The 288,358-nt window shown below is 38.3% G+C and overlaps 4 protein-coding genes across 4 annotated transcripts; 2 read left to right on the top strand and 2 right to left on the bottom strand.

The window, feature by feature from the left end:
* Nucleotides 1-1,788: 1,788 nt before the first annotated feature.
* On the bottom strand, nucleotides 1,789-35,517 carry QPCT (glutaminyl-peptide cyclotransferase). Its single transcript, XM_036751405.1, has 7 exons — nucleotides 35,316-35,517; nucleotides 21,018-21,164; nucleotides 16,100-16,378; nucleotides 8,934-9,110; nucleotides 8,351-8,450; nucleotides 6,806-6,922; nucleotides 1,789-2,928 (listed from the first exon to the last, which is right to left on the bottom strand). The coding sequence occupies exons 1-7, from the start codon at nucleotides 35,454-35,456 to the stop codon at nucleotides 2,783-2,785; spliced, it is 1,107 nt and encodes a 368-aa protein (XP_036607300.1). The 5' UTR covers nucleotides 35,457-35,517; the 3' UTR covers nucleotides 1,789-2,782.
* A 21,366-nt stretch (nucleotides 35,518-56,883) lies between these two features.
* On the top strand, nucleotides 56,884-159,024 carry PRKD3 (protein kinase D3). Its single transcript, XM_036750722.1, has 19 exons — nucleotides 56,884-57,099; nucleotides 65,704-66,687; nucleotides 95,418-95,556; nucleotides 96,180-96,311; nucleotides 107,810-107,967; nucleotides 114,357-114,549; nucleotides 116,794-116,871; nucleotides 119,881-120,064; nucleotides 121,590-121,713; nucleotides 122,721-122,798; nucleotides 127,379-127,655; nucleotides 129,577-129,629; nucleotides 131,091-131,163; nucleotides 133,743-133,849; nucleotides 146,975-147,136; nucleotides 147,978-148,076; nucleotides 148,899-149,166; nucleotides 154,829-154,914; nucleotides 155,901-159,024. The coding sequence occupies exons 2-19, from the start codon at nucleotides 66,400-66,402 to the stop codon at nucleotides 156,072-156,074; spliced, it is 2,673 nt and encodes an 890-aa protein (XP_036606617.1). The 5' UTR covers nucleotides 56,884-57,099; nucleotides 65,704-66,399; the 3' UTR covers nucleotides 156,075-159,024.
* Nucleotides 159,025-160,428: 1,404 nt separating this feature from the next.
* NDUFAF7 (NADH:ubiquinone oxidoreductase complex assembly factor 7) lies at nucleotides 160,429-182,692 on the bottom strand. The gene is made up of 10 exons (XM_036748141.1): nucleotides 182,544-182,692; nucleotides 179,313-179,476; nucleotides 176,656-176,736; nucleotides 175,502-175,612; nucleotides 172,982-173,195; nucleotides 171,985-172,043; nucleotides 171,226-171,336; nucleotides 164,348-164,491; nucleotides 161,746-161,919; nucleotides 160,429-160,986 (listed from the first exon to the last, which is right to left on the bottom strand). Exons 1-10 carry the CDS (start codon nucleotides 182,596-182,598, stop codon nucleotides 160,783-160,785), a joined length of 1,317 nt encoding a protein of 438 aa, XP_036604036.1. The 5' UTR covers nucleotides 182,599-182,692; the 3' UTR covers nucleotides 160,429-160,782.
* A 54-nt stretch (nucleotides 182,693-182,746) lies between these two features.
* On the top strand, nucleotides 182,747-205,979 carry CEBPZ (CCAAT enhancer binding protein zeta). Its single transcript, XM_036751115.1, has 16 exons — nucleotides 182,747-182,957; nucleotides 186,372-187,879; nucleotides 189,719-189,950; nucleotides 190,617-190,806; nucleotides 193,197-193,285; nucleotides 194,677-194,730; nucleotides 196,080-196,182; nucleotides 196,281-196,349; nucleotides 197,527-197,593; nucleotides 198,862-198,962; nucleotides 201,465-201,525; nucleotides 201,631-201,833; nucleotides 203,205-203,294; nucleotides 204,602-204,663; nucleotides 204,753-204,834; nucleotides 205,730-205,979. The coding sequence occupies exons 1-16, from the start codon at nucleotides 182,790-182,792 to the stop codon at nucleotides 205,867-205,869; spliced, it is 3,219 nt and encodes a 1,072-aa protein (XP_036607010.1). The 5' UTR covers nucleotides 182,747-182,789; the 3' UTR covers nucleotides 205,870-205,979.
* Nucleotides 205,980-288,358: the final 82,379 nt, after the last annotated feature.

A 288,358-nucleotide genomic window follows, 5' to 3' on the forward strand; every position in this document is an offset into this window, starting at 1 on the left:
AGAATGTAGAATTCCACGGAAGAAGGGAATTGCCTGTACAGTTCCAGCATCAGAGCTTGCCTTTCTAAGCAATCTCAAGTTGGAGAGCTCTAGAATACACCCTTCTACCAGACAAATATTGGCCCTGAGAAATGCCAGTCTCTTGCAAGGAGCGAAAAGTATGTACACACAACCCCTGAAGATGGAATGGCAAAAGACTGGATGAGAGAGCAAAAACCATGGATTTTCCTTCTGACATTACTATGAGTTATTCAAATGGCTTTGGTCTTATGGAAAAGGGATCACCTTTCTAGAATCTCCAAGTATGTTACCTCATGGTAATACCATAAGGCTGAATGTCTTATATCTGTGTCTTCTGTGAAAGGCGACTCACTGAATGTTGGGGTTTTACCTCTCAAGCAGCCCATCTTTTGTTTCCCATCCAAGGGGAGTCTACTACAACACAGGGTGATGCTGAGTCTGGGGGACTGCATGGATTCCTGTGACTTACTAGCATATTGTAAGGCTATCCCATTAGCAACCCCAAATTTGTTTCCCTAAGCTACAAAGTGATAATATAAATATGGAGAGTTTTAGAACTCAGGAAAGGTAAGACTCATCAGAGAAGAAGGATAATTATATTGACTGTGGTGAGGCAATAGGGATATAACTTATAACTTATGTGTTTGTGTGATAACATATATAATATGTGATAATTTGTGTTTTATGCATTTTATGTGGTTTGGAAAAAAAAAGTCAATCCTACAACCAATGTATGTGTTATTATACCTTCAGAGCTTATAATGACCTGGGAACCCTTTTACTCACATCTGTGGAGATTTACACATAAGTTATATTTTAATTATATTCATAGATTTCCTGGAGGGAACTCTGAGTAGGGGCATAAAAAGCTAAAATGATATGTTGACAGCACCGCCCCCCCCCCCATTAAATGTGGTCCATGTAAATACAAGGTTTGGAGGATATTGGGTCACCGCATTACATGAGCAAATTAAGTTTTATAATTTTTCGCTGAATCAGTTCCATGACGGTTTCAGAGGTGTATTCCTGAAAGTCCTACCTTTCACTGAAAACAGCACCTGCAAGCCAAAAAGCTCTTCAGGGCATGGGCTGTCTGTTCAATGACCTTTCACTTTCCTGATCTGATGTCTATTGACCACATAGGGACAAAGGAAATTCAGTGTAAGGAGTGTGAGAAAAAAGAGACATCAAAAGAGAAACCTATGGCTGTATGCAGCTATGATTATTTCTGGACTCAGGATCTCTGTCTCTCTTTCAATTGAGAGGCATCTTGGTTCAGAAGAAAATCAACTGAATTGGGAACCAAAACACCTTAGTTCAAATCTTCTCTCTGCCACTTATAACCTGGGTAGCCTGGCATGTCATCACCTCTCTCTCAGTTTTTTCATATGATCCAGTGATGTTCTAGAAGCATCAATGAAATTAACATTTATTAGGAGACCATTCTAAATGGCAAGAACATAGCTCAAAGTAATCTTGGGGCTCCAGGATTCTCTGACAGCCGTCCCAGTGGCCTCAAAGCTGCCTACATGGCAAGATTTCAGAGACTACAAAATGAATCAATTCCATAATTTAAAAAATTTAATCAATTTGTATTTCTAAGTAAGTTTCCAGTAGATAGATATATATAAATGTCTATATGTGCTATAGCTGAGCACAGGAAGTTTGTGCTTCTATAAATTCCCTTCTAAAAAAATTTGTTTTTATATGTTCCAGTTTGAATACATTTTTTTTTTGCCTTTTCTTTTTTTTATTTTTCATTTTTTTAGCATTTTTAAAAATTTATTTAACATATTTAGTTTTCAGCATTGATTTTCACAATAGTTTGAATTACAAATTTTCTCCCCATTTCTACCCTCCCACCCCCTCCAAGATGGCGTATATTCTGGTTGCCCTGTTCCCCAGTCAGCGCTCTCCTCTGTCACCCCACACCCCTGTAGAAATTTATCTTGCCCTACAAGAAAGGAAGGAAAAAGTTTGAATACATTTTAAAGTAACTATAAAAACTTTACTTGAGAGGCAGCATGCAATAGGGGAAAGAGTTTGGGTTTGGACTGGCTAGACTTGTGTGACCTTGGGCATGTCACTTCCCTTCTTAGGGCTCCAGTTTTCTTATCTGTAAAGTAACAGGTTAGATGATCTTTCCCAACTAAATCAAAAGAAAAAAAATCAAAACTGCCTAAAATTGCACAATATAATTCCTTGGTTTTTTAAAAAAAAATCACAACACGAGATTAAATTCTGATTTTAATTTTCACACACGCACACACACACACACACACACACACACACACACACACACATACTAAAAACAAAACCCCACAATGATTTCTCAAAGAGAATTAGAGTTCTTTCAACTATATCTCTACCTTGTCTTAAATGAAATGAATTTCACTGTGTTGAAAAATCACAAAACTAACTCTACAAATTGCACACAACATCATCATTAAGTATTATTTTGGAGACCTTGGAACTGAATATGTGCACCTAATTTATTCCAGTTGTTGGGCATGTGGGAAGGTTTAAGGCTATTCCCTTGAATGCTTTATGCCTTTGCCTCTAGGAGGAAATTAAAGAATAAGGCTCTTTTAGGACCCAGAAAGAGTGTAGATTTTAGGAACTACACATTCAAGACCATCTATAAAATAAGTCTCTATCAGAATCGCCCATATAGAACTTTCTTGGGGTAAGGATTTAAAACTGGACATAAATGTCTGACACCATGTTCAAAGTAGTAAATCCTCCTTCCCTAATGCGCGTATTACAAATGAAGATATTCAGACACGAAGACTTGTAAGATTTTGTTGAGATTGTTGATACTTGGCTTATCCAAATTTTCTTCATTGTCATCCATTGTGTGCCAGACATCAGGGAAAGGGAACGGTATCAGATGCAGAATTGGAACACCTGAAAAGAGAGGATTGGTTTGTAAACAAGTGAGCATTTCATGCAACGAGAAAACTAAAGATATTTAGTTTTATTTAGTTTTTATTTAGTTATATATTTAGGAATATATAAATAAATAAAAAATAAACTGTCACACTTAAAATAGAATTTTAAATGGGGTTACCAAAGTACATGAAGGCAGCAATTAACCTAGCTTGTGCCCCCTTGTTCCTTCTTCTTGTACTCCATATTCATTCACTCACTCATTTACTTACTCACGTACTCAAGACTATATCTTATTCATTCTTGTGCCCCTTGTGACATCTAACATGATGCCAGGCACATGAGAGTTACTCATTCTATTTTTGTAGAATTGACTGAAAATTTTGGTAGAGTACCTACTATGTGCAAGGAAGGCACCCTGCTCTGCTCTGAAATACTCAGATTAACAAGATACTCCCTGACTTCAGAGAGTTTAGTACCTAGTAATAAGAATAGTTATCAAGCATTTTTACAGCACTTCAAGGTTTGCAAAACACTTTACAAAGACTATTTCATTTTATCCTCAAAGCAGCCCTAGGAGGTAGGTGCTATTATTAACCCCATTTTACAAATGAGAAAACTGAGGCAGACAGACGTTAAGTGACTTACTTCAGGGTCACAGAGTTAGCAAGTGTCTAAGGCTGAATTGGAACTTAGAGGTTTCCTGATTTCACGTCCAGTGCTCTAACCTCTGTGCCACCTAGCTGTCTCAGTAGATAAGTCATGCACATAAATGACTATAGTAAAATATAGAATGTGATATGTGGGGAGAGATAGCAAGAGATAGAGTGAGAGAGAGGGAGGGAGAGGGAGGGAGAGAGAGAGAGAGAGAGAGAGAGGCAGGGAGAGAGAGATGTTCATGGGACCTCATTTATGGCTAGGAACACTAATTCTCTAATTTCATTTAATCATTGAGGAAAGTAAAGCTTAGATGTTGCTGACTGCAAAGTCTAGTAGCAGAAATAGCTCCTATTTCTAGAGCAGGTTAAGAGCTACAAAGCCTTTCCTTCATAACACTCCTCTGAGGCAGGAATTATTATTATCATTCCCTTTTATGGATAAAGAAACTGAGGTTTAGCGAGACTCAGTGATTTGTTCATACTAACCAGATATTAAGTATTAGAGCCAGGTCTCCTGTCTCCAGTGCCGTCTCCACGACAGCAGGAAAAACAAACAAACAAACAAACAAACAAAAAACAGAGAAGAGCAGCGGTCCTCCTTACTTGAAATCTTTTTTGTGCTAAGAACCAAATGTTGAGATCTGCTTCCTTTTCACCCTCAAGTGCTCCCATTTACCTGCCCTCAACTAAGAGGTCTGAGCTATCTCTTCCCTGGTGATCGTTCTTATTCTAGGAGGAATCTTTTTCAATTGAATACAAATGTATTGGGTGCCTACTTTGTCCAAGGCATTTTGCTTATAAGAAGCTTCCAGCCAGAGAGAGAACTTGGCCTTGGTTGGTGAGATCTTGGTGCTGATACCTCAGGTGTGTTCTATATTTTTTTTCTTGCTTCTTCAGTTCCTTTGGATTTCCCAATTCCTGACTTTCTGAGACTTGTCTTTTGGTATTTGTGTCCCACTGGCTCCTCACCTGGTTGTGTGTACACTGACCTCTAGTAGGAATATTTGCCTTCACTTACGCTTATCTGTCTTATTACCGCCCTATAACTTGCTCTAACCAAAGAAACAGAGACCATCAAAGCTGAAAAGGACCTTAAAGATTAACTAGTTCACACTCCTAACTTCCCTATTCCTGTTGAGGTTAACACTATCATGCCAGTCACTCAGCTTGAAACCTAGGTGTTATCCTCACCTTCTTACCCTTTCTCAGTCTTCCCCCACCCCATCTCCAATAAGTTACCAAGTCCTATCATTTCTACATTTCAAACCTCTCTTACAAATGCAACTTTCTCTCTTCTGACACTGCCACCATCCAGGTGCATGCCCTAATCACCTCACGCATAGACTACGAAATAGCTGCTGGTGGGTCTCCCTGCCTCAAATCTCTTCACACTCTAGTCCAGAGGTGGGGAACCTGCCACTTCAAGACCACGTGTGGCTTTCTAGGTCCTCAGGCATGGCCTTTTGACTGAGTCCAAGTTTTATAGAACAAATCCTTTTATTAAGGGGATTTGTTCTGTGAAGTTTGTATTCAATCAAAGGGCCACACTTGAGGACCTAGGGGACCACTTGTGGTTCGAGGCTCCAGATTCCCCACCCTGCTCTAGTCCATCCACCCCTGAGCTGTCAAACTGCTCTACCTAAAGCACATGTCTAACCATAACACTGCTCTAGGCAATCAATTCCAGTGGTTCCCTACCACCTACAGTAGACACAGGGCCAGACTACACGCAGCCCACAATACTCTGGAACCAGATTAAAATGTAGTTGAAAAATATTTAACCAAATAAATAAAAATACAAAAAAGCATAGATAATTATCATATTTTAAAACTAAGTCAGTATGTGCTCCACAGGGATCTTTATGTATGTATTATTATTGTCAATTGTTCTTCAGTTGTTTTTCAGTCTAACTCTTGACCCTATTTGGGATTTTCTTGGCATAGATACTAGAGTGGTTTGCCATTTCCTTCTCCAGCTCATTTTACAGATGAGGAAACTGAGGCAAAAAGGGTTAAGTGACTTGTCCAGAGTTACACACTTAGTGTCTGAGACCAGATTTGAACTCAGGAAGATGAGTCTTCCTGACTCTAGGCCCAGTGCTCTATTTGTTGGTAGAGTCAGGTCTCCTATCTCCAGTGCCCTCTCCACTACAGCCCCAATCCAGAACTTAGTTGCCCCAATCCAGAACCATCCCTGATGCTTTAAAAAGTCCCTAGTGATAGCCCCATAATACACTTACTGACCAAGGAGGTCATGAGAAGGACCAAGAAACTTCAGTTCCTTCCTTTTAAGACTGGATCCCTAGCATCCTCTCCCTGTAGAAAGGGTTCCTATATCTTGCCTTCACTAACAGAGATATATGCTGACTTTCATCATTCTCAACATGCTCCAGAAGCTTTCCATTAACTCATAAGTTTTATTGGAAAATGACACACTGTAAATTCCCTCTTCGTAGACACTGCGTATGTGCAGAAATTGTGGTATTTGAAAGTTATTGCTGGGATAGCTGGAATTCTTCATGAGAATCCTAGGCCGCTGAGAGGCTTCTGAGAAGTCTGTGTGAATTGAAGGGGAAAATAATTGTCCACCTTCTAGGGAAGTTTCCATTGACTACAGCTGGGCAAGTTCCGGAATAATCATGGACTTGTATTTATATGTTGGCCCCTCTTTCCACTCACTCTCCTGGAGCTGGTAAGGACTGGGCTGAGGTGGAGCCCTCATTATTTAGATGGAGCCCTCATTCAGAGCACATTTTCTCTTGCCTGACCCCAGCTGTGCCTTTTCAGCAGCTAACCTCCTAGTACATAGACAAATCATCAACCACCATGTGGCAACTGAAGAAGAGTCAAAAACATTTAATTCCAATAGATCCTTATTAAAATTTGCATTCTCTGCTGTTGTTTAACTGTGTTGTCATTCAAATCCTGTTAGCTTGCTTTATACAGTTAAAATGCTTACATATTTTTTATTCATCAACTTCTGATATTGATTTGAATTTTGAATACATTATAATCAGTAAGAAATATTCATTTGGTTAGTCCAGAGTAGACCATGTTCTTTTCTTTAAACTTAATGTACTTTCTAATACCATCTAAAAACCATTGCATCTGGTTGCACCAACTTCATTTTGGTTGTATTTGATATGGAAAGCTTATGTGCAAATCACAAATCATAATTCCTCATGCTGAATTCTAGAATAAAATGAAAATTTGTAATGTTATAAAAAAAATCTTACCTCTTCTTAAAAATGGAATATGGTCATCCTGGATTTGTTCTCGGTACATATGACCCTGGAAATACTGTGTCTCCAAATAATGATCCTGAAGTAAACCCAATTCATGTAGCTTTTTTTCTGCAAATCACAAATGAAACACCAGGTAAGCAGCTGTAGGAATATCTATTCAGAGCTTAAAGTGAGTTTACAAGCAACAATTCTGGCATCATTTTGAAAGCCAAATAGATAGCATGACCAGACTCACCACAATAGCCACATTGAGGGCCAGAAATTCTTAACATTTTTTATGTCGTGAACCTCCTTTGGAAGTCTAGTGAAGTCTATGGGCCCCTTCTTAGAATGATGCTTTCAAACGCATAAAATAAATACATAGAATTACAAAGAAACCCAATTACATTGAAAAAAAGATGTAATGTTTTCTACTCATGTTCATGGACTTCCTTAAATCTTTCCACAGACTCCTCATGGATCTCAGGTTAAGAACCCCTGAGTTAGAATGATGACAGTGGGAACAGAGAGAACTCAAAAGATATTGGATTAATAAAATACATGGGAAAAACCAAATGGATGAAAAATACTATGTATAGTATGACTATAACTAATATATAGTACTATATATAGTATAATCATATATATAACAATATGTAAAACTGTAACTATATATACATATATATGCATAAAACATATAGCTATAACAGGTTGTTTGATGGCCAGTCCATTGAGTTATCAGAGGCACTAGCAGCTATATCAAGCACAACAGAAAGACAGTCAGTTCAGTAGAGAAAGCAATGAGAAGAATGACTGGTTTGCATTTGGGGGATTCCATAGTGGTCTTGACCATTTTACTCTTTCTTAGGCAGTCTAACATCTACCTATCAGAATTGTGCTCTCTGCAGTCAAGTTTGGGTGCTTGGCAGTTCAGCTTAAGAGAGGACCTCAGTGTCTGATACCTTGTCTTGCCAGGTGATCTTCCTAAAACAATGGAGGCAGTTCCATTTTCTGGCATGGTACTGGTAGACTGTCCAAGGTTCACAGGTGTACAATGATGAAGATGGTTTTTAGATGGGAATTAAAGGAAGCTAGTAGGTGAAGATAAGGAGGGAGATCATTCCAGCCATGCGGGACAGCCAGAGAAAATGCCCAGAGCCAAGAAATGGAGTGTTTTGGTTGTGGAACAGCCAGGAGGCTAGTATCATTAGATTATGAAGAATATAGCAGGGAGTAAGGTGTAAATAGATGGCCCAAAAAAGGAAAGAAAAGTCAAAAAAGTCACAAAAGAAGAATGGATATCCTATGTGCTCAATTGATATCCTCTGGATGTCAGGAAAACTCTAGGAAGGTCCTTCTCACATTGGGGAGGACTCCCATGGCAAACTTAAGGGAGCATATGGGCAAATGTACCACAAAAAGGACACACATGGATACTTTGTGATCTGTATCATTGAAAAGAATACCATCAATAATAAAATCACATACTCATTTGAGTAGCAATTTGTTTAGTGGGAATCTGTCCCAGTTTAATATATAATACTAATAGTATCTTACCAATCGCTTGAAGTCTTCCAAACCACCGAAGAGAATTTTGAAGATAACTAGGAAAGGTTGGGTTTGGAGCACCTATTAAATCCAGTAATACAAGCAAATCCTACAAGATAAAAAAATGTACCATTGTTTTATCATTGCTGTAGACTGTTCTCACATACGAATACAATATTTTAATCATTGGTAATCATGTGGGAGGAGGTGTAAGTGAACAAATGTATTATACATATGTTATCAACAGCTTGCATAAGTGATATGTCTTACTTCAACAGTTGAAGGATTAGGATTGCATCAATCCCCACATAAATGCAAACTGCAACCTATCTATACTTTAACAGGGCATCTTCATGAGTATTGGTGGCCTTGAGAATTGATCGATTAGTGGCCAATCTTGTGGTGACAAGCATTTACATGCTCAGGCCCTCAGATGACTCACCCCATGCTCTAGGCTATTCCAGGAGCAAAAGCTATTAGAGTTTGTGTAGGTATATGTGTATGCATATGCATATATACATACATGTATTTGTGTACATGTATTATATTGCATATGCATGCATGTATGTATGTATTTATCTCCCCCACTCACAATGCCATGCAGTTGGTTTGTATTTGTTGCTCCAGGAGGGTGTGAAGTATGTTCCATTTTCGCTGCTAAGTGCCGAGAGCCATAGAGGGAATCCTGAGGAGACCAGTGAAGAAAAGCCTCTTCACCATCAAAGAAGATAAGCTGGAGAGATAGATCTGGCCTGGAGGCTGAAGAGTTCTGATTAAAAATAAGTAAATAAATAAAATGAAGATGATTTACAAAAATAACTTTACTACCTAAGACTTTTTTTAATTTGAAAATAAAAGCTACCAAGAAAAAGGAAAATATAATCTTTTACACACACACACACACACACACACACATATTTATACTTTATGGTCCAGCAAGTATAGATCCTTCCTCCACCAATCCAGATCCTAACTTCTCTTCACTCTCTCATCCTATGCAATTATTGTCCTTGTTTTGCCACAAATTCTCCATACAGGATCTGTCCAACATGCTAGAGGTATTCTTCTGGTTCCTCAGAGTAGCACTAGTGTGCTTGGGCTCCGCCTCTGTTAGCTCTCATTCTAATTATGTATGCAGCTGACCTCCTTTCCCAGGCACATGTATTCGACATTGTTATATACACAGATTCTTGCAGATGTCACCAGTGCTGCAACTCATCGGCAGGTATCTTTCCTTTGTCTTTTGGTTAATTTGTAATTTTGATTCCTCTGGGAACCTAATCTTTCATGATTTTCAGCCATATAACATCATTGGAACAATAGTAGTGCTAAAATGATGGGCTTTTGCAGCTGTAACTAGTTTGAAGATTATTGTACTTTAGAATATTTTTCCTTAGATTACTGCCTCTTAGGAACTTGGGATCTTTTCATTCTAGAAGTTTCTGTCTGTTATTCCTTTTGTCCTATAGCTAACAAATCCCATCCTGTAAACCAGGAGTTTTTATCTTTTTTATATCATAGACACATTGGGCAATCTGGTAAAGACTATAGACACTTTCTCAGAATATTTTTTTAAATTTATATTTGGAAATGCTAAATTTTAATTAGAGTTTAGTGAAAGTAAAGATGTATTTCCTCCCCTTCTGAGTTCACAGCTCAAACCTGGGGATTCTAGGTTTAGAACCCCCATTCTAAAATTGAATCAGGACCAATTCCTGCCTAGGTAAAAATCCCTCTCCCCTACAACACATTTCTCAGTGACTTCAGTACCTGGATGAGTTGTCCTATACAACTCAACCCTTGCCATCAGCTTTGGTGACATTAGTATTAATATTGATGATGATTCAAACACCTCAGCCTTTCAGTTCACCAACTCCCGTGAGTTCCATCTCCACCCATAAAGATAGACAAACTTCCTTAAACTATCACTTGAAACTGCTCTACCTCCAAGATGCAGAACTCTGAAATTTCTCTCTTTTATCACTAACTTGTGTCTCACTACTTCATTCATTCTTCACCCTCAATGTTCTGTCCAGTCTTTTAATCACTCCCTCTTTTCCATGTCCATTACTCCTATACCAGCTTCATTTCTCTGCCTTCATAGTCTTGATGTTATAATAAATCATTTAGAAAAGGCACTGTCTTCTCTTACTTTTATTTTTATTAAGTTTTTATTGGTGTCTTAAATTAGAATACATTAGTATTATATTTAGGGAGGCAGCAAGGTGCACTGGAAAGTCTTGGGTCTAGAATCAGAGAACCTAAATTAGAATTTCAGCTCTGCTACCTACTGTCTGACCTTTGGCAAGTCACCTAGTTTCATAGGCAATTAAAATTGGATTAGATGGCCTCTTCTGAAGCTTGATATAGTCAGCACACTATCCTGTATTAGCAAGGGCATTTGGAAGACTTCACCATCTATAGGGAATCTCTCATTTGGACTCTCAACAAGACTTCCTACATGACAACAAATACATTTGGCAAGCATATGCCTCCCTCTTTCATGCCTCTCTTGATGTTATTAATAAGAGAGTCATCAAACCAGGGTATCTCCTGTTGTATTTACAAAGAGGCCTTAGACGATCCCAATACATCCATGAAAGACCTTTCATTGGAAGAGAACCTTTAGGACTATATTTGGTTTATTTTTTTTAAATTAACAAACAATAATCACAGAGGGATTTTATATTTCCTGTACCTTTTAGTCAATTTTGTGACCATAAATATGTGGTCTGTTGTAGAAAATCATTCAAGAAAGACCGATGCTTCACTTTCATGATTTCATAAAAAGATTCCTATAAAGATTATATAAAGTCAGGTAATCAACCAATCATTAAGTGTCTAGTATATGTGTCAGGAATGGTGCTGCATCATGTAATGATAAGAAAGGAGGCATGTAGTTCAGTAATTACTGACATCCTCTCTATCACCTTTTTAAAAATAAGAATATAGGCTGTGATCCTTTTCTTCATTCCTTTGGTATCTATCCTTCCCTAAACTATTTTGTAAAAAAAAAAAAAAAACAATCCCTTAACAACTTCAAAATTATGTTGCCTGCAGCACATATTCTTTAGTGTGTTCTTGGTCTGGTCCAGCAAGTCTTACCAACTTCTCACATGCTATCTCCATTTCTTCATACAGCACATCAAGGATATAGATATTTGAGTCCAAATTGATTATGAAAATTGGTTGTTATAGAAATGCTGGCAAACTAGCTTCATTTTATATTCATGTTCTGTTCCCATTTCTATGAATGTCCTTGGGATAATGTGGCTTAATTGGGTTTCACACCAATTTTGCCATAAGGCTGCTTGTGGTTCCACTGCTTTTTGATGTTTTATGAGGCAAATTACTACTTGAAATCTTCATTTATCTTCTTGCACAGTGTTTTACACCTGAATTTGTATTCTACATTGGTGTTCCTCATGGCTGTTTCTTCCCTTCTCTTCTCCCTCTCCTCTTGACAAGGACATCAATTATTGGATAGGCAGAGTGGTTTCTATTATGCTCTTTTGGCCTCCCCATTATTACAATTTCTTTATGTGATTTAAATTTTCATAGGAAATCTTGATAATCTGGATCAATATTTTTTTTTCATTTCCCTTCTTTTGTCAGTGATGGCTTGTTTGACTGTATCTGGTTGAAATTACTGCAACTGCACATCATGTCTTCTTATCATTAACCTTTCTTTTAATTTGGTGTTCTTTTGACCTTTATCTAACTAGTCAATGATTTGACTGTCTGCCAACATCTAATTCTAACATGACTCCCGCATTAGTAACTACTCATTTCCTTTCTGTTGAGGCATAGCCAATTCATTACTTTATGATGTTGCTTAGTGCTCATCATGTCCAGGACCTTCTATTCTTCTTTTTGAGTGTAGTATCCCAGACACAGAGGCATGAGTCTTCTGAAGCTTTTAGTCTACTATCTTTCCTAATCTTGAGTCATATCTTCCAACATGATTTCATCATCTTCCCCTGTACCCACCTCCACAATAAAATCACTGGTAAAAGCATATATTGATTTGGTTTGCAGAATCTTGCCAAGTTCTTCAAAGAATTTCTCTATATCTTCATCTTCTATAGCAAAAGTTGACATAAACACTGTAAATATCTTCATGGTGGTCTTTTTGCTTAGGCTTATCATGAGTACCACAAGATAAGAGGATTTATTGTCCCAACTACCTTTGGCATACAATGAAATCAAATCCACCAACATCCTGGAATGCTTCCCCAAGAAGAACCACTGCCTTTTTTTTTCATTTAACAACTTTTTGTTGTCTGATTTCCATTATTATTACAACGTCAGTGTTAATGCAGTTCAATTATTCTAATATCAAATAACAAAACAATGAGCATTTATTAATCACTTACTATGTGTAAGGCACTAAGACAGAAGTAAAAACAATCCTAGCCCTCATGGAATATATAATCTAGCCAGGAGAGACATGTAGATCTATAGGTGTACACATAATTGATTCCAAAAAATAGGTAAAATGGGATGGGAAGGGGAACTAGCAAGCAGCAGGAGGTAAGGAGAGGAAGAATCAAGAGAAGTCTCATATAGAAGGTAGCACTTGAGTTGACCCTAGAAGGAAACTAGGTAATCTGAGAAGGGGAAGTGATCGTGCAGGGCATCACAGGTATCATGAATATCCAATGCAAAGGCATGGAAATAGGAGGGAGAACTGCATTATAAGGGGCTGCAAGAAGGACAGTTTATCTGAATCACAGTGTACATGGAGGGAAGCAATGTATAATATCTATAAAGGCTAGATGGGGTCAAATGGTGAAAGTCTTTTCATAGACTCTTTACCATGTAAAAAATAGCTTATATTGACCCTAGCGGTAATAGGAATAATTGGTTTTTATTAAGTAAGACAGTGACATGATCAATTTTGCATTTTTTATAAAATCAATTTGGCACCTGCGTGAAGGATGAATTAGAAAGGGGAGAGATTTGAGGGAGGGAGACAAATGAGAAGACTATTACAATTGTCTAAGCAAGAAACACGGATCTGATCTAGGGTAGTGGCTCTGTGAGTGGAGAAAGAGGAAGGAAATGAGAGATTTGTGGTGGTAGCAACAAGACACGGCCACTGATTTTCTGGGGTTTTGTGGAGTGAGTCAAATAAAGAAGCATATATTAAGCCCTCATGTGCCAGGTACTTTGCTAAGCCTATGAAAGTAAGGAGTTGATGATGACCCCAGATAAATCTCATACCCAGAAACTCATCATTCCACAAGAGGAAAGCAACTCAGAAACTCATACCTCCTCAGTACTCCCTGACGCTGAGGTTCCTCCATTCCTCTGATTGGAGTGAGGTAGACATCTGGGAGCTTTTCCCTGCTTCTCCTCTATTTAAGGATGACACCCAGGGAATTCTCCTCATCATTTCCTATCCAGCTACTTTCATGGACTTCATAACTCCAGAACTCATTATTCTGCAAGCCAAAAACCACTGGGAAATTCATGCCTCCTTAGATCATTTCCCACTCCAACTTCGTGACTTCTTTATGTCCCCTAGAGGGTAACCTCTCCCACCCCTTGCTTTTCTGCTTTTTTATGTTGTCTCCCTGATTAGATTGTGAATTCCTTGATGCCAGAGGCTGTATTAAGCTATATATATATATATATATATATATATATATATATATATATATATATATCCTTAGTAATTAGCACGATGCCTGACAGATAGTAAGAGCTTAATAAATGTTCACTGACTCTAAATCTGACAGAGAGAATTATGGTGCCTTTGATAGAAACAGAGAAGTTCAAAAGATGGGTAGGTTTTGGGGAAAAGATACCAAGTTCAATTTTGGACTTGTTGAGTTTGAGGTGTCCTTGAGATATTAAACAGTATACTGATTGGACAAAGATCATTGGATTGATCTTTGGACAAAGACCTCAGATTTGGTGTATCTTTAAGAGTTAAGTTAGTGGTAATAGTCTAAATGCTGGATGACTCTCAACATTCACTATTACTCTGTTTTCCATCATCTCTGCAAAAACAGAATGGGGCTACAACAGACTGACCATTTAAATTTTTTTACTTAGTTTCATATATTGCCATGGCCAAAGAATCTATCACCTAGTAGCCACCCTTCTAGGAAAGAGCTGCTCCATACCCAATTCATTTGTTCCTCAGAAAGAAGATTCAGTCTGTTTCTTGGACTATATCCAGAGTCTTTCTAGTAGGGTCAAAGGTGCCATAGTTCACACTCTGGCTTGCATAGCTTTCAATAATCCTGCCACATGAGGATGGGTAACAGCATAATTAATAGATCTAGAACCAGAAGGCACTTCAGGAGATATCTAGTCCAAACCTCTCATCTTACAGATGAGGAACTGAAGCCCCAAGACATTAAATGACTTGTTCAAAGTTTCACACTTAAGAAATAGCATAGACAGAATTGAAACCTAGGTTTTCTGACTCAGTAGCTAGCATTCTTTCCATTGGCTCATACAGGCTTTACCTTGGTGATATTATGACTCTGTGGATGAGATTTGAAGTGTTTTTGAAGCCTCTCCCATGTTTGGTCATCAGAAAACAGGTTTGTACCAAATCTAAAGTATGATGAATCAGATCTAAGTAAGTACCAGGCAAAGCCCTGCCCCATTTAAAATATATGCCTAACCCAATGTGGACCCAAGTTCCTCTTTCAGATCCCTATTGGTCAAAATGTTTTGATAATAGTGAAAATACACTACACAGACCCAAAGCTGCTCACTTAGGTCTTATTAAAGTGAAAAAATAAAACATGCTATTAATTTGGGCAAACAAGAGAATGAGACTACAACTAGACTAAAGAAAAAGCCAAAAACGACTCAAAAAGAAATGGAAAAAAGTATACAATCTACAAACGTTTTGTGTTTTCTTCAAGTGTAGTATATCCAATAAAAGAGAACTAAATGTCTTTATTACTTCTATTACATGATAAGTTTTTAACCTTTCTCCATTAAGCTAAGAGCAGTATTCTCCCTCAAGTTTCAAGAAAACAGGCCATTTATTACCTGTGAACAAAGTTGGGCTTTTTACTTTGTTTTGTTTACTTTGGTTATAAGTGATATTGGAACAAAATACCTTCATTCACTCTAGCACATTTTATTTTTTTCAATATGCTCTTAAGAACACAGAGGCAGAAATCACATCTGAGAGTCCCCTGGGTTCTTTGAGCTGAGAGCATAACAAAAGCTCTGCTATACTACCCATAACTGAGCTGAGATTTCACAGATAATAACAATGCAATACTTTTGCTTCATGCTTTCCATCTAGATTAAGTCTGAAAGTGTTTTCCCAATGATATAACTTAGGAGCTGCACTCAAAAGCTTCCACCTCTCAGATCAAAAGTTTATGATAAATAAAATAGCTATGTAAACAACATGAAATGAACATATTTTTCTGAGTTATACCCATTTCAACCCACCTGATTTATTGTGTTCCCTTCAAAAAAATTTGTATTTATATTCATCTAGCAAATAAAACTGAACAATGTAAAAGTGATTAACACCCACTACTTCTGAAAATTAGGTGAATCTATTCGCAGTGGAAAGTGCCTCAAAGTACATGATCTTCAAATTAATATTTTTTCAATAGTACTTCATGTTATAGAGTCATTTTTAAAAAGCACAAAATGTACCTGAAGACTAAGTTTCTGAATGCCCTTTTTAGTCTCCCAGGACTCTAGAATTCACTCTGAGCAGCTGGTAAGATAGCTGTTCACTTAAACCAACAAGAGGAAAATAGATACCTTCAGGGAAAGGAGTTGATTATCTAAGGCCCGGGCTACCTCCAGCAACATTGCACAGGGTACTGCTGAATCGGTGGCTCCCACAAATATTCCGCTGTCCCACTGTGGAAAGTACTTAGAGTCATAGTGGCAAGCAAGAACCAAGTGGCGTTTGGCAGTGGGGTCAAGGGTGCAGATGATATTTGAAAAAGTCCGGTATCCATAGGGTGTGTAACTCAAGAATGTATCCACTTCTAAGTTCCAGTTGGCTTGGAGTCTGTGAATTCTCTGCATGATGTGCTAGAAAAAAAAAAAGAAAAGAAATTAATGCCTCTGGTCTAGATAGACATAGTTTTCAGCTGCTAAGTGTTTTAATGTTCACATTTAACATCTTAGGAAGCCAAGAAGAAACATTTGAGAAGTTATGATACTCTGACTTTCTAATGCCTTTCTGTAATATGTGTGCTCTCTGTCTGGAGACAAATTAAATTTTGACAGCAGGGACTCTCTCTAATACTTCTTGTATCTCCAGTACTTAACACAGTGACCGGCCTATAGCAATTATTAAATAAATGTTTGTTGACAATGACTTCCATTAATGTGGTAGACAACTGATCTTCTTACTTTAGAGCAAAGGAGAGAGAATGGGAAATTTTTCAGGGAAGAAAAAATGGCAGGGGTTGGGAGAGAAGGGAAGGCAAGGAACTATGTGATTTAATGAAGTGAGGACTGGACCAAGAGTCAAGGGTCTGTGGTCTGGTGTTAGTCCAGCCAGTAACTTGCAGTATGACCTGAGGCAAATCACTGAATTTCTTTGGGCTTTGGTTTCCTCATCTGTAAATGAAGCGGTTGATTTAATTATTAAATAAATAATCAAATTAGATACTTTTCTAAGGCTCTTCACATGTTAACACTCTACGGGTCTGTGTTTCCAGGTCCATGGCTTATATATTTGAGATCTGTGTAGCTCACTAATACTTTAGGTCATGTGAGAGGTGTGGCCCATCTAGACACGTGTACACAGGAATCAGATCCAAGATTATGGGAAGGGCAAAGTCAGTTGCCATCTAAGGCAAAACATGCAGAGGGGCACAATCAAAAAGAAATCCTTTATAAAACTACTTCTTGAAAAGAATAGTAGATAGGGATAGGGAATGGAACTGTGATTTCCTTGTACAAGGAACTCAAGAGCTAAAGAAACAACTCCCTCTACCAATTCAGGGCAGCACCTACTCTGCATTTTAGAATCTGAGAGAGTTGCCTTGAGTTCTGAGAGGTTTTGATGCATAGACAGTCATCCAAGAAGCATTTATTAAGCACCTACTCTGTACCAGGACGATGCTGAGCCTTAGGCATATAAAGAAAGGCAAAAACACAGTCCTCAAGAAGCTCATATTCAAAGGGGGAGACAATATGCAAACAAGTATGTACATAACAGAAGTAGCCACTATGTGTGCGGGCAGAACTTGAACCCAGATCTTCCTGACTTTGAGGGTAGCTGTCCATAGGACACAAATGCCTTGACCCAGCTCAGGTTCTAGCCTAACCCCTATAAGCCTTTGCATAGTCCCATATTTTAAAAATGTTACAAAGTCCCTGAAAGCAATGATCATGACTTTGTATCCCCCTCAGTGCTCCATGTAAATGGTTATCTTTATTTTCAAAAAACGTACATCATGAAGAACATCTGGTAGACAGATGGTGTATTACTCTAGAAATTATCTTCATTAACAATGGCAGCTTGAAAGTCTTTCACAAAACACACTAGGATAGAAAACAAGGTTTGTGACAGCCTGGCTCAACTGTAGTTCTAATGTTGCAAATTCGCTCCTTAGCTGGGAAATAGGTTTTCAGTGAAGACTTTTAAAAGCTACAGAGATACTAAAATCTATAAGAACAGTAGCAAAAGTCTTAAGGCTAATCAGGATTCACTGGATTGATCCTATTTAGTCACTTTTTAAAGCTATCTAAATATTTAGTCTCTATAGAAAGAATCAAATTGTCCACCTAATCTATTAGCTGAAGGATCTGTTTGTGGTTTGTTGTTTTTTTTTTTACCCTGATCTGGTGTTTTTCTCATAACAACTCACCTGGTGAGTTTCAGGTGCTGTTCTCTGAAGTAGGATAGAGAAGCTGATCACCTGTCACTAGAAGCCCTTAAATAGGGAAAGAGTTGCCACTATACCCTTACCATATAGATAGATAAGGTAAAGTCCAAAGCATCCATACTGTTCTAGACTCCTAGCAGTAAAAAGGAGTACTCTTTGGGCAGTAGGAACTACAGACTTTATTTTAGAATCATTCTAAATCTATAGAAAAGAAAACAATGAACAGTTTCTTTACAGTGTTATACTGTATCAGGGTTATACTACACAATGCTACAGCTTGAAAGTAACTTTTCAAAGTTTGGACTTAGATATTTAAGTTTATTAATAAGATTCTCTATCTTATACATCAACGAGGCTGTATTTGTTAAGTGCCAATGATGTGCCAGGCACTGTGTTAAGCACTGAGGATACAAAGTATACATATACATAGTATATAATAGGGGAGGAAACATGCAAACAATTATGTACATTCACATACATGGAGGGTAAGTCAGAAATAATCTCAGAGGGAAGATATTAGCGTTAAGAGGACTTGAGAAAATCATCCTGTCAAAGGTGGTACTTTAGCTGAGATTTGAAGAAGGTTAAGGTAGCCGAGGGGCAGCAAGGAGACACAGGTAGATCCAACACTAAGCCTGGAGTCAGAGAGATTCATCTTCCTGAGTACAAATTCAGCCTCAGGTACTTACTAGCTGTGGGACCCTGCACAAGTCACTTAACCCTGGTTGCCTCAGTTTTCTAACCTGCAAAATGAGCTGGAGAAGAAAATGGCAAACCAGTCCAGCATCTCTGCCAAGAGAATTCCAAATGGGGTCACAAAGAGTTGAAAACAACTGAAACAATTGAACAATAACAAAAAGGGAGCCAAGAGGGAGAGAAGAGGAGGAATAGGATTCTAAGAACGGAGGGCAAGCCAGTGAAAATGAATGGAGTAAGGAGATGGAGTGTCTTCTGTAAGGAATAGCAAGGAGGTGTAACAACAATGTTACTTACAGCTTACTGCGGCTGTGTAAGGCGATCAACAGCACAACATCTGGGTTTTCAAAGCCAGGGGAGGTGGGGCTTGCTTCAATGGCTACCCAGAGTCTCATCACCAACATTCTTTCAATGAGTGTGCCCCCAAAGGCAAAATGCTAACTTCTGAATTTATATACACTTTTCAAGGTCAAAGGACATCACAACCATGCGACTCAAACCCATGTGAACTAGGCCTCCCCTTGATGTAAGCAGGTCATTAAAGACTCCCGATTCAATCAAAGATTCCTCAGTGCTGAGAAGCACTCCAAAACAAAGACAGCAAAAGTCTCCTTTCCTTGCCATTACATTTGAAAAGCAAAACTCATCAAAGATATTTGATTACCTCAGCATTCCAAAAGAGAAAACAGTGGAAAAAAAAAAAAGTCCCCCCCTCATTACCATAACAGGAGGTGAGTGTCACTGGATCAAAAACTATGTGGAAGGCCTTAAGGTATAAGAAAACTGGAAAGGTAGGAAGAGGCCATCCAAGTTGATATGTCTGCAGGCAACTAAATATGAGAAATAAGGGGTTAAGGATGGATAAAGAGATCTGAAAATCACCTGCTTAGAAATTACCATTTAATCCATGGGAGCTTATGAGATCATGAAGTGAGATAGTATAGGGAAGGAAAGAGAAGAGGAATGTGGCCAGAACCTTAGGGGACACCCATGGTCTGTGGGCATGACATACCAGAGATCAGCAGAATATGGTAAAGTACAGCCATTGGACCAATCTAGCCCATTACCTATTTTTTTGTATGGCCTATGAACTAAAAATGTTTTTTACATTTTTAAATAAAGTTTTTTTGGGGGGAGGGAGGGTATTTTAAAACATAAAGATCATCCTAAGCTTGCAGGCCATACAAAAATAGGCATCAGGAGTTGGTCCTTGGCTCATAGTTCGTCTACCCCTGACCTAGATGAAAATCCTTCTGAGAAGCTGAGGAATGATCAGATAGGTAGAAGGAGAACCAGGAATGAGAAATGTCACACAAAGCTATAAGAGAAGAGAGCATTATGCAGAAGAAGGTGATTGACAATGTCAAAGTTTACAAAGTGGTAAAGAAGGAAGAGTACCGAGAAAAGACCATTCAATTTAGCAATGAAAAAAAAACACTGGTAACTTTATATAAAGAGAACAAATTTAGTTAAGTGATTTCCATATTTTAAAAATCACTGAAATTTAAGTCAAGTATAAGAAAAGTCTAGAAAAGCAATTGAATTTCAAAAACATTACTATTTTAGTATTTAATCTTTTATATATATATATGCTATAATATATTAATATGTTTGTGATACCATCAGTGTGAGAACTCTGTCCAGCAGTACAGATTACATACAATCCACAAGGAGAGTTCTTTGTGATCCTATATGATTCTTAATTAAGTCCTCTTATAAGTCTTCTACGGGAAATTCAACTAAAATGCGCCTTCCCATAGCACTCTAGGCACTTTTGCTAATGTAAACGAATAGTCTATGTATCAGACAAAGGCTAAAATTAAGATTAGCTGGCTAATTCAGTTGCTGATGTTGAACATGATTTCACTAATTTAGCAATTCCAAATTTATCACTATGGCTTTTGTTGACAAATAAAGCTGTAGTGCTAAATGATCTCCTTTCACAAAACAAATTTTCAGAATAGATCATTGCATGTTTTGGCTGAACTGAATCATTTTGGTGATTGTTGAGAAAATCTAGATAATATGAACATTAGACAATTTGGACATTATTCCTTACTATCAGAACAAGATCCCAAATTGACGTTAAAAATCTATATCACTTATCAGCATGAAATATTCCCAGAAATTCTTACCCGACGAGCAGCATAACTTCCTGGTGATCCTGGATATCTCTCTATAAGTAGTGGTTTTAAGTCATTCTGCCACATTTGAGAAATATTTGTGCCTTCTGCAATTTTCTGGATATCACTTGTATTCAAAATAGCTGGTTGGTGTTGGTTCTGAATATTAAGAAAAAATAAAAAATAGGTAACTGTCATACCTAAATGTACTTAAGAATTTCACTTAAACATAGAATTGCAAAATTATTCCCTTCTACATTAAAAATAGAAAGGTCATTTACAAGTAAATTTTACCACTAAGCAATGACATCTAAAAATTCTAAAACCAGAACCTGGAACTGATTATTTTAGCAATTTGTTTGAATTACAAAATATATGATCTCATAAATGATTATTAGTGATAAATAAATCACGATTATTAGTTAACATTTATAAGAAGCAGTTATCTTCAGTGAGTATACTAAGCATTCTACTCCTTTATAGGAATAAGATTAATAATAAAATAAATAAATACATTGATATATCCTTTGGAGGAAACTATGTATATGTATGAACTTAAATATCTCCAAAAGCATGATTTTTTTTAATTAAAGGATGATTAATCACATAATGGGAAGCTAGGTGGCATAATGGATAGTGCCATCTTCCTGAGTTCAAATCTGGCCTTAGACACTAGCTGTGTGAGTCTGGGCAAGTCACTTAACCCTGTTTGCCTCAGTTCCGCATCTGTAAAACGATCTGGAGAAGGAAATGCAAACCACTTCAGTACATCTGCCAAGAAAACTCCAAATGGTGTCACGAAGAATCAGACACAACTGAAAAAGTGACTGAATAACAACATAATCACATAAGAGAAATGATTCTTCACTTTACAAACATTTATAATAGCATCCCTTTGATTGGTGACCTATCCAGTTGTATATAAAATATGATTCAATTATAAAAATTCAATTAACACTCAGTCTTCTGGGGGACACATAAACTGAGGCACACTTTTTTTTAAAATACTAGACATACCCAACATTCAAAGATGTGATTTTCAACATTATGTTGCATCCATGTATCACATTTTGTGATACTAGAGATAATGATGAAATAATTGTCAATACCTTTTAATGACACTTATAAATTGCCTGTTTGTGTATACATATCATATGAAGAGCTGGAAACTGCATAAAGAAATATAGGAAAAATACAGATCCCTTCTTTCTAAATGTTTACTAGAGAACATACTTTCTTTCCAGAATATTTTTGGGGCTTTATGTCAACATTTAACTCTAGCATATAATTCTAGCATATAAAATAATTTCTCCATTTAAATCCTACTCAATGCAAAGTGAAGGTCACATTAGCTTCTCAAAGGCTGTGTCCAAAGAAACAAACTCTAGAAAACAGCTCCTATGGAGTCATAAAGGATTTGAGTATGAGTCCCCCAGAGAAGCTCGCCACCAGAACTTTGGCCACTGGTAATGGATGTGTTTGGGCATAGTCGGTTCATGATGATTGTCCACTAAGGAGTTATGATTTGCACTGGAGAAAGGAATAGCTCTACCAGTGGTATCACAGATCTTTTGTAACTGAAATCACTCAACTTTCTAGTTTTTCTTTTTTCTCTGCATATGTCAATTTAGCCTTTCTTGAAAACTTTACCTATTCATTTTAAGCAGTGTCCATGTCACTGCTTCCTATTTTAGATTATGAGCTGAATTCTCCTGTTTGCATGTGGGAGGATGTAATGAGAAGACTTTCTCATCACTCAGGTTTATCCCTGACTAGTGTAAAGAATACCCTAGAGATGAATGATAATCAGTCACAGACTAATCAAGAAGCATTCCCCCTTGAAACAGTGTTGTTATAAATGGTGATTAGGTTCTCAGGCCAATCCACAAAAGCCACAAAACTGCACTATTAATAATACTTCACTCTGGTTACTGGAACAAAAAGTCATGGGGATCAAAGCGAAAGAGTAGCAAGATTGCAAAGAAAAAGATAAAATGGAAGAAAATGTCTTCTCTCTTTCTCAGGAACAAATGCCAGAGCGGGTGCGCCATTCTTCAACCACCCACTTCAAAGAGACATAAAAGAAGTAGAAATCGTGAGGATACTTCTAAAAATTAATCATCAGGAGATAAAAGAAATATGAAATTAACCTAAGAGGAATGGGAGGCATTCACATTTTAATCTTGAAAGTGGCAAAAGAAAAAAAAAATTCCAATCAATAAAAAAGGGATGCTTATCTAAAGAAACCAATGTGAATATACGGGGGACTATTTGATGAACTTAATTTTTTTTAAAGATATGTATCTTTAGACAGTGGCAGCAAGGGCTGATAACATAGGTTGAATATCCAAGCGTGGCTGGGTCCAATAAGAAAAGTGTATGGAGTGTTAAAAGCTCAAAATGAGCTAAGGCTGAATGAATGATGAAGACCAGAAAAGAGGCGTTGTTGTTTTTCAAAGCTATATTGTGGAAAAGAGTTCTCAGTAAGACTGCATTCTGAGTTCCCAGGATGGTGACAACAGATAGCAAAGGGAGAGGATCAAGCTATTTTACTGATTTTCTCTGCCAAAGAGAAAAATTTCTGCACTGGCAAGGGCAAAACTAACATAGATGAAAGGGAGTATTTTACTTATCCCAAGAGAAATTGTTGGTTCTTGTCCTTCATTCTCAAAGAGGACAGTGACATCAGGGAGGTGATGCCACAACATGCAGATGAATTGGATTTAAGTGAGAAGGGTTGTGCAAAGTCACCAGCCTCACTTTCTCCCATGGAGCCATCTGAGCCCAGTGGCAAGATACAGATCAGAATGACTGGAGATGGCCCTGGATGCAGTGGGAGACCTTAGCCTTTTTAAGCTAAGGTCTTTAACAGGTCTTGATTAATGCTGGGTAAGAAATGAGGCAGAGAATGGGCTCTTTTACCTAGTCAAAAAAAAAATCTCTCTGAAAGAGGAAGACCCTCAGTTTTCTGGCCAAAACAGAAACAATTGCTGTTTACATTCACTCTGAGCTAGTTAGGGCCCAAACAATAACCAAGTGGGGCTTGGCCTGGGACCTGCTGTTGGTTCAATCAATGAGAGCCAGAGTGATTTGGAAAAGGAAGGAAGGAAGGAAGGAAGGAAGCAAAGAAGGAAGCAAAGAAGGAAGGAAGGAAGGAAGGAAGGAAGGAAGGAAGGAAGGAAGGAAGGAAGGAAGGAAGGAAGGGAGGAAGGAAGGAAGGGAGGGAGGGAAAGAGGGAGGAAGGAAGAGAAAGAGAGAGAAAATGATGATGTAATTGTCAATACCTTTTAATGACATTTCTGCCCATTTATATATACATGTGAATATGAAGAGCTGGAAACTGTATAAAGAAATACAGAAAAGATATAGATCACTTCTTTCTAAATGCTTAGTGGAGAACCTACTTTCTTCCTAGAACATTTTTGGTGCTACATTTCAACACACTAGATTTAATTCTAGTATATACAATAATTTCTCCATTTAAATCCTACTCAATGCAGTGTGAAGGTGACATTAGTTTCTCAAAGTCTGTCCCCACAGAAACAAGCTCTAAAAAACAGCTCCTGTGGAGTTGTAAAGGATTTGAGTGAGACCCCCAGAGAGGCTCATTGCTAGAACTTTGGCCACTGGTATTATTTGTGTAAGGGTCTTATCTCCCCTACCAGATTTAAATTCCTTAAGGTCAGGAACTATCTTTTCTTTTTTAATCTTTTTATCATCAAGCACTTTACAAATAAAAAAAATTAATAAATGTTAACAGAATGGAAGAAATTTATTTAAATGGAATCAAGGTGAATGGACACTAGGCCAAATTTCAAAATTAGTGAGGTGTATTTTTGACCCAAGAGTTCCCAGTGTTACTATACCACAGTACCTTGCTGCTAGTCTAAGCCCCCTGACATGCTTCATGTCTCAAAATTAGTTACCCAGATACCCCCTTCCCTCCAAATCCATATTCCCTGACTTTCAGTGCATCTCAACAAGATGGCAGAAAAACCATGATTAACTTACTGTGTGTTTAGGTGTGAATGGGTAAAAACTGTAGATCAGCTAGGGCAGGGGTGGGGAACCTGCTGCCTCCAGGCCTGGAGGCAGCAGGTTCCCCACCCCTAAGCTAGAGGCATCTACCTTTAAAAATACAGATGTTTATTAAGAGAAATAAAGCTCTCCTTAATGAAATTTCATGCAAATCAAGGGAAGTGAAACATTTCATGCAATATGAAGAAATAAATTGGATGTGACGTGGCTGATTTTTAGAATGAAATTATGTGGATGCTACTTAAGTATGGCTGAAGAGGTATCCTTAGGTATATAGCTTTCCTAAGTTCTTTTCAAAGTCATTTCTCAGGCTTCAGTTCCAAGTATAAACAACTATGGCAACACTGCCTCATATCCCAGTATCCATGTGAGAAAGTACACATTCAAAGTTTTCTCCACCTTCCTATTATTCATCAAGTCTTATCCACATATTGCAGTAAAAAGAGCACTGAATTTGGAGTCAGAAGACTTCAATTTAACTCTTGGCTATGCTTCCTCCTATTTGTGATGGATGTTGGGCAAGCTACTACCTATTTCTGTCCTTTTCCTCATCTTTTAATTCCCAGCTAAAATCCGACAATCCCTCTGCTCTGGCATTTTCACTGAATGTCTGACACTCCTTCCCCCACTCCCTCCATACCTGGAATGCTCTTCATCTCCACCTCCCGGCTTCCCTGACTTGGAGTCTCAGCTAAAATCCCACCTCCACAAGAAGCCTTTCCCAGTCCCTCTTAATGCTAGTTCCTTCCCTCTGTTAATTATTTCCAATGTATCCTGTATATAGATAGCTTTGTATATACAAGTTTGTTTCCCCATTCCCAGGGCTTAGCATAATGCCTGGCACATGATCGCATGGCACACATTGACAAAGGTTTATTGATCGCTTTATTTATTTTTAGAATGAGGAAATAGGATGAGTATTTTGAAAGTTGAGTTAAAGATAAAAAAATTTTAAAGATAGATGTAAGAAGAAAAAGGAGCATAATCTTGGGGATTGTTGGGGTATTCAAATATTACTATCCCCTCAAAATCATTCCTGTGAAGATATTTTTACATAACTAACTAAATCAAAGGACACTATTGTGTTTAATGTTTAACTCCTTGGCCATCATAATACTCAAATTGAATAGCTTCACAGTTGATATATGCACACTCAGTCATGAAGACAAACAGAAAATAAAATTAATCAATCTTCTGTCTGTTTAATAGCTATGGGTAGAGTCAGCCCTAATCTATTCAGAGCAATTTACTTCAGAGTTCTCTCTATCACTAACTAGCTTTGTGTGGCTATAGACAACTTATAGGATCATTTATTTAAAGCTGAAAGGGACCCTTGGCTGGTCATCTAGTTCAATGCCCAGATTTTATGTATGATGAAACATTTTCAGTACTAGAGTAACAAACTTGCATTCCAAGATGGTGACAAAACCTTTCTGAGATTAGGATGAGGATAAACTAAAGACAGAGCTACAAGGGCCAAAATGTCTAGAGTGCTGAGGATGAGGAGACAGTCAGTCATTATCAAGCTTAGCAGGCAAGTCCAAGTGGGTAAATTTCGCTGATTCATTGTATTGTTAAACGCTTTGTTCATCCCTGGGACGCAGCTGGTGGTAGGGCTGGAGATTCACTAATCCTAGTAATTGTTGACTGTTTTCATAAACCCTTCTAAAGTCACTAGCACTAAAACACGGAGGCAGAGGCTAACTCATTTCAATTAAATTCAATTCCACAAGCATTTATTAATTGCCTGCTATACACTAGTGCTAAGGATAGAAAGACAAAAAGAAAAATTGGCCCTGCCCTCAAGAAGCTTACATTCTTGAAAGGAAATAGCGTGCAAATACAAAATGTACATGTAAAGTCTGTTGGGTGTCACTGTGGAGGGTATGGTTGGCTGGTCAGTACTCAGTCTTTTCTGTTCCCTCTTCCATTCTAGAAAGGGACAAAGCTGAATTCCTCCCAGATGTCCTGTGTTGGGGGAGGTGGGACAGCGTTTAGGGATTTTTCCTCCAATTCTTCTTTCTCTCTAACAGTTTTATCAAGCATACCCTATTAACAACAATTATATCAGTTTTAGCCTAGGGCCAACATTAATGGCCCTGAGTTTCATGTGATTTCTTTTTCAATCATTTCATAGAGCTTATCTCAAATGAAAATTGTAGTGTAATCACAACAGCTAAAAGCCCCCAAATGAGAATATTCTAGCTATTTTTGAGGCAAAATCAAGATACAGAAAACATTTAGATAAAGGGGAAGGGAACAAGGAAAGAAGATAAGCATTTATATGGTTCCTACTGTGTGCCAGGCATTGTAAAGCACTTCTTACAATTATTATCTCATTTGATCCTTACTACCTGGGAGGGAACTGAGGCAAAAAGAGATTAAGTGTCTTGCCCAGGATGACACAGCTAGTTAAGTGTCAGGTCTTTCTGACTCTAGGCCAGGGTCTCTATCAACCATCCTAGTAGACAGAGTATACTATAATATCTGTAGCTGGACAGGTCCAGGGAGGGGAAGCTGGGGAAAGAGCAGCCTTTCTCTAGACCTTCCATTAGTCCTTAAAGAGGCAGGTACAACCAGTAGCTTCAAATCCCACTGTCTACTTTGAGATGCCTATAGGGGCCAAATGACTTTCCTCAATCTCTCTTCTTCCCCCCAAAGCTCAGCCCTCATTTCATTTTCTTCTTTCATTTCTCCTTTCAGTTTCTCCTTTAGATTTCTCATTTCAATTTCTTGTTTCTCCTATGTTTTCAGTTCTCTCCCAGTTTGGTTTCTTTAGTTCTGGGCTGGGCTGGGGATACCATCTCCCTGCTTCTTCCTCTCAGTCCATCTTTGGCAGACTATGTGTGTCTCTTTAAGAACTCTCAGGCATGACTCAAGCCGGCCCTCTGACTCAAAAGATGAAAATAGTCCTCAGCCAGATCTCAGGGCTTAGACAGAATCATTGTCCCTCTGAGCTACAAAATTACAGGCTGCCAGTCAGTTTTCCAACCCCTATTACATTCATAAAATACACACACACACACACACACACACACACACACATATATGTATGTATATATATATATATAGAGAGAGAGAGAGAGAGAGACACATACATAGGAGTTTCTCAGCTAGGGGTGGGGCTATGGGTATTAGCAACTTGGGGGAATTAGGAAAAGAGTCTTGTATAAGAGACAGCACTTTTGCTTAGCCTCAAATGGAGATAAGATTTCCTAGAGGAAAGGGGAGATAAGGAGGAAGGGCAACACCAGAAGAGATGGAATGTTGTATATACCACTCAAGTAAGCCTGGCTGGATCATACAAGATATGAGAAGGAGTCATGTCTAATCCAGCTAGAAAGAGAGCTTGAGGCCTGTTTAAATGCCACATGGAGGGGTTTGTATCTTTATCCTAGAAGCTTTAGGGAACCACTAAAGATTCATGAGCAAAGAAGCAATATGATCAGACCTGTGCTTTGGTAGCTGTAAGTAGATTTAATAGCTTTGAGTGGAATGAATTGGTAGCTGTGAGTAGATTTGATAGCTGTGAGTAGAATGAATTGGAGAAGGGAGAAGTCAATTAGGAAATTACTGCAACCTCCTGGGAGTTCAGTTAGGAGGTCACTGCAATTGTCCAGATGAGAAATGAAAAGGATATAAACTATGATAGAAGTTATGTAAATGAAGAGATGGTGACAGATGCAAGAAGTACTGCTGACATCGAATAAGAAAGATCTGGGATCTGCCTGGAGTGACGGGTGGGGTAGAAGATGAGGGAGAGTGACTAGTAGAAGATGGACCCTCATTTCTAAACCTGGGTGACAGGAAGAATAGTGGTGCCCTTGACAACAGAGTAGAATTTCATGGAAAGTAACCCAGAGCCTTGAGGGCAGGGATTGTTTCATGTTTGTCACTGTTCCCAGCACGTAGCATAGTCACCTACACATCGTGGATGCTTAAAAGGTGGCTCAGGAAGATTTGAGCTCAAATGCTTGTGTGACCCTGAGCAAGTGACTTAACCTGGATCTGCCTCAGTTTTCTCATTCGTAAAGTGGGGATAATAATAGCACCTACCTTCTAAGGTTGTTATAAGGATCAATGAGATAACATTTGTAAAGTACTTTGCATTACAAAGCACCACAAAAATGCTAGCTATTAATAAGTATCTGCCAGATTGAATTGAGAAGAGAATAAATACATTCATTTAGTTACTTAAAATGCATTCTAACACACTATAAATAAAGAGTATTTTGACTTGTCTAATTTTTGAATTTTTAAATTTGCCTTTTCCCAGAGAAATTCAAAAAATAAGAAAATTTCAAATCATCACTATTCTTTATAAGAAAAAAAGTCTTCTTGGAAGGAAGGGGAGTAGGCAGGAATAAGCGTAAAAGGAAGGAGTAAGAAGAGAAAACCAAAAAGGAGGATCTGATATGTAAGGGAAGTTAGTGAGAGAACTAAAGAATTGTAGTAGACGGCAACAGAAAACTGAAAGTAATCTTTGCTCCTTCCCAGCCAGGAGGCACATTTTTCAGACAGTCTTGTGTCAAGGTCCAAGTAATCAATCAAGCAACAAATAAACATTGTATTAAACACCTACTGTGTGTCAGGCACTATGTTAAGAGCTGGAATAAAGCTTTGCTACAGGGTCTCTCCCGAAGAGGAGAAAGTATGTTAAGTCTGACTGGGGCAAAAACTAATTTTGTAGTACAAAACAGGGAAAGCCCATCTTCTCTGGGTCAAACACGCAGTACCAGTCCCAAGATCATTTTAATTACATAATTTGTGGCATCAGCCCAGTTTGTGAAAGGATCTGTGGTTCCAGATCATGAACTCATAGGGAAATTATTACAGAAATGCAGCCAATTCGGTCTCAGCTATCCTCCAGTCTGAGAAGCTCACACATTGATCTTGTCTATTTACCCCCAGACTGGAGTCACTGCAACAGGCTGTGCCTGAAGTCAAACAAGAAACGTTGTTGCAGAAGAGCAAGGAATGAAGAAATTAAAATCCTTCCCTGTTCCTGTCTCTTGATGTACAAACAGACCACACTTACCAACAGCCCACCCTGCTCTTTCTCACCAATGCTGTTGTCATAAGCACCATTGGGGGGAGGGGTGGGGGACAACTTTAAGCTTTTAAAAACAATCTGAAGGATCAGAAATGGAGATGGGAATGAAGCTGTGGAAAGCAAGAAAGCTGAGGTTCTGACTCTGGGGAACTTGCTCATAGAATTGTAGAATCCCTGAGTTGAATGGTACCTTAGGAGTTAAATAGTTTAACCCCTATCCCCAACCCTGCTACTTGAAGAATGAATCTCCTTAACAACTTCCACCATAAGGGGTTACCTAGCCTTTGCTTGGACATGCCCAATGTTGAGGGAGTCCATTTCATTTTCAGACAGCAATATTGCTAAACAGTTCTTTTTATTGCTAGCTTCCTTTGAAGTTCAGATCAGCATCTATCTCCTACATGAGGTCTTTCCTGATCCATATTTATGTAATGTGTGTGTGCATATGTATATGTGTGCATGCGTATACACACACATACCATATATACTCTCTATACTAATCAAACAACATTTAAAGCACCTACTATGTGCCATGGACTGTGCTAAGCATCCCTAGCTAGGCACTCAAAATAGAAGGCCCCATCCCCAAGGTAGGAGTTGACTACTACTCTTCTCAGAGTTCTAGGGGAAATCATAAGGGGCTGCATTTTCTGGTATTATATTGCTCCATAAACCCCAACCAATGACCTCCCAAGCAATTATCAAACAGAATTTATTTGCGTGTAAATACATATGGTAATATATAAAGGGTAAACAGATATAGCAAACCCAGGCTTTCCAAAAATAATCCCCTTCAATGAGAATATACTCTTCCCTTGTACACAAGGGTCCTTGAAGAGAATGAGCTTAAAATTAAAAGTAGGTTTCTAGAGCTCCAAGCCCCTAGTTACTGGGAGTCCTTTTCTCCCTTTGTGGAGTCCTCATGAAGTTCTCCTTAGGCGTAGCTTTCTGCTGGACTTCAAAGGCTACTTTTTTAGAGTCCCGAGGTAGAGAGTGCTTTCCCTCAGTGCATCTGGGTTGTCCTCAGGATACTTCTCAATGGAGACCCTGCCATGACCCCACCAATGCTCCAGGGACCCTGCTACAGGCTCTGATGGAACTCTAGGTCTTTCAACCTTTCAGTTCGGAAAGATTGTTATCCAATCAGTGGTTGGGGGAGGACAAGTTTGTTCTCAGGATTCCTTCACCAGTGGATTTAACTACTACCTGACTGAACTACTGCTGGCATGTCCCTCTTTGAATTGGCTTTGAATTGAATTGCTACATATAGACCCAGAGGTGTGTTTCAGCCAATACACAATACACCTCTTGTTTGGAATTTATCTGTCATCACCCAATGATCAGAGCGCTTCGCTCCTCCCAAGTTGAGTTATAGATATTCACATCTAATTTACACCTTTGGTTGATTGATTCAATTGAGAATTCTAAGCAAATTAGTTCAATCAAGTTGTTTTTCCTCAATAATATGTAGGGGACAGCTAGGTGGCAAGGTAGATAGAGCTCCAGGTCTGGGGTCAGGAAGACCCATCTCTCTGAGTTCACTCAGACACTTACTAGCTGTGTGACCTCTGCTAAGTTGCTTAACCCTGTTTACCTCAGTTTCCTCATCTGTAAAATGAGCTGGAGAAGGAAATAGCGACCCATCCCAGTAACTCTGCCAAGAAAACCCCAAATGGGGTCACAAAGAGTTGGACATGACTGAAATGACTCCACCAAAAACACTAATGGAATGAGAGTTTTGATTGAGTGGTAAATATGTTTGGAATTTGGATCTCCTCAAAGTAGAAATGCCACAGGAGGTGGCTTAAAACACCATGAGATCATTGGGGAGAGGGACAATGGGATGTGTGAGAGAAGTCCAGAAAGGAACAGTATGCGGAAGATAAACTTCACCTGTTTCAAAGTATGACCCTTGAACCCAGGATGAAGGAGAAAATTATGTTGTTCCTCTTCCCTCCTGTATCACATGATCACTATTTACAGGATTCAGAATTATTCTACTAGTACCCTAGTTCAGCTATAGAGACTTTTAAAGGCTTCTATGGTTGACTTTGAACTTATTCATCATCTATAATGTCCTATCTATGGAGAAATGCCTTTTCTGTTATTATTATTTAATAGTTTTCTGTCATGTCCTACTCTTCATGACCCCATTTGGGGTTTTCTTGGCAGAGACATCGGGATGGTTTGCCATTTCCTTCTCCAGCTTATTTTACAGATGAGGAAATTGAGGCAAAGGGGTCAAGTGACTTGCTCAGGGTCACACAACTAGTGATCATCTGAGGCCAGATTGGAACTCACCAAGATGAATCTCCCTGACTCTAAGGCTGGTGCTCTATCTACTACACCACCTAGTTGCCCCTACCAGGCTCCAAATAACTAAATCATCAGCAAACTTTTGAAACAAAATTTCTATCATAAGGAGGGGACTTCCAATATTTTCATATTAGGTGCCATCATAAATAAGACACATCCTAATTTCAGAGACAGAAGCAAATTTCAAAATCTGCTTTCTTTACCATACCTTACAAGAAAATGGGCACACCAATGTACCTAGACATTCCATATGTTATTAAAATGGTATGCTTGGAATGCTTCATTTGACCACTCATCAGATAATCAGGAGACTTTTTAAAAGTCAACAAGGGAAAATGAAGTAGAATGGAAATTTTAAAAGGTTTCTTTGGCCTTTTGGTTATACCATTTAAAAATAATTTTCAGCTTACATTGATTTGAAGAAAATACCTAGTTGCTCACATTTATCTACAATTTAAAGGTTTTAAAATTCTCTACATGTATTAATCTCATTTAATCTTTAGGAAACTGAGGTTCACTTAAGTAACTTGCAGTTCAGGTAAGTAACTTGTCTGTGGTCACACAACTAACAAAAGTTAGTGCTGGGATTAGAACTCAGTCCTCTGGGGATTTGAAGCCAGCACACTGTGCACAGTATTTTTAAAAGTTATTTCAACTTTAATTATTAGTAATAATATTTTGAATTTTGATTGTGCTTTAATACTTAGCATTTCCCTTATAATACCACTAGGTAGTAGATTATACAAGTAGTATTATTTCTATTTGGTAGATAAGGGATCTAAGGAAGTATGGCATAGTAGAAAGGGTCAGAATTGGAATCAGGAGACCTGCCTTGGAATCTTGACCCTTAGAATGTATGTATCCATTAATAATTAACTTCTCTGTCACTCACTTTCTTTATCTGAAAAGGGGGAATAATAGTACTCCTTATTTTATACTCCTTATACTCCTTAATTTGCAGGGCTCTTTTAGGGAAATTGATTTGCAAACCTTAAAACAGTATGGGTATGTGAGTTATTAGAGAGGGTAATGGTGATAGTAAGTCACAGCTTGGACTTGAATGCAAATCATAGTTTAGTTAATATTTTACAAAATCACAGCACCTTTTTTCAGTACACAAGGTTGTTCCGTGTGCACACACCTGCGAATGACTCATAGGGAAAAAAAAATACTCGGAGAAAATGATTTATAAGTACTCTTTACTAGCCAACATTAAAGACACTCTGTGTATTGCAAAGAGTAGTTGGTGTGTCTTTCTGGTTTTCATAATTCCCCTTTGCCAATTTTTCCCAGGAGGGTAAAGATGATAGTAAGCATGGTGAAGAGAGTTTGGCAGGTATCTTAGAGATGTGTTCATGCATTTATAAGCTAAGATGGAAATATATAAGGATACTACTGAAACATTGGTAATGGCTTTTGACTGTTTGTACCCACACTCTTGCCAGAGTGCCTTTTGGTCAATAAGGTAAAACTGCAATGAGGTAAAATTGCCAATAATGTATATTTGCAGTAAGGTAAGGTTGCAGACTGTGACTACTGAGCAAAGCAAAATTAAATTCAAACTCAAGAACTAGATGTCCTTAACGATTTTCAAAGAGCACATGTGAATCACAGTGTTAGAGTTCCAGGGTTCACTAGTGGGGGTGAACACAAGTCTCTGTGTGTCCCAGTAAATTTATCCCTGCACCTTGTACTTTTAAAAAGTTCAAAAACACATTGAGTTTAATGTATAGGTTTTTTTTTAGTGGCTTGATTTGCATTCAAAGAACTTAAAAAATTTTCCCACAAATATAAAGGTCTCTCAAAGAGAACTTTTACCTTCAATTTACCTTAGTATCTTTGGATGTCTTGCCACAGCAGTGGGATGTTTACCACAATGAAATAACACCTCAAGTTTCACAAGCCTTTATAAACGTAATGCAATTTCAAAATCCAATTACATAAATAATGAAATGAGCATGGAACAGCTTGCTTCACAAGCAAGGCCTTTTAATGGCTTTCTTCTGAGCTTTCTTAAGTTTTCCATCTTCCAGTAGTACAGAACTCTCTGAAATCTGTACTTTTTAGCCTACTTCTATCAAAAAAAATAGTATTTCTCTCCACCCCCCAAATGCTTGTAAGCACCATAAATTACTTTTAAAATAATATTTCTGTAGTTGATATATTTGGTCTTTCCCCAACAAAAAAGAAAAGAAAAGAAAGAAGACAGGGAGGGAGGGAGGGAGGGAGGAAGGAAGGAAGGAAGGAAGGAAGGAAGGAAGGAAGGAAGGAAGGAAGGAAGGAAGGAAGGAAGGAAAGAAGGAATCCCACTACCTGAGGACTAACCTAATGGAAAGTTCAGCAATCAAAGGGCTGGTTTTTGCTCATCAATGAAAGGGCACAAGAGAGTGCTTCCAGGAGTACCTAGCTTTCGCTTAGGGCTGTGTGCTTAATGAACCTTGCCATCCATCATCCAGAGTGGGTGGCAGAGCCCAAAGACGAGCTCTCATCTCCTTATCTTTCACTGCCCGTCAAGGCAGACTTCCTGTGCTTGCCTTCAACACCCCTAATCGAACCACAATAAGGGACAGACTCATGACATCATCTAACCACTCTTTCTGGGTCGGAGACAGCCACATCACCCGCCTGAGACATCGGGCCCAGTACCCACCCCCCCAGCTGCTGATAGAGTGAATGGTGTGGGGGCGTCTTTCCCATGACTGGGAGCGGGGTGGGGGGCGGGGGGACTCATGAAAGCCTAATACTGCTTAGGCTTCCATCCCTACCTATCGACTCGCACAGACAGAGCCTATCAACCTTCTCACCATTTCCCGGACCCCCTGCCCCTACATCTGCATACAGCTGTGCCCGCGGGCATGCCCTGTGCGCGCACACACTCATTCTCACTCACTAAGCCCCCTCACCTTCTCCTGCGTCCAGGTGGTGGAACCCCTTTTGTACCCACACACATCGGGGAGAAGACAGGCTGTCGCCACTAGCAGGTAGACGATCCTTGTTGGACGCCAAGGCTTTGCTGCCCCATTCCTGCGCTCACAGCCTAGCATCTCTGATGCTGCCTGCCCAAGGCTGGGCTCTTACTCTCGCAGCTGCTGACGGTCACGAGCCAGAAAACCCAGAGAACGCGCCTCCTTCCCCTCCCCTCGGCCCTCTTCTCACTACCCCGCCCTTAGGTCCGCGCTCCCGCCTCTCCATCTCTTCCTTCCCACTCCGCCTTTGACTCCCGCCCCACACGAATGCTTTCTGTGGGCAGCCCTAGTCGCTGACTTGCCCTGTCTTCTCCCGATTTTAGGAATCCCAGGGGGACCAGGCTGTTGGAGGAGGCGGAAGCTTCAAAGGAAACAAAAGCGACCCCTTTCCACGTTGAGAAGATTGGAGAAAAGCTAGGGTGGGGGTAGATGTGGAAGAGAGTACTTAGATGCCACGTCTCCTTAGCCGATCCCAGAGGGGTTGTTCAGAAAGAACTCGCCCAGGCTGCAGGGGTCATGCAGTGTTCTCCTGACAACTCCTGCTAAAAGCTGTCTAAGGGAGCACAATTCACCCATTCTTCTTCACATGTTTTTCATCAAGACTTTTAAATCCCTTTAATCAATGCTAATTTACACGCAATAAACCCAACTCACAACTCGAGAATTGGTATAGACATCTTGAGGCCATCTAGTCCAACCTAGGCTAAGCAGGAATCCTGACAGGCAACAAGTGCTTATCAGGACTTTTAGACCTCTAGCAAGTCAAGTCAACAAGTATTTATTGAGTCCTGACTCTTTCCCAGGAGCTGTGCTAAGTGCTGGAGGTGCAAATAAAAACAGAAAACACCCCCTACTCTCCATAAGCTCACAGTTGAATAGAAGGAAAAAAAAAAACCAAACAGCCTCCCCCTCCCCTCGCTCTTCCCCCCCCCCACCCGCAAAAAAAAATTCAAAAAAGATATAGGCAGGATAAATTGGAGATAATCCCAGAGGGGAGAGACTAGTATTAGGAGACTAATCCCTCTTCCTTCCAAGATACACCATTCTACTTTTGGATGGTTCCAAAAGTTAAGTAGTTTTTACTCATATGCATCCTAAATCTGCTCCTTTTGCTCTTAGCTCTACCCCCTTGGACCAAACAAAAAATATAGCCCTTCTGTTATGTGGCAGCCCTTCAAATGCTTGAAGAGGGCAGTCAGGTGGTTCCTTAATCTCTTCTACAGGCTAAATAACCCTATGTCTTTCAACTAGGCTGGTCCCCCTACCCTAAAACTGCAGCTTGTCAATGTCTTTCCTAAAGATGATGCCCAGGAAAGAACACAATATTCCAAATATTGTCTGACTACAGGGGCTATCACTGCCTGTGTGACAGAGACTTATACTTCAATATAGCTTTATGAGAATCACTGAAGGGAAGGAGTCTCTGGCTTTTCCTGCCATCCCCTCCACCACCCAAACTGACCACTGACCAATTGCCACCAGCAGGCCAAGGGAGCCATCCTGGCTGGATTAGGAAGGCATGCTCTGATAATGACACTGGGTGGCATATGTTGGGTAGGTTAACCCACTGCTGCCACCTGACAGTGGATAACCAATCAATTTTATCTGCCAGTTCTTTCAGTACAGCAGGGCATTGTTCATCTGGGTTTAGTCACTTGCAGTTAGATTCTCTTATTATCTCCTTACTTATCTTGGGAAACAACTCTTTATTAGCCATTTAGACTCTGTCCTCTTCAGTCCAAATATTTTTCTCCTTGGAAGAAAAGAAAGAGAAGCAAAATTAAAATTAAGCAACTTTGCCTTTTCTCTGTTGTCTGGTATTGCCATGTCCATGATGAGAAATCCTATCAATCAACTAAATAATCCAGCATTTATTAAGCACCTACTATCTGTCCTATATACAGCTCATTTGTATTATATTTGTTTGCATGCTGTCACCTCCATTAGATTGTAAGCTCCTTGAGGGCAGGAACTATCTTTTGCCTCTTTTTGTATCCCCAACACTTAGCATGGTATCTGGTGCATAGTAGGTGCTTAATAAATGTTTATTAACTGATTGACCTACTATGTGCCAAACATTGTGATTGGCACTATGGATATAAACACAAAAAACAAGCAGTTCCTGTTCTCAAGAAGGTTACATTCTATCTGGGGAGACAACATAAACATATGTAGGCATATTCAAAATAGAGAATAGGTAAAAGGTGACTTGAGTAGGGAGGAAAATAGCAGCTGCAAAAATCTGGAAAGGCTTTATGTCATTTGAGCTGAGACTTGAAATGAATCAGGGCTTCTAAGACATAGAGGAGGAGGAGCTGCATTTCAGATGTAGGGGATGGCTGGTATAAAGACATGGAGACAAAAAATAGAATCTCATATATAAGGAGGAGCAAAGCCATATTGACTAAACTGTGGAAACCATGAGGGGAGTAATATGTAATTAGACTGGAAAGGTAGGTTGGAGCCTTTTTGTGAAAAGCTTCAAAAGTCCAAAAGAAGAGAATTTATTTGTTCCTGGAGATAATAAGGAACTTTTGGAGTTTATTATGTAGGGGAGTGACATTTGGTGTTACATTTGGTGGCTGTGTGGAGAAGGATATACAGGATTGGGGTCAGACTTGAAGCAGGGAGATCAATTAGAAGACCATGGAAATAGTGCATGAGAGAAGTAGTGAGGCCATTAACTAGAGTGGTAGTTGTATGAGTAGAGAAAAAAGGATGGATGGGAGAAATGTTGTAGAAATAACAAAATTTGGCACCTGACTGGAAATTCAGAATGAGGAAGAGTGAGGAGTGAGTGATGACACTGCGATTGCGAACTTAGATGATTACAAGGATTGTTATGCCTTCAACACTAGTAGGGAAGTCAGAAGAAGGGGGAGTTTAGGGGAAATATTCTGAGCTTGGGGTACCTACAAGACATCCAGTTGAAAACGTCTAGTAGGCAGTTGGTGATGTGGAGGAAGAGACAAGGGAGAGAGAGAATAGAACTAGATATGTAGATAAGGGAATTGACTGCACAGAGACAATAATTAAGCCCAAGAAAACTGATGAGATCATTAAGTGAAAAAGGTTTAGAGATAAGAGAAGAAGGTTTAGGTGGGCATGATATGGATGAGGATGCAGAAATGGAGACTAAGAAGGATTAGTCAAACAGGTGAGAGGAGAGCCAAGGGACTGCAGAGTCATCAAAACCCAGAAAGAAGATAGTACCCAGGAGGAAAAGGTGGCCAACAGTGTCAAATACTGTAGAGAGGACAAGAAGAATGAAGATATAGAAAAAGTCATTAGAAAACAAGCTGAGAGTAAGGATTGTTTCTTTTTTTTTTGTATTTGTACCCCCAGGGCCTAGAAAGTGTTTGGTATATAGTTGTTGCTGCTGCTGTTTATCCTTCGTTCCTGAAGAAGACCATGGCATCAGGGAGGTGATACCATGACATATAAGTGAATTGGATTTAAGTGAGGCAGTACTGTGCAAAGTCACCAGCCTCACTTTCTCCTCCAGAGCCATCTGGGTCCAGTGGCCTGATATTGATCAGGACAACCGGAGATGGCCGAGGATTCGGTACATAGTAGGTGCTGAATAGATGCTTGATTGATCTCTTTAGGATCAATCTCTCAAAATACTCAAATTCATGCTCCCTCCAGCATCAATTTCCTCTGTAATTACTCAGTTTGATCCCAGTGTTCATCCCATTTGGTCTTCTTTAGTGCCATTTCTTCTTATTCCTATAGAACATTGAAAACTGAGATTTTAAGGTCTATGATGTTAATGTCAAAGACATGATGTCTCTCTTAATGCCTCCCTTAATTCCTCCCTTAATGAAGTCTAAGTCACGTTAGGTCTCATTTGGCTACCATGTTGTACTATTGACACCTGTTGAATTTGCAGTCCATCAAAACCCCCAGATTTCCCTCCCATATACATTTAGCAATGTCTGTTTTCTTCAAAATGTATTGAGGATTGAGTAAAGAAACAATTTCAGAAAAGATTAAGAATCACTTTCCAATATATTGATTGTACAGTTTTCCAGCATAATCCCTGCCAACTCCAAGACTTTAATATATTTCAAAAGATCGATAATTTCATGTGTATCAGTATTCCATCAATGCAGATCGTAGCCCCTTCTCATCTTGCTAAAACAGTCTTCATGAGTTGCTATGGTCTCCTATCAAATTCGTTACTTAGTGGCCAACTTCCTGATAATGACCCTCTCCAAACATTGTCCCATCCTGGGAGATCAGACACATAATCCATCTCTGGGTCTGCCTTCTAAAGTTTTCTAGGTTGGTATGCTCTACTGGCATAGGCTTTGAGAACTGAGGGGTCACTTTCGCGACAAGATAAAGCATCAGAGGGAACTTTAGTGGAGGAATCTTTAAAAAAAACCCAACAACAAACAAAAAAATCAATCTTCCTTTGCTCTGAAATGTTGGGGCAATTGTCTCTGTTCCTTGCCTTTTTGGTCAACCTTTTGTTAAGTACACAGAGAACTAAAATATGGTTGTGTCAGCAGGTTTATTTCCCAGATTCACACTTGAAGTGTGCAGTCAGTAGAGTCACTCCTGCCCTAGCTTACCCTTATCTCTGCCTTTCTCTGCTCCTCTCAATCAATCAATAAATATTTGCTACATACTAACTATGTACCAAGCAATGTGCAGGATCTGGAAATACAAAGATAAAAATGAAACAGTCCCTGTCTTCAAGGAGTTGCTATTCTACCTGGGGAGGCAACCCAAACACACACACACACACACACACACACACACACACACACACACACACAGAGGGGGGGGGGAGAGAGAGAGAGAGAGAGAGAGAGAGAGAGAGAGAGACAGAGAGAGAGAGAGAGAGAGAGAGAGAACTTAAACTTTTGGAGGCTGGAACTAGCAGCTTGGAGTTGTAGGAAAGGTCTTATGTAGAAGGTGGCAATTGGCCAGAGCTTTGAAGGAAAAATAAGGGATTCTATTATAAGAGGCAAAGATAAGGAAAGAACATACCCCCACAAAACTAGGTCTGGTTATTGGTGGGAGTCAGAAATGGGAAGTAGTGGATAGATTGTAGGAACATAGAGTTAGGAGGGGCCTCAAAGTTTAATTTCTTTATTTTACAAATGAGGAAATGAAGCTCTAGGATGAACATCGGAGGCAGAATTAAAACCCACCTCCTCTAACTCCAGACTCCAGAACCAGGGTTTATACCATTCTACTACATGTTGACCAGTTTCCTACTACAGTTAAATGGGAAGATATGTTCTTGCTAAGAAACTGATAATCCTGGTGCTGTGTGTTTCTGAAAACCCTGAGATGCAGTTTAACATGATTGTGAGTTCTTTGCAATGGTGAGTAAGATTAACTAGTTTCTTTACATTGCTCATGGGCAGCTCCTCAAAATCTGTTGTTTACTAGCAGTTTGCTTACATTTTAAATCTTAAAACACTCTTCTGTTGGAACAACATATAGTACAAAGCCAGTATCTCAAGCCCTGTCCTATTTCCTCCCTGGCTGCTCACTGCCAGCTGTGAAGGAGCGGATTTCCTGAGTGGCTGAGTAATAGACTATTTATGCTCCTTACTCTCTTGCTACCTTTGTATCTTTCCACAGACAGGCGCTTGTTTGGAGGGTGGTGGTGGGTGGGTGGGTGGCAGAGGAGATGGCGAATCTCTATAAAATTAAACATCAGAAGTCATTCTAATTCCACACTAAGTATAAACAGTTGAGAACCAAAAAGTCAGGAAATGCTTGAGTAAAAGTTTTAACACATAAATTCCTTCACATTTTTAATCTCATTCAGGTTCCTTTGTTTTCTGCTTATCATATTCAAGTGAATCATATATACACTTATGAAGAGATTACATTTAATAAAATAATTCAAATTCATTTCCAATTTCAACTAACATTTATTAAGGACCTATTATGTGCAAGGCACTGTGCCAAGAATTAAGGATACAACAAAGACCAACCAGAAATAAGCTCTGAGAAGACTTGTATGAGCTGATGCAGAGTGAAATGAGCAGAACCCAGAAAACCATTTATACCAAGAGGATAATTTGCGCAATAACAACAACTTTGCTAAGAAAAATGACTTTGAAAGACTTTGGAATTCTTAGCAAAGTGATGGTAAACTACTATGCCAGAGGGCCTATTGATGAAGCAGTCTGCTCATCTCTTGATTGAGATTTGGACTTAAGACATAAAATAATATTTAATTTTGGACATGGCCAATGCTATTCATATTGCATATGAGACTTTGTTTTCTTTTTTTCAAGATAGGAAGTGGGAGGGAGAAGTAGGGTGAGGTATAAGGCAGACAAAAAAGAAAGAAAAGAGGTCCATTGATGAGTTTTTCAGGGCACAGAAAAAAACCAAAACAAAGAAAGAACCACAAACAAGTAGGATGGTGTTGACTGTTGTACATTGAGTATGTTATATATTTCAAAAGAAAAACAAGTTCTACATAATAAAGATGCACACTTCTATGTACAATCCTCTTTGTTCTAGTAAGCGCATGAAAATATTCATCTGATTTGGTGTTTAACTTCAGAATAAAAAAGTTTTTTAAGTGGTAAAAATTGCCTCTCTAGTTGAATTCTGAGACCAAATGCCCCTCAGGCCCCTTGCTTATTATTATTATTAGCTCTCCTTCCACCCACTCTCAATCAAAAGTCTCATAAAGCATTTATTTGTCTTTTATACCTTTGTGTGAATAAAGTATGTTTTCTTTCCTGGGAGTATTTGTCTTTTAAAGCTCACCTCTAATTGTGGAAAATAAAGGTTCTATTCCCTATTAAAGGGCTTTTAAGGTTCAACCAAAGAAGTAGGATAGCTAATAGGGGAAAAGAGATATCAGTGTCACTGATTACACCACACTGGTGTTACTCCACATGTAAAGCTGGTACTGCTAATAATTTCCATGAAGAAAGGTCCTGGGCAAAAATCTGCTTTAGGTGAAATTTTCCTTGGCACCTTACCCTCCCTCCTCACCTTTTTAAGCACTTTCTTTCCCCTTAACAACTCATAAGCATCTACCCCGAGTACCATTTCTTCAAGACTTAATAGATCAATGTTAGTAAAACTTTTCATTAAAAGCTAATAAGATTTGAAGTGTCTCAGAGCAGTTATTTGCATTTTCATAGAATCATGGAATCAGTCGGACACTCTTAAGGTTAAAATAAACTTTAGAGACAAGACTCTCTAATTCAACTCCTCCATCCTGCAGATGAGGAAGTAAAGGAGAGGGGTACAGGGACTTTCTAAGGTTATACAATTAATTAGTGACTAGACCCCAGGTCTGGATTTCTAGTGTGGTGCTCTTTCCAATACTCCTGGATTATCTCAGACTTGGAAAGGAACCTCAAAAGATCATGTGGCAACACATTATCATGTTCATCTTAGTTTTATTTTGAAACAATATTCTTCTACTAAAAGTCCTGTTCCAAGGCCTCATCATGTTGTGAATAGTCCTTTGGGCATTTCAACTGAAAACCCAGAAAAGAAAGTATCTTACCACTGAAGTCCTTGTCACTGTCAAATGGTTCAATTGATATAGTTTTATCACCCAGTCAATGTCAATAAACATTAAGTGCCTACTATATACCAGGCACTGAAGGAATAAAAAGAGGTGAAAGGCATTCCTTGTTCTCAAGGAGCTCACAATCTAATGGGGAAAGATAACAATAAAAAGAAGCAGGAAAAGGGGTGGTAGCTGGAGTGCAGGGGGTTAGGTGGGGATAAGAAAGTCCTGAAGCTGGCTAGAAAATGATGACATGGCTGCCCTGGGCCCCCTCCTTAAATGGTAGGAACTCTCCATGTTCATCCTACACCAGGGGTAGGGAACTTTCTGCCTCAAGGCCACATGTGACCCTCTAGGTCCTTGAGTGTGGCCCTTTGACTGAATCCAAACTTCATGAGTTCCCCACCCCTATCCTGTACCATCCCCAATCAGAGGGAGGGAGGGGCCTCAGGGGCAAGGAGTACTGAGGAGGTGTGAGTTTCCGAGCTGAGGTCCTCTTTCAGGGTGATGTATAGTAGAGTGTATAGTACAGAGCATGGTGGAGAGAAATGGAAATGACATTAAAGAAAATTCATTAAATCAGTGCTGTACATATCAAACTAGCAAAGACTTATTTTACAGAGTTAGAGAAGATGCTAACAAAATTCATCTGGAAGAAGAAAAAAGTCAGGAAATATCAAAGAACTCAAGGGAAAAAAAAAACATGAAGGAAAGAGGCCTAGCAGTAGTGGATTCGAATTATATTACAAAGTTCTAATCATCAAAAAAAATCTCCACTGGCTAAGAAATAGAGTAGTGGATCAGTGGAATAGATTGGGTACATGGTACAATGAAGTCAATGACCACAGTAATCTCATGTTTGATGAACCCAAAGATCCAAGCTGCTAGGGCAAGAACTCATTATTCAACAAAAACTGCTGGGAAAACTAGAAAGCAGTCTGGCAGATTCTAGACATAGGTCAACATCTCATATCATATACCAAAATAAGGTCAAAATAAGTACACAAAGGGTAATATCATGAGCAAATTAGGGGAGCACAGAATAGTTTGCCTGTCAGATCTTTGGGTAAGGGAAGACTTTATGACCAAACAAAAGATAGAGAGGATCATGGGAGGTAAAATGGATAATTTTGATGATATTAAATTAAAAAGCTTTAGCACAAACAAAACCAATGCAGCCAAAATTAGAAGTAAAGCAGGAAACTGGGAAGGAAATTTTATAAGTTTCTCTGATAGAAGCCTCATTTTTCAAATACATAGGAAACTGAAATAAGTTTATAAAAATAAGAGTCATTCCCCAATTGATAAATGGTCAAAAGATACGACTAGGCAGTTTTCAGAAGAAAAAATCAAAGTTACCTATAGTAATAGGAAAAAGTGCTCTAAATCACTAATAGAGAAATGAAATTTAAAACAACTCTGAGGTACTACCGTACATATATCAGATTGACTAATATGACAGAAAAGGAAAATCAGAAATGCTGGAGGAGATATGGAAAAATAAGTAATATACTGTTGGTAGAATTGTGGACTGGTTCATTCTGAAGAACAATTTGGAATTATGTTCAAAAGATATATCCCAGCAATACCATTACTAGGTCTGTATCCCAAAGAGATTAAGAAAAAAGGACCCACATGTACTAAAATATTTATAGCCAACATTTTTGTGGTGGCAAAGAATTGGAAACTGAGGGGATGTCCATAAACTGGGGAATGACCAACAAGTTGTGGTACATCAGGGCTGTCCAACCTTAGGTTTTTATTGAAACAATAGACAATATATTTTGATTTGCCATGTTAGTAAGAGCTCTGTGGTAGCTCAGCTTCATTTACTAAAGCATTTATGTAAATTTCTATGCCTCTAGGCCAGCTGCATAAATCACACTGTGGGCCACATGTGGCCTGCAGGCCACATTTTGGACAGCCCTGTGGTACATAATTGTGATGGAATACTAATGTGCTATAAGAAATGACGAAGGGGATGGTTTCAGAAAAAAAAAAAAACCTGGGAAAACCTATATGAACTAATGCAAAGTGAATTGAGCAGAACCAGGAGAACATTGAACACAGTATCAGCAATATGGTAATGATAATCAAATACCACTATACTAAACAACAGCAACTCTAATAAATACAACGATCCATGATAATCCCAAAGGATTTATGATGGAAAATGCTACCCACCTCCAGAGAGAAAACTGATGAACTTTGAGTGCAAATTGAAGCATATTTGTTTTCACTTCCTTTATTTTTCTTGCTTTTCTTTTTGCAACACAGTTAATATAGAAATATGTTTTGCATGACTTTACATGTATAATGGGTATTATAATGTCTGCCTTCTCCCTCCCTTCTCAGTGTGGGGGAGGGGCTGGAGGAATGAAGAGAACTTGAAACTCAAAATTTAAAAAATGAATGTTAATAAAAAGAGGGGAGAAAGAAAATTCAATAGTATCTATTTTTGGCACTTTACCCTAATGACCATGGAACCTTTCCATTTGACTTGCTGCTGAAACTTCCTATGTGTGAGTTATTAGAATGTGAGTTCCTTAAGAGCAGAGACAGTCTTAGTTTTCAGTGTGTGTCTCCAGGGCTTTCCTCGTAGTAAGTGCTTAATAAATGCTAGTTCATTAATTTGTTCATTCACTCATTCATTTATTCTTTCATTCATTCATTTATTCTTTCATTCTCTGAAGCTACTCCAGGAGAGAACCAGTTCTGCCAAGTCCTATAAAGATTTTAAGTATAGGCCCAATGATGGCTTGTCTGACTTTCATCCAAGGGCCACCTTTGCAATGTTTAAAGACACACATTCTCAGAGACCTGGCCACTAAATGACTCTTGGCCAGCTCTTAGTTTCTCTGGGTTACCAAATTGGAAGAAGAGGCAGATGAGAAATGTGAAAGGCAGATTTTGCTATTTAAATGTTTTGCATAAACATGAGCTATATAATGCCAAGTGATTGGTTATGAGGTGAAAACTTGGATAAGTGAACTTAAATGTTTATTCTCCATCATACAAAAACACTAGGCCGAGAATTGAACAACAGACAGTCTCAAGAGCAGTATTGCCTTTGGAAAAGTTAGTACTGCTTTTAGTAATCTGTGATGAATGAAAAACCCAAGAGACAGAGCTTCTGGGTAATTAATAATCAATTTATTAAAAACGCTAGTTAAAAATCTATAAATTGATGGTCAGTGAGCTCTCTTGGTAACCAAAGACCCCTAATGAAGTCATTGAAGGCCTTAAATATTTTTTCAAAGGGAAATGCCCCTGACAGGAGAAATAAACCCTGATTGGTGGACATTTAAATGAGGAAGAGGGCTAAAAGTCTTTAGCTCCTCTAGCTGAGAACCATGGCTAGACCATGAGACTCAGCAGCCTCCAGCAATCTGGACAGAGGGATCCATCTCTATCCAGAACACCCTAGCTGGTTTTCTTCTTCATGAGTTTTTTTGCCCTAAACTCCAATGGAGGGGTGCAAGGACGAGGGCTTATTCCCTAAGGGTAAGAATTCACCTAGATTAGATTCTGTTGACATTCACTAACAGAAGTAAGGTTTCCTAGATGGGTGGGGTCCTGCCCAAGATCAGAGGATTAGGACAATCTCATCTATCAGTCACGTCCTTCAGAGTCTGACTTTCTACAGGGGCTAGGCCCTTAATGATGAAATAAAAGCCTGGATCCTAATTAATAATTAGTTATTAATAAAATAGAAAATAATAATTTCTCTCAGATCCCAGGCTTCTCTCTGCAACAAAATTCCATTTTTTTGGCACCAATATTCTTCTAGGTTTGCTACATGATGGCAAATCAATGAATGTCACCAACTCTGAAGGATTAGAGCAGGTCATCTGTAAAGGATTGGAAAAAAACATGGCAGGTGCAAATAAGTGGCATCTTTGAGTTTAAATTCAGCCTTGGACACCTCCTAGCTGTGTGAACCTGGCTAAGGCACTTAACCCCTGCCTTAACTTCCTCAACTGTAAAATGAAGATATTAATAGCACTTAACTCTCAGTGGCATGATGAGGATTCTATGAATTAATGTTTGTAAATTGCTTAGTACAGTGCCTGGCACATAGTAAGCATTATATAAAATGATATTATTATTATTATTATTATTAACAATGAACATAACTGTACCTCAGAAGTATCATAAAATATTTCATCAAAGAAACAAATGACTGAAAAAGATGACTCCATTTCTGGATCAAACAAGGGATAAGTTAAGTCACAAAGTATTTGTTGACTGCTTACTATGTTCCAGGCACTGAGTTATGCTGGGGATATGAAGAATGAGAAAAACACAGTCCTTGACCTCAAGGAGTACCCAGGAGAAGAGGGTGGATAGCCTCAAAGGCTGTGGAGAGGTCAAGAAGGATGAGGATTGAGAAGAGGCCTTTTTATTAGATTTGGCAATTAGGAGGTAATTACTGAGTCTGGAGAGAGAATTTTCAGTGGAATGATGAGGTTGGAAGCCAGACTGTAAAGGGTTAAGACTTGAATGAGAAGTACAGGCTCAGATTAGAGGTAGCCTTTTCAAGGAATTTAGGCATGTTGGGGGGTGGGGGGGGACACAAAGAGTTTGGATGGTGTTTCAAGGGAAGGTTTTTGGTTATGTTTTTTTTTTGTAAATTTTTTATTCATTTTCAACTTGAATACAAAATGAGAAAAGAAAAAAAGAACATTTCCATGTACACCACAGAACATAAGAGAGGATTCAATATAAAACAACAAATATCCTTTTCAAGAGAACCTACGTAATAAATACTAGCCATTGTTTTCAAAGCTACCAGGCTTTTCTTGACTTCCTCGTAGGTTTTGTTCTCTGCTGCGTACTTTTTACTTTATTTTTTCCCTCCCCCTTCCCCTGAAAAAGGCTACAATTAAATGTAGATATATATATATATATATACACACACATATATATATTTATATGAGTACATATATATGTGTATATATATACACACATAGATATCTATAAGCATACACATATATACACATATACACTCATACGCATATACGTAAGATCACAGCATGCGTGTTTCTACTTGCCATCTTTCTCTGGAGGTAGATGGCATCTTCCTTCACAGGTTCAAATCTTTCCATATTTTTCTAAATCAACCAGCTCATCATTTCCTACATCACATCAGTATCCCAACACAATCGTCATATCCTGAGAGATTGTCCATGAAAGTTTTCCACCAATTTTCTACATTCCTTTTATTCTTGGCTACATTGGTTTTATTTATACAAGTGATTTTTAATGTGAAATAATTGAAATTATCCATTTTACACTTCAACAATGTTCTTGCCTTATAATATAATTTAAGGTCTGATAACTGCTGAATCTCCTGACCTTTTGTTCTTCCATTATTTTTTTTTTTCTAACTCAAATTTTTTTTAGTAATTTAATTGAGATGGCATTGAATAAATAGATTAGCTAGGTAAACTGTCATTTTTTAAATTATGTTGGCTTTACCTACCCATGAACAATAAATATAACTCCAATTATTTAAATCTGACTTTATTTGTATAAAAACTGTTTTATGTTTATGTTGATACAGTTCCTGTGTCTGTTTTGGCAAGTATACTCTCAGTTATTTTATACTGTCTAGTTATTTCAAACTGTTTAAAACAATATTGATCAAGGGAGCATTTTTTAAAGATGAGGCCAAGAGGTATGTTTGCAAGCATCCAGGAAAAGCCAGTGGCTAGGGGAGAGATGGAAGATTAGCAAAACAGCGGCGACAAATGAAAAAAATAAGATGGTTAGCCCTTATGTCCCACTGGCATCCGGGAAATGTCTAGTCATCTAAGGGAAGGTCCCCAGCACACAGAGTGGACCCTCAGTGTAGGATTTTAGATTTTTATGAATATGTACTATTATACAATCATTATTATTTCTTTATATATTAAGCTCTGGCCTCCCTTTAGTTTCAACTGCTTTGGGAAGATCTGACTACCAGGCATTCTGTGTTTGATAATTTTGGGTTTCTGCAATAAATTTTCCCTCAAAAGACTTCCTATTTTTTCAAATATTATTACAAAAGCATGGAGGAGTTCAGATAAAATGGTCTATTGAACCAAAGATAGGCTATAAAAATAAGGAAGATAGCCAATGTACAGATGCCATGAGAGAAATGATCAAACATGGAGGTAACTGTAAGATGTAATAAAATGAATAAGGCTTCTCTTGGGGCTTAATTCATTTAGAATTTAAAAAATTATTGAACGCTCAGTATGTTCAAAATGTTATATGATAGGTATTGTTAGGATTGTAAAGAAATGCAATGCACAATCCTTGATCTCAAGGAATTTACAATCTAGTTCAGGATACAAGACATAAGCATAAAGAGATAGCAAAATAAGATGGATAAGTGCCAAATGGATGGTCCAGTCTATAAATGCTTTACACTTGAAGGAAGAATATATCACCATACACTGGGTGATCAGGAAAGGTTTCATAAAGTAGGGTTTGATTTGTACCTTTGAGGATAGGGGAGATTTGATTAAAAGGTGTAGAGACCTTTCAGAATGAGGTGTGGATTTCTGTTCAAGATGAAGCCAAATTATGGAACATCGGGTATATGTGATTATCAGAAGGATCGGTGTTCTCTCCAGCAGGCAGCTTCAGGATAGATTGCAGAGGTCTGTACCTTAATAGATTACTCTAGGGAGGTTCCTTAGGTTAAGGATCTTGCCCAGGGTTGCAAGACAAGTGAGTATCAGCAGCAGGCTATAAAATGAGATCCTCAGTACTTCAAAGCTAGCACTCAGTATTCAATATGCTACCACTACAATTAAGGTGGCAAAATATGTGAAAATGATCAAATAGAGCATGCTAACAACATATAAATTCTCAGATGGTGAGTCATGGGGCATAGAATAAATTAAAAGTGATCAGAACATTAGGTAGAAATACATACATAATAACAATTAGCATTTAGTAAGTACCCATACAATAATAATAGCTAGCATTTAGTATTTAATAGCTAGGTATGACAGGGAAGGATGTAGGACTAGTAAGAGAGGATAGTTGTTTCAAGGGAAGTTGTTTTTTTTTTTTTAAGATGGGGTCTAAGGTTTGCAAAATGTTTTATATATGTTATCTCATTTGATCCTCACAACTCTGGGAGGTGGCTGCTATTAATAATAATAACTAACATTTTTATTGCACTTACTATGTGCCAGGCACTAGGCTAAGTGCCTTTTGAGGTAGGTGCTATTATTATCCTCATTTTATAGATGAGGAAACTAAGGCAGAGTTTAAGTGACTTGCCCAGGGTCACACAGCTAGTAAGTGTCCGAGACTGGATTTGAACTCAGATCCTCCTTTCATCCCAACTCACACAGAAGTAACAGATCTGTCCCTAAAACTGGGGAAACACTCATTATCTGACAAAAACTGCTCGGAAAACTATAGACAGCAGTCTGGCAGAAATTAAATTTAGACCAATACCTCACACCATCTAAGATAAACTCCAAACAGATATAAGACCTTACAAGTATATGGATAAGGAAAGAATTCATGATATCAAAAGTGATAGAAAGGACCATACAAGATGAAATGTACAATTTTGATTACATAAAATTATATACAATTTCAAAGGTTTTCCAGAAGCGAATGTAATATTAGTTAAAATTAGAAGGGTAACAGGTAAGTGGAAAAATCTTCGCAATATATTTCTCTGATAAATACATATATATGTATGCATATATATATATGTACACATATACACAGGTATGCACATACATATGTGAATAAAAGATACAAAAGGAACTGATTAAAATTTATAACTAAGAGTCTTATTCCCTAAATAGATAAGTTGCCAAAGGATATGGACAAGCAGTTTTCAAAGGAGGTAATCAAAACTATCAACAACAATATGAAAAAATGTTCTAAATCATTAATTAGTGGAGAAATGCAACTTTAAGGTTCCACTTCATGCCTGTCAGATTGGCAAGCGTGACAAAAGCAGAAAATGGCAAATGTTGGCAATGATAACAGTCACAACTGTGCATTGTTGGTAGAGCTGGGAATTGGTATAGCCATCCTGAAAGGCAATTTGGAACAATGCCCAAGAAGTTACTAAACAGTTTATACCCTTTGATCCAGCTGTAATGCTATTTGACCTACATCCTGAAGAGATCAAAGAAGAAGAAAATGACTTAGGTTTATAATTGTGTGTGTGTGTGGTATAGTGTGTATGTGTATATATACACACAATACATGTGTTTATAGCAGCCCTTTTTGTAGTAGCCAAACATTAGAAACTAAAGTGGTGTCCTCCAACTGGGGAATGGCTAAACAAATTATGGTATATGAAAGTAATGTGATATTACTGTGCCTTTAAGAAATGATGAAATAGGTAGTTTCAGAAGGAATTGGGAAGACCTCTATGAACTAATGCAGGGGGAAGTGAGCAGAATTAGGAGAGATTTATAAGATGATGTTATAGAGAAAAACAACTTTGAAAGACTTCAGAATTGAGACTAATGCAATGATCAACCCAAGTCCAGAAGAACGAAGATGAAAATTGACACTTGCAGCCTGCCAAAGAGACAATTCACTTAAAATGCAGAGAGACGCATATTTTTGGACATGGTCAATGTGGGAATTTGTTTTGCTGGACTATGCATGTTTATAATGAAGTTTTTATTATTAGCAGTATTTTTTGCTGTTGTTCAATGGGGTGGGGCAGTGGAAAGACCAGACTATAAGGGCATGTAAAACTAAATTTATTTAAAATAATAAGCCTATATTCATTGGAAAGCTATAGCTAATAATATAACTTATACTCTGCATCATACATGCACACACACAGAGGCTTATGTGTAGGCTGAATTTATGTCTTTTTATTTATAAATCTGAAAACATCAACATGGTATTTTGGGTATTTTGGTAATGCTAGGAAAGCACAGAATATATTAATACAAATTCTTTCACCACTACTGTCAGCTATTGATGCTCAGACTCTGTCAACTGTTATAAATTAAATGAACTAATCCATCTGCAATTTCAATTTATGAAAAAGCCATTCCAATTGCACCAATCCTACAAGACAATGTACAGCTGAACTTCCTTACAAAGAAGCTTAATTGCTCAGCAGATGACTGTGAAAATACTAATACCCGTCTGGTGCTGTTCAAACCTGGTAATGTTAAAATTAATCTTTAGTATGTCACATGCCTATTACAATAAAAGACAAGTTTGAATTTAGATGTTTGGAGGAAGGTAAACAAGATGAATCAGTTACCTAGCACATAGTCATAGTACCTTATACGTACGTGTAGCCCTCCAAGAAGAAACCCCTTCTACTATAACAATTAAAATAAAAAACATAGACATTTGTAATGAATATTTGATCCAAATGAAAGTGTAAATTTATCTATTTTGATCACAAAATTATTGACAAGTGTTTCAGTAATTAGAGCAGTGGTACCTTGGGTAATTTGTGTCTTCATTATGTAGATATTGAGGTAGGAAAAAGGAAAGAGTGGATTATGTCCCCATTATATCCCCAGAAGCAAAATTGAAGAATGGAATATACAGCCATACTCTTAATTATTGCTATTGGAAGAAACACAGCAATTATAGTGAGGGAAATTCAGTGAGTGATAAGAACCTATCGGAAAAAGGCAAAATACTTAAGCTTCTAGAGAAAGGAATGGCATAATATAACCTTTAATGAGCATAGATAAGAAGAATCAATAGCATTTCTTGAATGGGGGAGAGGGTCTGGGCATCTAATGGATACACAGCATTTGATAAGTAATTTTTGTTGGATTGATAAATAGAAAAATATTGCCAAGAGACAGGGCAAACTGTCAATATGGATGACTGAAGATATTTTATTAGGACTTGAGAAAGAAGGTCAGATTAAACTAATTTAGAGATGCTACAAAAGACCCTTCAACTAAGCCCTGGACCATTATGTATGGGAATTCAAGAAATAATTTTAAAAAGCCCAGGGACACAAAGTCATCGTTCTTGCCAGAGAAGTGGTTAATCCTAGGAATTTAGAGTAAAAATGACAAGGATTCAAAACTTAGTTTAAAATTGCAGAGCCACAAGCTACTAATAGTCCTGAACTGGCTACAATAAGACAAATAACTGGCTCACTCTGCTCTAGTCTAGGGCAACACATTGGGATGGTAACATAGACAATGTTGCAGTGACACCTTCTGGTCACTCGAGGGCCCTCTCGAGAAAGTCTGCAGGCACTTCCTCTTGAAGACTTAAAAAGGCCTTCGGCCTAGGACCTCTTGGACTAAACCCTTTGTTATTCTTCCTGACACTGGCTTTTGAAGGAGCAACCAACAACTTTGCCCCTCTGCTGCCACAGGCCAGGAATGAAGTTGAAGATCTGGACAAAGGACCCCCTGATCCTGAATGTGAGCAGGTAGGAGACCTTCAACCCAGTTTCTTCCTTAGGCATGGTTCATTGGTCAGGTGTGCTGTATTTCTAGTGACTTATTAAAATTCAGCTATGATTAATAATTTTATTAAGTTTTAAATTTAGTCTTCTGTTTAGCTCTGTGGCTCCCTCTTTGTTTTTTCTAGATGGATGTCTTTATATTAAATCCTAATTTGGGTCCAGAATATTTCACAAGATGATACTAGATTAAAATCCATTTAAAGTAAACATAAAAAAAGTCAGGATTAAAAAAAAAAGATTCCCCAATAACCGATGCAAGCTCAATTTAATTCTACTTTTGACTCTGTAAGTACATTTGGGAATTATCTCCTTTACCTTCTCAAAGGATCTCCTGAGGTCTGAAGACAAAATAACAATTAAGAATGATACTTTTCCTTTTCTTTAAAAAAATGTTATTTTCTGTGCCCTTAATCTATACTATTCAGATATTAGCTGAGGCCCAGGGAAGTTAATTAATTACAACAGGGAAGTTGTAATAGGCAGCAAAAGTTGAAATTTGCACTCAGGTTTTTTTTAATTCCAAATCCAATGATCTTTCCATTATACTGGGCTACCTTTCTTTAAAAAACAAAACAATATACAAGTATTTATGTGTGGTATACTTACAATACTATGCTAGTCTATCATGAGGAAAACCAAAGAAATTAAAAAACAATCCTGTTGGGCAGAAAAGATGAATACACGGGAAACAAGGGGAAAATAATTAAGGTCTAAAACTGTTTTCAATTACTTACTAAATTGTGCTACAGGATATTACCAACATTGATTTATACACAAAAAGTAACATAAAAGAGGTCTCAGTTGATATGTATGGATGTTTAAGTGGAGAAGTTTAAGCTAAAACATAACCTACTGGAACTGAGAGAAGGGAGAATTGTATACATTGGAATAGTTGGGGAATACTTCTTGGAGATGGTGGAACTTGAGGTGATGCTTGAAGAGAATCTATTATTTGAATGGGAAGACAAGGGGGAAGGAGGTTTCAGGGAGAGGGAACAAAGGATGGAACAAGATTACAAATGGTCCTTGAGTTTGAATTTAGTATGCTAGGCAACAGAGAGCAGTTATGCATTCATTAATTGGGAAATGATTTGATAAAATAGTTATTTGAAGAAGATTAGTCTGGCAGATGTTTGCTGGACGAATTGGAAAAGATGAGTCTAGGAAATCAGCTAGAAAGCTACTGTAGTAGATATGAGGTAAGGAGAGTCTGGATTGCATTATGGCAAGGAGATGAAAAAGTGGTGCATGTAAGAAATATAATGAGGATAAAGATGATGGCAATTTGCTGATCAATACTGCCTCATCTGGCAAGGGGTAACCTCCTTTCCCAATAATCCTTTCCATAACAATCAGTTGTGTCTCCCACACCTACTTCGTGAGCACCCAAATGATTTGTGAATAGTTCAACTCTGTCTCAGGTTACAGATGAGGGTACATTGCAATACCATTTTTTTCAGAAATTTACAGACCGTGTTGGAAGCTTTCTAGCAATGTTTCTAAATCTTAGCAGGTTAAGTCATTAGACCATCTACATTGAAGGGACTGAATTTTATAGCTCTCTCTCTCTCTCTCTCTCTCACTCCGCCCCCCTCAATAAAGTAGCCAACGTTCTTCTGTAAGTCTATTATGTAACACATGAATATGGTTATTAGGTGTTGTGTCATTCAGTAACCCACTGTGTGTGTCATTCGGGAACCGTAGTAGGCAAGTGGTGGTGAGTAGGTGGTGTTAAGAATGTGTGAGTAGGCACCAGAGTGATGGGATTGCAGCAACAGAAGAGGAAGATGGCAAGCTCTTGGATTTACATTAGTACAATTAGGAGAGATAACATTTAAAAAAAGTCACCATTCACTAGAAGATATTGAGAAAATCACCAATTTCCTTCTAATATAAGTACTCTTATGGCAACAGGTGTTTTTTATGATGTCCTGTCTATTCCTTGAGTGAATGTCATCTAGTGTTAAAATGGAAGGTCTTGAAGAAACTGAATTTCATAATGCATTAAAAATCTTTATTTAGAAGTTAATTATTAAAGTGTTCATCTTAAATTGAGCAGAGAAGACTGGATGAAGAAAAGGAGTTAGGGAGGGGATCTATAAACATTAACTGTTGGTACTTAAACTTGAGATCCTCCTCCACAGGAGGTGTCTGAAAAGAGGGAAAGCTTCCTCCTATATGGAGGTCTGTTCAGTGCATCATCTTCTCTAGTCCATCTTCCAGAAAAGTGATTTCCAGGAAAAGTTACTTCTGTCCCTTTAAAGATCACAAGAGAAACTGGAAGTCAGTTGGTCTTTTCTGACTGGCTGCAGACTGTTCCAATGAGTTCCTGGGAATCTTGTCGAGAGATGCCATTTGGGGTTGGGCTCAGAGCCGTGTTAGGCAACTACAAGACAGAAACACAAACTTGGGTAAGAGAAACTTTTATATGTCTCTTCAGTGAAGGGATTAAGATTCAGCCAGAATTATTTGTTTTTACTTGCCTCATCTTGAATAATGAGCTAAACAGTTTAAAATCCTTCATTCCCAATGATGAGAGTCCTCTATGATGTCTGGATAAAAAAGGGTGTGTGTATGGGCAGTTAATTTGTTTCCTTTTCTTTCTCCATGTCCCCCTCCTCCTCCCAAAGTTACTTTCTTTCGTTTTGTACCAAAGGACATTCTAGACGGGTCTTTCCAGCATCTCAAGAGCATCTTCTGGGAGGGATAGATTATCGACTGAAGGATTGCTTTCATAGCTTATGTTCATGCCAAATAAATGTCTTATATTTTTAAATCGTAAGTGGAAAATACACCACTTCCAGAGACAAAGTCTGCCATCTCCCAAGACACCAGTTGCATGCAGGACAGTTGTGATTTTTTTTTTTTAAGTAGGTACTATCTAGAAGATCCTTATCCACATCTTTCCATGCTTTCTTTGGAAGTGTCCTACCTGCCAAATAAGCCAACAGATTAGAGGGCACACCGGGTGCCCGGACCACGCTGCTCAGCTTGCTGTGCCACCGCCTCTTGGCACGCAGGGCTGCTGTACAAAGTGTGCTCGTGCCAAGGAGGAGGGGAGGGATGGCATGGCCCACCCCGGGGAGGCCAGGAAGGACCCGGACTGCTCTCAGAGAATTTTCTGGGGATGCGGCTTTCGGCTCATCCCCCAGCTCCCAATTCCAAGGCTGCCGCCTTGTCCCACCCACCGCGCCATCCCCCCTGACCGCAGCCAGGGAAGCAGAGCGTGGCACTGAACCCCGTAACTAAGCAAGAGGGAGCTCAGGGATGCCAGACGGTTCCACCTACAGAAAGGGCCGCGCGACTACCCCCTCGCTGCCTCCTTCCCTTCCCCTCCTCGTCCCCCCCCCCCCCCCCCCGCCCCTCCACTTCACCCCTCCGTCAGGGCCGTCTTAGGAGCCTCCCCTCCGCCCACCCCCCGCTCGGAGCGAACCGCTGAGCGGCGCTCCGAGTAGGGGGCGGCCCCCTCCCCGCCCCTCTAGAGGGGGGCTCGGAGGGAGGAACTACAATTCCCAGCAGCCCCCGCGCTCGGCTTCCCCCCCCCCCGCCCCCGCGCATCCCCTCGCCCTCCCCCCCTCCCCCCGCCCCCGCCCTCCGGCGGTAAGACCGGACGGGGAGGGAGCCGGGGAGGAGGGAGGAGAGGAAGGGGCGCTCGCAACGGGCGGGATGAGGCGATGCGCGTGAGGCGTTGCGGGCTGCAGGGGCCAGGACTGAGGCGGCGGTGGCGGAGAAGCTCCGCACACTGGGACCCAGCCAGCCTCTCCAAAGTAAGTATCCGCCTTCGGCGCCGGGAGCGCGGCCCCGGGCACGGAAAAAAGTTGGAGCGGCCGCGAGCGCGGGGCCGCCGCTTTGTTCTCCTGGCCCGGGGGCGGGCGGGGGGCGCGCGGGACCCCGGCCCGGGGGCGGGCGGGGCGACTGGCGCCGGGCGGGAGAGATCCGCGCGGGCCAGGCCCGGGGGCGGGGCCGCGCCGCGGAACTTTTCTCTCTCGCTTTAATTGCGGCTCGTGCGATCCTGGTCCGGTCCGGGTCCGAGTCAGGTCCCGGCGCGGGGCTCCCGCGCGGGCCCGTCAGCCTCGCATTTGGACTTGGTCTGCGCCGCCCCGCCCGGCTGGGGCTCCGGGGCTGACCAGGTGTCCGCCGGGGTCACTCCTTAGGGTGCCCAGACCAGCGGGGGGAGGGGAGGGCTGTTTTATGTGGTGCCGGACCCGCGCTGCCCAGCATGCCGAAATTTGGGAAAGTTACCGGACTTGAGCCCCCTTTTATGGCACCGTTAGCTCCAGATTGATGTGAATGGCGCTTGTAACAATGTATCTTTTCTCAATTAACAAGTATCTTTTCTCTCCCAGTTGGAGAGAGAGTGAGGGAGAGACACACAGAGAGAATGGGATACAGAGAGAGGGACAGACGGGGGGCGGGGGGAAGGGGAGAAGAGACCGAGAAGGAGAGAGAGACAGAGGCAGAGAGAGACAGATGGGGGCGGGGGGAAGGGGGGGAGAGACAGACACAGAGAGAGATAGAAAGACAGAGACACACAGACACGGCGGGGGGGGGGGGGGGAAGGGGCGGAGGAGGGGGGAGAGGGAGAGAGAGAGAGAGAGATAGAGAGAGAGAGAAACACCTTAGTAATTTATGTGTAGTCAAGCAATACAAATTCCCACATTGGCCATGTCCAAAAATGTATGTCTCGTTCTGCATCTTGGCTCCATCACTTTCCTGTCAGACAGTGTTTTGAAAATCATAGGTGTCTCTTACTTTTGCCCCCACCCCTGCCCCCATTTCCTGATTATTTAGATTTTTTTTTTTTCAGATTGCTGTCTTGATACACGTTGTTCTGAGCTGATGTGTGTAGGGCTGCTCTTAAAGATTAAGAATGCTCAACTGTGCCACTGTTTATTTTCATGATACAAATAAATAACTGCATAATAACTATTTGAGTATCTCTGGGCTGTCTTATTGAAATACCCAGATGTGGGCCTTGCATTCAGCAGCTCCTGATATAAATCAAATTAACTCATTTAATGTGACCTGCAGACCTTTCTGGTGATAGATGGCATGACATGTATTTAACTCTCTAGTCAGCCACACCCATACACACAGGAAATGAGACTTATCAGTGTCATCTTTGATTGTGTAGGATAAATTATGCATTGAACTACTGACTCTATGGGTTTAGGTTAGGTTGTAGAGAAGGAGAGGATATGTACATACCAAAAACTTAGTTTTTAAAAAGTTTGATAGAATTTTGTTAGAAAAAAAATGTTGCTGGTATTATAAAGGGATATTGGGTGGAATACTTGGAGTCAGGAAGACCTAGTTTCATAATCTTGCTTGTGATGGTTAGTAGCTGAGTAATGTTGGAAAAGTCGTCACACAACTTCTGAACTTAGAGGCAACTTTCTAAGACATTAAATTATAGAAAGGCTGTTAAAACTGCTTTTATTCTGTACTTAATGTAGCAGTTATTCCTTGATGTATTGGCTGTCATAATTATTGTTAAAACTACATTTTCTTTATAAGTAATTTAATACATAATTTTTGCCGACACCTAAACATTCAGAGCTAACAGTTTTGCTTATATTGTGATTAGTTTAAAAATCCTGTGGCAGAAGATGGGGAGAGAGTCATAATTATAGGCTTCATAAAAGTGGGTATTTTATATGGATTTACTCCAGTTTTACTTTTTAAAGGTTTCTTGATAGCATTATTTTGGTGGAGTTTTCAATAAAATCTGGGCTGAAATCAGTCATGGGGAATTCAGGTAAAAGATTCGTGATAAATTAATTTTGGTTAAAGTAATATTTGGGCAGCTAGGTGACAAAGTGTGTAAGAGCCCCCAGCCTGGAGTCAGGAAGACCTGAATTCAGGTGGGGCCTCAGACGCTAATTAGCTGTGTGACCCAGGGCAAGTCATTTAACCTTGTTTGCCTCAGTTCCCTAATCTGTAAAATGAGCTGGAGAAGGAAATGGTAAACCACTTCAGTATCTTTGCTGAGAAGACCCCAAATGGGGTTACAAAGAGTCAGAAACAACTGAACAAAAACAAAAGTAATATTTATAATGTATCATTAATCACAGTTTTCAGTCCAGTAGAAAATTGTGTATAAATAATGGCATGGCTGATGAGAAGAGCTTGTATTCATTCTCTGTAACTTTAATTTGCCTGATATTCTGTATAATTCCTTGTAATTTCACATTTCACATCAACATGGCTCAGATTCAAGTATGTTCTCCAGTTTACTTTTTAAAACTTAATTCAAAAAAAGTACCAGTGAACCTTTTCAATGTATAAAAACCATAAACTTTCAGTTTCATCAGGTGATCTTTTTAAAATAGAAATTGGTTCCTGTTCAGTGGATTAGTCTTAATGGAACCATTGACATAAGTAAAACATTTGGTTATCATCAAAGTATTTTCCATGTAAAATTAATAGCAGTTATTTATATGAAGAATTGAAGGTATATTTAAGTCAATTTCTCTGCTTTGGTTAGGAGAGAAACATTTAGCCTTTATTTTAAAAGACAGAAATCTAAAAGTATTTGGAACATTTTCAGTTATCCATTTTTAAAGAAAGTTTAATTTGCAGAATTTGTTGTGTTGGGAAACTATTTGAGAGTTTGGTCAGTTTTTATTGTTAAATTATGTTAGAATTGTAGAATGGGCATTCATGACTTTCAGTTCTGGTAGTCTTTGTATCCTATTAAAAGTTATATATAGCTCAGGTAGGAGAGTTATTTGTATCATATTAAAGTTCTCCCCAATTACTTAATTCAAGTTGATCTTGTTAATGTACATATCTATTTAGAATTGTATCATAAAGCTTACGTGGTATTTTATTTAGGACACAGTAGCATTTAATTTCACTGTCAAATGCAAGAACAACTTTGAGGGGAAAAAAAAGCCATACCTGTTTCCTCTTTTTGAAGTTTTGCTGTTAAAGCAATGTTTGAGAAATTGCATCTTTGAATATGCTTATTGGTGCAGAATGGTGACAGATATATCAAGCCTAGCATTGGAGCATGGATCATTCTTGCCTTGAGAGCTTCTAGACTTGAACTTGTCCTATTTATGGTGCATTAGCTGAAAATTGGCCTTCGTCCAGATAGAGAGAGGGGATGCATGCCTTCTAACTTTATTCTACCTGAGAGTTAGCAGATATTCATTCCACTGCAAAGCATAAGACTTTGGCCACATACAGTAAGATGGGGACATCAAGTACTTAGGTAATAGGCTGAAATTTATTGCAGCTAGTAGAGACCTGGTGACTGGTGCCTTTTAAATTCTTAGAAGAAAAGGGCTACTGTTGCCTTGGATGAATTTGTGAATAGAAAATCCTGAACCTTGATTTTTGTCTTAGTAAAAACAAAAAACATGTTAAGGCAAAAAAAAAAAATAAAAAAAAAACCTCACGCAAAAATGAGTTTTCCTGGGTCACTTTTAAGTCACTGCAATGATTATGAACTGATGTCATTTGCCATGAAAGTTTACAATCTAAGGAAAATGGAAATTGCCACATGATCAATATCCATTGAAACAGGCCAAGATATATTCTAATCAGTACACCTATGCCTGTCAACAAAAAACAAAAAAAACCCCACATCTCAAACATAAATGAGACTGAATTTAAATGAACAAGTTGGTTTCTAGTGAGTATAATTGTAAAGATTACTTCATTCTTCATGTTTTAAATATAAAAAACAAATCTTTTCTCATTTTCTTCAGTACAAATAATTTTATGCTAAAATATCAAGCTTCCTTTTAACGTATTTTACAACTGTGTAACAGATTCAGAGGAAGAAAAAGAAAAGTCTTGAAATAAAAAGAATGGGAAGTATGCTTTCCATCTGTAAGGGTTTTGAACAGATACAGGCCATTCATTTCTCCTTTGTATCCTGTGAAAGATTATTTGAAAGGACTATGTGACAGATACTTTTGAAACAGCACCAGAAAAGTTCTTGATGAACAAAATAGAAGTACTTGCCAGCTTGATGATAATCTCAGTGGTTTGGGCATTCTATTCTAGGTGTTAAAAATACATGGATTTTATCCCCTTGATTTATTTAATTGGTTTGACAGAGAACAGGTACTACTTTCATTTTTTAATGGAAGGATAAAGGCATACATAGATGTTCAGTGATGTGTAAGTATGTATAGTTGGGAATATAGCTCTGTTCTGAACAGTTAATGTAGACCTCAGGTTTTCTGAATTCCTGTCTTCTGTTTTGACCCGTACATATTAACTGCCTTTTGCACAGCAAATCAGAGTTCCAATTAAGTGTATCACATAAACAAAGCAAGGAGAGGGAAAACAGATGGAATGAGTGGGTAGAAGCTAATGTGACAGCTCACTTAGTTTCTTCTATGTGTGTGCCTGTTGAAATGTATTATAGTAGCTAATTAAAATGTTTTCTATAAAAATTGTCCTGATTGTTTGGGTGTAGCTTAATATGGAAATAATGCATATTTTGGTACTGAATTCAGTCACCTTATTAAATGTTGGTGAAATTTTACTGTTATTTAGCTGTTAAGCACTAATAGGAAAATAGAAATGAAATTTGATGAAAAGGGCCCAACAAATAAGAAATACACCATTATTTAATTTAAGAATTTCCATATCTTTTACTTGTATATGAAAATATGTATCTATCAAGTAGCCTTTATGAGTAGCATTATTCTTTTAAGATTTACAGTATGGTATCCAAAGTATAACAGATACTATTTGTGATGTTATTACATCCCACTGACTATTATGTTTTGTTTTGTCTTGCTATTTAAAATTGCTTGAGTCATATATAATCTTAATATTTAAGGAAATTTTCATTCTATACTTTGTCAGAGTCAGAGCAGTTTTGTAATTTAGTGCTAAGGAAAGTGAACTAGCATCACATAATGTATGCTTTCCATCTGCCAGTTACATGAATTTATATATATATATATATATATATATATACATACATTATATATACACATACGTACATATATTTACATGAATTTCAAAAAACCTCTTCATAGTCATGGCAGAAACATTTTCCCCCTTAGAAAAGTATCTAGTTTATTAAAGTGTACAAATAGGGATGGTGACAGTTGCAATTGTGATAAATAGGTAAATTTATCTGTTTCTCTGCCTTCCTTTTTTAGATCCCTTTTTTCCACTTACATCCATTAACCCAATCCCTCAGTATTGTTATTCTTATCTAGGGAAAGTATTTTATGTTGGTCATTTCTACTTCAGTTTGAATGTATTTTTTCATCTGGGAGTATTTGCATTTTAAATCAAGTGATAGATCTTAGAATTAATAGTGAAGTTGGTATATCCAACCTTTGCTTGAACATTTGTGGTAGAGAACTTGTTTTCTGAAAAGGCAGCTTGTTCAATTTTTCAAATAAATAATTATCAGAGTGGTCTTTATATTGAGATAACATCTGCTTTCCTATGACTTTCTCTCATTGATCCTAGCTGTATGTATCCTCTGGAGCAATACCACTACTCCCTCATTCATACAACAGCTTCTTAAATCTTTGAAGATAGCTTTTGTGTCTCCCTGTCTTAGTCCCCTCATGCATTCCCAGTTTCTTCCACTGTTCCTCATATGACGTGGTTTCTAGATTCTTCATCATTATGATGGCCCGTCTCTGGACCCCCCCTCCCCCAACTTTTAAAGTTATCTCTTATGTAACATTCAGATTAAAGTACAATATTCTAGATAGAGTTCAGTCAACACAAACTTTAATTGAGCTTGTGTTTTTTTGGATGTGGAAAGTGTGTTTTTGTTTTTGTGGTTTGGCACCCACAAAATAGATTTTAAACTTACAGACTTTTGGGATACCCTGGATTGCCTGCCTTCTGTTAACCTTATGGTCACCTAAAATCCATAAGTCTTTCTCACATGAACTATATTGGTACTTTGCTGTCTTAAATTTGTAGAGTTAATTAAGAAAAATCTAGATGTAGTAGTTCATGTTTTTTCCAATTAAAATTCATCTCATTGTTTTTTGACTCAATATTTTAGACTATCAAGACCATATCCAATCTTGATTACATTCTTTATCATGTTATTTCTTCCTCCCAGTTTTGTATCATTTCCATGTTTCACAAATATGATTTTACTGTCTGTATTTAACTGCAAATCTAACTACTAAAATCCCAACAATTTTCCATTTTATCCACAAAAATGACTTTACTAAATATTTTGTGAAAATCAAGATATACTATGTGTATAGAATTCCATTCGTCTACCGATCTAGCAATTTTTTTGAAATATAGGAATTAAATTATTTTATTTCAAATTGTTCTTAGTGAATCTACTTTGTCTCCTAGGGATCGTTGTATTTTTTTTCCTAAATACTCTCTGTTATTCTGTTTGATAGTCCTATAGTCTAGAATTTTATTGAATATTGTTGTCAAGTTTAATGGTTTATTGTTTTTGAAATTTCATGCTTTTATTCTTTTTAAAACTTAATTTTTCAATCTTTAGTATACCTGAAGTGCTTTCATTTTCAATGACTACATACAAAAAATTAGCGACATCACTCAGCAAGATCCTTCCAGGGTGGAGAGCCTGCAGCCTGAGATTCTCCACTCCTGCTTTAGCCTATGGTAGTGTAATTTGTCTCTATCTGGAAAACCAGTTTAGATCATGCTGCTCTTTTATTAGTTCTCTGGCCATCATGGACTTTAGTTCTTGCATGACTTTGGCCTGCCTTTCCATTTTGAATTTCATTCTCTTTAATGGAGGAGATCAAAGCAAAAGAAAAAATGAGTAGCTTTGATTTCTGCCTATCATCAAGTAATATTAGATGAAGATGAGGATGATGATTGTTGACTGGTGGTGGTTACAGAGTAGGAAACATAGAAATTGACCTGCCTTTTGCTTAGGGCTCGGGGCACCATCTTTCCTATGCAGTAGGCCTATGTCTTCCTTGTTGAAAGGTCACATACAATGAAAAGAGAAAGCACCAGTCTAGGCATTGGATAATCTGTATTCTAGTTTTAGCTTTTATTTTGTGACCTCAAATTCCCTTAACTTTGCTGAGCCTCAGCACCCTCATCTATAAAGGGGTTCGACGAAGAGATCTCAATGATAATTGCCCAGCCTACTGCATAGAAAGTTGCTGAGAGTTAAATGACATATGTAAAATGTATGTGAAAGTATTTTGTAAACTGCAATTCTATAAAAATGTATAGCATTATTCTTTCAGACTTAGCTTTAAAACCCCTTTTACTTTTTGTTTTTGCAAACCTTAGTATTGGTTTCCTTGACATTATTCTTACAAGTTGTATTTATCCATTGTTATGTGTTCCACTTATATCTTTTGTACATTGCCTTTTAAAATTTTCACTCAACAAAGAGTTTGCCTGTAGCTGCTCATTTCTTTAGATTTTTCACTTTTCTGTTTGACCTTAGGCAAGTCATTTAATTTTCAGGTACCTCAGCTTCCTCATATGTAAAATGAAGAGGTTGGAATAGATGAGACTCAAGTCCTTTTTCTAGCTTTGGATCTATGATTCTATAATTCCTTGTTTTTCTTATTGGGAGCATTTACAATTATATAGTCACAATGTTTTTAAAAATCTCAAATCACTCATGAGACATTTCCTTTTTAGATTTCTGCTTCAGATTCTTCTCAGTTTATTAATGAATTTTTTATGATCTGGTTTCCCAAAGTGGAGGATACATGATAAACTATGACTAGTACTCTGTTGCAGCATTATTACAAACTCTTAAGATGATGCCATTTTCTCTCAAGATTGCTCTCACTTCCATATAACCAACCAGTTCCTCCCTGTTGATTAGCATTAAATCTGTGATAACAGTTCCCTTCCTTATTTGATCTTTTAAGATGAAATAGTAGTCAAGACAAGTTAAGAACTTAGCAGAATTGAGCTTCTAGCAAATTTCAGAGTATTTGTAGTCATTCTTATATTCTTGTCTCTGTGCAAAGTTTCAGAACTTAAGAAAGCATTATCCATATCCGTCATCTGACTGGGAAGTATGCTCCCACAATAATATTGTTTTTGTTTCTCTGTAACCCAAGTAAGTATTTTTTAGTAGAATGAAAGGCTTTTGTTTCTTGGATTTTAGGGCACATTGCGAGGTGGTTCTTTTTGATTTTCTTGAAATGACCTCTATCTGACTGGTCCTTCCTTGGAAGGACAGTTTTATAGTAATTGTAGTGATAGTTAGGCAATGTTATAGGGAAAGCTATTAATCATTAGGTGCTCTCAGTCAGTTAAAAAAATGCATTAATCATAAGCATATTTACAAAAGCAAAAATGTCATTGTACCCAAGCCTATTAAATGTATCTTACATTTTGACTTTATGTCAATTTGAGTCTAAAATGGTAATATTTCTTTTCTTTTTTCCTCCTACCAGGCAGACTACATTTCAAAATGCTTCAGTTTTTCTGGATGAATCCTATGATCAAATATAATATGTGCATACCCTTTTAAAAAGCTCTATATTTCACCAGAGAATATTTGCAGGAATGAAAATGAGGACATTTTTGAAGATCATTTAAAAGTTTCCAGTCATGTCTGCGAACTAAAAGATAGTTTTTTATTAGATTAATCATAAACACTTGATTTAAAAAAAAGCATTAGTAACAATAGTGATAAGAGGCTGTTACCTTTCTTTAAAAAAAAAAAGCAACTACGGACATTTATGGAAGGAAACATTCAATATGCATTTTCTGAAACTAAAATCGAGAGACAAGAGCAGGTTTAAAAGAAAACAAATGAAGATGCATGGCAAATAAAGAAATTAGATTTTGCTGTGATAAGAGCAAGTTATGTTAAATCCTTTCCTAGCACTTGGTTGTTTTCCCAAAGACACAGCTTTTCTTGATAAAGTGGCTAATATTTAGGGGTAAAGGAGTAGTTACTAACAAAGCTCCTAGCTGAAGAACTTGTAATCATTGGCATGTGTGGCTTAAAAGGGAAAATAAGCAAAAAACTTTTAAATAAGTCAAAAAAGTGAAAGAATTTTTTTTTACTGCTATAATTTTTAAGAGCCTCAATACAACATTTGGAAGAAATTGACAGCCATTTCAAAAGATTTAAAGAAAGGCAGATGTCCGCAAACAACTCCCCTCCATCGGCACAGAAGTCTGTCTCACCTGCATCTCTCTCTGCCGCGCTTGCAACCCCTTCTCCATGTTCAAGTCCCAAGACAGGACTCTGTGCCCGACTATCCAATGGAAGCTTCAGCACACCATCACTTACCAATTCCAGGGGCTCGGTACATGCAATATCGTTTCTGTTGCAAATTGGTCTTACGAGGGAGAATGTTACCATTGAGGCCCAGGAATTGTCCTTATCTGCTGTAAAGGATCTAGTCTGCTCAATAGTTTATCAAAAGGTATGTCACAAGATCTTAAATATTATTTTGATTGTTTTGATTAATGTTGTTTCTTTCACTTGTGAGTAATACACCTAACAGGGAATTAGTGCACAGATAGGTCTCAGTACTAGAAAAAAAATGAATGTGATCATTGTAAATATTTTAGAAAAAACTCTAACTTTTTTCTGTTAATTAATTTACTTAATATTAGTTTTCAATGTTCACTCCCATAAGCTTTTGAGTTTTAAATTTTCTTTGCCTCCTTCCTCTCCCCCCTCCCTGAAATAGCATACATCTGATAAAGGCTCTAAATATGCATTCTTATTAAACATATTTTCACATCAGTCATGTTGTAAAGAAGAATTAGAATGAATGGGAGAAACTACAGGAAAGAGAAAAAAAAAGAGCAAATAGTATGCTTTGATCTGCATTTGGACTCCATAGTTTTTCTCTGGATGTGGATAGTATTTTCCATCATGAATCTTTTGGAGTTGTCTTAGATCCTTGCATTGCTGAGAAGACCTAAGTCAATCAAAGTTAGTTATTGTGCAGTGTGGCTGTTACTGTGTACAGGGTTCTCTTGTTTCAACTCATTTCTCTCAGCTTCAGTTTGTATAAGTCTTTCCCGATTTTTCTGTAGTCTGCCTGCAAATCATTTCTTATAGCACAATAGTATTCCATTACATTCATATACCACAACTTGTTCAGCCATTCCCCAATTGATGGGCATTCCCTGAATTTCCAATTCTTTAACACCACAAAAAAAGCTGCTATAAATATTGTACATGTGGGACCTTTTTTCATTTATATGATCTCTTCGGGACACAGACCTAGAAGTGGTATTGCTGGGTCAAAGGGTATGCACATTTTTATAGCCCTTTGGACATAGTTCCAAATTGTTCTTCAAAATGGTTGGATCAGTTCACCACTCTACCAACAGCGTATTAGTAAGAACTCTAATATTTTTCATCTTGGGATTTCAACCTGAATTTACATGTTAATAACTGAAATAATATACTTTGGGGTATGGATTATTTGATTTTATAGTTTTCATATTTCTGAAAACTGAACATTTTTGCTGTGCAATATTAATCTTTTACTTCTCCTGTCATTATTCTGGTGATCTACACCCCGATTGCTTTGGATCATTTGTAACACTTTGGGTAATCTGCAGATTGGAGCCTTTCCATGCCTTCTCCTACCTAGATTATGCTATCAAAATATTTCTAAGCTTTTCACTGCTTGTTTAAGAAATTGATCCCATGGTGTGGTAACAAGCTAAAATGATATATCAGTCTCTTCCATCTTTAATTTTGTTTTGAAATTTCTTGTACTCCTAATGGTTTGTGATCTTACTATGAAATTGCTTCCATATTAATGCCACCCTCATAGACCAGATGAAAAGGTATGAAGTCAGACCCAACCTTATCACTTTGCATGACTGATGCTGGAAGTAAAAGAGAGAAAACTATGCATAAGGTTGGATTAAAAGCTGCTTGACGTATAAAAAATAACAAAAAACAAAACCACCCTTGTAGCTGAATAAGATTAACTTTAAAACAATCATCCAACAATAAAAAAAGGAATTTTCTGGCTAAATGATTTCTTTATAACTGGGCATAGATGAAAAGGCTTCTGAATATTTGCCCTTTGTACTTTAGGCCTCATTCTGAGGTGGAATCAGGAGTAGAAACTTGCATAGGATAAGCTGAGTGTTTCTAAACACAGGTTGCCATTTCTCTTAAAGGCTAGGTAGGGAAGACAGAAACTAAGAGATTTCCATTCAGGGAGGAGACCTGGTCTGGATGAATTGTGGACAGGTACTGAGCCATGAGGCCAGAGACAAAAAGTATTGTTTGATTTAGAAACAGGGGCTCTCTGTCTGGATCATCAAGAGAGTCTGAAAGGGACAAGTGAAGAGATAGTCTAAGATCAGGCTGTTGCATTCCACATTAGAATAATGAGGATATCAGTTCCACAGAGTTCCCTACACTCTGTTTTCTGTGGGTGGGTACATGTTTGTGTACCCTGCTCTTAAGCTTCCTCTAATTTCACTGTAGCTGGACAGCTCCAACCAAGGCCTGCATTACTTGCCATGGAAACTGCAGCTAAGTGAAAGTGGACAGGCACATTGGCACCATGGAGTATGTCTAGAGCTAGGTGACTAGCATGGTGAGGGTGCTCAAAACCGTGTCATGTGAGAACCTGTTGAAAAAAATTAGTGATATTTTACTTGGGGAAGAAAAGACTTATGGGGAACCTGCCAACTGTCTTCATGTGCTATCACATGGAAGATGGAATCAGACTTTATACTCTGTGACTCCGAAGGGCAATACCATTGCCAATAGTAGAATTAACAGGGAAGCAGATTTCCGTACAGGGTAAGGAAGAACTTCTAAATGATTGCAGCTGTCTGAAAATGGAATTGCCTTCTAGGAAAAAAATAGTGAATCAGTGAATTAGTAGATTTTCAAATAAATCAGAGATGTGGGAATTGAAATAGAAAACCTCCAGCTAGGATTCCCTTCAATTCTGATGCCAGTCGTCACATCATTGCATATTTTAGAATTTCTTTGAGATTCTCATGTCTATCCATTCTCCATAATCTTTGAGATAGTGGTATAGAAATATGCTTATATGATGTCCAAGTGTTCTTTGACTTTTTCTTAAGCAATTTTGAAATTTGAGTTTTCAGATTTCATTTCTTACTCAATAAGATTAATATATTAGTAATTTTAATTTTATTATCTTTAGTCTCTTTCCCTTTATGTATTTTAGGCTTCTTTTAGTTTATTTCTTTTAACATTCTTTTTTACTGCTCTTATGCCATTTCCACAAATATGTTATTTGGTTCCATCTTCCTCATCTTTACTTCCAATCCACAATTTTCCTTGAACAAAGGTTATTGAGTAGTTGTTCAAAGAATTTGCTATGTAATAGGAGGAGAAAGCCACATACTCTGGTTACCTCTGAGTTGTGTTTTGACCACTTTTTGATTTAATGAATTTTTAAAAAACTTTAAAAATCACAGCCTGATATTAAAACAATATTTGAGGAATTTGAATCCACATCTTTGTTAAATTTTTCATGATTTTTTTTTTTTTTTGGTGTGTCTGTAACTTGTTTATAATCAAGTAAGAGCCAAGCTTCCAGACAGACTTTGAAAAATGTTGGCCTCATGGATTAAACTCTGGATTGTAGGGAAGACCTATTAATTTTGTGGCTTGTCACTGCATTGTCCTTACAGTATTTTGAGAGGGCCTTGTTTTAAACATCGCACAAGATGAAACTTTCATCCCTTCTCATGTAACACAGTTTTGTTCAGCAGACATTTATTAAGTGCAGACTTTGTGCAAGGCATTGTTCTGAGGCCTGATAGCAATACAGTAAAGGAATAGTTCCTGACTTTAAGTAGATTTCAAACGTTGAGCCTAATTAGCTACCTGTTAGTGGACTTTTCCTGATGGTGAATCTTTTATTAAAAAAAAATGTTCAGCACATAAGTTATAAAAGAAGCAAAGAAAAACAGTTACAGTAATAGTGCTTAAGATTTGTAGTGATTGTACTTTCTCATACTTCCGAAGGGCAGCTTGGTGGCACAGTGGATAGAGCACCAGGCCTGGAGTCAGAAGACTCTTCTTGAGTTCAAATCTGGCCTCAGACACATACTAGCTATGTGACACTGGACAAGTCACTTCACCTAGTTTGCCTCAGTTTTCTCATTTGTAAAATGAGCTGGAGAAGGAAATGGCAAACCACTCCATTGTCTTTGCCAAGAAAATCTCAGATGGGGTCACAAAGAGTTGGACACGACTGAAAAACAGCACCACTTTTGAAATATCAGCTTAGTTAAAAAAAAAATTTAACTTTTTGCTATTGCCCAAGATTCTTAAATATCTTCATGCTCTGCTAAAATGACTATTCAGTTTTACAGAATTAAAATCTATCTTCATCTAAGAGATATAATCTTTAGAGTCAAAAAATCTGAAATGTTTCTGTATAATAGACAAACATGTAAACCTCCTATTTTGATGCATGATCTTGTATGTATTGGAATGGTACTGTACTGTTTTTTAAATGTGTACTTATCCTAAGCAGTGAAGGGAAGTTTATCTCTGCTCATCATTGCAATTATTTAGATAAAAACTAGTTGCTAGTATCAGCAGCTTGCTGGTGTCCTTTCTTTTTCTCTAAAGTTTGCTGTCAGGCAGTCAGTTGACATGCATGTATTAAGCATTTACTTTGTGCCAGACCTTGTGCTGCACCTGGGGAATATACAAAGAAAGGCCAGAAATGACCCCTGCCCTCAAGGACCTCACACTGAAGTTGGACAACACAATGTACAAGTGGCTATTAAGTGCTTATAAATGGGAGGTAGCCTTGAGAGGAGATAGCTAGGATGTTAGGGCCCAGCAGGTACATTATCTGATGTTCTCTCCACTCCGGGTTGCTGATCACCCTTCATTTTTCCAGGTATCATTTACCAATATTTCTCTTCCATGGAGGAAAAGTAAAGTAAGGACCCAGGCAGGGGAAATGGAAAGCCAGGTTTGGGGGACTAGATACAGATCATTGTAGCCCTTGAACTAAGCTTTCAAGGAATCTAGGAATTCTGAAAGAGGACAGTGAGGAAGTTTCAGGGTAGACCCGCAGTAGGAAAATCTGGGAACTCCTCCCCCAAGCCTCCAGTAAGCAAGAACAGGAAGCAGAGCCTACAAAACCAGAGAAAGGAATTGTATTCCACTGATGGGAACAACCATGGTGCAGGCACACCTCTGGGAAATGGAGCAAATAGACTAAGCTGTCAGTGTATGAAGTATAGTGTATGAAGGGAGATGTATGATGGAGAAAACAAGAGCAGCTGTGTCTTCACAAGGCCTTCTGCTCCTAGGGCTTCAGGTGCCCTACTTTGGTAGAAGGAAAGATCTAATAAGAGAAATGATGAAAAAATGTAGAAATGAAGGTGGAATTGCAGTATCAGGTCTCAGACCATATTATAAAGCAGGACTCTTATTAAAGTTTATTTGGCCCTTATTAAAAAAATAGAAAAGTGGATCAGTAGAACAAATTAGATCAGCAAGACTAGAAAGTAACCAAAAATGGTAGCTTGTTTTTCAGTGATCTGAAGAAGACTAACAATGGGAAGAACTCCCTATTTAACAAGAACTAATGGGGAACATGGAAAGCTCTTTCTGAGAAAAAGGTTTAGACCAGCTTCTTATGTAATGGACCATCTTAATCTCTAAATGGAGGCGACTTAAGTTTAAGAAGTGTGTTAGTAAGCAAAATGGGCTCTTAGCACTTAGTTCAACAAGTGCCCTTGAAAAGTTTGGTTTGTTTCGTTTGAGTAATTCAGTGTATTTCATTGAGCCTTACTAGGTGCTAAGCCCCAGGCCCAAACCCCTATTAGGTGTAAAACCTATGTGGGTGTGGATTGGTAACTAAGGTGGGGCCCAAGGTGGGGCTAACTCAGGGGAGGGCCTAGTTTACACATGAGTTTGAGTGATAGGTTTGGGACATCAGAGGCTCTTAGACCACGTGGGTTTAAGTCGCCTCTTTGTGACGATTTTAGGACACGTGGGTGAGTCGCATGTGTGACTCACCCCTGATGCTGAAAAAGATATAAAACCAGGGGTTGGCTGTCTATTCTTTGGAGCTCTTTGGCACAGCAATGGTGGCCCGTGTAACTCTGGGCCAGCCCTTATTCTGAGCTCCTCTGCTGAACCTAGATATTGGTAACTATGAATCTGTATTTGGTCTGTCTGTTGATGTTTGTAATTTGTTTGTAATTTGCTCTGAAGTTCAGTGTGTTGGTCTCTTCCCCTGAACTAAGTGAATGATATTTGTATGCTGAATTAAAGTAAGCTTGTCAACTCCTTCACCTTGCCTTCCTTAGTTAAGCAGATCAAAAGAACCTGTGCTGTTGGCAGCTTTCTGGGTGCTGCCTGTGGATGGATCTTACACCCCCACAGAAGCTGCTAGCCGGATTGTTGAAACAAGAAGTAACATAAAAAATTAGAGGAGAATAGAAGGAGATACCTTCCATATTTCTGGGTGAGGGGAAAAAATTAATGATCAAATTGTAAGTAGAGGAGACCACAAAAATGAAAGTAGACAAGTTTGATTATGTAAAATTTAACAACTTGGTACAAACAAAACCTGTATAACTAAAAATTTCTGACTTGAATCTTGTCATAAAACATTTCTGCTAACAGTCTTAGGGAACTGATACAAATATAAAAGACTTAAAGTCTTTCTCCAGTAGGTAAGTAGTCAAAGCATATAACAGCTCACACTTATATAGTGTATAAGGTTAGCAAAAGACTTTATATAGGTGATCTCATTTGATCCTCAGAACACTGTGAGGGAGATAAGTGTTATCTCCGTTTTCAGAGGAGGGTGCTGATGTTCAGAAAAATTGAATGATTCAACCAGGGTGACAAAGCTTGTAGTTATGACAGGGTTTTAATCTAGGTCTTTCTTAACTCAGGGCTGGTGCTTTGGTTCATCATACCACCCTCCTCTATTAACTATTTTCAAAAGAAACAGTTAACTCTATAAAAAATTCTCCAGTCACTAATAATAATTAAAATGAAAATGAAAACAACTCTGAGGTTTTACCTTGCCAAATTGGCAAAAAATGATAAAAGGTGGAAGTAGTCAAAGCTGGAGGGTTTGTGGGGAGATAGTTACATAGTACGGGTAGGTAGGTGGTGCAGTAGATAGAGTGCTCAGCCTGGAGTTCAAATCTTGCCTCGGACGTTTACTAGCTGTGTGACTCTGGACAAGTCACTTAACCCTGTTTGCCTAAGTTTCTTCATCTGTAAAATGAGCTGGAGAAGGAAATGGCAAGCCATTCCAGTATCTCTGTCAAGAAAACCCCAAAAGGGGGCATGAAGAGTCAAACACAACTGAAATGACTGAACAACAGTAAGAAGAAGGTGCACAGTACGCTTTTAGTGGAGCTGTGGGTTAATCTAACTTGAAAATATTTCAGAATTATGTAGAAAAAACATCTATAAATGCTTCATATGCTTTGATCCTACTATCTCACTCCTGGTTATATTCCCTCAAGAGATCAGTGATAGAAAGGTCCTATATCTATCTGTCTGTCTGTCCATCTATCTATCTATCTACAGGTATTCATTAAAAAAATGCTGGTAGCAAAAGAACTGGAAACGAAGTGGATGCTTATTGTTTGAAAAATGGCCACACAAATGGTAGTATGTGAACGTAATGGAGTACATGTTATTATGCTGTAAGAAAGAGTGAATGGTAGGAATTCAGAGAAACCTCAGAAGATTGTACGAACTGATGTTGAGTCAGTACACACAGTGACCACAGCAGTATAAATGTGAGCAAGATAGAAATGCTGTCAAATTCAAATCACAATTGACTTATCTTGGTCCAGGAGTGGGAACATACTTTTTCCCACTCAGAAGTGGGGGAGTATGGATGCAGACTCTTGGTATGGACCTTTATTTTCAGTCACGGTCACGTTATTGTTTGGGTTTTTCTTTAAAAAGTTGTATTTTGGTTTGGTAACAAGGGAGGACTCAGTGGGAGAGGGTTATATTAGGAAGTGATGTTATGTAAAAGACAAAAGGCATAAATTAAACTTTAATAAAAATGAAAACAAAGAAAAAACTGTGATTTTTGGTACCTTCTAGACTCTTTTACACTACTTTGCCTCTGCAGAAGCTGTGAGGGGTTTCACAAGACTGAGGACCATTTTGTAATTTTCTTTGTTTTATGATTTGGCATGGCCAAAAAATTCATTATCGAGTGGTCAGGCAACTGATACTGAACCCTTTCATATTACCTTTATTGGTCTTCAAAAAACCTTAATAGTTTGTTTCTAGGACTGTTTTTGAAGCCTTTCTAGCTTGGTAGAACCTATCAGAGTTTACACTCTACTGACATCTCCTTTAGGACCCCTTAATGCATAGCAGTTAGTGAAGATGTGTGTGTGTGTGTATGATTTGTCCAGACCTGTGATCTTATCAATGTGGGGGGAACTCCTGATATTAACAGCTGTCTCCTGATGTAGATTAGTAACTCATCAGTAAACTAAAACCTTAGGCTATTTTCTGGGATAGTGAGAGGTTGAATGACTTGCCTGTGGACCTCAGTTACCGGGTCTGAAAGGTACTATACAAATTGCATATTCCAGTTGTAGTGTGCCCAATGAGAATCTTGAGGTTTTTATCAGAGTTTATAGACATTTTAGATAGTCACCTCAGCAAATATTCTAGGAACAAAGCTCCACTTAATGAGAATCTTCAGGTTTTTATCAGAGTTTATAGACATTTTAGATAGTCACCTCAGCAAATGTTCTAGGAACAGAGCTCCACTTAAAAGTATTGGGGCATGGCTAAACAAATTGTGTTATGTGATATAATTCTGTAGGAAATGATGAGTAAGAAGAATCCAGAGAAGTGCAGGAAAAGTTTTATGAACTGATACAGAGTTAAATTAAGTAGGACTGGGACAACTAGTTAGAAGGACTACAACAATGTGAATGGAAAGAACAAAAAAATTGAAACCCATTTCAAACCAGATTAAAATGTAGTTGGGAAATATTTAACAAAATGAATAATGCAGTATAATATAGATAATATATGGTTTTCTAAATGAGTAGGCAGCCTGCAGGGATTCTTCTGTATGGTTTAGCAGCTCCATTTCTGTTTTAGTTTTATACCACTGTTGTAAAGGATAGCTTGTTGAGAGAAGAGGAGAGCTTATAGAGAAGTTGGAAGAAGAATGTATTTGCAAATGAAGATAAAACAAAAGATATCAATAAAACTTAAAAATTAAAACACTTGGATACTGAGGTAATTATCAGAAATTTGCTTTCCTTGGTTGGCTTAGTGTAGCATTGTTATATGAGGAAGAGACAGTAGTGTTCTCTTGGCCCAGGTTTTTCCTGAGTTAAGCAGGATCCAGGCCTAGCTAAGAGGAAGGCTAAATTCCCTTGGTTCAAATGATCCAGTCTCATGAAATTAATTGGTCAGATATCATTCTGGCCTTCAAGTTCCTGGGTGAGGGATTATCCTGAGAGAGATAGGAGGCTCCTTTGTGCTTGGGGTGAGAACAGTGGGGTCATAGCCCTCCTCACTTTGAGGAGACCAAAGTAGGCAGTCAGTCCACAAGTAATCAGTAAACTCCTACTAGGCACTGTGATAAGTACCAATGGGAAGGAATCAGTGTCCTCTGTCTTCTACATTATTTCTGATGATAACAGTTCACATTTATGTACCTCTTCTAAGTTTTATAAAACTTTATTCACAATAACATAGTAATGAAGTAGGTAATGCATTATCTTCATTTTGAAGAGACTATGAAATATCATTGTTCTTGTTTGTAGGCTATAGGAAAAAACATTAATTCATTAGAATAAAATATATCCTAAAATCTGTTTTCCAACAACCTATCTCCCATTCAAACTTCAGTCATTCAGGATTCCTTGAAAGCTATAACAAAAGAAGTAACTATGTGCAGTGACCCTGAGATTATAAGTCTTAAGCAAAACATAAAACAGAAAGATGTTTGTATGCCAAAGGAATTTTCCACTATGATGGATGATATCTGGCTCAGAGTCCAAATTGAAGGAAGGATTCTTGATAGATAATGAGGGCCTCTAGATAGATATACCTTTTTGTGTATGACATTGTGCCATTTGTATCAAGCCCTGGAACATTGTAGATCCTCCTGAAAGAAATCATAGTCACTCGAAAGAGTGAACTTTTGACCATCAACATAGGTAAAAAGGTGAAGTGAATGACGAACATCTATTGCCCATACCACATGACATGCTTTGATGGATTTATTGAGCTCATCTGTCAGTAGTTATGTCTGGGACAGTTGGTATAGATGGACAAGTTGGGTGCAAGTTTGAGTAGGAGAACAAGCTGAATCACCTCCAGGAAACTATAAAACTCCTTTATTAACCCCTAATTTTCCCTGGAAATAAAGGCTTATCTTTTTACCATCAAAAAGTCTACCAGTGCTGCCTTAGGGAAAAGAGATATAGAATATGGTTATTGTCCTTCGTTCTTGAAGAACACCAAAGTGACATCACTGTGCTAGAGTCAAGTTTCAGTGTGTCTGACCAGACCAATATGAGCTTGGAATGTTCCTCCACGGGCTGGACACAAATAGACTATGTGAATATTTGGGGTAGATTCTCTAAATTTGTGCATGTTCTTCTTTTGAGCTGTTTCAGTTCTGATTTGCTCATGTAGCACAGCACCTTCTCTGATGCAGGCACACCATGCTGAGCAGTCCTGTGCCAACTTCTCCTATGTCTCACAATCAGTTCCAAAGTTCTTAAGAGTGGCTTTGTATTGCTTCTTCTGACTACCATGTGAACACTTGCCCTATGTGAGTTCTCCATAAAATGGTCTTTTTGGCAAGCATACATTTTGCGTTTGAACCATGTGGCCAGCCCATCGGAGTTGTGCTCTCTGAAGCAGAGTTTGAATGCTTGGCAGTTTAGTTCAAGTAAGGACCTCAGTGTCTTCTACCTTATCCTGTAAGGTGATCTTCAGAATCTTCCTAAGACAATTCAAATGGAAGCGATTGAGTTTCCTGGCATGGTGCTGGTAGACTGTCCAGGTTTCACAGGCATACAACAATGAGGTCAGCACAACAGTTCTATAGACCTTCAGTTTGGTAATCAGTGCAGTACCTCTTCTCTCCCATACTTTCCTTTGGAACCTCCCAAACACTGAGCTTCAAATGAGATAAAATATATAAATTTCTTTGTAAGCCCTAAGATGCTATGTAAATGTTGGTTATTATGGGAATTCAAAATGAGTATGACGCAGAGGGCCATGGTGATGTTCATGGTAAGTATGAGTAGGTTGCAAGGTATAGCCAGTGAGGAATTTCGAAGAACAGGAGTAGAATATATGATCAGGGAAATATATGCTGTAAGGAAGAGAAGACAAGCTGGTCTCATGGTGAGGATAAGGAATAATTAACAATAATAGCATTTATATAGTGCTTGAAGGTTTGCAAAGTGCTATACAGACATTTTATGTTACTCTTACAGTAACTCTGGGAGATATGCCATTATCATCTCCACTTTACTGAGGCAGAGGAAGGTTAAGCATCTTGCGCAGGGTCACACAGGCTGACCTAAGGCAGGATTTGAAGTTGGGTCTTCCTGACTCCAGGTCCAGCGCTCTATCCCCTGAACTACCTAGCTATGGGTGGTTACCCAGAATGCTCCTCTCATGTCATGAGAAAACAAGGGAGGCCTACAACATATTAGATGGTGCCCTTGCGGGTGAATTTATAGGAGGACATGGATAGGCGGCAGTGGACAGTTTGAGATCTGTATTGTTGAAGGAAACTCTCAAACAATGAGGTCGCAAGTCTGATTTGATATTTATTTCACAGATGAGGGAATTGAGGCCTAGAGCTTAAGTAGTTTGCTTTTCATCACATAGCTAATAAATGCCAGAACCATCTTCTATTAGTGGAAACGTTCCATGATGCCATGCTGCTTATTTCTACCTTTGATAAGGAAATTTCTCACAGAGAATTATTCCATTATAGTATGCCCCCTTGGTTAATTTGAAAATTAGAAATGGAAAGAAACTTAAGTTTTTTGTTCATTTTATTGTTTCATTTCATTTCCTAATGGGATAGTGTTATACCTTTTTTGGTGCCTACTCTGTCATAAGTAACTATTTTAAGTAATGGGGGGTTTTTTGGTCGATAAACTTGTTATTTTGGGGCGTTAACCTCACCCCAAAAGATATATATGTTAACTTTAATATAGCAATATGCATACTCTCCTTTTTGTGTGATCCTTTTTTGGCCATCTTTTTGTGTAACTATTAATACTAGCTAATGTTTAATATGGCATTTTAGGTGTTTTTGATTACCTCGTTTGAAATATACCTATGTATGAGATATATTTGTCTGTCTGTATCTAAGATATAAATATGTGCATAATACAGATTTGTTGCTGAGATTGTTGTTTCTACAGTTGCTGTCGTGTTTATTTTTTAAAATCAGCTATGTTCGTTTACATTACTTCATATGCCTTCACATATTTCCATAGATTCTTTATAGTTATCATTTCTTACATGCAATAATGTTCTATTCTGCTTTTACACCATACTTTGTTCAGCCTACATGAACACCTAGTTTGTTTCTAGTTATTTGCCAACAAACGTTAAAACGAACAAAAACAAAACCCAACCTTCCAGACCAAAAACCCCACCTTGAATTTTTTTGTTCTGTTCCTGTTTTTTCCACCTTAATCTTGTTAATTACTTTTATTTATATATTTCTCCTTGTCTTTGAGGGTTGTATTTGTATTTTTTGTGTATGTGCTTAAAGCATAGGAATAAGTTGTATACGACCTTAGTGAAACTCCCACTTACTTTGGGAGGCCTTCTCTGGTCCTTATTCTTCCACCTCCTCCTCCACTTTCTCCCCCTCCAATCAAATGCTTTTCCCTTTCAGACTTGCTTCCTTCTATGTCTGTGTGTCTACATGTTTATAGCTATATATCTTGTATCTACATAGTTATTTACACATCTCCTCTGCTAGAATGTCAGTTCTTTGAAGGCAGGAACTATGTTTTTGCCTTTCTTGGTGTGTCTCCTGCTTAGCACAGTGCCTCATACATAGGAAGGAACATAGGTAAGCTTCATAAATTCTTGTAGACTAATGGAATGACTTATTTTCAGATATTTTAGTTAGCTAATTTCAAGAGAAGTGTGACATGATGTGAGGGCAAACAGTAGGGACCTGGCTAAAAAACTGAAAGCTTGATGAAATAACAGAGCAGGGATGACAGTAGCAAACATATCCTAAGAGGAATATTTCAAGCAGTTATCTCTGGCAAACACATCATTCATAGTTGACTTGGCTTAAAACTTGGACTTCAACCAAAAATGGCCTTTTTTGAATTTCATCCAATTTCATGACACACCATGAGGGTGGGGTAGTGTTGAGTTTGTTTTTGTTGTTATTGTTAAATAGAACCAGTCTTGGGAACTCTCATAACATTTAATTTGTAATTGAAAAGACATATTACAGCTGTTTTTTGAAATGTCACATAATATTGGATCATATCTCAAACCTTGAGTGAATGAAATACATCTTTCATATGATTAATTTTCATGGGTCAGTAATGCCTAAAATAATATTAAATTGAAATTTCTTGAAATGCCATTTAGTAATCCGATATTTTAAGACTTCAGTTTAGCAATGTTTTCATTAATAGGGAGTGGATTGAGTGAGTTGGAAAGAGGACAGGATGCCCTCGTCCTTAGGACTGAGCAGATTAACATACATCAGCATTCACTTTCCTGCCATTGTACATGTCATCCTCACTGTGCTTGCTCCTGCCTCCGGCTAAAGTGTCATGCATTAAGGACTTACTAATTTAAATTGTGAAATCACTCGGTCCCTGAAATTGTACAAAGAGCTCAGCACTTCTAGTAAGCACTGAGGTTTTAGTTTTCTCTTCTATTTTAGGGATACCTTTTTAAACTTTTGCCCTTTCTTCATGACTGTTTGTTGTTCAGTCGTTTTTTTGATGTGTCTGGCTCTTTGTGACCCCTGTTGAGGGCGGGGCGTGTCTGAAGTTCAGAGAAAGCAAATAAATATTGGTGTTAGCTTTGTGTGGCATTGGCAAGTTAATGTCTATAGACATATCTTAAGTTTGTATAATGTTGAAGTTTTTTAGATGCAGAATCAAGCTTGGAACCTTTTTAGTAAGATTCTTACTCTCCCCTGAAGTAGTTATAACATTTTCATTATATGTTTAAATGGCTGCAATATGGTGAACATAAATTATCCTCAGCTAGTATTTATTAAACATTTCCATAGTCAGGTTACCATATAGAGTGCTTTATAAAGCAAATTAAACAGATAAAAATGTCTTTTTTTTTAAGGAGATAACAATCTGGAGTGAATACTTTCTTAGAGTATATCTGCCCTATCAATGTACATTTTAAAAAGTTTAGTACAAAAGAAAAAAACAACTAGAAAGAGCTATGTCCTTAAATCTGGGAAGAACATTTTTCTTTTCAGATGATTGGCCCAGGAGTAGTGTTGGAAATTTTTAGTAAGTACTCAAGTATGTGTATAAGCCTGCCAACATACAGCATTTCTGTAGTCTTTCCTGCATGATTTTAGCATCTTTGCATATTGATTGTAAAATACTAAAGATGGTTCCAAAGCTCCCTTACAGCTCTTGGAGTCTCTGATTTTTTAGTGATGGGGGAAGGGTCGTCCTAGGCAGATTTGTAAAAGAGATTAATTTCTATTATTAAGTTGTGGTTGCTTGTCTTCCCACTGTAAAAAGGTTCAGAATTTCTTATGTAGTAGCAGCTAAAATGAGGTAAAAAGGAAACTGCCAGAACTACATTTAAAACTGTAATGGCTTATGTCTTAGTAGAGTTAGGAATAAAAGACTTGATCCACCCTTTATCCTGAATATGAAAGCTGGTTTCTTTTACGTCATTTGAAACGTTCATGTCTAGGTTTGATCATTTATTTACATGACATTAGACCTTAAGACTTTCTGCCTATGTCTCTCAGTTGAGCCATCACTTTTGGTATTGTTCCATGGCCACGTGTATTGTGTCTCAGACTTGGGATGAGTGTAATTTTCAGTTCCTGCCAAAGTAGGGAGAAAACCCCAGCTGTGCCTTTTGTATTTTGGAGACCAGTTGTCATTCTGCTTTGCTTTCCTTGCCTCTACTACAGCTGTGTTGCAGTGGCTTGGCAACACATTAGTACTTGCCCCACCCCCATGGCTTCTCTCCCTTGCTGAAGCATTGTCAGACAGCCATTACCGATCTGGAGTCTGGAGCTGGAAGAGAGAATTCTTTCTTTTAAACATAAAGACCTTGGCTAAAGCAACAGTTTTTAGAAAGAGTTCAGGTTAGGGATAAATAACCGTAGAACTGTGTGCTAGGAACTTACTAATAGCAAACCCATAAAAAAGGAGAAAAATTAAAAGAGATGTTGTCATACTTTGGAAGAGAGATATATTGTGCTCATTCATTGATTGAGTGTTTTACGTATTACGTATTCAGTGTGGTGTTTGTGGCATACTGATGATAAAAGTCAGAAGGGGAAACTTCATCTCAGTCCAAGCTTCCTTCCTTCCTCTGGTGGTTCTCAAAAATCTTTTCATTGTATCATAGTTCCATCAGCCTCTGTGTTTATGTACTTAGATATGCCTAAATGTTAATTTGAGGAATCCTCTTCAGTCAAGTACAATGTTCAAAATATAAAGCAAAATTATCACTTTACTTTCCAGAAAATTTAGTAATATTTGATTAGTGATACTTAAAGTAGACATTGCCTATGGTCTTAAATTGCAACAACCAAAAAAGGTTGCAGTTTTATATTGTAAACTCAAATTATTCTTAAAGTAAGCCACAGAGTGATGACTAATTTCTTTAATCTTATATTCCAAAGATGTAGTGGAAAAATGCAAAAGCTGTTTCATGGAGTAGAAAGGATGATACAAGCTTATAATTAAAATAACCCATAAGATAAAAGCTTGATTATACTAGTAAGTCTGACATGTTTCTGGAAATATTTTAATGACAAAAAGCATTGATTGACAATTCATTTTTAAGGTGCATAGCTTAAAGAATTCCAGGAGTATAATATTGCTTGAAGGCATTTGTTTGTAAGGGTATTACAAAATTGAGGTGGGCCCCTCAGTTTTGTAGTGAGGGCAAATTAATATCATAAAGTTGAGGTGTATGCACACATAGACGTGTAACTGCTTGGTAATGTGATGAGGCTTTGTTTGAGCTTTTAAAGCCTTCTGGTATAAAGGGGCAGGGGAAGAAAAATGGCATAGAAGGACTGTGTAGTGAGATACCAAGAAGTGGTATTTTTCCTTTATAAACTGTGAAAAAAACCATTATGGGTATGCTGAAAATCTCATGGCTCCAGCTCTAGGAATTGGGCCAGGAAAGCTTGGGGAAGTTTAGAAAAGGAGGTGATGGTGACATTTTTGCTTCTTTGTGTCCAGTAGGTTAAAGGTATTCTACACTACAGTTCTTTTACTGTTATTGTCTTGTCCTTTTTCTCCTTTAAGTGGAATCTGCTAAAAGAAGAGAGGGAGGGTCCAGTTTTTGGCAAATTCTCAACATTCTTCTACCTGTCCTCTTTGTTACCTTTACTCCCATGTTTCTGGGAAAATAATGAGTTGAATATCCATTGCCAGAGTGAGAATGGTGACAGTCTGTTTACTATGGTTCATATATAGGGGCATGGGGATGATATAATTATGTAATTATCAGCTCTATGATCATCTTCCCCATAATAAGAGGTAATTTCTTATCCTAGAGAGAAGAGTTTTAGAAAATGCCTATACGTATTGATGGGTTCCTGTGTAGCTCTGGGGGAGAAAAAGTGGCAACATTAATCATAGAATCATAAAATTGTATCTAAATGGGGTCTTAGAGATCATCTATTTTAGAAGTTGGCAATCTTTTAGCCAAGAAGAGTCATTTTTGGTTTTGTTCTTAGAACTTAACCTTTTGAAATGTATCTTGTCCATTGCCTTTTAGAGTAAGCCAATGAGGGCAGTAACTACTAAAAGAAATTCAGGGGAAGCTATCTAGCTACAGAATTCCCTAATGGAATCATAGGATCATAGTGAGTTGGCAGGGACCTTAAAAATCATCTAGTTGAAGGAAACAGAGGTCCAGAGAATCAATTTATAAGTGATTATTAAGCAACCACTAAGTGCTAGGGCCTGGGGATACAAAGAGAGAAGTGAAACAACTCCTGCCCTTAGTATAGCTTAGGATCTATCTGGGGAACATGAACATATGTAGATATACACCAAATGGATATAAAATTGAAGGGAGTGGCACTCTGGTTGTGACTGTAGGGAGCAGGAAAGGCTTCAGGAAGAAAGTATGAAGGAAACTAGGGATTCAGAGATGCAGATGAGGAGGGAGTGTATTCTAGGCCTGGAGAATAGCCAGTACAAAGGCAGAGAGATCGTTTTGTCATGTGTAAGGTTGAGGATGACACTGAGATTGTAAACCTGGGCAAATGGAAAGTTGGTAATACCCTCTATGAAAACAAGGAAGCTTTATTTTGGTGGAAGGATAAGAGTTCTTTTTCGGACTTGTATTTGAGATGCCTACAGAACAGCCACTTTGATATGTCTGCCAGGCAGTTGGTGATGAAGAACTAGAGTTTGAGAGAGAGATTAGAGCTGGGTATTGAGATCTGGGGGTCATCTGCATAGGGATGATAACTAAACCCATGGGTGCTGATGAAATCAAATAAGTCTAGAGGACTAGAAGGAGGCCCAGAACTATAGATCTTTGACACACATTCAGAGTTAGGAGACAGGATGTAAAATGATCATGTGGCAGATGAAATTAAATGACTTGTTATATGACACAGATAGTAAATGTCAGAGCCAAAATTCAAACACCTTCTTTCTACAGAAGATGAAATAATTATTTGTATACAGAAGGCAAGGCCCTAGCACATGGGGTCCTGTATTGAGAACTAGAAAGTCCTTAGAGTTTATCTAGTCAGTCCCCTCATTTTACGTTTTAGGAACTAAGGCCATCCAAATTTATCACCCACTATGTATCCTTCTGGCTGTTATCTACTGACCCCCAAGTCACTGAATGAATTTAGTGCCTCATTCACAGCTTTTCTCTCCTTCACAACTCTGTACCTTCCTACTAGGGAACTTCAACATACATATCGATACTCCCTCAGCTTCCCAGTTCCTAAATCTCCTTAGACTTCTGCATTTTGCCTCAGCTACAAGTAGAGATGGTTATGACCTTGACATTGCCATCACCGCAAGGGTTCCACTTTTATATTTATGAACTTCGGAATCCCTTTATCTGACAATCTTTTATCCTTTCATCTTTTCTTAACTTTGTTTTTCATCCTCTCCTTGACCTTCGATCTACCATTCCTTAATTCTTTCCCAGGCAATGCTTGTTGACTGATTTGCCCTAGAAAAGACTTCTCTAATTGATTTACCTATCCTGCTTATCAGTCATACTTCACCCCCCAAACTGAGTCCGTTTACTGAGAACTTCTTTTCTTCTCATATTACTCAAATATCTTCCTTCTCTATCCATCCTTCTCCCCTCTCTCACATAAAAAGGTGGCCCTTCTCTTTGCTAGGGCAAACCCTTCTACTGTGTACCCTGATCGCCTCCCCTCTCATCTTCTCCATAACCTCCAATATCACCTCCACTCTAAGTTTCAGCTTAGCTCCTTTCATGCTACCTAAAAACTCACCCACGTCTTTCTCCAGCCTTGCAAATCCTTACTTGATCTAAAATCTTTGCTAGCTATTGTCTGTATTTGTCTGTCTGTCTTCTCACTGGCTTCTTAACCCTATGCATTTGATCTTCCGACTTCATCATTCATCTTATGAACTCTCTGAAGTTGCCAGTGATTTTTTAGTTGCCAAATCTAGTGGCAGCTTTCTCAACTCTTATCCTTTTGACCTCTCTGCATTCTTTGACATTGTTGATCCCCTCCTGGATATTCTCACTGTTGTATGTTTTGGGGACATTGTTCTCTTCTGGTTCTCTTCCTGCTTGTCTGGCTGTTCCTTCTCAGTCTTTGATCTTCATCTAAGTCATGTCCATTGACCATGAGTGTCCCCCCAGGGCCTTGCCCTGCATCCTCTTTTTTTTTTTGCCATCTCTCTGAGTAATTTCAGACCCTATGGGTTCAGCTATCATCCCTTAGCAGGTGATTCTTAGATCACTTTACCTAGCCATAATTTCTCTTCTAAGCTCTAGTCTCACGTCACCAAATGCCCGTACTATGGAGACTGGCAAAATGGAAAGAACACTGGTTTCAAAATCATAATAAGTATAATAATACTTATAATTATTGCTGTAATATCTACTTCAGGATTGTTGTAAGGCTCAAATAAGATGACTTAGGTAAATCATTTTGCAAATTTTAAACCTTTCTATAAATTTCAATTATAAGTATTATTATTATTTACCTAGTGATATCAGTCAACACACAAGCACAGTGTTTGCTTGTTTTGGTTAAAAGAAGTGTAAGAATATACTTAGGGACCTGTGTTATGAGCCACCATTCACAGACTCCTACGGATGAGACAATTGAGTCTCAGAGAGGTTTGGTAATTGGCAAATTAGTGACAAGACAAGAAATAGAGATGTAGGTCGTCTGATTTTGTATCCAGTGTTCTTTCCATTTTGTCAGTCTTCCACATTTGTGTGCTTTGTTCTCCTTGATAATATATACTTATCTAATGATGGGAGAAAAATCTCTATAGTTAAAATCAAAAGGAAGCTTTCCTTTTTAAAAAAATTTCTGTTTAGTATTTTATTCCCCCAATTACATGTAAAAGCATTTTTTAACATTTGTTTTTAAAATTTTGAGTTCCAAATTCCTTCCCTCCTTCCCTTGACCTATCATTGAGAAGGCAAGCAATTTGATATGGGTTATGCATATATAGTCATGCAAAGTGCATTTTCATATTAGTTATATTATAAAAGAAAACACATACAAAAAACCCCAAGAAAAATAAGTATGTATTGATCTGTATTCAGACTCCCTCAGTTCTTTCTCTGGGGATGGATGGTATTTTTCATCGTAAGTCATTCAGAGTTGTCTTCGAGCATTGTATTAAAAGGAAGCTTTTAAAGTCAGTCTTATTTAGTTTCTTCTGTTGTTTTATTTTAATTTAATAGAGAATAATATCTAAATTCCTGGGTAGAAAATAGAACTGTTAATTTCCTTTTTCAAATAGGTTTATAATCACAGGAAAGAATATATGCTCCTTAAGGAGCATATATTAATTTTTCTTGATTTTTTTTAAACTTTAATTTTTTTAAAATTAATTTTCTTAATTTTTCTGTTTGTGTCCTCATAGCATAACACTGTGCCTGGTACATTGTAGGTGCTTAATCAGTATTTTATTGATTGATTGATGGAAGTAAGTGTTTTTCTCTGTTTTTCCCCCAGGTTTTTCAATACTGGCATAGGAAAACCATACTTAACTTGTGAAACCTGTAATATTCTGTGTGTTTGCTGGTTTCGGATTACAGTATGAAATTTGAAAAATTATTTGAGAAATTCCATTCAGAACATCTTGTCATTATTACCCACTCTCTCCCCCTTCCCTCTAGTCTCAGAAAAAGAGGCATCCATACTCTTTGCTAATATTAGTCTTTGTGTCATTAACTCCATTTTCTCTTATTATACCTTCCTGTGTTTTGCCTCCACAACTATTCCTTCTTTTATGCATCTTCAGCTTCATGCTTTGTTGGCTCCCATTTACCTGCAAACAATGTTCAAGTCTCCCTAGTCATTAAAAAACAAACAAACAAAAAAAAACCTCCTCACTCTCCTATCCCAGCCAATTATCCTTGCTTTTATTTTTTTTCAAACTTCTTTAAAAAAGTTGTACTTAGACCTGATGCCTCCACTTCCTCACCCACCACTTGTTTTCTCCTTAGCTCCTTGGATTATGGTTTGGACTCCATTACTATTGAACTTTTTCAAAGGTAATGCAAATCCTGTGGCTTTTTTTCCAGCCCTCATCCTTGGTAGCATTTGACACTGCTGACCATTCCCTGCTTCTTTAAATATGCCATACTCTAATGGTTTTCATCTTTTCTTCCTTGTTCACTGGCTCCTCAAATCCTTCTGAATGTGAGTCCTTTCTGAATAGTTTATATGGATATTCTCCTGTAGCTCTTTTCCTATCCCTCTTCTTTTCCTTGACAATCTCATTTATTCTCACGTGTTTCTAGCCCTAATCTTCTCTTTCAGCTTCCAGGCCTCCATAATCTGGTGAGAACACACCTTTCTAGCCCTGATTCATGTTACTCATCACCCCATTCTGTGCTTCAGCCAGATTAGACCGCTCTCCACTCCCCTGGGAACATACCCTCCTGATTTCAGTTCTTTGCATATACTATTCCCACTTCTTCCTAGAATGTTCTGCCTTCCCTCTTTTACCTGTGAAATTGCTGCCTCTTCTTTAAAGCCTGATTCAAATGTCACTTTTTCCAGAAGGTTTCCCTCAAACCTGTTCTAGTGCCCCCCTTACCCTCAATAATGATCGTGCCTGTTAGACCTCACATGGCATTTTATTTTGTATCTCTCATGCACTGAGACCCTAGATTTGAGCTAGAATCAACCCTAGTCCAATACCTTCTTTTTATTGATGAGGACTGAAAGGCCAATGAGTTAATGAACTCTCCAAGTGATGCCCAGGTGGTTGATCAGTCATTTGCAGAGGGAAATTCCGAATGCAGGTCCTTGGATTCCAAAGCTATTGTTCTCTAATGCATTTGCCAAAGAAAATAAAGCATGTCCATGGTGTCAGTGCTTCACCCCTTCTTCCGTTCAGTTTGTACTGTGTCAGGTCAGTGAGGTGGGAGACATGAATGTGCCATTGCTTCAGGCCATCTTCCTGTTTGTCTTTAGAGTAAGCTTCTCACTGAGTGTGATTCTGGAATCACTTTCTCAGATTTACCCACAGAAAGTGCTAAGCCTTCTGCTTAGGCTAACACTGCTGCCAGAGGCACAGCGATAGTCGAGTTTCCTAGCATTACTGGTTAGCTAGGAGGACCTGGCTAGGTCGCCCTTAGCTTTCTTGGGTACTTGACTTTGTCTTGTGATGAAACAGGAATTGATTACCTGCAAATCCAAGGGCTACTGTAGATCCCTCAGGGGATTGCAGGGAGTCTGTGAACTTGGACAGGGAAAAATGACCTCTTTATTTTCTCTATCTTCTAACCAAAGTCTAACACTTTCTTTAAATGTTTAAAAACATGATTCCGAGAAGAGGCTTCACCAGATAGCTGAAGGGATCTGTAAAGAACCTAGTGATAATCGCTTATATGTGAAACCTTTTCAAGAACTTATTTTCCCCTTTAACGTTAGTTTTCCCTCCAGTTAAGTATTTACCATTCCCCCCTTCCTATTTGAGTAAAAGTTCTGCTTCTTTCTTGTCTCCTAATCAATAATTTGTCTGGGTAAAGTAAAAAATAAAATTTAGATTTGTTTGTTTCCATAACCATCTCAGCTGTATCTGCTCTCTGATATAGGCTGCCTTCTTTTGAAAGAGACTTTTCTAGTGGACTTTAGTTCACTGTAAGCAGTTATTAAAAGTTTATTAATTTAATTCAAGCACACTCTACAATATAGCACTTCCTAAATTGTGGGTCATGACTCCATATGGAGGTTTAAAAAGTGCTGCAGGGGTCCTGAGTGGAAAAAGTTTAAGGAGCCCTGTATGTAACTCCAGTTAAGCCTGATGTTTTCTCAGTCATGAATCCCTTCTAGGAACAGTAGCAATTAGAGTTAAGTAGTAGAGCAGTAGAAGACAGAATTAAGCTTTATTGATTATTTAATGATTAAACATTATTCTGGATGAGAATATTCCATCCAGTCTGTGGAGATATCTGTCCATATTCAGCAGGTTGTTTTGAGGAAAGGTTTATAGACTGATGGTGCTATATAGGTGTGAATGGGGTGCGGAGAGGAGGGAAGGGAAGAAGCATTTATATAGTGCCTACTGTGTGCCAGGCACGGTGCTGAGCACTTTGACAAATATGATCTCATTTGATCCTCACAGCAGTCCTGGGAGGTAGCTGCTATTATTATCCTCTTTTTACAGTTGAGGAAACTGAGGCAAACAGAGGTTTAGTGACCCCCAAACAGGGTTACACAGCTAGTATGTCTAGAGTCAGATTTGAATTCATCTTCCTGACTACAGGCTCAGATCTCTCTACTGTACGCCTAGCTGTCTCAACAAATATGTTATTATTTCCGCTCAGTTTATTAAACACCTGCACTCTAGGTAATCCTATGGATATTAGTAATAACTTCTTTGAGCATTGTTAGAGATATGCCTTTCCATCTATTTCTTATAGTAAAACATTTCTTTTCAGTCTATATTTCAGAATATTTCAGAAGATATTTCTAGTCAGTCTGTTTCTTATAGTAAAATTCTTTTGAATTATGTTCCTTAGGAACAGTATATCCCTGAATAAACCCTTTATTATTAACACTGTACCTCCCCATTGTTATTTTTATCAGGATTTTCCAAAGTGTATCCTTATTGTAGTTTCATGCTCCTGTGTAGATAGGGAGGACACCTTCAACCTTGAAACCAGTCGCTTATCTTTAATACTCCCAGGCTTCAAGGCTTCCTGAAGTTTCACTTGTTTTTAAGTCCTGGCTACATTGTTTCCCTCATATTTGGGCCAACATTTGATCTCTTGTCTTTCTGTCAGCTCACATTCTCTCATTCTAGTTTCTGTTATTTCTTACTATTGTGTATTTACCTATTTTATCAAGTTCAGCTGTCTTTTAAAAAATTGAATAAATTAGTGATATCTTTTGTTTATAAATCACCTTTATTTCCACGTATGGCCATCCTAGCTCCCCAGCCTAGAAAGAGGAAAAAAGTTCAGCAAAATTAAAGCATTAACTGATATGCCACCTTCCACAGCCATATACTTCATCTCTGAGGCTTATTTTCTCCACTCTTCTCAGGGGCAAGGCTCATTTTTTTTGTTTTTGTTTTTGTCCAGTTTGCTTAGTGCAGTGCCTGGCATATAGTAGGAGCTTAATAAATGCTTCCTGACTTGATTTGTTATTTTCATTTATGTTGTCATCATTGTGAACATTGTTTTTCTCACTCTGCTTCATTTTTATCAATTCATATTAATATTCCTGTGTTTTTTATATTCATTTCTTATGGAATAGTAATAACTTCTTATATTTATGTGCCAAAATATTTGTAGCCATCTCAATTGATGGTTATTTACCTTGTTTCCATTTTTTTTGCAACCACATAAAGTTTAAGAATATGAAAAAACACTTTACATGGTCTAGTTATTTTGTAATTTAAATTATGCTTGCAGATAAGCAGGATATAAAAAATTTGCTAATCCAGAAAATGTATTTACTCTTCACCATCACCTCACCAGTCTTGACAATATTTCAAATTGAATTTTTGAATGAATAGCCTTGATAGTGTTCCCAAATGTTTACTTTTCCCAGAGCGAAGATATAAGTAAAGATAAGTCTAAGGATGAGTTGTATGTAAGGATAAATTGATCATCAAGTTGGGTTTTATATTCTTTAAGCTACAAAATAATTGAATTGGAAATTTTATTATGTCTTCATGTTTTGTTAGTGAATTCAGTTTTTTTTTTTTTTGGAGGGAGGAAGGCAGGGCAATTGGGGTTAAGTGACTTGCCCAAGGTCACAAAGCTAGTAAATGTGTCAAGTGTCTGAGGCCAGATTTGAACCCAGGTATTCCTGACTCTAGGACCAGTGCTCTACTCACTGCGCCACCTAGCTGCCCCTCAGTTTTGTTTTTTTTCTTTTTTTAATCCCTTAACTGTGTGTATATACTTTGGTCAGACAGCTTTAGTGGTTTGTTAGATTTGTAAAGGTTGTTTCTGGTTTTTTTTTTTCTGGAATTTATTTGTTTTTGTGGGGACAATATTTTTAGTAATATTACCCATGTTAGGTAATGTTTGGATGAATCTCTTGATTCCATCAATGTGGTTACTTATTTTCCAGTACAATTCCTAACCCATATATTTCAATTCACCTTGTGTTACTTTAGTTGAGACATGTTGGGATCTTTCTTTAGATATCTTGATATTAACATGGGTACCAATGAAGCACATGGCCCATCCAGTGTTATTTCTTGTTCTTGCACCGTGATCATTCCTTATCTTTTTCTCCATTGTAAATCTCTTTGATGATATCTGTTATGTCACTTTTGGTGACAGAGTCTTCACTCATAATGCTACAGCCTGTTTACCCACTATGGAGCTTCAGTCCTTTGCAAACTCATGGCCTTGCAGGATCATAGCCATATTGTATCACTGGAAAAATACTGGTGTTAATAAATGTGGGCTTTGGTTTCAAGGAGAAGCTGTTAGGGTGGGAAGTGGAGGGGAATGCAAAAAACAAAACAAAACTGTGCATTTTCCAAAATGGATTCCAGTATTAATTGTTAAACCTTTAATCCTATTCCTTTCTAGGCTCAGTTCCTTATTAATCTGCAGCGTCTGTCTAAGATGTATGCACAGATGAACCTTAACCCCAACACTTACCTCTTTTTACCGCTAGACCCAAGTCAGTGTGAACCTCAGCCCATCATGTGTAGTCCCCAAGCCACTTCTCTAGGTTCACCACTTCTTAACTTGTCAGCCTCATTCTATTATTAGCAAGTTTAATCCATATTTCATTGGAATTCCTTTTCTTCTCACCCCTTACTTTAGCCTTCCAGTAGTTACACCTTATATGGTTTTGGTATATGTATGAGAGACATCTTACTGGAGGTGCATTTTGTGTTCTCGTATGCTTTTTTTAATATTCAACAGACAATAAAGAGTGGGATTTTTCATTCTTTGAACATTTCAGTCGGTTGTGTGACTGAAAAGATATGATCTGCTCTAAAATATCATTTATGAGTACCTACCTTTTTATCTAGCCAGGTATAAAAGACAAAGAAAACTTACATATATGCAAGAATATGCATTACAACATTTTTTTTGGATTAGTAAAGAACTGGAAACAAAATTAAGTGTTCACTGATTGAGAAATGGCTAAACAAATTGTGGTACCTATATTTCAGTGTATATTTGAATAGATACTCTCTAGAGTTTGTTTGATTATATATGTATTTGGGATAGACTGTGCGTGATTGACACTGAACAAGGGATCCAGAGTTGGAAAGTAGGAGAGTGGACTGGAATACTTTTGGGAATGTGCCTAGTACTTTTATTAGCTCCAAGCTTCCCATAACAGCAATTGCCCATCTTTTCGATAAAGTTATTTTTAGAAGTTTTGCTGTTTAGAACGCCACTAATTCCAAAGAACTAAAGATGAACATCATACAAGGGTCAGTTGAAAGGCATATGTTGGATGTGAGCAGGCTGCAACATGTAATTTAACCAACAAGCTGCCTACCTTTGTTTTACAGTCATCTGGCATTAGAATATATTGGAATAGATATGTACATGCACATGATACATATATATCATAAGTGGTAATTATATTTGTGATGATCTTTTTACAAATGTACTGCAGAACAAGATGCTTAAGAGGTTCATGAAATGATTTTTTTGTTGCTTTTGGAGACATTATAAAATTAACTTCTATTGTTCCTTTATTCACTTCTCCTAGGAGAAATTCTGAGCCACCTTTCCATTTAATTGAAACTTATTTTTTGTTTTCTGGTTTCATTTGTAGCTATAACAAGAATGTTAAGAATGATGTGATTCTATTGATTAGAGAAATGCAAATCAAAACAACTCTTAGGTACCATATCTCACCTGACAGATTGGCTAACATGACAAAACAGGAAAATGATAAATGCTGGAGAAGATGTGGGAAAATAGGAACACTGTTACATTGTTGATGAAGTTGTGAATTGATCCACCCATTCTGGAGAACAATTTGGAACAATGCCCAAAGGGCTATAAAAATGTGCATACCCTTTGACCCAGCAATACCACTTCTAGGGCTGTATGCCGAAGGGATCATACAAGTGGGAAAAGGACCTGTATGTACAAAAATATTTATAGTGACACTTTTTGTGGTGGCAAAGAATTGGAAATCAAGGGGGTGCCCATCAATTGGGGAATGGCTAAACAAGTTGTGGTATATGAATGTGATAGAATACTATTGTGCTTTAAGAAATGAGGAGCAGATGGACTTCATAATAGCCTGGAAAGACTTACATGATCTGATGCTGAGTGAGGGGAGCAGAACCAGGAGAACATTATACATGATTACAGATGCTGTATCTGTGATGACTAACTTTGATATTCTTGGCTCTTCTCATCAATGCAGGGTTCTAAGACAGCTCCAAAAGACTCATTATGGAAAAAGCTATGCACATCCAGAGAAAGAGCTATGGAATCTGAATGCAGATTGAAGCAAACTCTTTGCTTTCTTTCTTTTTTTTCTTTTTTGGTTTTGTTTCTTCTTTCTCATGGCTCATTCCATTGGTTGTAATTCTTCTTTATAACTTGACTATTGTGTAAAGAAGTTTAATGTGAAGGTATATTTAGAACCTTTATTGGATTATATGCCATCGTGGGGGAGCAGGGGGGAGGAGAGGGTGGGGGAGAAAATTTAGAAATCAAGAACTTGTGAAACTGAGTGTTGTAAACTAAAAATAAAAAAGTAAATTAAAAAAAGAATGGTTTGATTGATTTCAGTTATTCCACAGATAAGGATCTCATATTTAGAGAACCAATAGTTGATACTGTTCATAGGTGCTCTGTAAACTGCATAATTCTTAGCACCTTTTCTGTCTCTCTTTCACCATCAGTGAAGAAGAAGAGGATTACACAGGGCTGAAAGCTGTTCCATCTTTTTTTTTTTTAATTGTCATGGCCAAAGAAATCACCCAGTAGCCAGCATACTGTCCAGGACTTATTAACTTGTTATCTTCTTAGCATGTTCATCAGGCCAGTTAGCATTGTACTAGAATAGCTTTTCAGAACCCATCTTCCCCACCACAGTGAGACAACGAGGTAGGACTTTTGGCCTTCTGATACCTAACAACATCTTTCAGATATTTTCTTTAAATAAGTCACAACTTTGGATTCTTAGCTATTAACCCCTAAAGTTATATCTTTAGTTATCATGAGGAAAGGTTTGTCCTTTTTACTGATAAATTATTTTTTAAATTTTATTTTTTTTTCCTGTTGCATTTCTTTGAATGAGTAAATGAATTAAAAAGCAGTTGCTGAGTGCTTACTATTGACTAGGCATTGTGCCAATCACGCGATAGCGATGCAAAAAGTAGAATAGCCCCTGCCCTCTGGAACTGTCATTCCAGCAGGGAGAGATTCTGTCATTCAAACATGTAGGGGAGCAGTGACTACGGGTCTGAGTTTTGTTTGGGGAATCTTAGGGGTGGTGAGTTGATCCAAAGGGCAGTGCACTCTATTGACATGCCCTTTCCCAAAACAGGGGTACAACTAATTTGATAACTACCCAGAGCAAGAAAGAATAAAGGAGAGGAAGGGTTTAGATGACAGGGCAAGTTGGACAGATGGACAGAATGTGAAGCATGGCCTTATGTCACCCTTTTTGTAGCTATTTGTAGCAACTTAATAACCAAATGGGCAGCTAGGTGGTGCAGTGGATAGAGCACTGGACCTAGAGTCAGGAAGACCTGAGTTCAAATGTGGCCTCATACTTGCTAGCTGTATGACCCAGGGCAAGTCACTTAACCTTGCTTGCCTCAGTTTCCTCATCTGTAAAATGAGCTGGAGAAGGAAATGGCAGAGCACTTCATTATCTCTGCCAAGAAGACCCCAAATGGGGTCATGAAGAGTTGGATATGATTGAAATGACTGAACAACAACCAAATAACATCCTATGAAGTTCCAAGAATACTGCAGAAACAATGATAGGAATTGAAATTTGTACTGTTGTTTTAAAATATAAAAACTTTTTATTCCTATATGCATATTTTTCTGCTTTTTTAAAAACTTGGAATGAAAACATGTAAGGAGTTTTTGTTACATTATTAAAAATCTGGTTTTGTCCTTTTAGAAGTCAGTACAGTAGAATTCACAGTTGACATTTTAGGATTTGATATTGGTGATGAACAAATAGAATGTAATGCTATAGCATTATAAAACTTAAAACGTTCTTTTTTTTAAACTATCCAAGAAAGCTGAAGATATAGTGATACAGAATTATTTTTCTTACAGTTCCCAGAATGTGGTTTCTTTGGCATGTATGACAAAATTCTTCTCTTTCGCCATGACCTGAATTCAGAAAATATTTTGCAGCTGATTACCTCAGCAGAAGAAATACATGAAGGAGATCTTGTAGAAGTTGTTCTGTCAGGTAAGTAAAAAGGCTTATTATCGTGTTTCCATTTAATTTTCAAAGAATACCTAGTTGAGGAGCCATATCTTCTGTGCTAGGTATTGTACAAACATGAGTCACCCTTGGTTTTGGTACTATGGTGGATTACATGGTTCCCATGTGATTTGTACTTCCAGGCAGGTATATCTTTAATAGTTCCCTGCCATGTGGAGATGGAAGAAGCCTAAGGTGGATCTGATCGAAGATAAGGAAGTCATCACAAACCTTGAGTACAAGCTGAAAGGTTTGGCTCTTGGTCTGAAATGGGATCTCCTTTTGTCTCCTGAGCCACAGAGGCCAACCCAGCTGCACAGATGCTCTGCCTCCTCTGTCCCATAGAATAGAATTGTTTGTTGATGAAGGAAGAGAGAGGAAGAAAAAGATAAAAAGATAATGGTAGAAAATTGTTAGCAGTTTCTAAGCTTTTGTAGTGCTCTAGTTTAAAATGTAAATAAAACCTAGGAAGAATTTATCTTTCATGATCAGGTGATATATTCAGAAACAATTGGCTCATTACTGTCTTTCATGTGTGTTCCGTTATATAAATAAAACTTGTCCCGTGTTAATTAATAGGACTTATTGTAATACCTTTCTTTTAAAAGCTTTGGCCACAGTAGAAGATTTCCAGATCCGTCCACATGCGCTCTATGTGCATTCTTACAAAGCACCTACTTTTTGTGACTATTGTGGTGAAATGCTCTGGGGACTGGTGCGCCAAGGATTAAAGTGTGAAGGTATGGATTCTAGAGTCTTCTTATTTGACAGCTTTTAGCATTTTAAAATTGTACATCTGTAAAGTGCATGTGTGTGTGGAGGGTATATTCAGGGGAGTCACTGATAAATTTAAGGTGTTCCTCTACTCAGTTTCATGAGCTTTTAGGGCATGAACTTGTTTTGGAGACATCTAAGGGGCATCTTCCCCTGAAGTGTCAGCATGTCCATTGGTTCAATAGTTCAGTACTGATTTGATTTCAGAGGCTGAGGTTAGCTCCCCATGATTAGCTGACTAAGACTCAACTGTACCTCCTCATATTCTATATAAGCAAAGTGTTTAGTCTTAGTCTGTCTTGCTCTCTTTGGGACTTTGTTTGCTTTCTCCTTCCTTCTTTTCTGGTGCCCAAGGATAGTGAGAGAAGACATTTCTTCTTCTCCTTACCTCTGGGAGCAGTTGCTGGTAACTTGGGTTAGAAATGCATGGCTCTTGTAAATGTGAGCTTATACAGCCTGAGAGAAGAGATCCTGTGGTTGAAGAGTAAGTAGCTCTTCCCCTCTTACCAGACAGCAGCAAGCAGGGCATTGAGAGAATTCTTTCAGAAGTTCGTATCAGAGGCAGACACATGAGAGCCAGCTGAGCACAAAGGAAAGCCTCAGCTTTGGGAATTGTCTCTTGGGTGAATTCCATTTTAAGTTTGACTGCTGTACCGTATGTAGGGAGAAGATTCCACATATGATGTTCTCCTTAGCGAGAGAAGGGGATATTTCACATAGCCCTTGTGCAGCATTCTCCTTGGAGAGCAGCATCAGTGAATCATTCAGATGGTATGAGTCTGATGGAAAAGGGTCTTGACTGTTCAGCAGCCCCCAGAGGATATTTACCTTTGGGGGGCATTGTGAGTCTAAAAGGGGCTCTGTGTGACCTTGTAGGAGAAAGGGATCTCATTGAAATAGTAGCTTATTAGCAGTTCCTACTGGGGGTGAGCTGATCTTGAATCCTTTATCTGCTGAATGTCCCAATCTTAATGCAGTTTTAAGTTATTAAAGGTTAAAACTACACTAAAGACAGGGGAGACATACTGTATTTCTGTATCTCTTTATGGGCTTCTGTGAATCCCTTACGAGTAGATAATCTTTTATGTTTTCTATAGGATAAAATAAAGGCTGCCCTACATCTGATACTCATGTTGTTGCTTGAGTACTTGTATAGGTCCTAGAGCTCCTTTTTAATCCATGTTTGGAGAAACCCATACATAAGCTCTGCCTTAAGTTTATTAGGAGATTATCTTGGAGTATCCCCAAGTGGGAGGCAATGGGCCAATTAGAGAAACAGCCATACTTGAGATCAGCTTTAAGATTGTACCTGGTCAAATATAATTTCAGAGTCATGGGAAGCCCTGGCCCTAAGTTACGTATTCTAAAGGTCTCCCCTTGCAGAACAAATCTTCTGCCTTTCTAGTACTCAGTAGGAAACTTAGTTAGATGTTACTTAGTCTTTAAAAAAGAATTCTAGATGGAGATGTGATTAACATTCAGCAAACCTGGATATAACACAAAAGTTAGAATTTTGATTTTACATTTATACATTGTTGTGTCTAATAGTAGACATCTCTAGGATGGGGATGGGGGGAGAGGAGGGAAAAGAAGAGAAGGTTACATGATAACTTTATTATATATTTAAAAGGGAAAGCAAGTTTTACATAATAGATTTGCAGTTTCATGTGCAGTCCTCTTTTTTTCCTATTCCGCTTTGTTATGGAAATGCTTGTTTTGTTTCTTAAGTTCAGGAAAAAAAGTTAGAATCTGAAAACTATATAATATCACTATATATTTTGGAGGAAATGCATCTGTTAGTCTCATTTCCATTATGCTGTTTGCTTTAGGGACAAAATTGGGAAAAACATGATGTGATGAAGTTACTTTATATTTATTATGCGTTTATTCCTTATTCATTAATAGTCATTAAGTTTTCAGTTTATGCACTGCAAAATAAAAAAAAAAAGATGGATAGAATTTTAGATCTGAAATCTGTAAACATTTGGTTCCTTACTGAGCTTTGGGTAATTTTGTGACCTCAGTTAACTATTCTCATATTTATGTGGCAGCAGAAAGAGACCCATTAGCTTTGAAATTTAGATTTATGGAAATTTAAGCTGTATTGTGTAATTTGGAATGATATTAGGAACTGTCCTCCTTGAGGCTATTAAAATTCAAAGAAATTTACATTTAAGGGTACAAATCTGTGAGTTGACTCCAGAGAAACCAAAGAAACTTGAGGGTTTTTAGAGCTTCGAGGAATAAAAATGTCTAGGAGGTGTTTAGTAGCACAGTTTGGCATAAGAGTATAGCAATATCCTAGACTCAGTCAAACAGAGTAAGACTGGGGACAGCATCTCCCCTCCTCCCCACCTTTGGAGTTCTAGGGGTAACCCTGAGGGGTGGTGATGATTTCTTCTCACCTTGAAGCCCTCCTTCCCCCTTTGCCAACACCTGGGGACACACTCTTCCTCTATTCCACCTGAGGCCTTGGGGAGAGTGGGCTCGGATTTAGGTCAGTTCCTACATAGCATTAGCTCCACCAAATTAATTTCCAAATGCAGCATGGCTGATGGTTGATTCTTTCTCTCTGCTGCTGATGAACCAGGTCATGTAAGTTGCTTAGGATTCCATTCCTTGCTCTCCGGCTTGTGGCTGATCCAGAATGGATTCCGGCTTCTAAGCTTTTGGTGTGGTGGCTCCCTCTCTTGACCGTCTGAAGCTTACAAAGTCATAGCCATCTTCTAGATGCTTCCCCTGGAAGAGTAAAGAACAGAGGTGGCCTGTAATCGTGGGCCACATCTTTACACGGGGAATGTCTGAGGCCTTTCCCTTATACCATCGTACCTAAGGCCAGCTCAGTGGTACAGGGGACAGAGCACTGCAGTGAGGAAGCACTTGTGACCCTGGTCGAGTCACTTTACTTCTGGCTACCTCTGTTTTCTCATCTATAAAATGAGGATAATAATAGCATCTACCTCCTAGGGATGTTGTGATAGTAAAATAAGATACTATTTGTAAAGCACTTTGCGAACCTTTGAAGCGCCATATAATGACGATGATAACAACACTAATAAACAATCTTCTTTCGTCTGAACTGTACCTAGACATGAAGGAGAGAGCAACACTCAGACCCTGGCTGCTCAACTGCCTTTTGAATGGAGTCTCCTTTCTGGCTCTGCAGCCAGTTAAGAGTCTTTATCCTCATCACATGGGTGGCAGACTGGCAGCAGCTACAGAGTGCCTGCACAAGCTCCAGAGTGAGAAGCAGGGCACTTAACATGACGTTGGGCATTTTTAGAACCAGCCTCTTCCATGTGGGAAATTATTGCTCCAGCCCATCTAGCTGCCTTTTATAAAAGTAAGGAAGAAGGTGAAAAAAAGGAGTAATAATGTGCATTTATATTGAAATAATATGATATTAGAATTGCAAAGGCATTGCAAGCATTTAGTAAATGCTTGCTGTGTGCCAGGCCCTTTGCTAAGCTCCAGAGAAACAAAGAGATAGTCCTCACCCTCACAATCTAATGCACACAGAGACAATGAAGATCCACTGGAATGTATTAAAGGGCGTCGTGTAGGGGGAAGGGTTGTGACATGGTCAGACCTGCGCTTTAGGAAGATCAATTTGATGGTTGGATGAAGGATGGGTTGGAGTTGGGCAAGATGTGGCAGGGAAACCAACAAGCAGGGCATTATTTCAGTAATCTAAGCATAAGGTGAACAAGACTTGTACCAGGGTAGCAGTGTCAGATTTACATCGTGTATGTGGATGTGTATATATATTATATATATCATTATGTGTGTATGTGTGTATATATTTTTGTATGTATGTATAATTTATGTGTCTGCGTGTATAAAATTGGAATTAATCATAAAGGAAGGGAACTAGCAGCAAGGGGCACTGGGAGAGGCTACTTAAGGAAGGTAGTATTTGAGGAGCTAATTCTGGGTACCATAAGGTTTAAGAAGGATGTTGATAAGAAGAAGCAGCTTGTTTTAGTAGAAAAGATGATGGCTCTAAAGTCAGAGAAACCCAAATTCAAATCCCTTTCAATACTTTCTATATGTGTGACCCTGGGCATTTAAGTGAATGTAAAATGGAGGATTTGGACTAAGTAACCTCTGAGGTTCCTTCCAGTTTTAGACCTGTGTTTTTAATCATCTAGAGAGCATCCAGAGGAGAGTCACTAGCATGGTGAATAATATTGAATCCATAGTATATGAGGATCTGAAGGCTATTTAAAGGCATTTGGATATTTTGCCTAGAGAAAAGACTAAGACCCCCAGTAGGAACTGCTAATAAGCTACTAAAGCAAACTGCCTCAAAGTATCTTCCTGAAGGCCCATCACGTAGAGGTCACCTGCACTAATCTTTCACACACTGTGTGTAAAGAATTCTTTCTATATCATCCCTAAGAGTTTTTGTCTCCCTTGTGCTTGAGTGCCCAATCACAGGGAGTTCAGTTTTTCATATGGCTCGGAGCTAGTTGTTCAAAGTTGTTCTTTCTTATGTTGGATTGAAACTATCTGACTGTAATTTCTGTCCATTATTGCTAGAAGGCCTAGAGGCCAAAAAAGAATGTTTTGGGAATGAAGGAGAAAGATGGAAGGAAAAAAGCTAAAGTGAGCAAGCATGAATCAGAAGAGGAGATGCGTGTGGCATTCAGGGGATACTAATTATAAATATAAACAGCAGTTTTCTAGAATGAATGAGACTATAATTTCTCTAAATAACCAAGTATCTATACTTACCGCATGAACATTTTATAAAATTAACTTTTTGGAATGGGTCAATATTAAAAAGTGATATATAGAATTTTAATATATGCATTCAACTTTTGATCCTACAGTTTAAAAATTACATTTATTGTTGCTCCTTTCCCAAAACTATTCTTATGATAATTTATTAGCCAACAAAATGATGAGCAAAATGTAGGAAGATGAGTGAAAAATCAGGTTAATTAAGGATTTTTAACAAGATGTCATTGTGAAAGGTCTTGCAACACCCTACCATCACCACCACCTCAAAACAACATGAACCAAATGAGATAATAAAATTACAAGCAATGAGATATTTTACATTGTCTTCCATTTTTTCATTCCTTTGGTTCTGTTTTATAATATCTTGATTTCTCATAAAGTCACTAGCTTCCACTTGCTCCAATCTAATTTTTAAGGTAGTATTTTCTTCAGTGGTCTTTTGGACCTCCTTTTCCATTTGGCTAATTCTGCCTTTCAAGGCATTCTTCTCCTCACTGGCTTTTTGGAGCTCTTTTGCCATTTGACTTAGTCTATTTTTAAGGTGTTATTTTCTTCAGTATTTTTTTCCATATTTTTTTGGGTCTTCTTTAGCAAGTCATTGACTTGTTTTTCATGGTTTTCTTGCATCATTCTCATTTCTCTTCCCAATTTTTCCTCTACTTCTCTAACTTGCTTTTCCAAATCCTTTTTGAGCTCTTCCATGACCTGAGACCAATTCATATTTTTCTTGGAGGCTGTTGATGTAGGCTCTTTAACTTTGTTGACTTCTTCCGGCTGTATGTTTTGGTCTTCTTTGTTACCAAAAAAAAGATTCTTGAGTCTGAATCTGAGTCTGGTTTTGCTGCCTGTTCACATTCCTAGCCAATTACTTGACCCTTGAGCTTTTTGTCAGGGTGTGACTATTTGTAGAGTAGAGAGTGCTTTGTTCCAAGCTTTAGGGACTGTGCTGCTGTTTTCAGAGCTACTTTTACTCCACTTGTCACCACAAGCTCTGCTGCAGCAGTGCTTCTCCTCCCCCAAGAACTGCCAACCAGGATTGCAACCCAGATCCAAGCAGGGCAAAGCAAACCCTGTGAGCCAGGGACTCCGGAAGCAGCTGATGCTGGAACTGCACCGCCACACCACCTCCACCATCCCCAGGGCTGGGGCCAGACTTATCTCTAACCCAATCTAGCAGTTTACCCACTAACCTACTCTGTGGTCTTTGGCGTTTGTGGGTTGAAAAGTCTGGTAACTGCCATAGCTCCATGATTCATGGCCCTAAGGCCTGCTCCGGGCTAACTCCCGGTCTGGTCTGTCCTGGCACAGCCCACGCTGGGCTCCACTCTGCTCCCAGCACCGTGCGATAGACCCTTCCCAGTGACCATCCAGGCCGTCCTGGGCTGGAGACCTGCTTCCCTCTGCTATTTCATGGGTTCCACAGCTCTAGAATTTGTTCAGAGCCATTTTTTTACAGGTATTTGGAGGGATTTAGGGGAGAGCTTAAGCAAGTCCCTGCTTTCCAGCCACCATCTTGGCTCTGCCAGCCCCTAATGTCTTTCTTGAATGACAGTCTCATCTCCAGCTCTTTATTAGACATCTCAAACTGGACTTTCTGTAGACATCTTAAATTTAACATATCCAAAACTGAACTCATTACCTTTCCCTCCAAAAGCCTTTATCTCTCTTTTATGTCAAAGGTATCATCATCCTTCCAGTCATATACTCACATCCTTTAATTCTTCACACACACCCCCCGCCCCCAACCCCTCATCCAATCAGCTGCCAACCCCTGTCATTTCTGCCTTCAGAAATATTTCTTGTATACATCTTCTTCTGACACTGCTACCATACTGGTACAGGTCTTTGTCACCTCACACTTGGACTATTACAGTAGCCTTGCTGCTTGGTCTCCCTGCCACAGATCTTTTCCAACTCCAGTCCATTCTCTACTCAGCTGATAAATTGATCTTCCTCAAGTGCATGTCACAGTCCCTCCTCCCCCTTCCCTCTCTTTCATCTCCCTATTCATTAAATGCCATTGGATATCTTATTACCTTTAGAATGAAATATAAACCCTTCTGTTTGGTTTTTAAAGCTCTTTATAACCTTGCACCCTTCCTGTCTTTCTAGCCGTCTTATACTTTAATCCCTCCCATGTACTGTGCTATCTAGTTATTCAGTGATACTGGTCTGCTTACTGTTCCTTGAACATGACACTCCTCCTAACTCTGACTATTTTCATTGGCTCTCCCCCATTGCTGGGTCTATCTTTGTCTGTCTCTTCTCTCTGTCTCTGTGTCTGTCTGTCTGTCTCTTTCTCCCTCACTCTCTCCCTCCATTCCTCTCTCCCTCCATCCCTCTCCCCCCCTCCTGTCTCTTTCTCCCTCTCCTCCTCCATCTCACCTCTTGGCTTCCTTAGGTCTCAGCTAAAATCTCACCTATAAGAAATCTTTCCAAGGTCTCCTTTATTTTAATTCGAAATTAACTCCACTTTATCCTGTGTGTATATATCTCTATCTTATTTCTACACAGTTGTTTACATACTGTTTTCCCCATTAGGCTGAGCTCCTTGAAAAGCAAGTCCTATTTTTTGTCTTTGTTTCTTCTGAGCTTAGCATAGTGCCTGACACATAATAAGTCCTTCATAAATGCTTGCTGACTTAATGTTAGAAACTAGAAAAATAAAAGGATAAATAAGGTAGAAATCAAAGATCTCAAAGAAACAAACAAAAGATCCAAATGAGAGTGGGTAATTTAGAACATGATGTCAATACCTTCTAAACAATAGAGCCCCAGAAAAATAGAATAACATATTTGAAACTCAAAAATATAGAGGTAAAATAAAATTCGACAAAAAAGGAATCAAAAGACAATAGAAGAACATGAGTTTGGTAAGAGCCAAGGAGACTGAACCTGAAGATGGGATGTACAGAGATAATTTAAGAGTTACTTCTCCCCCCCAAGAAAACCACACTGAATCAAAAAACCTGAATCTCACACTTCAGTAAATATTAAAAGAAAATTGTCCCAAAGTATTGGAAATACAGGGCAAAGCACAAAGATTGTTGAGAGAGAGAAAACCCAAGTTCATCTTGCCAAGAATTATAGCATTCACATTTCTGAACTTCCATATCAAACAGCATGTATTTCAGGCCCCACAGAGAAAAAATTCAGCTATGAAAGAAAAAAAATTGAATTCCTCAAGATTATTTCATGTCTATAGGAGATGAAAGAAGGTGTTGGAATATGGTGTTCTAGAAAGCAAAGGGGGATTGGTTTATAGCTTAGAATAATATAGCTTGCAAAGCCAAGCCTAATCACTAATATAAAAAGATGAGTTTTTCTCAAAAGGGAAGGAATTTTAGTTATTGCTTCAGAAAAAACCTGAACTGAGCAGGGTAATTGATATACAAACATTTCCAAGTAAAGAAATGAGAAATGTAAATAAATATTTTAACAAGAAAATAGTAAGACAAAGCTATTGTTTTAAGTCCTCACATGTGTTGAGGGCCTATAAGAAAAATAGAGAAAATTTGAGCCACCCATGAACAATAAATGACTCTCCTAATTATTTAAGTCTTTCCTTGCGGAGTGCTTTTTAATTATGTTAAAGAAGTCCCTCACATATGTTGGTAAACTAATTCCCAAATACTTTCTAGAGTGTTTTATTGTTCTCGTCAATGAAATTTCTTTGTCAGCTCTTTTCTAATTGTGTTTGTCAGTACTGAATATTGCTGATGTTTTTTTGAAGTATTTTGTATTATGCTACTTCACTGAAGTTATTGATCATTTCAGTAAACTTATTTGCTGATTCAAGTATCCTAAGTAAATTATCATTTTATAGGCAAATAGGGATAGTTTTATCTTATTTTTACCAATTTTATACTATTTTTCTTTAGTTTTATTACTATAGCTAGAATTTCTAGTACTGTGTCAAGTCATAATGCAAAGAGAGGACATCTTTGCTTTCCTCCTATACTTATTGTGAAGTTTCCATCATTTCTCCATTTCAAATTATGTTAGCTCTTTCCTGATCCAGGTTTTTTTTTTTAAAGTCATCAATGTTTTCTATTTATTTAATTTTTGTGGGGTTTTTATTGAGATTTTTTATTTTTAGTTTACAACACTTGGTTCTACATAATTTTGAGTTCCAGATTTTCTCCCCCCCATCCCAAGATGGCATGGAGTCCGATATATCTTCTACATATAACTTTGCATTGGACTTATTTACATAATAGTTGAGTTGTGAAGAAGAATTATGACCAATGGAATGAATCATGAGAAAGAAGAAACAGAACCAAAGGAGAAAAACCCAAAAACAAAAACAAAAGAGAAAAAAAAACAAAGGGGGAAAAAAAGGCAAGCATAAAGTGTGCCTCAATCTGCATTCAGACTCCATAGTTCTTGCTCTGGATGTAGACAGCATCCTTTTCAGATCATGATGCAATAAAAATTATTTGTAATAAAAAACCATGGAAAAAGCTAAAATTAATTGAAAACTAAATAATCTAATTCTAAAGAATGAGTGGGCCAAAGAACAAATCATAGAAACAATTAATAACTTCATTCAAGAGAATGACAAAATGAGACAACATACTAAAGCTTATGGGATGCAGCAAAAGCAGTTCTTAGGGGAAGTTTTATATCTCTAAATGCTTACATGAATAAAATAGAGAAAAAGGAGATCAATGAATTGGGCATGCAACTGAAAAAGCTAGAAAAAGAACAAATTGAAAATCCTCAAATACCAAATTAGAAATACTGAAAATCAAAGGAGAGATTAATAAAATTGAAACCAAGAAAATTATTGAGTTTATTTATTTAAAACAAAGAGCCGGTTTTATGAAAAAAACAAATAAAATTGATAAACCTTTGGTCAATTTGATTAAAAAAAGAAAGAAGAAAATCAAATTACCAGTATCAAAAATGAAAAGGGTGAAATTCACCTCTAATGGAGAGGAAATCAAAACAATAATTAGGAATTATTTTGCCCAATTGTATGCCCATAAATTTGACAACCTTAGGGATATGGATGAATATCTACAATAATATAAATTGCCCAGGTTAACAGAAGAGGAAGTAAAATTTCTAAATAGCCCCATCTCTGATTTAGGTTTTATGGAAATGCTGTAGAGAAAGAGATTTTTGTACTTTCTCCACCTGAGGACATGGAGTAGAGCATTCAGAAGATGTGGCAAGTCCTTTATGCTGATACTCTGTTGCAGTTGTAGGATAGGTCCCTTATAGCTTGCCTAATGGCAAAATGGAGATTGCTTATCATTTTAAATGAACAGAAGGCATAGAAGAATCTCAAATCCATTGAGATTCCTGACGTCAGCGCTTCGACCAAACTGTTGCTTTCTAGGAAAAAAGCAAAATACTATGAGCATGGTAGGTAAGGTTTCCTACTTCATTTTGAGCTTTTGGCATCCATGCTGAGTCATTTGACAACTCTAGGGATAGTCTCCCCGTTTGCACCTCCTTCAGTTCTTTAGGGCGATTCAGGAAGGAAACAAGCCCAAACTTTGCTTTTATCCTGTGTTTTATGCCTTCTAACTTTAGTGAATACTTAAAAATATGCTGTCCACAGAGTGTTATTTGAGATTATGATTCCCAGGTGTAGAAATCTGGATTATTCCTGCTTGTCAAAAGATTCTGCTGTAGTTACCTAAAAGTAGGTAGTTTTTAAAGGGATGTGGTGGCAATATAATAATTTAGCTGCTGGTCACTTCTGTGAAAGAAAAGTCTTATAGATGCTTGTTGAGTAACAATTGGCTATTTATATAGTGCTTTAGGTTTGCAAAGCTCTTCAAATAGGATCTCATTTACCAGGGGGAATATCAATTTAAGCAAATGTTACTAGTTCTCCTTTACAGCCAGTTACTGGTTCCCATTATTCTATGATAGCTCATGATATTCTTGTTTCTTAATCCTTGAATCTACAGTCTCCACATAAGCTATTATATGGTTTTTTTTGGGAAGTTAAAATTGCTGGAAACAAGCAGTCATTTGGTCAAAAAGTATTTAGTCCCCACCATGTACCAGACATTGTTAAGCATTGGGGATACAAGCACAAATAATGAAACAACTGCTGTTCACAAAGAGCTTATGTTCCATAATGGAAGAGATGACAAAATACACCAGGATATTTAGTACAGATATAAAGTGAGTAAATGTAAATATATCCAGAGTAGTTAAATACTAGGCAAGTTGTGGAGGGAGGCTACAGTTGGAAGTGAGAGAGGAAGGGAAAAGCTTCATGCATAAGAACGTGATTGAGCTGCATCTTAAAAGAGGAGGGAGACAAGAAGCAGCACAAAACTGGGAGAAGGGAGTGTCCTGTGTAAGGAACAGAAAGAAGGTCAGTATGGCTAGATCTGGAGTGTAGGAGAAGAGTCATGTCTAGTGAGGTTGTAAAGATAGGTTGGGGCTGGTCTGTGTAGGGCTTTGTTAAAGTTATACAGAGGAGTTTAGAGTCTAGCCTAGTGGCAATAGGAAGGCACTGGAGTGATTGAGTAGGAGAATCACATGATCAGATTTGGCAGCAGTGTATAGGATGGACTGAAATGGTAAGAAGCTTGAGGCGGGAAGACCAGTTAGGAAGCTGTTGAAATAAACAGAGATAATGAGAGCCTGAACCAAGGTGGTAGCTGTGTGAGTGGACAGAAGTATTATTTTTATATACTATAATAATTTATAACTGAGTTATTTTTCTTTATCTTTATAAAATGTTTAGGCTGTGGATTAAACTACCATAAACGATGTGCCTTCAAGATTCCAAATAATTGTAGTGGAGTAAGAAAGAGACGTTTGTCCAATGTGTCTCTGCCAGGACCTGGCCTCTCTGTTCCAAGACCCATTCAAACAGAATGTGCAGTGTCTCCCAATGAAGAGGTAGGTGTTATTTCTTGAGTTTCAATATGGTGTGTCTGTTTCTCTTTCTCTTTCTCTCTCATACACCTATATATGTAATGACATTAAGGAAAGGTTCAGAAGGAGTGAGGCTTTCAGAGAGATGGAAGGTTGGCAGTTTGTGGTAAGACTGAGGAATTTCAGAGGTTTGAATCCCAAGGTTGTAGATTTAGAGACAGAAGGTCATCTGATTCAGTGCCCTCCTTTTACAGTTGTAGGATCACGCAGAACTTGAGAGTTGTATGGGACCACAGTGGCCAGCTAATCCACCCAATCAGGCAAAGGAGTCCTCATTATAATACACTTAACAGGTGGCCATCCAACCTCTGCTTGAACACTTCCAACGAGAGGAAACCCACCACTTTCCATTTTTGAGCAGCGCTCATTGTTAGGAAGCTTTTTCTGATCCCCCCAAGTCCAGCCTCTTTGCAACTCCCCATTGCCCTTGATTGTGCCATCTGGGACAAGTGGAACAAATCTAATCCCTCTTCCACATGTAAGCCCTTCAGATACTTGAAGACCATCATCATGTGCCGCTCTCTCCCTCCTTCCCCCGAGTCTTCTCTTTTCTAGGCTTAATTCTCAGTTCCTTCCATTGATTCTCGCTTCACCATCCTGGTGGCTCTCCTCTGACCATTCTCCACCTTATCAATGTCCTCCTTACATTGTGCTCAGAACTGAACAGAATAGGACTGACAAGGAGGGAGTACAGTGAGGCTAGCACCTTCCTGTTCCTGGAATCTCTTTACGTCTTTATGTGACCCAAGGTCATACTAGCTTTTTGGGGCTACTACTTCACACCACTGACTCATACTGAGTCGGCAGTCCGTCAAAAACCCCCATAGTCATTTTTTAGAACAGCTGCTGTTAACCGTATCCTCTCTATCTTATTCTTGTGAGGGTAAGATTTTTTATTTCTAGGGCAAGACTTTCCATTTATTCCTGTTGAACATCACTAGATTCAGCCTAGTGCTCTATACGGTCAAGCTCCTTTTTCCCTCAAGGTGCCAGCCGTCCTTTCCAGCTTTATGTCATTTGCACATTTGGTGAGCACACTATCTATACTGTTATCCAAGTCGTTGACAGAAAAAATATTAAACAGCACAAGGTCAAGTATAGATCCTTGGGGTGCTCCACCAGAGACCTCCTGCTGTGATGATATTGAACTGTTGACATTGACTTCATTGGTATAGCCATTTTGCCAGTTTTTAATCCATCTGATTATACTGTCATTTAATATAAAGGTCTTAAAGTTTTTTGTGTGATCGATCCCTTTGGCAGTCTGTGAAGCCTAAGGATTCCTTTTCATGATATTTTTAAGTTCATAAAATAAAATGCATAGGATCAGAAAAGAAACAATTACAGTGAAATAGTTAACAAAATATTTTTAAAATAAAGAAGTTGATGGGCCTTAGGTTAATTACCTCTGATCTAATCAGTAGGCCTCTATTGTCACAATAATAGCATGAGATATGTTCCAAGTAGCTTTCCCCAAAAAAGATCTCAGCAAACTCCATCCACAGCCTCCCCCTCATTTACTAGTCTAGTCATCCTATCCAAAAAGGAAATGAGGCTTGTCTGATACAAGTTGTTTTTGATGAAGCTGTGTTGGCTCTTAGCAATCACTGCTTCCACTTAGGAAACTGAGTCCCATAGAGGTTAAGTGACTTTCCCAGTAAGGAGGATTGACAAGATGTGGACCAGGTATTCTGACTTTAATTCCAGCACTATTTCCACAGGCCCTTTTTGGAAGTAGGGCTCCTGTGGGCGATGGACAAATCTCTGTGTGTGTCTAGCATGGGATGAAGTGTATTCTCCTTTCCTTTGCTCCACTCTTTAAAAAAATATTATTTATTTATTTTTTTGGAGGGGGGAAGACAGGGCAATTGGGGTTAAGTGACTTGCCCAAGGTCACACAGCTAGTCAATAGGTCAAGTATCTGAGGCCAAATTTGAACTTAGGTTCTACTGACTCCAGGACTGGAGTTCTACTCACTGCACCACCTAGCTGCCCCTTTTGCTCCACTTTTTGAGGAAGAGGTGACCATTCTGCTGGCTAAATCTTATTCTCTACATGTGCCCTTGGTCCCACCCTCCTCCATTACCTCAAAGAACTTGTCCCTTCAATCATCTCTGATCTACATCCCCCATTCTCCTGCCATCTTCTGCCTTCCTTATGTAGATTTTCCCCTTCTGCCTAAAAACATGTCCAAGTCTCTCCATACTTTAAAAACAAACAAATAAAAAGAGTTAAATCTCCTTTTTGCCCTACTGTACTTCCAATTTATTGTCCTATGTTTCTCTTCCTTTTCACTGTCAAATTTCTAGAAAAAGCCAGTTACATTTGTTGCCTCCACTTCCTCCTCTCCTACTCATTTCTTAATCTCTTGCAGTCTGGCTTCTGACTTCACCACTTAATTGAAACTGCTGTCACCAAGTCAGAAACAGAACTCAGTATCCTTCTTCCCCAGACCTGTACCTCTTCTGAACTTCTTTTTATCTTTTGAGGGCAGATGACTTACAGAGACAGAGTGGCATTGGTAGTACAATTCATCGTGTTCAAAACGCCATCTTTTTCCTTCAATGCTCTCCTCCAAATGTCCTTATTTCTGTTGGGCACCACCATCCCTTTGCCAATTCAGGTTCAATAACTTCAATATCAAACACAAATCTTCACTCTCCTTCATTCTCCCATATCAGTTGTTTGCAAAGTCTTATTAATCCTATCTCAACAACATGTCTTGTATTTCTCTCTTGTCTCTTCTCACACAACCAAACCCCTAGTTTAGTTCTTGCCTAGATTGTTGTAACAGCCTTCTAATTGGACTCTCATCTTCCATTCTCCCTTTCTTTGGTCTAACCTCCAAGACCAATCTTCCTAAAGCAGAAGCCTTACTGTGCCACTGTCCTGCTCAGAATCTTTCCATGACTTCTTATTGCTTGTTGGGAGTCATTGAAAACCTTTCCCAGCCAGGTGTCAGCTGACAATTCCATGCTGATTGCACATCCTGTCTTTCTGTAGATCTCTTTGCCAGTCAAACTGGCGTCCTTATTCTTCAATCTCAGCATGGTATTTCTTGCCTCTATGCTTTTGTCTGGGCCATCTCCCATACCTGGAATCCACTTTTCCTCATTTCTGCCGCAAGGCCCAGTTCATGGCCCACGCCCTCTGAGTGGCCTTTCCTGATTTCCCAAGGTGCCGATCCTTGTCAAATAGTCATATATGTCCTTATGTGTTAAAATGTCGCATCATCCAACAGCATGTAGTCTCCTTGAATTCAAGGACCATTTTTAATTTTCTCTATGTATCCCTAGCACCTGTTGGAGTATCTTATGTGTACTACACATGTCATAAATATTTGTTGAATTAGATTGGAAAGACTTCTTAATCATTACACTCTTACAGACCTGCCATATGTGGTAGTTTATTCTCCCTTAATGGGTCTTCATTGGAAACTGTGTGACCTCTTTTGTTCATTTTGTGAAAGAGATTTTTTGTAATCATAATAATAATAGCTATTATTATTATTATAAGCTAATACTTATAAAGTACTTTAAAATTCTCAAAGTCCTCTTTTCAGCCTCTAAACAATCCTGAAAAGATTACAAGAGATACTTGTACTGCAGGTATTATTCCCACTTTACAGATGAGGAAAATGAGACTCAGAGAAATTAAGTGAGCACACTCACGGTTGCACTGGTAGAAAATGTTAAAAGCCTGGGTTCAAACACAGTTCTTTCTGAGCCCAAGTTCTTCCTTTCTCGCCTCTGTGTAAGTGCTGCTTGGGATCTTTAATGTCTTTTTTAACACCGAGATTGTGAGGGTCTGTGAATAAATGTTCAGTGAATGTGAATGTGAACTGGAAGAGTGGAATTAGTGGAAAAGCAAATGTAACTTGGTGCTAGGAGTAAGGGAGACAGACTAGATGTCCTCTAAGGTCTCTTCCTACCCCAAACAGATTTATTATTCTGTCTGTGTCAAGGGTTTGGGGAGCAGTCCATGACTTTGAATGGGGAAAAAATAGTACATTTTTATTTTCACTAGCCTCTAATTGAAATGTAGCATTTCCTTCAGTTATTTAAACATATTATTCTGCCAAAGTGGGCCACAGACTTTACCAGACTGCCAAAGGAGTCCATGACACCAGAAAGGTTAAAAACCACTGATTTAGGTTTACTTTTTTGAATGCACTTAGGGAAAAAACCCAAGGAACCAAATCAGGAGAGGCTCAGGTTAGATTGTTTTGGGCATTGTAGTTATATATGCTTCCCTAACTGAATTTATTTTATCTGCATCCTGAAGTCAAATTGGTATTTCTGAGTTAGAGGTTATCTATACTTTTTTATTTTACATGCTTCTCTCTTTTTCTTGTAGATAGTTGAAAGTTGATTATATGTTTATAAATTTTTGATGAATAGCTAACATATAATGTAGATTTAAACTGAGTCAGAATATGATTCAGAATATATGAGTATTTGGTTTTGTAAGGGAGTTATGATAATTTCAGTTAAAGAGTCTGATGCATAAAAATAATATACAACTTTCCTAAGATGATTTGATTTGAAAACCACCTAAAATAGTCATTGAAATAAATTACTAGTTTCATGAGTAAACATGGTGTTTTGTTCTGTAAAGAGTATCTTTTATTTTAAATAATTTAGAGTTGGAGTAAATTTAGGTATCTATTTTCAGCCTTGTTTCCTGCTTTGTGGTCTCTTGATGTAAACCGGAAAAAAGGTAATATGAAGAGATGTGGGGTTATACAGAATACAAGCTAGTGAGGCAGACACTGCGTTGATCAGGCTCCAGGACATATGTGAGCAAAGCTCTTTGGTAAAACATTTGCCTTGTAGTGCTGCTGGCTCGTCAGCCTTGCCCTCTGATGCAGCATGTTGAGGTGGTTGGGGCACATCCTGGGAAGGGAAGAGGGAACCCAAAACCAGAGGATTTGTACCTTGAGCAGAGGAAGGAGGAAGTTTTCTATTCAATCTAGCTGTTCTTCTGAGGCTTTTTCTGGCCACACTTCATTACATAGAGTTTGCATTCTGTTCTAACATGAGCTGTAGCTCTATAAGCCCTCTCTTCTTACATATTTTTTGTGCCCTGACAGTTATCTGGTCCCTACTCTTTATTTCCTTTTCCATCTCCTTCTTCTTATTATCCACTCTTCCACTTCCTTGGTCATCTTTCTCTCATTCCTTGTCATCTCTTTTTCTTTTCATGAACTCAGTTTTTTTCTCATCTTTTACTCAGACTATTGGAGCGTGGTGGTATCAAAATGGCTGAGATTCTCTCAGCTGCCAGAACATTTCTTTGCATGCATTATGGAAAGAGAGGTGAAATTGCAAGGGTTCTGACAATAATGAATATTTAGAACACTACTTAGTGGTTAGAAGTGTATGGGGAGATACATTGAACCTGGTTTAGTCTTGATCCAGTTTGATTATTCACTGATATAACCAGCTAGAAAAAAAATCTGTTACTTCAAGACAAAAAGGAGGTTTTAACCAAAGCCTCCTGTATTTTCCCCTTAAATTTAAACTCATTCAAACTCAAATGTCTGATCAGAACAGAACATGGGTAGATCATATGGTGAGAGTTAGGGATGATACATAGACAACTCACCTATACTGCATTAAACCCACAAACTGTAAAAAGACCCAGAGGAAGGTATTCAGCCATTGGCTCATTTTTCTGTGGAGGGTCTGTGGAAGAACATAAACAAAAATCACCAGGGATTAGAAAGAATAGATAGTTTGCAACTCTTATTGATAGAAGGAACACTCACATCAATGAGATCACAAATCCTATGAAGTATTGACATTCAAACTGATAGGCATCCCATCCCCCAAACACAACCAGAAGAAAAAAGCCCAACCCTCAGTCGAGATAGTGACTTTAAGCAAATTTCTTTGAGGGTAGGCTCTATGTCTACAAATTTGTCATTTAGTGCCTTATGCTCAGCACTCTTCCTGGCACCTAAAGTAGGCACTTAAAAATCTTTATCGATTGATTATAGCATCTGCCTTAATATTAATAAACTGCATGTAGTTTGTTCTTTAAAATGAATTTAAGACTTTAAAATCTTTTTATATGATTAATTTCAGTATTAATATTTAATTTTGGGAATTTCTTAGTTTCAGACTATGGTGTCCATGTTGAGATGGAAATTATGTCAGAGACTGGTTTTTTTACATTGATCTAAAAATCCCAGGTCCTGTACTTTTCTCTTTATTTAAGGGTTTTGCAGAACCAAAGGAAGATGCTGAGACCTGTCCTGTCTCTGTAGTACTGGGCAAATGTCTTTCTTGAAGCAGTACTTGGTTTTTAAATAATTGATGTTATACTTGTAGAAATATCTTGTATTTTAGGCACATGTTCACCAAGAACCAAGTAAGAGAATTCCCTCCTGGAGTGGACGCCCAATATGGATGGACAAGATGGTCATGTGCAGGGTGAGAGTTCCGCATACCTTTGCTGTGCATTCTTACACTCGCCCCACAATATGCCAGTACTGCAAGCGGCTGCTCAAAGGCCTTTTTCGCCAGGGAATGCAATGTAAAGGTAGGGATTCCTTTTTCTTTTTTAAAAAATTCTCTACTGTTGCTTGCCAAATGTGAGTTTGATATTTTCATAGTAAAGAAGAGTCACTTAAAGTGACGTTGTTTGTTGATAGAATTTCAGTTGTATGTCTTTTTGTATTTGTATTCTCTTTGTATGTCTGTTAAATACCAAAATCAGGACGTTTAGAGCAGAAGTGACTTTCTTCTGATATCAGTATATATATATGTATACCCTTGAGTTCTTACTCTTGAAAGTTGTTTTCCTTTGTAACTCTAGAGCATCTTTTGTAACAATGTAAATGCCTTATCACAGTTAGTTGGGTAGTTAGTTGGCTTTCAGTATTTAAAGGCACAGTAATAGTACTTTCTGCCCTTTGTTAGCAGCAATTCATTTAGAATAAAATTTTCAGTAAGTAGGATATCTACCCCAGGACAGGACAGGAGTGGAAGTAGTGCCTGCATTAAGGAATGACGACCCAAAAGTCATTAAATGTCTTGGAAAAGCTAGATGTCATACTGGGATACTTGAGTAATAAAGTAGTCCTTTACATTTGCATAACATTTTAAGCTTCTAGAAGCTACATTTAAGTCTCCTTTGGACTGGTATGATTACCTAAGGTTGATAAATGAGTCATGTAACTTGCCTAAGATTGAGTAGGTAGTTAATATGAGAAACAGAACTCTAACCAGGGCTTTCAATTACCATCTTTTTTCTCTTTCCTTGGAATAAATTATCTAAATGAAACCTACTACCTGAAATTTAACATGTAGCAGTAAACCTTGATTGTCCATCAGAACAGACTAAATTATAATTCATATTTTTCCAAGTAGATAATGAATGAAAGCTTCCATAACAGTGTTAACTTGACAGCTGAGACAATGTATTATTAGTTGCTATGAGTCATTCAACAAGGTATGATAAAGTTGAAATTGAACTTTTAATAGCCAGACTTTGAATGTGAATTCATAAGTTGATCCATATTATAATATGTCCATGGTGATAACTACTAATTTCGGCCTAGAGCAAGTACCACAAAATGTGCTGTGGGGATAGCAAAATTGAAGGTGCTCTCAAACCAGTTTTTAAGACAGGAGTGGAGAAAGAAACCTCAGGGGGAGATGTGAGACTTTGAGACACAAGACAGGGATCCTAGTGTCACACCTTATAGCTTGAGAGATTGTGGATTGAAGGGGAGTGGTGATGGAGGAACAGATGCATCCCATATGTCTAGAAAGTGTATGTTGAGATCAAAGTAATCTTGAAGAAAATGTCTTTTGTCTTCATTTACTCAGAAGACACAAGAAGAGAGGTTGTTAAAAGTCCTTTATTGGAAATGTTTTTTAAAGACTTTAAAACATCGTTGAATGACTTGCTGCCTTTTGAGAAGATGTACAGCGGAGCCAACAGTAATGCTGTGGATGTTCTTGAATAACAAAAGTTCAGCCTGAAATGGCAATCAAAGTCAGGATCCAGAGTCAATTTGCTGGATTGTTATTAGAAAATGCGTTTGTATTTTTGAGTTGTTTGGCCCACGTTGTAGACTCAGAGGGTTGAAGACATCAATGCATGGCACTCCCATCAGCACCATTGTCCCTATGCCTGCACGTGGGAGAGACCAGCCACACAGAGCCCAACCCTCTTCTTGGTTGGAAGCAAAACTCCCTAGTACTACAGGGACCCAGCTCAAGTGTAACTGAGAAATATTTACCAAAATGAATAAAAACCCCATTAACCTGGATAATGCTAACTTGTAGTTTTCAAAGTTAGTATGCTGGGCAAGGGATCCATCCCTTTCCATTTGAATTGGATACCCCTGCTCTGCAGTGTGCACTGCAATTTCCATTTTGGTACTTTGGTCCCAGTGCAGTGAAACATAGAGTTTTCAAGGCCCTTGTTAGATGGGATATCAAAAGGTAAAACTTAGAAAGGAAGAAGAGAAATTTAGGAAAATCTGAGACACATTGAATCAGAATTTGATAGTAATTGGAGAGTGCATGGGGAAGATGAGAAGGATGGAGGGGGTGGGTATGAAGTAAGGAGAGAACAGAAGAAAAATGAAATGAGATTAGGTTGTTGCTGACTGTTTGGAATACAGTCATTAAGACTTCAGGAAGATTGTTTTAAAAGGGCTTATGAGCACCATGTAAAAATAGAGAAATTCTTGAAATATTCTTGACATAGCTATTCATGTGATATGTTGGTAGGTGTTTTCGTATGTTACTAAACTGATGATTTTCATTTTAGATTGCAGATTTAATTGTCATAAGCGGTGTGCATCAAAAGTACCTAGAGACTGTCTTGGGGAGGTGACTTTCAATGGAGGTAAAAACATTTTTCTCAATAGTATCTTTTGGAGTGAGAAAAAGATGTTTTACTGTATTCTTTTCAACTGTCTATAAGCTAAATTGGTCATTTACCTTTGCGCTTTTTGTTCCTTGCCTCTGTAGGCTGCAGTTTTGTAGTCAGAGAGTTGATTGAAGATTAATGTCAGTTTAGAATTTTATTGATATGAGCTAGGCCCTGGAGTCTAGGACTTTCACCTTGGCCCTGCTCTCTTTGATATTTTCATCAGAACGATGGGCAAATCTAAGAAAATTAAATTTAGTAGGTTTAAATATACCTGAACTTAGGTTAAAAAAAAAAAAACAACAGTGCAAGCATAAGAAAGGGGAGAAAACAGTTCATGTGAAGAAAATCTTGATGAGATTTAGTTCAAGGCCCTGAGGAAATTTAGTTGGGAGAAGAGTTAACTAAGGCAGATATGATAGCCGTCTAATATGAAGAGAGTTCTTTATGGAAGAAATGATTAAACTTCTGCCTGACTCCAGAATATAGACTGAGGATAAATTAGATAGATGGTATAGAGAGATAGCCCCAAATGAAATACATGCTATTATGGTAAATGGTTTTCTGTCACTGTCAAAGCACACATTATATGGCAAAGTTTGTGTTTGTTATAGAGGGGATTTTATGCTTTATGAAGAACAGAGTGAAATAGATGACCTTAAGGTCCCTTTTATCATTCAGAGAGGTGCAGAAGAAGGGAAGAACAAAAGAATTTATTAAAAGCACCTACTATGTACCAAGTATTGTGCTAAGCACTTTATAATTCTTATCCCATTTGATCCATCTGACTCCCGGGGGGGGGGGTGTTAGGTTTTTTTTTACAGATGGGGAAACTGAGGCAGGCAGAGGTTAAGTGACTTGCCTAGAGTCACAAAGCTAATGAATATCTGAGTCAGGATTTAAACTCAGGTCTTCCTGACTGCAGGTATGATGATTAAAGAGGTTCAAGAGACAGTTTCTGGGTAATTTAATCATTTTATTAATAAGGCCAGCATGTTATTAATAAAAAGGATGGTCATTTGGCCATCTCTTTTAGATCAAAGACAATCATGGTGGTGGGTTCATGGTTTATATACCCTTCAAAGAGTAGGTGTTCTGAGGGGTGGCAATCAAGTCTGATCGGATAACAATGGCAGGTGGGCTATATTAAAATGAAAGGCTGAGAGTGATGTCATGTCACTTTTAGACAGACTATCTCTATGCCCAGATCACCTCTAGCCTTGGGCAATCTATTGAAAGAATATATGCCTCACCCAAGCCTGAGCAGAACCCAAAGGCTACTCTACCAGGGTGGGGTCTTGAACAAGAAAGTCCAATCTCATTATCAGCAATGTCCTTTAAGAGACTGAACTTTTAAAAATCAAGACCTTAGAAGAAGGTAAGAACTCTGAATCTACCCAAATTATTGGTTATTAATAAGGTCCATCACCATACACTGAATCACGTGGCTGCCTCTAGATTTTATGTGTTAAGTTTTCTTTATTATCATCAATTAAGGGGAAATATCCATATATGATATTATATGCTACCATCAGCAAGTGTGTAGACCCATCTTGGGTTTTCTAATTTCAGGAAAATAATAGAAACTATAATAGTGGGCTTACAAATTTATTGTTGTTGTTCAGTGATTTCAGTTGTGTCCAACTCTTCATGACCCTATTTGGGATTTTCTTGGCTAAGATACTGGAGTGGTTTGCCATTTCCTTCTCCAGCTCATTTTACAGATGAGGAAACTGAGGCAAACAGGGTTAAATGACTTGCTCAGGGTCACAGTCTAGTAAGTGTCTGAGGTTAGCTTTGAATTCATGAAAATGAGTCTTCCTGATTCCAGGCACAGTGCTTTATCCACTGCATCGCCTAGCTTATATATTATGGTATAATAAATATTCCTAAACTTTAGAGGCTGAAGTAACTTTCCCTAAAATAGTTGTGTAACCTGATATGAATTTGATTATTAGTAGCACTTTATATCAGGGGGATTGGAACAGGGAAGCATAAGGAATGGAAGCCAAGTACCATAGAATTAATTAACATTTCTCCTCAGGATACACGTCTGTGTTTTTCATTGCATATTATCAGAGTAACTTTATCAGACAGTGATTGGTGAATTTTTAAAAAAATCTGTGCAGGAAGAAACTGATTGTGTTGTTGGATTTGTTTATATAATTCAATGCAAAGAAAAATGAGTTAATTCTTACAATTTTGAATTCTTATGATTATCATTATTAATAATTGTCTTTTGATGATTAGCATGAATGAGATTTTAGGATAGATTAGAATGAGTGGAGGACAAGTTGAGGAAAAATGGAGAAATATTTTCATCATAGCAGCTATTGTAGCAGGAAGCTCAATAATAAATGTGAAAGGAAAACACAACTATAGTAAAGCCTCTTGGAATTAGATTCCATTAATTTGAAATTTATGGTACTCTGACCCAAAGTGGGCTGGAATTTACCTTTTTATGAAGAAAGTGTTTGCAAAGCTTATTGATATTACAGGTAACATCACTTTTAAAATTAAAAAGTAAAGATAGTAACATATTATTGGTTACAGTCAGATAAGTACTTCTCATTATGACAAGTTTTATCCTTCAAAAGAGGGCCTGAAAAGCTATTAATTCCCAGCTTCTTCAGGAAGCTGGTATCCTGGTGTCCTGTTCTCTCCCACACCTATGCCTTCTCTCTGATTTTCCTTTTTATCAACTCTGTATACATCTTATATGTTTGAAGACTGGGAGGGGCCGTAGTTTTGCTTCTTTTTTGTATCCCTAGCATTTAGCACAGGGCTTGGTACATAATAAGTATTTAATAAATGCTTGTTGAATGAACGACACTGTTAATAGGCAGGTTGTTTTCTTTACTATTTATACAAGAAAATCAGTTTTAGAGGAACTCATTTTAAAATCTGTTTTGCTTTTAACTTTGAAATAGTTTTTAAGTTTCTTGCTCTTTCAACAATTTGAAATTCCTCTTAAAACTTTGCCAGAGCCTTCTACTATCGGAACAGATATGGATATGCCAATGGACATTGACAGTAGTGACATGAGCAGTGATGGTGGTCGGGGTTTGGATGACCCAGAAGAACCATCTCCACCAGAAGACAAAATGTTCTTCTTAGATCCTTCTGATCTTGATGTAGAAAGAGATGAAGAAGCTGTCAGAACCATCAGGTAGTGAATAAATATGCCTGGGAAATGATAGAGCTAACTATCATGCAGGACAAAACAGGTAGGGAGTTCCATTTCAGAGAACCCAAAGGTGCCCCCCCTTTAGCCCTGTAGAACTTTTGGGTGTTGGACCCTCAAGGACTAACATGAAAACATGAAGCTTAATAGCGAGCAAATCGAGGATGCTGCAGCAGACAGTTCTCTATAGCTGTGGCAGAAATTTTGATGACTGACATAGGTTAGCCTTTCTATGAAGATGGAAAAAGTAGGTGAATTTTTAATATTTTTTTAAAAAGAGAAAACTGCTTTTTAAACAATCAAGACAGTATAGGTTCATGGCAGAGCCCCACCACAAGGTAGCAACACTGGCTTATATTTTATACCAAATGATAATTCCATATAGGAAGATTTTTTGATGGCAGAAGCCACCATAGAGAATATATTTGGGAACTTTCATCAAAAAGTAATGGTGATAAATTTTGGAGCAGCCGTCATAAGGCTGAAGTTCTTGAAATTTTGTGAAAATGCTACTCATATGAAAATCTAAGCAGCATCATTTATTTAGCAGAACACTATCCTATGTAGGCTTTTGGGGAAATGCAAAATTGATGTAAAGCATAGTCCCTGCTCTCAAGAATCCTACAAACTGCCAAAGGATAAGATATCAACACAGAGGTCTAATGAACAGTGTTCCAAAAGGAGCATATCAAGGGAGAAAATTCAATAAAGGGGGATGGGTTGGGAAGGAGCAAAATATAGTTAGTCTTTCACAACATGAGTATTGTGGAAGGGTTATACATAATGATACACATGTGGCCTATGTTGAATTGTTTGACTTCTTGGGGAGGGTAGGTGGGAAGGGAGGAGGAGGGAGAATTTGGAACTCAAAGTTTCTAAAAACAGATGTTCAAAAACAAAAAAAAAAGTTTTTTGCATGCAACTAGAAAATAAGATACACAGGCAATGGGGAGTAGAAATTTAGCTTGCCCTAGAAGAGGGGAAGGGAAAAGGGGATGGGAGGGGAGTGGAGTGACAGAAGGGAGGGCTGACTGGGGAACAGGGCAACCAGAATATATGCCATCTTGGAGTGAGGTGGGGAGGGTAGAAATGGGGAGAAAATTGGTAATTCAAACTCTTGTGAAAACCAATGCTGAAAACTAAATATGTTAAATAAATAAATTAAATTAAATTAAAAAAAATTGTTGTGTGAGGTCTGAACTCATTACTAACCAAGAGGAATCAAGTCAGGCTTCCTTAAAAAGTAGGATTTGGGTTTATAGAATGTACAGAACTTGAAAAGATGAAGAGAGATAGGAAAAGCATTCTTGTCAGAGGAGACATCCTGATCAAGGATTTGAAGGCATGTTTGGAGTGGGAGAAAGTTGTTTGGTTTCTTATTTTTAAGTCTGTTTGGCTTTTTGAATTATTTGAAAAACATCACCTTAACAGAATTCTGATCAGTGACAGTGCATGTGATTTCTTAAACTAGGTTTTAATATTTCTAATAAATTTTAAACATTTTTCATAGTCCATCAACGAGCAATAATATTCCACTGATGAGAGTTGTACAGTCAATCAAGCACACGAAGAGGAAAAGCAGTACCATGGTGAAAGAAGGCTGGATGGTGCACTATACCAGCAGAGACAACCTGGTTGGTAATTTTGTATATTTAAATGCCTTCATGTTTGTTAAAAAATGTCATTACTTGTGTACTCTTTCAAAGACTGCATTGGGGTGTTTGATTATTTTTACATATTGAGAGGAATTTTATAAGGTAAAACATATAATGGTTTATATCTATAACTAGGGAGGGAGGTAGAGAATTCAGAAAGAGTCAGGAGGAAGGCCCTGAAAATGACTGATTGAAAGAAATTGGGGTCTGTAAATAAAGGTAGAAGGAGCTATAATTAAGTCTAAAAAGGCACTACAAGTTATGGGCTAAGATGAGAAGATTAGAAGGCATTTAAAAATCTGTTTTATTTAACAGTCTTTTGTAAAGAGAAGGTTAAAGTCCTTTTTTTTTAATCAAAGAAGGATAGTGCTTTAATTGCAAGTGGGTAATTTTAGATTAGCCCTAAAATTTTATAGGCAGGAGTTTTGAGACACTTGAATGGGTTTTAAAAGGCTCTATAAAGAAGGTCTTCAGGAAAAAAGATGAGACTTCCATATTCTTGGATGGTTTGGCTAAAGTTTTTTTTTTTTGGTCATTTTTAAAATGTGGTATTTTGTTTTTCCCCAGTCACATGTAAAAATAATTTTAACATTCATTTTTAAAATTTTGAGTTCAAAATTCTCTCCTTCCTCCTTCCCCCACCTCCCCCATTGAGAAGGCAAGCAATTCAATATAGGTTATACATGTGTAGTCATGCAAAACACTTCCATAGTAGTGTTGTAAAAGACTAACTGTATTTCCCTCCATCCTGTTGGGTAAAGTTTTTTATGTAGATAATGAAGATTTGCCCCTCCCCTCCCTAAACAAACTTGTTATCCAAGAGAAAGCTTAGCTGCTTATGAGAATGAACATGCTAACCGTCTGGTATGTTAGAGCGTTTGTATATTATGAGTGTGTGACTGCAGATATGCAAGTAGTTAAAAGTAAGTATTCAGAACTCAGAGCACCCTACTGTTTTTTGTTTTTCTTTTTTTTTTTTTTTGTAGAGGAAGAGACATTACTGGAGGCTTGACAGCAAATTCCTTACATTATTTCAAAATGAATCTGGATCGAAGTATTATAAGGTAAGGACTCTGGTTTTTCAGAATGTTTAATTTTTCAAAAATATATGAAAATATATAGAAAATGTATGAATTCATTAATTACATTAAATGATATTTATTACTTTTCACACCCATGACCTTATTTTTATCTTATGCTTATTCTTTCATAAAACAGTAGTGGTAAGATAGGTGAAAATATCCATTTTGCTGATGATGGAGTAGATAGAGTGCTGAACTTGGAGTCAAGAGTGGGGGAAGGGAAAGGGAATAATCACTTATTAAGCACCTTCTATCTGTCAGGCACTGTGCTAAGCACTTTACAGATATCATCTCAAGTCAAGAAGACTCGAGTTAGAATTCTGCCTCATACACTAGCTCTCGGCTTCAGCGTCCTCATCTATAAAATGAGGCTAAAAATAGCACCTACATCATACAGTTGCCGTGAGGATCAAGCAAGATCGTACGTGGAAAGCGCTTTGCAAACCTGAAGGCGCTATGTCAATCTTAGTTATTACTACCACTGCTACCACTGTTACTGCTGCTAAAGCGACTCAGTGCTAGACCTTTTGACAGTAATGTCTCCAGGAATAAAATTTGGAACCTCCAATCAGTGCGGCCTGTTTTATTCATAATTTATACTTAGCTTGATCTGTGATCTCTCTGTCCACTTCTGTAATCTTATCCAGCTGGTGCAGATTGCGAAATCCTACATAGATGATAAATCCAGCAGACTGCTTCTTTTATATCTCAGGGCTATAGGCCTTGGGCTGTCCATTCTTGTTATGTGACGAATCATCTCCTTTTTTAGACATAAATGCACCACATGGTGCCTTTTATACCAATTTTTGCCCATAGAACATTGGTTGTAATATGTTAGAGCCTGCTCACACCCACCATGTGTTATCCCATTGTCTTGTAGTTTTGGTTGCTTCTGGTTTAAGCTTCCACAAATCCCAACTCCAATATTTCATTGTGGTGTGGGATTCATTGGGTTATCAAAGGTTTTGCCAGCAGAGTGCAGGCTCTGGCTGGTGCTGCCATGCTAGAAAAACTGCAAATATAGCCCTGGCAACATGATTCGCCTCACTAAATTCTCAGAGGCTTTTCACTGTTACGTTGGCCACTTTTTGATTAATTATTTGGCTTGGCAACCCATGGAACAAAATATGATGTAGAATGGCCCCAAGTTCTGCTGGGCTCCTTCTTTGCATCTGTGATAGGGGAGGGAGGGACATGTGGTCCTAAGAATCATAGGACTTTAACAGTTGGTATACTAAATCAGAGGCCCTTGTGTAGTGGAAGACACTTCTGCCAGAGGTCCTAGAGGAACTGAATCCTCTCAGTCTTAACATTATAACTGTAAATGAAATGAGAAGCATGATGAAGACTCAACTAAGAGGAAGAATAGCTGACAGGGTTGCATTAAAGGGTCTGTCAGAAGGTGATGAAAACACTTCATGGGACATAGGGCCATATGTTTTGGTACTTAGGATAATGCACAAAGGACCACCATGAAGATGATTTCAGCTCATATACTAGAATCTGTTAGAGAGGAGGGGGGGGCGGAGAAATTCTCCCAAAAGATTTGGTAATACTCTTACATTACTGTATATTTAATACTCTGTGGCCTTCACAGAAAAGTGGGCAAAGGGGAAAATAGCAAAAAATATGTCTCAACAGTAAGAAACACACACACACAGATTCATACACAAATATGTATATAAAATCGGACACTGTCACAGACTCTTAGTATCTCCTAGGGAAATTTAGCTGATGCAAATGTATCATCACGACTAAAAGATGAAAACCAGAAGAGCCTAGGAACCACCTTAGCCAGCAGACACTTGATCTCCTTTGCCAAGCCGAGAGCTGTGGGAGTCAAGGGCTAGAACACAAGTTTGTAAAACCTTCCAGAGAAGAATTGTAAAGATTATAGGCAGGATCATATCATAAAACATGTATAAGTAGAGAAGAGAAAATGAAATTTACAGACAAGAATTCAGTGAAATTAAGTTTCAGGGGCATTTAAGGATGAAACTGGAAAGAGCACAAATAGGTGAAAAATGGAAACAAACCTATAAAAGATTTCCATGACAGGCTCTTCCCTGTAGGGCTGAGTGGAGCCGCCACACCAGTCCTTGAGCAGCCCTGTAGGAGAAAATGACAGCTCACGTTTACTTGGAGCTGTAAGATTGAAAAGCGTTTTACAGGCGTTATCTCATCTGAGCCTCACAACCACCCTGGGAGACTGGCGCTAGCATTATTATCCCAAATTATAGGCGAGGAAACTGACACTCTTGTGCCTTGTCCAGTGTCTGCATCCCACCACTGTCCTCCAGTGTGACACTCTCTCATAGAAACAGCATGAAAGAAAACAAAAGAAAGAGCAATAGCTGGACTAAACCAGTTACCAGGTATGCACAGAGAAGGCCTGTGCTGGAGGCAGCATAATTTTGAAGGTATTGAGGCCTCAACTCTGGATTACTAAACATTTGGAAAAAAAAATCATACTCTTACTATCCCCCCAAAAATGTGACCCGGAAAATATTTCTAACTTGGGATCCATTCATCATTATAGAATTTTCATGAGCATAATCTGTATGTACAATGTGGTTATCTTTGGTGAAGCTGTTAGAGGGGAGTAGGTAGGATTTCACAAATGATGTTCTATAGCAGACAATTTTTTTCTTATTAACTGAAATCATACAGAATAAAAGATACATTGTATTTACTGTTTATTGATTATGTAAAAAGCATTTGATTTGGTAGTGCAAAATGATGCTTTCATTCATACACATACGCATGCACACACACACACACGCACGCACGCACACACACACACCCCAGAATCATTGATGGTTCTTGCGATGATGAGAAAACAGAAATAATTTTGTTTAGTGACTTTCTGATTGTTAATATTAGGATAGGAAAAACACTAGGGAGGAAGCTGGTTGTATCCATCTTGGATGAAGTGTAACACATAGTCCATATGGAAGTATAGATTGTAGATAGTGAAGTTCTCCAAATACTTCTGCTTGCTGATGATATTGAGCCAATTGCATTGTGCCCCAAAATATTGCAGATCCTCCTAAATGAGGTCCAGAGTCACTCCAAAGAGTTTAGCCTAACTATCCACTCCAGAGAAATCAAGTGGATAAAAGAATGCCTGTTGTGCAGAATATTATTTTCAGTTGAGTGGAAGCACATTGAGTTGTCCAGTGGAAAGAGATTGGAACATGTGAGGTAAAGTCAGTTAACGTGTTTATTCAAAGCCTGCTTTGAGCTGGGCTTCATGTTCTTTACTTTGCTTGGATCGAACCTGTGGATGGAAAGTGAGCTTGGCTCAGAACCGACTAAACTGGAGGAGAGGAGGGTGCATTATCTTTGGGAAATTGTGGAGTGTTTGTCATAAGCCCACATTCTTCCTGAAACAAAGGCCTTTCTTTTTGTCATCATTGATTTAGGGCTGGAAGAGGTATAGATAGAGGAGGAAATGGAGGCTTTGAGAGATCGGCTTGCCAGGGGTCACAGAGTAAATTCTGAGGTGGCCTTGAGCCGCTGTCCTCACTGCTCCAAATCTGCTTCTCCATTCACGGTGTGCTGACTCCACGGCTGCCATGAGCATCTCGCATCCTGGCTGTTACCATCTACCCTGATGACAGATGCTGACTTGTCTTCCTCCATGCCTAGACTCCTGGTGCCTGTGTTTTGACCTGACAGTTTCTAAGCAATATTGATGAATGTCATAACTGGAAAGATGAGAAGAGCCAAGAAATAGTGTGTTATTAAGCCATTGTTTTGGGCCCTCACTTACATCTCAGGGGGTAGACTGAATATCTCTGCTCTAAAGAGTTATGGTCAGTAACAGAAAGATGAATGGCTCATACAAGGACCACTTCTCCAATCCTGTCTTCTACTTTAGCCACACGACTCCTCTTTGCTTTATAGGACCTTGGATATAGTAGGCCCTCAGTAAAATATTCCTTAATCTGATTTGGTGGAGAGGCAGCTGGCCTCAAGGCCAGGAAGACCTGGGTTCAAGTCCCACCTTTGATGGATTCTGGCCATTTGATCTTGGGCAGGTCACAACCTCCCAGTTTTCTAGGCCATTCTCTAGGGCAGGAAGCTTTAGAGAAGGCACTCATCTGCATTGGTAGATGGTGTCTTGTCACTTGGAAGTTCTTGTGTCAGGGACGTCGCAAGTTCAGTCCATAGCCCCATGATTTGGTGACAGTTGGTAAGAGCAAATGCTGGTAGCAACAATGAAGCCCCCCTCCTATATCATCTCCTTGCCCCTGAATGAGTTGTGGGCAGCTTCCTGGATAAGGAAGTGTTCTCTTTGCCAGGCTCATTTCTAATTCGAAGCCTGGACCCTGTGCCTCCCCCTCTCTGTCATGTCTCTGTTGATGCTGTTAGCTTGCTCAGGCTTCTAAAAGCAAGAGTCAGTAAACCCAAGACTGGTTCTTGGCTATGTACTCTCTGCTTCACGTACTGTGCACTTTCTTGCTTTTCTTGTCTGGTAGGAATTGAGACCTTAAGTTACTTCGTTTGTCTGAACAAAGGTTTATTCACATTTTTCAATGCTTTCTTTTTTATTTCAGGAAATCCCACTTTCAGAAATTCTCCGCGTGTCTCCGCCACAAGATCTTTCTCACATTTCCCACGGCAGTAACCCACACTGTTTTGAGATCATCACTGATACGATGGTCTACTTTGTGGGAGAGAACAATGGAGGCAGCTGTCACAGTCCGGTTCTGGCGGCCACGGGAGTGGGGCTTGATGTAGCCCAGAGCTGGGAAAAGGCCATTCGTCAGGCTCTCATGCCAGTCACCCCTCAAGCTAGCGTTTGTACTTCTCCAGGACAAGGGAAAGATCACAGTAAGCAATCAAGTTGTTTAGGACAATTTTAGTCTGAATGCATCATTTTAGTAATATAGCACAGTACCTTGCTATTCCTTCATTAAAATATTGTTTCCCATTATAACCACTCGCAACAGTTAACTCTTAGACCATTTTTTGCTCTTCTTATAGAAATACCCTTTATTTTTGGCTCATGGCTGAATTGTGTGCTGGTCTAAACCAGTTATAGGGAATTAAATTATAGAGGTAAAGAATAAGTTCTACTTTTTAAGTGTTAATAACTTAAGTTATTAACTCTTTATTTCCTAAAGAAATGTAAAAAGTAGGTTCTCGTGTCTCACTTTCTACAGGGGGCCTTTTCTAATATCTCTTTGATGCTAGTACATTCCCTCTGGATTACCTTCCATTTACACTGTATATGTCTTGCACGTGTAGTTATCTACATGCTGTCTCACCTATTAGGATATCAGCTCCTTAAGGGCAAGGATAGTGTTTTTGCCTTTCTTTGAGTACCCAGGACTTAGCACGTTGCCTAGCACATAGTGATGGTTGATGGAAAGGAAATTTGTCATGTTAATACTGTTAATTTTGTAAAAGCTTAAGTTAACATTAAAAATTGAATAGTATTCATAGTGAGACTCATGGTACAACACCCCTGAATACCTTAGTTAGTTTACTGAATTTAAGACATGCTAGTTAAAAGTTATAGGAGAGCTTCCATTATAATTATCTCATTTGGGCAAGTATTTGGTGTTTCCTCTGTCAGCACTGTGCCAGTAACCTTAGAAGGACTCCTCCTTGCCTTCAGAAAGCTTGTACTCTATTTGGAGAAGACATAACCTAAACATGTAAATGAGTTAAGTAGCGTGAGGCAGTATAAAGTTAGTTGCTAAATCCAGTGGTGCAGATAAGTAAAGTTCGTAGGAGGGGAAAGAGCAGTGTGGGTTTGAATAGTCACAAAATGGTTGTTGGAGGAAGTAGGGCTTGGGGGAGTAGAGCCAGAGAGGCCTTTGGTTAGATGAAGACAAGGGGCTGCCCTGTTCAAGGAGAGAGAGGGGAGAATAAGTGGGGGCAGTAATGAAGAGGTGATGATAGGTAGGCAGCATAAAGGTCAGCCTGGCCACCTCAGATGTTATCTGAGGAGCTGTAGGAAATGAGGTTGGACAGGAAGGGAGGGGCAAAGAGATAAAGGGCCTTAAAAGGTCATCCAAGGACTTCCAAGTTTCTTTGTGAAGACATTTAGAAACTATTGCCTTTCTGAGCAGAAATAGTGTTTGAGGAAGATTGTGCCCTTTCTTGTTTTAATAAAGATTTGAAAAGGAGTTAACCTAGACTGGAAGACTCCTTGCTTAATCTTAAAATGAATTTCAAGATGATTAAAAATTTCATGAATTATAGTTGGTATTTAGAAGTTACTTTTAGAGAGTTATTATGATACTCTCTATTGTTTGTCCTTTTTTTTTTGCCTGTTATCTTACATCTAACTTTTGTTAAGAAAGTATCCTGGCAGAGAGGCCAGGGTCAGGGTTCAAATCTGGTTCTTGTTTCTTCATGTTTGTGTGATGTCACTTCATTCTTATGGGCCTCAGTTTTTCCATCTATAAAATAGTGGGGGTTGGAAAAAATAATTTCTTACAACTCTAAATCTATGAACCTGTGCATCTCTTTTTGATGAGGTTTTATAGGTTTCTAGGGCTATAAAAATGACGTAACATTTTTATCTGCTTTTGGTTCATATGTTCTCTCCTTTTCCTCCATCTTTTCTTTTTCCTGTCTATTATCTACACATTAAGTCTGGAAAATAGTTCATTTCATAATCTTAGATCTATCTTTTTCTTTGGTTGAAATATTAAAAATCATTCCGGATCATTGTTCAGTTAAGTAGAGTGTCAACATTTTCTTGTTCTTTCCATTAATTTATTATTTTCACTTTTTACAGATGAGTTGTCTATTAGCATCTCTGTATCTAACTGCCAGGTCCAAGAGAATGTGGTAAGTAATAGTCCTAACAAAATGCACAGTTTAGCTGATTATTATATGATAAGACTTACTAAGGATAAACATTCATTTCAGCGCCTTTATCCAGTATACGAGGCACTGTACTAGGCCCTGTGGGAGATAAAAAGGTGAATAAAACATGTTCTCTCCCTTCTGCTAGCCTATGATCTAGCAGAGGAGGCATATACATATACCCACATAACTACAACGAAAGGCAATATACAATATAAGTCAGTCCTAACAATTGATCAACGGTAAATGCTGTAGAGTGCAATACAATAAAATAAACATTTGGTAAGTGCCTGTTATGTACTGGGAATACTGGTACTGAGCTCTGTGGATACAAAGAAGAAGAAGGAAGCTGAAGGGAGGGGAGGTGATAGGATGATAATTACGATGTTGGTGGTGGTGGTGGTGGTGGTGGTGGTAGAGGTGGAGGTGGAGAGAAGCTGGTGGCAGAGAAATGGTGAGGATTCTGAGTCCTCTATAAAAGGAAGCTTTAGGAGAAGATTTTTGCTCTGCCCTTTGGTCCTCCAGTCAGAGGGGCTGAGATTTTACTGCTGAGGGGCAAGTGCCAAAGCTGGAGTAATCTCCATGATGAGGAATTTCCTGGTGATAAACTTATGGAGGTGAGGGCAGCGTGGGTGATGATAATGTAGATGAAACTAAGCAGAGCAGTTGGTGACAAATGCCGAATGAAGAGATACCTGGGAAGAGTGGTACAAACAGTTTATAAGAGGTGGGAGAAGGAAAAAACTGCTTCTTATTTAAGACATTGAGGGAGTTTACATTAAAGTTGATTCTCGAAGTATGGATAGATTTTTGACAGATATTGGTGGGGGAAGGGTTATGTTTGGAGGTAATGTTATGAGCAAAGGCCAGAGGCAGGAAGGCCCAAGAAATGTTCGGGGACCAAGATAGGTTCATTTTAATGGAAGCATAGGCTGTTCATCACTACCCTCACACTGTCAGCTTAAACTTGTTAAATATGAACCTTGGGAAATTTCTTTATGGTGGGGGGGAGGGGCAGGAATTTCTTTAGAATGAGGTATGAAACCTTTTAATAATGATGCAGGGCAAAATGTTCTTATCTTTATTAATAATTTACTTTTAATCCTACACCCAAATTTTGTGATATATAAGATGTTTAAAGAAACAAGCCAATTTTAGTCAAGTTTTTGTAAAACAATGTCCTATTCTTTCATAATGTAGTCCCAAATTAAGATTTAAAGCATAATAATTGGGCATTAACTTTTCAGAGGCATAGTAAAGAAAGCTTACATTTTGAAAGATACATTTTACTTTTTCTGTAGGATTTTTAAAAAACTGTGAAAGCTAGCATATTTATCATAGTGGAAAGTTACTGGAGATATCTATTAAATATTAAGTTATTAATTTAAATTATATTTAAATATAAATATTAAATTATTTCTTTCTTGTTTTTTCCTAAAATAGGATATCAGTTCTGTATACCAGATCTTTGCTGATGAAGTCCTGGGTTCAGGACAGTTTGGCATTGTATATGGAGGTAAGCCATTACAAATGAACTTTAATTTTTTTAAATAGATTTTTATTGATGCTTTTTGTTTTTATATCACCAGCATTTCCCACTGCATCCTTTTTACCCCATTCCACCCAGAGAGCTATTTCTTGTAATAAAGAATAAAAGAGAAAGAGGGAAAAAAGTTAAGCAGAACTAGTCAACGTATGAAAAAGTCTGTTATTTAGAATGTTCAGGGGAAAATGTCTTCTTATATCTCTTCTTTGGGACCAAGCGTGATCATTGAAATTTTTCGGTGTTCAGTTTTTGTTGTTTTGTTATTCTTTCTGTTTACCCTGTGGCAGTTATTGTGTATATTGTTTTCCTAGTTCTGCTTACTTCACTTTGCCTCTGTTCATGTCTAAGCAGTCATAATTTTTATTTCTTAATGCATAGTAATATTTCATTATATTCATGTACCACAATTTGTTATACATTCCTGACTGACAAGCATCTACTTTGTCCAGTTCTTTGCTGCTACAAAAAAAATATATGCAGCTCTTCTTTCTGTCATTGAACTCTTGGTGTATGCTTAGCACTGTCATCTAGAAGGTAGAACTAACGCAGATTTTTAAAGGCAAGAGATTCAAACAAGAGAAGGTCAGAAGGAAATTTTTTCATCTCATGAAGGACAGCCACTACAAAGTCTTGGAGGTGGAAGATGAAATTTCATGTGTGAGAGCAGTAAGAAAGGCCAGCTACAGAGCATGGAAAAAGGAGTGATGTATAATGCTGGGGAAGGCAGCTTGTGACAGGCTTTAAGGGATTAATAAGAACTTGTCTTTGAATATGGAGCCATTGGAGTTTACCCAGTGTTAGAGTGACTGGCAGACCTGCATTTTAGAAAATTAATTTTGACAGCTGTTTGTAGGATGGATTGGCAAAGGCTTGAGTTGGGAAGACCAGATGTGAGGCGAGGAGGGCTCGAGGTGACATCTGTGCGAGCAGAGAGAAGGCGATGGATTTGAAAGCTGTTTCAGGGGTATAAATGTGAGGGGAGGGAGAGTGAGGAGTCAAGAATAATGCTTTGGTTATGAACCTGGGTGACTAGCAGGATTATCTTGCCCTAGAGAAAAATAGGGAAATTTGGAAGAGGGCTAGATTGTGTAAAAAAGATGATGTAATGTTTTGACATGTTGAGTTTGATATGCCTGTGGAACATCTCATCTGAAATGTCTGATGCTCATGATCTGAAGTTATTTACATCAGTACCATGTTTGCTTCATAAATAATTGCATACTTTTCATTACAACTTTCTATTTTAAAAGTGTCTGTGTTGAAGCATTCTAAAGCTTTGATGAATTGGTGATCTCATTGATGTGGGTACTTGCAAATCTCTTGACATTTCATGAGGAATCGGTGTCCTTAAGGATGTGAAAAAATGTTCATTCTTGTCTAAAGCTCACTTTTGTGGTTTTGTGTGTTTTCAATTTAGAGAGTTAGAGAAAGATCATCTATCACAGAAATGTATAGTATTAGGGAGCAAGGAATGCTTTAGATATTAAATGATTACCTTGTTTGCATAATTTCTTCCCATTTAAAATTTTTATTTTATCAAGTCTCTATTAAAGTCCTCCTATTGCCCTTTCTTGTGGTGTGGCAGCAGCTGGGGGTCCAGTGGACGTCACAGTTATGGACTTGGAGATAGGAAGACTTGAGTTTGAATCCTGTCTCCGACACTTACTAGTTATTTGAACCCCGGGCAAGTCATTTAACTTCCCTCAGCCTCAATTGCCTCATCTATAAAGTGTGGATAATTGCTTCCACTTCCCAGAGTTGTCTTGAGGATTAGATGGGGTAAAATTCAAGTCCTTTGCAAACCTTAGAGGCTGTATCAGTTCTCATTCTTTCTCTACCCCAGCCCATCGTTGTCTCGGGTTGTTGAAGGCTGTGCCAGTGAAGCGCCATCTCTGGCCATCTCTGCCAGTCTCAAAAGACTTATGGACTCAGCGCCTGCCATTGGAAGGGCAGCTTTGGACAGAGGCTCATTGCCATAAGGGTGGCCACTGGGAGAGGCATTTTTTGGTCATCATAATTTATGATGATGTTTTCTTGAAGTAGATGGGGTTACAGTATAAGTATTTTACTAAGAATACAAGGACCTGGAGGGAGTAATGTTCTCAGCTACTGGCCTGCCAAGAAGGGTGAACTTGGAATAAAATGAAGTCAGGAGCCTAATTTTCTTCCCTGGCTAAATACTGAAGGCTTGATCAGAGCACATTAGCTGCTGTCACTACCTCTCTAAGCACTCTTCCCCTTACTTTCAGCAAACAAAGTCATTTTGGCCTCCTAAAGTATCCCGGTTGAGTCTCTTAAATAACCCTTTCATAGGTAAATAAATAGAGAAGGGAAAATACCAGTTTTTTTCCTTCTCAAAATTAGTATGAGATTAATTAAGGAGGTGAATTAACAGAAATATTAAGAAGACAGGAAATGCACAAACAAATTTAGTACATTTCAAGTAAGCTTGCTTATTTCAGCTGGTGGACAATTTTCCGTTGTAGTGTTTTATATTTGTGAGAGCTCCCATTTTAGCTCTATTACTAATTTCACTTCTTTTTCTCCAGGAAAACATAGAAAGACTGGACGGGACGTGGCTATTAAAGTAATTGATAAGATGAGATTCCCCACAAAACAGGAAAGTCAGCTTCGTAATGAAGTGGCCATTCTGCAGGTAAAATAGCAATACTTTTTATTTTTTTTAAGTTTCTGTCATATTTGTTGGCAAAACTAACATTTGCTTTCTCTTACTGTCACCTGGTCACTAGATGGATGTCAAAATTAGTTTCTGGAACTATAATTTGGTCTTACTTTTCAAAATTACATTAAAAATGTATAAAGATTTAATTTAAACCTAGAATTGCAGGGTAATAAGTAAGGAAAGTTATCTACTATGTTGTATTCCGGTATCAAATACTAGTAAAATGTCTTCTTTTAAGTCACAACTCTAGGTGCTCAGGGTATTTGGTTCTGTTTTGTCTGTAGTGTTGGGTATTCCATGGAGATTATTTCACATTAATCCCAGAATGTTCAAGTTAGGAAGGATATCAGTGATCATGTAGCCCCTCATATACCTGAAAAAAATTCCCTCTTCTATATACCAAATAAGTGGCCATCCAACTTTTACTGGAATATCTCCAGTGAATAGGAGACCTTGATTTACCAGTGTGGGTCATTCTATTTTGGTGTTGTTTTAGTTGTTAAGAAGATTTTTCCTTAATTCAAACCTAAATTTGCCACTTTGCAATTTCTACCCCTTGCTCCTAGTTCTGCCCTCTGGCACCAAGTAGAATAAACATAATTCTTTTTTTCAGGTAACAGCCCTTCCTACATTTGAAGACAGCAATCATGCTCCTATACCCTCTCTTTTTTAGGTTCAGTAGCCATTTCTCTAGCCTCTTCTCCTATGGCACAAAGTCGAGGCCTTTCACTATTCTGGTTGTGCCCTCCAGCTTAATGGTGTCCTTCCTAACATATGACACCCAGAGCTGAACAGAGCTCTCGACAGGAGCTTGGGTCAGGACAGAACTATCATTTTCTTTTTCCTAGAACTGGTGACTCTTTTTGAACAGCCTGAGGTGAAATCAGATTTCTTTGCTTCTGTATCACGTTGCTGACCATTCCTGAGTTTGCAGTTCACTAAAATCTCCGTCCTGTTTCTCTCCTGTACCTGCTTCTGAATAAAGCATTTCCTTCAAGATCCACATTCCCCTGTCATCCCACTGAATCTGAGGGATGTTTCCTTGTTTTTTTCTTGCTTGTTTCATAGTTTTAACATTTCTCAGAGGCATAGTGTAAAGCAAGCAATATAGACTACTAAAAATCAGAAGTATCATGTGTCATTTTTATGAATTCAGAATCGTTTTATTTAATTTTATTTTTGATTCATGAGGCTACATCTGAAAGACTTATGTAGACCTATAAATCTTAATAAAAGTAACAGTTTATTGATTTATTTTCATGTTCTAACACTTCTCCTGTTAGCCTTATTTTGTGTGATGTGGAACATAAAGTTCAACTTGATCCCAAATCCTAGCTGTGTTTCTAGTAAGTTTCTTTGACTGTACCAAAATTATATACAGTAGAGTATACTCTGCTGTGATGTGATTATATTCTTTTTTTTTCTTCAACCTCTTTCAATAACTTTATTTTTTGTTTTATTTTTTTATTTTTATTTTTTTTATTTTTAGTTTACGATATTTGGTTCTACATAATTTTGAGTTCCAGATTTTCTTCCCTCCCTCCCCAAGATGGCATGGAATCCCATATAGCTTCCACGTATAACTGTGCATTGAATTAATTTACACACTAGTCAAGCTACGGAGAAGAACCGTGATCAATGAAATGAATCATGTGAAAGAAGAAACAGGACCAAAAAAAAAAACCAACCCAAAAACAAAAACAAAAGAGAGAAAAAGAAAAAAAAAAGGGAGGGGGGAAGGGCTAGCATGAAGTGTGCCTCAATCTGCATTCAAACTTCCTAGTTCTTTCTCTGGATGTAGATAGCATTCTCCATCGTGAGTCCTTTGGAGTTGTGCCTGCACCTTGTGTTGCTGAGAAGAGTGAAGTCTGTCAGGGTTGGTCTTCACGGAATCTATATATTGTGGTTGTGTACAGTGTTCTCCTGGCTCTGCTCTGCTCACTCAGCATTATGTCGTGTAGGTTTTTCCAGGTTGTTATGAAGTCCGTATCATCCCCATTTATTATGGCACAATAGTATTCCATTACCTTCATATACCATAGCTTGTTCAGCCATTCCCCTGATGGGCATCCCTTTGATTTCCAATTCTTAGCTACCACAAAAAGAGCTGCTATAAATATTTTTGTACATATGGGTCCTTTTTCCACTTGTGTTATTTCTTTGGGATACAACCCTAGAAGTGGTATTGCTGGGTCAAAGGGTATGAACATTTTTATAGCCTTTTGGGCATAGTTCCAAATTGCTCTCCAAAATGGCTGGGTCAGTTCACAATTCCACCAGCAATGTAACAACGTTCCAATTTTCCCACATTCTCTCCAGCATTTATCATTTTCCTGTTTTGTTTTTTTAGCCAATCTGACAGGAGAGATATGGGATCTAAGAGTTGTTTTGATTTGCATTTCTCTAATCAGTCGTGATTTCGAGCATTTTTTCATATGCCTATAGATATCTTTAATTTCTTCCTCTGAAAACTGCCTGTTCATATCCTTTGACCATTTCTCAATTGGGGAATGGCTTGTATTCCTATATATTTGGCTCGGTTCCCTGTATATTTTAGAAATGAGGCCTTTATCAGAGACACTAGTTGTAAAGATGTTCTCCCAATTTTCTGCTTCCCTCCTAATTTTTGTTACATTGGCTTTTTTTGTACAAAAAACATTTCAATTTAACATAGTCAAAATCATCCATTTTGCATTTTGTAATGCTCTCTATCTCTTGTTGTGTCATGAATTCTTTTCTTTTCCATAAATCTGATAAGTAAACTATTCCTTGCTCTCCCACATTACTTATAGTATCAGCCTTTACTCCTAAATCATGAACCCATTTTGACTTTATTTTGGTATATGGTGTAAGATATTGGTCTATGCCCAGTTTCTGCCCACCATTTTCCAATTTTCCCAACAGTTTTTGTGAAATAGTGAATTATTAGCCCAGAAGCTGGCCTCTTTGGGTTTATCAAAATGTAGATTGCTATAGTTGTTGACTTCTCCATCTTGTGTTCGTATCCTATTCCGCTGATCCACAACTCTGTTTCTTAGCCAGTACCAGGTAGTTTTTATGACTGTTGCTCTATAGTACAGTTTAATATCTGGTATGGCTAGGCCACCTTCTCTAGCATTTCTTTTCATCAATACCTTAGGTATTCTAGACCTCTTGTTCTTCCAGATGAATTTTGTTATTATTTTGTCCAGCTCTGTAAAATAATTTTTTGGTAGTTCAATTGGTATGACACTGATAGATAGATTAATTTAGGTAAAATTGTCATTTTTATTATATTAGCTTGGCCTAACCATGAGCAACTGATATTTTTCCATTTATTTAGATCTGACTTTATTCGCGTGAAAAGTGTTTCACAATTATGTTCATATAGGCCCTGGGTTTGTCTTGGCAGATAAGACTCCTAAATATTTTATAGTGTCTACAGTAACTTTGAATGGAATTTCTCTTTCTATCTCTTGCTGTTGGGCTTTGTTAGTAATGTATAGGAATGCTGAGGATTTATGTGGGTTTATTTTATATCCTGCAACTTTGCTGAAGTTGTTTATTATTTCAGGTAGTTTTTTACTTGATTCTCTAGGATTCTCTAAGTAAATCATCATATCTTCTGCAGAAAGTGATAATTTAGCTTCTTCTTTTCCTATTCTAATTCCTTCAATTTCTTTTTCTTCTCTTATTGCTACAGCTAATGTTTCTAGTACCAAATTGAATAGTAGGGGTGATAGTGGACATCCTTGTTTCACCCCTGATCTTATCTAGCTTATCCCCATTACAAATAATGCTTGTTGATGGTTTTAGGTAGATGCTATTTATAATTTTAAGGAAGGCTTCATTTATTCCTATGCTTTCTAGTGTTTTTAATAGGAATGGGTGTTGTACTTTGTCAAAGGCTTTTTCTGCATCTATTGAGATGATCATATGGTTTCTGCTAGTTTTATTGTTGATATGGTCAATTATGCTAATAGTTTTCCTAATATTGAACCAGCCTTGCATTCCTGGGCTAAATCCTACCTGGTCATAGGGTATTATTCTTATGATAAGTTGCTGCAATCTTTTTGCTAATATTTTATTTAAAAATTTTGCATCAATATTCATTAGGGAAATTGACCTGTAATTTTCTTTCTCTGTTTTGACTCTACCTGGTTTGGGTATTAATACCATACTTGTGTCATAAAAAGAATTTGGTAGGATTCCTTCTTCACCTATTTTCCCAAATAGTCTACAAAGTATAGGAATTAGTTGTTCTTTAAATGTTTGATAGAATTCACATGTAAAACCGTATGGCCCTGGAGATTTTTTCCTAGGGAGTTCATTGATGGCTTGCTCAACTTCTTTTTCTGAGACGGGGTTATTTAGAAATTTTACTTCCTTTTCTGTTAACCTGGGCAATTTATGTTTTTGTAGATATTCATCCATATCTCTAAGGTTGTCAAATTTATGGGCATACAGTTAGGTAAAATAATTTCTAATTATTGTTTTGATTTCTTCTTCATTAGAGGTGAACTCACCCTTTTCATTTTTGATACTGGTAATTTGATTTTCTTCTTTTTTTTAATCAAATTGACCAAAGGTTTATCAATTTTATTGGTTTATTCATAAAACCAGCTCTTTGTTTTATTTATTAATTCAATAATTTTCTTGGTTTCAATTTTATTAATCTCTCCTTTGATTTTCAGTATTTCTAATTTGGTATTTAATTGGGGATTTTCAGTTTGCTCTTTTTCTAGCTTTTTCAGCTGTATGCCCAGATCATTGATCTCCTTTCTCCCTATTTTATTCATGTAAGCATTTAGGGATATAAAACTTCCCCTAAGAACTGCTTTTGCTGCATCCCATAAGTTTTGGTATGTTGTTTCGTTATTATCATTCTCTAGAATGAAGTTATTGTTTCTCTGATTTGTTCTTTGGCCCACTCATTTTTCAGAATTAGATTATTTAGTTTCCAATTAATTTTTAGCTTATTTTTCCATGGTTCTTTGTTACAAATAATTCTTATTGCATCATGATCTGAAAAGTATGCTTTGACTACTTCTGCCTTTCTGCACTGGATTGTGATGTTTTTATGCCCTAGTACATGGTCAATTTTTGAGTATGTGCCATGTACTTTTGAGAAGAAAGTATATTCCTTTTTATTCCCATTCAGTTATCTCCAGAGATCTGTCATATCTGCCTTTTCTAAAATTCTGTTTACCTCCTTAACTTCTTTCTTATTTATTTTGATGTTAGATTTATCAAGTTCAGAAAGGGGGAGGTTGAGGTCTCCCAATATTATAGTTTTGCTGTCTATTTCTTCCTGTAAGTCCCTTAACCTCTCCTGAGAATTTGCATGCCATACCACTTGGTGCATAAATGTTAAACAATGATATTGCTTCATTGTTTATGGTGCCTTTTAGCAGGATGTAGTGTCCTTCCTTATCTCTTTTAATTAAATCTATCTTTACTTTTGCTTTGTCTGAGATTAGGATTGCTACACCTGCTTTTTTTTACTTTAGCTGAGGCGCAATATATTTTACTCCAGCCTTTTACCTTTGCCCTGTGTGCATCCCCCTGTTTCAAATGTGTTTCTTGTAAACAGCATATTGTAGGATTATGGTTTTTAATCCATTCTGCTGTCTGCTTCCGTTTTATGGGAGAGTTGATCCCATTCATGTTCACACTTATAATTTCTATCTGTGTCTTTTTCTCCATCCTATTTCCCCCTGTTTATGCTTTTATTTCTCCCTTTCCTCTTCCCCTCCTCAACAAAGTTTTGCTTTTGACCGCCACCTTCCTCAGTTTACCTGCCCTCTTTATTCCCCTCCCTTATCTTACCGTCTCCCACTTATTACTTCTCCCCTCCCTTCTGACCACCCCTCTCCCTTTTTTCCCCCCTTCCCCTCCTACTTTTTGTAGGACAAGTTATATTTCTATACTTATCAGGGTATGTTATTCCCTTCTTAAACCAGATCAGATGACAGTAATGCTCAAATACTGCTCTTCTCCCTCCCTTCTTTCCCTTTACTATAATGTGTTTTTGTGCCTCTTCATTTGTTGTAATTTACCCTTTTCTACTACCTCCTTACCTCTTCTCTCATGGCCCTCTCTTTACATCTCTTACTTATGTTTTTTATCCTTATATCAGTCATTTTATACAGGCATTCACAATCTATGTGTATCCCTTTCAATTGTCATAATAGCTGTACTATTCTCAAGACTGACATATATATATATATATATATGTATATATATATATGTATATATATATCTAAAACGTACGTAAGATGATATAATCCTATATAAAGATGCAAATAATTTGCCCTTATTGATTAATAAGGTTTGTGGGGGTTTTTCCCCCATCTATCTTTTTATGTCTCTCTTGAGTTTTGTGTTTGGAGATCAAATTTTCCATTGAGTTCTGGCCTTTACATGAGGAAGGTCTGGAATTCCCTTATTTCGTTGAATGTCCATCTCCTTGCCTGAAAAATTATGCTTAGTTTTGCTGGGTATTTGATCCTTGGTTGTAGTCCCAGCTCCTTTGCCCTTCGGAATATCATATTTAAATTTCTCCTGTCTTTTAATGTGGAAGCTGAGAGATCCTGCGTGATCCTGACTGTAGCTCCACGATATTTGAATTGTTTCTTTTTGGCTGCTTGCAATATTTTCTCCTTGACTTTGTAGTTCTTAAATTTGGCTATAATATTTCTTGGTGTTTTCAGTTTGGGATCTCTTTCAGGGGGTGATCGGTGGATTCTTTCAATGACTATTTTGCCCTCTGGTTCTAGGACCTCTGGGCAGTTGTCTTTGATAATTTCTTCGAAGATACTGTCAAGGCTCTTTTTTTCATCGTGGATTTCCGGTAGACCAATAACTCTTAAATTGTCTCTCCTGGATCTATTTTCCAGGTCAGTTGTTTTCCCAATCAGATATTTCACATTTTTTTCTATTTTTTCATTCTTTACATTTTGTTTTACTTCTTCTCGGTGCCTCCTAGATTCATTAGCTTCCACTTGCTCAACTCTGATTTTTAATGAGTTAGTGTTTTCATTTTGCTTTTGAGTCTCCTTTTCCAATTGGTTGATTTTACCTGTCAGGGTGTCATTTTCTCTCTTTAGATTCTGAATCTCCATAGCCATTTCGCCAATCTTATTCTTTAGGGACTTGATTACATCAGTGGATTTTTTTTCCATATTTTCTTTTAGCTCCCTAATTTGGTTTTTAAAATCCTCCTTTAGCTCTTCCAGCAGTGCTTTTTGGGCTGGAGACCAGTTCACATTACCTTTTGAGGTATCAGATGTACCTATAGTGTCATTGCTGTCCTCTTCCAAATTGGTATTTTGATCCTGCCTGTCTCCATAAAAAGAATCAATGGTCCTCAGTTTTTTTTTTTTGTGTTCTTCATGTTGGTTAGCCTTTTCCTGGCTTTACAACAAATATCTGCCTTTGGGGCTCAGGGCTCTCTGTCCCAGCTTTCTTATTCTGGGGATTGTGAGTCTAGTTGTTGTCTTTGTGAATTATAGCCTTCAGTTTCCTGAGGTGTGGGGGAGGGGTTTGGCTCCCTGATGTCTCTTTCCCTAGGGGTGCTCTCAAGCACTGTTGCTCTTCAGCAATGGTCTCAGCTCTTTGTTGTTTGAGCTGGGTGTCTGGCACTTCCCCACTTCTATCTCCTCTGTTCCAGCGTTCTTTTTTTTTTTTCCCTAGGAATTTTCTGGGTGAGGAGGGGAGGGATTAGAATCGTTTACCTGGCCATTATGTCTCCCGGAAGTTCAAGAAGTGTTTCATACCTTTGGGTTGCAAGCCTCAGGAGTTGCCTCTGTCGCTTTCGCAGAGTGCTGTCCTGTGTTGGGAGTCCTTGGGATCTCTGCTGGTTTTGGGCGCCCATCTTTCTCCCAGCCTGTCTCCGACATGGATTTCCCAGCCAGCCGAAGGCTTCTGCTTTGGTCTGGAGCAGCTCCGCATGCTGAGCACTCTCCAAGCCTACAGATTCATGCCTTCGGCCTTTCAGACTCTACCGGCTTGAAAATTTGCCCCATGCAGACTGCTCGCGGTTTCTAACTCTCTCAAATCTGCTCAAATTCGCTTTTTCATAGGAATCTGACAGACCTTGTGAGAGAGCTCCAGTAAGACGCTGTTTTCATGCAGCCATCTTGGCTCCCTCCAACACGGAAGTCATGTGATTACATTCTAACTATGGTCTTCTTTGATGCTTATTCCAGAATTCAGCTCTTAAAAGGATTTTTAAATGTTACTGAAAGACCACAATTACTTGTATTCAAGTAACTAGATAGTCAGTATGTCTGCAGACTGGAAACAGAAATGAGAAATCTGGTTGGGTAGGGTTATGTTTTAGGGCCTTGATTTTTGAGGCATTGTCAATGTATATAACAAGTCCTGGGGTCATTTAGGTTAGGAAATAAGCTCACAAGGGGCCATTAAATTGCTGGATGGGAATATTTATAAGAAGTAGGATGCTGTAACTTTGTTGAGAAAAATGATGTTGATTATGTCATGGGATGAAAAATGTTTTTCTCTGGTAGCTGTGACAATGTGTTTTCTGTTTTAAGCACTACTCTAAATGCCTCAATTAAGTGAAACTAAAGAATGACATCTCATAGATTAAAATTTAAAAAGACTTATCCTGTATGCCTGGAACCCTGGAGGCAGTCTTTAAACATTTAAATAATAGTCTCAACCATAACTTCAGAGTCTCTCATCATGAAATAATTGATTCAGTAAGTATTAGCTCTGTGGGATTTTCAGCTATTCTAAATTTAGAATAATTCCTCCAAGGATCTCATAATCTAGAAATAATTAGAGAAAAGAATCGTGGAATCTCCTCCATCCTCCTCCTCCATCTCCTATAGCCCATAAATAGAAATCCCCTCTGCAAAGCACCTGACAAGTAGCTATCTACCCTTTGCTTGAAGACCCCCAGGGATGGGAAGTGTATGACTCATGAAGCAATCCAGTCCACTTTTGGATCACTCTTATTGTTAGGAAGTTTTTCTGGACAGCAAGCCCAAATTTGCCATTGCATCTTCTCCCCATGGCTCCTGGTTCTGTTCTCTAGGAACAAAAGAAAATGTTACCCTCTCCCATGTGACGGCTCTTCAAATTCCTGAAGATACCTGTTATGTCCATTTGTTGTCTTCTGTCCTTTTGGCTAAGCACCTCCAGTTCTTTCAGTCAGTCCTCACAGGGCACCAACATTAGCCTCTTCATCATCCTTGTGGGCCTTGTCTAGACATTCTCGAGCATTGCAGCGCCTTTCCCCAAAGATGGTGACAGAACTGAACAGACAACCCCCAGGGCAAAGTACAGGGTTTTCTGGAAGGGAGATCTCTCAGTGCATCCTGAAAGCATGTTAGTTTGTTGGCTGCCATTTCACACAACTGGCTTCTATTGAACATGCCCCTGTTAATAAGTTACCTTGCTCAGAGATTTGCCTCAGTGGACCCCTTTGGCAGTCTTATAAAACCTTTGGACCCCATTGTAAATAATGTTTTTAACTGCCTAAAATAAAATAGGATTGTAAAGGAAACTAAAGGTTAATGAAAATAAAGATATAACTTTTTTCCTCATACAAGTTCATAGACCTTTTGAAGTATTATCATAGACCCCTTTGGGTCCTATAGATCCCATGTTAAACACTCCTGCTGTAAATTGATGATAGCAATCCTTGATGCAATAAATTACTGTGCTGCTCCTCTGAAATGGTCTTTTGAATAGATTGTATCAGTAGTAATCAGTGTTTGGGGGAACTTATATTGTTGTTTACAGTAAAAATATTTGAGTTAATGAACTGATGATTGCATCATTGTACACATGAAGTATAAAAATGTTTGATATAACCATCATGACATTGTACTTACTTTATATCTTTTCTAAAGTATTTTGTCTTTGAACTGTAACTACCTCAAGAAAAAGTAATTAGTTAAGAATGTATCAATTGCCTACTTAATCTTAAATATAATATAGATACTCTCAATATATTCAGTTTTAGCAGGATAGGAGCAGACAAAACTCACTTAAATCTGTACAGGAAATACTTAAATGGAATGGGGAAGAATTTCTGCCCAACTTACCCAATTATTAATGGCTAACAAATTCAGTTCAACAATTCATCATTTATTTTTAATTAAGTTGAACATAGATTCTCTTCTTCTTTATGTATAAGTAGCCATGCATGCTTCTGAGGATTCTGTATGCAGGAGCTTTGATGTTATCACATATGTGCCTTCCCTGAAAGTCTTTGTATCTTAGAGCCAGTGGCCATCCACAGGTTACTGATTTTTGTTACAAGCAGCAAACATTTACAGAGTACCTACCGTAAGGAGTGTTTAAAGAACTCTTTGAAATCCAATAAGAATGAATCAACTACTATTCTGTAAAAGAAAACAAAGTATTTGCTATTTTAAAGGTAAATATTTGTTGCGATAAAGACCTGTAAAGATATAATTAATTCTGCCTGTTTTGGGTCTATTACCTACGCATTCAGATTGTATGATACAATGTTTATTTTGACATTGGGCAAGAAATGCACTTTGATGTATCATCCCTGCAATCAGTAATTATTTAAATATTTTAAACATAATACAGTCTCACTAATTTGGCTTATGGCATTGTTATGCTTTGGAAACACTGACAACTTTTAACTGTATGCATCTACAACTGACATTTCACTTGTACTGATGGTGGGGGGTGGTAAGGAAAAGCTATATGGAGGGTTTGGGTTTTGAACTGGGCCTTGAAAGGGTGAGTGGATTTGGATACATGAAAGAGGAAAAAAAGGTAGGGAGTTGAGGGGGGGAATTCCAGGCAGGAGAAACAATTTGAGGAACAGCAACAGTGACTAGCAGCAGACAAAAAATAATAGAGAAGGCTGCAAATGGAAGGACGTCAGCTACAGTATTTCTGTGTCTGAACAAGTGATGAGCCATAAGCAGGAGGGATATAGTAGAGCAGTAGTGTCAAACGTAAATAGAAATAGGGGCTACTGAAACACGTGTGAGGATCCCTACAGGCCACATAGTGACTTGGAAAACCTCATACTAGCATCATCTATGTTTTATTCTATTTTTATTTATTTTATTAAGTGTTTCCAATTACATTGTAATTTGGTTCACACCACCCTTAGGAGTGTTGCAGGGAATGTTTGACTCCTCTGCTGTGTACTATATACTGTCCTGAGCCATGTGCAGAGTGTATGAAGTTGGAATACAATTTTGTTGATAGTTCCTGAGCACCAGAGGCAAGAGACTTGTTTATATGGAACCAGAGGTCAGAAAGCGTATCAGAGGTCAGCCAATTCTTGTAAGAAAAAGAAATATTCATTAGATAAACAGAGAATTCATTCACAAAACTATCAGCCTTCAGGAAAGATCTCATGCTAAATCCCTGAGCCAAATCTCAAGCCAGAAACGGGGTGTGTACAGTCAAAGATGTTACTTAGCTCGAGCCTTTGATTGGCACCATGCTTTCTTTCATCAACTTGTAGCTGCAGGAACAGCCCTCAGATTACATGAGTTGTACCCTACTTTCCCCAACTCCTTCCAGAGACTCATCTCCACAAGTGGCCATTGCTAATGGGAGAAGGGAAGGTGTAGACAAGGCAGGACAACTCCTTGCAACAAACATTTAGAAAGCACCTTCTGTGTACATTGACCATGAGAAGCACCATGGTGTAATGGGTGGAGAGTTGATCTCAAAGCCAGGAGGACCTCATCCAAGGCCTGTCTCTGATCCATACGGGTTAAGGGAGCCTGGGCAAGTCAGTTTACTTCTCAGTGACCTTGACATCTCTCTAAGGTACCGATGTGCAGAGAAGGTGAAGACCTGCATTGTTAGAGGGAGCACCCTCATCAGGAGCTGTCTGAACCAGTCCCTGGCCTCTAGTTGTATACAGGAAGCTAGGCTTATCCTAACCAGGGTCTTCCTCCAGTGAAAGGCAACAGATAGAGGGATATTTAAAAAAAAAAAACTATACTATAAAATGGATAAAAATGGACATCTTTACGTCACTTATAGAGGACAGCCACAGGAAAATGCAGATGGCTCAGTAAGAGACAGATCAATTTACCACTTGTGGTTTTAAATGTTTTATATGAGTGGGAATCAGGAAAATGCCCAAAGTATCTTTTGGGCCCACTGCTAATTGAAAGCACAAAATAGGAAATGTCCATTTGACATAGTAGGATATAAACTACATAAAAAGTTAAAGTCCCAGCACTTAAAGGGCTAGCCCTGAGGTACCCAGAAGACCTGGTTATCCAGAGTGACTTACTCCTCTAATGTCCTAGAATCTACATAGCCATAGTTTAACTGTTTCTTCTAATAGAAGCCACTATTATCACTTTACTTTCATATGTACTTCAAAAAATTCTATTAATAATATTAATAGCTAGCATTTATATAGTGCCTACTATGTGCCAGGCACTGTGCTTTAAAAATATTAGCTCACACAGTCTGAAGAAATTACTCTTTTTCGATTTTCAGATACAATGTTTGGGGCTTTATATGTTCACTGATTATGCCCTTCTGAAAATAAGAAACAAGTGAAAAGACTATCACTTTCTGGCTCTTCAGTACCTCGGTTTTCTCATCCATAAAGTCAGAGTATTGGACCAGATGACCTACTAGTGGCCCATCCTGAATTCTATGTTTATTACTGTTTGAGCAGAGAATCCCCATTGCAGTTGCTGGCCTTTGCAACCACTGACTCGACTTTTACAAAATTGGGTTGACACTAGATAATCTCATTTCACGAGAATGTCCATGTAGCATTGTTCCACTTGTGTGTTCAACTTTGGGATCATCTCCCACCAGGCATACGTACATCCTTCCAATGGTTTATAAGCAGTTGGCTCTTCAGACTGTGCTTTGGAGAAATACATCGTCTTGGCATTATTTGTGCATTTGCTTCACTTGGTTTGCTTTTATTCTGTTGAGTTTCTTAATTTCATTCTTTTCCTACGTATTTTTTACCTAAATATCAATTTTACTTGTGTGACACAATGCGAAACACATTGCAAAAATTACGTATGGATAGATAGACAGATATACACTTGTATGTATCTCTGTCTTTCTACTTGGATTTTCTCTTGTCGATATTTTCTAACTTTTTAGAATTTGCACCATCCTGGGATTGTAAATCTGGAATGTATGTTCGAGACCCCAGAACGAGTCTTCGTAGTCATGGAAAAGCTACATGGAGATATGCTAGAAATGATTCTTTCTAGTGAAAAAAGCCGGCTTCCTGAACGAATTACTAAATTCATGGTCACACAGGTATTTTTTTCTCTGTCTTGAAGTAGAGAATAACTTTAACTTAAAAGAGAAATGATACTTTTATGTAGGAGAGTGGGAGGAATTTATAGACAGTGTACCCTATGGTTTTTTTTTTTTAATTTAAAGGATGTTATAAAATTGGTTAACAGTTAAAAAATAATGATAATCCTCAAAAAAAATAATAATCTTCAAGGTGTCCTTATAACAATTCTGTGCAGTAAGTAGTGTGGACATTGTTATCCCTGTTTCTTTGTATCAAGGGATTGATCAGGAGAGTTTCCAATTAGTGAATCCCCTTTAGTCCACTTGATGAGATCATGGCATGAGCTTTTGATGGACTGGAGCATTTCTCATTGGAGCTGGACATTCATTCAACACTTGACCTTTTGCTGAGGGCACTCTCAGGAGGACATTTGATCATTTCCCCCTGTCAACCCTGCCTCCTATTACTTGTATAAGAGAGTGCAGTGACACACTGGGGAGTTAAGTGACTTCACCAGGGTCATGTGAGAGCAGCTTCAAACCCAGGTTTCCTGGCTACTTTTCTTTGCATGATGACATACTGTTTCTCAATAATAAATTTGACAAGAGACAGTATAGTTTTACTATCCCAATGAAATCTTAATAAATTTTAATGGAAACTAGTTGATGAGACTTCTAGGTCCATTTTTTCTATCCAACCCAACAATGACCAGGGTGGATGTGAGTTGGGACTAAGCCCCCAGAAACTTGAGCTCCCAAATTAAAACTCAGAATATTATACTGTCCCATTGGCTGTTAAATTTTTCTCACTTCCTGGACGGATTAAGTATCCCGCTTAAAATATCACTTTCATTCACAGATACTTGTTGCTTTGAGGAACTTACATTTTAAGAATATTGTGCACTGTGATTTAAAACCAGAGAATGTGCTGCTAGCCTCAGCAGAGCCATTCCCTCAGGTGAGTGATGTGCTCCTACCTGACAGTTTGAAAAAGATTGTTGATCAGAAGTGGGCTGCTTTGGTATGCAGGGCACTGCATGAGGAGCTAGAGATTAAAAATAAATGCCATCTCATTAGACATTTTACTTGCTTTTAAATGTATTAGCCTTTCTTATACTTCCTAATATTGTAGCACCTTATAGGACACAACTCTCTTTTGATTGTCATGTGTATTTGCAGTTTTTATTAATATTCAATTCAGTATTAAGCAGCCATTGCCTGGGAGTCACTGTGCATGGCTTCTAGGAAGCAAAGACAAAACAGGCCAGTTATCTTACATTTTACTTTTTAGTGTACAGTCTTCTTACACTGAAAGAACTTAGATTCTTAAGCCTGAAACTCTTCCAGGTGAAGTTTCTCTCCTGGCCCAATAATTTGGCAGGGGAGAAGAAGTCAATTAAAAAACTTGAGCTTCCCATCAGAGTTTTTTAAAATATGTTTGTTTATTTGTTCATTGATTGATATTTATTTAATGTCATGGTTAACATGGTTAACCCAGAAATATGGAACATACATGGTTTTTCATATTTTATTTAAATGATTTTGAATTTAAAGCTCTCATAGTTTGGAGAGAATATTGAAATAGTTACAACGTTATGCTATTTGGGGAAAGTTTATATATGTACATAAATGCATATATATGTAGTTACATATATAAATACGATATGGGTATATGTATATGCATGTGCGTGTGTATATATGTGTGTCTGTGTGTGTGTGTGCATATATATATGTATATTGAGCTACATCTTTGTAACTTAATGGTATTCTTGATTTCCAGGTGAAGCTGTGTGACTTTGGTTTTGCACGCATCATAGGTGAAAAGTCCTTTAGGAGATCTGTGGTGGGAACCCCAGCATACTTAGCACCTGAAGTTCTCAGGAGCAAAGGTTATAATCGTTCTCTGGATATGTGGTCAGTGGGAGTTATTGTTTATGTGAGCCTTAGTGGCACATTTCCATTTAACGAAGATGAAGATATAAATGACCAAATTCAAAATGCTGCATTTATGTACCCACCAAATCCATGGAAAGAAATTTCTGGTGAAGGTAAGGAATTAAATGAGTTTGGTTTTATAATCTTGACTCTAAACTTATCTCCTTTCCTTCAAAGCAAGTTTCTCCTTCTGACTCCCTGCCTTGTTTGTATCCTTAGGGTCATCTCTGATTGTTTTTATTTGCCACCCACATTCAATCACTCACTAAGTCTTGTAGGTTCTTCTTTCATGTTGTTATTTAAAACTCTTTCCTTTCCCATTTCATCAGCCTCATCACCTTCTGATGGACGTTCTACCTTGAAGCTTACCCCCTCAGGTCCATTCTGCCGTACTGTCATAGCATTCATCTCTCTAAACCTTTTTCATGGATACTCCCTTGCTAACACCTTGCCATGGGTTATGGGATAGCCTTACATTTCCCAGTTTTAGGCTTTTTTTTAGCCTTCATGTGCTTCCTACTTCTCCCCTAAATGAGCCTGACATTTCAACAATTAGTTGAGTCTATTTACTGTCCTCAGCATAATATACTTTTCCCTTCTCTAAATGTTGTTGCCTCCTGCGCACCTCCTCCTTCTCTGACTGGCCCATGTGGAAATGTTCCCATACAATCCTAGTTAACAGAGTTGGAAGGGATCCCAGAGGCCATCTATTTCAACTCCCTCAATTTACAGGTGAGAAAACCAGACGTAGGAGGTTAAGTGACTTGTCTACAGTCATACAGGCATAAGCAGCAGAAACAGGGTGCTCTGAGTGTGAGTCACCTATTATTTCAGCAATCTGGCTAGCAGCTGTTGTGGGGGTGAAAGACCAACACAAGCCCAACCACAAGCACACTACCAGCATGCTGCAAAAGCCCGGGTTCTTTTGATCTGCTTTACTAAGGAAAGCAATGTTAAGGGGTTAACAAGCTTACTTTAATCTGGCATACGAATACCATTCACTTAGTTCAGGGGAAAAAGCCAGCACCTTGAACTTCAGAGCAAAATACAAACAAATTACAGACATTGACAGACAGACCAAATACAATTCATAGTTACCATCATCTAAGTTCAGCCTGGGAGCTCATAACAAGGGCTGGCCCAGAGTCATGTGCCACTCCTCCTGTGGCTCAGAGCTCTGAGAAAGAGAAAGCCAACCCCTGGTTTTATATCTTTTTCAGGGTCAAGGGTGAGTCACACATGCGACTCAGCCACGTGACCTAAAATGGTCACAAAGAGGGGACTTAAACCCATGTGGTCTAAAAGCATCTGATGTTCCAAACATGTCAGTCAAACCCATGTAAACTAGGCCCTCCCCTGAGGCAAGGAGGTCACCAAGGAAATAAAGGCCAAACTCTTCCAGGGCACTTGGTTGAACCTAGTGCTAAGAGCCCATTTTGACCGCCAACACACCTGTTCTCCCATCTGTTCAGTACTTCACTGGTCTGTCCCACTCGTGACACTCTTCATTGTCTTATAGAATGTTCCATGTGTGAATGCTTTGTATTCCCAGTACTGAACACCTAGAATGCTCTCCCTGGGTGAGCCTGGTCCTGTTCTGAGCTGAGGATAACAATACGTGTCACAGTGCAACCATGCAGGCTTGTGAGCCTCACATGTGAGCGTGTTTGTAACGTGGAGTTTTTAAATTGCATATACATGTCAGTAGTTCTTATGAGGAGAGCTGACAAGAGAAGTCAGCGTGTTTGGCAGTCCAGATAGGAGCATGGCTCCAGAAGGAACAGCTAGAGTTAACATTCAGCTTGTGGTGGTTTTTGGCTGGACACAGTTTGTCACCTACAAGCATTGCTAGAATCATCACAAAGGGCCCCTGGGCATGTGGTGGAATAGACTTCAGGCACTGAGGAATTTGCTAATTGAGTGGCATGTATAAAGTGGTCTCTCTCTGATCAGTGGAAGTGGAAAGCTAGGTCTAGTGTGCATCTAAGTCAACCAGGTGGCTCCTTGATTGGGGTGCTGGGAATGTGTCAGTATTGCGCAGATATATCTGAAAGACTGGAAACCACCAATTGCCCAGGATTAGTTTCTTGGGTCAGATTGTGGGAGACAGTAAACACTGGGTGCAAAGCACTGTGCTGAGTGCTGGGGATGGATACAGATGGAAAAGATAGCCCCTGCTTTCAAGGAACTTACATTCTACTGAGAGAGACAGCACATGGAGGAGACTTCAGCGCAAATTGGATGGACAAGTCCCGCAGTCCTTGGGGGGCAGCAGCAGAGAAGATGGTTATGCCTCTTCTGTCACATCTTTTTCACTGATAAAATGATCTCAGTTTCTGGTGTTGGACCATTTGACAGTGCCAAGGAATTGGTTGACAAGAACTCTTCTTTTCTGGATCTTGAGTCACTGTAGTCAAGGTAGATGCAGATTCACTTGTTTTCTGGGATAGTGCCTATGGGTGCTAGACTAAAGCAGGTCTGGGGAAGAATGCCACCACTCTTAGAGCTCTTGGGCTAAACTGCCTGCTGGTGGTAGTTGGTCAGCAGTTGGTTTTGGAGGTGTTGAGGAGGGTAGACATCTTCCCCAGAGTGACTCTTCCCCTGTATAATTACTGCAGGGTCTATGCTGGAAGCAGTGCTAGTGATTGGACACTGCTGGTTCCATGGTTTTGGGGTTCAGGGTCCTGAGCAATTTGGCTCTGAGGAAAGGTGGTGGTAGTTTTCCTTACCTGGCACACGTTGTCTTTGTCTTTCCCTTAGTATCTTGCTGTTTCACTTAGGCTAGCTTGCCTGTCCCGTAGATGGGAGTTGATTGGCAGTTTGTGAGGTTGGTTAACCACTTCTCTCCAAGAGAGTTGTGTCCCATAATGATAGTTATAGAGGGTGGGCTTGTGGGCTTACCTGACTTGCAGAGACAAAATCAAAACCATCTTTGCTCTCAGGCAGCATAAAAACCATTGATCTTACTCATTTTGAAATGAAAATGAAAAATTAAATTTATGCCTTATGGAACACCTGTATATGAAAGAAATAAAAATGTTTAATGAAATTTCCACATATATGTTATAAGAACTGGTTTGTTACATGGATTCATATTGGCTATCCAGTCACATAGCATTGTATTAAGACCAAAAGAAATAAAATCTCAACTATTTGAAAGTATCATTGAGCTTATCTGATTCCCTTCTTGTGCAGTATAAGAATTTATTCTACAACATCCGAGATGGTCACTGAATCTTTTTTTAAACTTTTCTCATGTGCAGAAACTTGTTACTTCAGCTCACAAGCCCTTCTGTTTTGGGGGAGAGGCCTGACTACATCTTCCAGTTTGAAGATGACTTTATTTGATAGAATAGGACAGCAGTCGTGCTTTCTGTTATCTGGGTACCACTGCCTTAAACAATGAGCTTTCCTTGTCCTTCTTGCTCTGAAGAAACTTTGAAAGACCCGTTCACTACACTCATTTACAAGCCTTGACTTATCCTGGAATTTAACTTGAATGTTATTACACATTCACCAATGGCTATCAAAGCCCATCTTTCATCAGAGAACTTTCTAAGTGTCCATATCGGTTTATGTCTATGCTTCCCTGCACTTCTTAACTGAGGTGATTTTTAGTTGTATTGTTCCTGTTTGACTTTGGAAGCTTCTCATCCTTTCTAACTCAGTCTATCTCTTTAGAGGCTTTGGCCATGGGACCATATATCTTTATTTTCTCAGAACTTTTTAGATGATTTTTCCTGAGATTGAAGGTGAACGGTGTTAGTAAAAAGAGACTTTAAACAACCAGCCAGAGAGCTGAAGTCCCCTAGGACTACTACTAGATTTTGCCTCTTGACATTTGTGGTTTTTATTACGAAAGCATCATTCATATCTACTCTCTGACTGAACTACCTGAAATGTTCCTACAATGTCACTTCTGTTTCTCTACCCCTTTATTCTTACCACCACACTATTTTTATGGATTTCAGTATTTTTGTATGGTCCACCTTCCTCTTTTATCACATCTCTTTCTTTGAAATAATGGGTAAATGAACCAACACATTTATTAAACATCTGTGTGGTCGGCAAGGGAGACAAAGAGACAAGATAGAACTCATTCCTCCCCTTACATAGTATACTGTGGGGAAGACCACATATACAAATAGAAGTGTATGTAAATATAAATACACATACAAGGTAATTTGGATGGGGAAAAGCACCAGCAACAGGGGATCAGAAAAGGGCTTCTGTAGAAGAGGATGAGTGCGGGGAGGGAAGCGAAGGCCTCTAAGAGGCAGAGTCGAGAAGAGACTATCTGGTAAGCCTGGGGAGACAACCTCTGCAAGAGCTAGGGGGCCAAAGAGAGCAGCAAGGAGGCTTGCTTGGCTGGAGGGTAGTGTGTGAAGGGGTCATGTATAATGAGGCTGGCATTGCATATTAGTGCCCGCTTATGAAGGGTCTTGAGTGACAGAGGGGGTTATATTTGACCCAAGAGATCATAGCTTGCTACTGTAGTTTATTGAGTAGGTCAGACTTGCACTTTAGGGAAATCTCTGCCTCTATAGAAAGTTGAAGGCTATTGAAATAATTCCCCTAAGAGGTGATGAGGGCCTGAGCTAGGGATGTGGCCATATGAGTGGAAAGAAGGGGAAAGATTTGAGATGCAGAAATGAGAAGACTTGGCACCTGACTAGATATGTAGGCTGAGAGTGAAGAGTCAAGAATGAACCTGGGTGTCAGAAAGCATGGGTGGTACCTTGGATGGAAATAGGGTGAGTTTGATAAGAAAGGTGGTATTTTGGACATGTCGAGTTTGAGATACCTATCGCATACTTATAGTTCAAAATGTCTGATAGGTAGTTGGTGGTACAGAACTGGCAGTCACAAGAGAGACTAGTGCTAGATCTGTAGAGCTGGGAGTCATTTCCCTAGAGATAATATTTAAATCTACGGAAGCTGATGAGGTCACCAAAGGAGGGTATAGCCAGGGAAGTGGGTCCAGGAAAGAGCCTTGCAGATTTCCCTACAGTTAAGGAGTGGGATACAGATGATGAGCTAGCAAAAGAGACTGAGGAGCAACAGACAGCCGGGAAGAGAATCAAGAGAGAGCAGGATAACAGAATCCTAGAGAGGAGAGAGTATCGCGGAACACGGGTGATCAGTATTGTCCAGTACTGTAGAGAGGCCAAGAATGAAGTCTGAAAGCAGGACATTAGATCTGGCATTTAAGAGATAGTTGGTAATTCTGGAGAGTTTGGATTTAGTTCCCTGCTGAGGTTGGGAGCCACATTGCAATAGGTTGAGAAGCCAGTGGGAGGAGACACAGTATAGGCAGCAGGAGTAAGGCCACTTTCTCTAGGAGCATGGATAAGAGAGGAGAGATGCAGGATGATACTTTAAGGGAATGGAAGGATTGAGTTAGGATTTCTTTTTTAAGGATGAAGGAGACCAGGGTGTATGATCCTAATGGATAGGAAGAGCTTGGGGGGAGGGGGGACAACATACTAGAGAAAGGAGAAAATAGATTAGAGAGCTTGGCCTTGTCAAGGAAAATAAGCCCTATCTTCCTCATATCAGACTGCAGTAAAGGAACAGAGAATGGAAGCTGACATTGGGGAGCTTGAGGGAAGGCAAATGCCGTAAGACAGATAATACCCTTTTACTCTTAACCATGAAGTGTTATCCTCCCAAACCATAGTGCTGCTTGTGAGATCATATTTATCCACCTTGGGTTAAAAATGTCAAGTTGTTTTTTTTCTTTTTTTAGTAATATTAACTTTTCTTTTTCTTTAGCAATTGATTTAATAAACAACTTACTTCAGGTGAAGATGAGGAAACGTTACAGTGTTGACAAATCTCTCAGTCACCCCTGGTTACAGGTAAAATTATATTCACTTGTAATATCTCTGGTAGTCTCTCATTGGCTGATAATGAATTCTTCCATATTGGCAAATAAAGTCATTAGATTTACCTGAAGCTCAAGGACATATTTCTCAAACTGGTTTATATGGTTAAATTGAATTGCAGGTCATTGCTTCTGCTGAGATTTCGAAGTCTTTTGTCAGCCTTAAATTTTTTCCCTGCTGCGTTTGGTTTTGTTTTTCACAATACATTCATCAAATGAAGTTTTTGGAGGTTTGAAACATAAGTTGACAAGTGGTGCATTTCTTCATATTGGTCTTAAGTATTATTTCCTCTTGCTTTCTCTTGGGTGTACACCATGCCCGAGCTGGAACACTGGTGAATTAGAACGAAATGATGCTTCCTTTTGAGAACTAGTAAAAAGTTCATATTTGTAATTGAATAGAAATCCTATTTAAAGTGTTTTACTTAAAAATATACATTTTGGACCAATAAGTAATTTGTTCTTATGTCAATATTTCTTATATTGTAAATAAATTCTTATATAGAAAATTTCAAGAACCCAAAGCATGATACAAAGAGATACAATGATTGCAGAAAAATAAAGTTCTGTAGTGATGCTGTCATTGTTAGAAGTTACTACATATTAATGATAACACATGTAGGTTCTAAGAGTCTTATTTCTTATTGCAAAAACTAGAGGGAAATTACAGGACTCGCCTTTACCAGAAAGAAGTGTTTAATTACACTCAGGAATATGAGGCACATACCTTTCTGAGGGTATCTGAAACCTGGTTGCCTCATTCATTAGAAACACATACTGAAAAACTAGCTAACATTTGTTATGATAAAGTAACTGTTAATTAATTCTTAAACTCTGAAAATGTGCATAACTTTTGGGATTAGGAATAATTAATAATCCAAAGAGAAAAAAAAGAACAAATGCTGGATATATTTAGAATTTATTTTATGGTTTTGGCTAAAGCATTTTATTTTTTCTCAGGATTATCAAACTTGGCTTGACCTTAGAGAATTTGAAACACGAATTGGAGAGCGTTACATCACCCACGAAAGCGATGATGCACGCTGGGAAGTGCATGCAAATGAGCACAACCTTGTGTACCCAAAGCACTTCATTATGGCTCCCAATCCTGATGATATGGAAGAAGATCCTTAAGTTACCAACATGCTCATTTAAGGATGGAAGATTTCCATTATGAACTGGTCTGCATAAATGCTACTCTCAGGCTGTCGTGTGTAAGGGATGTGAGGAAACATGGTGTGGTATCTGACAGCAGTGCTGTGGTTTGTAAGACATAGGTACAGGAGAGAAGAATTAAAATAGAATGAAAGTTGAAGGAAGAAGTCTTGTGAGCTTTCTAGAAGTACATGTTACCATAGGCAATCATAATTAGGTCTTGTATTTTTCTATACTTTCGGTTACTGTTGCTTTCTGCCATTTAAATACACTCCCATTTTTGGTTTTTACATCGTGAAAAACCAAGCTAGTAACAGATTGTTTGCCTAATCAAGTTACACGCAAGTTGCAAAATTTGGATCTAGGCTGGCTATTGGATAGGCTTGCATTTAAGAGATCATTGGGAAAAATGAGCATATGATTTGCTATTGACTCTAAACATTTATTTGACTGATCCTTGTAGGAGTTGAAGATTTTCCCCTGTATCTGTAAAAAAGGGGGGTAACTTGATTCACTTTTTTTTTGAAAGTGAATCAAACTTTTACATCAGTGATTCCCAACCTTTCTGGAGTTGTGACACTGTATATACTACATGGAAAATAATTTTTAAATGAGTGGATTAATTTTACTTTGAAATTTTGTAACACCTTTTGAGATAATGCAATCTCCATGGGTGTTACAAAACCAAGATGACAAAGCATTGATCTAAATGCCAGGTTGGCAGTATACTCTTATAGCCTGGCTCTGGCTGCTAAATATTCCCATTCTTATTAACATTTTAGTATCCTAGTTGGGAGTCTAACTTTCATTTAGCATAGGTCTATTGATCAGGTTACTGCCACACAATTAAGAGGAGGGACAAGTGTGTTAAATATTCACTAAGGTTATTGATAGGTAAAGTTTTAAGTAGCACTCTAGACTTTACCAGGTATAGACAACCAAACCAATCTTCTTTTCCTTTGCATTCCCTATAATATGGAGGGTCTTACAGCTCTTTAGACTTTTTATAAATGAAGTACATCTCTAAGTGATTGAAACAGCAAACACCTTCTATTAATTGTAAAGTTGCCCTTTTTTTTTGTCTCCTTAACACTTAATTATCACAAACTGCTCACCAGACTCTGGGGTCTAGCCAGGGCTATGCTAGAGCCAGCTCTGACCTGACTGTTACATTTTCAGTGTGAGCATTTACACATCGGAAATTGGCAAATGCTACAAATTAGGGCTTGGGCTTGACTTACTGTTTTGTTGATTGTGACTTAAGAAAGTGATGGAGAAAATGTTAATAATGCAATTAAACTTAAAAGTGTGCCGTGAACACAGTCTCTTCCTCCATTCTCCCTTCCCTGCTGCCCCCCCACCCCACCCCCCAAGAGCCGGTTGTTAAACATTTACCAGCATACCCTTGGGTATAACCCACTTGGGGTATTGTTTTGCCAAATTTTTTAAATGTAATTAACCAATACATATGAAAGACCATCTTAGGATGTCCTCAGCATACCTGCTGGCTGCTACTATTGTACATCAGTCACCAGATGTCCTAGCAGTCTTGGACCAATTAATTGTAATTGAAGCTAATTAAATTCATGCAACTTATACTCATGAATTTCTGATCATAGTTTTATAGATTTAGGGCTTGAAGACACCCCAGAGGGGGCTTAGTGCAACCCCCTCATTGCACAGATGAGGAAGCTGGAGCCAGAGAGGTGAATGATCTGCCTCAGGGAGCATAGTAAGTGATGAGCGAGAGCTTGCCCGTCCTCTGACTCCAAAGCCTGCACACTCTTCCTCTGTTCCACCTTGCCTCTCTGTGGTCCCCACTGATAGCTGAGAGCCCTAGCTTAAATGGCAAGACTGTAAGCTGCAGAGGCACAAGAAGGCGCTCCTCACTTCTTGTCTCAGGTGTGGCCCTCCACTCAGCAGGCTGATGAGAACAAGAACAGCTGTTTTTCTGCCCAAATGTGCACTTGCTCTCTACTCGTGTGGCTTCAAGCCTTTTGTAAGGGTTACTATCTGTAGCATGCTCAAGTAATTAAAAAAAAACCAACACACCAATCTACAAGAAATCTAATCACTCTTTATGGTATCTAATGTTCCACAGCACAGCTACAGTGAAGGTTTCCTTTGAATTCTGAAATGTAAACTGTTGTGCATTTAAGGGCGCAGAGGAGTTTTCTGTTACATTCACAGAATCATATAACTGGAAGGAAGCCTCAGAAACTATTGCTGTATCTTCCCCTCACTCCAGGCTGGACTGCCCTGAACATGGCCTTGAGAGATTGCTGATCCATTCTGAAACATCTCTGGGTGGCCTCCCTCAGTAATTCTTACAAACTATCCACATTAATTTAGAGACAAAAAAAGGTGTTTAAATTTTTTGCTCAGCTAAATATATAATATTTCCTGAAATTCTTTCAAAGTTAGTCTGTCTTTTAAAATAAAAATTAAGGATAAATGAGCCAGATTATAATAGCAGACATGTGGAATGAAGCAGTTCTGGGCCACCAGGCCTATCGTTTCACACAAATGCAATGAAGATTGGGATCAGTGGTAACGGACCACATGATAATGGAAAAAATAACTGGAATATTATTAGTTTGCTAAAATTCTGTATTCAAACATTGCAAGCCATGAAGCTAATTGCACTCTTTTTTTGTATGTTTTAAGAAGTCAGTTTGTTGTTAAGTCACTGTCAGATAATGTGGAGTTGGCTAAATTACTCCAAGTGCTGTATAACCCGCATAAATAACCTTTTTATCTTGAATTCAAGTTGTATTTGTATGAGAAGTATTACATTTGCTAGAAATATTTGCTATTGTAAAATATTAAGCCTATGACACTGTCCAGTCCTTTTTTTATATTTTTGTTACACCCCATTGTTTGTAAATATCCTCTTAATACCTTGGAAATAAACTGTATTTCCCTATCGAATTGATCATTTCTGGTGAGAAAACTTGGAAGGACGGTCTGGTCTCTTCAAGACCTTTGTAAATACAAATATTTCTTTCTGTTTTTGTTGTACTTACTTTGCTGGATCTCAGTAGTGATGGCACTGTTCTGGGAGGGGAAATTATCTACAAGTGGAACTTCTGCTTCAGAATTAGGTAGCACTTATTAGAGAAACTGATTTTAAAAATCATTCTGGAATTCCTTCTAAAACAAATGTTGAGTAAGAATATGAAAACTTAAGTCTCTAATACAGTACAACAGCAGATTTGAGGACAGTATTCTGCGTCATTTCATGAATTCCAAGTTGAGGATCATTTTTGCTGCCCATTGTTCCAGAACTAAAACTGGCCCTCAGCTGCTGCTGTTACCAGAGGGCTTAGTACAGTCTGAAGACTTTAAAGGAAATGAATTTTTTATATTGAAGGGCAGAGGTTATCATTTGATTTCCCTAACCATGTAAGAATTATAAAGGAACAAGGGATATAGACTGAATTCATCGGAACAGGGAACTCCTGGATGAGGAGGCTCATCCACAGTCTTGGTGAATTGTCTACAACGTGGTATCAAAATCAAAATACCATACGTTAGGATCCCTGCAGGCCACATCCTGAGAGTCTTGAACTGTGATCATCCATGTTTTGTTAAGTTTTTCCAGTTTCCTTTTAATCTGGTTCGAGAGGTCCTCAGGAGTATTGTGGGCTGTGTGTTTGATACCTCTGGCCTGGATCATTGAAGTTAGTTAAGTGACTAATCAGGGTCACACAGCCAGCATTATTCAAAAGGAAGATTTGGATGGTTGTCTACCGGTTTTGAGGGCAACTCACCATCCTGACTTTTAAGTAATTATAAAAAAATTACAGAACTGAACAATACTTGTATTTCCTTTCCCCATTATGTTCTGGCTAACTTTACAAAATTCTCTCTCTGACCAAGTCTGTTTTTTCTTTCAACAAGTGTGGAATATGCATACATACTCCATCCCACTTCTAAGATGGGAATGTCCATAGTCAAGCTGGCATCACGCAAAGATGGGCTTTTAATCTTTCCTTCAATCAAGATACCGGTTATTTGCTCCTACTTTCAACTCATAAAACAAGTTTTTTCCTTACTGAGCTAAGTGCTAATGTGGTATGACTTATTCTTAGCAGCTTGGGGTTTTATTTTTCTACATCCTATTTTCAAGTTTGCATAAGTACAGTGAACGTTTTTCTGCTCACTTGTCCTATGAGCTGACGTTTGTGCACGATGTTAAACATAAAACTTGGACGCTAGAAAGTAAGGGAGTGTTGACAACTTGGAAAATTATTTCTACTAAGTAGTAGTCTTTATCTTATTTGCTACTTAGAAGCCTCACATTCTAAGAGTAATAACTGAAGAAAAAATTAAGGTCATCAACTAATTTTATTAATGAAAGGAAATTTCCAGTCTCATGGTAAATTCAATGTTATACCTAAAACAACAGGTATGAATACAAACACATTCATATCCAAAATCTATACAAAATTTCACTATTTCATAATGACCATTTCAGAAGCAAATCCATCATAAGCTAATAATTTTTTATTAACAGATAATAAGTTAGTGCATTTTGAGATAATTTACCTGTAGTACAAATTTGAAAACTAAATTTTTTTAGTTTTCCTTTTTCTGTGTGAGGAACTCAAAATGGGGAAGGAGGTATTTGCGAGGTGGGGGTGGGGAGGAGGTGAGCACGCAGAGAAAAGTCCAGGCTGAGGTTTCACTTCCAAACGAGGTCTCCAAAGCCGGCTACAGGTGAGGGTAATGATTTTGATTGGCATGTGTTTACACCTGAAAGTCTGTAATGAGGTAGTAAAGCAAAAAAATGAAACCGTTCTCCCATCTTCTTGGGATTCATCAACATGTCATAACCACGAATCAGCTGTTGCCGTGTAGCGGTGTCAATTGAATTATCCAAAAGAACCTGAAAACAAGAGGTTTTTCTTAGCAGTGAATACTTATTGATGTTCCGCCAAAATTGGTTTACCAGTCGTTTGGTACTAACTGCATTATTTCCAAATCAGAGAGAGGAAGGCATGCACTTATGTGCCATGTTTTGGTGTTCAGAGTTCTGTTTATTTGTCTCTATTCTCTCCTCTAGGAACACAAAATAAGGACCTGAGGAAATGATTCAGGAGTGAATGTAATAGTTCCTGTACTTCAGGTATTCTCTAAGTGTTAAATTTTCTCATTTGGAGTAACATTTGTACACTACTGACAAAAAGCTGGTACTGAGTTTTGTACAATATTATGGATTCCATTAAATTTCATATTTTAAGATAAACATACACATAGGTACTCCAAATTCACCAGCACATAGCTTATCTCAAGATAAGGAATTTTATAAAATACTATACTCATATGCAATTACTGTTACATATTTTTGACTATAACATTAGGACATCTTCAAAACTATTCATGCTACAAACTACTTAGATAACTGACTGTTAAGAACAGCAGATGACCTTGGAGATTATCTACTTTAGTCCCTCATTTTACAGATGAGAAAACTGAGGACAAGAAAGATGAGGTGACCTGCCCAAGGCCAGACTACTGGTTTATAGCAGAACTGGAGCTAGAAGTCAAGTCTTCTCTACATCTGAGAGGTTTCTTTAAAGTAGTATTAAGTAAGAAGATTTACAAAGTACGCAGTGTTGTGACAAAAGAGACAGTAAACTATTACCTTCAAGCGAACATCAATGCCCATATTTTTTAGAAAATGCAGTTGCTGTATGGGTCCCAAGGAGGCCACTTTCCCTTGAGTCATTCTCCGCAAGTAGCTGAAGTCCACGTCAGCAGTTAGGTCTGCTGTTCCTGGGGCAATTAAGACATCATGAAGCTTGTGACCACAAAAACCCTTCAATAGAATTAAGGAAATTAGTAGCTTTACTCTTTGTGACTTACCAAACTGTAAGAACAAAGCTGCTACAATTTTTAAGTACACTGTAGACAATGTGTTTATACCATGGCTAAAATTAAGAGGAAAACACAATACTAGAATAATTAAGAATATAGCAACTGAGAGAATTTGTGATAATCATTAGTCATACTAGGAATTGAAGAATGTGGAAAATTCATGACAGAGTTCAGAGGTGATGAGATGGAAGGCTGATTAAGATCCAAGGGTAAAGGTTAATTTTAAAATTAATCTTCCACAGTAACCCTCCTCCAGTGCTTCTTACAGTACAGAAATGACCCTGGATTCTCTAAGACTCTGCCAATGGAGCCCAAGCTCTGGCAGGTCCTGCTAGGTGAAGAACAGGCCCAATCATGTATGCCAGGTCTATCATTTGGTAGCTAGTATTCAGAGACACTCATTACTAGACTGGCACAGTGTGAAGATTAAGTTACAGAACTCTCAGACTACCTATTTTCATTCAAACCACATTTATTAAGCACTTTTTTTGGCATGGTGCAAGGAGCTGGAATGACAGACAAAAATGAACCATTTCAGTCCAGTGGTGGTGTTGGAAGTCAAACTGCAAGGAGTGAAGAAGACACTGGTGATGCCTGCCCTGGAGTTTTATACTGAAATGGCATTTCTAGGCCATTCCAAAGTGGCTCCCTTTAGTTACAGTCTGGTCAGTGCCCTTCACCACTGATCTTTGGTGTCAGAGTAAATATTCTTCAGTGACTCCACTTGTCTCATCTACAAAATGGCACCTGTGGAGGACACTTTTACCCAACCAAGAAGAGACAGACTCAAGAGGGTACAGTTTTGGCCACTGCCAACGTGGGAATTTGTTTTACTAATAATTGTGCACATTGATTTTGTTTTATTTATTTCTTTTCCAATGGGGGAAGGGGAAGGGAGGGAAGAAGGCAGTAGCCCGTACCCCTCCCAAAAATGAATGAAAAATAAGAGTACAGAAGAAAATACAAGGAAGGCTGGAGATAAGCACAAACAAGACAGTTTTGAAAGTTGGATGTTAAATTCATTATATAGTTTAAAAGAAAAGCAAGCCATATAATAGAGGTTTGCAGTTTCATGTAAAACCCTCTTTTTCTGTTCTACGGCAATGCTCATTTTGTTTAGTGTTTAAGTTCAGAATTTAAAAAATAAAGTTCCAAGAAAAGTAGGGACAAGGATCTAAGTTGACAATATCAGGGTAAGGATGGTACTGGGGAGGTTGAAAGAAGAGGCTCAGAACAGCCATGGGAGGAGGGGAATAGTCAGGCAAGGAATAAAATATTTCTGAACATCTATGAGGGTCCTAGTGAAATGAGATAATAGGACTTTGTTGGGAACTCAATTGACAAGGTGGTATAACCTTCTAATACAGGGGTTCTCAACCTTTCTTATATCACAGACCGCCCTCACAATCTGGTGAAGCCTACGGACCCCTTTTCAGAATCATTTTTTAAAATGCCTTTAAAAACACAGGATTACAAAGAAGCCAATTATATTAGAATACAGTCACCAAAACCTTTTTCTAGGGTTCACAAACTTCAGGTTAAGAAACCTTCTCTAATGGCATTCAGCAGCTTAGGAGTAAAAGCAGAAAAAGCAGATGGTTGGGATGATAGAGGACTGAAAACTATAAGGGAATAAGGAATGCTAGGCCAAGCAGGCAGGGAGGCAGAGGAGGAAGCCAATGGAGAGTTGAACACCTTAACCATCTGGTGAAAACTTGAGGAGATGGACGCCAGACAGGCACCGTTGTAGGCATTATGGTAGGCACTGGGATACATAGACATAAGGGACACAGAACCCGCACTTCAGGGGATTGAGTACCCAGTGTGGGGCTTGTCAGGGAAAGGGGACTTGGGCCTCAGAAGCCACACGTCGTGAGCAAAGCCGTAGGGCGTAAACTGTCACATCTTCCTGAGCGACAATGCTAATGCTGATTTCCTGATCAAAAGCTGGAAAGTTAGAGAGAGCAGCAGGGCAGATGGTACATGCCCATTCCAACTACGTCCTGCTTGTCTCTGTAAATGGCTGGATTAACCAACCAACCAACCAGTAAATATGTACTAAGCGTCCACTATGTGCTCTGCCCTATGTTAGGTGCTGGAAATACAAAAAGGAAAGTCACTGCCCTTAGGGAGCTTACACTCTATTGGGGAAAACAACATGTACATATAAAAGCTCCTACAGAATGGGACAACAGGGGTTAGGTAGAATAGAAGGACTGTACCATTGCAACAGCTTTCAGTTTGTAAGGAGTGAAAAAGACCCACATGGACTAAACTGCATAACTCTGAAGTACTTAAGATATAAATTTGCTTTTATGATAAATAGGAACCCTGGTTACTAGCAGACAGTATTAACATGGCAAACATACTCTGAAAGTGTCCATCTTTGTCCCATCATGGCCATAATCCGCAATCAGAGCAGCACCCCCGCTTTCTTCAATACGTTCAGAAAGTATCTGAATGATAACACCAGCATCAGGGCACACTTCCACGTGATCCCTCGTTTCCTTGGGCTAGCACAGATAAGAATGCAAAAACAAGTGGTCAGACACAAAACTTTGTCGGGGTATTTTATCTGTAGTTTTAAAAAAATTATCCTTCAGATGTCTTTTTCAGTGTTCCTGTTAAGTAATTCCATATTACTCAGTGTACATATCTGTTATCTGGTATTTACATATTAGTAAAGAAATTTGGTTTCCTCTAATAAAGATTCTACTGAGTGTCTGCATTACTGTTACTAGAAGAATATTATTTCTCAAATAAACATGATTTAAACACACTTAGGACTATTTTGTTATTGACATAAATCTTCTAGTGACATAACCTATACCTTAAAATTATTACCTTTCCAATTAACATCAGTGTGTGAGGCCCCCAATTCCTCAAGATAGTTAATTCATAATTAAATTATAAGTAAACTCCAAATATATTTTGAATTTCCCATAGCACCTAGCAGTGATAGGAACCAAGAAAAGTAGGGACAAGGATCTAAGTTGACAATATCAGGGTAAGGATGGTACTGGGGAGGTTGAAAGAAGAGGCTCAGAACAGCCATGGGAGGAGGGGAATAGTCAGGCAAGGAATAAAATATTTCTGAACATCTATGAGGGTCCTAGTGAAATGAGATAGTAGGACTTTGTTGGGAACTCAATTGACAAGGTGGTATGTCTAAAAACATATTTGTCCTATTCTTTATTGTAAACTTCTACTGGCAACAGTCCTGATGGTTCTGGGCTGGCTTCATATAATATCCATTTCTTCCAACTCCAAGGATGTTTAGGTCAATACACAGTCTCAAATTTTCATTAAGTCCGGTACTAGGTGTGCCTTGGAAAAGCAGCAAGTACACGGGGCATTTGACTTCTGCCAATTCTTTTACATATTATGGACATTAAAACTATTAATGGGGTGTCCAAAGAAGCGTGAAGTTAGTTTTTTTCTAGACAATGCATCAGCACATCGTGTCCACAACAGAAATGATGCTGCCCTGCCTGTCCACTTCTCACCTCCTCACAAGGAATACCTGAACAGTAATAATCCCGCTACAACCTACCTAGTGAGTGGGCATGTGGTCTTTGCTTGAAGACCTTTAGTAATAGGGTACCTACTAGTGCATGAGGCAGCTGATTCCACCTTTATATAATTCTATACTTTAGAACACATGAATTTATGTAAAACTTTATCCACCTATCTGTAAGTTTAATCTATGGTTCTTAGCAGTGCCTTCCAAGAATTAAAAAGAATGAGTAACCTCCTTATACAATACAGCCCTTCAAAAAGTATGAGGGCATAATGGATACAGCTCTGGACTCAAAGCAAGAAAGACACAGGTTCAAATTCTGTTGCGGACATTTATACCAGTTGTATGATCAATTAAACCAGTATTTATTAAATCATTACTATGGGCTAGGCCAGGGATGGGGAACCTGCAGCCTCGAGGCCACATGTGGCCCTCTAGGGTCTCAAGTGTGGCCCTGTGAATCCAAACTTCACAGAAGGTTCCCCACACCTGGGCTAAACACTGTGCTAGGCGCATGGGGATACAAGAATGAAACAATCTGAGAAACAAGGAGAAGACAAGCACTATATATAAAAATCATAAATCCATCATAAACAGAAACACTATATACAAGGGAATTTGGGAGGGAGGGCACTAGCAAGCTGGAGAGTCAGGAAAGGCTTCCTACAGAAGGTGTCTCATCTTAAAGGAAGGGAGGGATGTGAGGAGGGAGGGCATTTCTGGCATGTGCAAAAATTAGTGTCAAGGCTTAGAGGTGGGAGATGGGAATATCATGTGTGAGAAGAGAGAAGGCCAGTGTGTCTGGATCAAAAGAGTGTGGGAGGAGTAATATCCAATAAAGCTGGAACTAGAAGGTGGGGTCAGGATGTGTAGACCTTTAAAGCAAAACAAAGTTTACATTTTATCCTACAAGAAACCACTGGAATTGAATGCACAGAAGAGTCACATGGGCAGTTCTACAGGGTGTCCCTAAAGTCTGGACATGTAGGCAAAAATGCATATTTTGAAATATTTGGAATATTAACAGACCTTAGCCCCCCACTTCTTTTTCTGAGGTATGCTAAAGGAGAAGGTGTACTCAATGAAAATCACAGGTGCAAAACACTTCATGGAACGTATAAAGAGTGAATGTGCTAAAACTGACGGCAATGTGGAGTTATTGCCATCAAGTTCACGTGAATCTTGCAAAGTGCATCAACCTTTGCATCACAAATGATGGAAATCATATTGAAGATGTTATTTGTTAATATTCCAATTAAATAAAATGTTGAAAATTTCATTCATTTCATTTCTTGAAAATATGCACTTTTGCTTACATGTCCACACTTTAGGAACATCCTGTATACCTGAGGGAAAAGACGTTGGCAGCCATGTTAGGATGGAGAGAAGTCAGAGACTTGAGGCAGGGAGGCCAATCAGGAGGTTGCTGCACTAACCTGGGTGAGAGGTGACGAGGGCCTGGGTAATTGAGCAAAAGTGGGGAGACACAAGAGACATGGTGCGGGAAGAACAACTGTACCAGCCTCACTGGTTTTGGAAGGAAGCAATGAGATATCACACATAAGCACTCCGTAAACACTAAAGCCCTACTGAAGGAGTTGGCCATTACACTGACTGTTATTCATTCTTTTACACTGTCCTTGTAACCTTCTGGGAAGTCCTTGTGATGTCATACCCTGAGTGCCTCCAGTCACTCAGCAAGGGTGAATAACCACAAAATCCTCCATCATTATTTTACTTGCTTTGGGAAATGTCCAAGGCCTCAAGCTAGGAAGAAACTCATACTCATGGATGCACAGACTATTCAATCTGGAATGGACCACAGAGATCATCCAATAAATTCATTTTAACTAGGGAAGTTAACCAGGGAAATGAAGTGACCAATCAGAATGATAAATTAATTTCTTTCTGCTAATCTTTTTTGTAAAACTTTTTTAGATTTTTTATTTTTAGTTTATACAACACTCAGTTCCACAAGTTTTTGAGTTCCAAATTTTCTTCCCCTCCTGCCCCTTCCCTCTCCCCGCCAAGACAGCATGGAATCCAATATATGTTCTACATATACCTTCGCATGAAACTTATTTACACAATAGTCAAGTTGTAAAGAAGAATTATTACCAATGGAACGAATCATGAGAAAGAAGAAACGAAACCAAAAAAGAAGAGGAGAAAAAAAGAGACAGCAAATAGTTTGCCTCAATCTGCATTCAGATTCCATAATTCTTTCTGGATGTAGATAGCTTTCTCCCTCATGAGTCCCTTGGAGCTGTCTTTGAACCTTGTATTGCTGAGAAGAGCCAAGTCTATCAAAGTCAGTCATCACAGAAGCAATGTCTGTGGTTGTGTACAATGTTCTCCTGGTCCTGCTCCCATCACTCAGCATCATATCATGTAGGTCTTTCCAGGTTATTATGTTCCCCATTTCTTATAGCACAATAGTATTCCATTACATTCGTATACCACAACTTGTTTAGCCATTCCCCAATTGATGGGTATCCCCTTGATTTCCAATTCTTTGCTACCACAAAAAAGGGGCTATAAATTCTTCCTGCTAATCTTATGCATCAGTTGATTAGACAAACAAATTTTAGGGACTATGAGTTAAGTATAATGGGAAATTGCTCATTATTTTTGTAATTGCTTTTAGTAATAAACCCAACACTGCCATATTTTATTAATGAGTAAGAATACAAGGCTTTGTATTAAAAATACTTTCTTATTTTTAGGAAGTAATCTCTCACCTCTTAAGTTCTTAATTATGGCTCTTTTGTATGGAAATTCTTTCTTTGAGATAAAAAAGAAAAAGAAAAATGAAATTTACCAAAAAGGCAGATATGCTTGGGCAACTGGATCCTTTGACTGTTAACAAATGACCTCAGGTCCTAGTACAAATCCTTTTGATTTGGACCACAAGGTCAAGTGAATACTGGTAAGCTGGATGACTTTTCAAAGCATAATCTTAGTGCTGATTTAAATTAGGAAGAAGGGGAAAACATTCTTCTGGCAATAAACATGGCTTAAGGAGGGCAGCTCGAGCACGTTCCTTCTTAAGAGAGAAAGAGGACTTCTGATAGCTTACAGTGAGTTTAAGGAGCCAAAGGGACGAAGATGACACCTTCCAGACACTAGTTCCTGGTTGTTTTCAAGAACCTTTAGTTTAAGAATAGAACTTGAACTGTGAGATGCCCATCTCCAGCTTCTTGACTATTAATAGAGTGAGGTCAGTATCGTGTGGTATCTATCTTTCTGTACCCAGTTTCTAACACTAAGTACTACACACTTCATAACTACTGAGGTGAATTATTTTTAGAAGGTATTAGAAAGTTGTGAGAAAAAGTATATACAGTTGAGGGAACAGGATCTGCATAGATGTGGATCTGGGAGGGGCCCTGGAGGCCATCTAGTCCAATCTTCCATTTTACAGATAAAGAAACTGAGTCCCAGAGAGGTTACCTACGTTGCCCAAGGTCATACAGCCAGTAAACAGAAGAGCCGGGATTTCAAATCCAGCACCCTTTCCCCTGGATCACGCAGTAAAGAAAGAGCCCACAGGTATCAGATTGATTACTGCTCTCAAAGTATCAGTAAAAACAACAATAATAAGTATTTTACTTAAATAATGCACCAAAACAGTGCCAGAGGTTTTGGTCAACTTATTAGAGAACTGTCTGTCCCCTTTAAAACGCCAGTCTGACCATGGCGTGACTGCCATCTAGTGGCCAAACTGAGTAAAGGGGCTGGGAAAGAAGCAGTGATCTTGGAGGTTCATTTTGATGAAAACAAAGATAATTTTCTGATGAAAACCAGAAACTGAGCAAGTGCACTATATAACTTTAATACCCTCTGTTATTGCTCCACTTGGTGGTTTAATACTAAAAGATGCCACCACCCAAACAATATCCCAAAGAATTGACTTGACAGTCATCTACACATGCATGTGTACGTGTATATATCTGTATACGTACATGTGTGTATGTGTATATACGTCTGTATGTGCCCACACACATACATACATACACACAGATGTGTCTATCTACATCTGTCTATATGGAAACAAAACATGTGCTCGGTAACTGGATCTTGGCTGAACAAATTATAGTACATTGCTGTCCCATAAAGAATGACAAATAGGAAGAATTCACAAGGACCCGGGAAGACTAGCATGAAGAACGCAGAATGAAAAAAGCAGAGGCAAAAGAACGATGTACACAACGAATACAACAATAAAGGAGAAACAAAACTGGCCAAATCCAGCCGTTATCAATGTCAGTACCAAGCTGCCAAAGTTAATACCGTGCACAGCAAAGGGCCTTGGAACCAGGAAACCTGGCTTAAACCCCAGCTTGGTGCCTACTACTTGTGCAACCCTGAGCAAGGTCGCTCTACAGACCTCAGGCTCCTCCTCAGCAGAATGAGCAGAATGGACTAAATGACCTCTCGGATCTCTCGCAGTCCTAAATCTACAATGCTATATTCATTTCTATTAACAATAATTTAATTTTGGCGGGGAGGCAGGGAAGGAGGGAGAATATACTTTTAAAGGGAAGTATCTGTATTAAAAATGCATCAATAATTTTAAAAATCAAAATAAACAATGTAATTTAAAAAACAGTGCCATCTACACTATGCTTTTCTCCTTTTACCTACCCTGTGAGAATGTTGAAAGGAAAAGTCTGACATCTCTATTATGACTGTTTCCTTTTTCCTCTTCTGAACTTCCCCCTTCTTGTCAAAGGCAGCCTAGGTTCACAATCTCGGAGTCTTGCTTGTCTCCTCACTCTCTGTCATCCCACACGCCCAATCAGTTGCCACTTCTTACCATGTCTATTTCTGCAACATCTCCACATCTGTTCCCCTCATTTCCACTCAAGGGCCACCGCCTTAGTTTAGATCTCCATCACCTCCTGCCTGGTCGATGGCAACCGCCTCCTAAGTGCTCTCCCTGTCTCCAGTCTTCCCCTCCTCCGATCTATCCTCCACCTAGCTGCCAAATGGATGGGCCAAAAATGCAGGTCTGATTGCGCCACCCCAAATTCCAGTGACTCCCCACTACCACCACCTCTAGGATCCAACACAAACTCTTCTAATTGGCATTTAACACGCTTCACAACTTGGCTCCAAACTACCTTGATGGTCTTACTTCACATTTCTCCCCTCCATGCATTCTGCTGTCCAGTCTATCTGGTCACACCCCACATTCCTCCTCTAGCCTTTGCATAAGCCATCCTCATGAATGGAATGCACTGCCTCCTCAACTTTACCCCTTAGATCCCTACCTTTAAAACTCAGCTCAACGGCCACCTCCTCCATGAGGCTTTTCTTCATCCCATTACCCCTAGCTGCTAGTGATTCTCTCCCCAAATTACCTTGGATTTATTTCAATACATGCTGTATATAATTACTGTGTGGATATCCCTATATGTATATTTGTTGTCCACCCCTATAGAATTACGTTCTTTGAGGGCAGGAACTATTTCATTTATGCCTGTTTCCCCATTCTAGCACAGTGCTCGGCGCATAGTAGGTGCTTAAAACTGCTTGCTGATTGACTAATCAATTCTGTTTTTGTTAGGTACCTGTGAATAACCATGAGACAGTGGAAGTTTACAAACTTCAAAGTTAAAAAAACAAACTTTTTTCCTGAAAGAAACTTAACTGCAGCAAAATTAATATGACTTTGAAGTCTCTTTAATTTAAATGAAGGAAAAAAAAACACCCTTTCCTTACCTGAATAAAAATTTCTGCTGGGGTGGAAGAAGGAGCCAAAACAAATCTTAGTTTATCAGAATCTTGTGGATCTATATCAACGAACACTTCACGCCATCCTTGTGGGGTTTTCTAGATAATTAAACAAACACTAGAGTTTGGGTTTTGCTTTCTACAAATACCTTCTGTATGCATCCTGCTGTTGAAATGTAAGACTACTGCCATAGACGCCATGAGAGGCAGATGCAGCCACAGAGCAGAGATGTGGTTACACATATCACGCAAGTGCTACGGATGAAGCTCCACCTAACAAAATAATTCTAATTGCTCTTAGCATTAAAAGTACTAGTGCTCATATAATGCTACCAGATCTAAATTATCCCCATCAAAGAATGAGGAAAAATAAAAAAAAAGATTCTCAATCTCTGGAAATGATTTTTAATGTTCTAAAAGAAAGTGCAGAAACTAGCTTCCTATAGGCTAACACTGGAAAACAAAATACTTTTTCCCACCAATGAATAATTAAATCCTCACAGGAATATTTGACTTTATCTCCCACTAAAGTTTTTATAGCACCATAATGCTTTGTTATTGTTCACTTTTTGATTATTTATTCCCAAGACTTCAAAATTCTGTCACATAAACAAGATTAAGTATAGCTTCTGAAGAATGAGACTACTCAATTAGTGAATAGCTAATGTGATAACATAATAATGATAACATATATTTTGATGCCATGTTAGGTTCCCCCCTTGTTAAACAAAGTCTTTTCATCAGTACCTGAAACTTGTGCACTGGAAGAGCATCAAAAAATTCATGTGCTAAATAAAAGCTGTGACCTGTTTAAAAAAAGAAAAGAAAAAGTACTTTTTAAAAAGGCCTCAAGTAATGCTTGTGGGAGCGAGCTGCTCCCTCCTTCTATTGCTATGTGTCTCCATTATACTGCCCTGTATTGACAGCATGCATGGCTGTCTCCAAGAAGATCAAAATATGTCACCAGCTTAAAAAACAACACACAGAAATGATGTCTACAACACAAGACAGGTAGTGACAGGTAGTACTATCTTCATTTGTCAAATTGAGGCAATGATAGAAGAACTGACCACAGAAATTCATGTCACTTAGGAGCTAAGATGAGAACCAAGGCCTCTCAACTACTGGTTTCCTAGGGATGGGTGGCTTTCTTGATGAGTCTTCTATTCACTACCAAAAATTGCCACTGAGACCCTGAACTTAGGGGCTAACAAAAATTCTGTTCTAAGTAAAACAGAAGTTTTCAAAAGGAGAAAAAATTAAACTTACACATTAGGACTTTGCTTCCTTTAGTTATTACTGCCCTTGGCTACATCATCACCATTAACTATCAATCAATCAATATTTATTAAACACCTACTACATGCCAGGAACCGTATAGGCACTGGGCATGCAAATAGAGGCAAAAGACATTCCCTGCCCTCAAGGAGCTTGCAGTCAAATGTGAGACCTTATACTCTATTCTAACTACATTATAGTAGGCAAGGGAATTGGTAAGACAAAATCTATATGGAACTGTAACTTTTAAAAACTTTTTTACATATTAAATTTGTAAAGCAGGACGGCCTTAACCATAACAAGTCAATTTTCTTTTTAAGATGCTCTTTCCTAGAAACGAATACTCCCCAGGTAAGGCCTTGGTGGCAGGACCCCATAGTACTATAAGATAAAAGGTCATTGTCATTTCTGGTTTTTGTGAGGTGCCCTAATCAAACCGCATAAGCAGTCAACCCAAACTCATTACCTCGTGGCACATCTTGCAGATTCCGGTACCAGGAAATAGGAATTCCAGACTTAGTGATACCTTTCATGTACACTGATGATTCAGCATCATACTCTAGGGCAACTGTCTCATCAGTCAGTGTCAGGGCTTGGATTTCACTTAATTTTTGGCTTACTTCCACCAAATGTACAGAAATGTCACAGTTTTTCAGCACAGATCCAAGCTGACTGAAGACCTGAATATATGGGAAGAAATACATTAGCAAAATTCAATTACTTTGCTAGTCAGTGGATTTTCAAGTTTAAATTCTACTTATCTCAGTATGTTGTTTAAGTAAGAGGAAATAGCATTTATGTTTGGTTTTAGAGAAAGGATGCTTCAAGAAGCTCTTTACCTTCTAGGACACCACCAGAAACATTATTCATTAGAAATATAAACTATAACTTCCAAAAAGGGTGTAACCATATATTGCTTTGCAAGAGAAAAGTTCTTTCATTTATTTTGTTTGCTTTAAGTCCCTTATCATAGACAAACAACTATAGTAGTGGAAAATCTAACATCATAGTTTATATTCAGTGAGCCTTTTTTTTAACTGAATAGTGAGGACTAACAGAAAGAAACAAGTAAAGCTCATGGGTTCCAAAACAGCATGAACACAAAAAAGTTTGCAAGCTTTTTTTTAAATCACAAAATATCATACATACTGAAAATCAATGTTTTCTGAACATTAGAGCAAATGATCATGCCTTCTGAGCAAAACGCTTGAGAGGTGGGGCATTGCTTGTTGCCACTTCTCTGGTAGCCTGCAGGTGCCCAACCCTCCCTACTGAAAGATGAAGGAATGAGTCAGACACTGCTCTTCTCTACTCGATCCCTGTCTGGATCCTGAGCCCCACAAGCCTTCTCCCATCCTTAGTCATCGATATTAACTCCCCTAGCAGAAAAAAGGGGCAAGCCCCAGGACCCCAGTCCCCAACATCTGGGACCTCTGATATCTTTATCAGAGTACTCAGGCCCAGGAACCTGAGGCCAGAGAAGGAGAGGCTAAGTCACCTGAGTACCCAGAGCTACAGACTCAAGGGTCTTCAAAAAGGCCTCCCAAAAGTTTCCCATTTTCCCCAATCTTCTTTCTCCCTCCTCTATCTGTCCCAACAGGTGGAAAGAGGGGCCTTGGGCCAAACTTTTCCTGTTGTGTTCCAGGTGTAGCCCTAAGGAATATACTGAGTGGTAGGATTTAAGAGAAGCTCCTCTCCATAACATACCTTGTTCCAGTGAATTTGGAGCAGAGGCCACTTATGCTAACTTTGTGATCCTCAGCAAGTCTGAACCTTTTTGGGCCTTCATTTCCTCATATGTAAGATGACAAGGTTTAGATTCAAATCTTTGATCCTATGATCTCCACATATACTTGAAAGTTTCAGCCATTTGAAATTCATTTGGGTTGGTAAGGTAGCTGTGATAGAATGAACAAGGGAGTGGCTGAAAGCTGTAAAATTTTCACTTCTGCAGCCTTTTAAAAAATCTGTGATATTATTGGGTGGCACTTCCTTCACCAACCCAAGCAGGCTGAGTTACTCTGGCCAGCATAGTTCTCTACTAGTAACCAGTTCTATGGTGATGAGAATCTCCAAACTGACCTGGACTGGTCTGTGGATCACAAAGAGACAGACAGAAGTCTGTCCCAGGGCCCATATCTGAAGTTCTTCCAGTTTGGTAGGACTGGCCATAGCTTGCACTTCAGAAACCCAGGGTCACTTCAACATCACGATGAGATATCAGAGGAAGATTTTAGGTAAGCCATTCATATCTTTGTACAAATTTGTGTGATCAGATCACTTTCTTAAGACTTGACTGAAGTGAACTGAAGGAACAGGTGTTTCAGGTTGGGAGAGAGCATAAAAGTAAAGTACAGATCCTTTGAAACAGGCTTGAGTGGGGCGCTACAATGAGAATTTGGACAGAACAGAACACTGGGCTTATGAGGAACAAAGGCAAGGAAAAGGAGATTCCTACTTCCCAATTTTGCCAAGGATTAGCTGTGCCTCCTCCCATCTTCCCAGAGGCCAAGAAGGTCTCTCTTTTAACTTGTCAGGTCTCTGATTCTACTCCACCCTTTGCTTTACTTAGAGTTCGGCAGGAAAAATGGGATGGACGATGATGCTTACAAGATTTAGATGATACCTTGAAAAGGTAGGCACAGGGCTAGTTTTACAGAGAAATGAAAGTGCAAATAAAAGTATGTTATACTGTGCACAGCTCTGCATGAGTGCAACTTAGTTAGAAATCAATTAACACAAATATTTTTCTACATTGTTGTACACACACAAACAAAGCATATAACACTGATAAATGTGTAACTCATTTTGGTCTCTTGCAACTACTATAGATAGTAAGGTTTCAGATATTAAATAATACCTGTGAGAAATGAGACAATGTATTAAGGGATAAGAGCTATGGAAATTACATTTTCAAATTCAAACTGTGAGTTAGCAAGATTAAACTACATGAGACTTTACTTTAAGACATCCTAAGGTTACCTACCCTCAAAATATCACCAGTAAGAGTGCCCCTACCTGGGCCCAGTTCCACCAACTGGAAAGTTGAGTTTTTTCCAGTGGCCATCCATTCACTAACGCACCATATCCCTAGTAACTGTGGGGAGAAAAAAATTACATTTAAACAAACCTAAGAACCCATATAATATGCCTTACACTTACATAACAGTTGACAAATATACTTTGATACAAATTCTTCCAATGTGACTGAAACATTAGGGAACACTTTGAACATAACATGAATTTCACATTTGTTTCTTCTACTCAATTTCTTCCAAGAGGAAGAGCAAGTATGCAGAAGAGTGTACCACTTCATAGTAATCCACAAACCTTAAACCTTCCAATGCTCTCTTCCACAAACTTCAGGCCTTTTTCAAGGTTATGGACCACATTTATTATGTATCTTCTGGCGCAGTAGCATCTATGGGCAGAGAAAGACTGGTCCACAGTGACACACCATCCCTCTATGGCCTTGGGCCCAGAATTGTGGCCTGCCCAACTTTCTGTGGACTTTGCCAGCTTGGGCCCAACCCAGCAGCTCAAGTAGCTGGTCAAGACTGGGGACAGCCCAAGGTTGCTGACACTGCTACTACGTATTTTAGTATTCATGTATTTCTCAACTATTTAACATGTTAAAATTGTTTGTGAGTGTTGTGTCCCTTCCCCATTTCCCCCAAAAGAATCTGGTTTTTATTGCTCAATTTTGCACAGCACAGTGCTTTTTAGGAACCCATATGTTAGCAGAACTGACTGTAAATATACATATAACTAAACAGAAATTTCATTATAACAATGTTTGTTTCAGATTGGAATGTAGTATAAGACAGATTCATCTTTGCTATCAAAAGAAGTTTATTTACTGAAGATCCTGTTATAATATACTCTTTACTATAAAGTGGTTCCATGATGTAGACCAGAGGATAGTACATATAAAGAAGCTATAATGTGTGTATTTATGCTCACAAGTAGAAACACTTATGTATGTACACATACATTCACATTAGTAGGTACATCATAGCCTTAAAGTTTGTAATATTTTTTATCTGGCCTTGGGGAATCAGTTTCATTTTTTTACATTCACATTTCATATGACAAACTTTAATATTGGATTCACTTTTAAAGTTAGTATAAAATGTTTACCTCTCCAAAGATTTGACTTATTTCAGGTGAAGTAATAAAGTCTCCTCTTTCTCCTATCATATCTTGTTGTATATAGTAGCCCTGAAGAAGAAAAGATATGTTAGAAAAAGGTAAAATTTATACTGAGATAATGCTCTTCTTTGACTAGGAAAAATATTTTTCTAAACTATTTTGCTAAAAAATATACATAAACATGTGTATGTGTATAAAGAGAGAAAAAGAGAAACAACTCATCACAAAGAAATGCCTCCACTAAACAACCAATTAAAAAAAAAGAACATAAAGGTCTTTCTGTTTAAAAATCACAGTGATTCTTTCTAGAAGTGATGGGAAATCATCCTTAGTAAAACGACTACTTACTTTGCCATTAGGCACAGTCTTCCATTTTCTCCATGTTTTGTTTATTATATGAGAGACTACCTTTTCTGAATAGTCAGAAAACTTTTTTCTTTTATTCCTTGCTCAGCTGCTGGCCTAGCATCAAGAACTTATTATATCTTGCTGGGATTCAGTTCCCTAGTCTACAAAAATAAAGATTGAAATGTCTTTCTCTGTTTCATATAAAAGTGAAAAATATAAAGACACTGAACATCTTTATCAATTAACTGTGAAACTTTAAAAGAAAATATTTATAATTTTCTGTAATGTTACCCAATATTCCATAACAAGTCAAGTCCTGTTCCAGTCAGGTACCAACTCCTTTTGATTCTTTACTGATGTCTCATTCATCCCACAAATACTGATTGAGTACCTACTACCTGCAAGGCAGATCTGGCTTTTCTTTTCCATTCCAACGTCACTACTCTTACCACCCCATCCTTTGGACTATTCCCTAACTGATCTCTCTGCCCAGTTTCTCCCCATTCTACCCATCCTGTACCACCATTCAACTTCCAAAACATTGCTTTTATTTTATTGCCCTGCTTAAAACTTAAGTAACTCTCATTTTCTACTCCTAACTCCATAATTTTGTATTCAAAGCTCTCCCCTTTCAAGTCCCAATCTACCCTTCTGATTTTTATTCTTTGGATATTCTTCAATGTGGGGCCTCCACTATATCCAGGCTAATCTGCTCAGTGTCTCCTAAACATACTTTGGTCATGCCAGACTTCTACACCTATGTTCTCATTGTTCTGTCCTGCTCTGAATGTCCTACTTGCTCCTCACTGATACCTAATATTTCTCATGCACAGAATTGATCATAACACTCCTCTGCTCAAAAATCTTCAGTGGCTCCTATTCAGAGACTATCACTTCTTGAATAAAGTTCCAATTGCTTCCTAACTTCTCAAACTCTCTGAAATTTAAAGCTACCCTACCTTGTCAGGCTTGTCTCATTTCACTCCCTTCAACCTACGCCACATTCCACAAGACCGTACTACCTTATTACCTCAACAAACCATACACTCTCTCACCTCTGCTTTTTGTCCACACTGTTCCCTATGTCTACAATCTCCCCAACTCCCTTTCTACCTGATAAATTCCTATCCATCTTTTAATATCCAATGAAAATGCCTCCTCTTCAAAAAGAATTCCCTGATCTACCCAAGTCAATAATATTCTTCTTTTCTGGACCTCAAAGAAGCACTTTGCAACATGCTAATGTGCTTATTATGTCATAATTTTTATTACAGTGTGAATAATTCTCTACTACGTTGTAAGTTTCATGAGCACAGGAGTTACCTGTCTAATCTAAATTTTGCATCTCCCCCAGTTCCTAGCACATTGCTCCACATACAACAGATGTTTGAATAGATGAGTAGATGAATGAAGAAACAAAAATAATCCTTATCTGCCTTTCAAAGGAAGGTCTGACTCAGATTTCACTGCCTTTGTGAAGGGCTCCTCAGGGAGGGCAGTGATGCCAAACTTCTCTAAGCTCTCCATCTGAACTGTCTATACCACTCATCTGGTACTTATATGTTGTCTTGTTATGTTATTTATTTGTTATTCTGTGTATTTTATCTCCACAATGGGACCATAAGCACTTTGAAGCAAGTGTCCTCTCTTCCACTGCATTTCTCTTAGCAGTGAGCACAGTGCTTTGCACATGGCAGGTGCTCAGAAATAGAATGATACCCCAGTGAAAAGGTATTTGAAACTGTTAATTCAAGTTGTTGAATTAATACACTTAACAAATGATGATCTCTTCTTTTAGACCCTGCCCATTCCAAGCAGTTATTTAGTTGGCTCTTCCTTTACCCAAGGATATGACTGCCCTGCTCAATAAGAGCTTTACTATACCACCGAGCAAAGAAGGAAAAAGCTGGTAACAAGGAATGCCTCCACACTGAGATTTGAAGGGCAGTGAAAGCCCCCATTCTGTCGCAAAATACTTCCTTCACTTGCCTACTGAAACAACATTCTCTTATCTTCAGACTTAAAATGCCCACCATTAAATTCCTACTCCTGAGTTACTCTGAAGGTTGAGGCTAATACCTCCAGAAGACTTTACTATGTGTCAAAATAAGGAACAAGGAAGCTCTTAACAACCTCCCAGGTTTCAACTAATCTATTAGATTAATTAGCTGACATCTTGAAAGACAGCGATTGTGCCTGAGATTTAGCAGCCTGGTATAGAATAGCAGCAGGGCTACACCTACTGTAATTTTGTCTAAGGCTAGACTAGTATAGAGGGACAATGAGATCTGGGTTACCTTGGCTGGGTTAGTCAAGACTTCCTTCATGTATTCAGCCACTGTAATGGGGCCAGTTGCCTTTATTTTGTATGTGAGGTACCGCAGCATTGGGGTAACAGGATTGCTTTCTGCTGACTCCTTTCCTGAGCTGAAGTACTTCACTTTCCAATGGAAAGGAATAACTGTAAACATTTTTAAGACAAAAAAACTCAAACAGAACTAGTTAATACCATTCCTACTTAACGAGCCTTTTCAGATTTTTTAATTGCTTTGTGAAGGGACAACCATAAAACAAACAAAGCCCGTGTCATATAGGCTGCAGTAATACAAGTGTAGTGTTCGGAATCCTCTCGTAAAGCCTACATGGAGTGGAGGTGACCTTGAATTCCTTAAGGCTATCACTTCTGGAAGGTCCAACAAGGTTTTATAAAGCATTTTGTGTACATTATATCACTTGAGCTTTACAACATCCTTATTAGGGAGGTTTTAAGAACAGACTTGGAAAGAACTATTGTCAGTTTTGATATTTAGAGAGGTTCATTATCACTAAAGGCTGGCCATTAGATAGTGACCTTTGGGGGACTCTAGCTCACGCCATCTACTGTAAAATCGTGGACGAGCAGCAATCTACATCAGTTGAGGGAAGCAGACACAGTGACGACTTCTAAAGCACTTAAGAAAGGGCCACTGTACTGTCACCATTAGATTTAAGGGCTGTGTTCAGGGGATCCTGGAATGTGGGGTTGTCCAAAGGATGGAACCACAATAGTGAGAAGGAGCAACTGTCGAAGGAACAGTGAATGTTTAACCTGGGGAATAGAAGACTTGAGGGAGGTAGGGGAGAAGTGGGCTATGAACTTTCTTCATGTCACTGAGGTGCTGTAATGTGAAAGTCTCATTCAGTGTGGCCCAGAGGGTAGAAGTAGGAGCAACATGTATAAGCTACAAGAAGGCAATTTTAGCTTAACCTAAGTAGTTAGGGTTTAGTCTATCCAAAACAATTACCTGGGGCAGCTAGGTGGCACAGCGGATAGAGTGGCAGGTCTGGAGTCAGAAGACTCATCTTCCTGAGCTCAAATCTGGCCTCAGACATTTACTAGCTGGGTGACCCTGGGGCAAGGCACTTAACCCTGTTTACCTCAGTTTCCTCATCTACCAAATGAGCTGGAGAAGGAAATGGCTAAGCCACTCCAGTATCTTTGCAAAGAAAACCCCAAATAGGGTCAAGAAGAGTCGGACATGGTTGTAAAATGACTTACTAATAAGAAAACAATTACCTAAAAATTTAAACTATCTAAAAATGGAACGATGTTTCAGACATCAAGTTAAGGATGATATATAGGAGACTCACGTTTACCTACAGCAGGAGTGGGGAACCTGTGGCCTCAAGGCCATATGCGGTCCTCTAGGCCCTCAAGTGCAGCCCTTTGACTGAATCCAAATTTCATAGAACAATGATAAATTCTTAATAAAAAGATCTGTTCTGTAAAACTTGAACTCAAGTCAAAAGGCGGCACCCAAGGACCTTGAAGGCCACATGTGGCCTCAAGGCCATAGGTTCCTCACCCCTGACAAGATTGGGGAAAGGCAGAAAAATGCTGGATGTGGAGTCAGAGGAATGGTTTTTGAATCATGACCTGACGAAGACCTTTTCCCTTTCTAGGCCTCTAAAATGAAGATGTTGGTCTAGATGGACTGTAACATCCTTTTCAGCTGTAAATTGTTTTATGATCAGTTTTATGACCAGTTCCATTATTCAATGATAATATTTTCAGCTCAATCATTTTCCATTGCATTCACATTTCACAATCTGTCCTGCCATCACTTAATAACAGAGACCCACTTTGTTTCTATTTCTTTTCCGTAACTGAAAAATGCTGCGATAAATATGTTTGTACTTAGCAGTTCTTTCCTTCTGCCTTATGACCTCTCTGGGGAACACGCCCAGCAGAAGTACTGTGAAGTGAGACCTTTAGTAACCTTCGCATATAGTTCTAAACAGCTCCCCAGATGGGTTGGACCAATTCATCATAACACAAAAAATGTATTAATGTGCCTGTCCAGGACTGAAAAATAAGTGAACAACAAACATACTTTACAATATACTATACTACACTAAGGTTTGCAAAGCACCTTACAAATATGCAATACTATCTGATATATTATACTATTACTATGGTTCATAAAGTGCCTCACAAATAAATATACACTACTATGCGATAAACTATGATATGATATGCCACACTACGCTATGGTTTGCAAAGTGACTTACAAATATGCACTACTATATAATAAACTACACCATACTACTACTACTACTAATACTATATTGATAAATGAGATAATTATATCATGTATTTTTATATATTGTATATTACATATGATTACTCTTAGATGAGAAAATTGTAAAATTTTGTACACAGGAGGCCTATACAAATGTTAGCTATAATTGTTATTTAGTGAGCGTCTACTATGTGGCAGGTGTTGTGCTAAGCTCTGGGGATGCGAACGAAACAGTCCCTGCCCTCAAGGACCTTACAGTCTAACGGGGGAGCCAACACACAAAAGGAAGCTGAAAGGGGGAGAGTTTGAAACCAAGCAGCGCAGCTGGTGGCAAAAGAAAGGAGGCTGGCATTTCGATCGTGCTATAGAGGGAGACCAGGGCAAGAAACGTTATCTCATTTTTATCCTCAAGATAACCCAGGGACGTCGGAGGTATTGTTCTCCCATTTTACAAATGAGGAAACTGAGGCAGCCAGCGGCTAAGTGCCTTTTCCAGGGTCGCGCTGCTAAAGAAGGGTCTGAAGGAGGTTCTTCCCGACCCCAGACCCAGCGCGCTATCCACTGCGACCCCCAGTCCGTAATCCTCCCTCACGTTCTAAGTGTTTATCCCCAGATCCCGCTCCGGAACCTGGCCAGCCCAATCGCGGTGGGGCGCAGACTGGCCCAAGGAGGCCGGCGCTGCCCAGGGTTCCCCAGCCCGGCGCTTTTCTCCCCCTCTTCCTTCTCCTCCCCCTCCTTACGGTCGCGGGTCCCGGGTCCCGCCCAGCCTGGGGCGCCCTCCCCACAAGGACGCTTAGAAAAGTAAAGAAGAGAACGCGTACGTTATAAAGGAAGCCGATAGGCTGTATTTTTTTCCCCATCCATGTTCCCGGGCTGGGGGGCTCTGGGACCCCCCCAGGGTTCGTTCCAGTAGCCGCCCCTCCCGTTACCGGGGTAACCGTAGCTAGGGGAGGGGCCGAATCTTACCCGCGCGCTGGGCCAGAGAAAGCAGCCTCGCGCGGGCCCTCAAGAGGACGCTCATGCTGAACGCGAGGTCGCAGCACGCGCCGAGAACCCGGAGCCGCCGGCGTAGCCCGGCAATACTTCCTCCCCTTCCGTTCTCCAGACGTTCGGCTCCGCCCCCTCGGCCCCGGTCGCCGGAAGTAGCGTCGGACGTCCTCGCCGCTACGCGGAAGTGACGCAAGGAGGAGCGCGCCCGGTCCGACGAGCGCGATGGCTCCTCAGAAACCCCGCATGGAGTTTCACCCCAAGCGGCCGTGGGGCCCTGGGAAAGCGGAGAAAGCGGTAGCGGAGGCCGAGGACGGGGAGGAAGATGACGGGGAGGACGGAGATGAGGACGGCTTCACACTGGACGAGGTGCTGCGGCTCGGAGGCACCAAGGTAAGAAGGCCCAGCCCCACGCGGGACAGGCGGCGGAGGCTGGGGGTACCGGAGAAGCGAGGGAGGCCGGCGCGAAACTCGGGTCTTTCCCAATACAGCTCTTCCACTGCAGATAAACAAAAAGACGCATGGGATTTTCCTCGTGTTTGACTGTGAAGGGCCTCTGGCCCCGCAGAACCAAACCGTCAGTCCACTGTGGGGTCAGGGGTCACCACGGACGCCAGCCGGCCGAAGGGCTGGGGGGAGGTGGCCAGCACGGGGCGCAGGGCCACAAATCTCGATTTGTGCTTCATGCAACTGTATAGCCAGAAGTATGGTCAATAAACATTTATTAATTGCCGCCTATGTGCCAGGCACCGTGCCAAAGTCTGGGGATAGGAAGAAATGCCACTTCGTCCTGGCTCACACTCTAATGGGGGAGAGAAACGTTCGAACGAGGTACGGACAGGATCACTCGGGGGGCGTTTCAGAGAGAAGGAAGGCACCACGATTTATAAGGGGTGGAGGTGGAGGGTCGGGAAAGGAGAGATTTTAGCCGGAACTTCAAAGAAGCCAAGAGACAGAGATGAGGAGCAAGAGCATTCCAGGCATGGGAATTAAAGTGCCTGGAACATGGACATGCACCTGCATAGGATCGAAGAGGGTGGGAGTATAAGGTATAAAAAGACTGTAAGGGGTGAGAGAGGAAGGTTATAAACGGCACTGATGAATGAAACAGCATTTTATAGTTGATCCAGGGGGTAATAGGGAGTTGATTGAATAGGGAGATGACATGGTCAGACATATACCTAAGGAAAGCCAATTTGACAGCTAAGTGGGGGATAGATTGGAGGGAGGAGAGACTTGAGGCAGGCAGCCCCACCAGCATGCTTTTGCAGTAATCCAGGTGTGAGGTAATGAGGACCCGCACCAGGGTGGTAGTGTCTGAGTAGAGTAGAGGGCGTATGCAAGAGATGCCATAAAGGTAGAATATTTCTAGAGGAGCTGATGATTATCAGATTTACTTATCCAACTATAAACTTTTTGTTGACTTCCTATTTCTCATCTCCAACCACCTGTCAGATATCTCACACTGGATGATCAGTAGACATCTTAGACAACACTATCAGAAGGAGCTCCTTTTTTTCACCTACCCACTTCCTTCAAAACAAAAACCTTCCCCCCTTCCAGACTTCCCTGTTACTGTCCAGGTTACCACCATCCTCCCTTACAGGCTTACAATCTAGGTATCATCTTTGACTTTTTACTCTCCCTCACCTCCAAACCTGTTGATTTCACCTTTGCATCATCTCTGGAATGTGCCCCCTTCTCTGACACCTTCCATCATGCTGGTGCTGGCCCTCATCACCTCATGTCTGGACTATTGCAGTAGCCTGTTGGAGGCTCTCTCAAGTTTCTCCGCACTCCAGCGTAGCTTCCGTTTAGTTAACAAAGTAATTTTCCTAAAAGCATAGGTCTGACCATATTACACTTTTACTTAATAAACTGCAAGGACTCTTTATTGCCCCCAGGATGAAATTCAGATTCATCTGTTTGGCATTTAAAGCCCCTCATAAAGTAACCTCCCCACTTTCCACTCTTCTTATGCCTTACACCCCTCAATACACTAACACTGGCCTTCTTGATTTTCCTATAATAACACATTCAATCTCGTGGCTCCAGGCATTTTCACTGGCTGTCCTCCATGCCTGCAACATTTTCCTTCCTCATTTATACCTCCTGGCCTCTCAGACTTCCATGAGCCCCAACTAAAATCCCTCCTTCTATTAAAAGACTTTTATAATAACTATTAATGGTGGTACCTTATTCCATTGATTGTTTTTCTGTTTATTCAGTACATATCTTGTTTGTACATATTTGCTTTATGTTATCTCTCCATTAGGGTATAAACTCCTTGAGGGCAGAGACTGCCTTTTTGCCTTTCTTTGTAACCCCAGGACTTAGCACATAGTAAGCACTTAATAAATACTTATTGACCTATGCCTTGGCAACAGTTTGGATATGGTGGGGGTGTGGTGAGACAGTGAGCAGTGAGGATGATACCTAGGTTGGGAACCTGGGTGCCTTGAAGGATAGTGGTACCCTGGACAGGAATAGATAAGTTAGAAAGATAGGCTGGGGAAAGGTAATGAGTTTAGTTTGGGACTTGTTCAGTTTAAGATAAAATGTCTATAGAACATCTCCTGACAGATGGAAGACTGGACATCATAAATAGATCTGAGAATCATCATCCAAGAGATAATAACTAGATCCATAGGAGCTAAGGAGATCATCAAGTGAAATAGTAGATGGGGGAAAAGGACAGAGCTTTGGGTGACCCCCATGGATAGTCAATATGACCCAGATGAAATTCCAGCAGAGGAAGTGAGGAAGGGATGATGAGATAGGTAGGAGGAATACCAGCCAGAAGAGACCGTAGGTAGTGGTCAGTTTGAAGACTGAGTCAGGAAGAATGGAGTGAAAATTCTCCCTCAGACACATGTTAATTGCACACGTCTATTTCACCTTTGTCTGACTTCGTTTCTACATGTGTAAAATGGGGGCAGTTATAGCACTGTATCTCAGGATTGTTGCGAAGATAAATTTACATTATATATGTAAAGTACTTTGCCATCCTTAAGGTGCTGTATAAATGTTCTTGTTACCTCATTGTTATATTAATATTCTGTTATATATAATTACCTTTAATCATATCTAACTTAAGTCCAAAGTGGTAAAGTACTTGTCTAAGTTAAAACAATGGATAATGACTAATAACGATGGACATTTTTGTTCTTTAAGCTTTGTGATTTGCTTTTATAAAGGCTGCTAGGTGGTACAGTGGATAGATCTCCGTGCTTGGAGTCGGAAAGACCTGAGTTTAACTCTAGCCTCAGCCTTAGACACTTACTAGTTGTATGACTCTGCTGGGCAAGGCACTTAATCGCTACTTGCCTCAGTTTCCTCAACAGTAAAATAGGGATAATAATAGCACCTACTTCACAGGCGCGGTGTTGTCATTCCCCATTCATTTTTTATCAATAGAACTTAGGTTCACATCCAGGTTCTTTGACTAGATTGCTGTTCTAAAGCCTCACTGGGGAAATTCAAACACTTTTTTCAGTCATTTGGGGATGGGGATATAGGTATAGAAATCAGGCAAATTGGTTTGACAGAATTCAGTTAAAATAGGCCTTTCTGTGGAATTATGGCCTTTTTAAATACGTGGGTAAAGAACCACCTAATATGATTGGCTAGTTGTGTCAGACATCTTCAATTCCAGAATAAACTTAGACTGTGGTTATATCCAGTCATTTTTAAAGTTACCATGACATGCTTATTTAATAATTACTAAAGATAAATAGCAAATGTTTACTTAGTACTTTAAAGTATTTGATATGTTTGACTTTTTACAGTTTTATTATTTTTATGCAGCAAGATTATCTTATGCTGGCAACTTTGGATGAGAATGAGGAACTTGTGGATGGAGGCAAAAAAGAAATGATTGATGACCTTCAGCAGGGTGAACTAGAAGCATTTATCAAAAATCTGGGTGTATCCAACTATTCAAAGGATTTCCTGTTGGAAGAGGATAAGGAGCCAGCAGGAAACAAAGCCAATGATAAAGAAACTAAAATATCTAAAATAGAAAAGAAAAAAGAGACCCCAGCAGAAAACAAAAAGGCACCAGCTAATAAGGACAAAAAGAGTTTGAAGAAGCAAGCACAAGTCATTGATGAAGACGGTAATACTAAACCAGCTGTGAAGAAAGATAAACAACAAGACATCTTTGAGTTTTATGCTAGACCAACACTACTGATTAAACCTGGGGGGAAATGGTATGATCTGGAGTATACCAACGAATATTCCTTAGAACCTCAGTCCCAAGTTGTTGTATCCCAGTACAAAGCTTTGGCTCAGAAATTATATCAACATGAAATCGACTTATTTAGGAGCAAGACAAGTAATCAGAAGGGTGGCTCCTCTTCTACATGGATGAAAGCTATAGTGTCATCTGGGACCCTGGGTGACAGGCTGGCTGCCATGATCCTCCTTATTCAAGATGATGCCATCCATACACTCCAGTTTGTGGAGACCTTGGTGAACCTTATCCAAAAAAAGGGTAGCAAAGGGCAAAGTCTAATGGCTTTAGATACTTTTAAAGAACTTCTCATTACAGACCTTTTGCCAGACAATCGTAAACTACGAACTTTTAACCAGCATCCTTTCAACAAACTAGAGAAACTCTCAAGTGGCAATAGGGACACAAGAGATAGGCGATTGGTATTATGGTATTTTGAACATCAGCTCAAACACTTAGTGGCTGAGTTTGTGCAAGTTTTAGAAACTTTAGGTCACGATTCACTAGTTGCAACTAAAACTCAAGCGCTTAGAGTGGCTCATGAGATTCTCTCCAATAAGCCTGAGGAAGAAAAAGCCTTTCTTGTACAGCTGGTAAATAAACTTGGAGATCCCCAGAACCGAATAGCCACCAAAGCCTCCCATCTGCTAGAGACTTTACTTCATAAACATCCAAACATGAAAGGAGTTGTGTGTAGTGAAATTGAGAGACTAATCTATCGGTCAAATATTAGTTCCAAAGCCCAATACTATGCCATTTGTTTCTTAAATCAAATAGTACTTTCACATGATGAAAGTACATTGGCTAACAAACTAATAACTCTTTATTTTTGCTTTTTTCGGACTTGTATCAAGAAAAATGATATTGAGTCTAAAATGCTTAGTGCCCTTTTAACTGGAGTAAATAGAGCTTACCCATATGCTGAAATCAGTGATGAAAAGGTGAAAGAACAACTGGATACACTATTCAGAGTGTTACATCTTGTGAATTTTAATACCAGTGTTCAAGCCTTGATGTTGCTTTTCCAAGTAATGGATTCTCATCAGACGATATCAAACCGATATTATGCAGCCTTATACAAGTAAGTGACCTTCATCTGACCATTTATAAATGCAGTGCAGTGTTTCTGCAAATGTTTATTAAAGTCCCTGGATCATAGGCAAAAGGTTTTATGATTCTTTGTAGGAATTTCCCTTGGAAAAAGGAACAGGACTCATGGATTTCAGGAGCTTTTACCTTCTAGCATCACCAGAATTTCATATTTGTACTTTAGTATTTAGTAGATTAAAAAAAATTTTTTATTTGATTCAGTGCTGGAAATCAGTCCATTTTAACAAGCAAAGTTCCTTGTATTGCAGCTTGCCAAGATGTCATAGGATTTAGAGCCGAAATGTAGCTTTGAGATAATCTAATCCAGCCTCCTCATTTTACAGAAGAAGAAACTAAGTGGTGTGTACTGGGTTTGGAACCAGGGAGCCTGAGCTTTTTAATCTTGCCTCTTCCATATATTATGTTAGGCAGGTCATTTAACTTCATTTAACCTCAGTGTCGTCATCTGTAAAATAAAGAGGTTCAGATAGAGCTAATCTAAAGAGACTCTGTGGGCCCTCCCATCTCTACATAGAGTGCCCAAAGAATTTTAAGCCTGTTTTTATAGTTTGATTTGACAATATAGAGCAGACACACAGGTCAGTTTGTTGTTGAGTGTTTTCAGTTGTGTCCTACTCTTCATGACCCCATTTGGGCTGTTCTTGGCAAAGATACTGGAGTGCTTTGCCATTTATTTCTCCAGCTCATTTGACAGATGAGGAAACTGAGGCAAACACAGTTAAATGATTTACCCAGTGATTTGCCACACAGCTAGTAAGGATCTGAGGCCAGATTGAATCTTTCTGGGTCAAAGCCCAGTGCCCTGTCCACTGCCTAGCTGCCCACGTGTCAAAGCATGAAATAATTTTATTTTGACAAACTAATCTGTGATATATGACTGACCAATTTGCTGCCTTTGTTAACAGCTAAATCTTTCCATTGTGCTCTGTCGTATTTATTTGCAATGTAAAATCTTTTACAAAAAGTCCTTAAAAATGAGACATTCTTTTAGCTGTGACACTACTAACTATGGCATGGTGAGAATCCAAGAAGCTTGAAATCTAACTGATCTGCAATCCATTGTCATGTTGTTACAGAGATCAGGTATCAGTGAAATAAGAGAGTGAGTCAGTGGGCATAGTATTTCAGTTCATTAAAATGTGACTATTGAGGGCTTTTTAGGAATATTTCTTATGTTTGAAATAAGGCATACTTGTCACAAGAAAAATGGTACTTTGTGTTATCAGGTTTTTTTCCCAAGTTTTCTTTCTCTGACTATGGACAAGGAATGGTATGTTGATGGTTGAAAGTGAAATGCAAGAAGAAATAGAGGTGTCGAACTTTTGTAATAAAACAGGGATTACAGTAGCAAAAGTCAGAGGATTTAAGAATGGGGAGTTTTGACGGAAGTACTATGGGTGGGCAAAAGTCTTGAGAACATATGAGATAAATGAAAAAAAAAGTTTCAGGATTCAAAATGGTGTGTGGGTCTCAGGGTACATTTTTGCACCTAGTATTGACTCTGCTGTACCAATGTTAAGTGTTTCCATGGAGTAGTACACTGCCAAGGCTGGAGAACCCGTTAACCATTTCGTGCTCCTGTGATTTTCTGATGCTTTCCTCCAACTTGCTGTTTCTGTCATTGATTCTCTTCCACACCTGTTTTAAGAGTTATGATCCCTTAGTTGAGGATGTCAGTAAGGCCAGGAAATCAGTTCTTGTAACCATTAACCTCATTCTTAACCATGTAGGGTTAGACAGTACCTAGAGTAAATTTTTTGCTGCAGAAAGATATCTTGTGACTAAACATAATTGATACTTTGTTCTACAGGAAGCTGTTAGATCCAGGTTTGATGTTATGTTCCAAGCAGTCTATGTTTCTTAATCTTGTCTACAAATCTCTGAAAAGTGACACCGTTTTACGTCGGGTGAAGGCATTTGTGAAGAGACTGCTCCAAGTCACTTGTGGACAGATGCCACCATTCATATGTGGAGCGCTATACCTTGTGTCTGAGATCCTTAAAGTAAAACCAGCATTACGAACTCAACTGCACGAGCATCTGGTACGTTTAAAAGCTTAAAAAAAATTGAGACCTGAAATGTATTTAGGTTTACCTTTTTAAATACGTGGGGCTTTGATGATGGCTTTTTAAAATGTCTTTTGCCATTCTCTAAACAAAGGATTTTTGTTTTTTCTAGTAAAAAGATTGTTTTCCAAGAGTTCTGGAGTCTCATGGGTTCTAGATTCAAAATGTAGAGGGATAAGATTGTAGTTTTATTTGTTCATGCAAAATGTTTTTTTAAAGGGTTGCCCCTTTGCAAGATAGTGGCAGTTAATATTGTTTTTAGATCCACTCTCTGATTTTATTGGTGTAGGAAACTCCCTCCACCAATTCAGAATAACACCTGCTCTGCAACTTAATCGTCCTGGAGAATTGTCGTAGAATTCTATGAGTTTATGCAACTTGTCACTTAGCTAGTATGTGTATCATAGGAGGGACTTGAACTGAGGTCTTTCTGCCTGTGAGATTAATTCTGTATCTGTTATTCTATGCTTCACCTCATTTACTAATTAACCCTTATGAGAAATGTTCCTCAAAATTTTCCATCGTTTTAAAGGTTTTAGACCTTATTTATGGCCATTGCAAAATTAATTTTAAATATTAAACACCTACAAAGTTGTAAGCTTTAAATTAGAAAATGATTTTGAAAAACCATTCTTATATTAGGAATCTGATGAAGAAGAAAATTTTCTGGACTTAGATGAAGATGATGGTACCGAAAAATTTACAGATGCTGATAAAGAAATGGAAACAAATGCAGATGAAGAAATAGACAAGGATGAGAGTACAACTGGAAGTCTTGAAGAGGCAGAAAAATCAGGTTCTGCTTCATGGGTTCATCTTAAGAATTTGGAGGGTAAGTTTTTGTAATGAACGTATTGAATTAAATACCCAAATATTTTTTGAAGTTGTACTTGTTCTGTGTTAGACATTGGGAAACAAAGAAAAGACCCTCTACTTCTGTTCCACTTGGTGGAGACAGTGCTGAATACAAATGTACAGTGCAATTACTGAGGGAGGGGACAGTGAAGTACTCAGGGTGGGGGGGGGGGATGTGAGGTAGGAGTGAGGTGCCCTTCAAGTATCATGTGAGCTGAGCTTTGAAAGGGGCTAGTAATTCCAAAAGGCAGAGTTGAGGAAAAGAGTGTTTCAGGCTCAGGGGGGCAGCTCGTGCAAATGTCCTGAGGAAAAAGATAGCATGTCGTACGTGAGAAATAACGACACAGAGTAAACAAAGGAGAGTCATGGTGAGTTGTTTTGGAAATAAAGCTGAGAGCCAGATTGTGCAGGATTATAAACGAGCCACTCATGGTCCTGGAGCAGGAAAGTGGACGTGCACAGACATGTGCTTTGAGAATCCATTGTTGACAGTGGTGTGGAGGGTGGATTGGAGACAGGGGACACCTGAGGCAATTGCAGTAGGCCTGAGTGAGAGGGAATAGCAGGGTGATGGCCATAGCACTGGTATGAAGGGCATGTGCTAGAGGTGTTGTGGAACTAAAATCAGCAAGAGCTGCGGAGGGTGAGAGTGCGTGAAGAGCAGAGAACAAGGGCAGGGTTGCAAAGCTTGGTGACCAGCATCACTCAGCTGTGATACTTTATGTGAGACCTTTTTCAGTCTTTAGATAACTTATATAAATGTCAGTTGTTGTTGTTGAAAGAGAACTAGGCCCTTGACGGAAATAGGGAAATTGGAAACAAAGTAGGTACCTTTAAAGCAGAAGATACTGAGGTCTCTTGAGCCTGTTGAGAGTTCGAGGTGCCTGTGCGACAGTAAGATGGAGATACACAGTAGGCATTTGGTGATACAGACCTGGAGCTTAGAGTGATGAGGGCTGGATAGAGTAACAAAGTTGCTGGTCTCATATTGAATTTTTTAAAAATTGATGGCTTTTATTTTTATTTCAGTTACATTTCCCATTATATCTCTCCCTCTTTTCCCCCTTCCGTAGAGCCAATTCTTATAACAAAGAAGAAAAAAAGAGAGGACAAACAAAACAGTTCAGCAAAACTAACCAGTATGTCAGCTGAGTCTAGCATTATATGCAGTGTTCCGCACACATAGTCCCCCACCTCTGCATGGCAGGAAGGGAGGTGGATTCTCATATCATTCCTCAGGGACCAGTCTTGGTCCTTATAATTTCATAGCATTCAGTTTCGATGATGTTGTTTGATTCTTTCACTTTATGTCATTGTAGTCACCGTGTATCTTATTTCCCTGGATCTCTTTACTTCATTTTGTATCCATTCGTATCTTTATTCATCATTTCTTAGGTTGTAGCAATATTCCATTACAGTCAAAGGCTGTGGTTTGTTTAGCCTTTTTTTGATCAATGAGCTTCTGCTTCATTACTTTCCTTTGATACTACAAATAAGTGCTGCTATAAATACTTTGTGTGGGAGTCCTTTTGTAGTGTTGAAGAGAAAATACTGAGTTCTCTTTAGCATTCTGACACTGTAACCTTGAGTAATCAATAGTAATACACATATTTATCTAGCACTTTATGGTCACAGAGTACTTTGTTTCACGTCAGATTTGATTCTCGCAAAAGGTAGCTAGTGAGGAGAGTGTTCTCATTTTACAGATGAAACTAGATGCAGTCTTTGGTTATGCTCTTTGGTTACACTCTCTGATGTCAGAGCCAGGCCTGGAACTTAGACTTATCACTGTTCTGAGAGTCAGCATGATGTAATGCATTGGTTACTTAATTAAGAGTCCTGGACTTCAAGTTTTGTCATTTATCACTAGAAATGTGACTGTAAACAGCTCATGTAACCTCACTGAAACTTCAGTTATCGAATCTGTAGAACAGAGACAATAACTGTACTACCTATCTCATGGGTTGGCTGGGAATAAAGAACTCAAGGAGAAGGCTCCAGCCTGGTCTAAAGTTAGGCTCTAGAATATGTGGCCATGTGTAGGAGAACCAGTTACCTGGCATTGCTGGATAGCAAATGGCCTTGATTAGTAAAATTTTGTGGTAGATTGGGTACTGTCAGTATGAGTGATAGGTTTTTTCTTTCCAGACCTGATATTTCATTGGTATGTGAAAACTATCATTTCAAATCACCAATTCATCTGTAACTTACAGTATTTGAGAATTGTCTGAGGGTACCAAGAAACTAAGTGTTTTGCCCATGGTCATACCACTGGAGTATATCACAGACTATGTGGTATAATGGTTGATGGGCTGGCCTTGGAGCTGGGAAGTTTGATTTGAAAATCATTACTTTGTTTCCTTTTAGGTGGAAAAAACTTAAATACCTATGATCCATTGAATCGAAACCCTTTGTTCTGTGGAGCGGATAATACAAGTCTTTGGGAACTCCGAAAGGTAAAGTATTCTTAGATTTTCATTTAATACCATTGTGCTTTTGTTGAAGTAGGGTTAATATTTTAGGGTTTTCCTTTTTCCCAAAAGGAGAATGCCACAATTTTTATTCATTGATTTAGAAACTGAAATATTTTATGCAACTGCAAAGGTTTTTTCTTTTTAAACATTTGGTTTTTAAATTCTAAATAAGATGATGTGACTATTGAATATTTGATTCTACTAGATAAAAAGATATCCTCATCAAAGATGTGCTCAATGTTGGAAATTATTCTCCAATTTGGTGTAGGTGGGAAGGGGGGTATGTTAATAGTTCCTGATGTTTTCTCAGTTATGTTTTTTCCATACTGGTAAAGTCCAAGATTTTCTCCCCCTTCAGTTCCCTTGTTACTTGCTCCCTCAGTGCTCTCATGGTTGGCTTACCTCCGGTTTTGGTCTGGATCTACACATGCGCTAAACAAGGCCCATCTCTTAGCTACCTGTGTTGTACTGATGTTGTTTGGCTGAAAGACATGAAACATTTTAATCTTAAAGAAATTATAAAATAGAGTATAATTCAGAGGACAGCAGAGAGGCCTGTGGTATGTGAGTGGTTATGACCCCTAGCAAGCAAGAACTTGGAAGAACTAGAGTAAAAGGTGGGCTTGTTCTGTGGCAAGGGCAAATGATGATCCACTTATGGACTGTGTGCTGCTCCAGTGTTCTTGTGCTATCAGGAGGGAAGGTCTGCCCCTTTCTTCTATCCCCTCTCCCCCTCCCCAATGAGAACTGGGGAGAGGATACAGAGAAGAACTACACAGAATGGGTGAAATGGCCGGATTGTAGTCTGCATCCCTGTAGAGTGCCTTCACAGAAAGGAAAGCATAGTGCCATTCAATTTTTTTTTTTAGATTAAATGATGAATTTAGTTAAATTTCTTGTTAGGATGAACTAAACAATTATAAGGTTAAATAAATAAATCAAGAATATTTTGCAGTCACCAGCGAATAGTTTTTGTGATGTTAATTTTTGTGTGAAACTAGCTTTTTTTAAGGGGTGTATTAAATTTAACATAGAGGTAATAAAATTGTCCTTTTTGTGTCCCTGTCTAAATTTCATCCTCTTGTCTCCCCCATCCTTTGTTAAATAAGCATCTGCTTCTTTAAGTGGCCAAATTCTCTTAATTAAAAATAGAACTTTTAGAATCTAGAATAGAAAATAGAATTTTTCATAAATCACTTAATATATTGAGGGAGTCTGGCCACTTAAAGGAATTGTTTTTTTTTTAAATTGAATGAAAGAATAATTTCACAAAGCAAACAAGCTTTGTTTTATCTGTTTTGCAAGTTCATATTGTCTTTTGCCTGACAATCTAATGTTAGAAATCTGAAGTTTGCTAAACTTTTTTTTTTTAGCTTTCTGAACATTTTCACCCATCTGTGGCCCTTTTTGCGAAAACTATTTTACAGGTAAGTCTGAAACAAATGAAAGGAAAAAGATTTATGAAAAGTGTATGTCTAACTTTCTGTTAAGTATTCACAAATAGATCCACAGAAAATCTTTCTTATACTGATTGAAGTGAGTATAGTGCTCTATTAAATACAAAAGAGCAAATAATTCCACGTTCCAGAAGCTTGAATACTGGCCCTGCTACTTATTAACTTCCTGTGAGCATCTGTTTCCTCTCTGACATAAAGGGGTTGATGGTTCTAGATCCCCTGAGTGGGCACCTTCTCTCTTCCCTGCTCCCTTTCTGGCTTTCTTTTGTGTTTCCTCTTCCTTCACTAGAACGTGAGCTGCTTGAGGGCAGGGACTGTCTGTCTTTTGCTTGCGTTTGTATTCTTAGTGTTTAGCGTTTGTCTGTCTGTTTATCCATCCATCTTCCTTTTACAGGTTCTATGAACCTAAGAATAGTGGCTAGCATATGTTTATAGGTAATTTTTAATGCATAGTATAGTAGATAGAGCCCTTTATCTAGAGCCAGAGTTCCTAGCTCTGCGTTCTAGCCTTTCTGCCTTGTACTTGAGTAGATCCATACTCTTACTACAGCACAGACTGCACCTTATTCCACCTTCTACATATCAGGGTGGAAAACTTGTTAACATTTAAGACTCTTGAAGAATGGGATGCAAGCCAATGGAGCAAGGTGGGCTCTTCTTCCCTGGAGGATTCTAAGTACGAACTGTTGAAAGGGTTGTCAGGAGGGATACTCAATCAGTTGGGAGGTGAATACAGAGGCAAGCCCTGAGGTTCCTTTCAGCTTTTCAGACTTTATGATGCTCTAATTCGATCAGGTCATTTCATTTCCCTGTTGCTCAGGTCCCTCATCTGGGAGTGAGGCTTTGCCCTAAATCTCCAGTGTTCTGGCTCTTAGGTCCTATGGTCCATTCAGATAACAATAACTTATAATAGAGAGCTTGCTACTGACCATAGACTCTACATACATCATCTCATTTGTTTCATATAGCAACTGAGGAAGAAAGATAACAGGAGTTAATTTTCCTTTTAAAGAAACTGAAGTTCATTGAGGGTCAGTGGCCTGCTTAGGGTGCCATGGCTAATAAATGGTAGAGTAGAGACTCAGATTCATCTTCTTTTCTGAGTGGTATGTTATTTTACTTAAATCACTTCCACTCAATCAGGAATAATGTGGGGAGGTAGAAGAGTGGGGTTGGTAGTCTATTATCTTCGTAGGCTGTAGCCCTGTCTTTAATTCAACCCAGTATCACTTTTTCTTTCATAAAATTTTGTGTGGTCATAAATCTACAATTTGAATTCAGTTCTTAAATGGTTTTAACTTTTTGTTTCTTCATTATAGGGGGATTATATTCAATATTCGGGAGATCCATTACAGGATTTTACACTAATGAGATTTTTGGATCGATTTGTATACAGGAATCCAAAGCAACATAAGGGGAAAGGTGAGTGCTTCCCAGCATGGTAAAAGATTTAGTTATCTAACTCTGTGGCTAACACCATATAATTACTTTTGTTTTATTGACTTCTACTTCCATTTTAGAGAACACAGACAGTGTGGTGATGCAGCCAAAGAGGAAACATTTCATGAATGATTTGCGGAATCTTGCTGGTAAGTATGAAACTTGGATATTTGAAACTATAGAGAGTTGTAGAAGGATTATATAGGCTTTTGTTGGATTTTTCATAGTAGAGTGAGTGTTATTCCAATAATTGGAAAAGAGTAGCTTATTCAAAAACTTCTTATTCTCTAGAAAAAGAGAGAGTCTATATCCCAGATCTTCTGCCCAGGCTTTCTGTGTTTGTGCCTTAGACAAGTCTTGTAATATCTTAGAATTTTGTATTACTAACCTACATAAATAGGCCTACCATAAAGAAAGGCAGAGTTGGCATTTTTATATTAATATAAATGTAAATTTTTTAAAATCAATTCTCTGGTAGTTTTGTTAAGATTTGTGTAACTAGGCAGATTTAATTGCCTAATTATTTAGCATTTAGCGAGCTAGCTCATAGTTCTAATTTTTATTTCAGCATGGCATTTTAAAAATTGGTCCCATTCTTTATATTAATATTTTCTTGCCAGAGCCTGAGAGAAGGGAAAAACTAAACTATTTCTTAGTTTAGATAAGTTTTTTGTTTGACAACTGTCTCTGAAAAGAAGACTTATTTTTTCATTTTTTAAGATCTAAAGATAACTTACATAGTTCTTGCAGGTTTCCTTAGTTGAGAATAGAATCATGGTTTAATAACTGTATTTTAACACTGGTGCATGTTGTATCATACATTAAGATAATGTATTGGTAGTGTTTTTGATAGTTTATCTCAGGTGGATGAATTGTATGGAAAATCAGAATTAACAATTTAAAAAGAAAATTCCTTCAAATTTTAGTTTTTTTTTTCCAAAACAAAGCAATTGTGCCTTAACTTAGAGTATGGTAACAGAACCATTGTCATGTTTATTGCCAACCAGTATAGCTCTGAGTCTTAGACAAAGGAAAAGAAAAGGTGTTTCAAGAATCAAGACTCTTTCTGGTGCTTTACTGACTCTTTACAGAGTTGGGGATTGGGTTAAGGTTGACCCTCTTTTTATTCCTGGCCATTCACCTCTAGCTCTTCTGGGGGTTTCCATTTATCATCTTTGTTGAGAGCTGTGAAATACTCCATTTACAAAGTGTTTAATGTTTATTTTGAGGAGTTTTAATAATTTTATACTTTTTTGAAACTGTTATTGTTGAAATAAGATTTTGTCCTTCAATGAAATGGAGTATAAGGCTTCTTGTATTTTATAGTGAACAGTAAGGAATTCCTTGCAAAAGAAGAAAGCCAAATACCAGTGGATGAAATTTTTTTCTATAGGTAATATGTTTTTCTTTGCTATTTCATTTTTTAATTGTGATAGTTTAGAAATTTGAAGGGCTTAGTCTAATTCTCATTAAATCAAAACATCTTAATTAATTTTAGCTTGGGTTGCAGGTTGTATAGAATCAAGTACGAGACATCATTGGCATGAGGCATGAGAAACAAATTAATGAAGTGTTAATATGAATAGGAGAAAGTTCAGTAAACCCTAAAGGTTATTTTCTACAAGTAGCATTTCGAAGAGGGGTTGAATAATCCTTCACATAATTTAAAAGCTTCATTCTGAAGATCTACTTCAGATTTAAATGATTTAAATAACTGAAATGGTCTTTGTTACTGGAAATGTGGACCTTGGAGTGAGGATATCTGGGAAGCAGAGTTAAAGCTTAATCCTGTAAGATTCATCTGCTTTTCCCTAGTAATGATAATGGTGCTAGTAGCGTTTGCTTTATGGCAGCTTATTAATTATACTGAGTGGTCATACTAATCTCCTCATGTTACATGGAGACCAGATTGGAGTCTGCCTGAAAACTTCTTGGCTCCCAAATGCATTAGGCCCACTTGTACTCAAAGTTCCTAATGCTCTATGAACAACATTAGCGAAAAAAGCACCAGTCCTGGGCTCACAAGACCGGAGTTTGAATACCAGTTCTCTAGACAACTTAAACTCTTGAGCCTCAGTTTCCTCATCTGTAAAATGCGGATAATGATAATTTTATACTTCTCAACTCAGGATAATCATGAGGAACCATTTATGTTCCTTAACGTGATATATAAATGTGAGCTGTTAGAGCTATATTGATGTTAATGTTTGACTTGGCTATAGGCTGGAACTGAAGCACAATCTTTTGCTCTGCCTGGAAGACCACTAAGAGCTAATATTCTAATAAATATTCTAGAGAATTGAAAGAATTTTTGGAATTTGTTCCTTAAACCAAAGACTTTTAGCCATATTACCAGTTTTAGTATATCAGTGTAGTCTTGATAGAGGCAGCCTTTGTAGCCCTGACAATCAAAATCATATCAACAGTCAGGTGTCTGGGTGTCTTTAGTTAAAATGTGCTATAGCTTAATGAGACCCAGAGAAGTGACTGACCTGGTAATCCACCCAGGAGAAAGTAGGTAGATAAAGAATCCACATTGCTTAGTTTGGTTGTATGCACTGAGGAGTACCCACATCATTAAGATTATTGGTTGGTCAGAAAAGTATGAAGTAGCTCTTGTGAGTAATGTAGAGCGTAAGTAACTGGTGTGTCTTACTTTAGGTATTACAAGAAAGTTGACAAAGAAAAACATAAACGTCAAATATCTTCAGATGATGAAAGTGTAGAAGATGTAGATGATGAAGAATTTGAGAAGATTCTTGGTTTGTAGTATTTATTTTCATGAGAAAATGTTTCTGTTTGCTTTATAATTTTAATCCTATTTGACCTTGTCCCTTCCTATCATGGCCCAAGATGAAGTAGATGGAGAGGGTTGCCAGACTGTTGCCTGCCATGCAGGTGGATGGACAAGCTCAGTTTGTATTTCTGGGAGAAACACTCAAAAGAGCCCAAAATGAAATAGGAAAAGAGTGGGCTGGGATATAGGTTGTTGGTTGTTTTCATGACCCCTACTCTTCTCCCAAGACAAAGGCTCATCTCTTTCATGCCAGTATTCTTCCAATGATGTTGGGTGGCTGCAAATCATGGAGCCAATCCAAAGAGTCAAGCCTGATGATTCTGCATGAAACCATGGTGGACATCAGTGAGCTTCATGCAGCATGTTACTGGGGAGAATTAGAAGTGAGGTAGAGGTGCCTTGTCAGAGAAGTGCGTAACTGGATGAGGCAGGCTAGTCATGTGGTAGGAGTGAGGGATGACTGATGGCCGGCCAGCGCTCCCGTTCTCATCCACAGAAGATGAAGAGAACTTGAGAAAGCCGCCTGTGCTATGTGCTTACTTATTCTGCGCCACTGGCCCTTACTCTTTGTCATATCTCTTCCCTGGTTCTGTGCTCTATGCATCCCATGATTGTTGTTTACAGCCATCTGAACATGCAGGATGTTTCATAAGTTCATGGGGTGCATTGCCAGGAGAAATTTAAGGAGAGTATAGATGCAGTCAGGTAGCCATCAGGTCTTTTCAGTGCACCCCCTCCTTTGTCCAGCTTATCTTCTGTCTTGTGATCTTGCTGTCAGGATGGTTTTATGCTTAGAGTTCCTTCATCCTACAAGCTCCACCCATGTGGAACAGTAACTCACATTGGCTTCCTTTGCCTTAAACTCTAAGATCCTAGTAACATTCCAAAGGATTGTTAAAAGTGTGTGCCTTACATAACAACAGAATGCTGAATTGTGGATAGGCTAGATGAAATATATAATTTAGGTAGAGGTTCTTAGTGGAAGATGATTTCTTCTGTTTCCTCATTCCTTTCTTTTCCTTTACATGTTAAGGACCTATAGATGATTGTGTCCTTGGCACTTCGCTATATGTATTCTGTCTCTCTTGGCATTATCTACTCCCATAGATGCAATGATTGCCTCTGTGCAAGTGGCCTACAGTTCTGTGTTCTGTCCTCAACCCTTTTGTTTCCAACTGGTGTTATTTTAATTTCTCTATTTAGTTTCCCTCCAGTGTCTCACCTTCAACACATTTAAAACTGGATTCATCAGCTTCCAACTCCCCCCCCAAAAAAAGAAATAAATTTCTTTCCCCCTTCTCTGTTGATGGCACCACAGTCCTTTCTGAGTCATTTCTGACTTTCCTCTTCCTCACCCCAGCCTCTACAGCCAGTTACTTGGCAGGTCCAATTAGCTCTGCCTCCACAACTGTCCCCAACTTTCCAGTCCCCACAAAACTGCTCTTGTTTTATACCCCTGCCCATTCTTGACTAGACAATATTGTAGCAACCTTGTGACTTTTTTTTTCCTTAGGGAATCCATTTTCTAATAGATTGCTTTGAACAACAATTTGTTCTTCCCCATTGCCATTTAAATTATATATTAACTAAAAGAAAATTGTTGGAGTTTTAGAAAAAATTAAAAAAAAATAAAACTACGTAAATTAATGTGATGCTTGAATAACATTAAATCATGAATGCACCAGTTATCGGAATTAGTACTTTGGGAAGTACCAATGGCAGTCAAACCACATATGTTCTACAAAAAATATCCAATGTGTTTGACATCTGAAGGGTTTTCGATTTATTTGCGTATCATGGGAAAGATAAAAAGCTGGGGGGTGGGGGAATTCACTGCTTTTTGTGTTCTTAAATTAATGTTACCAAACTAGATGAGTGATCTTAGAAAAAATCCCAGTTTTTCATTAAAAACTATATGTAATTAGAGATCCATTTTAGTCTATTCAAAGTGAAGGTACAAACAGGCAGTTTTCATTCTTAATCTTTGCCATATAAAAGATAGAAAGATTTTTTTAAAATAGAAATTTATAGAAAATGAAGAAAATAGTAGCACTTCAGTTATTTGATACTCTAAGCATTTTGGCTAGATTCTTTTGTACTAGTTTTTATATCTTTACCATAATAAAAGTCCAGCATAACACAATAGCACAAGATACTTTGATTTTCTGGCACCCTGGAGTACTGTTTACGTTAGTTGTCATTGTTATTAGAAGACAGTAAAACTAAGTGATCTGGGAATATAATTGTATATAAGTTGTACAACAAATCATTACTTTTCTCACGTTGCCATACGTTGCAGGATTCTTTTGGACAGGTTATCACTGTCAACTTCAATAAATATTTATTGAGTCTTATAAAAATAAATCCTAGGATGTGTTTACATCCTCTTATAAATGAGAACTATAAAATGTGTTGATGTTTTTTATTTGCTTTGTATTGTATTTGATCTTTGTTTCTTTTCTTGCAGACACAGTTGAAGGTGATAATTACTTCAGTGCTGCTGGAAAGGATGACCTCAATTTTGCTGGGTAAAGTACTTTTTTCTCTAACTAGTTGCTGTTTTATTGTTCTATAGGATGTCATTGTCACATTTAACAGAAAGCTCCGGGTGCTTTTTGTTTGTTTGTTTTTAGTAATGTAAAAAAGAAAACCAAAGGGACTAAAAATACCCAAGGGGATGAGGAATCAGACTTGGAAGGTAGTGATGACGAGGACTTCAATGATTTGGACGATGAAGAGATCTCCTTGGGCAGTATGGATGAAGAACTGGAGGAAATTGATGAGGATGGAGGTACTTTCATGGATGTGCTGGATGAAGAAAGTGAAAGCATTCCAGGTCAGTAGGTGTCTTGGGATGACAAGAACTTCGACTTGAGATCTTGGGGGGATCACTAAAGTTTGTGGGACTTTTGCCCAAGTAGCTTCCCTAGATACTTTTTCCTTAGCATTTTTATAAACTTGGATCACTTCAGTTTCCTTTCTTCAACCCCAAATTGGTTTTTCTCTTGTTTTTTTTTTTTTTCATATGACACTATGGTAGAATTGATGCTAGCAGACATTTTCGCATAATGATAATAATCCTGTTGATGTAGATGAGGGGGATGAGAGCTTCATTTTTTCTGGTGGAGAAATTGAGACCTTTGTAAAGTAAATAGCAGCCAGAGTTGGGTTCCAAAAGATTACTTCTCTGCTCCCCTTCTGTCTCCTCCATTTCTTCCATCCCCTTGAGAATGGGTGTAGGGAGGAGGAGCAGAGAGTGAGAATAGCTCACATGTCTTGTGACACTTTTGGTACAGTATTAGCTCCTTGGGGATAGAGACTTGCCCTTTGTCTGAATTTCCCCAGTACTTGGACCCCAGGAGTTCTCTGATAAATGTTTGTTGATTAATCCACTGATTTTATAGCTTACAAATCACTTCCTTATAACACACCATCTCTAAGGCAACTGGATGTAGTGAAAACATTATTCTCTAGCCCCGTTTGACAGATGACAAAGCATATCCCATGTTGAGCCATTCGTAAGTTGGCAGAATGAGGGCTGAAATTTAGGGCTTGTTCATTATCCTGGCACATGCCAAGAAGGGCTTGGGCCATCAGGGCTTCTCTTCCACACTGCCTCATTCTCGGAACCAGAGTGCTGAAATGCACAAAAAGTGGAGGCCCTGCCAAAAAGGAATGATCTTCATAATTAGTGTTTTATAGATAGTTTGTTTCACTTCAACTTCTCTGTTCCCCCTGAGGCACTTACTGTGCATGTGTTAAGGTGACTTGGCTGCATTTGGAATAAGAAGACCTGGATTTCAATCCCTGTTCTGTCAGCTTCCCTCTCTTGGCCTATTTCCTTATTAGAAACTGAGAGGATTGGAGTAAGGTTCTGACCAGTTATGAATTATGTGGAGTGGACTTTAGTACATATGAAAGGAACATGGTGCTCTGCTTTGCGACCCTGTAACTCAAAGCACTGGAGGCCTTCCTTGGTCTCCCATACTGATAGCATCTTCCCTCTGAAATTACCTCCCAATTCCATGTATAGATCTTCTGTATATACAGTTTATTGTGTGTGGTGAACTCCTGGAGGGAAAGCATCATACTTGTGCCTTTCCTTTGTATCCCCTTTACTTAGAACAGTGCCTGGCATATAGTGGATTCTTAATAAATGCTGGTTGACTAACTTGAATTGCTCTATGCGTGTTTTTTTAAATAACAGAACTAGAAGATGAAGTCAGCACCAAGGTCAGCATTAAAAAAGGCAAACGGAAAAAAGCAGATGGTGTTGACTTTGCTGCATCACTTCAAGGTAAGAAGAGATTAATTTCTTTCATACCTTTGTTCTCTCAGACTTAAAACTGTAGAAGGAACTAGTGTATTTTTCCTTAGAAAGTATTTCCATATTGAATATCTTCATATTTTCCCCTCTACTGTAACTAATCCTTCTATAAAGCCTCTTCTTATATGCAAATCCAGAATACATGGCATTTGTTTTTTCCTTCCCTTGATTTCTACTTCACATTTAAAAACCTTCCAGATCTCTCCTAATCATTCATGGTGAGACTACTGTATTACTCGACACCTAAGCTCCTCTTCCAGAACATCTTTCTCCCCAAGTCTTCTGATTTTATGACACTAAAAATGCACTCATTCCTTTCCAGCCGAAGCCAAAGGCCTGTTCCTCATCCTGCTGGAGGTTTAACTTCTCTGGCCTCTGCCACATTTACTGAATTACTACTGCTAATGAATAATAGGCTTACACAACTGTAATGATTTCAAATAATTTTTAAAATCCTGACTACAAACTTTTGTTAGCTTTTTCTGTATTTAACAATGTTGCAGTGATGATACATCTCAAGGGCATTGTCATTAAACAGCATAGCATTATTTCTGTAATTTTTTTTTTTTTACTGCAACTTTAGGCCCTGGGTTGCATAACTGTATCAGGTCACAGTTTTGATTCTCCTACTTGGCCTTGTAGCATGGTGTAGCTTAAGGAAGACCTTGGTTCATATTCACTCTTCTTTCTTCACATCTGACCTCAGACACTCATTAGCTGTATGACCTTGGGCAAGTCAGTAATACTCTGGCTGCCTCAGTTTCCTCACCTGTAAAATGGGGATCATAAAAGCACTTACCTCCTGGGGTGGTTGTGAGGATCAAATGTGATTGTATATATAAAGTGCTTAATAGAGTGCCTGGCACATAGTAGGCACTTGAATGCTTGCCTCCCTTCCTACTTGAATAATTAAGACAGTAACAGCATATACTAACACATATTCATAGAAGTTACTTCTTTAGTTTCTTTCACTTACCAGCCTGCCTCTTGCTGTCTTCTGCACTCCTCTCCCCATGTGCACATCTGTTTTTACCTGTCAAGTAGGGGAAATAGAGAATTCCTTAGCCTCAAACCACTGGTTGTGGCTCTTGTGGCTTCAGAATGCAAGTGAGAATGGCAGGGGGAGACATAGTGAGAGATGGAGGGGCCAGGGCTTCCTGCATCCAGCCTCATCTACCTTCTCTTTTCACCTGTAGAATTTATAGCTATAACCTATCTCAAGATGTTTTTCATTTTCTGCACTTAATCTAGGATTTAATACTTCACACTTTTTACAGGCCCAAGGCAGAAAAAGAAGCGCTCTTTCAATGACTCCAGTTTATTTGTATCTGCTGAAGAGGTAAGTCTAAAACATAGGCAAAGAGAAACAAATTAATTACCATTATTTTAAGATGTAATTTTCATAAACTTTTCTTTTTTTGTTTTAAGTTTGGCCAGCTGCTGGATGAAAATGTTGGCTCCAAGTTTGATAATATTGGTATGAATGCCATGGCCAACAGAGATAATGCAAGTAAGTGGTTTGTAACATTTAATATTAGGGGTCCTGAAAAGTTATTTGAGGAATGAATAGATGACCTTGATTTGATATAACTGGAAAACATTGTCCAAAATTTCATAGATGTGTCCTCTAGGAGAGCAGAGTATGAACTATGTCTTCATTATAGTGAAAGGAATTGTAGACACCATCCTGCCCAACCCGTGCACCACAGTCACCTCCACTGCCTACCAGAAAATTAGTCATCTAATTGTTGCCTTAACACCTCTATAGTGAGAGGAACTGTTCACTGCCCCACTCAGCTTGTTACTCTTCTGGACAGCTCTCGTTCTCAGGAAGTCCTTCTAACTTAAAGCAGCTTCCACCCATTGTTTTGAGTTCTGCCCACTGAGGCCAAACAAAACAAGTCTTTTCCCTCTTTTGTGATAGCCCTTCAGTTACTTAAAGATCATCACCATGCCATCCCTGAGTCTTCTCTAGGCTGTATATTCCCATTTCTTCCATAGATGTGGCTATAGTAGGATATCAGGATGATTCAAGCAGTGTCCTCAAACTTCTGTGTGGTATTCAATTTATCAGTGTCTTTTCTGAAATAGGGCTCCCAGAATTGATTCTAATTTATTAATCATGTTACTTACCATAAGCCCCATCTTAATGGACTAAACATCATAATTTCTGACACTTAAAAACTATTCAGTGCTTCATACTAATGAGGTGCTTTATTAAAAGATACATCCCCATAGAGGGTTTTCCTTTCCCTCTGCTATCTCCATCTGTCTTCAGAATAATGGGGTGGGAGCGACCTCTCACCCTACTAAAATTTGGCTTTATGTGTTTGAAAATCCTTTTTATAGTGAAAATACTTTTATTTAATGTAGTTGCTCCACCAAGTTGACTTTTTTCTTCAAAGGTATCAAACAACTTCAGTGGGAGGCCGAACGAGATGACTGGCTTCATGACAGAGATGTGAAGAGTCTTATCCGGAAGAAGAAACATTTCAAACACAGTGGTCCAAAAAACATACACAAGAAGAAAAGGCCAAGGAAATGAATGGTTTTTAAAGAGCCAATTATTTATCACTTTGAAATTCAATTTGTTCGCTCTTATTCTGTAGCTTTCAGGCTATTAATTGAATTTGTAATAAACTATACATAACAGCATCTGGATCATTTGTAAATTCATGTAAAAGTTTGGTTTTAATTGAAGCTTTAGGCTTTATTACAGGGAGGCCATACCTTACGGAGTGGCGTATTATAAAGGTGATGGTGCTAGGACCTATTTGTACACAGATCAGAGAGCCCTGGGAGGAGGTGAAGGTACAGGCTTTGGGAGGGGTAAAATGACTTGATTAGAGTTGTCCAGTTAGTGTCTTGGATTCAGGAAAGTCTACAATTCAGAAAAACCTCTTGAAGTCCTATTTGGTATTGCAAAACCTGAAGACTTGAAAATAGTGGGTAACATTTCCTGGTATATCAGGGAAGTGCTTTTGAAACTGGTGCATGGGGAGGACCAGAAGGACTTGGGAAGGGAGCTGGTATTTGTGAAGTTACACATGGCAGGATACATAATGAGTTGAGAAGCACTGGTGTAGGATGTTAGCCCAGTATATGTATACCAGAGGACAAGCTCTCCCTTCTCAGCCCATCTATAACATGCTTTCTGTAAAGGGTATGTTCTAAATTTCAAAGTTTCTCTTTGGCTGAAACATATTACCTCTTAAATTCATTTGATGAAGAACATTTTTGGGCTAGAGTACTTTAACAAATAAATAGTTATGGAGAACTTTAAAGTTTGTAAAACACTACATCCAGTCACCTTTTTGATAAAATCCAGGGAAAAATTTTCTTGAACAACCTACATTTTTATTTCCTTCTAGGGAAAGGGTTTGAACCTTTCAGAAGGCAAGGAATAAGTCAGTTCTTTTCAATTAAACAGATGTGTTAAGTCCAGGTATTTTCAGAAAGAGATCTAAGGGAGATAACAGATAATCCTTCACTCAAATGAGGAGTCTGCATCACAATTTATAATACTATAAAAATAATGTTAGGTACTTAGGAGAAGCTATGAAATTGCTAGTTCAAGTCTGAGAAGGGAAAGGTCATCTTCGATTGTGAGATGCCAGAAAACCTTCATAAAAGTTAGCATTTACCTGTCTCGAAGACTCAATAGTATTTTTTAAATAAGTTTTTTACAATTCTCTCTCCAGGAGCTTTTCTGTACACAGCGCAGAACATAGAGGATTATATATGAAACCATGAATTTTTATTTCATACCCTACTTTTAAAAATATATATTTATAATGCATTTAACGTTACTTTCAAAATTGCCCTTGTCTGTGCTGCTTCTTTCTAGAGAATAAAACTTATTTTTACTCTGATATGCCTTTTTAAAGATGTTTCAACAACATGCCTTTTGGGGGCATTGTGATTGCTACCTGGCACCTCCCCCTGCCCCTAATTAAAAACAAAATCCTTTTTTTAACAAATAAATATAGTTAAGCAATATAAATTCCCACAATGGACAAACCCCAAAATGTATATTTTTCTGCACCTTAAGTATGTCACCTCTGTTAGGAGATGGCTAACATGCTTCATTATGGATCCTTTAGAGAGTGGGGTTGATCATTGCTTTCAGAATTCTGAAGTCATTAGGAGCTGGATTTGATTTTGCTTCGTTTTTTACTCCCTGATTCTGCTTTTTTTACTTTAAATTTATGAAATAATCGTTCCTATAATATAGTAAAATTAAAGAAAGGGTGATTGCACATGAAACTTCAAATATATTTTGTACAACTTGCTATTCCTTTAAAATATATAAGAGTTATCGTGTAACTTTTTAAACTTTTTTTCTTAGCCCTCCATCCTTCCCCCTCCCCCTGCCCCAGAGATGGCTGTTATTGGATACAAATGTGTGTGTGTGTGTGTGTGTGTGTGTATGTATAAAATCATTCTATACATCTATTTATCAGTTCTTTCTAGATGCAGATAATGTTTTCACAGGTTCTTCGTAGTTAATTTGGGTGTTTATAATAGTCAAAATGACTTAGTCATTACAAGTTCTTAAAATAGTATTGCTGTTACTGTATACGACATTCTCTTTCTTTATTCTCCTCATTTTGCTCTTCATTGTTTCTTTACAGTCTATCCATGTTTTTCTAAAATCAACGGGCCCATCATTTCTTAAAGTATAGTAGTATTCCATCACTATTATGTACCACAACTTGTTCAACCACTCCCCAATTGATGGGCATCCCCTCAACTTCCAGTTCTCTGCCATCACAAAGAGAGCTGCTATAAATATTTTAGAACATGTAGGTTCTTTTTCTTTTGCCTTAATCATTTTTGGAAATAAGACCTAGTGGTGATATTGTTGGGTCAAAGGGTATATGCAGTTTAATTTAACTCTTTGAGCATAATTCCAGATTGTTCTCTAAAATGGATCCCTTCACAGTTCAGCAACAGTCATTTGGTGTCTCAATTTTCACACATCCCCTCCAACATTTATTGCTTTCCCCTTCAATTATTTTGGCCAATGTGATAGGTGTAAAATGATACCTCAAGGTTGTTTTAATTTGCATTTCTCTAATCAATAATGATTTAGAACAGTTTTTCGTATGACTAAATTATTTTTATTTCATCATGGGAAAACTTACTGTTCATATCCTGTGACCATTTATCAATTGCGGAATGATTCATATTCTCATAGATTTGACAAAGTTCTCTGTCTTTGAGATATGAGACCTTTAAGAAATTCTATAAATTTTTTTCTCAATTCTTTGCTTTCCTTCTGATCTTGACTACATTTGTTTTATTTGTACAAAAATTTTTAATTTAATTTAATTGAAATTTTCCATATTTTACCTCACACTGCTCTATCTTTTATCCATAAGTCTGATAGATACTATATTCTTCTAATTTACTTATGATATCTCCCTTTATATCTAGGTCATTTATCCATTTTGACTATATCTTGGTAAAATGGTGTAAGATACTGGTCTATACTGCACTCTAGTTTTTCCAACAATTTTTACCAAATAATGAATTCTTAGCCCCAAAACTTAGAAAGTCTTTACACTTGTCAAATAAAAGGTTACTGTATTTACTGCTGTAAATTGTATGTCTACTCTGTTCTACCAAGCTACCTTTCTGTTTCTTAGACCAGTGCAATATAGTTTTGATATTTACTGCTTTATGATATTGTTTAAGATCTGGTGCTGCTAACCCTCCTTCCTTTACATTTTTTGCCTTAATTAATATTCTTGGCTTTTTGTTCTTCCGAATGAATTTTGCTATTTTTTTTTCTAATTCAGTAAAATGACTTTTGGTAATTGAAATCATTTCTTATAGTACAACACTATTTCATTACATTCATAAACCACAATCTGTTCAGTCATTCCCCATTTGATGGGTACCCTTAGAATCTAGTTCTTTGTTTCCCTCCCCATCCCCCATCCCCTTTTAAATTCCCTATTTCAGGTTTGGAAAGTTTGCTTACAAGTACTCTATCCTCTAGTCCTTCCCTAGTATTTATCCTCTGTCTTAATTACCTCCCCCCATCCCCACTTGTCTCACTCTTGAGTTTGATGTATTAGTGTAACAATAGTGGGTGTTTCACCATTGTTTCAAACAAGTGAGATTCATCTGACATCTGTTCTCCCCCATACACACAAACACTCCTTCCATATTTGTTTAATCTCATGCACCTCAATTATTTGCTTTTTGTTATTATTTTTTCTCAATTTTCATGTAAAAACAATTAACATTCGCTTTTTAAAATTTTGAGTTCCAAGGTCCTTTCCTCCCTTCCCTTCTCCTTGAGAAGGCAAGCAATTTGATATAGATTATTCACGATGCACCAAATTATGGAGAATAGTAAGTACTTCCCTCACCCCTCCATCTGTAGTCCTTTCTAGACTTCATCTTGTCAGCATTCTTGCTAAAATATAATAAATGCTTAGACCTAAATGCTATAATCTAAATGTGGTCTGAGCTGGGCACAGTACACATCCCATCCATCTCTGCTAAAAACTATTTGGTGGTTCCATATTGCCTAAACATAAAGAGATTCTTAACTTTCAGTAATATGGTGAAGCCTGTGAACACCTCAGAATGTATTTAAATGTATAACATGTATAGGATTACAAAGAAAATCAATTAGAAATAATTATCAAAATATATTTTTAAATTATTATTTATTTAATATTTTTAGTTTTCAGCATTGATTTTCACAAGTTTGAACTACAGATTTTCTCCCCATTTCTACCCTCCTGCCCACTCCAAGATGGCATATATTCTGATTGCCCCATTCCCCAGTCAGTCCTCCCTTCTGTCACCCTACTCCCCGCCATCCCCTTTTCCCTTCTTTTTTGTAGAGCAAGATAGATTTCTGTGCCCCATTACCTGTATATCTCATTACCTAGTTGCATGCAAAAACTTTTTTTTTGAACATCTGCTTTTAAAACTTTGAGTTCCAAATTCTCTCCCCTCTTCCCTCCCCACCCACCCTCCCTAAGAAGGCAAGCAATTCAACATAGGCCACATGTGTATCATTATGCAAAACCCTTCCACAATACTCATGTTGTGAAAGACTGAATATAGTTTGCTCCTTCCCATCCTATCCGCCTTTATTCAATTTTCTCCCTTGACCCTGTCCCTTTTCAAAAGTGTTTGCTTTTGATTACCTCCTTCCCCATCTGCCCTCCCTTCTGTCATTCCCCCTTTTTTACCTCCTTCCTCCTTTCCTGTGGGGTAAGATACCCAATTGCATGTGTATGTTATTCCCTCCTCAGGTCAAATCTGATGAGAGCAAGATTCACTCATTCCTCCTCACCTGCCCCCTCTTCCCTTCCTACAGAATGGCTTTTTCTTGCCACTTTTATGTGAGATAATTTACCCCATTCTATCTCTCCCTTTCTCCCTCTCAATATGTTCCTCTCTCATTCCTTAATTTGATATTTTTTTAGATATCATCCATATTCAACTCACCCTGTGCCCTCTGTCTATATAGATATATAGATATAGATATATATTCCCTTCAGCTACCCTAATACTGAGGTTTCATGAATTATACACATCTTTCCATGTAGGAATGTAAACAAAACAGTTCAACTTTATTAAGTCCCTTATGATTTCTCTTTCTTGTTTACCTTTTCATGTTTCTCTTGATTCTTGTGTTTGAAAGTCAAATTTTCTATTCAGCTCTGGTCTTTTCTCTGAGAAAGCTTGAAAGTCCTCTATTTCATTGAAAATCCGTATTTTGCCTTGGAGCATGATACTCAATTTTGCTGGGTAGGTGATTCTTGGTTTTAATCCTAGCTCCATTGACCTCCAGAATATCATATTCCAAGCCCTTCAGTCTCTTAGTGTAGAAGCTGCTAGGTCTTGAGTTATCCTGATTTGTGTTTCCACAATACTCAAATTTTTTGATCATGGCTTTCAGGTAGTCCAGTAATTTTTAAATTATCTCTCCTGGATCTATTTTCCAGGTCAGTGGTTTTTCCAATGAGATATTTCACATTGTTTTCCTTTTTTTTCATTCCTTTGATTCTGTTTTATAATATCTTGATTTCTCATAAAGTCACAAGCTTCCACTTGCTCCAATATGATTTTAAGGTAGTATTTTCCTCAGTAGTCTTTTGGACCTCCTTTTCCATTTGGCTAATTCTGCCTTTCAAGGCATTCTTCTCCTCATTGGCTTTTTGGAGCTCTTTTGCCATTTGAGTTAGTCTATTTTTTAAGGTGTTGTTTTCTTCAGTATTTTTGGGGGTCTCCTTTAGGTAGTCATTGACTTGTTTTTCATGGTTTTCTCTCATCAGTCTCATTCCTCTTCCCAATTTTTCCTCTACTTCTCTAACTTGCTTTTCCAAATCCTTTTTGAGCTCTTCCATGGCCTGAGACCAGTTCATGTTTTTCTTGGAGGCTTTTGATGTAGGCTCTTTGACTTTGTTGACTTCTTCTGGCTGTATGTTTTGGTCTTCCTTGTCACCAAAGAAAGATTCCAAAGTCTGAGACTGAATCTGAGTCTGTTTTCACTGCCTGTTCACGTTCCCAGCCAACTACTTGACCCTTGAGTTTTTTGTTGGGATATGACTGCTTGTAGAGTAGAGAGTACTTTGTTCCAAGCTTGAGGGGTTGCGCTGTTGTTTTCAGAGCTTTTTCTACACAGCAAGCTCTGTCACACTAGCGCTCCTCCTCCCCCAAGAACCGCCAACCCTCACCAGACTCAGATCTAAGCAGGCTCTGCACTCCTGCTCTGATGTCCCACTTAATTCCTCCCACCAGGTGGGCCTGGGGCCAGAAGCAACTGCAACTGTAGATCTGTAGCTGCACCTCCTCCGCTGCCCCTGGGGCAGTAGCCAAACCACAAATGCCTTTCACTCTGTCCCCTGCAGTTTTTCCGACTAACCTTCTCTGTTGTCTTTGGTGTTTGTGAGTTGAGAAGTCTGGTAACTGCCACAGCTCACTGATTCAGGGCACTAGGGCCTGTTCCGCCCAGCTCCCAGTCTGGTTGGTTCGGGTGCAGCCCACGCTGGGCTCTGCTCCACTCCTCTCCCAGATCCGGGTGATAGATCCTACCTGGCCACTATCCAAGCTGTCCCCGGCTGGAGCCCTGCTTCCCTCTGTTATTCCGTGAGTTCTGCAGTTCTAGAATTTGTTCAGAGCCATTTTTTATTGGTGTTTGGAGTGTCCTGGGGGAGAGTCCTAAGCAAGTCCCTGCTTTCCAGCTGCCATCTTGGCTCTGCCCCCCAAAATATTTTTTTTTAATTCATAAACCCCAGTTTAATAACATCAAGCATTTATACAGCACTTTAAGGTTTGCACAGTGCTTTTAAAACTTTTTATCCTTACAACAAACTTCAGAGGCAGTTGCTGCTATGCTACTATGAACCCCATTCTACATCTGAGGAAACTAAGGCAGATAAGTGACTAGACAAGTAAGTGTCTAAGGCTGCACTTGAACTTAAGTATCCTGGCCCCATGTGCTTTGCTCCATCTATTATGCCAGCTAGCTGCCTGAGGTTATGAGTCCCTGACCAAGGAAATAATATGAATTCAGTCTCTGTCCTCATGTTCGCCTCCATCCTTTAGTTTAAAAACTAAAAATCAACCTCTCCTAGGAATTATAAGTTTTAGGAGATGATCAGTAAACATTTGTTACATGCTTATTATGTGCCAGGCATGTGCTGAGTATACAAAGAAGGCCAAGCAAGGTACATGCAGCATAAATTGGGAATTAATCAACAGAGGGAAGGCTCTAGAATTAAGGGATTGGAAAAGGCTTCTTGTAGTAGGTGGCATTTTAGCTGAGACTTCAAGTCAAGGGAGCTGGGAGGTAGAGGTGAGCAGCATTCCAGCCATGGGGGGCAGTCAGTGGAAATGTCTGGAGTGGAGAGACCACAAAGAAGCGTTTTAGTCTCTCCAGCTCCTGGCCCATAAGTAGAAATGTCAGTATTGGATATAAAAGGGTATCTCCCCCAAATCCATGCTGTTTGCACTTACTATGACTGCTTCCATTGTGTTCTCTCTGAACTGCCTAGAAGGCATTAACTTTTGTTTGCCGTATGTGACACTTTGGGTTCATATTGAGCTTGGAGTTTCTAAAAATCTCAGATTTTTTTTCACATGGATAGTTGTTGAGCTGCTCCTCTTTCTTGTTGAGCTCATAAAGTTGACTTTTTATAACTAAGAGTAGGATTTTACATTTATTCCTATTGAATTCCATGTTATTCAATTTTACCTATTACTATTTCCCATTAAAAGTGTGGGATCCTAGATTTAGACCTGTTCTCTGGGAATCCGTGCTGTTACCCAACATATTATACATTTCATAACCCTTTCCAGCAAACTATTAGGATGCAGGTAAATGGCACAGTGGTCAGACCACTGACTGGGCCCAGAGTCAGGAAGTCCTGAGTTCAAATCTAGCCTCAGATATTGTGTGACCCTGGCCAAGTCACTTAACCTCTGTCTGCCTCAATTTTCTCAACTGTAAAATGAGGATAATAACAGCACCTACCTTCCAGGGTTGTTGTGAGGCCCAAATGAGATAATATTTTAAAAGCATTTAGCACAGTGTCTAGCCCCTAGTATTTAAATGCTTTTTCTCTTCTCCTGTCCATCTTCTGAAAGGCTCTCCACATTGACTATTTTTTTTTCCTTTCATCAGTTTTCAGATTTAATGGGTATTAGGTGAGACTTTATACTTGTTAATTATATTTATCTTGTTATTAATGATTTAAAGCAATTTTTCCTATGGTTCTCACTCATTTTTCTTCCTTTGAAAACTTCATATCCTTTGGCCTCTTTTATATTGGAAAATAACTCTTGGTCTTATAAATTTGAGTCAATTCCTTATGTATTTTTAATATATTCATATTTATCAGCTGCTTGATGCAAAGATTTCTTCCTCTCCCAAAGTGACAGCTTTTTTTTTTTAGCCTAGCTGCATTGATTTTATTCATGCCAAAGTTCCTTGAGGGCAGTGCTGTTTCATTCTGACTTGATTTCAGGCCTGGTGCTTTATTCATCATGCCACTAGATGCCCCTGCTTATATGATAAATTATGCTTTTTTTAAAGCTAAAGTTGAATCATCTCTGATAAGAATCCAACTTAATCAAATTGAATACTTTTTTTTGGTTACATTGCTATAGTTGAATGGTCAGATGAATCTCTGGTGCCATCAATTTGGATGCTGTCTCCAATGTACAGATCAATGTATCCGTGCTGACTCATCCTGGGCTCCTCTTTCTCCTTAATTTGCATCAATCCATGTGCTGAGGTTCTGATTCCCACTTCCTCTGGATATCACAAGGATACTGTTGGGGATTATTAAAGCTGTCTCTTATCCTTTGTCCTCAACATATGACCTACCCATCTTATTTTTCAATCATATATCTGCCTGATGGCATTCTTTACTCCAAACCTTCTAAGTTCCCCATTTGAGATCCATTGCTCATACCCACCACTTTCCTCTGCATTGCCCTCTAGGCGATACTCATTCTCAGATCTATGGAAACTGTTTTGTCCTGTATCTTACAATTACAAAATACACCAATAACATATTGAGGTAGCCAGCTGGCACAATAGAAAGAGCGCTGGGCCTGGAGTCAGAAAGTCCTGAGAAGAGTGTGCGTATGAATATATCATTATATATAACATCGTACATGTAATATACAATAAATGTAATATATTCTATGTAATTGATGTATATTACACATAAAATATTTCATATATGTTAGATACCTATATGTATATGTATGTGTGTATGTATATGCAAATGCACAGACCTATACACACATGTATATGTATACAGATACAGATGTGTATATGTGCATTGTGTATATTTACATGTGCATGTATGTATGTATGTATCCCTGAGTTATTGGTCCATTGGCCCAGGATGAAGGTGAAGGAGGGTGGCAGCTTACTTCACACCACTTACCCCACCCAACTTGCCTGTTCCTTCCTGGGAGTGTCTGGAGAAACTAATTTTCCAGGAATTTTGGCCTCTACAGCCTTCACTTTGAGACAGAAAGACCACTCAGGTTTGGGATGTATTGGAGATGAGGGTGAGAGCCATATTGCAAAAGATTATAGTGTGATCGAGAAGAAGGCAAGTGGAGGTAACTAGTGTTGATGGCTTTTTTTTAAATAGGAATTTGGCTATTAAAGGGATAAAATAATATTGAAGGAATAGTAAGGTCTAAAGACAGATTTTTTACAGCATTGGAGAATTTTGGCAATTTGTAATCAGCAGCATATAAACCAGTAGGTAGGGAGTGATACAAAATTGGAGGGAGGGAGCTGTTGTGAGGATAGTTTCCTGGAGAAAATGAGAGGGATCCTATGAAGGATATTTGAAGAGAGATTGAGCTTAGCAAGAAGAAGGGTCACCTTCTTGTCATCAAAAACTGGAGTAAAGGAAATGAAAACATGTTTTGAGACATAGAGGATGAGAGAAGATGGAGCCTATATTGATGAATATCTCTATAGAAATGTAGTCGTAATCATCAATTGCCCTTTTTGGTAAGATTTGTAAGGTTTTGTCTTGAACCAGTGTTGCCTTTTGCTGCCATCTCTCTGATTGGCAAAAATAAAAAAAATTGGCAAATGTTTGCTGACTAAACTATTTTTTAGGCCCTCTTGGTCTCATTATGAAAAAATCAGTTATATCAATTTATATCCATTAAGCTTCTGTATGAAATTATAATAATCTGTGTCTATTTCTCCTGTTATCTATTTCTCATTATCAATAACTTGTTTTGAATAGATAAGTTTAGAGTTAATTGTCTTGAAAATTTTTAATGAAATACCCAAGCTGGAATTTCCTCTATGGAATTGGGCTTATATTCTAACATCTGCTTCCTTAAACATAGTTCCTTGAAAGAAGTAAAAGCAAAAACAAACAAACAAAAAAAAAACCAGAAAAAACCCTCCCAATTTTGCTTCTTCTGTAGTGAGGAAGGACTTAGAACTCTGACTCTTTCTAGCCTATTGGCCTCATCCATCCTCATTCCACAGCCTGAGGGGCTAAGCCAATGCAAAATCTGGTAGACCGGCAGCCTGTGGATGGAGTAAAAGCCACCATTGGAGATGGGCAAGCACTACACAGATATCTGCATGCTGGATCAGCTCCATAGTGACAATCCTGCCAACCTGCTGTCCACTGAACTCCACCATGTCTTGGTAGTGGCCAGCTGATAGTACTCTATGGGACCTTGGCCAAGAGTATTCTAGCCAGGATCTTGACAGAGACAGAGAATGCTAGGAAGCCAAGATGTTTGGTGCATTCATCCTTCATTTTGGACTATCCTTATTTATTAAATGATAGCCTTTCTTGTGCAGCCACAGAGCTCACCAAGGACAATCACTCAGCTTTCCCCATCTCTGCTCAATATTTGTGATTCATTCCCCTCCCTTGGATCCTGCTCCTTTGGCTATTATACATATGCAGTTTCTATGACCTAGAAAAACCTTCTCCGGACCCAGCTATTCCTCTAGAAATGGCCATAATTTTCTTCTTCTTTTCAATGACTTCATCACTGCCCATTCTCTCAGCCACCTTCAAATCCTCATTTGCAACTCTATCACTCAATGCTGTTGTACATATATACTAACTACAGTACTGGCTATTCTGTGCCATATAATTGTGGGCACAAGGACATTTTTGTTTCATGTCTGACCTTATTGGGAAAGATTTCAGTGTTTATTGCAAGTAATTTTAACTCATGGCCATAAATAAATGCTTTTAATCATATTAAAGGTGCATTGCTACCCATCTTCACGGGGCAGTAAAAGTTGGTCTTCTTATGCCAATATTATTTTTTTAACCAGAGTTATAGAGGAAGCTCCCAGTAAGGAATTTATTCTTCCAATGCATATGAGCACCTTCTCTGCAAAAGTCTTGGGTGCTGTCTGGAAGACTGAGAGCTTAAGTCATTTGCCTAGGGTCACATAGGCAAATAGGCATTAGAAGCAGAATTCCAACATGGTTCTTTTTTGACTCCAAGCATCCGCTCTGTCATGTAAAAGTAACCTGCACCTTCACATGAGGTCAGGTACGGATGGTTTTTGAGATATTAGACATTAGAAATTCGATGTTTCCTGGATGGAAGTGAGGAGCCCCTTGGCACTTTAAGAATAATGCATTCATTTTTCCACCAGAACCAGGTAACCACTGTGGTATTTGTGCCGGAGCCAAAGGAGCTATTAACAAAGCCCGCTTGAATGAATGAATATTAAATGAATAAATGAAAAGATATTTATTAAGAGCTTATTCCATGCCAGGCATGATTCTACGTGCTGAATATACTAATATAAAAGGGGAAAAATTCCCTGTCCTCAAGGAGTTTATGTTCTAATAGGGAAAGAAAATACACATGGGGAATGGAGACTGGGTCATAGGGATGGTGGGTAGAGGCATAGGACAATTGATTTATATATCTATATAATGTGTATATGTGCATATACATACATGCATACACATATAGGCATGTGTATATATGCATGTATATATAGGGATTGGACCTGTGATCCATTGGGATAGTCAATCAATAAACATTTATTTAGCACCTACTATGTACAAGGCACTGTACTAGTGCTAAGGATATAAAGAAAGGCAAAAGACAGACCGAGCGGGGGCAGCTAGGTGGCGCAGTGAGTAGAGCACCGGCCCTGGAGTCAGGAGGACCTGAGTTCAAATCGAGCCTCAGACACCTGACACACTTACTAGCTGTATGACCTTGGGTAAGTCACTTAACCCCAATTGGCCTGCCTTTCCCCCTCAAAAAAAAAAGAGAGACCCAACTCTTAAGGAGCTCACAATCTAATGGGGGAGACAAATATATAAAAAGCTAGGTAAAAACAAGCGTTGTCTAGGATACATTAGAGATAATCAGTAGAGGGAAAGTGCTAGAATTAAGGGGTATTGGGAAAGGCTTCCTGTAGAACGTGAGATTTTAGCCAGGACTTGAAGGAAGCAAGGGAAATTAGGGGGTGGAGATGAGAAAAGAGAACATTTTAAGTGGGGTGGGGGGGTCAGCTGGTAATAATGCCTGGGGTTGAATTGAAGAAATATTAATTGCTCATGGATAGGATCAGTCAACATAAAAAAATGACAATTCTCCCTAAATTAATTTCCTTATTCAGTGCCGTACCAATCAAAATTATTTTATACAACTTGACAAAAATAGTAAGAAGATTCATCTGGAAGAATAAAAGATGAAGACTATGAAAAGAATCAGTGAAAAGAATGCGAAGGAAGGGGGTCTATCAATAGCAGGTCTCAAACTGTATTAAAAAGCGGCCATCATCAAAACAGTCTGGTACTGGCTAAGAAATGAGTGCTAGGTCAGTGGAATAGATTAGGTACACAGTGCATAGTAGTAAATGACCATGGTAATCTAGCACTTGATAAATGCAAAGATCCAAGCTCTGGGCACAAGAACTACTGACTGACCAAAAATTGCTAGGAAAACCAGAAAACAATGTGTTAGAAATGAGGTATAAACCAACATCTCACACTATACACCAAGACAAAGTTAAAATAAGTACATGATTAGACACAAAGGATGACATCACAAGCAAATTAGGGGAGCGTAGAATAACTTATTTGTCATATCTATGGATTAAAAGGTTTTACACAAACAAAATCAGTGCAGCCAAGATTAGAAGAAAAGCAGAAACCTGGGGGAAAAGTTTTCCAGCAAGGTTCTGTCATGGAGACCTCACTTCTCAAATATGTAGAGAGCTGGGCCACATTTATAAAAATAAGAGTCATTCCCCAAGTGATAAATGGTCAAAGGATATGAACAGGCAGTTTTCAGGTGAAGAAACCAAAGCTATCTATAGTCATGAGAAGAAATACTCTAAATTACTATTAATTAGAGAAATGCAAATTAAAATAATTCTGAGGTACCACCTCATACCTAGCAGACTGGTTAACATGACAGAAAAGGAAAATGGCAAATGTTAGAGGAGATGTGGAAAAATTGGGATACTAATGCACTCTTGCTGGAGCTGTGAACTGATCCAACCATTCTGGAGGGCAATTTGGAACTATGCCCAAAGGGCTATAAAAATGTGCATACCAAGGGGGTGGAGCCAAGATGGCAACTGGAAAACAGAGACTTGCTTGAGCTCCCCACCAGGTCCCTTCAAAAACCTATAAAAAATGGCTCTGAACAAATTCTAGAGCTGCAGAATTAGCCAAATGGAAAAGGAGGTCCAAAAGACCACTGAAGAAAATACTACCTTAAAAATCAGATTAGAGCAAGTGGAAGCTAGTGACTCTATGAGAAATCAAGATATTATAAAACAGAACCAAAGGAATGAAAAAATGGAAGACAATGTGAAATATCTCATTGGAAAAACCACTGACCTGGAAAATAGCTCCAGGAGAGAGAATTTAAAAATTATTGAACTACCTGAAAGTCATGATCAAAAAAAGAGCCTAGATATCATCTTTCAAGAAATTATCAAGGAGAACTGCCCTGACATTCTAGAGCCAGAGGGTAAAATAGAAATTGAAAGAATCCACTGATCGCCTACTGAAAAAGGTCACAAAAAGAAAACTCCTAGGAATATTGTTGCCAATTCCAGAGCTCCCAGATCAAAGAGAAAATATTGCAAGCAGCCAGAAAGAAACAATTTGAGTATTGTGGAAAAACAATCAGAATAATACAAGATCTAGCAGCTTCTGCATTAAGGGAATGAAGAGCCTGGAGTATGATATTCCGGAGGTCAATGGAGCTAGGTTTAAAACCAAAAATCACCTACTCAGCAAAACTATCATGCTTCAAGGCAAAATATGGATTTTCAATAAAACAGAGGACTTTCAAGCTTTCTCAGTCAAGAGACCAGAGCTGAATAGAAAATTTGACTTTCAAACACAAGAATCAAGAGAAGCATGAAAAGGTAATCAAGAAAGAGAAATCATAAGGGACTTACTAAAGTTGAACTGTTTTGTTTACATTCCTACATGGAAAGATGATGTGTATACTGAAGGGAAAATATATATATATATACACACATACATATATATATATATATATACACATATATATATACACACATACACACAAATGTATATGTATATATATGTGTATATATGTATATGTATGTGTGTGTATATATATATACACACACACATAGAGAGAGACACAGACACAGAGACAGAGAGACAGAGACAGGGACAGAGGGCACAGGGTGAGTTGAATATGAAGGGATGATATCTAAAAAAAAATCAAATTAAAGGATGAGAGAGGAATATATTGAGAGAGGGAGAAAGGGAGAGATAGAATGGGGTAAATTATCTCACATAAAAGTGGCAAGAAAAAGCAGTTCTGTTGGGAGGGTAGAAGGGGCAGGTGAGGGGGAATGAGTGAATCTTGCTCTCATCGGATTTGACCTGAGGAGGGAATAACATACACACTCAATTAGGTATCTTACCCCGCAGGAAAGAAGGAGGAAGAGAATAAAAAAGGGGGGATGACAGAAGCAAGGGCAGATAGGGGTAGGAGGTAATCAAAAGCAAACTCTTTTGAAAACAGACAGGGTCAAGGGAGAAGACTGGATAAAGGGGGATAAGATAGGAAGGAGCAAAATATAGTTAGTCTTTCACAGCATGAGTATTGTGGGTTTTGCATAACGATACACATGTGGCCTATGTTGAATTGCTTGTCTTCTTAGGGAGGGTGGGTGGGGAGGGAAGAGGGGAGAGAATTTGGAACTCGAAGTTTTAAAAGCAGATGTTCAAAAATAAAGTTTTCGCATGCAACTAGGAAGTAAAATACACAGGCAATGGGGCATAAAAATCTATCTTGCCCTACAAGAAAGTAAGGGAAAAGGGGATGGGGGGGGAGTGGGGTGACAGAAGGAGGGTTGACTGGGGAACAGGGCAATCAGAATATATGCCATCTTGAAGTGGGGGAGGGTAGAAATGGGGAGAAGATTTGTAATTGAAACTCTTGTGAAAATCAATGCTGAAAACTAAAAATATTAAATAAATAAATAACCTTTAAAAAATATGCATACCCTTTGACCCAGCAATATTAAAGAGATTTTTTAAAAAATTTGTACAAAAATATTTGTTGCAGCCCTTTTTGTGGTGGCAAAGAATTGGAAACTGAGGGTATGTCTGTCAGTTGGGGAATCGCTGAACAACTTCTGGTATATGATTTTGATGGAATATTATTATTCTATAAGAAATTACAAGTAGGGTGCTCTCAGAAAAACCTGGGAAGACTTATATGAACTGATGCAAAGTGAAATGAGCAGAACAAGGAAAACATTGTACACAGGAACAGCAATATTGTATGATGATTAACTGTGAGTAATTTAGATATTCTCAGCAATACAATAATCCAAGACAATGCCAAAGGATTTATGATGAAAAATGCTACTCACATCTAGAGAAGGAACTGATGAAATATGAATGCACATCATAACATACTTTTTTTACTTTCTTTATTTTTCTTTTGGTCTGTGTTTTATTTCACAACATGGTTAACATGGAAAAATATTTTACATGACAGTACATGTGTAATCTATATAAAATCGCTTGCCTTCTCAAGAAGAGGCAAGCAGAGAGTGAGAGGGTAAGAATTTGAAACTCAAAAAAAGAACGTTAAAAATTGTTTTTACATATAATTGGAAAAATATATAAAAATTTAAAAATTAAAAAAAAAGATGCCTGGAGTTGGGAGATGGAATGTGTCTGAGAAAAAAGCAAGGTCAGTTTTAGTGCATCAGAGAATAAGTCATGATAGTAGGTTTGTCTATAAGGTTTAAGAAGACCTTAAAGGGCAGGTTATGAAAGGTTTTAAAAACTAGAGAGTTTATTTTTGATCTTGAATATGATAGGGAGTCATTTATTGAGTAGGGTAAGTGGTGTGGTCAGACCTATACTTTAGGAAGATCATTTTGGCCATTAAGTGGAGGATGCAGGGGAAGAGCAGGGGAGAAAGGCTTGTGGGAAGAAGTGCATTCAGCAGATTATTACAGTAGTCTGTGTGAGAGAAGGGGGTTTATATAAGAGATGTCATGAAAATAAATTGACAGGCTGTGGTGAGAGATTGGATATGGGAGAGGGGCTGAAAGAGATTCAGAAGTTGGTAATGACACCTCTATTGTAAGTCTGAGGGACTTACAACATAATAAAAATGACAATCCTACCTAAATTAATTTCCTCATTCAGTGCTGTGCCAATCGAGAGACCAAGGTACTGAGAATGCATGGTACCATCCTCCTGGAAAGAGCAATTGGGTGGAAGTTAGGAGGCCTGGGTTCTAGTCCCAAGGTCACACAGTTAGCATCAAACTGGAGTTAGAATTCTGGTTCCCTGGTTCTTAAGTAAAATGATCACAATGGTGTTTCAAGACTACTCTTGCAGCATTCACAGGACAGATGGAAGTTTAGACAAAAGAGTAGATGTAGACAAGTCGGAGAGCATCCATAGGAAGATGGCCAGACTGTATTTTGACTGAATCATTTGATCTCTTAAAGTTTGTTTCCTGCTCTATAAAATGAGTTCCATTGGGTGCTCATCACTTGAGGAGTGGCTAAACAAATTATAGTATATGAATATAATGGAATATTATTACACCATGAGAAAAGATGACTGCAGAGAATCCTGGGTAGTATTAACTGATGAAGAGTGAAGTGAGTTAAACTAGGAGAACAATTTATACAACCACAACATTTTAAAGAAAAACAACTCTGAAACACTTAAGGACTCTGATCAGTGCAGTCATCACCTATGTCTTCAATAGACTTATAATGAAATATGTCATGCCCACCTCCAGACAGAGAGGCGATGGACACGAAGTTCAGAAAGAGACGTGCATTGTTGGACCTGTCTCCTCTGTCGATTTATTTTACTTGATTATTCTTATATGTTGCAAGGTTTTTTTTTTTTAAATTGAGGTATGAAGAAGAGGGGGTTAAGTAATTAGTCAACAAGTATTTATTAAGTGCTTACTATATACCAGGCTCTGTGCTAAGTGCTGGGGATACACAGAAAGGCAAAAGCATTCCCTGCCCTCAAGAAGTTTACATTCTAATAGAAATACTAATGCGAATAGTTAGAAACACTAATGCTAGAAAAAAGAAGACCATTGAAACATTTTTTTAAAATGTTCTACTTAAGAAAACAGAAAGATACTCAGAAGAAAGCACAGACAAGCAAAAGGTTTTGAAAGTCATGTGTGGAATTTATTATATGCTTAAAAAACAAGCAGTACGAACTGGATATTCATGTTTCATAGGCAAACTTCCATCTGCCTCGTGAATGCTGCAAGAATAATCTTGAAACACCATTGTGATCATTTTACTTAAGAACCAGGAACCAGAATTCTAGCTCCAGCTTGATGCTTACTGTGTGACCTTGGGACTAACTTCCAAGCAATTGCTTTTTCCAGGAGGACAGTACCATGCATCCTCAGTGCCATGGTTGTTCTATTGGCACAGCACTGAATGAGGAAATTAATTTAGGTAGGATTGTCATTTTTATTTATTTATTTATTTAGGTAAGATTGTCATTTTTTTTTTCATAGAAATGATCCTTTTTTGGTGTGTTTAAGTTAGATTTTTTTAAAAAATTGAGCTCCTTTCTATGATTCCTGGTCACCCAGGCTTAAAACTCTGGAACCATTTTGACCCCTCCCTGTCTGTTGTTCCCACATCACAATTCTACTATCTTCCTTCATAGTATCTTTTTTTTACATCTCCTTTCCTACCATCTGACACCACCATTCTCAGATCTTCAGGTCCCTAACTTGAATTTTTGCGATAACACCTTATCTGGTCAGTCATATAGTTACTTTGACAGATAAGAGACAGCTAGTCCAAGTGTTACAGTAGTGTCCACAAAAGTACAAAAATCATACATAGAGTATAATCTCAAACACATTTTCCTTTGAATGATTTATGGGAGACAATGCATAAGAATCAAATAGGATGAGATGATGGGTAGGCGAACCAATGGAGGGAATATTCAAATAAATAAGGTTTTAAATCCTTTGAAATAAAATGTTCACCACGGCTTCTCAGTCAGTGCCTCCAAGCCTCCACCAGCTTTATTTGCTTGTGTGTTCCTTCCTGTCCACTTTTCCTTTTATGCAGACATTATTTGAATATACTCTGTTTTTCTGGTTCTACTTTAAAAACAAAACAAATTTCGTATTCTTTTATGAGAATTTCTCCAGATTTCTTTATATTCCTCCTACTTCCATTAAATGTATCATAATTTTTTGAGCAATTCTCCTATTGTTGAATATTTAAGGTTGTTTTCAGTTTTTTTTCCAGACACAAATCATGCTGGCATAAGTATTTTTAAACAAATAGCTTTTTTCCCCTTTTTTGATAGCTCTGTCTTCCAAAAAATGGAATTGTTGGCTGAAAGGATATAATTATTTTTTAACTTTTAAAGAGTACTATAAAAAGCATTTGACTCAGTAAAACAAAAGATTCTCTAAAAGGGTATGTCCTATTTATATGAATGATTTTTCATACAAGATCCCAGGAAAGATTCCAGAACATAAATAAGTTTGTTCTGTGATGCTCTGGTTACTAATATCAAGCCAGGCATAAAAGAGGAAAGTATGAACTCACCAAAGGTGGTTGCCACTGTCATGGTGGATGTCTGATTCAGGGTCCAAATGAAAAATAATTTCAAAAGATGGTGAGATACTCCAAATGCTCATGTTTGTGGGTGCTATTGTTCAGATGGCATTAAGCCTCAGAGTATTACAGATCCTTTTAAATGGGATCTATCCATACAAAAGAAAATAAGTAGGTAAAGAATGCTTATAGTTTAGACTATGATTTGTGGATGAATGGAGCCCATCAGTATGAACCAGCCCATCTGTAAATATATCTAGAACAAGCTCTGCAGACAAAGAAGAAACTGGGTCCAGAATTGAATAGGAGGAGGAAAATGAGCTGGATTACATTTGGAAAATTACAGTGTTTTTAATGACTCCCTCCTCTGCCCCTACTTCTCCTAAAACAAAAAACCCATTTAAATTTTTTTTGAATGAACAGAAATCTATTTATCTCTTTCCAACCCCACTGGAAAAAGAAAAACAAAAACTAAGACAAGAATCCTTGTAACAAATATTATAATAAATATTCATAGTTAGGCAAAACAAATCCCCTTATTGGCTGTATCCAAAAATATATGTCTCATTCTGCGCCCTGAGTCTATCACCTCTCTGTCAGGATGCAAAAATCATGCATGCTTATTGCATTGATCATAGTTCTTATAGCTTTCAAAATTCTTTGTTCTTACAGTGTTGCTTATTGTGTAAATCATTCTCCTGGTTTTGTTCAATTCATTCTCCATCAGTTCATACGGGTCCTCGAAATTGTTCATTTTTATTTTCTTGATGTTATGGTATAAACATGGACTCCCAAACTCCATTTAAAGAGAGAACCCAGTTCAGAACATCTCATTTCTCAGTTGGCTGTATTACTTTAGGATTCCTCTGACTGAGTTCTTCATTATACCCCACGTAGATTACCTTCTCTTTCTCCCACCCTTTTCAGCTTCCTTTTATGTGTGGTCTTATATCATTAGATTATAAGCTCCTAGAGGACAGAGACTATCTTTCTTTTACATTTGTATCCCCAGCGCTTAGCACAGTACCTGACACACAGTAGTTGCTTAATAAATGTTTACTGACTATCAACTATAAGTTATTCTGGTTCTGTTCGCTTCATTGCACCTAAGTTCATACAAATCTTTCCATGTCTCCTTGAAATAATCTTTTCTCTCATTTCTTATACAACAGTAATATTCCATTACATTTATATACCAGCTTGTTCAGCTATTCCCCAATTGATTGTCATCCCCTTAGTTCCCAGTTCTGCTATAAATAAATATAAAGCTGCTATAAATATTTTTGTACACATAGGATCTTTCCTTCCTTCTTTGCTCTCTTTGTGGGATAGGTCTGGCAATGGTATAGTTGGGTCCAAGCCAATCCTTTTAAAATTAATTTTTTTCAATGAACAAAAAATTGACTTCTATGATTTATAGATAAATGGAACCCTTATAGAACTGATCCATCAGGTGAGAAAGGAAGAAAATATGTATATATGTTACAAACATATGTAGTCACACAAAACAAATTTCCACATTGGCCATGTCAAAAAGAAAAGTCTCAGTCTGCACTCTTAAGTCCTCTACCTCTCTATCTGGAGGTGAGTAGCATGTTTCATCTTGAGTCCTTTCTTTCTTTTCTTTTAAACACTTCCTAGAGAGCCATCCTTTTTGGGTAGACTTTGTTTTGCTTAGGACCAGTTCCTCTCTTAAGCCATTCTCTCTCTTATGCCTCCCTTTCCTTTTCCCTTCCGTTTTCCTCTCCTCTCACTCACCTTTTCCCTTTCCTCTTTTAATGTGCCCATTTCTCTACTGTTTTCCCATTGTGTATATCTGTACCCAACTCTATATGTGTATATGTATTTTCTCCTCCTTTGACCAAGCCAGATTAGAGTGAAGTTCAAGTGTCTTCTGTTCTCTCCACTTCTTCGCTCTTGTTTGTATAGGCTTCTACTTTCTATGTCTTCCCTCTCTTTTTCCTCTTTAGTGCATTCATCTTTCCTTCCTTTTCCATTCTTTTAAAATCACCAGATTGGCTAAAATGATAGATGGGGAAACTGACAAATGTTGGAGGGGATGTGGAAAAGTTGGGACACTAATTCATTGTTGGTGTAATTGCAAACTGATCCAACCATTTTGGAGAGCAATCTGGAATTATGCCCAAAGAGTTATTAAACTACCTATCCCTTTGACCCAGCAATAGTACTGTTTGATCTATTTCTGAAGATAATGAGGGGAAAAAGAAAAGAACATATATGTTCTAAAATGTTTATAGCAGAACAGAAATTTACATGATAATTTTTTGCATATTGAAAGAAATAGCAAGTTGTGCATAGTAGATTTGTGGCTTAGTGTGAAATCATCTTTTTTGTTATACTATGTTATGGAAATGCTTGTTTTATTCCAAAAATTTTTTAAAAAAATAAAAAACAACTACCCCCAGGCCCTCTATCTAATTCCCTCTAAGACAACTAATGATGATAGAGGTCTGAGGGGACATAAAAATGTAGACAGTTTATTCTCTGTCCCTTATAACAGCTGATTCATGTTTTACCTTTTTATGTTTCTCTTGATTCCTGTGTATTCCAAGGTTACTGTGCAGCTCTGATCTTTTCATCAGAAATAGTTGCACATCTTCTATTTGATGTGGAGATCCTCCATTTTTCTCCCTATGGGATTATACTCAACTTTCCTGGGTAAGTTATTCTCAGCTATAAGCCTATAGCCCTTGCTTTCTGGAAGATTGTATTCCAAGCTCTCTGCTTCTTTATCTTGGTGGTGGCAAAATTGTGTGGGAACTTGACTTTAGCTCCCTGGTACTTGAATCCTTTCTTTTTGGCTGTTTGGCTGTTTTTCTTTAGTCTGAAAGTTCTAGATTTTGGCAATAATATTCCTGGGATTTTTAATTTTGGGGTGTCATGACATGACTGGTAGGTTCTTTCTATTTCTATTTTATCCTTTGGTTCTAAGAGATCTAGGGAGTTTTATGATTTCTTGAAATATGATATCTTGGTTCTTTTTCTTTTTTTGGTCATGTCTTTCAGGTAGTCATGTGAATCTTAAACATTTTCTCCTCAATCTATTTTCTTGGTCAGTTTTTTTACTGTGAGATAACTTAAATTTTCTTCTATGTTTCAGTATTTTGATTTGTTTTAAAATTTCTTGTGGTTTCATAGAGTCATTAACTTCTATTTGAGGAAGCTAGGTGATATGGTGCTTAAGGGTGCTGGACTTAGAGTTGGGAAGGCTGGAGTTGAATCTAGCCTTTTAGCTGTGTGACATTGGGCGAGTCACTTAACCTCTCTTAGCCTCAGTTTCCTCATCTATAAAATGGGGATAATAATATCTCACAGGGCTTCTATAAGCATCAAATGGAATGAAATGAGATAATATATGTACAGTGCTTTGAAAATCTTAAAGCTTATGCCCAAAGGGTTATTATGAAACTCTTCATTCTCTTTGACCTCGCAATACTATCTGTATGCCAAAGGGATCAAAGAGAAGGGAAAAGGACCTGTATGTAACAAAAATGTTTATAGCAGCTCTTGTTGTGGTGGAAGAGACTGAAAATTGAGGGGATGCCCATCAATTGGGGAATGGCTGGACAAGTTGTGGCATATGATTGTGATGGAACACTGTTGTGCTATAAGAAATGATGAGAATGATGGTTTCAGAAAAACCTGGGAAATTTTTATATGAACTGATGCAAAGTGAAGTGAGCAGAACCAGGAGAATATTGTTCAAAGTAACAGTAATATTGCAATGATGATCCACTGTAAAAGACTTGGCTACTCTGATCCAGACAATTATCCAAGATGATTGCAAAGGACCATGATGAAAAATGCTATCCACCTCCAGAGAGGGAACTGATGAAATATGAATGCAGATTGAAACATACTTTTTAATTTTCTTTTTCTTTTTTGGGGGGTATGTATTTTTTGCAACATGGCTAATATGGAAATATGTTTTGCATGACTTCACATATATAATTGATATTCTATTGCTTAATTTCTCAAAGAGTGGGGAGAAGTGTGAGGGAAGGAGAGAGTTTGGAATTCAAGATGTTTTAAAAAATAATGTTAGAAAATCTTAAATGCAATTGGTTGATATTTAGCAAAATAAAAAATATTTAAAATAATGACAGATTTTAAAATTCTACACAATTGCTAGCTATGATGATGATGATGATGATGATGATAATGATGATGAAAATGATGGTATCTATCCAAATTTTTAAGTAGTTTTTGCTTGAATAAGTTTTATACCTCTCCTATGAAGCTGCTAATTCTTTCTTCCATAACTCTCATTTCTTCTCATTTTTTTTCCTAGGGCTCTCATTTCATTTATAAAAACATTTTAAACTCTTTTTAAAGTCTCGCTTCATCCATTCCAGTAATTCTAGTTGAACTTGTACCCATACTGTTTTCTTTGGATCTTTCCTTGTAGATGTTTTAGAGTCATTCCCTTCTTCTAGGATCGTGTCTTGAGCATTCCTGTCATTGTAATATCTCTTGATGGTGCTATGGTGTTTTTGTTTACTTATTCTTCTAACCTAGCTGTAGATTTTTGGACTCCATGTTAGGGACAGGATCTGTGCACTTCTGAAAGGAATGTCCGATCCTGATTTTGCTTTCTTGGGGTATCAAGTGTTGTGTTGTTGTAGGATCTCAAGGATAGCTCATACCCCCAAAATGGTATGATCCAGAAAAAAACCTGATCATGGTCCTCTTGTCCTTATCTAGTCTGAGCAATATGCCTTTGGACTAGCCCCTGTTGGAGTTCTGATTGATTGTTCCTGGACTCAGTCACTATCAGCTTAGCTGGAAAACTCTTCTGGTTCATAATGACAGAGCTGCAGGTACTCCTTTGGTCTTGGATTCCTGCCTTGGTGATAACATAGTAGGCTTCAAACTGGGCTGGAGACTGGAACTGAGACTTTATTCCACTCCTAGGGTCAGAGCTATCCAGTTATTGCTTGTTTCTGAACTATCACTTTACCCTGAAGTAGTACCGACAGGCACAGGTACTCTCAGTCTGGTTTGCATCTGTGATCCAGAGAGCAGCTGCCAGACAGCACCTGTTCCTGAATCCTATACCAGATTAGATTCCTTTATGTTAGATCTGAGACCTGATGCACAGCCTCTCTTTGATATTGAATTCTCCATGTACCGTCTTCTGGTTCTACCCTGCCCTCAGTGTCTGCAGACCTCTCCATTTCCCTACACTGCCCTGGCTAGGAAAATGACTCTCTGTGATTGGATTTCCTTGGATTTCAGGACTCAATATGTTGCAACTTTTAGAGCTGTGTGCAGGAGTTGTTGGATTGAGCTCAGCTAAACTTTTTCCTCTTACTCTACCAGCTTGGTTGTGCCTAAAAAAACCCCCAACTTTTTTTTAAGCACCTGCTTCTTGTACCTGCTTCTCCTCAACCATATCAGCATCAAATTTCACTGTATTTAGTTACTTTTGCCAAAGCATGATGTATAGAGTGCTGGGCTTGTAGTCAGGAAGACCAGAGTTCAAAACCTGGCTCAGATGCTTATCAGGTATGTGACCCTGGGCAAGTCACTAAGCCTCTGTTTGCCTCAGTTTCCTCATCTGTAAAGTGAGGTAATAATAACACCTACTTCCCAGGGTGGTTGTGAGGATAAAGTGAGTTAATATTGAAAATGTGCTTTGCAAACCTTTAAGCACTGTGTAAATACAAGCTACTATTGTTTTTATCATTATTATTTGATGAGCATGGAGCTGGAAGAGAATAAAAATTAATGGTGTAAAATTAATTCCAACCTTACTTTTCTAAGCAAGTTATTGATTATGAAAATGGTGTTTTGGTGAAAAAGATTATATACTTATTAAAATAATTCCATACATAAGTTCAACCAATGTAAATTAATTGGAAAATGAGACCAAAAGAGTCTAAAAAAACTCCCATAAAACACCTGTCAGTAAACATTTGACTTTCTTGCCAAGTAAAAAGAGGTGGAAGCCAAAGGCAATACCAGTTTAGGATATAAACTCATCAATAGAGTCTTATGGAGGACAATAGGAAGATAATGAGTTTAGGATTGTAGATCTAGAACTGGAAAGGTACCTTATAGGTCATTAAGTTGACCCTCCTCATTTTATAGATGAGAAAACTGGTGCAAAGAGATGTTGCCAAGGTCACGTGTGTAGTAAATGTCTGTAACACCAATGTTATTGGCAACTGTTGTGGAGGCATAAGACCAACAACACCAGCACACAGGAGGGCTGCTAGCAATATTCTTTGATCTGCTTTTCTAAGGAAAGCAACTTTAAGGGGTTTACAATCTCACTTTAATTAAACATACATATATCATTCACTTAGTTCAGGGGAAAAAGTCAGCACCTTGAACTTCAGAGAAAGCATAAACAGGAATTAGAAGCAGAAGTTAACACATATCAACAGACAGGACTTCTAACTTCTAACAATACATACATAGTCACCAGAGAGAGAAGCACCAACGTCTGGGTTTTTCAAAGCTGAGGGGCTCCTTAACGGCTACCCACGGTCTCATCTGGTTACATCACACAAACGCTCTTCCCATGCGTGAGCCCCAAAGCAAAATTCTAACCTCAGAGGATATATTCACTTCTTCAGAGTCAGAGGGCATCACATCCCTCCATCTCTAATTGTTCTAACTGCTCTAACTTTCTACTCCACCCCCTCCTGCTCCACTCATTTAGCAAGCTCCTCCCACCACAGGCTTTATGTAACTTAGACTTCCATGTGACTTAAGCAGGGCACATGGGCCTATTAATGGATGGGAAGATCTTCAAATCAAACAAAAATACATTAACAATACAGTGTCTAAAGCAGAATTTTGTCCCAGGTCTTCCTAACTTTCTTATGCAGCTGATAGAAGCAGTGGAAAGTTAACACTGACTTAAAGAAATCATAGCAAAAGACCCAAATGAACAAAATCATTCTGAGAGTATCCAGATGAAACTGACAAATGATAGACAAAAGATAGAAAAGATCTGCAGTAGTTTTTAAAAAAAGCAAACTTATTTCATCATCAATAACAGTAGAGAGATTACATTTAGACCATAAAAATAAAAGTCTTTGATGCTCATCAAGATGAAAATGGCATTAAGAAAATGAAGATGAGAAAAGCAGCTAGACTAGATAAAGTTTATGCTGAGGAGGTCTGTGCTTCAGGTGTCATAATGTTGTATCTATGGACTGATCCTCAAGCTGAAGGAGAAAAAGGTATTGAAGTTTTGTGAAAAATTTAGGCCTTTATTGCTACAAAAAGTGTTTGAGAAAATGTCAATAATATATGAGATATGTCTTCTTTCCACCTAGATAAATTGTAAGAATAATCAGCATGCATTCAAGATATCCTTGATGAGGATATTTATAAGGAACTTGGGTTTTCACAAACCATATCCCACCATTGCCATTATACAATTGACTTAGTGGTGTAAAGGATATAAGATCCTGCTATACTTCCCATACACAACAAAAGAGTCATAATAACTATTTTCGCGGTAGCAAAAATTGAAAACAAAGTGAATTCACATTGATTTGGGGGATGGCTAAACAAATTGTGGTATATTATTATAATGGAGTATTGAGAAACCATGAATGTAAAGACAGAAAAACATGGGAAGATTGATGTTAATTGATGCAGATTGAAGTAAATAGAACCAGGAAAATAACATATACAATGACTATGACAATATAAATGGAAAGGACAACAATTCCATATCCTGGCATTCAAGTCCCTACATCATCTGGCTCAGTTCCACCCTTCCAACTTTATTTTACTCTGCTCTGTTCATGTACTTTACATTCCAGTCCCCAAAAACTATTTTCCATCCTCCATTATCACCATTCCATGCCATTTCCCTTGTTATCTCACATTCCTGGAATGTACTCCCCTACATCTCCATTTGATGAAGTCTTTCTCATCCTTCAAGGTACAGCTCAGCTGCCATCTCTTTCTATAAAACTTTTCTGATCTCTTCAAGCCAAAAATGATCTCTAGTGACTTAAATGTCACACAGTATTCAGCCTGGACCTCTTATTTGCACTTATCCCATTCTGCTTTTCATGAAGTTTTTTATGTGAATGTCATCTTTCATTTTAATTTCATAATTTTTTAATATTTGGGACTATGTCATTTTCGTTACCCAGTGATTAACAGAAGCTCCTAATAGCTACTTACTAATGTTTAAAGTTTTAAATGTAAATAACCACAAAACATGAAATTGACTATGTAATTATAATGACCAAGTTTGATGCCAAAGATGAGATAAGGAAATACACTTCTCTCCTTTCTTTGCAGAGGTGAGGAACTATGGGTATGGAACATTGAATATGCTGTCAGAGTTGGCTGATATATTGTTTAGTTGCTTTTCTTCCCTCTTTCTTTTTTATTCTTTGTTATATAGGATGGTTCCCTGGGCAGAAGAGTGGAGAGGGGTATATTTGGAAGTAAAACTGATGCAAAAACAAGACATAAATTTTAATGTTTGTTGAAATAGGTGCTCTCTTCTATTGTTACATTTCCCTCTCACTCCTCCCTCCCCAAATTCCTATCCCACACACTTTTAAGTCATTCCAATGAGATCATATTTACCATCTGGTATAAAAGTCAAGTTCAGGTTATTTATTGCCCCTCTGAGCTCATAGGCATTGTTCTCAACTTTATTGTATTATTTCCTCCTGGAAATTTCTGGGCTCCTTCACTGAGATCTTACATCTAGTGTGAGAAGGCATCATGGCATAGTAGATACCAAGCTCATCAGCGAGTACTGCTTCTGATATATACAGGCTATGTGACCTTAACTAAGTCAATTAACTTCTTACTGTCCCCGATGACTCCAAAGCTGTATGTTGCAGAGAGAGTGGTGGAGGGAATTTATGAGTAGAAGCTCCCAACACCAGTGAAATTTCAAGTCCCATTAAAAAAGTCATACCTATTTCTACTAGCTGCTTTTACAGTTTTATCTGGGTATTTTTCTTCAGCTCCTTCGCATTTTAATTTAAATTTTTTGATCAAGTTCTTTCTAAATAGTTTATTCTTCATACTTATGACATAAATGCCTATTATTATTCAAGAGTCTGTCTTTATATTGTCTTAAGTCAGGGTCCATAAACCAAATCCCATTTTTATTTCACATCATCTATACAGCCAACTGTGTGTTTCCTATACCCTTTATCTTCCAAAGTCATGACTTTCAGCTGGAAGAAAAGATGAAACTATCTCCTGTACCCTCAAATCCTGAGATTTAAAAGGTAGCGATCCCCTCTACCTTTCTAGTCTTCTTATACCTTACACACACATACTCCCACCCAACACACACACACACACACACACACACACACATACACACACACACACGCACGCACTTTAATCTGGTGGCACTGGTTTCCTTGTTCCTCTAACAAGACAGTCTGTTTCCTGACTCCAGGTATTTTCATTGGCTATCCCACATAGGTGAACTGCTGTCTCTCTTCTTCTCTGAATACTGGCTTCCTTGACTTCCTTCAAGTAAGTCCCAGCTAAAATTTCACCTTCTATAGGAAGCCTTTCCCAGTCCATATTAATTCTAGTGCCTTTCCTCTGTTGATTATACCCAATTTATCCTGAATATAGCCTGTTTGTGCATAGTTGTTTGCCTAATGTCTCCCCTATTAGACTACAACACTTATCACAATTCCTGGAACATAATAGGTATTTAATAAATGTTTATTGATTGACTGATTAAAAGTAACTCATCATATACCAGGTTTATTTTTTTTACCATGTCTTTTTTTGGAGGGGGGAAGGCAAGGCAATTGGGGTTAAGTGACTTGCCCAACATCACACAGCTAAGTAAGTGTGTCAAGTGTCCGAAGCTGGATTTGAACTCAGGTCCTCCTGACTCCAGTGACTACTCTACTCACTGTGACACCTAGCTGCCTCCAGGTTTCTTTTAACAGTACCATTTATCTCTTTGTGAATCAACGGATAGATTGGCAGACTATGATTTCAACAAATCTTTAGCTTCTCCTCCACTATGTGTCGAAGTTAGACAACATCCTGTCTCAGACTTGAGCCCAATGACTAGATGATCTATCAAAGATAGTTGAGAACTGAGTGTTGTAAAAACAAGGCTCAATAGGGTTTTGGCTTAAATGCTGGAATTAGCTTTAAAATTTATTTGGGAGAGGGAGAATTTAAGTGAGGTGATCTTTATCAGAATAATAAATTACTCTTCAGTATTAAGTTGGCATTTTGCCTTTTCCCATATGCTGGAATGTATAACCGTGTTTGATACTATTTCCTTTTTCCAGCTGGTTTTGAAGCAGATCTAGAAATATGTGTTGATAAAAAATCTCTGAAATTATAGTAATTTATAATAATAAAGGACTTTCTTGTGTTTGGAAATATCCAACGGCTCAATTGGATGGTATGTAAATAATTAGGAAAACAAAGACATTCTCTAGGGAACTAATTTGTCTAACTAGAAAATATCTTAGCAGAATTATTTCCTGCCAGGCATGATATTTTGCATTATATTTCAAACAGATGAATTCATGACAGGAAATAATTTGTTGCAGGATATGAGGTTCTATGAAATGTACTGCATAGAGTGATATGAGAAGTCTATTTGAAACATTTTTATTGAGATTTTTTTGTTTCTATGATGTCTATATTTCCTCCTGTGACCCTCTCCACTCCCAGAGAGACATCCCTTTGAAGAAAGACTATTTTAAAAAGAAAAGTTTCAGAAAATTCAGTCAATACATTGAAAAAAAAATCTGCCTATATGCAAAACTCCATGTCTCTCAGTAAAGGAATGGGCATGGGGGAAAGAGATAGCTTCTCATACCTCTTCTTTGGGGCCATGCTTGTTCTTTATAATTTTGGGATATTCATTCTTAAAAAATGTTTTTACTGTTGTTTTCTGTTTTTTACATTATAGTTGTCTCAAGTAGTTTTCCCCCTTCTTCTTCCAGAAAGCCATCCCATATAACACATGGTATTTTTAAAGAGGAAAAGAAGTAGCACTACTGATCAATATATTGAAAAATCTGAAAACATGTACAATGTGTAATACCTGTGCACCTCCCACCTCCATGAAATGGTGGGTTAGAGGTGTCATTTCATATTTCTTCATTTGAGTTAGGCTCAATATTTATAATTTTGTTACATTTCTTTTTTGTGTGTGGTTATTGTTTCCATTAACATTTTTGTAGTTATATATTTTTCTTGCCCTTGCTTACTTCACTCTGAATCAGTTCATGTAGATATTTGTGCCACAATTTGTTTATCCACTCCCCAATCAATGGGTTCACTTTGTTTCCAATTATTTGCTATCACAAAAAGTGCTGCTATAAATATTTTGGTATATATGGGGACTTTCTTTTTATCAATGGCTTCCTTGGGGTATAAGTTCAATAATAAGTCTCTGTTCAAAGGGCAAAGACATTTAAATCAATAATTATTTACATAATTCCAAATTGCTTTCCAAAATGGATACACTATTTCATAGTTCTACTAACAATGTATTAGTGTGTTTATCATTCTGCACCCCCTCCTACATGGACTATTGCCATTATTTGTAATCTTTGCTAATATGCAGGGTGTGAGATAAAACCTCAGAATCATTTTGGTGTTCATTTTTCTCATTATTAGTGACCTGGAGTATTTTTTCATGTTTATCTCCGCAGTTCTTCTTTTGAGAAGTTTGTTCATGTACATTGACCAGTTATCTATTGGGGAAAGGCTATTATTATATATAGTCATTAACTGTTTATATATTTTGGATATCAAACCCTTATAAGAGAAATTAGATGCAAAGATTTTTTTCCGATTCAACCACTTACTTTTTTAGCCTAGGTACATTAATTTTGTCTGTGTAGAAACTTTTCAATTTCACATAATCAATCTATTTTATCTTTTGTAGTTACCTCTACTTCTTGTTTGATTAAGGATTCATCTCCTACCTATAGCTTCTTCTCTTCTACATTTTTTAGAGTATAATCTTCAATATTAAAGTCATATATCAACTTGGAATATATTGTGAAATATGGTATAAAGTGTTGGCCTAAGCCTAATTTCTGCCAGAATGCTTTCCAGTTTTTCCAGCAGCTTTTTCCAAATGAAGATTTTTTCTATGTGATTTATGTTTTTTATTTGTATAAAAACACTGGATATTTGAGTTTCTTTTTTTTCTTCTGATTCTCCTTGTCTAGTATGTTCTATTGATCTGTCTTTCTATTTATCTAGTACTAAATGTTTTTGATGATTACCACTTTATAGTATAGTTTGTGGTCTAGGAGTGAGGTCTATTCCTCCTTCTTTTAGTCATTTCTTTTGATATTCTAGGTCTTTTGTTTTTCCAAATGAGTTTTGTTATTATTTAACCAAGTCCTATAAAGTAACCCCTTGATAATTTAATTGGATAGCATTAAAAGTGTAAATTAACTTTGGAAGTATTTTCATTTTTTATTATATTGGCACAGCCTAGCCAAGAGCTTTGAACATTCCTCCAGCTATTTAAATTGTTCTTTGTTTCTTTATGGAACACTTCATAATTAAATCTATACAAGTCTTTTGTGTGCTTTGGTAGGTGATATCCAGATGTTTTATGCATTTTGTAGTTATTTGAAATGAGTTTTCTCTTTCTATTTTTGCTTCATGTATATAGAAATGCTGTTGATTTTTTGAGGGTTTATTTTGTAGTCCTCAGCTTTGTTGAAGGTATTAATTTTTTCAGTTAACTTTGCTAATTCCCTAGGATTTTCCAAGTAAATCATCATATCATCAGCAAATAGGGATAATTTTATCTTCTCTTTACTTATCTTTATGCCTTTAATTTCCTTGTCTTGCTGTTGTGGTTGAGCTGTTTTCCAGAGGCATATAAAATAATAGTGGGGAAAGTGAGCAACTTTGCATCACTCCTGTATGAGTTTGATTGAATTCTCCTGTAAATCTATCAAAACCAGGAGTTTTTTTTTTCCCTTGGTAGTTCTTTTACAGCTATTTCTTTTCCTGATATTGGTTTATTTCAGATCTCTGTCTGGTCTTCTGATAGGTTAGATATTTTAGATTTTTTAAGGTATGCCTCTATATCTTTTAAGTCCTTAGTTTTGTTAGTATATAACTGTGCATTTATGTTCTGATTATTCTTTTTATTTATTCTGATTTTGTTGTGATTTCACATAATTAATTTGTCATTTTATGCGTTTCATTTTATGTTCTCTTCATTTTAATCATCAATTAAAGGTTTGTTAATTTTATTAGTCTTTTCAAAGATTGAACTTAAATTTTATTTATTGTTTCTATTTTTGTGTCTAGTTTACCTACTTTTCAACTAATTTTTAATACCCTCTCTTCTGTGTTTATTTTAGTTTTGTTTATTGATTGATTTTCTAATTTAAAAAATGCATATTTATTTCATTAGTCCTTTTCTTCTATAATATGTGTTTGTAGGAGTAGGATTTTCCCCCTGATAACTGCTTTAGCCACATTTCAGAAGTTTTGGCATGCTATTTAACAAATATCATTTTCACATAATTATTAATTGTTTCTATGTTTTTTTTCTTTGACGCACTCGTTATTTAAGATTTCATTGTTAAATATTCACTTGGGTATTTGTCTTTTGTTTGTGGTCTCTATTGCTTTATGGTTTGCAAAATATTGCTTTATGGTTTGTAATTGCTTTATGGTTTGTAAAGTATGTATCAACTACTTCTTTCTTTGTACTTTTTTTTTGCAATATCTGTGTACCTTCATGATACATGATCATTTTTCTGGTAAAGGTTCCATGTGGTACAGAGAAATATTTATATTCTTTTGCATTCTTTAGAACATGCCATAAGTCTTTTATCTCTAGTTTCTCCAACAGTTTTTTCAGTTCCACATTTTCCTTTTTGTTTATTTTTATGTTAGTCTTATCTGAAATAAAGAGAGGGATATTGAAGTCTCCTGTCACTATTGCATCACTCTCTGCGTTTTCTCATGGCTCAGTTACTGTTTCCTCTCCTAATTTGGAACTAAGGCCTATTATTGTCTATGGTTCCTTTTAGCATAATGTAGTTTCTTTGTTTATATTTTTTTTGAATGTTTGTTTTTGCTTTGTCATGCAACATAATTGCAAGTCCTCCTTTTTAAAATTTACTTGATACATAGTAAATTTTTCCTATCCCCTTGGTTTTATTTTGTGTATGTCTTTGTTTTTTAAGTGTTTCTGGTAAGCAATGGATTGTAAGGTTTTGTTTTCTTATCCAATCAGTCACCCTTTTTCATTTTATTGGATTGTTTATTCCATTAACATTTAAAGTCATAAGAGTTAGGCTTATGTTTTCCTCCATTTGTCTCTAATACTGATTTTTTCAACTTATGATTTTTCCCTCCTCTGCTGTAACACAGTACTATGCTTCTTTAGTTACTTTAGCTTAATCTTTTTTTTAAGGTGGCTCTGTTCCCACTATCTCTCTTCTCTTTACCCCTGATTCCCTCCTTCCCATTTGTAACACCTTTAACTTTGGGGTGTTGCTTATTAGTTCCTTTTCCTTTCCTACTTTTTTCTAGTTATTTCTCCCTCCCTCCTCTTTTCCCCTATCAGTTGGTTAAGTGGTTTCCTCCTTCTTTTCTCTTTCAACTAGTCTTGTTCATTAGTTTTAAAAAAATTATTTATTCTTTGTCCAGAGGGGATTTCTCTCACTGTCTCCATTATCCATTCTTTCTTTCTATCTGTTCTAGACCCTCTGGTTCATGATTGGTATAATTATCTAGTCTCCATTCTCAGTATTCCTCACAGAATCAAAACTTCAGAGGTATCTATTTTCAGCACTCCCCCGTAGGGATTTCTGCCACTGCCTTATAGAGATTGCCTCTGTGCCTCACTCCTTGCATAATGCCAATTCCTGCCAATGACAGAGAAGTACCATGGTAGGACATCCTCTCCCTTAACCATGTCCTTGATTATGCAACCCAACCCCCTGATCTATATTCTCCCCCTGGTTACCTTATTTTCCCCATTTACCTCAAAACGTCCTCCCTGATTCCATGTTCTCTTATGCCTCCAGATGCCAGTTACCCCCAGAAATTCCAATCCTACTCCTTCCCCTACCCCCTGCAATGTAGGATGAGTAGTTTTCTCAAGCATCAAATCTCCCAGACTACACCCAGCACAAGAGATCCATCTCCCTTCATAAAACATACTCTTTACACATAAATGCATTCATCAATACACCCCACTTCCACCATCAAAGCAAGGCCTTTCACCTTTCCTTCCACTTTTTAAATCTTCATACCCTTCTCTCATCCCCCACTCCCCAGCAGGCTCTTCTCTTCATAAGAGGTCACTGAGGTCTTCCCCTCATTGCTAGCCCTTGATTTGAACTGGGCATATTATCTACACCCTATATCCCCATCCTCCTTTCCATACACACCTCTCCCCACTTCATGTACCCTCCCATTTTGTAAAGCAGTCACATAAAAATTATCAAGTTCTTTCCACAATGCTTCAAGCCCACCTCTTTACTATTACCTCTGTCTGACTAGCCTCAGAAAGATGTCTCTTCCTGGTCTCTGTGCTGTCACTCTGTGACTGTTGCTGTCCTTGGCTAATGCATTCATTCACCCCTCCTTTACTTCAGTTATCTGTGATGTTCGAGAAGCAAATAACTTCTTCAGGTCTGATTTTCTTTCTAAGAATGTTTCAAATGCCTCTTTATTATTGAACACCAATCTTTTAAAATTTATGATTAAGCTCAGATTTGCAGGGTGTGTAACCCTGGGCTGTGTCCTGAGTTCCATTGCTCTTCAAAACAAATTATTCCATTCCTTCCTATGTTTTCTCATGGGTGCAGAATAGTTATATGTTATTAAAATTTCATTTTCTTTGTATTTGAAAGTCTTTTTCCCCTGATTGCTTTCAGGGTTTGTTGTTTCTGAATTTAATTGTTAAATTTAGCCGCTATGGGTCTTGGAGTTTGCAGCCTTAGGTTTTTTTTTTCTTTCTGGAGGTGACCTGTGAATTCTTTTCATTGGAATTTCACTTTTTTTGTGTTCAGAAGTTCTGAGCAGTTCTCTGGTATTATTTCTTGCATGATGGTGTTCAGGTTTTTTGTCTGGTCATGTTCTCTTGAGAAACCTAAGATCCTTAGGTTGTCTCTACACATCCTGTCTTTGAGATCAGTGTATTTTGCCTTGATAGTGAGCATATTTTTAATGGTATTGTTTTTTGCTTCTTTTCTATGTATTTCTATGCATTCTCTTCTATGTATTCTCTTCACTTCTATATATTTGCATTCCCAGTCAATTGTTCTCTTCTTTGTTTCTTTGGTGAGAGATCATCGTAGATTCAGTATTTCCATTCTGCTCATTATTTTTTGCTGTGTGTAGGCCATGAAGTCTGCTTTTATAATTCTCATTTTTCTTTTAAACCACACAGGAACAGCAAGTTGTGGTTCCATGTTCTCCTCAAATTCTTTTTTTTAAATTTATTTAAATGTATTTAATATTTTAGTTTTCAACATTGATTTCCACATGATTTTGAGTTACAAATTTTCTCCCCATTTCTACCCTTCCCCCCATTCCAAGATGGCATATATTCTGATTGCCCCATTCCCCAGTCAACCCTCCCCTCTTTCACCCCACTCCCCCCCCATCCTCTTTCCCCTTACTTTCTTGTAGGGCAGGATAGCTTTTAAAACTTTGAGTTCCAAATTCTCTCCCCCTTCCCTTCCCACCTGCCCTCCCTAGGAAGGCAAGCAATTCAACATAGATCACACATGTATCATTATGTAAAACACTTCCACAATGCTCATGCTGTGAAAGGCTAACTATATTTCCTTCCATCCTTTCCGTCCCCCTTTATTCAATTTTCTCCCTTGACCCTGTCCCTTTTCGAAGGTGTTTGCTTTTGATTACCTCCTCCCCCTATCTGCCCTCCCTTCTATCATTCCCCCCTTCTTTTTTTATCACCATCCCTTCACTTTCCTGTGGAGTAAGATACCAAATTGAGTGTGTGTATTATTCTCTCCTCAAATTGGATCCGATGAGAGTATGATTCACTCATTCCCCCTCACCTGCCCCCTCTTCCCTTCCAACAGAACTGCTTTTTCTTGCCACTTTTATGTGAGATAATTTAACCCCTTCTATCTCTCCCTTTCTCCCTCTCTCAATATATTCCTCTTTTGCCCCTTAAATTTATTTCATTTTTTAAAGATATCATCCTTTCATATTTAACTTACCCTGTGCCTTCTGTCTATGTATGTGTATATTCCCTTCAATTTTCCTAATACTGAGAAAGGTCTCATAAATTACACACATCATCTTTCCATGTAGGAATGTAAGCAAGACAGTTCCACTTTAGCAATCCCTTATGATTTCTCTTTCTTGTTTACCTTTTCATGCTTCTCTTCTTTCTTGTGTTTGAAAGTCAAATTTTCTATTCAGCTCTGGTCTTTTCACTGAGAAAGTCCTCTATTTTATTGAAAATCCATATTTTGCCTTGGAACATGATACTCAGTTTTGCTGGGTAGGTGATTCTTGGTTTGAATCCTAACTCCTTTGACCTCTAGAATATCATATGCCAAGCCCTTTGATCTCTTAACGTGGAAGCTGCTAGATCTTGTGTTATTCTGATTGTGTTTCCACAATACTCAAATTGTTTCTTTCTGGCTGCTTACAGTATTTTCTTCTTGACCTGGGAATTCTGGAATTTGGTGACAATATCCCTAGGAGTTTTCTTTTTGGGATCTTTTTCAAGAGGCGATTGGTGGATTCTTTCAACTTCTATTTTACCCTCTGGCTCTAGAATATCAGGGCAATTTTCCTTGATAATTTCTTGAAAGATGATGTCTAGGCTCCTTTTTTGATCATGGCTTTCAGGTAGTCCAATAATTTTTTAATTATCTCTCCTGGATCTATTTTCCAGGTCAGTGGTTTTTCCAATGAGATATTTCACATTGTCTTCCATTTTTTTGTTCCTTTGGTTCTGTTTTATAATACCTTGATTTCTCATCAAGTCACTAGCTTCCACTTGCTCCAATCTAATTTTTCAGGTAGTATTTTCTTCAGTGGTCTTTTGGACCTCCTTTTCCATTTGGCTAATTCTGCCTTTCAAGGCATTCTTCTCCTCATTACCTTCTTGGAGCTCTTTTGCCATTTGAATTAGTCTATTTTTTAAGGTATTATTTTCTTTAGTATTTTTTGGGTCTCCTTTAGCAAGTCATTGACTTGTTTTTCACGGTTTTCTCGCATCCTTCTCATTTCTCTTCCCAATTTTTCCTCTACTTCTCTTACTTTCTTTTCCAAATCCTTTCTGAGCTCTTCCATGGCCTGAGGCCAATTCATATTTTTATTGGAGGCTTTTGATATAGGCTCTTTGACTAGCTATATGTTTTGCTCTTCTTCATCACCAAAATAGGAATCTAGAGTTTGAGTTTGATTCTGAGTTTGAGTCTGAGTTCATTTTCACTGCCTGTTCATGTTCCCAGCCAACTACTTGACCCTTGAGCTTTTTATCAGGATATGACTGTTTGTAGAGTAGAGAGTACTTTGTCCCAAGCTTTAGGGTCCAAGCACTGCTGTTTTCAGAGCTACTTCTACTCCACCGTCATCCCAGGCTCTGTCCCAGCAGTGCTCCTCCTCCCCCAAGACCTGCCAACCAGGACCGCAATACAGATCCAAGCAAGGTACAGCAAGAGAATCTGCTTTTGTGCCCACAAAGCACTCCTTCCACTCCTGCTCTGATATGCTGCTACATTCTTCCCATTGTGTGAGCCAGGGATTTGGGAAGAGGCTGACACTGCACCACCTCCTCCACCCCCAGAGCTGGCGACAGACTGCTCTGAACTGGATCCCGCAGTTTACCACTAACCTGCTCTGTGGTGTTTGTGGGTTGAGGAGTCTGACAACTCCCACAGCTCACTGTTTCACGGCCCCAAGGCCTGTTCCAGCTGGCTGATTCGGGGTCTGGTCTGATGCTGGGCTGCCCTCCACTCTCAGCACTGTGTGATAGACCCCTTCCCGTGACCATCCAGGCTGTCCTGGGTTGGAGCCCTGCTTCCCTCTGCTATTTCGAGGGTTCCACAGCTCTAAAATTTGTTCAGAGCCATTTTTTACAGGTGTTTGGAGGGATTTGGGGGAGAGCTCGCGCAGGTCCCTGCTTTCCAGCCGCCATCTTGACTCTGCCCCTGTTCTCAAATTCTACAGCATCTTCCCCAATTGAGAAATGGTCAAAGGATATGAACAGGCAGTTTTCAGAGGAAGAAATTAAAGCTATCTACAGGCATATGAAAAAATGCTCTGGATCACTACTGATTAGAGAAATGCAAATCAAAACAACTCTTAGATACCACATCTCTCCTGTCAGATTGGCTAAAATAACGAAACAGGAAAATGATAAATGCTGGAAAGGATGTGGGGAAATTGGAACATTGTTGCATTGCTGGTGGAGTTGTGAGCTGATCCAGCCATTTTGGAGAGCGGTTTGGAACTATGCCCAAAGGGCTATAGAAATGTTCATACCCTTTGACCCAGCAATACCACTTCCAGGGTTGTATCCCAAAGAAATCACACAAGCGGGAAAAGGACCCATATGTACAAAAATATTTATAGCAGCTCTTTTTGTGGTAGCCAAGAATTGGAAATCAAAGGGATCCCCATCAATTGGGGAATGGCTGAACAAGCTGTGGTATATGAAGGTGATGGAATACTATTGTGCCATAAGAAATGGGGATGATGCAGACTTCATAACAACCTGGAAAAACCTACACGACATAATGCTGAGTGAGTGGAGCAGAGCCAGGAGAACGTTGTGCACAGCCACAGATATATGGATTCCGTGAGGACCAACCCTGACATACTGCGCTCTTCTCAGCAACCTAAGGGGCAAGGACAACTCCAGGGGACTCACGATGGAGAATGCTATCTTCATCCAGAGAAAGAACTGTGAAGTTTGAATACAGATCGAGGCGCACTACATGATCGCCTTTTTTTTTGCTTCTCTTTTGTTTTTTTGGGTTGGTTTTCTTTTTTTTTTGGTTCTGTTTCTTCTTTCTCATGATTCATTCCATTGGTCAAAATTCTTCTCCACGACTTGACTAGTGCATAAATTAATTCAATGCGAAGTTATACATGGCAGTTATATGAGATTCCATGCCGTCTTAGGGAGGGAGTGCGGAGGGAGGGGAGAAAATCTGGAACTCAAAACTATGTAGAACCGTGTGTGGTAAACTAAAAACAAATAAAGAAATTTAAAAAAAAATTCTACAGCATCCTCTGTCTCATCAAATATTGGATCATTTTCTTACATTTTGCATTATTTTTTCATAGATGTCTGAACTCATTCACTAGACTTGGAGGCCTTATTTCTTTCTGCTGTTAATGATTTCCCTTTTGTTTTTTTGGCTTATATTCGAGGTCTTTGAATTTTCTTCTTCTTGGGATCTTTGGTAATTTCAGTCTTTCCCCCTACCTTTATTTTCCACTATTGCTTACTTTCTGACAGGGGTTTCCCTGGGGGTTGGATCTCAAAGCATCTTAACCTACTCCCATACCGAGCAATTCATGGTTCAACAGCCTTGGTCTCTTTCGAAACCAAGTGACTTTTGGGGTGATAGAGCTGCCACACAATCCCACCTACACACACAAACACAGTCTTGTCATAATGTCTTGTCCCACTCTTTGTATTCTCTGGTCTGGCACCAGCAGTTCAGAGAGACACCATCTACAGGCTTTATTTCTGTATAATTGGTCTCTGAGAGGCCTCTGGTAGGAGAGGTATGTGGGACAACCGGCACATCAGTGCTATGTAAATGTTCACTTCCTTGTGCATATTTTAGATCCATTCCATTCCATTCAGATTAAGTAGCAACTGAAAACTTGTGGTTACTTTGGACCAAACCCTCCCAGCCCCAACATTTAGTTGATAAGCTGGCAGCTTTCTGCCCTTAGTATGAGTTAGGTTTTCCTGGGTATGGCTCTATCTTTCTGGAGACAGCCCAGAAGAAGACTAGATGTAGAAATTGTGTGTGCGGAGCTGTTCATGAAGGAGAAATGGAGAAGGTCTTAGTAGTGTGCTGGTAAATGTTTAATAAGTAGCTCTTTGGGGAAAAAAGTATGCAAGGCATATTGTTCAGTTTAATAGGCATTATTAATATTTTCTACATCATTTTATTAAGTCCAGATAATCTACAAAACAAAACAAGTTCTTATATGTAGAGTCTACTGATTCTCAAGATGTGGATGCTCACACTAAAAATTTAACAATCAGCTCCCTTGAATCAGTTTGAGCTGCCTCTAGCACACCCCTGAAAGGACATAAAACTCCAAGGGCAGTAGTTGCAATGCGTATACCACTGCTCATGTGTCTTTCCCAACGCAATAAAACAAATTCCATGTTCTTTGTTGCATGGCAATGCAGAAGGAGTTTTTGTGAAGAATGACAGTGCCACCCGAGAACAGTCATTAAGAAAGCTTTATCACCGTTCACAGAGAAATGGGAAGGAGAGGTATCAGGGAGGAGTATGGCTGCCCACACTCATGTAGGCAGCACAGAGATGGTGGCTGGGGATACTTTGGGATGTGCATTCTGATCAAATTCCCACACTCCCACTGGGGCTCAAGCTTATACAGAGTCTTTAGACAAAGATCTGAAATGGTACCAGTAGGGTGACTTAGATCAATACCATGAGGCTATTTTATGGATTGCCTATTAAAGAATGAGTAGCAGGGAACCAGGAAAATTAATTTTACTTGCCACAAGACTTAGAATGAGGAAGTAAGGAAAGAATTGTGGCATAGCAGAAAAGCAGATGGGGGCAAAGCCTGGACTTTGGGTCAATTAAGCCTTAGCATACATGCACCATAAACTGTGTTGGGGACAGGAGCCAAACTCATTAGACTGGTTCTTACCAGGTCAAAATCACTTGGGAATGGCATGGAGGGAGAGATTCATTCAACAGGCAGGGGTGGCACTAAATGATCTTTAATGTCCCTTTCTTCTCCAGGATTCTGTTACTCTAGTACCTTTATGCTTTCCCTACCCTTCACATTCTTATCCTAGGTCCATGCCTTTTCTTATAGTCTTCCCTCAGTCAGACATGCCGTGCCTTTCCACATCTGCTTATATCTGTGGCCCAGTTCCTAAAGCTTTGGCCTTACATGGGCTGGGACTGATCTTGAGGGCATGTCTCCAAATCATACCTTTGGCTTTAGGAGCCTCGAAGTTAGTTTTATCTAGGTCTTCAATGATGCAGGTTAAAAGGTCCACAATTCTTGCAAAAGAACTCAAGGTAACAATCCAAGTAGGATATAGGACAGTATTTATTTCACTCCATAGAAAATACAAAAAATTCAAAGGATCCACAGTAGCCACACATACACATTTGCAAGACATGAATCAAAAGAGGCCTCTGTAAAATACACTACACAAGTACCTTTATGAGGGTAATTTATTTGTGAGTTTTGTTTTCATATTTTTTGCAGTTAGTGTTTCTTTTCTTCTTTTTATTATTTATTCATTTTTAGCATTCTGTTTCTTATTTTGAATTCCAACTTCTTTCCCTCTCTTCCACGCCTCCCTCATCCGCTGAGAAAGCAAGCAATATATCAATTATGCATGTGAAATCATGCAAAACATATTTTCATATTAGCCATATTGCAAAAAAGCAAGGAAAATACAGAAAGTGAGAAAATTATACTTCAGTTTGCACTCAGAATTCCTCAGTTCTCTCTGGAGCAGATAGCATTTTTCATCATGAATCCTTTAGAATTGTTTTGGATCACTGGATCAGAGTAGCTAAGTCTTTCTCAGTTGATCATCATCACAATATTGCTGTGTTTGTATACAGTAATCTCTGGGCTCTGCTCATTTCACTTTGCATCTGTTTGTATAGGGCTTGCCATGTTTTTCCAAAACCAACCCCTCATCATTTATTGTAGCACAGTAGTCCTCCATTGGAATCATATGTCACAACTTGTTCAGCCATTCCCCAATTGATAAGCATCCCCTCAATTTCCAATTCTTTGCCACCACAAAACAGAGCTGCTGTGAATATTTTGTAGATACAGGTCCTCTTCTTTTTCTTTGATCTCTTTAGGATATAGACCTAATGTTGTGGTTTCATGGTGTGTTGTGGGGTCATCTTGAAAGAATTCAATGACCATCTCCAACCAAAGGAAAGGCATTTATTGAGAGTGATGCCTCTCAGAAGTGGGCTGAGTTCCAAGGAGGAACCAGCAGCTTCAGTAAGACAAGGCAGGCAATTTTATAGTGTAACGATACTGATTACACAACAGAAATTATGAATATTAAAATGGCAGGAGGGATTTGTTAAGGAACTAGGTAATAGGGGAGGGGTCCCATCCTTGGTGGAACATGCATGCGATTACCCACAGTGCATACAGAAAAACCCTTTTGGGGGGGTATGTATGTATGATAATGACATTATAATAAGCCTTTCTACATCATCAGTTCACCTGAAAGACAGCTTTTGCTGTCTTATGCAGTTGCCTACTTAGGGAAAGTCCCTTCTATTGTTTTGGGATCCACATTCTGCTTGGGCATCCTGGTGGTGGGTGCTTTCTGATTGGCTGAATATTGTGGTCCTATCTGATATTAGATGGATGTGGCTGTGGTTGAGTGCATGGACACACCGGCCATTTCTGTTGGAAATATGAGGAACGGGTCTGATGGCAGTGGCTAGCTAGAGGCAGTGGCTGGGATCCCATAACATGGACATGCCTGCTGTTCTAGTGAGGCAGTGAAGCATACGTGAGGAAGTTAAGAATTGAATAGGATAGGGGAGCACAGTGGCTAGGTAGGGGCAGTGGCTATATATGAGTCTTGGGGCAGTGATTAGCTAAGGGCAGAGGGCCTGCTGTTCAGTGAGGCCTATGATTAAGTCTGGGGGCAGTGGTGTGGTTAAAGCCAGATTGTGTGGTTAAATCAGGACATGCCTGCTGTTAAGTGAGGTCCATTAGGAAGTTAGAATATTGGGGCTGAGGGCAGCTTCATTAGGATTCCATCATTAGTAGTGGAATTGCTGGGCAAAAGGGTATGCATGGTTTTATAGTCCTTTGGGCATAGTTCCAAATTGTTCCCCAGAATTGGTTGGACCAGTTCATGACTCCACCAACAGTTCATTAGTGTACCTATTCTCCCTCATCCCCTCCAGCATTTGTCATTTCTGATAGGTGTAAAGTGGTACTTCAGAGATGTTTTAGTTTGCATTTCTCTAATCATTGGGGATTTAGAGCATTTTTTCATATGTTTCATATTAGTTTTAATTTATAGAATAAAACAATCATTTCTATAACAGTATAATAAAAAGGCAATTGCACACAAAACTGCAAATATATTAAATATATTATGTATAAATTGCTATCCCTTTTAAATATATAATAACATTATCTTGTAAATTTCTTTTTTTTTCTTCCCCCCCGCCCTGCCTGAAAGATGGCTACCATTAGGCACAAATGGGTATACATATATATGTAAAATTATTCTATACATCTGTTTATCAGTTCTCTCTCTGGATGCAAATAGCATCTTTTTTCATGTCCTTTATAATTAATTTGGTTATTTATAGTAGTCAAAGTGACATATTCACTCAAGGTCATTCTTAAAACAATATCGCTGTGAAGTATGCAATGTTCTCTTGATTCTGCTTATTTCACTTTTCATTGTTTTGTGCAAGTCTTTCCAGGTTTTTTCTGGGGGCTCATCATTGAGCTCACCATTTCTTATAGTGTAAAATGGATGACTTAAAGACATTAAATTAAAAAGGTTTTGTGCAAACAAAACAAATGTCACTAAGATCAGAAGGAAAGCATAAAATTGGGAAAGAATTGATAGACAGTCTCATAGATAAAGGTCTCATATCTTAAATACATAAAGAATTTTGTCAAATCTTTAAGACTGATAAATGGTCAAAGGATATGAACAGGTAGTTTTCCAATGAAGAAATCAAAACAATTTATAGTCATATAACAATGCTCTAAATCATTATTGGTTAGAGAAATGCAAATTAGAACAACTTTGAGATTTCATTTTACATCTACCATACTGGCTAAAATGATCTAAAAGGGAAGTCACAAATGTTGGAGGGGATGTGGAAAAATTGGGATGCTTGTTCATAGTTGGTGGAATTGCAAACTGATCCAGCCATTTTGGAGAGCAGTGTGTAATCATGCCCCAAAAGTTATTAAACTGCCTGTACCCTTTAAGCCAGCAATACCACTACCAGTTCTATTTTCAAAGATGATTAGGAAAAAAGGAAGAGAACCTCTATGTTCCAAAATGTTAGTAGCTGCTCTCTTTGTGGTGATGAAGAACTGGAAATTTTAGAATACCCATCAGTTAGGGAATGGCTGAACGAGTTGTGGTAGATGGTTGTGGTGGAATGCTACTAGGCCATAAGTGTTTCTTTTATTTCACTGTCCACTCACTAGGAGCTAGTCACCACAGAGCAAAGGGTAACCTCTTCCCAGAGAGTCCACTCCGTACTCATGAACCACTATTTGGGTAAAGCCCAACATGGTCATCTTCCTCAATCCAGGGTACAGAGAGATCTGCTGGATAGGGGTGGAAGGGCAAGGCTGGACTCCCACAAGCCCTCTGAAAAAATGCTGGCGATGATTTTGGAGTGACCCCTGTCCTGCCTGCCTGTTGGGGAGGGGGCTCCCTGAGAATCAGGGATAGCTAGCTTGGAATCTCCAGGTTGAAGCGCCTCATTGGGCCGTTCAGAATTATCTCTTATGGTTTCATGCCTTTGATTTCTTTTCTTAATTTATTTTCACCTTTCCCTTGTGATGTTCGCTGACTATCCATCTCCCGCAAGATTTAACTTTACATTATGGTTACCACCCATTTTGGGTGCAATCCCCAGCAGCTGGCCTCAGAGAAGCCCTGGTCCCAGCTGCAGGGGCCACTCTCTGGCTCACATCTGATGAGAAGCATTTGGGCCTTCCCATTAATGCTTTCCGAGGCTTTGCCTCAATCACAGGGTACTGGGGAGTGAGCCGGTCTTTCACATGACATATTTGCCACATTCCCTGAGCCCCAGCCTGAGCTGGGGGTTTGGCTAAGATTTTTCTTTTTCATTAGCAGCTACTGAAAGAATCCTTTTTTTTCTCCACTAATTTATAACAACAACAACTAGCGCTTATATAGCACTTTAAGGTTTGCAAGGCACTTTACAAATATCTTGTTCAATCCTCACAACTACCCTGGGAGGTAAGTGCTATTATGACCCTCATTTACAAATGAGGAAACTGAGGCAGACAGAAGATAATTGGCTTGTCCAGGGTCACACAGCTAGTAAGTATCTGAGGCCAAGACTCAGGTCTTCCTGACTCCAGGTCCAGATTTCTATCCACTGTACTACCCTAACTGCAGCTTCTGATCTGAAGTCGTATCTAGGAGGGCAAATAGAATAGATAAAGAATTGGGGAACACCTGCAGATGCCGTCCCTTCAGTTAGAGGGCTGGAAAAGAAAGAGAGCTGGCTGTATGAACCATCCCACTGACCAGGGTAGATGAGAACTAGCAAGAAATGACCCAACCACTTTTGGGTCAATGCCTTTGAGAAGGAGAGGTATGCTATGAGAGACTAGCTCCTTGGGGAGCCCAGAAGGTGACTAAGAAAATGAAAGACCTGCCAACAGGAAGTTGTGGATAGGACCTTAGAGTTAGAATACCAGGCTGAGCTAATGTTGCCACAGGTAGCTCCATAGGGCCTTAAGTGATACTCTAACCACCCAAGGGTCAACTTGACACAGAGGCCTATGGTAGAGGATGAATATACATGCCCCAGTAGCAGTAAACATCATTTAAGTCCATTCCCAAAGGTACCATGCTTCACCCCTATAGCATGATGTTCCCAGACCCAGTGCTCTGGGACAAGGTCTCTTCAGTTGTGGAGGAAGCCTTCTCCTCTCCCAGGAGGAGATTCTATCCTGCTCTCAGAGATACACAATTTGTTAATGATTCTGTGGTGGGTCCCCTCTGTTGGTTGGTAAAGTGGGTCAGTCCATTTGGTCCATTTGCATGACTTCTTCCTCTGGCTATTGTTATTTGGTAATGTTTCTCTGCTTTCCACAATTCAACTTCAGATCAGAGCTGAGAATTCACTGAACTCAAACATATTGATTTAAGCATTGTGTAAAAAGACAACCTTTAGGATCCCTTCTAACTCTAGATGTGAACCTGTTCTAGCCTTGGGATAACCATTCAGCTGAGCCCATAGTGGCTGAGGGACTCATTTCTTTTCTGTCTTGTACCCAGCAGTTTGTGGACTAGGTTCAGCCCTGTGGAGGCTGGCCTCTGGTGAAAAAGGGCTCTCTTTTCTCACACTCAACTCCTTAGCAAACTCTCATCCTGGGGATAATGATAATTATAGTAAATTAAATTATGGCTCACAATTCTAAGGGGTTCCATTACTTAATGTATGTGTGAATTAAGTATGGGACAGGTAATTTATTCCTACACACATAAAAGAATGTGAAACATAAAGAATTTCAGTCTGTGTTTGTTAACATAATGCAGTAACTTGATTTTTAAGCATGGTTACAAGTAGTTGGGAGGCTAATAATTAAGCCTATTCAGAATATAAAACAGTTTTGCAACACCGCTAATTAGGCAATTTATATTTCATCTTCTCTGGGCACTTTCCCATCAAACAGAGAAATTGGGTCAATATTTTTTATGGAGGCCACCTCTTTCAGTGCAGAAGCTTCCCTGCTGCTAGTCTTCTAGACATGTAGAACTCACAAGGTCGCCAATTCAAGGGAGAAAAAAAACCCAAAAGAGAGAGGGGCCTCCAGGGACCCAGGCTCAAGGAATTTTGGCTTCTAGCTGCCACATAGGATTGCCCTGTTACCAGGGTAGAGAAGGACCCTGTTCTTCCTCATCTTTCATTAGTCACATTAGAGTGTTGGAGCTTGAAGCTGTTTCTTCTTTTAACAGATATAGCACTTTCCCACCCTGTTCTTGTCATGTTTGCTTGGGTTTCCTCCTCTGTAAAATGAACTGAAGAAGGAAATGGTAAACCACTCCAGTGTCCTTGAAAAAAAAAAACCCCAAATGGTGGTCACAAAGAGTCAGACATAACTGAAATGACTCAACAAGTTCATAAGCATTTATTAAGTTCCTACTATGTGCCAGGCTCTCTGCTGGAGATACAAAGAAAGGTAAAAATGGTCCCAGTCCATAACTAGCCCACAATCTAATGGGGGAGATAACATGCAAAATAACTAAGTATAACATATATAGTGCAAATAGATGGTAATCTCAGAATGAGGCATGGTGGAGGCAGGGTTTGGACAAGCTCTTCTACAGAAGGTGAGTTGGAATTGAATCTTGGCAGATAATCCAGGAGGTGGAGGTGAGGAGGAAGAGCGTTCCAGGATAGGAGATGGCCAAAGTGTGTTGGGTTGGAAAATGGAGTGTCCTTTTTCTAGGAGGAGCAGTAAGGGCTAGATTGTGGAGCATACTGAGGGGAGAACCTGGAAGGACAGGAAGCGGCCAGGTTGTAAATGGCTTTAAATGGCAATGAGAAGAGGGCTTTATATTTCACTCTGGAGGTAACGAGGAACCACTGCAGTTTTTTGAGTGAGATGGACATACACTTAGAAAGTATAATTGACAGAGGTATAGCGATGGGGTGATGTGGATATGTCATGGGATGATATGCATAAGTCTGAGGGCCTGCAGAATTATTCACATGTGACTTTCTGGCTCAGATGGTAAGGAAAGGATCTCAGCAGAGCCTGTCTCCAATGCTGATGTGTAAGTCCTATACCCTCAGTCTGACTTACAAGGTCTAACTTCTTTTAGGTTTTGTTGTTGTTGAATCAACTAGTTGTGTCTGACTCTTTGTGACCCCATTTGGGGTTAGTCACATAAATTGGAAAGCAGTTTAGACACATTTGGAAAGTGGCTGTCATTTGGTATGATGGCCATTAATGTTGCTACTTAACTCAATGATTTTGATTTACCTAGCTACCTTTTCTGATTAAATGACTTTCCCCCAATTTCATGTAATTCATAGTCACTCCAATTTTTTCTCCTTTTAAAATATATTTTATTTTGTTAAATATTTCCCAATTACATTTTTAACATTCATTTAAAAATTTTGAATTCTAAATTCTCTCCCTTCCTCCTGTATCTCCTCAACCCATTATGAAAGCAAACAATTTAATATCAATTATATATGAAGTCATGCAAAATATATTTCTATATTAGCCATGTTGCAAATACACGCATACACACCTCCCAAAAAAGTAAAGTAAAAAAGTATGTTTCAATATGTACTCAGAATTCATCAGTTCTGTCTCTGGAGGTGGAGAGCATTTTTCATCATGGTCCTTTGGAATTATCTTAGATCATTGATTTGATCAGATCACTCTGATTTTGGTCTATTAATTCTGATATCATCTTATGAAAGTCTAACCAATGTAAAGCAGTCTCATTACAATGAAGGTACCCGAAAGCCCAGACATGATTTCCAGTAACAAACATCATCTCTTCGCAAGTGGAAAGAAGTGTCAGTCAAGGGCAACACCAATTTAAAGTACAATCTCATTTGTAAAATATCTTGGAAACCGATGGTGGAATATTATGAGTAATCTGACCTTACAGGGCAAGGGAAATTAGTGAAGGAGAAAACAAAGTCTGAAGAAGGCTTGGTCTGGTACCCAATTAAGCCAGATCATCCAAAGAATATTTAGGTGAAGCTGGAAGGAAGACAACAAATAGATGAAAAATGAAACAGACTTCTTGGCATCTCTATAGCAATCTATTCTCATATTGACGACAGTGGAGCCATTATATTTGACCTCTAATACCTTATTATGAACTTCACTATATATGATGAAGTAGAAGTACTACTTAGTAAGATGAAATCGGGAAGAGACTGGATTAGCCTGTGCACCTAAAAAAGGGCCATGATAGATGACGTCACCAAAAAAAGCAATGTAGAGGATATCAGCCACAACTGATCTGTATAACCATTTTATTGTTCTACCAAAATCCTTACAAGAATGACTTCCATTCTTGCACAGAGTTCAAATGGGAGCAGTATGTCCTATAGATGGGCTCCTCAGTGCCTCAGTTTACAGATAAAATACTGATTGCATTGATATAGACCTTTAAAGTCTTTTAGTGAGATCCATGGCCACTCCAAAAAAAAGATCTATTTTACAATTTCTCCAGAAAAACTGAATAGGTGAAGAAGTCTTTTTACCCAGACTCTAACATAAAATTGGACAGTTAGACAATCATTAAATACTTCTTGGGTGGGAACCGAAGATGGACAGTGAACCGATCCCAGAATTAAGTAGTATGGAGAGAGTAGACTTTTACATTTGGGAAAATTTGCATCATTTTCTTTTATTTCTTTTTTTAATTAAATTTCATTGTCTTTAATCATCAAGCATTTTTTTCCTTCCCACCTCATCCTCACCACATCTGAAAACAAAAAAGATAAAAACAAAACAATAGTAACAAATACACATACTAAAGCAAAACAAATTCCTTTATTGGCCATGTCCAAAGATATATGTCTTTATATATTATTCCGTATATTAGGCCATCATCTTTCTGTTATGAAATGGACAATGTTCTTCATTATCGGTCCCCTGGAATCATGGGTGATCACTGTATTGATCCAAGTTCTTGAGTCTTTCAAAATTGCTCATCTTTGCAGTGTTGTTGTTATAATATAAATTGCATGCTTAGTTCTGCCCATTTCATTCTACATCAGTTCACAAAAGTCTTCCCATATTGCCCTGAAACAATTTCTCTTGTTATTTCTTGCAGCACAATGGTAATTCATTCCATTTATGTACATAATTTGTTCAGTCACTCCTCAGTTGATAGGTACCTCCTTAGGTTCCAGTTTTTTACCCCTACAAAAGGGGTGGATGTAAATATTTTGCACATACATGACCTTTCCCCCTTTCTTTGCTTTCTTTGGGATATAGGCCTAGTAATGGTATTGCTAGGTCAAAGGGTATACACAATTTAATAGCTTTTTGGGCATAGTTCCAAATTGCTTTCCAGAATGTCTAGACCAACAGTGCATCAGGATCCTTATTTTCCTTCAGCTTCTCCAACATTTTTCATTTTTTGTCAACTTTGTCAATCTGATGAGTGTAAGTTGAGACCTCAGTGTTGCATTTCACTAATTATTAGTGATTGGGACCACTGGTTCATATGGCTATAGATAGCTTTGATTTCTTCTCTTAAGATCCAAAGACCAGTTCTTAAAGTGATCAATCCATTTTTGTTCTGATTACTGCCTTCACGGCAGATTTCTAGTGCATTTTTGTCAATCCAAATAATTCTCCCTGTTAGGTGGCTAGTGCCTTCTGTCTGTTCCCCCAGAGGTCATCTGGGGCTAGGGGAGGAGGAGAAGAAGAAGATTAAAACCACTGAAAAACTCAGGAAGAATAAAATTCACTTAAAAACCTAGAGTACATATAAATAAATCAACAGATAATATATTAAAACAGAAGAGAAAGTGGCTACTAAGGTGCATAAATAACTACAAGCATTTTAAATAAATACAGTAAGGCATAAGAAATTGAACCTGATGAAACACAAGATCCTGTGTATTCTTAAAAGAGCATGGGACCAAAACATGGCATACCTAAATGGTTCAAGAGAGAAATGACCCTTGGAGAAAGAAGTTAAAATGAAACTAATGCATAATTTCTGGGCCTGTTTGGCTGAAATAATTAACAGAGTAAAAAAAAAACCCTCAATTGCATGGTGGTGAGTATCTCCAAAGAAGTGAAAGATAAAGCAATTGATTAGGAATTTGAATATACTTAAGTGAAGAAAAATATGAAGAAGAGAGGTAAAAAAGCAACATTAAAAGAATACATGGTGTTTACAAAAGCAAAGCACATTGGTTTTGAAGACAGAATGTATTGAAATACTTAGGGATCATAAGCCTCCTAGGAAAAAAAAAAAAACACCAGTCAAAAGAATTTACAGATCACCTTGAGAAAACAAATAATCAAAAAACAAAACAAAACACTACCAAACCTAAGACACGTAGGGGTTATATTGAACAGTTCCAATGACAGCAAATCCTGCAAGTGACCAGGAGATTTTCAAATATAAAGTCAAGGAAATGCGAATTCCACAAGACTGTTCTACACCAATTACAAGCCTGAAAGGGAATGGAATTATATATTTTCAACAGCAAAGAAGCTCAAAATGCAATCCGAAATGACATGCTCTGCAAGTGAAAAAAAATATGGAAATAAAATAAAAAAGAGTTATTTGAAGCATTTGTGCAAATATAAAAGATATGAGCAAATCACTCAACTTGCGAGCACCTCAAACAACAGTAACACTGCAACGGTAAATAAATACAACTGCTAAAGAAAGCATAAATAATAAAATAAATTACCCCATCTCTAGAGACTATGAGAGTTAAAAAAAAAACAGACCAGAAAGAGAAAGATAACTGTGGGATTAAAAAAAAAGAAATAACACGGACATTTCTACGATGGGATAATACTTGTGTCTTTACTATTTCTCACAGTAATTGGTACTTGTAAGAGTGAAACATATTAGGAAAAATGGGGGAGGTGTCAAGAGCTACAAGACAATCACAAAGAAATTGTTTAGAACAGGGAATTTAAAATCGGTACATTAGAAACTTTGATTCCACTAGGAACACTAAGACACTAAAGAAGGAATAAATAAATACAAAGAGTATGAATCAAAGAAGAAAAGTTTAGAATAGACAGAAAGAGAAGAGAATGAAGAGTCCACTCAAGAAGCATTTATTAAACACTTACTGTGTTCCAGACACGGTTCCAGGGTTATAAGTAAAATATAAACAAAATTGTAAATTCCTGTCCTCAAGGAATTTACATTAGAAAGTAAGAAGATGAAGGGGCTGAGATGGAGTAGGGAGTGTACCCATGCTGGGGCATGATGGTTAAATCTACTGAGTCGGAAGTGTAGCTGGAAGAGGAATAAAGGATGGCTCCCTCCCCCCCCCCAAAAAAATGGAGGTTCCTGGAGGAACTCAACAATGAGATTGGGGGTTTTCATTGAAAGTATTAGCACTGTCCTTATATTGAAAAGGTCCAGAACTTGGCCCCTTCCCACCTTTCCAGTCTTCTTAAACCTTACACCTCACTCACATATTCTGTGATCCAGTGACATAGTCCTCATTGCTATTCCGTGAACTAGACATTTTATCTCCCTCCTCTGGACATTTTCATTGGCTGTTCTCCATGACTAGAACTCTTTTCTCTATTCTCCTTAGTGTTAGTACCTTCTCTCTGTTTATTTCTCCAATTTACTTTGTATATAGCTTACTTGTACCTTGCTGCTGGCATGTCGTCTCCTTCATTAGGCTATAAGGTATAACAAACCAGGGGCTGTCTTATACCTTTCTCTGAATCTTCAGTGATTAGCACAGTGCCTGGCACATAGTAGGCTCTCTGACTCCATTATGGAGTCAAGTTAAACCAAAAAGCATTTATTCAGGCCCATGGTAAGCATTGAGAATAAATAAAGAAATCCTTTTTAGAAAAGAGCTTAGAAAATGAAAACAAACCAAAATAAAAAACTAACAAGCAGAAGAAGTTGAACGGAAAGGAGGAATTCTAATGAATGGTTTTGCTGATTTTTCCTCCTTTTTCTTTTTATCTTCTGAAAATACTTTTTGTTATATGGAATGGCTCTATGGGAAGAACAAGGGGAGGGATACAGGGGAAATTCATTTAATATAAATACAAAATATATCGATAACACTTTTAATAATGGTAAACAACACAATACTTAACTTCTTCCAAATAGATTTAGAAAATGTGCCAGTCCAAATCTTGACAGGGAAATTCAAGAAAAAGTCACAGTGAGACATTTTCCTAGGCAAGGTCAACATAGGGAGAAAGACAGAGAGACTTGTGGACATTGCGGCGGGGTGCCTGGCCAGGAGTGAGCCATGGAGCACTCCAGAGCAAAGGAGAAGTCATGAACCATGGCACAAGGAAGTCCCAGATTTATGACAGGGCAATAACAGGAAATGGGCATCAACTGGTAGATTTGTCCCCCACCACCCAGGTACAGATCAAGATCCAAGCTGTTATGATGAGAGTACCTGAGCTTAGGAGTGATATTTCAGGAAAAGGAGTGGTTGTGGTCCCTAGACAGTAAACCCAGAGAGAAGTAATTTCAGAAGCAGATTACAGTGTGGCTCTGATCCCAGGAGCAGAGTTCTAGTTTCTAGCTGAGTCTGAAGTCTGCAGAGAAATAATCAGAACTGGAATCCCAGACCAAAGGGGAGCCCTAGGGATCTGTCACTCTGAGTCAGCAGAGCTTCCCAACTGGCTGAGGGTGTCTGAGTCCAACAGCAACCTACTGTTGCTCAGAGCTGAACCCAGTTTAGGAGCTTACAGAACTTAGATTAGGCAACCAGACTTTACCTGGGATCAGACTGCTTTGTGAGTGCTGATACCTTGCAGGTCCTTGGTCTGTCCCTGAGATCCTGGGATAATACAACACTCAATACCATAGTAACAAGACTAGCCCAGACTTTCCCTCCAGAAGGGTTCAGAGCCCAGCCCTAAACTTCAAATCCCAAGTCAGGAAGTAGGCTAGAAGAATGAGAAAATTAAAAAAAAAAGAATTCCATAGTTAAAAGCTATTAGGTTGAGAGGAAAGCTCAAGACTCAAAACCTGGAGAAGAGGACGACTCAAAAACATCTACAAGTGAAGGTTCAAAGAAAAACATAACTTGAACAAAAATTCAACTAGGATCCCTGGAAGAGATGGAGCAAGAATTAAAAAAAGGAGTTAAAATGTTTTTGTCAGTGAAATGAGAGTCTTAGAAGAAAAAAAAAAGAGAGCTATGGAAGAAAAACTGGAAAAGGAATTAATAGTCTGGTACAAGAGGTATAAAACCTTGCCTGAGTAACAAACTCCCTGAAAATTAAAATAGACAAAATAGAAACCAATGACTCCATGAGACAAAAAGAAATATTAAAACAAAACCAAAAGACTGAAAAAAAACAGAAGAAAAGTCTTAGGTATCTCATAGCAGAGGCAAATGATCTGAAAAGATTGAGGAGGAAAAAATTTTAAGATTCATTGGACTACCTGAACACTATGTTGAAAAAAAAAGCTTAAACATCATATTTAAAGAAATCATAAAATTGCTTAGATGTCTTAGAAACAGAGGGCAAAGTGGAAATAGAATTCAACAGTCATTTTCTGAAAGTAATTCCCAAATGAAAATTCCCAAGAACAACACAGCCCAAATTCAGAACTTCCAAGTCAAAGAAAAAACAAACTAAACACCTCCAGAAAGAAAAAAATTCAAATTTTCAGGAGGTCCAGTCAGGTTCACAAATGATTTAGTGAGCACTACTATGAAAGAGTGGAGTCAGTTTTAAGAAAATCTAGAAGGCAAAAATAATGGACTTATTTCCAAGAATAACTTATCCAGCAAAACTGAGTATAATCCTACAGGGGGGAAAATGGATTTTTAATGAAATAGAGGACTTCTAAGTATGCCTGATGAAAAGACCAGAACTGCATAGAAACTTTGAAATTCAAACACAGAAATTAAGAGAAACATAAAAAGGTAAATATGAGCAAACAATTAGAAGGAACTAAAAAAGAACAAATTGTTGACATTTTAATATGAGGAGATGATACATGTGTCCCCTATACAATTTAATAAACATTTATTAAGCACCTCTGTTGTTCCAGGCACTGTGCTAAGCTCTAGGGATACAATTAATAAAAAAAAGAAAAGCAGTTCCTGACCTCAATGAGCTTACAGTTTAAAGGACTAGACAACACACAAAAAGAGGTAGGAAAGTGTAGGTAGTGGGGGAGCAGAAAGGGGGCACGAGGCTGTACCTGGTGTGGGTGCATCTTGGTCTGTGGAGTTGAAAGGCAGGGCAGCATATACTAAGTGGAGTGAGTTGAGTCCATTTTCTGCCCTCTTTAAAGGAAGGTATCGGAAGGAGTTTGGGTACTCTGCTCTCAGAAGGGAGAGGAGGGTGAGGGAAGTGGTTTGAATTATCAGCATGATGGTGAATTCTATAATCTTGAAGAGTTAGAGCAAGAACCTAAGGAGAAAAAAGACTGGGAAGTGTTTCTGTTATGTCTTGATCTTAAGAGCAGAATGGAAAGGTTGAGGAACTTTGTGGGAGGAAGGAAAATGAAACTTAGGGAAAAGTATCTTTCAAAATTAGGGGGCACAAGTAGGAAAATATACAAAGAGGAGGAATGGAGGGAGCAGCTGACATTTGAACCTCACTCTCATCTGAACTGATTAAAGGAGAGAAGAATATAAACACATTTGGGTACACAAAAACATTTCACTCAATGAGGAATGAGGGAAATGAGAATTGAGAAGGGGGAGTTAGAGGGAAGGTAGATTAAGGAAAGGATTAGTCTTCAACAAAACAAACTCTAAATAAAGATGTACAAAAATATTTATAGCTTTTGTTTTGAGGCAGCAGAAAAATGGGAATCTGAAGAGGTGCTCATAAATTGGGGAATAGTAGAACACAGTTGTAGTATATAAATGTGATGGAATAATATTGTGCTATAACAAATGATGTAGGAGATGGTTTTTAGAAATAACTTGGAAGACTTGTATAAACTGATGCAAAATAAAGTGAACAGAACCAGAACAATTTATATATTGACAACAATATGATAAAGACAAACAACTCTGAAAGAATTAGAAACTCTGATCAAAGTAGTGACCAATCACAATTGCAGAAGATTAATGATGAAATATGCTACCTGCCTCCTGATAGAGAGATGAAGGACTTAAGAGTGTATGTAGAATAAGATGTATTTTTTTCGACATGATTGATGAAGAAATTTGTTTTGCTTGATTATACATGTTTGTAAAAAGGATTTTTTTGTTGCTGTCAGTTGGGGGGCCAGGGGAAGGGATTGCGAGTAGGAAGGAGAGAAGGTAGATTTCTGCTGATAGAAAAAGTATTTTTATTGAGATAATTTTAGAAAGACTTGTTGAGCCAGGTCTTAAGGATCATCTCTTCTTTTTTTCTTTAGCCATACCTTTAATTTAGTTTTTAAAATTAATTTAATTTAATTTAATTTTATTGAGTATAGACCTTTGACAGGATTTGAAGGTAAGTTTATAGGTCTACAGTTTGCAGATTTCCATTCTGTTTTCATTTTAAACTATTAGAACAGAATTTGTCCTACATCAGTCCTATGCCATGTTTTCCAGTCTTCTAGGAATTGTCAAAGATCACTGATAGTGGCCCAGTAATCATTTCTGCCATGTCTTTTAGTACGTCTGGGTCTGCTGACTTGAACTCATAGAGGAAAGTAGATGCTCTCTTTCTATTAAGAGAACAGACTTTGATGGTGGTGGTAATATAATTCAAAAGTCTGCCCTTCCATTCTTGATAAGTAAAGTCTTAGGATAATTTCACTGTATCTGTTGCTGAACAAGAAGCAAGACAATTCAAAAAGCAAGCTTAACATAGACTTTTTACTGATTGACTGGATATGGCTACTATTCTGATTTGCAAAAGCAATGAAATAGATCAAATGCTATGAGCTAGATATTTCCCATATGGAGAAAAGGTCACATAGTATGTGTAATTCAGTGGAAAACCAGAAGATGGTAGTTCAGTAGAGAAAAATGGCCAGTAGATGGCATCAGCATTTCTCAGTTCAGTTCAAAAAGTAGTTTGAAAGATATAGTGGCCCAGCGAATGACATCATCAGACCAAGAGAAGGTGTCATAATAGCAGTTACAGAAGTATAAAGGGGCTCTGTTTAGGGCATAATCCTAGCAACATGAATTACCCTGGCTATATGCACTTATTTTGGTTGTATGTGAATCTGTGGGGATAGTTTCCTTGTTATTTGCCTTATATTCTATTTAATTAAATGGTTTTTTTGCTCTGAATTCATGTCTTCTGGTTGTTCTGGTAAAAGAGAAACCCAAGTGTGGACTTATGGACTGTGGTTTTGAATAAGCATGCACGCTTCGAACCTGAGCTCAGCTTTCAGCAGCTCATGGTTAAGAGAGATTTGGGCCATGTTGTAATCTCATTACTTATCTTGAATTACAATCCTTTATCGGTCATTTTTGTTCTGCGCTTTTCGATTCAAAGATCATAATCATTGCCAGAGAAAACATGCAAAATCAGTTGAAAAATTCTGCCTTCCACCAATTCCTGTCTATTATCAAATTTCCATCCAAACTTTAGCAGCTGTCCTATGCCTTCTTTGATCATCTTGCATTTACAGCCATAATCTGAAAAACAAAGGATGTGAAGTTGTTTGGGGAACTCTCCCAATTTCTCCACCCCTTTCACATGGTCATGAATTCTCTACATTCTCACTGGTTTCTTTTGGCTGCTCTAATTTTTCTTCCTTATTGGAAATGTTACTGTGTGTCTTCAGAATTTAACGCTTGAAAAATTCCCAAACCTCTTGGGTTTGCTTCCTCTGTAGAATTTTAGGCCATCGGATACTACTTATTTTTTTTTCTCTTAACCCTTTGAAGCAGCTCTAACTAAATCTAGGTTGCATGTCTGACCGTACACAGCTTTTCTCAATCTTAGTACCACAGATAATAAGATAGAGGGGTCACTTCCCTCCAAATTTCCATCATGTCTGCTTCAGCCATTAGCTCCTCACTAACTGATCAGAATCAAATCTAGAATAGCATTACCTTTGGAAGAACAAAATTATCATTAAGATGAAACAAGATATTATTAATTCCTCTTTTTTTGTCATCAAAGAGAGAGCTCCAGCAAAAGTCCACCTAATTGAAGGTCATCGTCTCTTCCATATTATGTCTCCATGCCAGTTTTTTCTTTGAACTCTTCACCTATATTCTTCTCCTATTCCGGTGGTCTGTAGTATTCTCCCTTACAATATAATTTCTTTTTATTTTCTCTCTTGAATGGTATTCACCCAAATGTTCTCCACCAAGCTTCTTAGATCTGGTTCTTAGATATTTTTCCCCCCACAAGTGTGTTTTCTTAATAGATTATTCTACTCTATTCCTCTTATGTTTTTGTTTCTTTTTGAATAAGGCACATAACTTTCTAGATTCATATGCTAATCTTGAGTATCATAAACAGTCAACAAGCATTCCTTAAGTTCCTACTATGTGCTAGACAACGGGCTGGATATTGATGATACAAATGGAGTGAATGAAATAATTTGTACTTAGAAGTAGCTTGCGTTCTATCGGGGAGAGAACAACAACTTTCTGTCTCTGTCTTTCTCTGTCTCTTTGTCTCTCTCTCTCTTGAATAACTATAAAGAGAAATATAACAACAGCTATACATATATAGAATAACTATAAAAAGAAATATAAAATAATTTGGGAGGGCAGTATTGCTTAGGGGGATTATGAAAGGCTTCGTGTGGAAGGTCATGCTTGAGCTGCATGTTGAAGAAAGACATAAATCCATTTTATGACGTGAAGTCAGTAGGGAGTATATTCTAGCAATGGGGTGTTGTGTATGAGAAACAGAGAGAAAGCTGGTTTGCCTGGATTGACGAGCGTAATAAGGGAATAATGTACATGAAACTGGAAATAGTTTGGGAGCAAAGTTGTGAATGATGTTTAAGCTAAACAAAGGGGTTTGTATTTGGTCCTAGAAACAATAGGCAGCCACTGGAGCTGATTGATTACAGGACTGACATGGTCAGCTTTGAACTTAAATCCTTTTTGTAGCTCTGTGGGGGATGGGCTGAAGTGGGAGGAGACCCGAGGCAAGGAACCCAGTTAGGAAGCCATGCAGTAGTCTAGGTGAGGGGGGATGAGGGAATGAATACCAAGTTTCTCAAGGACATCCATGAAGTTGAATTTGCCTCTCGGCAATAGGATCTCTAGTTCACCTTAACTGTCATTCGTGTATTTCCTTTGTGTATCGATATCTGGGGCCATGCCATAATTTTTTTTTATTTACTGGCTCCTTTCCTTTTTTGAGAATGACTTGTTCCTACTTCTGTTGGGACTACTACTTTCTCTACTATCTAGCTTTGTGTGCATGCATGTGTGTGTACATATAATATACAATGGTAGAAACACACACATGTACATACACACATACATATTATGTATACACACATATTATACCTATCATTTCTATCATCTATGCAATTTTATCCTTCATATCTCTTTCACTTTGAAGCCTGGACCTTAACAAATGTATTCAAGAAGGCTTCAAACTGAAAAGAGTTGTAGACATTCCTCTGTGGGCAAAAAGTCCACGTAGCATCTGTAATTCAGTGGAGAACTGGTAGATGGCGACGACTTAGCAGATGAACACGACGGTACTTGAACAGCAGATGGCAGTGCAAGAGAGAGGACTTGTGACTGTGACCATCAATTTCTCGCCCATCAGGGAAGGCAGCCCAGCAGAGGACATCACCACATCACCAGATGGGTACATGATGTCAGGAGCAGTTATGGAGAGGGGTTCCAGCTGGGATGAAAACCAAGAAGAATATATAGGTGTGGATAAATACACATACATATGTACCTATACATGTATGTATATATCTGTGTATATATATGTATGTGTATATATATATATATATATATACACATCTATACATACATATGTGTGTATGTGTAGAGTGGAGAGAGAGAGAGAACGAGAGCGAGAGTGAGAGAGCGAGAGAGCGAGAGAGAGAACACAGACTGGCTGTGTGCCAGTAAAGCACTTAATAAATTCTAGTTAACTTGATTTGCCACACATATATGTGAATTGCTGCTTCTTTCAGATTTAGACAATTTTATTTTTTGGAAAAATACATAAAAATGGGCAGTTCTAAAAGAACCACTGAGAAAATAGCCTCTCAGAAGAAAGCACTTTCTGAATTTCTGAACTTTGGTTGGGCAAAGTGTCTTGTTTCTTAGCAGATAATTTATGTATAAATGATTAGGGGAAGTTTGAGTTTGATAGCTAGGAAACTCAAGTCTAACCTTTTGGTGACTAGGGGTTAGTTGCATATTGTCCATTTGTGGCATCTGCGTTGGTTTTTCAGTCTGAGATAGAGGTGAATCACTTCACTTCACACAAGAAAAGTCCACTCTGAGCCAGGAGGGGCAGTGACCAAAGAAATAGAGCAGAGAATAGAAGCAGAGAAGCCAGAAGAAGTGAAGCAGAGAAAAGAAGGAACTGATTCTGTCCCCTGATGCTTGAAGAGAGCCCAGCTCAGCCAAATCCATCTGGGCAAAGAGCTCAGAGCTGATATTTCAAGCTACTGTTTGAAAGGAACCAAGCCTGACCCAATCTAGCTGAGTGATTATCTTATAGAAAACCAGAAAAAAAAGCTGAATGAGCAAATTAATTCAGATTATATTGTTATTTTTGTTATATCAGTTTTTCCTACCTATGAGCAATGAACATTTCTTAAACTATTTAGGTCTATATGTAAACAGTGGTTTATAGTTATATCTATAGAATATGTGTAAATCTATCTGTCTATATCTTTATCTATTTACCTATCTATCCATCCATCTATCTATCTATCTATCTATCTATCTATCTATCTATCTGTCTGTCTGTCTGTCTGTCTGTCTGTCTGTCTGTCTGTCCGTCCGTCCGTCTGTCTATCTATCTAGATGAATAGACTCCCAAGTATTTAAATAGGTGATAGTTATTTTAAATAGAATTTTTCTATTTCCTCCTACTTGATGTTACTGATATATAAAAATGCTGATACTTTGTGTGGATTTATTTTATATACTGCAGCTTTGTTGAAGTAATTAATTATTTCAGATTATTTTTAGTTGACTCTCTAGGATTCCTTAAGTTCATCATCATATTATCTGCAAAAAAGTTAGTTTTGTTTTTTTTTCTTTACTTATGCTTCTTCCTTCAATTTCTTTTTCTTATCTTATTGCTATAGCTTCAATTTCTAGTACTGAGTCAAAAAAGTGGTAACAATGGAAATCCCTGCTTCACCCCTGGTTTTATTGGGAAGGATTCTAGTTTATTCTGTTGCGTACAATTTTATACACACACATATTTGCATGTAATGTGAACTTTTTTATATATGCATACATATGTATATGTATACACATATACATATATTTATATATATTGATATATATGAACAGAATAAACTACATATGAACAAATATATGAACAGAATAAACTCGAATCCTAGTTTTTACGTATAGACTATATATATTATACTATTTGTAATTTTAAGGAATGGCCCATTTATTCTTATGGCTTCTAGTGTTGTTTTTTGGTTTTTTGTTTTAACAGAAACAGATATTGTATTTTGTCAAAAGCCTTTTCTTCCTCTATTGTTGTAATCACATGATTTTTACTTTTGGTGCTAATACAGTTGATTAAGTTTATAGTTTTCTTAATATTAAATTAGCTCTCAGTACATTAAATCATTCTTGGCATAAATCCAGACTGGTCATTGTGTATAATTTTTGTGATATGTTTTTTGAGCCTTTTTGCTAATATTTTACTTCAAAATTTTATATCAATATTCATCAGGGTTATTGGTCTATAGCTTTCTTTCTCTATTTTGATTTTCCCTGGTTTATGTACCAATATCATATTTGTGTTACAGGAGGAATTTGATAGGATCTTTTCTTTTTGGAAACTAAGGAGATGACCATCAATTGAGAAATGGCTAAAAAATTGTGCTATGCAAATGCAATGGAATATTATTTTATTGTAAGAAATGAGTAAAAAGAGAGGCATTGACAAAGGGTAGGGGAAGAAATGGAGAGGCCTTCTTTTAGTAGTGGGAAGGGGGTACCACTGGTAAGTACTCCAATAGGAGAAGAGAGTGAGTCTATAAAGGGAGATCATAAATGGATATAACTTGTAAGGATTTGGTGGCCGAATTAAAAAAAAAAGGAGGCCAGGATACAAGCTGCATAAGGCAATAACAGAAAATAGAGGACCCCAAATACATACCTCAAAAGTTTTATTTCTATGAAGAATACTGAGAATAAAAAAAGGACTAAGTAATAAGGGTCATGAATCAAAGAATAAAAGTCTGGGATAGAGAGAAATGGAAGATAATAATGAAGAAAAGGAAAAAAACAATTCTTAGAAAAAGACACAAAATGAAAATTTAAAAACTAACAAACAAAGCAAAATATAGAGGGGGAGAGGAAGAAGGTTGTTGCTAGACTGTTTAACTGAGAGTAAAAGAAAAGGGAAGAATTAAATAACCACATACAAACAAGAAAAGAAATAGTAATAAACAAAACTCTGAAACCAGACAAAGGGGTAACAAACAGGAGTTTGAAGTAAAGGACTTATGGGTGAGAGGAAGACAGCTGGTGGGAAGAAGACCCTCTAAAACAAAGTTGAGCTAAAGTAGTAGAAGAGGCATCATACTGTGTTGACAGCAGAAGAGGGAAAAATCACAACTTGAGACTATATTTGTCTCATAAAAAGAGCTTGTTAGATGATTGTTTTCTTTCTCAAATTTTCAGAATAATTTGTGTAGTATAAGTATTAATTGTTCTTTAAAAGTTGGTGGATTGCTTGTAATTTTACCTTTTATTTTATTGATTTAATTTCTTGTTTTTTTTTTTCTTTTTAAACAGATTTCCTAGGCTTTATAATTTTTTTGGCCATTTAAAAAAAGCTTTGTTTTATTTATGTCAGTTTTATAAGGTTTTTTGTTTCCATTTTATCTATTTCTCCTCTAATTTTCAAGAGTTCCTTTTTTCATATTTATTTTAGCTTTGTTTATGGGTTAGTTGCTTAAATTTTAAAAAGGATATTCAGTTCATTAATCCTCTCTTTTCTTCATTTGCTAATGTAAATTTTAGTGTTATAATATTACCCCTGAAGATTTATTTTAGTTGCAGCTCTGAAATTTTGATATGTTTATCCATCATTATTGTTGTTTTTATATAATAATTTATTTCTTCTACGATTTGTTTTTTGACCCATTTATTATTTATTATCCATTTAGCTCTGCGTCTTTTGTTTGTGCTTTCTGATTTGCTGTTTTTGTTGCATTATGGTCTCTAAAGGATGTTTAGTCTTTCTGTCTTTTTGTGTTTGTCTATAATTTCTCTGGAAATGGTCAGTTTTTGTAAAAATATCACAAAGGGCTGAGAAATATTCTTCATTGGGTAGATAGCAAAAACTATGTAACTCCTTATTCCTTTTCCCTCTCCCACATACAGGAGCACCATAAATCTTTTACCTCCAAAGTTTTCAAGATTTTGCTTAATTCTTTGTTTTCTCTTTTACTTATCTTTTTGTTAGACTTGTCCAGCTCTGTGAAAGGAACATTAAAGTCTCATACTATTCTGTATCTCTGTTTGTTTTTGCAATTTAGTTAATATTGCCTTTGTGAATTTGTTTGCTGTTTAATGTTAATATTGATATATTATCTATGGTTCATTTATGCATAGAGTTATAACTATTTAAACATAAGCTATTTAAATAAGCAATTTTAAATGAAAAATAATTAATGGACAGCAGGAATTGCAACACCAATTCTAATAATTTTATAGAGGTTTAACCAGTATAAATCAATTGTCACAAGGAAGAGACCACAAAAGCCTAAAATAGCCTTAGTCAGCAGTCACTTGACTTACTTGCCAAGTGGCTAGAGATGACAGCCGGAGAAAATACTACTTTAGACTATAAATTCATTTTTAAATCTTGTGAAGAAAGACAATTAGCAGTATTGCTTCATAGAGCAGAGAGAAGTAGTAGTGGATAAAACCAGTTTAAAGAAAGTTTGGCAAGACATCCAATTAGGCAAAGTCATTTTGAGGGCATTTAATAATGAAAGTGAAAATAATACAACAAGCAGAATTAAAATGAAAACTATCTGCCTACTTTTAAAAATATCGAATTATTTTTATAGTCAAGGATAGTGAAGTTATCATGTTTGAACTCTAACATCATAGCCCCAGATGTGCTTATAGAAAAAGGAAGAAATAGCATTAATGAGAAAAATATGAAAAAAAGCAGCCAGCTCGAATCAAGCATACATAGAAGAGATTTGTGCTGGATGTGATACAATTGTGGAGGCACTGAGGAATCAATTCATAAGGTATCTGTAGGAGAGAAAGATGACAAAAACTTGGAAAAACCACAGAGCTTTTTTAATTCTGAAAAAAGGTGACTCAGAGAACATGAACATCTGTTAACCTACATTTTTCCTTTTTCATCTGTACAAAATCTTTACGAGATTTATAAGGCATTGAAGATATTCATGGCAGGAGTATCCTAACTCCTGCCCTGCCACCCGTGCAAATTAGACTAGTTTTTCCTTAAAAGCTATTAAGAGCATCCTCAAGACCTGGTGTGCTCAGGGGACTAAAAGGTCAGGCTGCTGACATCACTTCTGGGTCACCTATGTACAAAGCAGCCACAAAGAGCTCCAGGAACTCTCATTCTTGTCTGATGGAAAATGATGGGTGCCTAAGGCAAGAGAGATTCACTTGGCTAAATCAACTTGAAACACTCTCAACTCAATGCCTACCCTTCTTCTCATGCTGTGACTAAGCAAATCTCATTCTGTCTGCCTCTGAAATGAGCTCCTTCCCCAGAGCAGCTATCAGTGTGTCCGACAGGGGGAAAGGAAATAATCCTTTTCCCACCCCTGCTGTACTCTAGATGAAAGGGGCAAGGAAAAAAAGACAGAAGACTCCATCTTCTCAAGAGTCCTAGCAGGCCAAAACCGAACTAGAGACAGCTAGATGGTATGGTGGATATAGTGTTGGACCTGGAGTGATGAGGACCTGAGTTCAAATTCATCCTCAGACACTAACTTGGCAGGGTGACCAGTCATTTTAACCTCTGTCTGTTTCACTTTCCTCATCTGTAAAATGGGGATACTAACAGCATCTACCTCCTAGAATTGCTGTGAGGATAAGATGAGATATGTGTAAAGGAATTTGCAAACCTTAAAGTACTATGTAAATGCTAGCTGTTATTAGGTTGGAGGCAGCCCCAGTGACTCAATCCAATCATCTAGGAAGGGAGCTGAGGGTATCTTCAAACCATCTAATTTATCTTGGGGACAGCCTCAGTCTCTGAAACCTACTCAAGAATTGTTTTCATCATCTTGAAAAGATGTCTAAGAACATATTCTCTAGGGAGGCATGCTTTCAAAAGTCTCAGACAAATGCTAACTACCCTGTAAGCTCATCAAATTGGTTGGGGAATTCTCTCATCACTCCACTGGCCGCCAGTCCAGACACACATAGGATTATAGACTTAGAGCTGGAAGGACCTTAGAGATAGTCCTACATGTCTGATTTTACAAATGAGGAAACTGAGGCTCCAGATGATCAAGTGATTTGCCCATCACACAGAGAGCAAGCAGCAGAGCTGGGACTTCATATCCATGAGGCCATTCTATCATATCACAGAACCCATTTTTCTTTTGCACTTGCAGAGGATGTCTTCCTTGAGAGATTGGAGAATGATTTTGGCAAGACTATATCTCCTCGTTGAATGCCTTAATTGCTATCGATAAACAAAGGATAATTAAAACAGTTTTTCTATGTCGAAGGGTAAGGTTCAGCCTAGACAATTATTGATCATAATAGCTAGCATTTTTGTAGCACTTTAAGGTTTGTAAAATGTTTGATGAATGTTAAGCTCATTTTATCCCCACAGCAACTACGGGTTGTAGGTGTCACAGTTATCCTCATTTTACAGATGAGGAAACTGGTCCAGACAGAGGGGAAGTGACTTGCTCAGGGTCACACAGTTATTGTTTATTTCAGTGGCTTTTCTTGAAGTTGCTTTGGAGTTATCCTTTTCTTCTGGGTTTGTGTCTTGAGCTTCCCTGCTACCATAACATCTCTTTATGATGGGCTTCTTCTTCGTCATCGTTGTTTTCTTCTTCTTCTTCTTCTTCTTCTTCTTCTTCTTCTTCTTCTTCTTCTTCTTCTTCTTTTTCTTCGTCTTCTTCTTCGTCTTCATCGTCGTCATCGTCATCGTCGTCTTCTTCATCATCTTCTCCTTCTCTGTCTTCTTCTTCTCCTTCATCATCATCATCATCATCATCATCATCATCATCATCTTCTTCTTCTTCTTCTTTTCCTCCTCCTCCTCCTCCTCCTTCTCCTCCTTCTCCTTCTTTTCCTTGTCCTTCTCCTCCTTCTTCCTTCTTCTTCTTCATCTCCTTCTTCTTGTTCTTCTCCTCCTCCTCCTCCTTCTCCTCTTCTTCTTCCTCCTCCTCCTCCTTTTTGTTTTTTCTTCCAGCCTGCTTCCTGACTTTGGATTTTATTTGGGCTGGTTGCTCCGTAGGAATGGTTCCTTTCTATGCTTATCCATTGTTCTTCCCATGGTTTTTCTGACCTTTTGAAGTTCACAAAGTTGAGCTTAGTTGTTCCACATCAATAATACTTCACCAAAAATTAGGAAATAATAAACACATGAGAGACAGCAGAAACAGGAGGGCCAAGTGTTTATAGGGCATGCACTGCCTAGTTTGGTAGAAAAAGGCCAGAAGCTTCTCTCGCCATCTTGAAGTTTACAGGCTTTTTACCTTACAATGATACAAGGAAATAAAGTGAAATTTGGCTTGTTTGTGACTTTCATATAGATCTTCAGTCTGTTTCAGAAACCAATTAAAAGGTCATTTTCTACCATACTGTAAGTGAACAGCAAATAGTCACAGAATAGCTGTGTGTGCTCTGAATAATTATGTATTATCACACATTTCCAGGAGCCAGCTTACCAAGATCCCCATGTGCATTGGCAGCAAGCAGAGTATCCTGTGCATGTTCTGAGTACCATAACCTATTGGCCAGTCCCCTGTTACACTCAAAAAACCTCAAAAGAAATAGACAAAATATTCAAACTGATTATTAAATAAGGATTTAACTTAAGAAAAGAAAATAGAAATATCTCTAAACTACCAGAAGAAAAAAAACTCCTGTTTCTGATGGACTTAATGGGGAATTCTGGCAAAAATTTGTATGCTATACAAATATTCTCAAAAATAATAAAGTATCATACTAAACTCCTTTTGTGAGACAAATATAGTCTGAATCCTAAACTAAAAAAGGATAAACCTAAGGAAAAAGAACTATAGAACAATATTATAGATGAATGTCAATTGAAAAATTTTAAATGAAATCTTTGTAAAAAGACTAAAGCAAATTATCACTCTTTACTCAAAATTGATTATAATCAAGTTTAATTTATATCATGGATACAAGGATAACTCCACATTGGGAAAACGATAAATATAATTAATAATATTAAAAACCACATGATTGTCTCAGCAGATGCAGAAAAATCCTTCTGAAAAAGTACAATACTCACTTATGCTAGCCAAAAATCCTACAAATATGGGCATAGAAATATATCTTTAATATGATAAGAAATATGTATTTAAAATAAAAGAAAACAAGCATTATATGTAATGAGAATACATTACAAGCTTTCCCAATAAGTACAAGAGTAAAACAAGGATACATTGTCTTCCTGATATTATTTGATATAATTCTAGAAATACTACCATTATCTGGAGAGGCAGAAGGTGGTGGGTGACTTGAGTTTAGAAGTTCTGAGCCTCATCAGGGCTACAATTAATCAGGTATTCACAACAGGTCTGGCACCAAATACAGTGAGCCTGCAAGAGTGTGTGGGAGAGGGGTGGGGAGGTGGAGGGAGTGGGTCATCAGACTGCCTAAGGAGCAGTGAACTGGCCCAGGATGAAAATGATGCTAGTTAGAACTTCTATCCCAGTCAGGCTCTTGAATAGATATGAAACTTCGAGCATGAGTGAGAAAGGAACAACTAATGAGAGAGAGAGAGAGAGAGGAATGGAAGAAAGGAGGGAGGGAGGGAAGGAAGGAAAGAAAGAAGAAATGAGGGAAGGAAGGAAGTAAAAAGAAGGAAGGAGGGAAGAGAAGGAAGAAAGAAAGGAAGAAAGAGAGAAAAAAAAACAAGGAAGTACTGGCAATAGTAATGAGAAGAGACAGAAATTGAAGACAAACATAAGCAAAGAAGATTATAAAACTGTCACAATTTGTTGAACACATAATGTTTTATTTAGAGATTAGAGAATCAATTTCTTTGTGTGTGATTTTGTTGTTGTTTCTTTTGTTTGTCCTGTGCAATGTCTTTCAAGTCTCCCTTTCCACCGTGTTGTTTTGTGATCCTCCCTCATGCACACCTTCATATTTAAATTATTAAGGACCAAAGTCATTCTTGGCTTGATGTAGTGGATCCTGCCAAACCCTTTAGAGATTTTCTCTACTCCTTCACCTTCTGAAGCAGATGCTGGTGCCTCTGCTGCAAGCATCTTCATGGTATTCATTTGCTCATATGCTCATTGGGAGCACTACCAGGTGAGCTGACCTAGTATTGCAGGAAATTGTTTCTTGTTGCCTTAGGTGTAAGATGGAATTGATTCAACCTCTTCCCTTACATATTTCTCTAAGGAGACTGTGAAGCCATCCATCTTCAGCTACATCTTTCTTATGTCTTCTGATTTCACTTACACTGAGAGCGTAAATGTTGATGTGGATCACCTCCTCTACTAGTTTGCCGGCTCAGTGTCACTCAACAAATATCTCACATTCGTAATGACAAAAATTCAATTAATTTGTTTTCTAGATGAGCAAAATATTCTGATTCTGAGTACCCTTTTCCCCCTTTTTATTATTTTGCTGCTGTCATTGAAAAAGTGAATAGGAGTCCCACTGGATGGAGGGTTTTTTCTTTCTTTTTTTTTTGCCTGTTTCAGGGCTACTATAGTGAAACATCCATCACCTCATGGCCACCCTTCAGATTCAGTCTCTCCCTGTCCACACTGAAAACCTTTCCCAATTAGGAGAATCTGCTAGAGCATATGCCCTTTAAGTCACCTGCATCTCATGATGAGTGTCCCAGAAGGATTGTTCTCAAGGTGTCATTCTATAGGGAGAGCTCACATGCAAATAGGAGGGAAGTATCTCAGAACAGAATGAGTGTTTCCTTTTCTAGAGTTGTCTCCCCAAGCTAAGCACGGACTTATATATACAGTAGGCATTTGAAAACGGTTAAATGAATGAATAGATGAATAACCATTTTGGGCCATTGGAAACTGTAAAGACAAAGTAAAGTAGTTCTTCCTTCTGTTCAGACCCATGGTACAGAGTGATGGCTATTAACATTTTACCCTTTAATTAGTTAGCCTGTGTAGCACTTACTCCCCACCCCCACCCTTCATTTAATAGATGAGGCAACTGAAGCTCAGAAAAGATGTGGCTTTCCAAAAGCCACATAGGAAATTTCTGAGCTAAGAAATTGAATCCAGGACCTTGGATTCTAAGTCAGTGTTCCTACTCTGGTAATTATAACAGTAGCTAGCATTTCTATAATTCCTTAAAGTTCATAAAGCACTTTACCAATTTTATTTCTTTTTAACCTCATAACCTGGATACTATTATTATGCCCATTCTTAGAGATGATCAGCCGAAGCAAACAGAAGTTAAGTGACTTGCCCAACGTCATACAATGTCTGAGGCAGAACTTGAATCTGACTTCAAGACCAGCGTTCAATTCTCTGAGTCACCTCCTGGTATAAGGGCACATAGTCTGATAGGGGCATGCAGTAGAAGAGGCAGGAAGAATCATGTCTGGGACAGGAAAGGAGTGTGGGGCCAACAGTCGTCTACATATTTACTGATTTCCTGTTTTGTCAGCTCACTCAGCCAGACTTTGTGCTGATGACTCAGCCTCAGAACTACTGCCCTGATCTCCGCTGTTTCTATCTGCTACTTTGTCCTTTGGATTGGGTCTAACCATGATTTCTGGCTTCATCCAGCATGAATGTTGCTCACTCCCTCATCCTGGTGAGGGAAACATCCTGTTTTCCCCCACTTCCCTTGGGCCTAGTGATTGCCCTTAGTCACCTGGACCATCAAGCAGAGGTATAATGAGCAGATTTTGCACCGGGGGGCAGTGGCATACATTGTACCTGAGGGAGTTTTCATGGAAGGCACCCTAAATTGGGATTGGAAGGTAGATACCACCATCCATGGATGGAGACAAGGACCCTTCAATACCATCCCTTATGGTTAGAGACCCAGGAACATTTATCATTTATACATTTGGTGTCCAAGAAGCTTGATTATTGATCCACGGGGGTGGATTTGTAACTCCTGTAACATATAGGAGACTGCAAGAAGAATCGAGACTACCCTTTCCTTCCCCTCACTCTCAAAGTGTTATGTTAGACGTTTGACAGACCTCGAGTCATTCAGTACAACCCCTCACCAGCACTGGCCCTTCTAGAATATTGGTTCATGGTCTTAAGACTCAGAACAAGCAGCTGAGTGGGGATTGTTGTTGTTCAGCTGTGTCTGACTCTTTGTGACCCTCTATGGGGTTTTCTTGGCAAAGATACTAGAGTGGTTTGCCGTTTCCTTCTCCAGTAGATTAAGGCAAACAGAGGTTTTCTCAGGATCACACAAGCTAATGAATGTCTGAGGCTGGATTTGAACTCAGGTCTTCCTGACTCCAGGCCCAGAGCTCTATCCACTGAGCCACCTAGCTACCTCAAGTAGGGATTAGTCTTCCCAGACATCTTCCTTTCAACTTCTCACCCTACCCCTGGACTCTGAAAGTCCAAAAAGGTTCAGAAGGTAGCAGACCATCCTCTCAAGTTCCTGAGGTCCTCTCAAATTGTCTTAGGAGGACAACTACTTTACTCCTTTATTTTTGCTGCTCTCCATTCATTTCATGGTGATTTTCTGTTTGTGGAAGAAATCTGGAGAGCCTGGAAATTTCTGACCTACTCTACCATCTTCCCAGAATCATCAAGAAGGAAAGGACATGGGAATAGTAGAGGCATTCCCCTGGAAAGTGGTTTTCCATCAAGGGAAGACCCATTTCTCCTTCCCCTGGACTTGTGCTACCTGAAGTACCCGCATCCCTCACTCAGAGTGGACTTTGCTTGAAAGAGGCTGAGACCATCATCCGCCATCTTGGCTCATCCCCGGCCCTCTCTCCTGATATTCCTCTGTCTCAGCTTACTGAGGGTCCACCTATTCTGTGCTAGGCCTGCCTTAGATCAGTAGTTCTGCTCAAAAATGAAACATTTTTAGGACATTCAACAGAAAATGGAGATTAATTTAGGCACAGCAGGAGAAGGAAGGAATAAACATTTACTAAGCACATCCTCTTTGTCAGGCATTGTGCTAAAACAAATATGATGCCCTCTGATCTTTTGATTTGATTTGAAGGATCTTTAGCAAGAATATGCTCTGAGGACACCCCAAGTTAATTCATCCAAGTCAGTAAACGTTCGATCAATAAACATTTGTTAAGTGCCCACTATGTGCCAGGCACTGTCTAAGTAAGTGCTGAGTGAAGTTTCCATGTTTCTGAATTGTTCATTGTGGTCTGCCAGCCTTCAGGTTCACTAGCCAAGCCCCAGACAGTCCTTGGACTCCCTTGTGGCTGTTTAATACTCAGGAGACCAGGATATAAAGTCAACAACCTCAGGCCATTATTTTCCTGATGTAATCAAGCCTTCAGGATGGTTTCAGCACCTTTTAAGGGAAAGATTAGCCTTGCTTGAATGGAAACAAGGGGTTAGAATATTGTTCCTGCCACACCACCACGACTCAACCCTGTCCCCATCAAACAGGGGGAAGTGAGAGAAATTAGAGAAGGTAAAATTTCAAAAGAGAGAATAGGTGTCCTAAAATGGGGAAGTAAGAGTGTCCCTAGGACAGATACAGCCCTCTATCAGGGATGGTCTATTCCTCAGCTTTTGCTCACTTAAGGCTACCCCCTCTCTGTGGCCCAAACTTGGGTGAAGAGAGCTACCTAGGTTGTGGGGTAGAGGCTCACCTCTTAACTTGAGAGGTGCTCAGGTATCTTTGCAGGTATACTGCTCCCTTTCTGTAGGGAAAACATGATGTGAGGTGATCCCTGAAGGAGCATTGCTGTTGGCACTAAAATAACCAGCTTAGCTGGCCGAGGTCGGGGCCTCCCTCCCCACCTCTAGATTGGGCCAGAGCTCAGGAATCATCAACCAGTGTCTATCTCTTTCCTCCCCTTTAGGTTTCTAGGATTGGGGAAGCAGACTGATCTCCAAGAAGGCATACCTTTCCATCAAAGATTGAGTGGCCATCTCCCTTCTCTGTCCCTGAGGCATCTTTTTGAGATAGAGTTATAGTCTAGCCAAGGGATGGGCCACCTTCAGCCTCTAGGCTGCATGTGGCCCTCTAGGTCCTTGGGTGTGGCCTTTTGCCTGAGTCCAAGTTTTATAGAACAAGTCCTTTTATTGAGGGATTTGTTCTGTGAAGTTTGGATTCAGTCAAAGGGAATCACCATCCAGCCTAGGGCCTCTACCACTGGCGCCTGATCCCACTCATTTAACAGTATTTGGACTTTTATCATCTTATCAATGCTTCTGTCCCTTTCTTCTCCCTTGGAAGAAAAAAAGTGCTCTCACAGTCCTTCAAAGTTCCTACCTTGGAAGAAAGCCAAACCACCCCGTCCTTTACCCGGTTCTGGAGAGCCTATCCCTTTCCGTGAGCCTGGGGGAGGAGAATCTCTGCCTTTCACAAGAATCAGAGAAAGGTTCTGCAGTGTTGGATGTCTAACAATTCCATGAAAACACTTCACCTTTATCTGGCCCAGTTAATATTTTTAAAAACACTTTCAAAAATTCGTTTTTTGTTGGCCCTCATAACGACCCACGAGGGATTGGAAAAAATCATAAATATTTTACCCATTTTACACATGAGAAGGCTGAGATTTAATGAGGGCAAGGGGTTTATCCAGAGCCATGTTGCTGGTAGGTAGTGGAAGCAGAAGTCAAAAACCAGGTCTCTGCTGACTCCACCAGGTGCTCATTCCTCCAAAGCCTCTTCCTGCCTCTGTCTGAATGGATTTTTATTTGTTTGTTTGTCTGTCTGTCTATTCTGCTCATTATGAGTTAAATGTAACTCGCTATTTGTGGCACTAATTGCTCTCTTTGTTGACCATGTTGCTACTTCAGTTGGTTTTAATGGTGCTAAACAGTGTTCCAAATTTGGGCCAGATGGATCTGGCCAGTTTCATCTAGGCATGGCTGTCATCTGCAATCACACGTATTTGCACACATGCCCTGGAGCATCCATCTGTGTGGGAAACTCAAAATAGGTTTTAGGAGTATTTACAAAATTTTTAAAGCTTTGAACAGCTCTAGTGAAGAGGTTACACATTTGCAGAAGGATCCTGCCAGCCAAACGAGGAGTCCTCGTCAAGGGGTGGCTGGCCCAATGGGCTGCGTCTGAATGCTGATGATCCCTTTGTCAATTCATCTCAAAGACATCTGCCAAATGCTACAAATGCTTGGTTCACCAACTGTGGAACAGTTGGTTCTGTTCCTTTTTTTTTTTCCTCATGGAGCATGAACATAAGCTATGCCTCAGTGGTTGGACTGACTTTTATCACAGATGAAGTCTGGAAAGAAGCCTGGATCAGGAGGCTGAAGACTTAGGTTCAAATCCCAGCTTGGCCCCAGCCTCACAATTTGACTTTGGGCAAGTCACTTCATGTTGTTAAGTTTCCCTGTCTGCCCTTCTAAACTCCCAGAGTCTGAACATTCCCTTCATTGGTGTAGACCATGAGCCAACCATGGCTTATACACTCTGAGACTGCTCTCTATGACCTCTTGTAATGCAGTGCATTGGGTAGAGTACTGGTCCTGTCAAGAGTCAAGAAGACTGGAGTTTAAATCTGGCATTAGATACTTTCTAGCTGTGGGACCCTGGGCAGCCCCTTAAGCACTGTCTGCCTCAGCTATCTCAACTGTAAAATGGGGATAAAAATAGCACTTACCTCCCAGGGTCATTGTATTTATTTATTTCTGTTTGTTTATTTATTTAATTTTTTATTTTCAATTCAATTTACTTTTAATTCAATTCAATTTCATTTTATTTTCAATTCAAACAAGGATTTCTATAACACAGTACAATAAAAAAGATCCTTCTAAATGAAACTGCAAATTTACCATGTATAACTTGCTATTGCTTCTAAATATATAATAGTGATCATATAAATTTCTTTATTCCCCTTGTTTTCTTCCCTCTTCGCCTAACACTCCCCCTTTCCCACCCCTGCTATAGATGTGTGAGGATCAAATGAAATAATATTTATAGATCACCTAGAACAGTGCCTGGCACATAGTAGGTGCTATTAAATGCTTCTTTCCTCCCCTTCCCCACCGCCCCCCCCCCCCACCTAATATGCTGGGGGCCTTCTTCTGAATCTCTTGATATTGCATAAATAATATTTATACAACTTGGATTTTTAACAGTTTCCCGCTTTGTTCATCTGGTCGTACATCTCTCAAATGAAATCTTTCTTCCTCTTTCCCTCTTCAATTCCTTATTGGTAACATGTGGAAGCCTGCCCATGCCCACCATATGCATTTCTCCATTGTCCTTCAGGAGACCTACAATTTTAGGTAATTCTTTAGACTGGAATTCTGTGACTCTCCGCCATACAGCATCACCAAAAGAATACTAATGTTAAAAACAGTCTTTTTTAAGGGAGAAGTGTGGAAGTCATTAAAAGTACTACACAATTTCCTAAAGGCAGTCCGAGCCAATTTTCTCCTATTTAATTCTAGACCACCCATTGCCCATTTGCTATTTCTAGATCATATGTCTGTATAAATATGTACAATTTATAGGTGTCAAAGAATAACTCATAGAAGCAATTGATAATTATATGAAAGAAAATTATCATATATAACAAATATATTATAAATTATATAATATATATATTATAAATGTATATGTACTAGCTCTTATTGGTTGTCCATCCAACTGTAAAATACAGTCTGAACAGTAGACATTCTTGATTCATTTAATTTTTATTATGGAAATAGTTAAGCTGAACTCTGTTGAGTGATGATGGATCTCATTTAGGATATTCTGTCATAGTCCAGGAATTGACCCAATCTACACAGTGTCATCCACAAGCAAGAATACCTGGAGTCCTTATTATCTAGGGGGAATCTTCTCCTTCACTTGGACTTTGTGATGGTTCTCCTTTCTGACAACAGAAAATAAATACCTTTTGTGGGCTTACACATACACTGCTAACATTGTGTTAACACAGTGACTGGCACTTTATAGGTAAATGTTTGTTGCCTGCCTTGCTGTCTCCATATTGTCATCCTTGTTCAGTTATGTCTGACTCTTCATGGCCCCATTTGAGGTTTTCTTGGCAAAGATACCGAGCGGTTTGCCATTTCCTTCTCCAGCTCATTTTGCAGATGAGGAAACTGAGGCAAACAGGATTAAGTGACTTGCCTAATGTCACACAGCCAGTAAGTCTCTGAAGTCAGATTTGAACTCACAAAGATGAGTCTTCCTTAACTCCAGACCCAACCAGCACTCTGTCCACTGTGCTATCTAGCTTCTCTTTGCCTGAATATAGTTCCCTGTTTTATGCTTCACTTAATACTGATAATCAGAAGGTTGTTAGCAGTGTTTTCTCTGGTGCTACAGCTTCCTGTTCGTTCACATATTTTATGTTCTTGAAGGTTGTACTCTATTCCTTTTGCGTTCTCAAGTTTTGTGGATATATAAATGTGCATAGTAGGTTCTGATGACTTTTAAAATTTCTTCTAGGTTTTTTTTTTGTGATTTCACCTTGTTAATTTGATATTTTCTTGATTTGATTTTCAGTCCTCCTTTAAAAAATTAGGTTGTCTAAAAGTTGATAAATTTTGAGAGTCTTTCAAAAAAACCGGTTTTTAGTTTTATTGTTCATTTCCGTAAATTGTTTCCAGTTTATTTCTCCTTTAATTTTTAATGTCTCATCTTTTGTGCTTATTTCAAATTTTTATTGACGTTCTAATTTTTAAAAACGCATATTCAGTTCATTAATCTTCTCCATTTCTATTTTGCTAACATATGTTTTTAAGGATGTAATTCCCCCCTCTGGATTACTTTAGTTACAGCTCAGAAATTTTGTTTTGTTGTTTCATCATTATGATTTTCTTTCACCAAATTATTACTTGCTCCTATGAGTTGTTCTTCGACATACTCATTATTTGGGACTTCATTTGTATGTGTCTTTTATTTGGGCTCCCTGAACCTATTGCTATTTTTATTATGTTAAGTCTATAAGGGATGCATTTACTATTTCTGCTTTTTTACATTTATTTGTGATATTTCTATGCCTTGCCACTTAGTAACTTTTTGTAAATAGTTCCACATGGTGCTGAGAATAAATATATGCTTTAGCAGTTCCCTTTAGAAAATACCATAATTCTTTTAGCTCTAGTTTCTATGGCATTTTGTTAAATTTTATATTCTATCTATCCTTCTGCTAGATTTGTTCAAAACTGAGAAAATGACATGTTGTTACATCTTTCAAAGATTCTTATATGATTTTAAATTGTGCAAGTGAAACATGTCATTGGAAGAGAATCTTTATGATTGCAGCTTCTTCTACCAAATATAATTCTCTACACACACACTCACACATACATACATACATACATACATATATAATCAATAAATAATAAACACAGTGGGATCTCATATTCTCTATACCTTTAATTAATTGAGTGATAGTAAAATTGTAGTTTATTTTACAATAACATTTGAAAAAGACTGTGTGGTCTTTAAAATTATCCAACCTACAATAAAAGAAACCAAGGCAGAGTTCTGAGCCAGTGGCACTTTATTAAATGGTCCATGGTCACTATAATGAAGTGGACCCCAGATTTTCCTCATGATTTGAAGTTCCCCAGTCCCTAGCATCTTGTTTTTTATAGGATTTGATACCCAAGTATGCAAAAGAGGCATGGCAAAATACAGAAGTCCATTGGTTGATAAACCTTGCTCCTGAGGGCCAAAAATGATATACCAGTAGGTCATAATATAGTCACCTGCTCATATTTGACAAGAAAGAATGGTCCGGAGGTACAAAAATAAGTTGGGGAACTTTCCAAAATATCAAGGCATCCCACCCATGCTGTGTTTGGACATGGAATTTGAGTAAAGCAGGATGGAGATATCTTTGTCAGCATTCTCATGGTTGCGCAAGTGAGCTTCATAACTGGTAAATGAGTAGTGAACAAATAAACTTTGAGGCCCATATAAAGGCCTACTATTTAATTATCCATGTTGTTGTTTGTCCTTCATTCTTGAAGAGGATCATGATATCCGGAAGGTGATAATATGACTTGCAAGTAAATTGGATTTAAGCGAGGGAGGGCTGTGCAAAGTCACCAGCCTCACTTTCTCTTCTGGAGCCATCTGAGCCCAGTGACAAGATGTCGATAAGGACTATTAGAGATGGCCTTGGATACAGTGGGAGTCCTTGGCTTTTTTAAGCTAAAATCTTTCTCAGGTCTCAGTTTGACTGAGGCAATGCCAATTCAGTGATTAAGGCTAGGTAAGAAATGAGGCCAAAAAAATGGCCTCTTTCACACAGTCAAAAAAAAATAAAAAAAAATCTGGGTGGAGAAGACCTTCAAGTTTCTGGCCAAAACAGAAACAGTTGCCATTTACACTTACTCTGAACCAACTGGGGCCCAAACAATGATCAAGTGGTACTTGTGCTGGGACCAATTACTGGCCAATCAGTGACAGCCAAGATGATATGGGTTTAAGGCATGGTCTTTAAGAAAGAAATCTAGTCTGTAAACTCTAAGATATCTTGTAAAGTTTCAGAGATGAAAATGTACATTCCTTTGGGCAGAGCACCCTCAGGTAAGGGTATTATACCCTATGTGGTTGGAGGAGAGGAAGGAGGAAAGAAAAGGTAAGGAAAGAAGAGGAGAGGAGAGGAGAGGAGAGGAAAAGAAAGGAGAAGAAAGGAAAGGAATAAAAGGAAAAGAGAAAAGGGAAAAGGAAAAAGTAAGGAACTGCATTGCCCAACTGGAAGCGGCCAGGTGGGTCCCCACTGGGGCAGCTTGTACTACTCATAGGTTGTTGTTTGTCCTAAGAAGGTGATGCTATGACTTGCAAGTGAATTGGATTTAAGTGAGAGGGGGCTATGCAATTATCCCTCTATGATTTATGTAAAATATCAAACTAATTGATACTGATTGGAATAGAGTAGGGGTCCAAATCAATCATTTCTCAGAGATGACAATTACCTTCTCATGCCTTCATCAAGGAGACTCTCAATGCATATGCAGATTATTCTTATAATGATTTCCAATTTCACATAAATACTTAATGGAAAAGTTAACATATAGCTTAGTATTTATTGATATATTCAGGTTGCATTTTTGGGGATACTAAAAAGAGCTATAATTTCCCCCAAATTACTTGTTATTCTGCTCTTTCAGATAGATATCTGGATGTAAGGTTAGGGAAGAAGGGGAAGTAATGATTAGAGAAGTTCCTTTACCAATGTGATGAACTTCCTGGGAGGTTAGATTTTGTTTAGAGACTAATTTTCATTGTACCTCTTTGATTGTATATACTTCTCTTTCTATAGAGTGTGGAAATTCTATTGGAATCTTGTTACAAAGGCAAAAGGCAACTTATGGTTAAGTTTCAGTGAATGGATGACCCCCCCCACCCCTAGTTTTACATGGCTGGGACTCTTGTGGAGGAGGTTGGAATTTTGTGGGAGGGGTCACTTTCTGTTTTTTAAAAACTTGATGACGTGTTCTTTGTCTTTTTAAAGCTTCTTTTCATGTTTTTCCTTTTGCATTTCTTGTAGAGTGCAGGAAAGTAGGGTAGAGAGGTTTCCCTCTCCATTCCCCCAAGGAGTGCTTAATAATTCTCTTGCAGTAGAAACACATGCAAGTTGCACGTGTTTGACCCCATAGCCCATAAGAAAAGCTCATGGGAATGGATTTTCTCAGTCTAAGAGGTGGACCTAGATGGGATAGTGGTAAAGTATCTTACATGATTATAAGTATTTTCATGTCTCCTTCAGCCTGCCTATATCAGTAAGGCAAGATTCATGACCTTGAGGATGACCATGAACATGTCTGAATGGTTTGGAATCACCAAGTATGAAAAACTCTCTATGTAGAAGGCAGAGGAATTATAACATTTATTTAGACTCCAGAGGATCAAATATGAGAACCAATACCTCCAGTTCTATGTAGTAGCAACTATATTCCAAAACGAGTAAGCCCACCTCAATGTAGAAACAAGGAAATTATAATATAGTATTATAGCAAGGAACCAAGTCATTCCGTAACCTTCCCTCCTGCTGGGGACTTCCTGTAAACAATCATTCAGGAATCCTAACTCTCTGCTCAGAACTCTCTTCTGCAGCTCTGTAGATCCTGGTTCTCTCAATGTCTGTTCTTCAGTGCCCTCTTGATGTCTGCTGTCTCAGTGTCTTCCTCTCAGCCCTGCTGCTCTCAGTTCTGCTTCTCTTCTATTCTGCCTCTCCTTCAGCTTTTCTCACACTCTGGGCTCTCCTTTTATAGTGTCCTAGCCAGCCTCTGATTAGCTAGAACCCAAGTCTCTGATTCGCTGAATTCCTGATTGACTGGAACTCAGTGCACATAAGGTCCTGAGGGTTTCACAAAAACATTGGCTTAGCACCTAGGAAGTAGGGGCATTAGGCCTACTTACAAACAGATATAATCAAGCTTCCCCACCTAGGCCCACCTGAGGCCTATTGAATGGGTGGGGAAGATCTTGGATCACATTAATATTACACTGCCATGGAACCCCTCTTCCTGACCCCTCAGCTGAGGACCTTTCCTCATACTCACCAAAATAAATTATGCCTGTTTTCCAAGAGCCGTCTCTTCTCCCCTCCTCTTCATCTCACATCACTCATCTCTTCTCCCACAATCTCCTCCTTCATCCCTGTCTCATATGATGTAGTGACATTTCTTCTTGCCAAGCCAAACTCCAATACATGCACACATGATTCCATTCTATCCCATCTTTTCCAGCAGACTGCCCACTCTGTCATCCCCTACTCTCTCGTTTATCTTCAGTCTCCATATCTACTGGCTGCTCCCCTGCTGCCTACAAACAAGCCCACGTCTTCCCATCCTTAAAAATAAAACTTTCACTTGATCTGACAATTCTTGCTAGCCATTCCCTTATTTCTTTCCTCCCTTTCGTGGCTAAACTCTTTGTTTCCTTACTTCCTCTTCTCTTACCATCTTCCAAACCCTCTGTAGTCTGGCTTCCAAACGCATCATTCAGTCTTCATCCTTCTTGACCTCTCTGTAGCCTTTTGGCACTGTTGATCATGCTTCTTTTCTTAGATGCTTTCTCTTTTCCAGATTTTTGTGATGGTGCTCTCTCTTGGTTCTCTTCCTACCTGTCTGACCATTCCTTATTGGTGTCCTTTGCTGAAACTCCCCCTAGATCATGCTCACTAACCATTAACTCCACCCCCAAGAAGTTATCCCTGAACCTCTTCTTCCTCTCTTTTCTCTTGCTTGGCAATCTCATCAGTTTTTATACATTCATTTATCATTTCTATGCATATGATTTTCAGATCTCTTTATCTAGCCTTAACCTCTCTTCTGATTTCCAGTCTTGTGTCACCAACTACCTATTAGACATCTCAAACTGGATGTCCTGTAGAGATCTCAAATTCAACATGTTCAAAGCTGAACTCATTATCTTTTCCTGGAAACTCTCCTTTCTTCCAAACTTCTTTATTACTGTCAAGGGTGGCTCCCTCTTACCCCATCATCGTCTTCAATTATTTCCTCACATTTACCCCATGTAGGCCATCTGTTGTCTAGCCTTGTCATTTTTACCTTCAAAACAAGCTCTCATACACATTCCCCTCTTACCCTTCATGAATCCGCTACCTTGATGCAAACTCCTACTACATCACACTTGATCTGCTACAATAAATAGCCTTCTGCTTGGTCTACCTGCCTTAAATCCCTCCCTACTCCAGGCTATCCTCCACTGAGCTGCAAAAGTAATCTTCATAAAGCACAGATCTGACCGTGTCTTCCCTTATTCAGTAAATTCCAGTGGCTCTATTATCTTTAGGATCAAATACAAAGTTCTTGGTTGGGCATTGAAAGACCTTCAAAACCTGGCTTCTTCTCACTTTCCAATCTTCTTATACGTTGCTTCCCTCTATGTATTCCATTGAGCCCATTGGCTTTCCTGCATATTCATCTATTTCCAGATTCTATGGCTTTTCACTGTCCCACATTGCTAGACTGGTTTCCTTACTCACCTTTGCTTCCTCGCTTCCCTGAAGATTCAGCTCAAATCCCACTATCTGCAAGAGGACTTTCCTGGTCCTTCCAACTACTAATGCCTTCTTTCTGAGACTACCTCCCATTTACACTGTATGTATATCTTACAGACATAGTTGTTTGCTTGCTTGTGGTCTTCTCCATTAGAATGTGAGCTCCTGGAAGGCAGGGTCTATGTTTTTGCCTTTTTTGTATTTCCAGCACGTAACACAATGCCTGGTCCATGGTAAGTGCTTAATCAGTATTCTTGACTGATGGAGAAGCACAGGAAAGTTGCACGTGCTGATGACATGGTTAAGGAGGATTCGTGGACAGTGTCATTCTTGAACCCCTGCACAGCAAGGCAAAGACTACTTCCCAGATTGTATTGTGCCAGAATCTAGCCTTCTAGGAAGAGAAAAGAGATTTATTGGGCATTCTGTTCTCGCGATTACCTTATATTCTGGGCCACATCTAACTCAGGCCACCTCAGTGATTCAGGTCAGAATGCAATAAAAAACTCATGGATCATAAAATACAATAAAAATATCTTTACCTGTAGCAAAGGATAAAAAGATGCAATTCCTAAGGTTAAAAAATAGCAATTGAAATAAAATGGCTATCTCCCTCCCCCTTCACATTCCTCATATAATTAAAGTAACTTTACCGCTAAGAGATTAAAAGAATATGATATCTAAAGATAAAAAGGATATTGGCACAGATAAAACACTATTTCTCACTGCCTCAATAGTCACCACAGCAACTGTCCATTCTAGCTCAGAAATGCATTCTCTGTAAGGCAGAAGGAATTCTGCTAAAACATCTGACACCAGTTCCCCGTAGACTGGTCTTTTATGCCTCAGGCAGTCAGGAAGCCAAACCAACCATGGTCCTGAGAGTAGCCTCCCAATCTTGTTAATGGGAAACCAGATTTACCTATAGAAAACAAGTATCCCATAACCCACCCCTTATTGGCAACTTCTTCCCAATTTTCTAGGTGAACCTTCTGCCTCTAAAATAATCTTAAAACAGTTCTAGCATAAATAGCCCTAAAGTAGGAGCTTAGTACAAATTATAAATGTATCAAACAGGATAAGGATTGATGGAAAAACCCAGCAAATGTGATAGTGGTGGGCCCAATCTCAGACCTGCTTTGAGGTAAAATGGATATCCTGAACAGATGTAATAGTATAAAATATCCCATATATTGTCAATTTTGGTTGTGGTAGCCATAATACCTATCACAATAATAATAAAAATATATTTATGTATTTATACATGTTTACATATAGTTTATATATACATATATATGTATAAATATATGTATAAATA

This window comes from Trichosurus vulpecula, chromosome 3, assembly GCF_011100635.1.
Source record: "Trichosurus vulpecula isolate mTriVul1 chromosome 3, mTriVul1.pri, whole genome shotgun sequence".
Taxonomy (NCBI): Eukaryota; Metazoa; Chordata; class Mammalia; order Diprotodontia; family Phalangeridae; genus Trichosurus; species Trichosurus vulpecula.

What these genes read in the sequence shown, in the direction of transcription:
- QPCT (XM_036751405.1), bottom strand. Translation starts at nt 35,456, where the DNA reads ATGCTAGGCTGTGAGCGCAGGAATGGGGCAGCAAAGCCTTGGCGTCCA. An exon ending in CAAACCAACTGCATGGCATT is followed by an intron (nt 8,451 to 8,933) that starts GTGAGTGGGGGA and finishes TTTATCTTGTAG; the next exon opens with GATTTGCTTGTATTACTGGA. An exon ending in TATTCCATTTTTAAGAAGAG is followed by an intron (nt 2,929 to 6,805) that starts GTAAGATTTTTT and finishes CTCTCTTTTCAG; the next exon opens with GTGTTCCAATTCTGCATCTG.
- PRKD3 (XM_036750722.1), top strand. Translation starts at nt 66,400, where the DNA reads ATGTCCGCAAACAACTCCCCTCCATCGGCACAGAAGTCTGTCTCACCT. An exon ending in GCTCAATAGTTTATCAAAAG is followed by an intron (nt 66,688 to 95,417) that starts GTATGTCACAAG and finishes TTTTTCTTACAG; the next exon opens with TTCCCAGAATGTGGTTTCTT. An exon ending in TGTAGAAGTTGTTCTGTCAG is followed by an intron (nt 95,557 to 96,179) that starts GTAAGTAAAAAG and finishes TTCTTTTAAAAG; the next exon opens with CTTTGGCCACAGTAGAAGAT.
- NDUFAF7 (XM_036748141.1), bottom strand. Translation starts at nt 182,598, where the DNA reads ATGAGCGTCCTCTTGAGGGCCCGCGCGAGGCTGCTTTCTCTGGCCCAG. An exon ending in TCTGCAAGATGTGCCACGAG is followed by an intron (nt 172,044 to 172,981) that starts GTAATGAGTTTG and finishes TTTTTTAAACAG; the next exon opens with GTCACAGCTTTTATTTAGCA. An exon ending in GCATTGATGTTCGCTTGAAG is followed by an intron (nt 160,987 to 161,745) that starts GTAATAGTTTAC and finishes TCTTGTTTTCAG; the next exon opens with GTTCTTTTGGATAATTCAAT.
- CEBPZ (XM_036751115.1), top strand. Translation starts at nt 182,790, where the DNA reads ATGGCTCCTCAGAAACCCCGCATGGAGTTTCACCCCAAGCGGCCGTGG. An exon ending in TGCGGCTCGGAGGCACCAAG is followed by an intron (nt 182,958 to 186,371) that starts GTAAGAAGGCCC and finishes ATTTTTATGCAG; the next exon opens with CAAGATTATCTTATGCTGGC. An exon ending in GGCCAACAGAGATAATGCAA is followed by an intron (nt 204,835 to 205,729) that starts GTAAGTGGTTTG and finishes TTTTCTTCAAAG; the next exon opens with GTATCAAACAACTTCAGTGG.